The sequence below is a fragment of the Euwallacea fornicatus genome, chromosome 24, assembly GCF_040115645.1.
Source record: "Euwallacea fornicatus isolate EFF26 chromosome 24, ASM4011564v1, whole genome shotgun sequence".
Taxonomy (NCBI): domain Eukaryota; kingdom Metazoa; phylum Arthropoda; class Insecta; order Coleoptera; family Curculionidae; genus Euwallacea; species Euwallacea fornicatus.
In genome coordinates, this window is record NC_089564.1 from 1,187,942 (window position 1) to 1,416,195 (window position 228,254).

At 34.7% G+C, this 228,254-nt stretch overlaps 24 protein-coding genes, 1 long non-coding RNA gene and 1 pseudogene across 48 annotated transcripts; 15 read left to right on the forward strand and 11 right to left on the reverse strand.

Annotated features, from left to right (window-relative positions):
• Positions 1-20,983: 20,983 nt before the first annotated feature.
• LOC136346847 (uncharacterized) lies at positions 20,984-38,182 on the reverse strand. 2 transcript variants are annotated; one of them, XR_010733375.1, is made up of 3 exons: positions 38,098-38,182; positions 37,898-37,979; positions 20,984-21,097 (listed from the first exon to the last, which is right to left on the reverse strand). It is a non-coding gene; the product is annotated as an uncharacterized lncRNA (long non-coding RNA). The 2 variants fall into 2 exon arrangements; XR_010733374.1 differs by lacking the exon at positions 20,984-21,097 and adding an exon at positions 23,488-23,758.
• A 1,138-nt stretch (positions 38,183-39,320) lies between these two features.
• On the reverse strand, positions 39,321-43,739 carry LOC136346837 (tRNA dimethylallyltransferase). 2 transcript variants are annotated; one of them, XM_066296315.1, is made up of 7 exons: positions 43,520-43,739; positions 42,826-43,006; positions 42,246-42,625; positions 41,539-41,668; positions 40,591-40,706; positions 40,182-40,392; positions 39,321-39,706 (listed from the first exon to the last, which is right to left on the reverse strand). In XM_066296315.1, the coding sequence occupies exons 2-7, from the start codon at positions 43,000-43,002 to the stop codon at positions 39,377-39,379; spliced, it is 1,344 nt and encodes a 447-aa protein (XP_066152412.1). In that variant the 5' UTR covers positions 43,003-43,006; positions 43,520-43,739; the 3' UTR covers positions 39,321-39,376. The 2 variants fall into 2 exon arrangements, with proteins under 2 accessions (XP_066152412.1, XP_066152413.1); XM_066296316.1 differs by lacking the exon at positions 42,826-43,006.
• Positions 43,740-44,105: 366 nt separating this feature from the next.
• Positions 44,106-55,035, forward strand: HBS1 (translation elongation factor EF-1alpha (GTPase) HBS1). 2 transcript variants are annotated; one of them, XM_066296299.1, is made up of 10 exons: positions 44,106-44,316; positions 44,379-44,726; positions 48,466-48,729; positions 51,595-51,743; positions 51,981-52,139; positions 52,211-52,443; positions 53,106-53,278; positions 53,337-53,552; positions 53,611-53,768; positions 53,822-55,035. In XM_066296299.1, the coding sequence occupies exons 1-10, from the start codon at positions 44,274-44,276 to the stop codon at positions 54,083-54,085; spliced, it is 2,007 nt and encodes a 668-aa protein (XP_066152396.1). In that variant the 5' UTR covers positions 44,106-44,273; the 3' UTR covers positions 54,086-55,035. The 2 variants fall into 2 exon arrangements, with proteins under 2 accessions (XP_066152396.1, XP_066152397.1); XM_066296300.1 differs by lacking the exons at positions 44,106-44,316; positions 44,379-44,726 and adding an exon at positions 44,806-45,560.
• A 158-nt stretch (positions 55,036-55,193) lies between these two features.
• Positions 55,194-65,396, reverse strand: LOC136346828 (pyruvate dehydrogenase phosphatase regulatory subunit, mitochondrial). 2 transcript variants are annotated; one of them, XM_066296295.1, is made up of 17 exons: positions 65,141-65,396; positions 63,715-63,917; positions 63,395-63,565; positions 62,930-63,142; positions 62,305-62,468; positions 61,887-62,123; positions 61,086-61,196; positions 60,669-60,838; positions 60,319-60,505; positions 60,090-60,254; positions 59,728-59,885; positions 58,972-59,120; positions 58,294-58,585; positions 57,901-58,080; positions 57,060-57,260; positions 56,309-56,415; positions 55,194-55,543 (listed from the first exon to the last, which is right to left on the reverse strand). In XM_066296295.1, exons 3-17 carry the CDS (start codon positions 63,466-63,468, stop codon positions 55,408-55,410), a joined length of 2,544 nt encoding a protein of 847 aa, XP_066152392.1. In that variant the 5' UTR covers positions 63,469-63,565; positions 63,715-63,917; positions 65,141-65,396; the 3' UTR covers positions 55,194-55,407. The 2 variants fall into 2 exon arrangements, with proteins under 2 accessions (XP_066152392.1, XP_066152391.1); XM_066296294.1 differs by lacking the exon at positions 63,715-63,917.
• A 1,426-nt stretch (positions 65,397-66,822) lies between these two features.
• Positions 66,823-91,746, forward strand: LOC136346662 (sensory neuron membrane protein 2-like). The gene is made up of 9 exons (XM_066295987.1): positions 66,823-67,079; positions 69,035-69,192; positions 70,195-70,342; positions 75,693-75,971; positions 76,923-77,137; positions 78,099-78,295; positions 88,613-88,731; positions 90,117-90,242; positions 91,597-91,746. The coding sequence occupies exons 1-9, from the start codon at positions 66,933-66,935 to the stop codon at positions 91,744-91,746; spliced, it is 1,539 nt and encodes a 512-aa protein (XP_066152084.1). The 5' UTR covers positions 66,823-66,932.
• Positions 71,402-74,018, reverse strand: LOC136346845 (cuticle protein 67-like). Its single transcript, XM_066296328.1, has 2 exons — positions 73,867-74,018; positions 71,402-72,006 (listed from the first exon to the last, which is right to left on the reverse strand). Exons 1-2 carry the CDS (start codon positions 73,876-73,878, stop codon positions 71,467-71,469), a joined length of 552 nt encoding a protein of 183 aa, XP_066152425.1. The 5' UTR covers positions 73,879-74,018; the 3' UTR covers positions 71,402-71,466.
• LOC136346832 (uncharacterized) lies at positions 80,163-88,422 on the forward strand. Its single transcript, XM_066296304.1, has 2 exons — positions 80,163-80,500; positions 85,745-88,422. Exons 1-2 carry the CDS (start codon positions 80,241-80,243, stop codon positions 87,336-87,338), a joined length of 1,854 nt encoding a protein of 617 aa, XP_066152401.1. The 5' UTR covers positions 80,163-80,240; the 3' UTR covers positions 87,339-88,422.
• A 4,252-nt stretch (positions 91,747-95,998) lies between the features above and the next one.
• Positions 95,999-109,046, forward strand: LOC136346834 (sensory neuron membrane protein 2-like). Its single transcript, XM_066296306.1, has 9 exons — positions 95,999-96,291; positions 98,532-98,692; positions 98,747-98,891; positions 98,971-99,252; positions 99,417-99,661; positions 108,110-108,309; positions 108,381-108,499; positions 108,561-108,692; positions 108,752-109,046. The coding sequence occupies exons 1-9, from the start codon at positions 96,169-96,171 to the stop codon at positions 108,905-108,907; spliced, it is 1,563 nt and encodes a 520-aa protein (XP_066152403.1). The 5' UTR covers positions 95,999-96,168; the 3' UTR covers positions 108,908-109,046.
• On the reverse strand, positions 102,099-103,565 carry LOC136346844 (glutathione peroxidase-like). 2 transcript variants are annotated; one of them, XM_066296327.1, is made up of 3 exons: positions 103,190-103,565; positions 102,585-102,884; positions 102,099-102,318 (listed from the first exon to the last, which is right to left on the reverse strand). In XM_066296327.1, the coding sequence occupies exons 1-2, from the start codon at positions 103,485-103,487 to the stop codon at positions 102,592-102,594; spliced, it is 591 nt and encodes a 196-aa protein (XP_066152424.1). In that variant the 5' UTR covers positions 103,488-103,565; the 3' UTR covers positions 102,099-102,318; positions 102,585-102,591. The 2 variants fall into 2 exon arrangements, with proteins under 2 accessions (XP_066152424.1, XP_066152423.1); XM_066296326.1 differs by having other exon boundaries at positions 102,099-102,884.
• LOC136346838 (uncharacterized) lies at positions 104,283-106,041 on the forward strand. The gene has a single exon (XM_066296317.1). It carries the CDS (start codon positions 104,441-104,443, stop codon positions 105,698-105,700), a length of 1,260 nt encoding a protein of 419 aa, XP_066152414.1. The 5' UTR covers positions 104,283-104,440; the 3' UTR covers positions 105,701-106,041.
• A 532-nt stretch (positions 109,047-109,578) lies between the features above and the next one.
• Cdc23 (cell division cycle protein 23) lies at positions 109,579-114,108 on the reverse strand. The gene is made up of 6 exons (XM_066296305.1): positions 111,934-114,108; positions 110,863-111,042; positions 110,641-110,805; positions 110,340-110,586; positions 109,977-110,181; positions 109,579-109,850 (listed from the first exon to the last, which is right to left on the reverse strand). Exons 1-6 carry the CDS (start codon positions 112,697-112,699, stop codon positions 109,698-109,700), a joined length of 1,716 nt encoding a protein of 571 aa, XP_066152402.1. The 5' UTR covers positions 112,700-114,108; the 3' UTR covers positions 109,579-109,697.
• A 4,502-nt stretch (positions 114,109-118,610) lies between these two features.
• LOC136346840 (galactoside alpha-(1,2)-fucosyltransferase 2-like) lies at positions 118,611-125,964 on the forward strand. Of its 4 annotated transcripts, XR_010733373.1 has the most exons (6): positions 118,611-119,140; positions 120,250-120,452; positions 121,391-121,599; positions 121,664-122,015; positions 124,980-125,445; positions 125,498-125,964. XR_010733373.1 is itself a non-coding variant. In XM_066296321.1 (5 exons), the coding sequence occupies exons 1-4, from the start codon at positions 118,720-118,722 to the stop codon at positions 122,004-122,006; spliced, it is 1,176 nt and encodes a 391-aa protein (XP_066152418.1). In that variant the 5' UTR covers positions 118,611-118,719; the 3' UTR covers positions 122,007-122,015; positions 124,980-125,964. The 4 variants fall into 4 exon arrangements, 3 of the variants coding, with proteins under 3 accessions (XP_066152418.1, XP_066152416.1, XP_066152419.1); XM_066296321.1 differs by having other exon boundaries at positions 124,980-125,964; XM_066296319.1 differs by lacking the exons at positions 124,980-125,445; positions 125,498-125,964 and adding an exon at positions 122,141-122,656.
• Positions 125,965-128,952: 2,988 nt separating this feature from the next.
• Positions 128,953-168,081, reverse strand: RalGPS (Ral GEF with PH domain and SH3 binding motif). Of its 11 annotated transcripts, none has more exons than XM_066296335.1 (15): positions 167,905-168,081; positions 164,884-164,958; positions 142,766-142,852; positions 138,495-138,596; positions 137,902-138,077; positions 135,511-135,778; positions 133,753-133,916; positions 133,558-133,700; positions 133,272-133,497; positions 133,000-133,206; positions 132,800-132,859; positions 130,471-130,665; positions 130,143-130,316; positions 129,853-129,974; positions 128,953-129,784 (listed from the first exon to the last, which is right to left on the reverse strand). In XM_066296335.1, exons 3-15 carry the CDS (start codon positions 142,778-142,780, stop codon positions 129,663-129,665), a joined length of 1,974 nt encoding a protein of 657 aa, XP_066152432.1. In that variant the 5' UTR covers positions 142,781-142,852; positions 164,884-164,958; positions 167,905-168,081; the 3' UTR covers positions 128,953-129,662. The 11 variants fall into 11 exon arrangements, with proteins under 11 accessions (XP_066152432.1, XP_066152426.1, XP_066152427.1 ...); XM_066296329.1 differs by having other exon boundaries at positions 142,709-142,852; XM_066296330.1 differs by having other exon boundaries at positions 142,709-142,852; positions 164,884-165,151.
• On the forward strand, positions 153,834-154,479 carry LOC136346653 (zinc finger protein 512B-like). The gene has a single exon (XM_066295974.1). The coding sequence runs from the start codon at positions 153,909-153,911 to the stop codon at positions 154,344-154,346; it is 438 nt and encodes a 145-aa protein (XP_066152071.1). The 5' UTR covers positions 153,834-153,908; the 3' UTR covers positions 154,347-154,479.
• LOC136346644 (uncharacterized) lies at positions 159,008-159,752 on the reverse strand. The gene has a single exon (XM_066295961.1). It carries the CDS (start codon positions 159,634-159,636, stop codon positions 159,145-159,147), a length of 492 nt encoding a protein of 163 aa, XP_066152058.1. The 5' UTR covers positions 159,637-159,752; the 3' UTR covers positions 159,008-159,144.
• Positions 168,082-168,688: 607 nt separating the features above from the next.
• Positions 168,689-171,651, forward strand: Tap42 (immunoglobulin binding protein Tap42). The gene is made up of 3 exons (XM_066296341.1): positions 168,689-169,190; positions 169,644-170,087; positions 170,300-171,651. The coding sequence occupies exons 1-3, from the start codon at positions 168,816-168,818 to the stop codon at positions 170,531-170,533; spliced, it is 1,053 nt and encodes a 350-aa protein (XP_066152438.1). The 5' UTR covers positions 168,689-168,815; the 3' UTR covers positions 170,534-171,651.
• Positions 171,652-172,138: 487 nt separating this feature from the next.
• RpS28b (Ribosomal protein S28b) lies at positions 172,139-173,619 on the forward strand. The gene is made up of 2 exons (XM_066296342.1): positions 172,139-172,429; positions 173,426-173,619. Exon 1 carries the CDS (start codon positions 172,224-172,226, stop codon positions 172,419-172,421), a length of 198 nt encoding a protein of 65 aa, XP_066152439.1. The 5' UTR covers positions 172,139-172,223; the 3' UTR covers positions 172,422-172,429; positions 173,426-173,619.
• A 357-nt stretch (positions 173,620-173,976) lies between these two features.
• Positions 173,977-178,652, reverse strand: LOC136346689 (alanyl-tRNA editing protein Aarsd1). Of its 3 annotated transcripts, XM_066296038.1 has the most exons (9): positions 178,623-178,652; positions 178,460-178,534; positions 176,413-176,538; positions 175,964-176,216; positions 175,708-175,835; positions 175,387-175,637; positions 175,230-175,335; positions 174,230-174,438; positions 173,977-174,173 (listed from the first exon to the last, which is right to left on the reverse strand). In XM_066296038.1, the coding sequence occupies exons 2-9, from the start codon at positions 178,496-178,498 to the stop codon at positions 174,053-174,055; spliced, it is 1,233 nt and encodes a 410-aa protein (XP_066152135.1). In that variant the 5' UTR covers positions 178,499-178,534; positions 178,623-178,652; the 3' UTR covers positions 173,977-174,052. The 3 variants fall into 3 exon arrangements, with proteins under 3 accessions (XP_066152135.1, XP_066152134.1, XP_066152137.1); XM_066296037.1 differs by lacking the exon at positions 178,623-178,652 and having other exon boundaries at positions 178,460-178,614; XM_066296040.1 differs by lacking the exons at positions 176,413-176,538; positions 178,623-178,652 and having other exon boundaries at positions 178,460-178,614.
• Positions 178,653-178,753: 101 nt separating this feature from the next.
• Positions 178,754-182,844, forward strand: LOC136346691 (uncharacterized). Of its 2 annotated transcripts, none has more exons than XM_066296042.1 (7): positions 178,754-178,862; positions 178,920-179,257; positions 180,111-180,268; positions 180,921-181,040; positions 181,752-181,871; positions 182,119-182,394; positions 182,519-182,844. In XM_066296042.1, the coding sequence occupies exons 2-7, from the start codon at positions 178,942-178,944 to the stop codon at positions 182,618-182,620; spliced, it is 1,092 nt and encodes a 363-aa protein (XP_066152139.1). In that variant the 5' UTR covers positions 178,754-178,862; positions 178,920-178,941; the 3' UTR covers positions 182,621-182,844. The 2 variants fall into 2 exon arrangements, with proteins under 2 accessions (XP_066152139.1, XP_066152138.1); XM_066296041.1 differs by having other exon boundaries at positions 178,760-178,862; positions 178,937-179,257.
• A 1,702-nt stretch (positions 182,845-184,546) lies between these two features.
• Positions 184,547-190,125, forward strand: l(1)G0320 (signal sequence receptor subunit 1 l(1)G0320). The gene is made up of 6 exons (XM_066296324.1): positions 184,547-184,780; positions 186,393-186,593; positions 187,133-187,257; positions 188,281-188,479; positions 188,536-188,736; positions 189,555-190,125. The coding sequence occupies exons 1-6, from the start codon at positions 184,717-184,719 to the stop codon at positions 189,641-189,643; spliced, it is 879 nt and encodes a 292-aa protein (XP_066152421.1). The 5' UTR covers positions 184,547-184,716; the 3' UTR covers positions 189,644-190,125.
• A 760-nt stretch (positions 190,126-190,885) lies between these two features.
• LOC136346687 (uncharacterized) lies at positions 190,886-196,379 on the forward strand. Its single transcript, XM_066296035.1, has 8 exons — positions 190,886-191,147; positions 191,206-191,465; positions 191,545-191,673; positions 192,249-192,324; positions 194,737-194,924; positions 195,106-195,250; positions 195,305-195,496; positions 195,582-196,379. Exons 1-8 carry the CDS (start codon positions 190,923-190,925, stop codon positions 196,092-196,094), a joined length of 1,728 nt encoding a protein of 575 aa, XP_066152132.1. The 5' UTR covers positions 190,886-190,922; the 3' UTR covers positions 196,095-196,379.
• An 850-nt stretch (positions 196,380-197,229) lies between these two features.
• Positions 197,230-199,015, reverse strand: RpL23 (ribosomal protein L23). Its single transcript, XM_066296036.1, has 3 exons — positions 198,894-199,015; positions 198,637-198,720; positions 197,230-197,599 (listed from the first exon to the last, which is right to left on the reverse strand). Exons 1-3 carry the CDS (start codon positions 198,904-198,906, stop codon positions 197,274-197,276), a joined length of 423 nt encoding a protein of 140 aa, XP_066152133.1. The 5' UTR covers positions 198,907-199,015; the 3' UTR covers positions 197,230-197,273.
• A 336-nt stretch (positions 199,016-199,351) lies between these two features.
• LOC136346820 (alpha/beta hydrolase domain-containing protein 17B) lies at positions 199,352-207,258 on the forward strand. Its single transcript, XM_066296277.1, has 2 exons — positions 199,352-199,515; positions 200,075-207,258. The coding sequence occupies exon 2, from the start codon at positions 200,382-200,384 to the stop codon at positions 201,240-201,242; it is 861 nt and encodes a 286-aa protein (XP_066152374.1). The 5' UTR covers positions 199,352-199,515; positions 200,075-200,381; the 3' UTR covers positions 201,243-207,258.
• LOC136346819 (uncharacterized) lies at positions 199,790-221,068 on the forward strand. Of its 2 annotated transcripts, XR_010733372.1 has the most exons (12): positions 199,790-200,049; positions 210,188-210,391; positions 210,519-210,631; positions 210,688-211,084; positions 211,201-211,322; positions 213,170-213,773; positions 213,867-214,149; positions 214,556-214,832; positions 214,884-215,015; positions 215,071-215,336; positions 218,068-219,480; positions 219,537-221,068. XR_010733372.1 is itself a non-coding variant. In XM_066296276.1 (11 exons), the coding sequence occupies exons 1-11, from the start codon at positions 199,968-199,970 to the stop codon at positions 218,990-218,992; spliced, it is 3,405 nt and encodes a 1,134-aa protein (XP_066152373.1). In that variant the 5' UTR covers positions 199,790-199,967; the 3' UTR covers positions 218,993-221,068. The 2 variants fall into 2 exon arrangements, 1 of the variants encoding a protein (XP_066152373.1); XM_066296276.1 differs by having other exon boundaries at positions 218,068-221,068.
• A 109-nt stretch (positions 221,069-221,177) lies between these two features.
• Positions 221,178-225,665, reverse strand: LOC136346821 (fas apoptotic inhibitory molecule 1). Of its 2 annotated transcripts, none has more exons than XM_066296279.1 (5): positions 225,506-225,665; positions 223,799-223,921; positions 223,537-223,739; positions 222,820-223,048; positions 221,178-221,492 (listed from the first exon to the last, which is right to left on the reverse strand). In XM_066296279.1, the coding sequence occupies exons 3-5, from the start codon at positions 223,678-223,680 to the stop codon at positions 221,287-221,289; spliced, it is 579 nt and encodes a 192-aa protein (XP_066152376.1). In that variant the 5' UTR covers positions 223,681-223,739; positions 223,799-223,921; positions 225,506-225,665; the 3' UTR covers positions 221,178-221,286. The 2 variants fall into 2 exon arrangements, with proteins under 2 accessions (XP_066152376.1, XP_066152375.1); XM_066296278.1 differs by having other exon boundaries at positions 223,537-223,701; positions 225,506-225,664.
• A 796-nt stretch (positions 225,666-226,461) lies between these two features.
• On the forward strand, positions 226,462-227,546 carry LOC136346649 (rho-related GTP-binding protein RhoA-B pseudogene; annotated as a pseudogene).
• Positions 227,547-228,254: the final 708 nt, after the last annotated feature.

Genomic DNA, 228,254 nt, shown 5'->3' on the forward strand with positions numbered 1-228,254 from the left:
ATGACGAAAAGAGCACATTTGTGTACGTACAATAATGGTAGTTCATTTGAACATTTGTTATAATTTGAAACATACATGTATATTCTATCCTAATTTAGCCGCGTTGCCGCTATTAACACATAATATAACTATTTCATTATTGTTTATAACTTACACCTTTGTTCATATATTTATTTATTTAATTTTTTGAAATTTAATACTGATTTCAGGAATACGCATAAGTAAATATAATTATGCACACATCAAAGGGTTTGCAACTTTAAAATATTAACGGTTCCTTAGGATTTTTCAATTCATTGCGTACCATTGCCATAACGACAGCAGATTTATCGAAAAATGTTTTAACGGGTCGAACTCGTGGAGTTTCTGAGACGAAACTAAATGTAACGCATTGCTAAACAGGAAATTTTACGACAATTTTAAAAATGTAAATGTTCGTTATTGCGCCTTAATGAAAATCGAAAGTTTAACAATTTATCTACGAAAGTAGGTACTTTACAAGCGAACTGGCAACGCTGTTGCGAAGTTCCCAGAAAAGCGTTTTAATAATGCAAAACTTTCATTTCTCTAAAAAAAAAGACTTTTTTTCCGGACATCTTCGTAAAAATTCGTAACTTAACCGGTACAAAAACAGATTATTGATTCGCCTTAGACTGCAGCTTTTTCCCAGTCTAAGGGATTTTGTATCCATTAGTGATTCTTCATCCCCATGTTGTTAATCCTCACCTGGGACAGACTATATAATAACTGTTATACGCACAAGCCAAATGCAACAATACAAAATAATAATAAATAATAATAGATATTCAGTATTAATAATTCAATTAATTTATGGCAATTGTTATTCTCACTCGAAACTCAACACCGCTCCATTACTCTATAACTACAAGAATACTAACAATAAATTATTGCAACCAGTTGCAATAGAACTCAACACAAACATTTTAAAGAAAACGGACAAGATGACCAAATAGCAACAACAGGCAGCAGCCTAGACCACTCCCATAACGCATGTACCGTAACACTCAGGACAAAAATTAGTCAGAATGGCCGAAGAGAATCGATAAACGTGCTGATTGAGCACTATGAGTTGAAGAATTCAGCTTCAAACAGGAGAGAAACTGTAGTTAAAGATATTTTTAGGTTGTACTTTCGAGAATTGTCGGACGGTTCTTAACTCCATGGAAATTAAATCGATAATGGTAATGGCATTAACTTGGAGTACCCTGTGTGAGCAATTTTGACTTGTGACCAAACATTCATTGATTAGATGCTTAATGTGTCGAAAGCGGGACGCCTCGCACTTTAATGTGTTGAAAGCGGGACACTTTACACTTGTTTCAGTGTGTTGGAAATGGGACGCTTCACACGTATTATTCGTTAACGCGTTGAAAGCGGGACGCTTTCCACTTTTCTTATTTTAATGGTTAGCTCTGTGTGGAGCTCACCAAATATGTTTTGTTATGGCTGTAGAGTACGAATAATTATGGCATTATTGCTTCGCCATGCATATAAATCAAATAAAACTATTATATTCGTGGTACCATTCTGCTGTTGTACTGTATTCTGTGACATGTGCAGTGAGAGTACTGAGTAAAAGTATTCGAACGGTAGTTAGTTTTTGAAATAAAATAATTTATTGTTTATATAAATCCCAAAAAATCAGATCGACTATGCTATATAAAAGTATATAAATTTTCATTAAATAAGAGAAAATATTACAAATAAATAGATGCAGGCAATTTAAATGGTAATTTTTCTGCTCAAATGATTAAATTTAACCCACAAAAGTGTTCGAACAAAATGAAAGTAAATAGATTTTTAATATTTTAATATTTGGCGAGGCCCCTTCTTGCATCAATTACCGCTGGTAAGCGACGTGGCTTCGAATTAACTAAATTTTGCGGCATTTGGGCATTAATGAAATTCCAGAACTCTAAGATATCTTTGGTTAAACTCTCCTTGGAGGTAATGGAGAGAGTTCTTAGTCTTTTTTCAACTTCATCCCACAAACGTCCGATGGGGTTCACGTCTGGGCTATGTGGTGGAGTTGGTAGTAAGTGAGGGTTATTGTAGTTCAACCAAGTTTTCACCATATAGGCTCTGTGCTTTGGATCATTGTCCTGTTGGAACTAATCAGTCTTCTGGCAATCCTAATTTTCGTACATTTTCTTTTTTTTTTCTTGTAAATATTTCGTTTCATTGATTATTCCGTCTGTAAAGACAATATTTCTAACCCCAATTGTCGCCATGCACTCCCCATACGATCACCGAGAGGTCCCCGTGTTTAAGAGATGCACGTAAGCTTCTCGAATCCAGTTTGGTATTCTCTTTTCTCTGCACTTTTTGATGTCCATCGCTGTCAAAAACATATTTGCTTTCATCAGGGAAAGATATTTTATTCCAAAATGTATTACCCTTAAGCATATACCGTTCTGCAAAGTGTAGGCACTTTTTTGGTTTATCTGGCTGATATTAGGGTTCTTTCCAGGAACCCGTGCATGTATGGCCTTAATTCTCGATAAACATCTATATAATTCAAGATCTACTTCTTTTTCAAATTGAGTTAAGACATATGTTGCAAATTTTGATGCAGAAATAAAATGATTTTTTGCATTTTTTCTAGCTCAGGTTAGTTCCTTATCTACGTTCATTGATGATATTTCCCTGTGTGCTACTTTTTTTAGATGCACGAGATAGCTGATTTACTTTCGTTTAACAAACGAGCAATTTCTGCCCAATTTTTTCCTTCCTTGTACTAATTTAGTATTAATTCTCGTTCACTGTTTTTTCATTGATTTTATTTTTTACAAACAGAAATCTACGGTGGTAAACGATATTCAGATTTTAGCTTTAGAACGTTAAACGCCAAATGTTTGCACATTTTGATCAAAATCTTATTCACGATTTTTTTCTTTTTAAAGCGTTCGAACACTCTTATGGATCGAAATCAACAATATCTCAAATGCCTTTTAAATTAGATGGTGTTTGCTGCAACTTTTTTGTTTTCAGTTTTCTATCTAGAAACTGTTCTTGATAAGATAGTTTAATTTGCCATACGCGACGTAAAGAGCAATATTACATTAATTTATGTTTCGCTGCAGCACTTTCGTGACTCTCTGCGCATAAATAGCGAACCACCCTGTGTATTACCCTTGAACGCGGCAGGTTTGACGTAACATCGATGGTGATGCACCTAAGAACTTCTGAAGCTTGCTCGATGTTAAAAAAGTTGTAAATCGCACGTTTACTATGAAAAATGTTAATTTGTAAAAATATAATATTTAAAAAAATATCTAATGGAAAAACGTAAAAAATGCTAATTTGTACACCAGCAGATATGGCTAGAACCAACTTGAACTAACCTGAACTAACCTGAACTAACCTGGTGAAAAAGTCGTCCGTATTTTAATACTTGTTTAACTAAAATTATAAAAATTGAGGGTCTCCATTTGCAAACTTTCACTGAAATGAAGTTCATCTTTACCGTTTGTTTTCCGGCCACCCTCTGTTAAGAAAGAGAAGGAAGAGGAGCCGAAGACTATTAACGTAAGTTCTCATCTACGGTAAAAGCAGCCCAAGATAAATGTTTTCGTTTAAATTTGCGTCTACATAAGATTAAATAACAATTTATCTCCGACCTGCAAACAACAATTATCACGTGCCTTATTGTCTTTACTTCATAATCGTTGAACTTAGGTACAAGACACTAAACATGAAATATATTTTGATTTTCGATTCGAACTCAAAAATTTTAAAATATACAGGGTTTCTATTAAATAAGCAAGTCAACGTCCATGGTTTGTTGTTCGGATCTTCGCACGTGCGTCATACATACGAATCGTATGAATCGAATCGATTCAAGGTCAGTATGAACGGTGGCCAGGGACGTATCAAAAATATCATGTGTTTGGATTGGAATGAAAGAAGCTGGTACGAGAAGGCCAGGTAAAGGATGAGAGATGAAGAGCTGTTAATTTATGAACTAAACACTGAAAAGATTAAATTAAAATCAGGAAAACTGTTTATAGTTACACGGAACACAGTGAAACCACTAATACATATTGTCACGCCTCTGAGCGTGACAGAATTGTGACAAATAACTAATTCAGAAACATTCGTTCATTCCATCATCTTCTTTCAACTCGTGTACACTCTCTTTATCGATTTTGACCCATTGGTCGAGTCTTTAGAAGATCTGCATATAATATCGATGTCTTTGTTGTTCGAATATTACGTTGCCCCCACACACCCTAGACACGTAAGTGCTACCTAATTCGGTACACACGCAAAGAACTACAAACTATACATATAATACTACAAATGGATGCAGTTGTCGATGGACCACCCTGTATACCATTAGAGATGGGAATTTAGCGCCTGCAAGGTTTGAACGTGCCATTTTATTATCGTGCATAATTACTTCTATTCTACCCGCACGAGACAATAGCACTAGTTTTCCCTTGCAATGAAATGATTTTCCGCAGAGTAGTTCAAATCCAACACTTAATATTAGCATCTCGAGAACTCTAAAAGATACAATACCGGCTAAATTGTGGCAAAGCAACGCAGTTAGTCAATCAACAAAGTGCCTCTTTGAGAATAAGAAAATTCTAAGTCGATCCGGAGGTATCCGGTAAAAACTGAAAGCTTGAAAATGTCAGAATTTTCGGCCTTGGGTGTCAAGAAAAAATTCGTTAGCTGCTAAACTTTCCATTGCGTTTGTGATCTTCGTCAGGGCTATTAGGGCAATGGAAGCAAACGACGGAACTTAATGCTAATGTTTTAACCTGAAAGCAGGTGTTCGGCACAGAAATATTGGACGTATCACGTATTAAAACTACATTTAATTAAAAACTCCAAGAAAAAACTTTTTAAAATTTCCATTAAAATTCGGTCATTTACTACACTGAAACACCGACAAGATATGAATTTACCAGACGAACTGGAGTCTAAATAAATATACAGCGAGCGACAATTAAGTGGAACAAATTCAATTAAAAATCAGGAGTTTGTTTTTTGGAAAACGCTGGGACCCGTCGATTTTTAATTTTTCTTGCGGTTTTTTTAACGATAAATTTATGTATACAGAGTGACCCAAAAAAACATTACGACCACCAACTTCATTTTTTTAAACGGAAACGCCCGTTTTTTATTTCATTTTTGAATTCCCCTTCAAATCTTATGTATGTACCCTTTCAAAATGTATTTATACAGGGTAACTCAAAAAATGCTACGATAATAAACTTCATTTCTTCAAATGGAATTACAAACTTTTTATTTCATTTATGGCCCGAAGTAATCACAAATGTTCGAAACGAGCTTCGTTTCCGCTTATTGTGAGTTAATAAATGGAGAACATTTTGAGCATTTATTGAAGAGAGATTATTGAGTCATACCAGATTTCTTCGTTTTTCGAATTAGTTGATGTTTGTTAAATACCTTTCAAACGACAAGGAATAAAAATTTGACATCTTGTACGCATGTGTAACTTGGCATACCCTTCAAGAATAGTCCCAGAAGTTGGAATTGCCATTTAAAAAAACAGTTGATGCCGTCATATCTCAAATTCGGGACACACTGCATAATTTTTTTTTATATCAAAAAGAGCGCAATCTAAAACACTAATCGACGTGTCCAAGCATATTTCCGAAAATAACCTGCCTTTGATTTACCGAGCTTATTCCACGATAGAGACTCGCACTGTATATCGGGATTAAAGGAGAATATCTTTTTTGAATAAAAGTGTACTTACTTTTATCATATTGAATAGAATTTGACTTTAGCTGCGCTCATAAAAAAATATTACCAAAAATGTGGAAGTGGAGGGTTCTAACTAGCGCCCTCTGGGAGCTACGTAAAAATTAGATCAAAATTTTTACTTGGCGTCTTACAAAACCTGAATATGCCAATTTCAGTAAGGACGCTACGAAAATACAAAAAGTTAATAAGGAATTTCAAAACGAAATTTCAAACTTTAACACCAATTTTAATTTTGAAACGCGCAACATTAGTTTAAGGGATGTTGGGTTTAATGGTTATATGTTGGAGTAATCTATCGCTAGTTTTGCCATGTCCCATTCCCATTATATCATCATATCGCACTAGCGACTGCAAATTAATATTAATGAAAACCTTAGTCAAGTGAGGAGAGAATGAAGTTGTGCAAACTGCTACCGGAGTCTTCTCACATTGATTTATTAAATTTCCCTAGAAGTTGCTTAAATATTTTCCGTCGGTTCCTATGTTGACTGAATTACCTTTGGCCACAATGTCCACCACCTCCAAGAACGTCCTTTGTCTAAAATTTTGACTTGTTAAAAATTCCTAAGATGACGAGTGTCAGCATCGTGCTGAGATAGTCCAATCACCTCTATGTTCAGACACTTTGTTAATAAAGACGTTGGTGTGTAACCGATGTACTCCCCATTACAACCATTACAAAAAATCCAGTATACGACCGTCCATTGCGTAATCCCATCGAATTCGTCTCTTTCTCTAGTGCTAAGATCTTGAGAGTTTTTTAAGGCCGATTTAGTCAGTGGCGTATTAACGAATAATTTCACCGCCTTGTTGGACATTTCCTCGATGAACGGAAAGAAGAAAAAAGTGAATCGAGATTTTTTCAGTATTTTTAGGGGGGTAACTGAACAGGAACGTTCAAGTCAGTGAGCTGAAAAGAGGTTTCTGAGATTCTGATACTGTCTTCTAGAGATGCATTACGGTTGTTATTATCAGTAAATTGGATATGTTGATTGTAACGGTTAAGCAAAGCAAGAGTCTCGTCAATCCGGTCCCCCGGCACAGCAGTTATTATATCATCCACATATTCTTTTAGGAAAGGCATCTGAAAGTTAAGACGAGGCAGGCAGTCATCACGCAGATCATCCATTATGTATTGGGAAATTATTGGTGAAAAGGTTGCGCCCATGTGTGCCAAGAACTTGTTTGCAAAATTTTTCCATGAATGCACAGTAAGTGCCACATGCCTCGTTTGGTTTGGTAATGTAGAGAGTCTTGCAATAGTGCGTCAGACTTCTTTAGCTTCTATTACTAGTAAAATGAATAATTTTTTCTTCGCGGGATAATACAGCACATAAAGGCGTGTTTCCAGCAATTATTTTCCGATGTACATGGTGACCTCAAAAAGCGTGATGGCTTATAACTTCGTTGTTTCAAATGCGACCTCCCATTTTTTTGGACATTTTCGGATCTCCCGTTAAATTTAAAGTTAAGCTTATGAAAGGTGTCCTATCTTTCAAATTTGCCATTTCCGAGTGATTCGGAAAAGATTGACGTCTGCAATGTCCCACGTAAATCGGTATTGTGCTCTAACCGCTTTGAATTTCGGAATCAGTCTTCTAGGGCTCGGAGAAGACCTAATAAGCTACGTTTTGACGCGTTGAAGTTCTCCGCCGAAATAAGTTTCCCAAGTTGCCTGACCTCATACCTCAATAACTTGCTTAGGTCAAACGGAATTTCCCAATGTTCTCGGTGGACTCGTGTTCATAAACCAAACGTCCATATCTTTTCTTTACACTGTCCCATTCCTAAATCCGTCCATTTCTGAGTTCCCGAAAGTTGCCCCTTTTTGGCTTCTAAATGTTTTCACAGTTGAGAAAAGTATCGAAATGACAACAGTACGCAACATTTGGAAATAATATGAGGCCGTTGGCGCAAAAGTGGTCTAACCTAGAAACAAGATTGTCGAGAAAATACGGTTCAAAATAACTAAGTTTAGTTCATGATAATTAATCATATCAAAATTACCTCGAGAGTTAACTGACACTTAGATTCTATACGAGTAACGATTATTTTATATTTTTAAATTACTGTTGGAGCAAAAAAGTGTGAATTATAGCGAATTTTGGTTGGTTTGGCCACCTTTGCATTGAACATATTAGACGCACGTAGGGGATAAATCGGATTTAGGTCGTAGGCTACAAAAGTTTATCAAAGCCTTCTGAAAATTACCATCTTACACTATCTTACATGGGAGCTAATACATTTTGGATAAAAAATATTAATCATTTTCATCACATTCTGTTAACCAGACTTGCATCCTGAACAACGTTGGATATTCCATAAAAATAATGATGGATTGGCAGTGTATATATTCAAGTAGCTGAAGAAGATGTATCTTTTTTTCCTCACTTATTGCATTACCATGAGGGTATAAAATTGATGAGTTGTTGCTAATTACCCTTATTGAACTTCTTTTTATTAAGTCCACTTGACAAAAATCACTCTCAGTATCATTAGAATATTTATAATGAATCATGAAAGGATATTTCCGGCCCTGACTTTTTACCCATTTCACTTTCGACTTTTCCATTACAAATATTCGATTACGAATTTTTAGTAAAAATGAACAATTATTTAGTCACGTTTATAACAATAGACGGTTTCCTTTTTCGATCGGCCAAAATCACTGGTATCCAATTTTGTGGTGGTGTGGTGCGTGGTGTGCGGTGTGTAGTGTGGTACGAATGCGTTTCGGAAATATTTCTTTTGTTTTTGCACATGACCATAGTCTTGATCACACGGTAAATGCGAATGCCCATTTACAAGAAATTTATGATCTACAACTTCTACCGTGTAATGGATAAAAATGGATGCGATGTGCTGACGTGAAAGTGGAAGATTGATATAGCGATTTTCGCCACCACATTAGTCCGAAAACATAATCAACTTTTTGCATTTTACATGGTTTTTTTATAAAACGTAAAAAACACGAGCCTATTTACGGGCCACGTCTGCCACGGGAGGCACTAGTTTTAATTTTAATTAAATTTTTTTAAATTCATTTTTAACCTACAGGGTCAGGTCAGTTAACTATTACACTTTAAAAAGCGGCTTTTTTTTCCAAATAAATGAGCGTCGGAATGTAAAAATGGCCCAACTAACGTAGACCAATTTAGCTTTGGAAATTTCGAATATATCGCAAATGTGAAAAGGAAGAAGTGCTCTTTTTGCGAGGATAGTAAATGATTCAACGAAAAATATTATCCACATCAAACGTATCTAAAATTTAATATTTTAAAATATGTATTTTTTCATAAAGCTTTCACGCATTTGTGTAAAAAACAGAAAAAAAGTGGGTTAGACTGCTTTTGCACTAACGGCCTCATATAAAATGTGGAAACATTTAATTTTACATAGAGGAATAATCCCTTCTCCGTCTGAGTCGATTAACTTTTTAAATTAAAAAATGAAAAAATAATTATTAACTAATTTTACATTCACATTACATTTATCTCACTTAACAGTTATAAGCCCAACGACTTCATCCTAGAAGATATTAAAAATGTCTTTCGCCTTGGTCAAGGCACTTGTTAATGCTAATATTAAAGGATCTATCCTCGTTTTGGAGCGTTGCGGGTGTAATTGTGGCAAATGCTTGGAAACTGTGGCACATTGTGCTGCGTTGTCGTAGTTTCATGTAAACCAGTTCTCTAATATACCTCCACAAGAAATAATCAGATTTAGTTAAATCGGGGTACATTGGACGCCATGAAACTGGTTCACCCCTCCCAATCCATCGATTTTCGAACTTACTATCCAGCATGGCTCCAACTTCTGCCGAAAAATGTGGAAGAGCGCCATCGTGTTGAGGCCAAATATTCTGTGCTTGACCACTTAAGGGTAAATTTTCAAGCAATATAGGTAAAATATTTGTTAAAAAAATCCAAGTACTTTTGGCTGTTCAGACAACCGTCAAGAAAATAAGGGCCTACTATGTAATGTCCGAGAATTCCTTCCCGAACGTTTATTGACCAACGGTGTTGGTAATCGATTTGCCGCAACGTTCTCAGATTTTACGCAGAATAACAATAGAAGTTATGCTTGTTGATATAACCGTCATTGTGGAACGTAGCTTTATCGAAAAACAAAACGTTCTTAAAAAAGTTTTTAGTCAAAATTATACATTTTTTGCAATTATTATACTATTTCGTTATACTATGAAACGATGCTACATAAATGATAAAAATTAGAACAACTGTTGGAAATGCTCTCCTCCTTGCACTATGCATGCATTTAATCCCCTTCTCGTTGACCTGAGAACTCTCTGAAAAATTCCAGAAGTAGATCGTTCACACGATTCTATTACCCTTTTTCTGAGGTGTTGTCCATTTTTAATGGGCAACTGGCACACCAAAATCTTTAGATGTCCCAAAAAAATCAAAACTAAAGTCATAAGAAAATAACAAACAATTAAAATACTTTTCTTTAAACTTATAGATTAAATCTAATCAACTTTTCTTTTTTTCCAAACAATTTTTTTTTGCGGGGACGCATCGGACAAAAATTAAGTGTCCTAATGGTCATTATTGTGGCGCTCTCTAGAAGATGCAAATAAATCGTTGATGGATTAGTATTTCTCATCCCAAAAAACCTCCGAATGCAAAATTTCGTAAAATTGGCTGGAAGAGATGGAAAGATATAAAAAAAAAATGGGAAAAGTTCATATAACAGCGACGCCGCGTCGTCATATAGAGATATGTCCAAAAAATGCTTCAGCTTCGATCTACAGGGTGTTAAAGAAAATTTCTTGTTCGTTTTTTATTACTCGTTTATTTTCTATCAAAACCTGCTAAAGATTCGTACGCGTCATACGCCGAGTGTTTCCTACAAACGAAAATTTTTGAACTTTGATTTTATACACCGAGTGATACGGATTCACAGGCCTCGAGCTCTCATTTATCACATTTTTTTTATATATTATACAGAGTGGGCCACGAGTAACGCCTCGGAATTTCATGACAAAGCCAAGAGATTTTTTAACTTCTTTTTTGGAATCTATACAGGCGAATTAGGACTACATTTTAAAATAATTTTCAAAGTATTACAGAGTGTCCCAAACACGTATAATTGATCAAAGTTGCACTTTTTTAACGGAACCCCTTGTATTCTTGCATTCAACTATTGAAATAAAATTAAGTCTGAATAAGGTTTGTGGCACCTAACTCAAACTGTTCATAAAACAATTGAGTTTTTATCAAGATGCAAGATAATTTTCAGCGTCCATTCTCTCATCTCATATTTCAGTTTTTAAAACCAAATTTTAATAGGAAGCCGACAATGGATCAAACCTTGTACTGTGATTTTCAAAAAACTGGCAAATTTTACAGGGTGTTCCTAAAGTTAATCCAAATTAGTACAACTTTTAACTATTAATAACTTCTTTAATTCGAACGGGACACCCTGTATATTGAGTTGGTATTAGATGCCGAATTTACATATCTACCGAATATCATTAGAGTTCCCTATACCTAGCTCTACTCATTTTCGCAAAACCACACATTTGTAGAAAAATATCTCAATACACAATTTCTCTATTGTGCCACATGAAATAGCCATGAAATTTTGACATTAAGTTACATTGCCATATATACGTTATATTTATTTTATTTATATTATTATTATTATATTACTATATATAGTTTTCGTTATTTCAGCGCGTTGGCTCGTGAATTACTGAACGTAACGTGCAGAAATCACTGGCTTGATCGCAGGGGTCCCCAGTCGTGGCCCCTTCGGTCGCCAGACCTCAATAGCACGGACTATTTCTTATGAAGCCACCTAAAAACTTTGACTCCACACCAATATAAGATAAAGAACATCTTAAAAATCAGATTGTTGAGTCTTGTGGAGTAATACGTAATACGCCAGGAGTTTTTCATAAAATACGGCAGTCTATGAGAGGAATTGAATCATGTACATTAGTAGATGAGGGTCATTTTCAGCAGCTGTTATGTATAAAATTAAAACCCTATCATATTACATATAAGAATGAAACTAAAAATTGAGAAAGCTCAATGCGGATTTCGCAAATTTGTCTAGAAGACTCGTAATGTTTACAGAACAGAAAATGTGATAGAGCTCAAGACCCATCAATCCGCATCAGCCCGTATGTGATGGGCCGAAAATTTCCGTTTGTGGGGGAAACACTCGGCGTGTCAAAAGTACGTTTCCAGTAAGCTTCGATAAAAAATAAAGTAGCCGTTTAAAAAAAGCGTTTTTGACTCCCTCTAGATGCAAGCCGAAGCACCATGGTAAATTTGGCTAAGAATTCACCCATTAAATTTTTCATGATCTATTCGGACACACCCAGTTTATTTAATGAAAAATGGCAAGCACAGTGCTCGTAAAGACAAACTAGCCGGCGTTCAAATGCAAAAAAAAATCTTTAGAATGTTCTGCGAAAAAAGTTTGTGCTCGAATATACCGAACAAATGAGTTTTAAAACAATGTAGAGGTTTTCCTCATTTGAACACCCGTTAGTTCTATAATTGCCAGACATTAGAAATGAAAACTATAAAAATCTGCAGGCACTCGCCTATAAAAGTTTGTTGCAAAAAAAGCGAAATACATGGTGCAAATGAACTTGAACGTGAACGTACGGTTTGACCTATCTAACATTTCCATTAGTCGGAAGGTCATTGCGATACGGAGTTAAGTTTGAAATAAAATTATGCGCAATTGTGTCAAGCATAAGCACCGAGTAATACACAAAAATAAGTGCAAAGTTTATCGTCAATTATATGCTCGTACTTCATTTCTTATGTTTTTTTATGTTCTCAACGAACCGACGAAAACGAGCTGTAATAAATGAGAAAAATCACGCCATTATTTATAACATTTTCTGAAAATTGCGGACAATCTATTTCTAAGAATAGAACAAACATAAACCATGAAGGTTAAGATCGCGATTAGATTTACCCACTAATTGTAGGGCCTTGGGGGAAATTTCCATGCGAGATTTTAAGGGCCAATTTTAGAATTGTTATGTAGCCCATGGAAGAGAATAACACAGTCGAGATATTGACATATTCAGCCAGCTTGGCATTATAATGGTATTATAATACTTATCGGTGCGGGCAGGTGCAGCACCTAATTTAGAGAAAGGGGCACAGTAAGTAGGGAAGGAAAGGAATCTTGTTATCGAAATATATGAAACGGTTTTCATGGAAATCCAAGCCCTTAAACTGATAATCATCCAAAGCTAGTCGATTTCTCTATTTGAGTCGCGCCCTCTCGGCAGGTTTCCCGAGAGCGCGAAGGGACTCAGCCTCATTTGGTCCATGCTCCATAATGCATCAAGTAGAAAAAATGTTTTCCATCGCAACTCAATGCACATAAATCAAACGGCTAAATTCATGGATGACATCGGGTTCAGATCACTCGAGTTACATGTCATTAAGGTTTTAGGGCCTAGTAAATGGGGGGGGGGGGGGGGGAAGCCACACACGTTGTTTTCAAAAAGAGGGATTTGGCGCAGAATCTCGAAGTTGATTTAACTTTACGTCGAGCATTCTCAGCCCTAAGCGAACGCCCATTAGAGCAATAATGTTCTGGCTAGGCAGGGACTATAAGAGTGATGTATGAGTAGTGATATCATACAAATAATGGCGGCAATGATAAATTCATGGTAAATAGTTTGTTTTTTTTTTTTTTGTAGAAACGTATTGGCTTGCATATAGCATTTTGCCTCCTTATAAGATTATTAATACGTGTTTGGTATTGAAATGCACAGGCTTATTTACGATACACTGGGAATCGGCAGTCTCACTGTGTACATTCATACAATAGATAATGATCCACAACGCGCTAAATGGAAATGCTTAAATACATCAATATTAACTTGAGAGGGGATCAATTTTATCTTAGTTTCGCAGTAATTTCTTCATTCCTCCAGCGTCCTGAGCCATCGCTTCTAAAACTTCAAATTTGCAAGAGGGGCCGAGTAACACATAATTCTGAAGCTGGTTCCATTCTCTATGCAACGATGTTTTTTTTTCAAATTTGAGCGATTGGTTTCTCACAACGCCGCCTGGATGACTGCGAAAAGATACTAAAGTGGTCATGAAAAAACAATTCCATTTGACGAATGTATTGTTCAAAATGTCCACCACCAACATCCATACAACAATAGAAGCGATTTTGAAAAGCTTCTCTAACGATTTTTAATTACGTAGGTGCAAATTTCTCAAAAATCATAGATCCATTTCCGTTTCACGAATTGTATTTAAAAAGATAATTTCATGAATCACGCATGCGTGAGTGCAACTTTCGATGAAAAGAGGACGAGTGCCTATACTGCACAAATGCACTTTTATGAGCTAGATTTCATGATTGCATGAGTCATATTCGGAGGATAATTTTATGAAGCGAATTCTGCGCACTTGTGCCCCGTTTGTGGTGTCTTTCACTCACAAACTTAAACACAAATTTAAACGCGATAATCGTTTATTACTGTTGCTACAATTGATACTTAACAATAAAATACCTGATTTATAGCAGAGAATAGGTGGTGAATTTAGTTCTCACTGTAATAACTGCGAAAAATCGCTGAAATTTCAATTGCGAAGAACTATTCTGAACCAAAAGTCTGCTTTAAGACTTTGACGGTAGCTTTGCGATATGTTTTGAGCAACCGTTTCCAAGATTGATCTACATCCAGGGTATCTAAAAAAAAAAACGGGCAAAGCTATACCTCTAAGGAACTAAGCGCCAGTCTAACTAACTAAGCGAAGCTATAGCTATGCTAATAGATTTTGATGATCTAAAAACCAAACAAAATTATATTGTTCGCACTACTAAGTAACGTCAAAGTTAATTTTTTTAACTCGACTCTGCTGCTTTAGTTATCAACCTCAAATTTTCAAATTTTCAAATAGTTAAGGACAACTCTATCTTGTCCCTTCTGACTGGTATAGGAATGGTATGGACGTCACATCTTCATAACGCCAGGCGTCGTTACACAAGATGATACTATAAAATGAGAAGGAATGAAATGCAGATGATCACAGAATAACGCAGATAGCCCATGACGATACACATGGTTACAGACGTAATTCATAAGTCCCAAATTTAAGATACAGATGGCTACATAACTCACATTGTTCAAATTTTTAAATTTTTTTGCAGTTAAAAATTGTTTTAACGTTCGTTTGTCGCACATCATTAAATTCCGAAAAAAATCCTCTATAAAAAAATGTAAAAAAATATATGGAGTTCTATTTGAAATTTTTAAGTTGACGTCTGAAGCAAAAGGAGTTGAGTTTAAAAAAAATTAACTTTGACGTTACTTATCAGCCTGAAAAACATTATTTTATTTGGTTTTTAGTTAATCAAAATCCGTTCACAAATAACTGAGTTATAGCTTCGCCTGTTTTTTTTTGGACACCCTGTAGGTATGGAGAGGCTGCCGTAGGCCGAAATAACATTAAATACGGGCACTAAATTCTTGCGACAAACAACAATTTGCCCAGCGCCGGGATGACTAAAATCAAATTACATGATGTATCTTCGGTTAATTATTATCTTTTTTACTATAATTATGGCCTCTAATGGAGTCTCTGTTACCCATATTGCATTATTTGGCTGCTGGAAATAATTCTGTGAGAACAATTCGCAAAATTGATGATGCATAAAAGAATCATTATAAGTTTCGTCCGGCGAAAAAATTGCCATATGCTTAATTTCCTCAACCCTACACCTAATAAAGCCATGTGTAATGGATATATGTTATTTCCGTTGGAATCCGATGACATGTCTATGTTTAAAAAAAAAACATGAGAACATGCGAAATTATGTGAAAGTAACAGTTAGTGAAAATTTTGATTGTTAAAGAAGTAGATCACGATTATAGTGCAAAATAGCGCCAGAAACGTGTTTTAAGGATTACTATGTAATTTGTAATGAGTAATAAATTTGAGTTACAACAGCAGAATGCAGTAAAAATTCCGATATTCGCCAACTTTTACCCACCAGTAGATTAGTGTCTGTGCTAACGAATGTTATAATTTTGGCATTTCCTTAACAATTATCAAAAGTTTCAAATTAAAATAGGAAGCAACATTTTTTTTATGAAACACTGTCTCCACAATGCGCAAACATCGTCAAATTGAATTTCCAAATCTTTCCTTCTGTAAATATTTCGCGTGTTCTTGAAGCAAATAATGGTTCGCCAAAAAATTATCTATCTTTCTTCTCTGAAACAAAACTTCATTTAGACCATCGTTAAAGAAATATTTAAATTATAACATCATTTTCTAACCGACTATGTTTTACCGCACCCTTTATGGGTGGGTATGTAGACAAATTTATGATAAAACTCACACGATTAGAAACCTCATTTTCTATACTTTTGTTGGCGTTTGATCTGTTTGCGGTTGATATCTCAAATAATACAACGAACTTGAGATGTCCCTAATACACTTAGTATCCTAAAGTCAATATTTATTTCCCAGTTTCTTTGAAGATATAAAGTATGTATTCACAAAAAGAATAACGAATATGTTTAGAGGGAAACCCAGTAAGCAGTCTCCTCTTTGAAAGCATTACTATTGAAAAGAGCATCTGCCAAAAAGGCGAAATCTGAGTTTTCATTCGATTATTCTTTAGGGATATCACTACCTCTAAACTTAATTTAGAAATATCGGGGAATCCACCCTTTGATGGAGCACCGATTTTTACTACTTGAGCAGCCAGGGCGGCAGATGTTGCAAGTATAATACATAAATCCTGATAAGATCACCTCACCACGATTTATATAATAGGCTCTTTGGTAAAATTACTTGTCTTCCATCATGGGGCTCATTATCTGTTTGCATTTAGCTAGTTAAAATAGTTGCTCTAGTATATGTAGCATTAACTAATGAGATTATATCACTTGTAAACAAATGTTGCTCCCTAAAAGCTACAGTTAAAATAAGAGAGTAACTCTTTAAGTTTCAATTTGTGGTGAATCATAGCGCCTTAATCTTAATTCTTCATCATATCTACATTTTTTTAACTGACGTCACTTTTGCACTCATCCACTAGTTCCACAAAGCAATTTTATGACATGAGGCGTTTCTTTAATGAGTTTGTTCAGTTTTAAATAAATTGTTGTATTTTCATATTTTTTTTTACAAATTTATTCGGCGAATTCGTCAAATACAGGGTATTTCCTAACGCATCGCGCTAATTTAATTTCATACAGTGTGACCCATTTGTTTTGGGGTCGGTCTGTAAAAAGTTTATCGATTGTGTGATTTAGCCCGGATTCGTTTTTAAATTATAGAGCTTGATAGACTGCACATTTTCAGCAAAAATGCCCTGGTTGATATAAAATTCAAGGCCTACAATTTCAGTTTCTAGGGGCAAAATTTTAATAAATCATATTAGCGATTTTTTTAGGAAAAATCTGTGCGCGCCACTGGACGGACCACCTCTCAAAACGGGCCTGTATAAAATTTGATCGAAAAATACGAAAGAACGATTTTGTAGGAGAGTTAAACATGCACACTGGGTACTTACTTGCATCTTCCTACACTTTCTCTGGGTATATTAAGGTCCAAACTAGCCACTCTAATACTATTTCGGGGATTGTCGTTAAAATATTGCAAAGTTCGGTTGTTATTTCAAGAAAAAGTCCACGACGTCCGTTTTGCCTCGTCACTTCGACTTAGCGGTCTCTATAGATGTCTGATGCTGAATTCTGTATTTTTCCGCAGCTTCTGCTACCGAGCGCACGTCACCAACAAGACGAACAATTTCTGTCTTTTCTCTTACACTTAAATTTTCCATAATTATCACGATTAATAATTTAATCCGCATTAAGAACAAATAAGTACTGACATCGATGTTGATGTTTGTTGCGTTTGTTTGACAGTTGAACACTTCACTCGTTCTCCATAGCCTACTATGAATTTTTGAAAGTAAATAACTACTGAGTGTTCATTTTGAATTCTTCTACAAAATCGTTATTACTTCAAACTTTTCGATAAAATCTTGCACAGGCTCCCTTTGAGGAGTGCTCAATCCAGTGGCAGGCACAGATTTTTTCTAAAAAAATCGCTAATGTGATTTATTAAAATTTTGCTCCTAGAAACTGTCGTAGTAGGCTTTGAATTTTATGTCAATCACGCCATTTTTGATGCAAATGTGCAGTTCATCAAGCTCTATAATTAACAAGAAATCCGGGTTAAATCGCACCATCAATAAACTTTTTACAGAGTGACCCCAAAACAAATGGATCACACCGTGCGTTCTGTTAAATATGAAGTCCGTTTATCAAAAAAATGACATGAAATTTATGTACGTTTACGCACTTTCATGTTTTCTTTTAATTGTCCTAAATTTTCTAACTTAAGTATAGTGAATGCGCCAAATCGGCCGGAGTGGGTCAGCAACTTGACCTCCACAGGTTCCAGATCTAAATTCTTTAGATTTCTTTTTCCGGAGACATTTAAAAAACGACGTTCACGGTACGGAAGTTCAGAATATTGACGAATTACAAGACAAGATTACAATGGCGCCCAATAATAATTTGTGTTGTCGAAAGCAGCAAACAAGAGCACCAGGGCGCCGCCATTAGATTCGACGAACCCAAACTTGCCTTCAAACAATTTTGAATAATGTATGTAGAACAGATTAAATGAATTTTTATTCTTGTTCATCTTGTTATCTATAGGGCTTTCATGAGAATTTTTTTGATACATGCTGACTTGACATGATGGACTTCTGATATATCATTGAATATGTGGTTGCAGTTTGTCCCGTAAATTGTGAAATACTGTGCATGTAACAAATTTATTCAAAAAAATGTAAAATATTTAAAACAGAGGAAAAACTATGTGTTCTACTGGGTGAAAGCGCAAATGCGTTTGCCTATAGCTTCCATCATAGCGTCATCTTCGACTCGACTATATCTCTACTATAATAAACTTGCTATATTTTCGACTTGTGAAATAACTATTATTTATTCTTAACAAATTGTATACGTATCAAGATAATTTTATACAGAATCAACGTATTGCGTCTTTACCTGATTCGTCTCAGTCTCACAATCTTTAAGAATACCTTGATCATAAATATGATTAAACCCTGTTTTAATTTTAATTTTTTTCCTCTCGTTTTTCATTAAAATTGTTGATTTATGCTCTAAGCGGCTTCTACAAATGCTTTCTCTCGCGTAGTTCAATGGATTCCAATATCATACACCTAGTTGCCCAAGATGCTCTGTCGTTCTTCATAGTACAATAGTTTAGAGATTATGTTCGAGAAAGTTAGAGATTACTTTTCTGAATTTCTCTAAATTGTGACATCGTCAATTGAGCTCATAAATTAAAAAGTAACATTATCAATGATTTATATCGACAATTCAATACTCGAAACTCTTTTCATTCACAACTTCTAACTGGAAAGTAATAGGGCGTTAATATTTACCATGCATGTCAAAAGAATTGCATTAAATGAAGTAATTTAGAAAATTTAAACAATGGGCCGACACAGGCCGGGAACCATGACGGGCGCCTAGTTCAGGTTGGAGAGAGTTAGAGTTTTTCCATATGATTCTTAAGTATCCGTTCCACTTGAATTCAAAGACATTTGACGTCTTGCGTGAAACTCAGAAATATACTTTTCTGATTGGCTGATTCCTTAATTTTTGACCTGACGTGTTCCAACACATCGACAAACTTCATCATAAAATATCATATCATAAAATATTTGTGTGAAACAACAAAAAAGTGTCAGGATACACCCCTTTCGTTTTGCTGTTCCGTATTCGATTTATCATTTGGTCTACATTATTGGAAATATGGAGAATAGAAAAATTCTCGGCAATGACGTCAAGCTGCCATGTGGTTCGCGACGTTGTAAAGCCGGGATTGAACCGAAGCTGAATTATACGCAGTGGACTTCAATTCAATCGATAATTTCATTTTTCCTACCGAGTATTAATGAACACAGACCAATCTCGCCTTCTTTTAACACTCGTCCGTTAAAAAGAACCGTTTCGATAGCATTTTTTCATCAACCACGAGAATTTATGACGTTCGAAACTTTAAGCTATCATGCATATTCTAAGATTGCAACGTTCTGAATTCAGCGCCAAACTATGATTGAATTGGAAGATGGGTGGAACAAGAAACCCTCTACCTTATTCTAAAGAATCTTCTACGCTCCAAGTTCGAAAATTAATAACCGAAGAAGCTGATTTTAGTAATCTCACTTCGTTGAGACCCCTCAGTGCAGTTATTTGTCTACCTGGAAGCTCGATACTACTGACCCATATGGCTTTGGCTCAGAGTCAAGTCTGTGAGGACGCGTGACCATAGGCCGAGAAATGAAAATCGTTTAGCTTCTGCACGTTCATAGCCACGATATCAAGCCTTAATATCTCCCGATGTCAACTTTGACACGGTATATCAGAAATCATGAAATTTTTCAACAATCACATTACATCAATTTATTGTCATACACAATGTAAGCACCATCTGATTTTACATTAAAATTACAACAATAATTAAAGCAGAAAAATGATAGTGACGATTATGAACTTTGGTACACCGAAAAACTGAATAAGTTCAACAGAATTTATCGGGCGACCTTCGTCAGTTTTGTCACTTTTAAATATTTATGAAGTTGAAATGATAATGGAGCAGCTTTTTTCAATGGTGTCGTCTCCGGGTCGATATTTGAGAATGTGTTAATGTGTCATTGAAGATAACAGTTTAATCATGAATTAATTAACGCGAGAATAATTAATGAGAATATAGTTTTTTTCATTAGTTTGCCAGCAAATTTCCTTTCTGGAATTTTTGTCTCTTCTTCATATTCATCTCTATCCTATTTTTTCTGATCATTTTTCTTTCGATTGAAAGATGAGGCACATAATTTAATATTTTTTTGTCAAAATTTAGCTAGAGAAACGCTCGTGAACCAGGAGCACTCGCGTACTTGCGGAAAGTGATTTTACGGTCGCTCCGGCTAAACATGGGCAGCCATTGTATTCATTTATTCGACATGTTGATTTTGAATTACATTTTCAAAACCAAATCTCATTTTTTGCCTAATTTCTTCAATTACGCTATTTACTTTTTAACTATTTACGCTCAATTTCGAATCAGTCAGTGAAATAATCGCGAACCAGTTTTGCTTGCAAAATTTCCATTGTATTTATTTTATTACTTACCTCATGTTTATTGTACTCGCTTCGGCGTAAACGTTAAAAATTGCTTAAAAACTAAAATGGATTTATTGGGCCGTCTTAAATTGGACGAACCTTCAACTGGCCCGTTTGGAAAATGGACGTTCCCCTGTTCTGGAAAAAAATTATGGTTAGATTCGATACGGTATCCAGCAACAGCTAAATGAGAGCTTTGTTTTCGTAAGTCCCTATTATTTACTAAAAGTATTAAACCCAAACCGTCCCTAATCCTCGTTCCCTTATTAAGCCCAGCTTAACGTCTAAAAACCCGGACTTATAACCACAGTTCACAAATAATCATCGTTAATACTCGATCTACACGAAACTTAAAAAATTCTCAACTTGCTTCTCATGACTGTTCACACGAACACTTAAACCCATTTATATTAACTAAGTTCATGATACGCCATAATGATATTTAAGAGCTCGAAATTAACCAACTTGATGTATTTCTTACGAACTTTGAGCTTATGCACTCTTATCTTAATATAACTGAGGGCATTAATTTGTTAATTTCGTTCGTCAAGAGGGGTGTCGCCGTGTGCACTATTCGCTGAAAATGTCGCAGTATTATTAAATTGTTCAAATTATTAATATACATATTATTAATGTCGGCCTCTTCGTTCCATGAGAGTCCAACGCCGGTTATAATTGAGAATTCGCAATTTTTCTTCTTTTTTAATTAAATCATTGCGCCCACTCTATGTGCAAAAAATACTTGATACATTTAAATCCACCTAATCTAAAAAGAATACGTAAAAAGTTTCAATTAAGAATAATAATGGGCAATAAAGTAAAAAATGGACGAGTGGAGACAACCTTAACAGTAACTAGACTATAGGCTCTTTCCGCGTAGTTAAAGCAGGCAGTAATGATTGTTGAGCTAATAACATTGGTGCTCAAGTAAAACAAAGGACAAAACGCTGGTTAAAGGGCAATAATGCGTAGAATCACAAACTTGAAGTAAGAAATTTTAAGGACAGACACAAACAAGACATTTGTAAAGGGCTCAATAGTCTCACAATTTGTTAAATAATGGCGCGCACTCGTGTTTTTTCTAACTTAATTTGCATCCATGCTCCCTTCCCAAAATTATCGCCAATTTTCGCTTCAATTATTATACAGGATGTTTCAAAAAGATGGTGTCAAACTTTAGTAGGTTACAGAGGACATCGCGGTTGAAAGTTTTTTTTTTAATGTAAATCGATAAAGAACCGTTTTGGCTCTGGAGCTATTTTTGTTCAGAAACGCAACGTTTTCTCGTTGATACTAAAAGACATTGATATTTAAGTAATTTATTAAAGATAACACAAAAATGATTAATCTACAGTAATGCTTCAAAATGGTGACCTCTCGCCTTGTTTCATCAATTTGTCCCCTTTGTAGCATGTGTGAAAAGTCAGGCTGCCGCCACTCACCACAATGTCTCCGCGCGGGCGGCCACGGGGGTTTCGTAGGCCGAAAACTTGACACCGCCCGTGAGCAAAAAATCCAGTTGGGTCAAGTCGGGACCTTGCGCTGGTCAACTTCCTTGTCCTTTTCTGATCCGCGACTCAGGAAATTGTAAATTTAGGCGCTCCTGCGGCTGACGGGCAAAACGTGCGGGGGCACCGCCACGTTAGGACCACATTTCATCCTGTGCCCACAGCGATGTTTGAATAAAAACTGCTTAAATATTGGCGTTTTTCAGTGTTACCGAGAGAACATCATGTCTTTGGACGAAAATTGCTCCGGAGGCAGACTTATTTTCGACTATGGGCTTATATGCGAGACCTCCCTGAGTTACCGCTCTTTTGAAACACCCTGTATTATCCCCATGAAAACTGTGTTGATAACGAAAAAGAAAAAAAGAAGTTCCAGATAATAACAGAGAAAATAGACACTGGCTGTAAATGAAGACCATAACGATTCATAAACGAGAGGTAAATATCTTTTGGATGAAAGTGGCATTAATTAGGGAGTTTTCAGCATAAATACTTAAATCTGCCGCAAAAAGGCCTTCGTTGTCTCGCTCTGTAAATGAGCGTTCGAAATCGATCTTACTTACGGCAATTAAGTGTCGACTTTTGAAGCACCTGAAAACTACATTACTCATAATTTACTGCAATTTAAATGTTACTGGATTTATGGCTCGAATATACCTTCCTTTTCCGAGACAAACTTTCACCTTGCTCCTATCTAAGCGACGACAAAAACAAGAACTAAACGGCAATATATTATGACAAGTGATAAAACTTGAATTAGGTTCGAGCATTAGAAGAAAAGCGCAATTAGAAAAATTAAGCGGAATCGCATTTCCCTCCCCTTGTTTAATTAGTTAATTACCTTATCAGCGAACGGTACAGCTCCCCGAAGTAGCGTGCGGTTGGCGTGAAAACATAATTTAACACTTTCTACCGATAAGGCCAACGTGTCAATTATTATTATTATTATTATTATTATTACACAAATCGATCGATAATTACCTGGAAGTGCATGTGCACGTGAATTCTTGCTAGTGCCAGAAGTGCCGGTGTTCAATTTGCTATTGCCGCTTATTAATATAGAAGACATAATAACTGTATCATACCATGCGATTTGCACAACACATATTAGGAGAGCTTAGAAGGTGGAAAAGTCATTCTAAATCCGATTTTAATTTTATGTCTTTGAGCAATTGAATAAGATCATTCTCAGGCCTCTAATCTACAGGATGGAACGATGGCGCGATAGCTGTTGGTTCGATGAGCACCTCTATTGGTCGCCACTTTCTTGTGTCAAAAGTCATTGTGCCATCTACGGATCAGAGAAAGGTTAACTTTGATCTGAGTGTTTGCCTTCTCAATAGAATGTCGTACAAATTCGGATTCGCTCAATCCTTAGGAGGATTCGGCCGCTTCGCGATTTCAAGGCATTAGGTTGTCGTGATACGTACGAACGAGAAAATGTTTTATATTAAAAGATGTTGAAGACCAGAGAGTTTATTGATAACTACCTGTCGACATTATTATAGATGAACCTTTTACTAGTACGGGAGAATTAGGTAATTGAATTCCATCACTGACCTAGACAAGGTATGCCACAATACTCCCCTGCTAGTAACGGAGGTGAACGAGGTAATAGTACTAGTTGATACAATTTCAAAACTATTGAAGGAGCGTACAAAGAAAAAATTATTTACACAGTAAAACGTACAGCTTTATTTTGGGGCTGTTTAGGTATAATATGCGACTGGTTGTCTAAGTTGTTATTCTGAAGAATTAAGAATGCTGGTTTAAGTCTATCTTTGGAAATAATTACTTCCCTATTTCTAATAAGGATTTTAAAAAATGTGTCTTCACGATTTATAACAAGAAAAGGACCTTGAAAAGGAGGTTGAAGAGGTTTTTTTATAGAATAATTTCGAACAAAAACGTGCGTACAGGTGTTTAGTTCGGGAGCTATAAAAACTTTCTTGTTCGAATGATGTTTAGAAGGGACTGGCTGAAGAGTTTGTAATTTTTGTTTGAGAGTTTGTACAAAAGACGAAGGGTCTATAACGTCATTGTTTTGTTGAAAAAATTCACCTGGAAGCCTCAAAGTTGTACCGTACAACATCTCTGCAGGAGAAGCTCCTACTTCTTCTCGTAGAGTAGAATGTAATCCAAGTAAGATAGTAGGTAATATTTCTGTCCATCGTTCGGTGGCGTAAGCCTTGATAGCTGTTTTTAAAGATCGATGCCATCTTTCAATTTTGCCGTTTGTTTGTGGATGGCAAGGAGAAGAACGAGCACGTTTAGAACCTAAAAGTTGAGATAAAGAGTGGAAGAGAGAGCTTTCGAATTGGCGTCCTTGGTCTGTAATAATTTTGATAGGAGTACCAAAACGACAAACCCAATTGTTAAAAAAGGTGGTGGCAACAGTTTCAGCTGACATGTTGATCATCGGATAGGCTTCTGCCCAACAAGAGAATCTATCAATGACCGTAAGACAGTAAGTGAAACCATTTGATGAAGGCAAGGGACCAACGATATCTAAATTAATATCTTGGAATCTGGTAACTGGGATTTGAATTTGTTCGAGAGGTGTAGAAGTATGTTTATGGATTTTCGCTTTTTGACAACCGATACAGCAACGTGTCCATTCTCGGATATCTTTATTAATTGAAGGCCAAACGAAACGGGAAGATATAAGTTTTTAACGAACCTCTAATACCTGGATGAGAAAGGTAATTGAATTCCATCACTGACCTAAACAAGGTATGCCACAAGGTCTTCCGTCCCTTTTGAAGGAAGAGGAGAAGAAGGGGCAGTATTTTATTCCCGGCTTTTCGAGAATTCGCGCCAGCTTAGTTTCCTATAGCAGAGCCAGTGTTAAATCGACTCCAATCAAAGTTCCTATTCTATCGACCATTTCTCATTACTACGTCAGAAACTTTGTTTCTGCTATCTCAGAATGGAGAGCTCCGTCTCACGCACAATACGTGCTGGTGCCTGCTACATCTCACGAGTCGTACTTCTCACTAGAAACGAACCCACAAGGCCTAAGCGACCCATTTGTACCAAATCTATTGTAAACCGCCTTTATTCCATATTCGGACCCTCTTTGGCAGAGCAACTGTCCGTATTGTTAATACACAAAGGATCCTTTATAGTTCAATAACTGAAGGTTATTTATAGCAACTAACTTATGCTATTTTCTAAAGCAAAAATGTTACAACTTTTGTAAACAAATGTCAGATAATCGCCTGTGGCTATTTATACCAAATCGAATTAAAGACGATAGGAACTGGGACCTACTTAGTCTGAAGACGGTTTTCATTTGGAGAAAATTTTCGCAGTCGCTTGTAAACAATCACGAGAAAATCTCTTATGAATAATTATGTTATATTGTTATTATTAAAAATAAAAAGCTAACCAATACACGGTGATTTATGATACCGGATGAAAATTTGAAGGTGAACTGAGAATCGAAATAATAGCAAATGATGGTGATTAAAAAGAACCTCCAGTAACCGTTGATACCTCAGAGGCATATCTTAAATAAATTAATCAGCTGTAATTTGTGGTTAGCTGTTTGATGATGATAAATTGATTAATCAACGCTCTATATGTATAGTTCAGCACGTCTCAAATTTGATTTAATAATCACCCGACATGCTGTGTAACAAGTGCCAAAAACAGTACTCCTCATACGATTAAGATACCTTGTTGATAAGAAGCTGAAGCGAGCATATTACGAGTGTAATAATCGATTTTCGCACGAGTTTCTTGCAACTATGCTTTTTTGCGCCTCCCGAACCTGTGGAAGATTTTTTCTCGATCCTGTATAAATTTTTTGCGACTTTTTAACCATCGACCTGAAATGGGTCGATTGCGTTGAGTAAAAAATTGAGCTTTTTTGATGTTAACATTAAAATTCACAGGCATCCAAACTCGATTTATGTGACATTTGGTGTTCTCAAATAGAATGTTTAAATATAACACAATAGAAAAATGCCTAAACGCCTAAGTAACGACCGTAAGACCACTGAGACCCGGTTTACTCGATATTTCAATCCGGAGGAGACAATGTTATTAGTGGTTGATTAGCGGATGCAAAGTGCATGTTTTACACTTAGGTACGTAAATGAGTATGCAAAGCACGCGAGTGCGTACACAATTTGTTGTTGTTGACAATTTGCAATTTGCGGTTTTGAGATTGAATTATTAGTGTGTTTTATTGTTCTCTCTACAAAGCGAACGTGGAAAAAAGATTCTTTGCGAATGAAGGACTTTTAACTCGAACAAACCGCTATAAATACTTTTTGATTTTGTGGAAAGTTCAGTTTTAGAAAAAGCACGTCTAAAATCCATTTAAAAGTATTTTATCATTCACCAGTTCAGGTCAGAAAAGGGAACTTCGAACGTTCAAGCCTGAAAGGGAAACCCCAGTCGTTCATATCCGAACGGGAAACCCCGGCCGTGTCATTTCAAAATGGGGAACTACAAGAGCTGCAGCAAAACCTGGATTCTTCCAACTAATATCACTTTGAAAAATGAAATGGATATGTAGTTGTAAAGGGTATAAAATTCTCTATTCAGCAATGGAAAAATATATAGACGATTAGTTGATGCATTCACGGATTACAGTGAAGTTCTTGCATGCTCTTAATTTACTGAAATGAACAATTGATTTATTAAACGTTAAAATTATGCCTCGTTATTGCAAAGACACTAGTAAAGCCTATTTTCAAATTCCTACATAATTTTGAGTATACGTGTGAATTCAGGTAAATGAGGGTCACAAAGGATATCAGACCGAGTGATCTTACCTATCACTTCATATCACATTGTCTACCAACTTATTTATCGAGAATCGATGGTTGTGCCACATTTTAACAGAAAAGCAAAACATTTCCCCAAATCCAGCAAAGAGCATACACAATATCCACAAAAAGTTAACATTTCGGTTTGTGCAGACATTTTAGAACATGAAATTACTGGGGTTTTTTTGACGAAAATTCGCCGGGATATTTGAATTTGGAGCACTCAGAAAGCATCACAGAAACATTCATCGTGCTGTCTTTAGAAAATCGAGTTGATGATAATGAAGATGAGATCGCACGAGAATAATCTCTAAATTTAACAGGATGGAACTCCCACTCATTATGCTCAATAATGGATTTCTCGGCATTGGTAGACTGGGTGCCATATAAAGGCCGGCAAGACCGCCGGATCTGGCACCCCCCGACTTTTTCTTTTCGGGCTATCTGAAATGTAGGAATTATCACGCTTTTCCTACACTTGATTTTCTCAAAATCAACAGATGACCACAACGCAGCCACAATACTTTTGTAGGTGAAGTTCGAGAAGAATTTGACAATGAAATCTTTACTGCGGCCTCTCCAGTAACAGGGGCATAGTTTAAGCACACTAATTGTTCATTTTAACAAATTCCTTGTCTCCATAAATAAATAGCTTTATTGGCGCATAATTTTCCCTGCATTTGTGAACGCATTTTAAATATTTTGATGAGAAATTTGATGCCTTTTGCAGCCATGTATCGCTCCGGGTGCGTTGCCGCTTGGTATTTCAAAGTAAAGCTAGCTGAAAGGGCCAAGCACCAAAAAAATGTGAATCGATGTTTATCCCCCCCTACCCCCCCCTCTCCTCACCACGCCTCCAAATCAATAATGGTCATGTTTTTTGATCAGATCAAACTTACCTCAAAATGAAAAAGTATTTAGCGCTCTGTATATTGGGCGTGAACAAAAAACAAAGTTCGTTTCGAAATGTATAGACGATCCCAGAATCAAAGAAAGGAATAATTTCTTCGTGATCATATAAAAACGCACAGCTTTCCTCACGCATCACCTTTACCTTACATCACTGTTTTATTGTCAAATCAAGCTAAGAATTTCATTGACCTGTCAAATTTGATATCTTAGCAATGCACCGTCGGTTTCTTATTGTTGCAATGAACCGATGACTGGCGAATTTCAGCGGTAACTTTGTCCTATCAATGTTATAACAATCTAAAATATTTTAATTTGGCGGCCGCATTGGCTCTCAGGAGGTGATGCAAGAAACTCGGTTGTTAAATGCAATTCGTGCTACGAACGTGAACCTATAAATTTTCATAACGGACTAACCTGAACTACCCCAATCCTAATCGTTATACTTATAATAAATCAATATAAAATATTATAAATAGAACATTAGTGACCTGCAACACTATATTACTACATTTCGAGGTGGAAAGTATTTCCATTACTATCGAGTTTTGATAATTTACGAACGCTCGCCACTTCGACGTTGACTATAGTGTCTAGATAGCAAGGAAACTTTCCACCAGTGGTTCATGTACTATTTTATTTACACCCATAATCACGTAATTTATGTTTTTTGTGTAAATCTTGTTCGATTTGATATTTGAAAATCCAATGAAAAGTTAGTTTCTTCCTAAAAAGGGAAAAAATTGGGCTCTGAAATTGATGTAACGTCGTACTATGGTGAACAAAACAAGAAAGAAACCATAAATCTTGTGAAAATTGATAGTTTGGTCCGAGCAATGCTAGAAATTAATAAAAACGAGGCAGGAGTTGGGGGCGGCAAATGCCAAAAGGCCCCTTCTTCACTTGGACTTTTTCAGGGTGCATCGCTGGTAGAGACTAAAATACAAAATGACATTTTTATTTCATTTGCAAACTTTTTAGTCCCTTGAAATTTTTTTATACCGAAAAAAAAAGATATTCCATAATTCGCCAGATGAAATTGAAAGTTATTATGGACAAGCAATAATTTCTAATAGATATTTCCCTATTTTTAAGAATTTTAAGAGTTTATTTAAAAGTGCCCATTAAAAGTTAAGGCAGGTACGACCCTAATTAATAACATAAATAATAAAAATAATAATAATATTAATGAAGAAACTACATTGCAGCAACTATTGAAATGTTGAAATGCGTTCGCCCTTTTTCTCATTGATGCCCGTACTCTTTCGAACACCCCCGGAATATTTCCTACGGTTTCATATCCATCTAATATTCGATTTCGTAACTTATCAACGGTATTCACTATATAATTTTTGAATTTGAACACCTTGTACATAGGTAACGAGGCCTCACCGAACCTACGCACGTTTATATGAACTTATGGGTTTCTGCTACACCAAGCAAAGGCGCAATTTGATAAAACCATCTAAAAAGCCAAAATCGTTCTTTTCCATTTACGAATAGAAGATGTTTGAACATGAATTTCATAATTTCAGCTACGAAAAATCGTAGATTGAAGAACGGAAATATTCTTCAGGTTGAAGAACCAATCCGTCCAACGCACTTTGATGCAATTTTCATCACCAATAATGGCATAGCTCAACACGTTGTTTTTCTTGGAGAGATTGCATCACAAGTACCTCCCTTTGATCACAATTGTCATCTATAGGTCATTACTACACTGCCGCCAGAAAATTTAATGGCATATTGACTTTTCCCATATCGCTCACTGGGATCAGTTCCTATTTTACTTTCAAGTATTTAAGGATCAGAATCGCATTACTTCATGACTTACTTTAACGACGTTGATTATATGTATACAGGGTGTCTCTGAAAGGTGCGGAAAAGTGCTACCATAAATTCCTAAGGCTAAAATATGACGATCTAACCCAACTTACCTCACTCCCAAGGTAGATGATTTCGGAGATACAGAGTGTCAAAAGTTCACTTTATTCTTTTACGACGTGTTAATCTTTGTACACACGAAAATGGAGGTCATTTTGCACATTTGTTGAAGCGTTTATTATGAATTAACTTTTCATTGATAAATCTTTTATTGACTGTTTTTACTAGAGAATAAAATTAACAACACGTTTATTTGTTTTTGTAACTTTTGCTGGTACTCTCGTGGCAACGCTATGCAATCGTGAGTTCACGTAAGAAATCTAGTTAATTTTCGCTCCAAGCTGTGTTCGATTATTACAATTAATTTAGATCTGATCATACACGAAATGGACTTTTTAAATCCAGATATCTCGCAAACGGTTGCTCAAACCAACTCTTACCAGCTGTACTTTTTTCGGTTAAAAAACGTCGGAGAACGAGAAATTTCATTTCGAAGTAATATACAGTGTGGCTCAAAAGAGTTATTTCGTTTTAAATGTGCGCTACTACATTTTGCAATGAAAATGAAAGCAGATTTCGATTTATCACCCCCCTCCAGCCGAATATTATGATCATACACCGGTTATTAAAAAAATATATTTACGAAAAACTGAAACCAAATTGAAATTTCGACGCTTTGTATCACCGAAATCGTCCACTTTTGGCCTGACGTAAGTTGAGTTGGATCATCATGTTTTAGCCTCAGGAATTCGTGGTAGCATTTTTCCGCACCTTTTAGAGACACCCTGTATACAATAATATTATCTTTTTGCAGAAATTTCAACATGCTGACATTTTATTGTCAAATGTAATTGGCCGTAAATGTCCACCTATTTACATCATTAGTTTAAACTAGCTATTAGCTGGGCTTGATATTTCGTTTTCCCCAATCATATTTAACCTTTCATACATTTATGAGATATTAAGTTAGAAACTTAAATTCCAATTAGGTTTTCTTTTCGACATTAACATTCTTGTACAATACCTGATATCAAAAAAATAAATAAATAAATTTAAAAAAATTAAAAAATTAAAAAATTTTAAAAATTAAAAAAATATATAAAATGCGGTCGACACTTAAACAAAATGCCCCATTAATGTTGACATAGTTTATCGTTGAATACTGGTGGTAAGCTGAAAAGTTACTTTTTTGTTAATCTTTTGAAAACCTTGAACGGCATAAACAAGCCAGTAATAGAAGGTTCGAATTAGCTATGGGAAAAACGGGCAGTATAGAAATTGAACACTTAAATATGTAGCATGATGATAAGTATGCAGATACCTACATTAAAAATAAATTTTTGCCAATGCATGTAGTTTTAGTCGAAATACAGTCATACATGTGCGAGTGACGGTGCAAATAGTTTAAAACTTACAATGTTACTCGCGTAATCAAATTAAGCAACCATCAGCAATTTAGATATCGATACAAATTATCACTATAACGTGAAATAAAAATTCAAAAGAGCGTGTTCCTATACATGGCCTTGATCCTTAAAAATCGAAACCCCGTTATCGCAAAGCTCACACAAATTACAAAATCGCCAGATAAGCATTAAATAACGATTGTAGTATCGTTTCCTAAAAATACCATCTGGAGACGGTATTAACGAACCGTTATTGGCCTTGAGGCTCACTACTTGAATTTTTTTTTTATCAATTTGATGTGGAACCACTTTTCCTTCTGCATTTTATAATCGTCCTTGAACCGGACTATTAAATGATAAATAGGCGAGATCTTCCCTAATGATCGAAATATAAATAGTCAGCTCAAGACGAAGTATAGAAATAATTATAACTGTTAAGGTATCTGCACACGTACAGTTCGCCGGACGACTGTTGCCGGAGAGGCCAGAGCCGGCCGGCCGCTATCGGCTACACACAATCAGTCAGACGGCAGGTCAGGACGTGTCCGCCGATACACGAAGGAAACTGGACGTGTGTAGTACCGTGTTTCAGCCCTTGGACTGTCGGCACGAATTTCAATCCGCACCAAAATTTTTACCATAAATAAGTGCATAGGTACATTTCACCACACCATGGCAAATCAGCCAGACTTTGTTGAAGAGTTTATAAATATTTATCGGAAACATCAGTGCTTACAGAAAGTTAAAGACACGGTGTGCTTTAATAAAGTGCTTAAGACAAACGCGTGTGGAGAAACCACTATTGATTGTTTAAAATACAAAATAAATAACATAAGAAGCGCCTTTAGAAAATAACTAAAATTTTTTTATGTTGGCAGCACTTGAGTAGCGAAGCTCCCGTATCAATTCCACATGTGACAAGGTACTACGTTTTCGTAGCCAGTCCGTAACCCAAACTTTCTTTCTTTCCCTTTTCTGCCTTTCTCCTAATAGTGCAATTATTGCAGCTGCACACTCCTCTTGCGACATTTTTCAGAATGAGAAGTGTCGTCCTAAATCGATCGTGTATAGTAAATTCTATAATGGTAACAGTTCCGTATCGTAAGCGGCCATAATCCTTAAGCGAAACCGTTCGTGTGTATTGGCCGACGATAGCGGCCGGCCGTACCTGTCAATCCGATCATGGACGGCCGGCCGACTGTACGCGTGTAGGTACCTTTGCTCATATTCGAGCAATATCTGCGAAACGGAAAGGTTTGACCGTAACATGAATTCGGTTCGAAGGGCGTGCAATATTGGCGAACGGTAATTTCCTTCCGTTTTGATTCAGATCTCACGTTTGCTATGCTCTTTCGGGCTCCTAGGACTATTGCCTGCATATAATAAATATTTATACGTATATTGTTTCTAAGTAAACTCAGTTTTCAACGGCTTCTTTTTTTCACAATATCTGCTAAAAAGTCGTAGCTGAGGTAAAAGTTGATAGAAAAAGTCGCAAAGTTACCTGTTTGGGGTCCTTCGAGCAGTGGCACATGGCCGAGCTTAAAACGTCGATTGTCTCCCTTTAAAACTAAGTCGGTTAGGCGTTGTTCGCCCCCCTTTGCGTTTGTGCTTACCACGTTACTGGATACCCATAAATCTTTTTTTATTTTATTCCAAAGATTATACAGAAAACTTGTAGCTTTAAAATTACAATAGAACCAGGCAATTGAGGTCAGATTTTATCTTGTTATTTCACTTCAATGAAGCAAAATCTCAAAAATAAATCTGAAATTGTCTTCGTGCATCTCGGTAGTAAGAAAAATATGAAGGACCCACGTAAAAACGTTTTGCAATGTACCAAACGGCTAATGTTGTGGAAAATATTCAAGAAGCATTTTCTCCACAGACACATAAACTATGATAGGTTGCAACTTGTTTGGATCTAGATGGTTTTTTTTTAGAAGGAAACCATTAAGGAACGTCAACAAAATTTTATTGATTGTGCAAATTTCAATTTTATTTCCAGTATTCACATGTTTTATGCACTCAAGTGTTTCGAAACGATGCATTTTGAGTATCAAAAATACCTCATGACGTTTCCGATAAAATTTTGTCTACTGTAGATTTCAAGTTTGTAGAAATTGGAAAAATCCCGATGTCTGCTCGTTCACATTAACAAGCTGTATTACCGGAAGTTTTGCGTCTTGGTTAATGCAGCGTGATCAGGTGGGTGTTCTTCCAATCTCAATCAAATGTATTTATCAAATTGTCTCTTTTCAGGATTCTGATTCAAGTAAATTTCGAACGCATTAACAGGTTTACTACTACTTTAAATAAAACATTTAAAAATATCGTATTCCTTTCAGTTTTCGTAAGGTATTTTAAAGCTAAATAGTGGCCCAATAATCCAGATAGGATTTTTGAGAATTTGTTAATTAAACTAACATTCAGCATAGAGCGCTATTCATAACCAAACCACTATATTTATCGGATAGTTATTTTTATTATTATTTTTTTTAATTTAATTTTGGTTCGTGCCGTTTTGAAGCAAAAACATTTCGTTTCCAGCGATGTCTAAACCGACTAAGAGTTATATTATAAAATAAATAAATAACATTTTATGTTATAGCTGCGAAACTTCTCGGAGTATAAATATTTTTCCTAAAATTACCTTAATCTACTTTAGACACACCTGTTACCTGGGTAAATCCCCAGAGAGCTAGATCGGCCGAAGTCGAAGATAAATAAATAAATCCAATTAAATAGACCTGGATTTGTCGTGATTAATGGGAAACTATGGCTAATGGCGACATCTAAACGTCGTCCTGTGAGGAGAATTTTGCCAGCACTTGTAAATACTGGAGCATCAGGCCAGTGCTGGCAAACATGAAAATTTCTATTTAGATACCTATTAGCGTACTAGAGGGGATTTTTGACAAGAATTCGTAAAAGACGTTTGCAGTTCGACAGAAAAATACGCTCACCAAAGCTAATTTTGGGTCGTGTGAACTGGACTGCGGGTGGGACATCCGCGGACGCCACAGAGTTTAATATAAGCATTTTACAAAGTAAAGTATTTTCAACTGTTACTCGGTAAATTACGGAAAGTTTCATAATTAAGTGTCGGTTTGAGCATAAGCTCACGTCCCATTCTAATAGCAAATTTCGTAGTAAGTTATCATCAATTATATCAAACTGTAAGTCTAAGTCTCAACAATGTTACATCTTATGGGACTTCGTCCTGAAATGAGATATTTCAAACTTAATGTGAATTTCGATAGCTTTATACATGTACCATGAAAGTATTAAGAAACGATCAAACGATTTCGGTTCGCTTTAAATGGCCCATGATGGAATAGACTTTCGTCACAATTTTTTTTTTATGTTTCGGATGCAAGATCGGAGTTGCTATTACTACGAAAAAGGCAGTATATTGCATTTTTATTAGTTTTCGTTAGACATTTTGAAGATAAAATGCCGAACAATTGGCATGGAATTATAAAGAATTCAAACAATATAACATTATCTAATAACTGAAAAACTTATTGAATTGTAAATATTATTTAACTCAAAGAAGTGTCCTGATAATGTAGCAATTATATTTATGTAACTGCGATAATTAAATCACGAGGGTTTATCGAAAATGGTCAAAATCGAACTTTTTCTTCTAAATCGAAAATATAAGAAGGTCGAAAACCTTTTATCTTTGCACAAAAAATCATCAAGATTTTTGCCGTATCCTTTTTTCTCTATCTCCTATAGTTACCTAACATCGAAATTTGCCCATCATTTAACTATCAAGGATTTTAAGCTCTCAATATCTCTTTTACACCTATGCACTCAGTTTTAGATTTACGTTGCTTCTACATATAACTGAGCACAGTATCTCCCAGTGCTTCTGGCTTCTTAAAGATCAAGAATACTTTCGTTTATGATGGTACATCCGGCCGTAGTTCCAAGGATTGATATCAGAGATTTCAAAAAAATCTGCTCGAAATTCGTGGAAAATGTGGAACTGGAATTAATATTTTTTCTTTACTAAATTTGCATATTAAAAAATGTATTAAATGGTAGTGCAATCAATTTAAGATGGAAATGTCTCCATTTAGGCCTGAATTTTCATGTACAAACGTCAAGAACCCTCGTACTGATTTGCATCTGTTGCGTTTCTGGAACAAGCTGTCATGATGTCATCACTACAATCGGCTTGTTTCCACAAATGACATCGAGTATTGTTCTCGTTTTTCTTTATTTCCTAAAATTATCGCGTTTGCCCACATAGGGTTTACATAAAGGGTGAAATAAATTGATTTTTTTTGTCCGGAATTAAAATTAAAAAAAAAAAAAATGCTTGGACAACTCGACTTTACAATTTCACATATTTTTGTTGGATAATATCAGCCGTGACGTCGTCATTATTCCAAATATGATGGATCGGAAGGAGTGGATTTATTGAATGACCATCAAGATCTCCGGGTCTTAATCCTTTAGACTATTTTTTGTGGGGCCATTTCAAAAATGTCGTGTACAAAACTAGGCCCGAAAGAATCGAAGGCTTAAAAACTCGAATCGAAAGAGAATACGTAAATATTAGTTAAGAAGCGATAAATGTGGTTCAGGATGAATTTATCCGCCGTTTGAAATACTGACAGGTGCAAGGAAGGTTTCAATTTAAGCATTTAATTTAGTAAATACTTAGTGTTCCTACTTATTGAATTCTCTGTTTCGTTAAAATTTCTTTTATCGTTACCGTAAAGAAAAATGTTTTAAAAAATTTATCAAAAAATTTGTTACGCAACATAGTAAAAAAGTTTAGGTCCTTTATATAAAGAAATTGTGCCTTTTCACATAAAATTATTAAAAACGGGGGTTATCATTAGCAACAATCACAGGTGATATTATCCAGCCAAAAAATGTGAAATCATAAACTAATGTCGACATGCCAATCATTTTTTAGTATTAGAAAGTGAATTTGTTCCATACTCTCTATACACCCCGTATAAACATCGAAGTTTGCCTATTCTATGCAACGATCATGAAGTGAAAACTAGCAATTAATACTGCCTACTATACCACTATCTATAACCATAAACCATAACAGCTTGTACTATACACTACCCGAAACTACTCACACTCACTACCTACATAGACCATAATGACACAGCGTCCTACACCGAGACTAAATACATAATCAAAACCAATACGTCCATTTTTAATGTTACCATTTTAGTGCAGTGAATCCTGGATAACATTCCGACATATTCGCAGTTGCGCAACCGCGGAGCATTCATTTCAATTTCATTAATGTGCATTTTTTAGGAAAAAAAAAGTTGGCAAAAGAATCCTTTTAAACTGGATAGCAAAAAGAGGTTAGTTAGATTAGGTCGCCTTTCGAGTGGGTAACATCCTGAGAGTTCATAGGGACCAAAGCCGCATGCCGAAAAATGAATACATCCAAATAGATAAACCAGAAGTTATTATAATTCATTAGGAACTATGACACATGGCGACATCTAAGCACAACGTGGTGGTAGAACCTAAAAAGCATCCTTGCGCATTACACAGTGTAGCAAGACAAAATCATCTCTAATTTACTGGTGTACTAGCAAGGTTTTTCGGTAAGAAATGATAAAATGTATTTCAGCAGGAAAATACACTCACTTAGTATCTGTGATCAGTACAAATTTTGGTGATGTAAACCGTACAGTGGGTAAAACGGGATGACAGCAATAGCAGATGTGACAAAGTTTATCATATCCATTTTCGAACGCACGCTATATTTTCAGTGATTTTTCGAGAATCGAAGAAAAATATCATAGTTGTTTATAAGGACGAGCATAAACTCCCATTCTAATTGATAGTTTCATAATGAATTCCCAATGATCTCAAATCGCAATTTTGTCCGCGGTCTCAACAGTGCTAAATCTTATGGGACTTACCCTATCCGTAAAGTGACTTTTTAAACGCAAAACGAATTTGATCCCCGGCTACATCGCACTTTCTTCAATTTGTACATGTCCCTGTAAGTGTTTGAAAACTTCATGTGTGATATCTACATTGTCAACTAGATGGCAGGCTTAGGTCGTTTTGTAGTTCACTTTGTTTACTATTCAAGACATCCTGAAAATATCAGGGCCGAAAGAGAAGGATAAAATTTATGAAACCTGTTTTTATTTACGTAGGGTAAACAAGAAAAATAAACATTTAATTCTATATGAGGTACTAATATTTATATTTCCCCTTTATACGCAGTTATTTACATGACCTTTCAGCACGCGCTGTACAGTTGCATCTTGTGGAACTCCCATTGCAGGGTATAGCGAATTCGAGTTCTATCATCTAATTAGAGAGAGCAACAAACCAAAACTCAATTTTTTTGCTCTTAGTTATTACTGCACCAATTGCTGTGCGTTATACATCAACAAAATTTGTAACAAAAACTTGTCTTAAAGTCGAAAAAAGACTTACCGAGGCCGTATTTGGAAAATATGTTCGATGACCATTCTTGACAAACGACTCCAGGACTGCCGTGTTGAAACTTGTTAAAAAACTGCAATGAAAAAGGGGTTTTCATTTTTACCTATCTCTCACCACAACTCGAGGAAAAATAAAAAACAATTTTGGAGATCTGTTGATCCGTGTCGTGAAAGTATCCCCTTAGCCCTTACCAAGAACACAATGTGTCATATACCATACATAATATACAGTGTGTCAAAGATCCGGATATACCGAAATAATATTCTACACCTTTAATATCTAGAAATATCAAAATTAAAATACATACGTATATTATTTCGTGTCGCGTATCGTTTATAGACAAAAAAGGGTGTACGTTTTTTGTATGTTTCGAAGAGGTATCAGTTCTTAGACTCATATAAAAACTGATAGGGTTTCGAGCATAAATATTTATAAGTTTTTACAAACGTACAGTTTACCGGTCAGGATCTTGCAGTGGAGAGTATTATAGTGAAGAGGTATGCCGTTGGATGGTGCCACATTCCGAAAAAGGCGATATGAATAGAAAATTGAGATAATATGTGTTTGGAGTTTAAATTAAAAGGGGAGGTGCTTAACGTTATTTTTTAGAAGTTTATATGCAAGTCTTCATACGTCAGCAAGAACGATGTCGGCTGAAATCGGTTCATTTTAAAGTAGCAGTTAGGAGCGAACAGACAACAGATTAGAAGTGGTATTTTACTTTAGATATTAATTCGAATGTTCTTTTCTTTTTTAAAAGTCTAAAAGTATCGCAAGTAGAAACTCCCTCACCTTCGTAAAGGATTTTATATATGACTTATTCATTTTCCCTTCATGGTTTTGTTTTTGTAAGATTGGAATGTAGTGTTTTCTATCCTAAAAATCATTCTAATATTGAACGTATTTCCTAATCGTTCGATTTTTTATGGTATGCGAGCAATGTATGATAGCCACATTTCTACTGCAAATTACATGTTACGTATAGCCAACCGGCATTTTTTTCGATTCCCGGCAACAACAAATAAAATCCACTGCTTTTTACTGTTTAAAATCATAGCCTGAAAGCAAAGCAGATAAAGGGTCGCGCAGGTTTTTTGCCTTTTCCTCGAAAACAATATCATGCCGTCAACGGAAGAACGACAGGCGTACATATCACCCATCAATAAATGAGGAAGTTCTGAAATTTTAGTTGAAATAATAAAAAATACATAGGTTTCTACTTAGCCGAAACGTGTAAAAATAGCAGCAGAATAGTGCATCATTGTATCGAGAATAACCAATCTTTCTAAAAAGACATGAATATCCGGCTGCTTATTTGAAGAAAAATGGTAATGTTGTCTTAAATGATAATTTATAAACTAACATTTTGCAACCGAGCAATGGGTTAATAAAGGAAAAAATGAACATCTGACAATCAATTCTCATTAAATTTTATTAAAAAATGTATTTAGTAATATATACAAAACTAACTCATTCAAGTTTAGCAGTTAAATTCTCACAATTCTTCATCGAGTTTTTCTCGCTGCTTTGCTTCTTTTTTCGTTCCAACACAGTTCTGTGCCTACGAGATTTTATATGTATCGTCCATTGAAGGGTTCCAACAAAGATCCTATCGCAAACTTCACAGACAAATGTTTCGTCAAGGGTATTTGGAACTGAAATTGTGTTTCTGAATGGCAAAGGATCAATATTGCACTTAGTCCCCGAGATATAACTTTCCAGGATATGCACTGCAGGTTGAGTAACGTTTTCCGACCAATTGGAAATATCTGTGGTGTTCAAGCCATATATGGCAGGAATCTTGAACCAAAAATTAGCCTAGTTAAATACTGCTTCTGTTCATTAACCAAAGTATATTCGTAGAACATAATGTTGTTCCTAACTCTTATGAAAAGTGTGTTTCCGCAGATGTTAGGAAAATAGCTATTTGTGGAATTTCAACTTCACGCCTCGCACCTTGTGTAAAAAAAAAACGGAAAATAGTATTGAAGATTGGATTTCAAAGAAGTATTACTGAGCTTCATTTTTACTGCAAAAAAATATTTTTCTGTTTTGCAAAATAGCAAATATGATATCCAAAATAAGTTTCTTCCTACAAACACATATTTTAAAGTATTTTTAGTATCTAGCCCAAAATCAACTATACGATTCAGGCGTTTTTTTTTTCTTTCGGTACCGACATTTTTAGCCCAAAAATAAAATTGAAAAATTAACTTATCCCGATTGGACTTATTCAGGTATTTGAAACAATTATTTAAGGGTATCTGCAAATCACCTCTCGATCTCTTCTTCCCAAAAATCTATTCATGGTCCATTTGGTTTGTTTTCTTGAGAATCGTCTGGTGACGATTTTCAATTGATCGAGGGCTTGTTTTAAAATTTTCTGACCTTCTTCTGATTCTCTTTGACTGTCTGACATCATTAAATAAGAATGGAATTCCTTGAAACCTATAGATTGGAAAATGCCTCGGGAGTAATCTGGATCCCTACAAAAATTGATCAGGATTAAGATTTGTATGTCAAAAAAAAATTGAGACTAGCACTACTGCGGAAAAAAAGGATCTTTTAAGAAGAAAGTCATTTCATTTGAATCTTGAGATAATAAAATTAATTGACTTTCAAAACGTTTAGTAATTTAAACTAAATTAATTCCTAAAACATTTTTAGGACTAAATTAAACTTACTTTCCATCTATTAATCTTTTCTCATTGTATTCTTTATGAAAATGTAAAAGTTCATCAATCAATCCTTCTTGTATCATATTGTCTACTCTGCTATCTAGCCTCTGATCCAAGCAAACCTACTGAACAAGATATCAAGTTTACAAGTGGGTTACTTATGCATTCAATAGTATATGCTATAACAAGAATGGAATAAATATCACGCAGGATCGAAAAGTTTGTACCATAAGCTGAAAACGACATGTACGGAGTGACGAGTGAAGAATATAGTCATTATTTCTCACAAATTTTAAATTATACTTTCTCTAAAATAATACATATATCTATTTAACTTATTATTTCAATGAATGTTAGTTAAATTAATATTTGAATAGTACCATTTGACGTCCGTACGACATAATCTTGATTCTTTGATCATTTTCTGTATATTTATTACCCTATTTGTTTATATATACATATATATATATATATATATATATATATATATATATATATATATGTCTGAAATGGATAACCTAAAAACAAAATTACTGTATTGAGCCGATATCTGTTACTAAATGATATTCTATGATAACTGAATAAACTAAAAATTAGTATTAGAAAAAAAATATTGCAGACTAATAAAGAGCATTCAGAATCATTATACATGAACGGGAGATTATAGTGGTTTTTGATATTTACGTTTACAATATAAATAAAAAATGGATAGAATAATATGGATGAAAATAATATGAATGTTGACAAAACTCACTTTGTCTTGTTTTCACATTAAACATGCAGTTTTTTTTTCATTTTAAATCAATCCCTATTATTGCTCTACGTTTCTCAAAGTTTGTAAAATAATTCAAGGTAACTAACAATGAATCTTAAATCAGATTTCTGAATGACTAGGATAATCCAAAATTAAAAATATCTTTTAATATGTATGACTTATTGCAATATGTAACATACCTGATCACATTGCAGCCAAAGCACTATGACATTTTTGAACCTAAGGCCTCCACCCGATTTGGATTTTGAGCACTGCTCTTCCAAAATATCACTATGCTTTTTCCCTTTTTGATACAACACTTCTAATGACCTAGGGATAAGTAACATTGCTCTTTATTGTGTGATGTTTTTTTAACAGAAACTATCAACAAACAAATTATAATTAAAGAATATAAGATTATTGATCTGGAGTTTGACTTCAAAGTTCAGGGAAATCCTAACACAGCAGTTTAAAAAAATGTATTAGTATTGCAATGTTTAAATTTGATTTCAGATTTCTACCAACCATATCACTTTGGTTTTACTAGACCAAAATAAATAGTAGTCAAACAATTTTCACTTTTAAATTTTACTTTGTCCTGGACATATAAAAAAGAATGTTTAATTTTTTAGGGAGTTTTGTCTTAGTTAAAGGTTTTTTTGGGAGGGTACAGATTGGTGCTGCACATTTTTATGTTGCAAAAAATCTGTAGATTGTTTTGGAGACTGGAAGAAAAATTGGGAAAACATTTTGGAGAGAAGGTATGGTTTTTTATTCAATTTTGAGTATTACAAATTGCACATGTAACATTTTTTGGAGTAAAGTTTGCATTGAATTACTATGTACATCATTTGATTTTATCAATAGGTATGCTATAAATAAGCAGATAGTACATAAAACAACTTACCTCAATATTTTCCTTCTATTGTTTGGATGCAATCTATTGGCCATAACAGGATCCAATTTCTTCAACTTTTCATGCAAAACTTCATTGGGCAATTCATGCTCTTTATTTGGAAATATTCCACAACCTTTAATAATCTCCTCCCCTGGGTTTTGAACCAAAATTTTCCACAATATTGATTCAATATAATAATTTGTGCCACCTACAATAATCGGCAACTTTCCCCTGTTAAAAATTCCCTCTATTATAGGCAAAACCATATTTCTATATTCAAGAACTGTAAATGTTTGATGTGGTTCAAGAATGTTGATCATATGGTGTGTGGCTGTGGAAAGTTCTTGTTGAGTAGCTTTGGCAGAGGCAACATCAAGGCCTTTATATATCTATAACAAAATGGGTCAAAGTAAGATATGTATATGAAATACAATGAAACTTTATTCATACTAAAAATGTCATTTTCATATGTTAAAAGATGATATAACCAAAGTACAGTTTATTGTAAAATAAAATATCCCCAGGTCTTTTTTAACTATCACATATTACCTTCTATTCAAGTGTATAAGCATGCAAACAAAACACTTACCTGCATAGAATCAGCCCCCACAATCTCACCATCAAACTTTGTAGCTAATTCTAAGGATAGTTTAGTTTTTCCTGAACCAGTTGAACCGAGAATGACTACCAATGGAAATTTACTAGTCATTTTTCCTGTCATTTCTTTCAGATATTTTACCCACTTGGTACAAAGCAAGGTCAGCATGAGACTGATTGAAAAACACTAATAATACAGAAGAAAAACTAGAAGTTTAATGTTTAAATGATTAGAGTTCTAAATAGTTGCATTTTTCTATTCCTTAAATGGAATATTGGTGTAGCTTATCCTTAAATACACACTTTGGTGCTGTTCTTTTTCTCACCAATTCAATTATACCTCTTTACTTAGGTTGCATTAAAAACAAATATTCTGTTTTTTATTTAAAATAAAAAATAGAACAGAGATAACCTCAAAATCACACGACCTGGACGTGAACATGGTATGTGCACACAACAACTAGGAACATTATGAAAAGTAAAATATCAAGGGTGAATTAAACAATTTATTAGGAAATAATCTGTTAGAATTAGATGTGAGTTTACGATTATACCAATTATTTATAATAAACCATTCCCTAAATTATCGAGAAATTATTGAAAATACTTTCTTTTTTTATTATTTAATAGCCATCTAAACAGGTCTCTTCATGTTTGGCAACACTGTATAATGCATTAACATTTACCTGTGTTAACAAAATTCCTTTTACTGTACAGTATTTATATAGATGTCGCCATGAGCTATAGTTTTCTATGAATCATAATAAATTTTAATTTATCTAAATGGACATACCGAGCTACTCTCGACTTCGGTCCCGTCTAGCTATTGGGGATTAAACCCTGGTAACAGATGCCGCTAACCTGAACTAACCACTTGTTAGCCTTCGGGTTTTAAAGGGTTTTTTTGGCAGAGATGTCTTTTCTCCCTTAAAAAAGAAAACAAAATTGAATTAAAGTTAAATATTTTGGTTGCCGTAAGTTTATGGCACCTGGAAGATTTGTGTTAACGTTTTCTTTTAATTGAACAGTTCAATCGTTTCCTGGGTTTGGATTGGTAAATCGTCTTGAAAAATTATAAGGGAAATGCCAATATCATATTAAAAAATTACATAATACGTATTGAAATGATACTTTGTTTTAAATATATTAATCGTTTCATGAGCTGTGTGTTTGCTAGTGCATAGATCTATGACAGTATAGATCTATGCACTAGCATTATGACAGGGACATTTCTGACAGCTGACACTTCTGTTTTTTCCTCGTCAAAGCTTTTTGTTCTTCGTCTTGTCATTAGCCTTAGTACGCAGCTGATTCCATGGTTTAATTTTTTAATTGTTAGACGATTCCTTATAAGTTCTAAAAAATCAACGTTTAAAATGAGTTTAAACTAATTTCGTTCGGATTTAAAATTAGTAATAAATTGCATTAATATAATACATTATGGCTCGTCATCGCGATATACGAAATATGGATTACGAAGACGGTGAGTTTTCAGTTACTCTTAAAATTTTCTTCCCTCATACAATTCAAAAATCTGTATTGTAGAATACGATGGATATGACGATGTTTACGGACATTCTATAGACGACGACTATTACATTTCCCCCAGTAACAGACAATTTATTTACAATCGAGAAACATCTCGAGAATCAAAATTTGAACATAAGGATGACATTCAAGAAGCTGATGAAATAGACGAGTTGTCAGATGTGGAAAAAGCCAAGCTCAATTCTTGCATAGATCAGATTACTAGTATACTGGAAAGTATCAGTATTCCAAGAAGTGAACTGGTAGCATTGATATTGCAGCACAAGTTCAAGACTGATTTGGTTATTAATGCAATACTCAAGGATTCCAAATATGCTGGTCCCAGTGGGGCTACAAAAGAAAAAGGTGACTATTGTGTATATACCTTAAAAAATGGATCATCTTTTTAATTGAACCATTTTACATTTTTTAAGTATAATAATTTTTAAAAAACCCTTGTAACTTTTCTCCGTAGGTATTTGAATATTTTCTAAAATAGTTTTGAGTTACTTAGTTACAATATGCCAAGAAAACAAATTTAAATACTAACATGATTGAACTAAAGCTGCCATGTGTTCACATTTCTCATTTTCATAGCATGCTTTCTATCTGTATTTGTGTAAAGTAAAAAAATGTAGACTGATTTAAAAATAATTGGCTAATGAACGTATTTTTGTTCTTTCAAGATTTTCCCCTTATTTTAATTAATTGAGGCATGATTGGTCATTAATTAATTGATAATTGACTCTCTTAAGGATGACAGGAAAAGATGACCAGATTAGTTTTCAATTTGCCATTTCCTTAGAGTATTTTTGCCACTAAATTAAAAAATCAAAACACATAATTGGAATAACAAATATTAATCTATACTTTCTCTAGTTATCCAATAATAAACATGTTAAGCATCAAATAGTGCATGATGCTACTCTTAAATTTAAATATCCATTCAAAATATTCAATTCAAACTGCAGTAGAAATCACTATTGGTCTTTTTATTAACACAACTTTTGAATAGTGTTAAAATATGGATAGAAATGATATGTTAAATTATGAGTATGACAGTTGAGAGAAGTAGGAAAAACTATCATTCATTTTAAAATAATGATACTTGTCTTCAAAAGTTTCCTGAAAGCTGCCATTTCTTCTAATAGTATATTTATTCTCTTTCATGCGCTGCTCCCATGTGGTTTTCTTCGGAAGGTAAGATGATTCAAAGTTATTATTTAAAAATATTCCTAATGATTGCATAAGAGCCAAGGTCTCCCTTAATACATATAATTCCAATAATATAAATTTGAACGTTAAGTTACTTTTGAACAAATCAAATCCTTTTGCAAACCCATCAGTTGCATTTAATAAACTTGGTACTGAAACTGTATTAAAATCAAAGTCTGAGATTCCACTTGAAAAAAATAAGTCTGCAAATTTTTATGTTCCAAATATCTTTGGTGGTAGTGTGCAAAGTTCAGACAAAAACCTGCCAAATAATTTTATGATTCCCAATATTTTTAACACAAAGATGGATGCTACCAATTCAGTTCCAAGCAGGACTTTTAATATTCCCAACATTTTTGGGGCATCTCCTAGTAGATCCGTCCAGTTGGAACCTACAAGTGTTACTTCTGAAAACTTTAGCACTTTGAATGAATTGGCTTCTAGTCATTTGAGAATGCGAATACCTCACAAAGCATATATATGCTCAGATCAAGATAATTCATCTTTAGAAGTGATTTCCAAAGGAGTTTCGGATATTCAACTAACACAGGACAACAAATCTACGGCTTTTACACAAGCAGGAGGTAGCATTAGTATCGACTTATCCAAGGCTTTAAAACCTTCAGGCAGTTTGCCAAATTTCTCTAGAAACAAGGAAAATGTAGTTTCTGCTCCTTTTGACATACCTTTTATTGATGGAGACTTTGACATCAAAAAGAGAGATAAGATGTTACTTGTTCAGGAGAAGTTGCTTCCTTGTACTCTCACGGTCAGGGATTTGTTAGGAGTTAAAATTGGTCTTTGGAAGGGGCCTTCAAGGCTAGGAAAAGTGATTTGTAAGAAGTACCGACATGCCAAACGGGGAAACGTCATAGTTACCGGACCGTACGAAGGATCGCTATCTAAAAAGATCAAAGTGTTTACGTTTAGTACTCAATCACCTGATGATTTTATAAGTTCCCATATAAGGAGATGAGGCGGCAAGTGTTTGGAACAAAGTTTTAAAAGTGTATTTGACTGTGTATTATATTACTTCAATTTTAATTTTATTTGTTTTAATATCATTTCGTAAAATCCTTCAAAAGTTGGGCATTTTATTTTTGAATATTTGCTAAAAAAGAATTTAAAATATACCAATTTCTTCCATGTATTTCTGAAATTAACTGAAAGAATCAACTTTCGATTTAATTTTTTTATGGCGTTATTATCGTTATTATATTTATTACACATCATTCTCAAAAAAATAACATTTCTTTTCCTCTTGGTATCAGACACTGAGATATTTTGTATTGTATCAAATAGTAGAATCGAATCGATTAAAAATACTTCATGTAGACATCAAATAACAAAAAATACCTTTAGAAGTCTGCGAAATAAAAAGAAATTAATTACTTTTTGTTTTGTCTCGCACACTAGCTAATTGAAAGATGGTCCAGTAAAAAAAAAAAAAATCAGTTGTATAAACAAATATCAAGGGATAAATTTGAATAAATCAGTTTTAATGATGTTGCTAACAATGTAATCACACCATTTTTCCACATATTACATTGCTCCTCACTATCTAGATAAAATTAATCCCGGTTTTTGAATATTTAATCCCTATAAAATGAACAATTTTTATACCATTCACACTGACAAATAGTGTCTCACTCTATGGTAGGGTCATAAATCAATACTTAAAATTAGGGCACTCCGTCGCAGCTGAGGGATTAAAGTAGGATACCTTCGAGGTATATATACAAAAAAAATAGTTTTGAGGTCCTCACACACGGACTGCGCGTTAATGGTTAAGGGCCAAAGCATTGTATTTACGTAATACCTAGTACGGGCTCAAGAAGTGAATCGGCATAAAGCTGCCCCATTTGGCGCACCATGTTATCAGGACATTTTATACGTTTTTAATTTAAATACTGGTTATTTTTAAATGCATATTCCATTTTTTTTTAATTTATTAGGTGTGTATATTTCAAAATTTCCCATTTGTGAAAAAATTATTAACTTAATCTATAAAATCCACTTAGAATGAACTTTTTTCGAGATCTTTTTATTCGGAAGTGTATGGTTCTAATCACTAGCCTAACAAAACTTTTCTCAATGATTACGTTTGGGATATTCAGGGATAAACGTCCTCGCACGATAAAAACTGCATTCTTTATGATATTTTGTAATACTGCCCCCTTATAAACCAAAATTTATGCCCCATTTCTTCTATCCATTCCATCATCCAAATTGAATGGTAAGTAGTTTGCAAATTTCTAGTTTGAACAAAGAAGCAACAATTAATTTATCAGATAAATTAAGTGCATTTTTTATGTTTTAATAAAGTATGCATGCAAAAATTGTTTGCGGTCTTTTCCCCCATCTTTATTAGGGGTTTGGAAATTGAAAGAAATTTAATTCGTTTCTTATTAAATGAAATAATATATAGAAAGAACGTGGAATTAATACCACTGAAATTCTTAACTACATAAGAAAATTACATCTAGATTTTAAAACATTTTTGGGAACAACACCTCATCCGTCATCATGGGTTATTGTAAATGTGTTGTTGCCCACCATTTTGATTTAAAATTAACTGAAAATGAAATTCACCACTTATTAAGGACTTGTTAACGTTTTCAGAACTTAGGAATAAAACAGTAAAAAAACGAGAATAAATTGTGAACTAAAATTTTGTTGCCTTATTTTTTGTGAAAAAAACGCATCTGCTTGAAGGAACTTCCTCAATCACCCAATTTTCAAATCTAAACGGGTATATATACGTCGAAAATATTGAAAACTTTTGAATTTCTCTAACCCAATACATCAACCTGAACGAAATTTTATATTGAAATTCTTTTATGCAACCTTACCACAATAATATGTTTTGTATACATTTGATATTTTTAAGCTATACCGTCCTTTGTTCCCCCAACTGTGGTCGAACCGTTGTCAACACCGACTGCTAAAGTTGTAGCCTCGACGGCCACCAATGTGGTGAAAGGTTTTAATTTACCTCAGCGAGAAGCTGAAACAAACCCTATCCCATCAAAAGGGTTCGATTTTGCCAACAGGTTGAATGGTACTCCGAGGTCGCAAAGCCCAGCTTCTGGCAGGGGACAAAGTCCTGCGTCTGGAAGAGGTACACCTGTTGGGGATGGAGAAGAACCAAGAGGTAAATTTTTTGTTAACTTTCCATTTTGCGGACCTGGTATGGGTACGGAAGAGGTTTCTGTAGTTTTGTGATTAATCTTAAATCTAAAGGCACATTCGGTTATTGGAAATTTAAATAAAAAATAACATTGAAATTTTTACATATTTATTTTTACATTTGCCCAATACGATATAGAAATAAGAGGATTTACGTGCATAATGCATTGAAAATTTAAATATTCTTTATTGGTATAAGGCGACCATTATTTATTTCCTTATATGAGTAACCTGTTTATTAATATAGAAAAATGTAAACAATTTAGTACATACTCGCAAAATTTATACTCTCAACATGTTTTCTGCAAAAAGTTTCTACGGGCCTTCGTTCGTGAAATATTTCGTGTTAAAATGAGATAATTTCGTAATAAATCTTATTGTGACCAAGATTTGGTTAAATGAAACTTTATGATAAATAGTTCAATTTTTCTAATTATTCAAGGCGGTACGCAAATACAGGAATGAACGAATGAATGAGAGAAAAACGGAAGGCATGAAAGTACCTTCACCCTTGACCATGTCCGAGTCCTCATTGGCCCCGCGATGTCCCTAAGTTGAACTGTACTAGTCCCGTCGACTTGACGACGCCGACGAGTCAATTGATCCTGGATTTCGTTGGAGAATAGGATTAGTGGTCTCGAGTGCTTTCTGGCTTGGTTTCACCCTTTAGGGCGCTGTTCCAGAATGCAGTTTAACCAAAAAATTAGCTTCTTCGTTGCCTGGGACGGCCAAAAGTCCCGTTAACCAAAGAAGACGAATTTCGTTGTTTTTTCTTGAATGTTGAGGGCCTTTGTATTCCAAAGCCAATTTCAGAACCGTCGGAGAGCATATGTTAACTTTGGTATTTCTTGGCGAGTCAGGCAACAATTTGAGGCTGCATGCGAGAACGGCGCAACACTCTAGTATGGATAACTGTGGGTCTTTCTATTTCGCTACTGTCAGAATACACGCCCACACCAGTCTGTCTAATTTGTGCATCAGCTAATTCTATCGCGGATCGGGCCTGGGGAAAACCTGTGCCCCCTTCTTCGTGAGCAAGTAGGGAGATCCCCAGAATGGTTTAAGTGTCATTGACAAAAGAACCAAGCATCGTTCAGTAGCTCAGAACTATGTCAAAGTGAGCAAATGACCACATCTGCATAGGTCGAAAATATGCATTCCATATGCATGCTTTATTACCTTATCTTATCATCAAATTAAAAGATTTACTAAGGCCTCTATTGCTCTGGTGCTAGTTGTTTTCACGGCTTCAGCTGTATGCGTATATTGTTTCCACACTGGATCACTACACGACGGTCTCGTATTTTCCGATGGGCCTTGCCATCGCGCTACGTAAGCCAGTGCCAGGCAGAACCCAAAGATCCTTGCAAGTGTGGTCAAGCCACGCAGCAGCACGACAATGTCCTTGTGGGTCAGTCCACCTTGTCATACGTCACGACTTTCTGCGCAGCGGAATAGTCCGTTCCGGCCTGTGTATCGTCTCTGAGGGAATGTTGTCAGGTGGAGAGACTGGAAAGAATATTTGGAGCAGAAACTCCCGTTTGGGCGTACCAGTCCTGTTTATATCGAAAAAGTCTCGTCTTTGCCTAAGGAATCTAGGGCTGAAGGCCTTAGATAAGATTTTGCAGAGGAGTGAAGCTGCGGGTATCTCGACAATATCTACCCAGGACAAACTTCGGCCACCTTTTGCGGGTACCGAAGGGCCTGTTTGTACACACGTTGGGCGGTCCATTAGTTTCCATTTGATGGATACACGCTTCTAATAGCTGCGCATCTGTTATAATTATTTACCAGTTATTATTCAGCTATTCATTGTTTTTAATAATTCGCTGTCTGTAAAAAAGCAAAAATCGCTAGAAACAGCGACAAGTTGTATACTTAAGGTTTTGCCATTAATTTTGCTTCAGGTGAGCAAAATATAATTTTCCTCCCGATATTTTGCTCAGTGAACTTGTTTGCTGACTTGTTTGTACTTTTTTCGTGGATCGAGCCACTGAATGAAATATTTCCTTGGTATAAAGTATTTTACTGGGGGTCGAAAGAGCTTCGCTGTTTTAAGTAGGACCAATGTAGGGCCGACTGGGTCCCATAGAATGTGCTTAAAAGATGGACGCGGGATTCAATTTGCACTAAAAGGTTTTTCTGAAATACAAACACTACAAAGGAAATAATGTTAGAAAAACTTTTTAAAAAATTAATTGTAAAAACCGTCAATTTTTGGACCGAGACATCCATTGGGTCCATCGCGTTTCGACCTCGGGAATTCTTAACACAATTTCGTGATAATTCCGCATAATATTCTAAGCTGTGCCAAATGTTCGGCACTTTACTTGACCATATACATATATGCGTTTACTAGTAATAAAGTTACTCGTACAAGTAGTTGACAATGATCACTCTGTATATTGTATGCACTCTTATTAGGGCCCGTCTTGTATTGATAATGAAATAAAGTGTACTTAAAAAACACTTAAATTATGCAAATTGCGCAATATTTAGCAAACATTAGCTCGCAGCTACCTATTTACACTAAAAATGTTTAAAGAATTAAATGTGTACAGTAATTGTGCAATATTGTGTCCATTACACCGATATATATTTCCAAGTTGCGGTGGAATTCCTTCTAAAAATTCCCTCATTGTTTACGCTTTCATATTTATCGCAGCTTTAGTGAGCCTCAGTTGATTATAGACTCTCTGCGAAATAAGTTTGATAGTGTCGAGTGTACCAATACATAAGCCTGTTATATATATATATATATTCAGTATTCTAATTTTTGATATAATAGGCAAGATAAAGTGTTTTATGGACTATATTTACTCCTGTTTAGTGGGAAGAAGAGAACCGAAAATAGATCCAGAATCTCAATATAGAAAGGAAAGGGGTAGCGGCAAAGAGCATTTATATATGGTTGTGATTGGTCATGTCGATGCCGGAAAAAGCACACTGATGGGAAGGTTGCTGTGTGAGTTAGGGCAGGTAAGGCATTTGGATGTTTTTGAGATATTTATTTCCATTTTGGAACGTTTCAATAATTTTATTCGTCAGAGAAAATGGTTTGACGATCCCACTTTAGCTTAAATCAGTGAGATTCAGGTTTCTGAGCTATATACAAATGTGTCTTTGCTCATGATTTTGTTTATAAGAAAACCATTAGATAAGAAACAAAATTTTTTGAATGAATCAATAATGTTAATCGAAAAAAAAATTTTTTAGGTGAACAAAAAGACAATGCACAAATATGAACAAGACAGTAAGAAAGTAGGAAAACAGAGCTTTATGTATGCTTGGGTACTTGACGAGACTGGCGAAGAAAGGGATAGAGGGATAACCATGGATGTAGGAAGATATTTGTTCGAAACAAAAACTAAAGAGGTGTGTAGAAAAACATTGTATTTGATATCTCTTTAAACATTTAAAGATTTTTGAATTGTTGCGTCATTTAGGTGACTCTTTTGGATGCTCCTGGTCATAAAGATTTTATTCCGAATATGATTTCTGGTGCTGCACAAGCCGATGTGGGTTTACTGGTTGTGGACGCCACGAGAGGTGAATTTGAAACTGGTTTTGATTTGGGAGGTCAAACCAGAGAGCATGCGTTGCTTGTCCGATCTCTGGGCGTTAATCAATTGGCTGTGGCAATTAATAAGCTAGATACTGTGTGTTGGTCAAAGGAAAGGTAATTTTAACTATATCCTGGATTTGAGAATTTTAACGAGTTTTGTTGAAGTCTATCGATGATTTATGATATTTAGCTGTATAATAGCACTCGCTTGTTGATATTTTTGACTTTCATGCAACTACATTTCCTCGTTATTGTAGGGTGAGCATATAAATGGAATCAATTTTATATATAAAGTGGTCACCACCTAATGTCAAATCTCAAGCTTCAACTTCAGATCGGGTTTAAATGTAACTATACAACCCGGTTTTGGACAGACAGAAGGGTGCGGTTTTATAAGCCTTAAAAATGCAATTTCAGTGTATTTTTTTAATGTGGGCATACTTTGAAAAATTCAGGACTCCACTGGACTCTACGTAAAAAATTGCATAATGCACCTTGTTTTTACTTAGCCGATATAATAAGTTATAAAATAACTGAAAAGTCTTGAAGCATATGTTTTTCGGGTCTTCAAATTCAAGAAAATTGAGCGAAAACTAACGTGGTATTTTGTCTATATTTTCGATAAATATTGTTAAGGGCAATGAAACTGCGATCAAAGTAAATGTTCGCGGTGCAAAACGTTAATTGAAGAGTTAGGTGCATTTTAAATTAGTTTATTTTAAACTTTTATGGGCTAACCGAGTACAACAATTTAAGTTATGTAAACATCTTTTCAGATTTGACGAAATAGTTCAAAAACTGAAGCAATTTTTAAAACAAGCGGGTTTTAAAGATTCAGACGTAACTTTCGTCCCATGTAGTGGACTAACCGGACAAAATCTTGTAAAACCTCCAACAGAGAATGAGTTGCTAGAGTGGTATACAGGATCATATCTTTTAGCTGTTATTGGTATGTGTTCTTAAAATAATTCTGTAGTATTTAAGCTCAAAACTGACTAAAATTTCAGACAAATTCCGGTCCCCTCCACGTCCGGTGACTAAACCATTTAGATTTTCAGTTAATGATGTTTTCAAGGGAACGGGCTCAGGATTTTGTGTAGATGGAAGAGTCGAAACGGGAATCGTTAACATCGGTGATAAAATATTAATATGTCCCAATAAGGAACAAGTTGTTGTCAAGTTGATATCTATCGATGAAAGTCCAAAAACTGTAGCTTTTGCCGGTAATTTTTCCCTCTTTGCTCTTCTCCTTCAATCTTATTGAATTTTCTATTTTTTCAGGTGATCAAGCTACAATAACATTGTCAGGAATAGATATTCAGAATGTTTCCATAGGTAATATATTGTGTGATCCTCACAATTCAGTTCCAGTTTCCACAAAATTTGAAGCCAGGATTGTGATTTTCAATATTGCAATACCAATAACCAAAGGATATTCTGTAAGTTTAAAATGATTGATTTTCGTTGTTGCAAATTTATTTTATAATTTCAGATTATTTTACACCATCAGTCTCTCTCTGAGCCAGCTGTGATAAGCAAGCTCACTTCTCAGTTAAATAAAAGTACAGGAGAGGTTCAAAAGAAGCATCCACGCTTTTTGGGAAAGAATTCCAGTGCCATTGTTGAGATTACAGTTTCAAAGCCTATAGCTTTGGAGCTGTATAGTGAATGTAAAGAGCTGGGAAGGGTTATGTTGAGAGTGGGAGGGGTGACTATTGCAGCTGGACTGATCACTAGGATAATATCTGCTAATTAAATAGAATGTTTATTAGCTTATGTTATAAAAAATAAAACATGGGAAGGAATTCGTAGGTAACCAGATTGTCCAATACGCATGAAAAGCTCTTAAGCTACAAAACTTTCGTCAGTGTTTATTACCTTCATCAGGGTTACAATATATAAGCAGTTTGGAGGGCTAACAGAGAAAAGTTGATTTCATTCTTATTGCTAATTATTTCTTTCGGTGTAAGTCGTGACATAACCAGATTAGCGGTGCATTAATAAACAAACAACGTCAGCCACCTTATTGTTTGTAAATTAAGGTCGTTCAACCTGTTAAAAATCAGATATTAAAATACACATTACATCATACACCCGGAATAGACGGGACAATAAAATTAAGGTTTACTACGTTTTCTCACAAGTCACAAAGAGCAGCTTATTAACAATTTGTTAATGTTTTGGTTTGTCTCGCGTCTTTTTTAATAGGAATCGTTAATTGCCAAAATTAAACTAACTGGACGTAACAACAAGCACAATCACAAGTAATAATGAAAATTTATTTTATTTTCCGAAGAGTTGGAGCTGCGGATCTCGAATTTTACTCAACCAACCTAATTGAAAGTGCGTTATGAAAGTTTTTTTGTTTTGCGGCAAATCTCTTTTGTATACGGAAAGAGAAGTATTTTAATATGTGATTTACTGTTGCTCCTCTACTGTGGTTGAAAGAGTATTTGAGGTACTACCGAAAATCAGTCGCTTTCAGATATTAGTTTAGGATAACCTTTTATGAGTGATTGTTGATCACCCAATCGTGTATTGTAGCCCTGTTGATAATAAATATTGCTGAAAGCTTGGTTAAGCTACTTCCCACGTTTGAAATTTTCGTTCATGAACAGTATCAGATTGTAAATAATTTATGATTAAATAAGATTTTTGAAAATTGAGAAGTAAAACGAATATAATTTTGATCCCTATTTGTTAAAATTGGTATAGTTGATTTCTGTAATTGTTTTGAGTGTTCCGATTCCCAAAAAATATATAATTAGCACACTACTGAACAGGCGATGTTTAAAAAAAAAGAGTGAAAAACTCTGATAACATCATTTGAGAAAGGAGCAACGTGCAAACAAATAAAAACAATATACATATGAACCCTTTATATATTTTGTTTACAATATATTACAATCTTAGAAATAGTTATCAAATACACATATATACAATTTCAATATGAAAATTGCTAACAAAAGGAAGCCCCAAAATAGTAAGTTCTAACTTCGATGGTTTCATTAAATGGAAAGCAGAATTACAAGAGTTACAGTATATGGCAATAGGAAAAGTATATGACTAATACAGAATTTAAATGGATTTAACAATTTGGTTGACATCTCTGTGTTCCTCGCTCTTTCCGCGAGTTGCGCGGTAGACATCACGTTCTTTATCCGGATATTTAGAGGGTAAAATCGGCGAATGGATGTTTGCTTTAGCATGATATCTGAAACAAAACATTATCATGATTATCGCTGATAATCTTACTGATAGTAAAGAATAGGTTGGAAACTGTAGGCAATTCGAAGATCGTAGCAGATTTAAAGCAATTTTTCTGCCCTAGTTTGTGGGAGTCAAACAATTTGCATTAACTGAACAGAGACGAATGTTTTAGAATAGAAAAAAATATATAATTTTGGCTGTCAATACAATTTAAATAAAATGATTTTACATGGAAATGTGGGTAAACAAATACAGTGTGGGTCGAGCAGATTTAAATAATGTGGCTTTCAGACCAAAAAGCATGTCTTAGTCATATGTAAATGATGTGGCGAGCAAAGTGTTAAAATCGAAACGTGGGTTATGCAGAGAGTATGAAAAGTCCATGAGGAGGCATTTGGTTGTTCCTGAGAGATTTATCCTCTCAGTAAGATGCAGATTAATATTATAGTGAATTAAGAAAAAAAAACGTATGCTTAATACTTTAGTATTAGTAGTATAAAGTGTTTTACTGTTAATAAAAAAGTTGGCTTTAAATTTACTAGACATACAAAATTTTGTTAAGGATAATACTAAAAACAAATCCTGCACTAGTTGCTCTTTTACAAGTCAATGGCACAGCAGTTGTTTTTAACTTAGATTTATGTCAAATATGTTTAATAAAAAAAAATACGGGATCATGATTGAACAAGCAGTGAGCAAGTAGTAAGAAAAAGCTTCAAAAAACCATATGTCTCGTAAAATATTGAACAATTTAGCATTATTAACTTACCTTATGCCCGCTATATCGACTTCAAAGTGTCCGCTGGTTATAAAATCGTGGGTAACTTTCTGCTTTTCCCCCTTTTCATTAATGTTTTCAACAAATCCTAGACATACCTGTAAAAATAGCGAAGTATTATCTGCAGGCAAAATAATTATGAATCTGAAAGAATTAATTTAAAAAGTTTAAAAAATACACTAGGGATCATTGTAATATTTCGACATTACTAACAAACAATCATAGTTTCATGAAAAATGATCGAACTTATCAGTTACAAGATCAAAATGTGGCCGTCAGCAACAAGTGTAGTACAAGTTATAAAAAACGAGCCTGTTTTTGCGTTCAGTGAACAAGAAACTTACATTATTGCATATATCTTACTCTTTTCACATGGATTCGTTTCTTTGCAAAGAAAAAATCCAAGCCGTGCGTTAAATTCATGTATAAGGTGATTGCGTCTAATTAAAATGGAACCTATTTGAGATTATGATTAGATGCAAAAGCTTTTAATCTAATATAATTTAATTTTAACTTTCGCAGAACTTCATTAGAACTGGTTCATCAAATGTCGGGAGCGATAGTTGTCAGTAAACCACAGTTGAAGCAAGAGCAACCATATGAAACACCTCGGCAATTAACAGATACTTTGATTAATGATTAGATACTTTTAAATATTTTAAGTATTACAAATTAAGTAAATTAGTTCATATGCAGTTTTAATACCACGTTGAACAACCCGCCCTTAGGATAAATTTCATACCTGTTTCTTGAATGTAAATCCGTAACCAGTGGTAGTGCAAATCCCCACTTCTTCCCCATTTCGGTAAATGGGTTCCCCACCCCAGGGCCATAAGTCTGTTTCGAAATCGTGATCCTCCAACAGCAGTTGAATATACATCCGTTTAACTCCTTCTTCTCGTTGCTTCAGTAAGGCGTCTCTCCCAATGAAATCGACTTTTTTCTAAATTAAATTACGACATTAAAACGAAATTCGAATATTTCCAAATAAGTAATACAGTGCGTCTTGAAAATATGGAAAGAACCTTTTATCGTACCACTTTCTGGAATTATCAATGACGTTGTTATGGGATTCGTTTCCCAAACATTTTTGTTAGGTCTTACCGGGATGTAGATGCAATGAATATGAAATAAGCAATAAAATAGAGGTTGTTTCATTTACGAGAAGCGAGTGATGTCGGTTTTTTTATATTTTTATTTTTTGTTCCTTTTTTATCGCACTAGATTCTGCATTAAAAATGCTTAAACTTTATCAATATGTTTTTTTGCATGACTAATATTTATCGAGACAAATACTGAGCGAAATATAACCCATCATCCTATGCATGCCGAACCAAATTCCGCTCTCGACATGAGATTTTGAAAACTATTAGATACATAGCGGGTTGTTAGAGTACTAAAAGGAGAAAGTACTACTCTCATAAAGGCACAACTTTGCCTCCATTTAACCCACTTTGTATCTCAAATGTTTTTGAAATGCTCACGGTGAGAATAGAGATTTGGGGATTCGATGCATTGATCAATAGTTGTAATAAAATTACATAGAGCAGAGACTGAAACAGTCCTAAACAACCGCAACTTACATCGAATTTAACTCGCCACACTCTTCCACACTCAAGTGGGGTCGTTGTAGTGTCCAAGTCCTGTCCCCAAAAGGCATAAAACTTTTCAACTCGTAGTGCTCGGGTGGCGTAGTACCCCGCATGTGTTATATCGTATTTTTCGCCAGCGTTTATTAAACTGGAGTAAACGTGAAGAGCAAACTAGAAAATATATGAAAAATTCACATAAAAACTTGCTTTATGCGAAGTGAGTGTTGTCAAGAAATATATTCAAGAATTGGCGAAGTCATGAAGCTAGCTAATAACGAAGTTAAGGACTTGTTGGTGACGCCATATGTTACAGTAAACACAAAAAAGTGAATGAGTCGTCACATGAAGACAAGTTTCAATATGTATTTCTATTACACTACTCACCTCATTTGGGATATACATCACGTATCCCAATTCACCGGTATGTGTGAGATTCATAGTGCGAATGCCGTTTGCCAACCCGATATCCAACATTTTAAACGTAAAAAATGGAAAGTTCTTAGGGTCCAGATCAGTGTCTGTCAATTCTGAGAGCAAAGTCCTTGTAAATGGTCCCATTATGCATAGTGCCGTAAACATACTGGTCACATCAGATATGGCCACGCTAGGAGGAAGGTGCTTTTGCAGCCACACTTTGCATCTAGTTTGTTGGATTGTAGGTGAAATCATCATGTAACTAAACGAAAACATTTAATGCATTTCAAAACAGTAAATCTAAATAAAAAAATAGAAAAGTAGAGGGTCCGCTAAATTCAATATCATTGTTCTATTTCATTTGTAGGTTTTGTATCCCTCACAATTTCTGAATCACCTTTTACTTACACAACATATCATTTTCCAACTCTTCATATTTATTTTCGTCCTTTTTTCTAACCTTTTTTCTATTACAACGTAGCCAATTCCGGAAGAATTAGTCTGTCGAATTCTGTGCTTACGTAAACATACGAATTTTTTATTTTAGATTTTGTGACGAGACATTATTATCTACAAACTTGAGCAAGAAATACGTGACCCGAATTGGCACCTATAGTGTAAAAAAAAGTAAATAATTTTGAAACTTACTGGTTTTCGGATAATCTTGCCAATGAGCAATCGTTTTCATACCCTCCTCGTTTATTTTGCATCCCCGTGTGAATTATACTACCGATGGGCACGTCTACGTCATTTGAACACACATACTGAAGTGCGTCAACGACTTCATTTCCTTTAGACTGAAATGGAAAACATATTTATACTGCATGGAATTGTGATATAAGTCTCTCATTACAGATATTAATCGATTTATGGCACGATATCACCACTGTTGCAGAATATTCCAAAAAGTCCATTTTTTTTTAATCATGCTTAATATGCCAGGAAACTGTATATACAGGGTGTCTAGTTATATTTAAAATTTCACCTACAGGAGATATCTACTATTGAGAATAGAAAAAATCAAATAAGCACAGGTTTTAGGGTTTTCTTTTAGTCGACCAATTGGGATTTTTTTTTATTAATCGTATATATATGTATATATTCTTATATTTTATAATAAGCGCTAAGAGGGTCATAACAAATTTGTTTATGCCTTCGTTTGTTTCATTTACAAAGTAGTAACCCTTCGCGAAGACCGCATCACGTACCGTCACCAATAAGTGAGATATCCAACCAAAAAATTGAAAATAAGATACAATCAACTGAAATGCAAATTGCACTGGTTTCGCAAGTCAGCTGCTTTCATCTGTTACGAACAAATTCCATTTAAAATTATGTAACAGGTTTTGAGAAGGTTATATTGGATCTATTTCGTAATTTAGCTGCACATGGCTGTATACTCACCCACAGATCAACTTTAGTGAACGAAGAATAATCGCTGATACCAACTCCTTCTCGACAAGCAGCATATTCCCTAGCAACAAAGTCAAACCAAGGCGGCTTCCCGAAAGTGTTGGTGTATGCTATTCTGTAAGGAACTGACCAGTCAAAATCTTCGTGATCTACAAAAATGCATATTCTATAAATAAAGAAAAATCGCTAAGTGGACTTAAAGTCAAGAAATTTAGGAATTATTAGAAATACGATTTTATAGACGGAATAAAGGTAAATAATTTAATAAAATACTAGGAAGTGTACTTTAACTTATTTCTTGTTGAAGTGGTGAAATAATGTCTTTATGTCAATAACAATTTAACAATTCTTGCCTCTCATTTGATCGGGATCAAACCACGAGGGTCTCTCATAACCCATAACTTGTCCAAAAACAGCTCCTGCTTCCCTCAATTTGGGATATACCGGCGACATCCTCAAATTCCTGCCCGTCTGGAATTCGGAAGAAGGATATGTTAATCCATAGTGCAAGCCCGGTACTATAATTATTTAATAGAAGATTTCCGGGATTATTTAATTGATAGGTGCAGTCTATTTGCCTACCTTCTTTAACTCTATCGCGTAAAAATTTTCGGTTGTTGTGGAGCCCCAAAAAGCGGGACACTTCCAACTCGTACATATCGAAATCAGTTTCGCCATTTACGATCAGTTCAGCAGTGGCCTTGCCCACACCACCTGCCGCCGAAATGCCTACCGTTTTCATTCCTGCAGCTACAAGATAATTGCGAATCTGTTGAAGATAACAACGTATGTAGATTAAATTTATATTGAATGCGTCGAATCGAGTACAAAAGAAATTTTTAATTTTTATTTTAATAACGAATAGAAGCTGTCATTAAATGGACTCTTTTTCGGCTATGGGAAAGAAAAATAAATTAAATAGGGATACCAACCTCAGGGGCTTCTCCCACAATCCATTTGCAATCTGGACTGAATGCTTCGGGGCCATTACAAAGCCGATCCAGAACTGCGTTTCCTAAACTCGGAACGCGATGTAGAAGTTGCTCAAGCAACACGTGGAAATGATCCCAGTCTTCAGGGAGTAGCCGCTCTTTAGGACTCGCTAAGACAAAAAAATATATATCAAAATTCCATATTTAAGAAGCTCCCGATTCGATGGTGGCGATAGCCTGTTGAGATTGTCACGGCAATTTTCAAAAAGGTCTTTATTTAAATTTTGGTGTTTAAAAGACGAGACCATTAACGCATGTTGTAGCGTGAAGCTTGGTAAAAAGTGGTAATGACACAATATCTTTCTTAATAATCAAACTTTTAGCCATTTTCAAACAAAATTACACCTATTTGATTACCTGGTATTCGGCCGTCCTCAAAGGCTGGCTTCGCCACAGGTTCAAACCCCCCGGCCAATAATCTGCCATTGTTTTCCCGAAAATATACGTAACCATCCTGGTCCCTTACAACTGAAATTGATAATGATTATTCAAAATGTATTTTTTTTTTTGAGTACCCAGAAAGTAGTGTACTTAATTTTAACAGAGGGTTCTAAGTCAAGCTTCAACTTCATCTTTGAAGTGGGGGAATACTGAAAATAAAGAGAAGAAAGAGACCTCGACTTTTAAAAAAGAAATAGCCCGTGGATTTACCGAATAACTTTATAAATCCTCTACATACGAGATAATGTGTAACGATGTGGAATACTTAAAGGGGTCAAAAGTTGCAACAAACAAGCTTAAAAAGTAAAAGTTTAACACCCTCTATCTTATTTAAAACCTTTTAATCCAATTACGAGACCACCTGTATGAGTGCTAAAATGAAATAACCATTTTACCATACTGATTCGGAATAATTACTGCTTCGCTAAATATTTTCGATCTTAGCGATTTTCTCGTTGACATACTTCGAGCGAAGATTATCCGATGTCATTAAATGTAAGCGTTAAAAAATTTATTAGATATATACTCGTATATATTTTTGAAATGAATGAAAATAAAAGATCTCGTTTTTAGAACATAATATATAGGGTGACCCATTAAGAGACACTGCTAATTAATAATTAATATCTATTTTTTTATATAAATTATATTCTACGTAAAGCCGTTGATTCAGCTATGGTGGTACACAAACTGAAAACCTAATATGCTAAAACTCACCTGGGGTCATAGGATCCAGTCCCGGAATTGGCTTAGTATGAAGATAGTAGTGTTCCACAGCATGCAGGGGCACCTTAACGTAAGGTTCCGACAATTGACCGATACCTCTGGCCCAGAAACCAGCACAATTAACGAAATATTCGCAATTTATAGGCCCTAAACTGGTATCCACGGAAGAAATCTTACCGCCTGTTTGAGTAACTTTTGTGAGTGAGCAGTTTTCTACTACTTGCACTCCTGAAACAGAACAACAAACAGCTGAAACTAGTGAGCATTATATGCCGTAATAAAAGAGCCCTACATTTTTATGCATAATATTACATCATAATCCATCATTAACATGTGTGATCTTATTGTCATATTTGCAATAGTTTCTGGCAAATAAAGAAGTTCTTTACTGATTATGCTTGTTATTTACCCATTTTTTTGGCCTCGCCGACTAATGCCATACAAGTCTCATAGGGATCGGCTACTCCGTCTCCGGGAATCCACAAACCTCCATAGAGATCGTCAATGTTCAAAAGTGAGCATTTTTCTTTACATTGAGTAGGGGTTAAAAGTTCACAATCTAGTTTCCAGGTCCTAGAAAATTTAGATTTATCGGATATTAAGAAAGGTTGTATACTTTTGTATATTAGGAGGAACAATATAATCAGAGTTTGTAAAGTAAAGCATAACTTATCTTACGTATATATTGATGGTTTAATTTATAAAAGAGTTTTTTACACTACACATAGGGGGCGTTGTAGCTTACATAAAGCGTTTTTGGCACATGTAGAGTCACTATGACAAAAATATTTTCAATTTCTGTTATACATTTTTTTTTCATTTTTATTATTTAACATATTTTGTCGTCCAAAGGTATAAAAAAATTAAAACTCTGATAAAAAAATATTATATAATATGCATGTATAAGAGCTTTTAAAGCTGTTGCACCTTGCTTAATCGAGGTTTATTCGTATTGGTTACCTTTTATAGGAAATTATTATTAACACCTTTACTTTCATGCACAGTCCCAATTAAATCCCTGGAATGCTACTTACACGGATTGGGCTTTCAGTCTCCTAAAATTGACAAGTCGATCGCGTGTTCTAGCTAGATTTAAGCTACCACACTGTTTCCATCCTGTGGATAATCCAGCGGCTTCTAATTGTTTGTACAACTCAATACTTGACTTAGTGAGTGTTACTTGTGATGTACTTGGCTTAAAAGCGCCTATAAGGCCCGAGGAATGCCACGTAGTTCCCCCTCCTGCTCTAAATTAGAAAAAGAAATCAAATGCATAGAAACACCGTTCTTACATATCCAACGGGACATTTTAATTAGCACTCGAAAAAAGAATTTTTTTTACAAAATAAAAGTGGAATAATTGCAAAATGGCAAAATCCGACAACTATCCGAGAAACCATGCTCCCTGAAAGTTAAAACCTTGATGGATATCTCTTGATAGTACAAATAACATATGATAATTATTATTTAGTTGGTAAGTATTCCCGTTCATTACCTACCTGTTTTGTTCAACAAGAACTGTCTGGGGACCCCATCCTAATTTGGCTAAATGATACGCAACAGATGCCCCCATAATTCCTCCTCCACATATAACAACTTTAGCTTGACTAGGTGGGGGAATCACATTTTCAGTTTTGGTACTACTTTGGTCAGATAAACTAGAAAGTGCTCTAAAAAGACGAGAGAAAACAAAGAATATAGACAACAATCATATAGGTATTTTATTTAGATTACACTTCGGATCACATTAAAAGCTATTTTATCCATCACATAAGGCAAATATATATATTTCCCACTAAATAAATGATATTATACCTACCATTAACCCCCATATTCTTCCTAGGCCAAAGCTGAACTTAAAGTCCAAGCATGGCTTAAAATGACAATTCTATGTGGTAAACTAAGAAATATACATATAGGTGTTTTGAGAGGATGATGTTTAATCATCTATAGTAACAGGCTACTTCTGGGTACTGTGGTCATTACTGTTCTCTGTTTTCTGCTCCATTTTTCTGCCTCATACTAGGTTCAATTACGCATTAATATAGCTAGGTTTAGATCTAGTTTTTTTCTTAAGTTAAAATAAATAAGTTATGAGTCCTTCTTGATGCTCCTGTGAAGGTACTTCATTGGATGTATTTTAACCAGCATGAAGTACATTACATAAATAATATTCAAGTATATTGTTGAACGTTGTTTAAAAATTTACTATTGAAAACAACATAGTATACTGTGTTTAATGGGACTTTTCATTACTGTCACTAGAGTTCGTTTATTTGGACGCCACTCATCTCAATAAACATAGTCGCACGGCCGTAGTAGAACATACTCCATTAGTTACATAAAATGCAAACAAATCCGATTTCTTAGCTGTTTAGTTTCATCATTTTGCTTTCTTTTACTACCTACTACCTAATTATAATACACTCTATATTTTAGACGAAAGAATATACTGTACTAAAATAAATTTTGCTATATCTCACAAATGTATTATATATTTGTTGAACTTGGAACTTCACTCATTTGCCAAATTTGAACACTATCATTGTTTATTATTATATAGAGGAAAAACATATACTTGCTATGGCAGGTTAGCATATTTGAACTTTTGAGTGATGACAAGTTAAATACATACTGTAATAGTCCAGTGAATTAGTATTGTATTCCAGAGCAAAAACCTAGTATTACTAAATAATAGAAAAAGTGAACTAGTAATCTTATTCCATGTCAGAGAGACCTTACATAATTTTAAAATGAGACAGGTGAGGTAGATTACTACAGCACTTCAGAGCACATAAAGGTAATATAATCTGAATGATTTAGCAAAAAACTAAATTAATTTCAGCTTTGTAAAGCGTATAAACCTGTCAATAGAATAGATAGTCTTCAAACAGGTATACATTAAGTACATGAGAAAATGAGAAAGAACAGTGAGATCGAAAACTATAGTAATCCATGCTATCTTTGAAGAGTTAATTGAGGATATAATCTATTTATTTCCATGCCGGTACTAATCTATTTATTATTAAAGTTTGCCGTCAAATTTATATTATTATATTCCATTCAGACTCATTTGTACCTAGTATTTTTTGATCCTATAAAAATATTTATAATATATTTCTTGGTACATTTATGTGTTCACTGTTATAAGCGTTTGCAGTTACTATGTGTGCATATAAAAGAGTTATAAAATATAATATTATACTAGAAGGTAAAGTAAAGATAATTTAAAGTTGCTATGTTACCTTTTAAAATATACTCTTATTTGAAGAGCATATTGGCTGTTGGGTGTATATCGCTGCATTGTTGAAACGATCTTCACTGTTTGTATGTATTATTATTGCCCATCAACATTACTGCCTAATATTTACAAGTTTAATAAAACAATATTTTTTTATTATTTAAAATATGATTGTTGTTATGAGAATTGACATTTGTTCGCCCACGATGTTTCCATAACCTTATTTTCTAAACGACACATAATTCCGTAGGTATAACAACGAAGTAACTAGGACAAGACTTCTGCACAGACTATGTTTCTCTCTTTCTAATTTATGCCATGAAGTAATATGATTAACGTTACAGGATGCTGGTCCCGGTGAAAACTTGACCAATTGAATAAAAGCTTTAGGCTACGCCCCCAACTATGATACACTGAAAGAAATAATCTATGCATTTGCATCGATATACACGGAGAAAAATTACTTTTAATAAATTAATTTATTGTCTAATGTAGGAAGGGACACATCAAAGGGTGATATTCCAAGTCCGTTCCTCTAGATGGAGTTAAACTCAGGGGGCTTTGGGGCTGTTTCTATTGTTAAATAGTATGTATATACATATGAATCTTGTAAAAATGGCCTGAATTACCTAGATTTTCAAATTAAGAAGCTCTTGTTAATTTATTTTTTATATAAAAAAAATTAAATAAACATTTACTATCTTATACATATTATTTATTTTATGCCAGACTCGTAACTAAGGCGCATTTATTGTTACATGTTCAAGGTGCGCTTTGGATTGGACACAATTTCAGAAAAACTGCAGCAACCATTGTTAGCACTAGTCCAATTTTTGTGGGTAATTATGAAAGGAAGGTAAACATACTTTCATTATGTAAATATGTAGTTTTATAGGGAAATATGTTTTATCACCGATTTCATAATTATTTTGAATTGTATCTTAGATGAATTGCAAAATACTTGTTAGTGCAAATTCAACTGAAGAAGAACGTATCGCACACTTTTAGTTGAATACAAACTGTTGAAGTCGTGTTATTGAAATTGATAATCTTTTATTAAATTAAATAATCTGCGTGATCCCTAGAACTAAAAATTAAAGTTTCCAAAAATTCACGTTAATTAAGAGATTGTTTTCATCTGTGATGTATACGAAAAATTATTGCTGATAGTGGGCCTTTCTTTAATATTCAATTTCTTACGTAAATATATGAAGTACAAGCTTTATTTCTTAATATCCTTCACGCAACATCATTTATCACAAGACCAATTAGGACACTGGGTGTATCTCGGCCGGATACTTCATCAGGGTGAAGAGGTGTTAATATAATAATTAATTTAACCATTTATACTTTGATAAGTATCTAAAATTCTTGAAATTGATCTTTGCAATAGGTAATGTTCAGGATATTATCTAACAGGAAAATCAAAAACTAAGAACTCTTGATTTGTCATTTAAAACGTACTTACTAGTATTATTATGAGGGGTAATAAAGACAATCTTTTAGAGCACCATGATGGGTATTCTATTGCTTCCTTTATTATAGAGATTAAATCAAATAAAATTTCGTGTAATAATGAATAATTTCCACAAATTACACGTGCACACAGGTGTAGGCAGTTAGGTAATGGTTTCATTTCCTATACGATGTCGAATAATGATAAATTTATTAGTATCATTATGAGTGACATTTTTCTTGTATTACTTATTACATCAATATATGATAAAGCTGTATAGTCGGTTACCAATATCGTACTCGTATGGTTTTAATTAAATTCGGTTAAACTTGTATGAATTATGGAATTAACAATGAAAGTTTCGAAAATTAAGATTGACTACAAGATTGTTTTTACCTGTGGTGTATGCGGAGTAATATTGTTGATAGTGGGTCTTTATTTAGGATTCAGTTTCTTGCCTAAATTCGTTGATAAAAAATTGCTAGAGGTAAGTTTTTAATGATGATGTTCTGGGTACTTTTGCGTAACTATTTAGATCTCGGAAATTAAATGAGAGACAGAGTCGGTCAAATTACGGAAAATTCCACAATTTAGTACTCAATCAAATTTCGTTTTTTACAAATTGAAAGAATGTGTACCTAAGTGCGAAAAAAATGAAATAAATACAAAGAATAAGAAAAGCTTACAATCTTGTTTTTATTTTTCCCAGCGTTGTTTGCGACGATTTGGCCCCATTTGTAGTAGTTTTTGGCGTTCTACAGGGTAATGCCGTCAAATTTTAAATACGACTTTTCATTTTTTGGATCTCTATCCTCAAATTATTATTATTTTATTAATTACAAGCCTGGAAATTTTATTTCGTTTTTCGAACCAGCGCTAAATATGGGAGCTCTGTATAGATTAGACCAGATTTGTTCAGAGTGGGTATACCCCAGCGTTCTAGATGATCTGTTGTTTCCAACCTTAATTGCAATTAATCCAAAAACCTCGGTTCCTTTGGCAACTTGTACCCATCAATCCACTCAATGAAATATATGGAAGATCTCAAATCGGATCTGCTATGTGTGACGACTAATTTATTATTAACTTAATTTTCAACGAGATGAAGCTCCACCGCACTATTTCCCCCCTGTTAGACAATAGTCACAGGATAAGTTTCCTAACAAATGGTTTGGTATAAGAAGACCAATTCAGTGGCCACCGCTACCACCGAATTCTCTGGAGTTTTTCCTTCAGGGCATCTTAAGTCTTTCGTTTACAAAACCCAACCTCAAGATTTGTAAGGACTGAAGAGAATAATTACCTCTGCGTGTGAGAAGATTCAAGTAGAAGTTGTCGTGAATGTTAGAGAAGAGTTTGAAAACAGACTCTGTTACTGTTCAGAAAATAATGCACAGCATTTTGAACACTTAAAATATTAATATACTTTAACTATAATAAATATTTTTTCTACATTACAGCTGATACTTAAGCTCGTTTACGGTGTAAATTAATTTAAATTATTTTAATTCACTATTAAGTCATATTAGTGTATTGTAAAATTAATGCCGATAACAGGTGACCATTTCGCACAAGTTTTACATTCAATTTTTTCTATGATGCCGAAAATCAGGAAAGATTTAATCTTGATTCTGTTTAAGTAATTTTGTTCCGAATTATTCAAAATCGACCGGAATAAGTTTATTACACTGATAATTTTTTTTTTTTATTAGTTTCTTTAATGTTAATATTGAATTCAAAAAGTATGGCCAAAATCAACATTCAATGCGATTAAAATATGATAATGGTTAAATGTGTGCTTGTATAAATTGGAAATTTTAATCTGCTAAGAGACAATATTATTGTCCTTTGATTATCGTGTGAAAACTGCACTTTTTACATTCATAAGAGAGTACAAAGGACGCTCACGCACCCATAATTTGGTGTTGCTATCTATATTATTAGTGTTTATGTTCATTTCAAAGCAGCTATAGAATAATGTTATTTGTGTAAAATACGTAATTTTGTACCATCCCTTTGCCTCCCATTGCAGGCGCAAAATAAATCCAAAAAGCTCTTTTCGGGATTTTGATGTACGAGACTTTAATACAATTAAGCTATAAGGCTTTAAGATTACAAAAAAACCGCTCGGATTTTCAAAACATATTTAATATTCATATAATTTATACAATAATAATTTTTTTTTATAAATAAAATATAATAAAAGAGTAAGATATTCGCACTACTTAGTCAAGAACTTTAAATTGACGGTGTAAAAGTTTAGCTTTCCGACCTTCGTATATAAAAAGCCAATAAGTGAAGTCAAAGGTTTCTTAACATTAATGAATATTAACAAAGACTAACAATTGCTTGATGCGAAGGGGTTGTTAATCAGCAAACTTTCGATTTTAGAGATTTTCGAACCCTAGTTCATTATCCTAAAGAGAATTTATCAAATTTCAGGCGAAAGTACTAAAAGAAAACACAGAACAATGGAAAACTTTCATGAAAGTTCCCTTTTCATTAAATTTCAAGGTGTACTTATTTACCATTGTGAACCATGAGGAGGTACTGAAAGGAGCCAAGCCTGCTGTTAAAGAGACAGGGCCATACGTTTACAAGTAAGTCAAAATGGAAAAAATAATACAAACAATGCCTGATTGCAAAGAGAACAATTTAAAGGATCCATATATACAGTGTGTTTCAGAACTATTGGATCAAACTATTAGGGATTGTTTAGTTTGACAATAGAAAATGCCTGAGGACAAGAACGCGCGTCCGTAAATGTCTCCCTAAGGCGCTATGAACCTTATGATGCTTTAAAACAGTTACGTGCAAAAATGTTTTAATCAAGTTTTAGTATGTTTCATTTTAATTTATTTGTACAAAATGACTCTGTAGTAATTGTTCAGAGTGTCGTCCTTGAATTTGATTGCACCTGTTTAAACGATTTACATGGTTTTTGAGGACCTCGTTAAAAATTTGAAAATCGTTTTGAACGACTTCAAGTGCTGTAGTGATTCATGTGATCAGGTCTCGTTATTTTTCGACTGGCGTCTCATGAACCAGACACTTTACATGTCCGCGCAGAAATAAATCTAACAGTATTAGATCGGTTGACCTAGGGGGCCACGGAACTGGGACACTTCTGGAGATCCAATGTCGTCCGGACCAATAAAGTTCAAAAACAGCATTTTGAACAATTTCTATAGTTATTTTGTACAAACAAATGAAAACGCATTAAAACTCGAGAAAACACGCGTTTGCACATAACTGTCTTGAACAATCATAAGGACATAACGTGTTAGGGAGAAATTTGCGGACACGAATTCTTGCACTCAGATGTCTTCTACTGTTGCACTGAACAGCCCCTAGAAGTTCGTTCCCATAATACTGAAACACTTTGTATAATGAATATACAGAGTGGATTCTTCTGAGAAAAAATTTTTTGGGGGTTCCTGATAATGCTATATCTTAATGACCAGCATGTTTCATGCCTTTTTAGGGCAATAAATTGTTCTCACAATTTTTATGTTTGTTCTTAATATGTCTTAACAATAACAGTTATCTGTTAAATTCAGTGACGAACAAAAATTAGTAATTGAACGTTGAATCCTTTGCAGATTGAACAGATGGAAAGATGATGTCGTTTGGAATTATGTTTCTGATGAAATTTCCTACTACGACTATGAGCTGTACGATTTCGACCAAGAGGCATCTGGGGATCTGACTGAGGATGACCTCATAACGACACTGAACATCCCCTATATGGTAAGCAGTGGGAACTTCTTTACTTCCAATTTTGTTCTTTGACTGATTTTATTTAGATTAGTGCATACAAGGTGTCGTATATAAGGTATCCCAAAAAATATCGACAAACTTTAAGAGGTGATGGAAGACATCAGTATAATTTTTTAAAATTAAATAAACATATGCCCGCAATGAAGCTATTTGAGTAGGAAAAGGAGCAACATATGGTTTGGATCATTATGATCACTTTTTATCAGACGTGTTTTTATTGGTAAATAACTATGGCTTACAGTAGTTACTCAAAATGTTGGCCATTTACCTCAATGCAAAGGTAGCATCTTTGATGCATTGAATAGCGGAAGCTATGAAATATTCCGGGAATAGCTTCTAGATCTGCGTAACTGGCCATTATTCTTCCTAAAAGATTGTTCACATTACAAATAGGCATTTCGTCAATCATAGATTTAAGATAACCCCTAAGGAAAAAAATCCATGGTGTTGAGATCAGGAGAACGCGCGGGCCAAGTTACAGGACCTCGTCTTCCGATTTGTTGGTGCATATCGGTAAGTCGTTCAAATGAAAATTAACGTCTATTTTCAATACAAATTTTGATTTAAAAATTAAAAAAAATGAATGTTACTGTACCATCTAAATAATCATAATGTCCGAATAATATCTACTACGGTCTTAAAATTGGCATCTTTGGTCTGTGTAATTGTGATAAAGAAATGTTTGTGCTCCCCAACAGCAAACTTAGTTGGAACAAAAAATGGTCAACGAAGAATACCGCTGTCCAACTTAATCAAAAATCGATTTATAATAGTTATTTGATATAATTTTAAATATCTCATTTGTCCTACAGTCCCAACGGCACCTTTGTGGACATATGTTTATTAAAAAAAAGTATGTATTGATGTTCCCCACCGTCCCTTTAAGTTCGACGATATATTTATGAAACGCCCTGTAAACATCACGTTACATGTTTAGTACGTTGTTCCTTTGCGGTTCATTTCATGGATTGAGGTGATGAACTTCAACGTTAGCGCCCATAAACAAAGTTCAAAAATCAAAAACGACTCTTCATTATCAACTACACCAGTTTTATTCAATGCCGTATCATAAACCTACAAAGCCTCAAGACTCTCTACCAAGCGGAAACCACCGGGGCAGCAGCCACAACAGGGGAAGCGACAGTTCTGCCAGTAGCGATAGTACCAGAGGGGCCAGCGACGACGGTATCAACTGTGGAGTGCGCGGCAATCCCGGAAACCAAAGGTGCTGAGTAGGCGGTCACTACTGGGGCAGAATAGGCGGACACCACTGGGGCAGAGTAGGCAGCATGGGCAGCCACCACCGGCGCGGCGTACGCGGTATGGGCGGCCACTACTGGGGCAGAGTATGCCACCGCTGGGGCAGCGTGGGCAGTAACTAATGGCGCAGAGTAGGCGAGCGCTGGGGCGGCGGCTACAACGGGGGCGGCGGCTACAACGGGGGCGGTTTCGGCAACCACTCCTACGGATTCTTCGGAGATGATCTGTCCACCAGGGGCAACTGAGGAGATGGCGCTACCATCAGGTCCGACCACAGTACTCCTGGAGCTGGGCCCTTGGATGATTTTGGCCGATGGGAGGACGGCGACACTGGCGCTGGCCACAGCCAAGACGGCGAAAAGAGCAACGAAGGACTGCAGGAAATGGCTTTATTTAGTTCAAACGCAAAGTGATTTTGATAATTTTGCAAGTGTGGATTAGTGGTTACGTGTAAAACATGGATTATGGTATAAATCACTACACCTACCCAGTTTATTGAGCACTGATTTAAATTTTAAACTTTAAATGAAGTCTCTTATTATCTGGAACGTTTCATGAAAATACGCATGAATGATAGACTAAACCAATGTGTTTGGTAAATGGAAAGCTCCGAAGGCGCGCGCATCAAGTCCTCTCGAATCCTTAATCACTTTAAGATTTGTTACCACGAAAATTGCGCTTTTTTTAAATTCAAGTCTTATTAAGTGTTTTAAACCGGGAGGGATTAAAGCAGACAAATAATCTAATTAAACATGCGCATATTGTGTAATCCGTATTACACGCACAGGGAGTTTCAGAAGTATGGGATCAAACTTCTGGCGATTGTTCAGTGTAACAATAGGAGACATCTGAGTATAAGCACTCATACTCGCCAATGTCTCCCTAAGACGCTACGGCCTTATGATGCTTTAACATGATTATGTATAAAAATGTGCTTTGACCAGTTTTAGTACACCTTATTTTAATTTGCTTATAGAAAATAACACTACAGTAAATATTCAAAGCGTATTCGGATGTTATATTTAGCACTCGAATCGTCAGTTCGGATAATATTACATAGACAGAGGTGGTCTAGTTCTGTGGCCCTCTAGCCCACCCGATCTAACACCTTCAGATTCGTTTCTGTGGGGACACTTAAATTTTTCGGTTTATGAAACATCAGTAGAAAACAGACTAACGTTCGATAGCACGAATCACTGCGGCACTTGAATTCACTCAAAACCATTAACAAATTTTTATCGAATCCGCAAAAACCGATTGCATCGTTTAAATAGGCGCAATGAAGCGCAAGGACATTTTCAACAATTACTGTAGTGTTATTTTGAACAAATAAATTAAAGTGAAACGTACTAAAACTTGATAAAAACATTTTTAAACGTGACTATCTTCGAGCCCTATAGGCAGTAGTGTCCTAGACTTTGCGCATGCGGGTTCTCATACTCAGAGGTGTTCTATTGTCGCACGGAACATTCGTTGGGGGTTCGATTCCATGGTTCTGAAGCATCTTCGATGATAAATTAGACTTTTTTGAAGAAAAAAATTCTCAACTTTTTTTTTTCGAATTGTGCATAGTTCATTCAGAAATAATTATTTTTTGAATACCGTATGGCTCAGAGCGGTAACGCTTTTAAAACGTTTTCGTGTCGGACCGACCTTGCACGGTGGCAGTTTCATTGTAGCGATCAGGCAGTTTCTCCGCACTTCACAATTCGAATCTATAACATAAAATTTAATATAAAAATCGATTTTCTTTACTATTTTGCTTTTTTGCGTTAATGAGCCACTCTGCAGGTACGTCCGTAGGCCCCCTTCAGCGTGCGGACGATTTCCTTTACACAGGGTGATAAGCGCTACAATGAAACGGTCGCCGTGGAAGGTGCCTCCTATGTAAACATGTTGGAAAATGTTATTGTTTGGAGCCGCACGTTATTTAAAAAAACGATTGTTGCTGAGTAAACCGCGCAGAATACGAAAAACGTGGAGAAATTGTTTCTTTAAAAAAGCCCAATTCGTTAAAAATAATACTGTTTGCTTGATAATTCAAATGAGTAAATAATTTTCGAAAAGTTTCGTTTAAGGGTGGCTGGAAAACCACCCTTAACTTTTTCTAGTATTTTGAGCTCCACTTTCACCTACTTAAGTTTTGTACGAGCTTTCCGCACACCTTGTACCTACTCCCACTAAAACTTATCGCACAAGCAATTCAAGCAAATACAAGTACAATGGCTACTTACGGAGGAGTTCATGGTGGTTGTTTTGATATTTCTGGTGGACAGATAACTGATACAATTTAAAATCCTGGGCGGTATTTATACATGAATCAAAATTCGGGCGACCTTCTTGGATCTTTATTCCTGCATTGTTCGCAGCTTACAAGTTGACATTTCTAATTAATGCGAAGTTCTTTTAAAGCAGTTACACCAGTTCGAGTTCCGCGTGGCGTTTTTTTTCTTCGTGCACGGAATACCTCATTATACCCATTAACCATTGATACAATTTTGATATGGGTATGGACGGCCCTCGTACCTGAAGACGGAAAGGACTCGTAAATCATAAGATCGGCCTGTAATTTGCGGTAGCGCGGAGCTGGTACTTGAGAAGGTCAGTGTGGTTTTATGATGATTGAGTTCGGGTGTAATTGGACTGAACACGGAAATATTTTTTGTCTTTCTGGCATTGAAGGATTGCAAAGGGCGACCCAATTCGAGGCTCATAGTTGGGATTTGGGGAGCACGTACAGCGTGGGTCAATTGAGGGCGCAATTGAGCAATTTGGTACTCGGCGACAAGTGATTTGGGGATTTGAAATGTTGGCAGTAGCTATTGAAACATCGAAAATAACTGAAAACGTTTCTTTAGACTGTTAAATTTTGAAATACAGAGCGTTAAAAAAAGGATGCAAAAACTGAACGGGGCAAGTATGATCGTATTCTTTGCTGTCTCACCCCAGACACAAGGGGAACACAGTTGGTTGACAGTGCCGAGGTGAACTGTATCTGTTTTGCGTAGCTCTCAATTTTGTTCGAAGCTTATTTGGCGTTGAACCGATGCAGAACAAAACACACTTGGTAACAACACACGGTAACAACACACGGTAACAACACACTTGGTAACAACTCACTTGGTAACAACACCACATTTGGTAACAACACACTTGTATTTGTCTCACTAAATTTTCAAAATTACTTTACAAGGGACAAAGGTCATAACAAATTGTAAAATTAGAGCGAACTAGAAAACCACAAGCGATCACCGAATGTTAAGAAACTTTTCCGATTGGGAGCTTTTCCTTGACCAGGGCAACTGATACGTGAATCGAGCGCAGTATAGGGATCCTACTAAGACTTTAGGAGTTAAAAAGAGAATAGGAGAGATGCTGAAGAGGCGTTGCGTTTTGTATGATAGATTCTATGAGACTGATCCAAGTCTCAATTTTTCCCACCGAATGTGAACCTCAAGTTGTCCATTTATATTTTTACCACCTCATAGTCGTACCAGTTAATGTGAATTCTTAGCGCTGAGGACTGAGAATTGCTTATCAATACGGTGCCGTGAAGGTGTGAGAAAAATGATGGGTGAGAAGAGTTATGAGCGTGGAATATGTACGCAGTTGACTAGTGTAAACACTGCCCTTAAGGGTGATTAATAAGGGTTTCGTTAGCAACATAATAAGACATTTATTAGTGGGTGAAGATGTTGGGTATTTTCCTAACACTGATATCACTTCGTAGGTGATTCGCTCGAATGTTAACGTGGCAACGAACAAGATGTCCGTAGTACGTACTGCATTAATAAAATCCGGATCATTGAGGTTTCTTTTATTCTAAAGACTCGTAAGGTACGTCGTTAGTTTATCCATGACTTAGTGAGTGAAAGTCATTTGCATACTTGATAGCTTGATTGACAATAATATCTTGTTTTCGATTAATGGTAATTTCTTATCTATATGATCAAATGATTCACGAGTTATTTTTAATCGTAGAGTCCAACCCCGGCCACAGGGGAACCCCTTTTGGGACACCCTGTACAAATAGTTGTTTTAGTTTATTCTCTTTTTACAGACTTTTCTCCTCAACGCAGAATCAAACGAAGCCACGGCTGGGTTCCTGCCAATGATAGATGAGGCCTTAGAATCTATTTTTGCGGAAAACAACGGCCCCTTCCTGATAAACGCCACAGTTAGAGATTACCTATTCGACGGAATAAGGTTCTGCAAAAACGGATGCATTGATGACGGATTTGTAGCCAAAATGGTTTGCGATAAAATGAAGGAAAAACTCAATGTTACTGATCAAATCAGGCTGGATGGGAACGATATCGTGTACTCAACTTTTTACTATGTAAGCACAGGGAGGTTCACGTAAGATGATCCACTACGTCATCTAACAAGCCATAAGGTTTAGGAAAAAGTTTAATATAAAAACCATTCAGTTTATCATAAATTTTTGTTTGTAATGTTTCGGAAGTGACTGAGTGGTCCAGAAAACCGTGGCGTGGCAAAAATGAACGAAATGTATTAAATTAATGGATAAGAATGTAATTAGAAATTTTAAATGGAAAAAATTCCCGTTAATTATATTAATTAATTAAATATGTAAGATTTTTTTGGGGTAAATACAAATATAATTTGAAAGGGAATTTTTTAAAAATCACTAAAAAAAATCGAGTTTGAGGGAGTTGAAATGGGAAGAGTGTTGATATATTTTTCACACCCTATATAAAATTTTGTCGAAAATAAAACAATATACTCTAATGAAACCACTTTTTGTTTTTAACTGGACAATTTTTTGATTAATTCGATTGATACTTTTAGAATTTTCAGAAGTTCATTTTTCTCTCGATCTTCACTTTAAACCGAAAAACTGCTAAAAAATTTTCATATTTTGCACCAACGAAAAGTAATCACAAACAGAATTAGTATCCGAAACCACTTACAGGGTATTCCATTTAAAAAATGTATTTTCGTCACTCGCTGTTTTCTGGATCACCCTCAAGCTATGAAAATATTTTTAAAAAGTCATCAAAAACTGAATAACATTAATAATAAACTTCTTTTAACCTTGCCGTTTTTGAAATAAGGTAGAGAACCAGCTTGCGTGGACCACTCTGTACATTTTTACCCAAGGGAAAAGAGCCATATTCTAATAATCGCTATGATATTAAGCTGTAAAGGGTATTAAGAACGGAACGCTGCGTGTGCTTTGTTCTCGAATTAACATTTTCTCCAGCATTTGGAGCAGAAGTGGTGTATAGTGAATACTTTGTTTTTTACATTTATCTTTTTTTTATAGCGTAATAATACTCGTCAAGCGTACATAACAGTAAATTCTGGCAGGAAAAACAATCAAGAAATTGGAACGATGACGCGTCTGAACAATAACTCTTTTGTAAAAGCCTGGCTTAATGACAAATATCAGTGCAATAAAGTAGTTGGAGCAACTAGTATTTTTCCAATAAACTTAAGCTCCAAGACCAAGTTCCAGAGCTTTTCTCCTGAGATTTGCAGGTAAGTTCCTGTTCCAAAACAAATATGGGAATGAAAGAACATTCTCTGACACGGAATTGTCTCTTGAGGGATATACCATCATAGACTGCGAGTCGCTGCTGTCTTCTGCTAGTTGAATTGCGCACTCTGTTCATCTACTGTCCTTTTGGATTGTTTCGGCCCTATTGTAATTCTTTTCACTTTTCGCTTAGTCGGGAGGCCCTTCGTGAAGGATTGACGCCTCCCTGTACTCGACTCGCATTATTTAAAGATGCGAAGCAACGCCACTCTCCCTCCTTTCAATCACTTTATCTGTGCCCTTTTGCTCCTATATCATGTCGTTGCTAATCCCGATGCACCCGTCCAACAGAAATTTTGGCCCTTTTTTTCGGCAATGGAAATTGTTCCTGCACCATTAAGTTCCGTTTTGAGATGCTTCTCTGTGCGTTGCAGCATCCACACAGGGTGGAACAGCCAAATGGAATACATACATCTGCATATTTCGACGTATGAGAGACAATTGCCGAAACTCATCAATTCTAGATTCTAAAATTACCTCCTGCAACGTAATAATGCAAATTGCAATGCAATTTCATGTCTGAATTCAACCCCATTTGCGTGACGATCGCGACCCCCGAATTTTCATTTTCTATTCAAAACTGCTACGGTTTTGAACTTTATTGTAAAAGTGAATAGGAAAAAGTATCTTGTAACTCACGATATTCTTTACAACAAACTAAAAACTTAATAACTAATACAATTTCGTTATTGATGCTGTAATACAGTAACAAACTAAATCGATTTTCCTACGGGGTTAGTTAGCCCGCTTCGGGAGAGGAGGCTTTCAGAGGTCACCACATGAAGGTGCAGGTAGGTCTATGGGTTTCAAGTTCCCGTTCTGATATAGTCCAAAACAAATGCGAAAATCGAGTATCTGCTGAATGAAACCTTCGTGTTTTTCGATAAGTTTTTTAACTTCTAGATCGATAAAATTTGAATTTGGAAAGATGGAACTGGTGGGACTCATTAAAGGCTACACTTACTTTGCTTCAAAAAGCAGCTTCAACAATTCAAAGAACGTGCTGGAGAACCACTGCTACTGCACCAACAAGACGCAGAATTTGGATGGTAATTTCGGATGTTTATACGATGGAGTTACAGATATTACCACATGCCAAGGTAATAACGTTTTGCGCAACCCGGTATTATTTTAACACATTCGTGGAGGAGTCACATGACTTTACTCCTTAAATGGCGTGGTATAGGAACAATATTTAAATGAATTGCAACGAGGAATCGTGGAGAATTATGTCATTTAGCCCAAAGCAGGTTTGGTTACAGGAAGTGTATTTAACCAACATTTCCCAATGCATTTGCAAAACATAACGGATAGAAGATCGGTATCTGAATCGAAAAGGATTTATACTTAAAACCGTGCTAATTGAATCGGGTACCACGCATTAACGAGTCTCAGCATTTAGGTACCTAGTTACCCTATCACAAGAAAGCTCATATCATAAGACATTCCGATTCCTTGTCTTCTAACATTGATAATTCTTGAAATGAAGTTTTTCAAAAGCCAGTAGGACTTCATAGAAGACCAAAAGTTCTGCATAAACTGAACAAATATTTTTCATGAAAATGGAGTTTTTGTGTTTAGAAGATTTTTATTAGTTCTGATTTATTTTCCCTGGCAATTCTAGCAGAAATTTTTCTGTAAGATGCAGCGTAACAGATCTCGACATCCGAGGAACGAAGGTGCCTGTATAATTTTCCAAAGGTGTTAGTGTCCAGTAATTATGACCATACGAGGAATAGCACTCTTCGATTAAGACACTGAGGTACCGAGAGAAGTGATTAACGACTAGGTGGTACCAATTTTCAAACCACGGTAAGTACCATGTTTTTTTTGCATAATATGAATTAATTGAAAACAAATTATGATTAAAAATATTTAGTGAATAACAATGAAAGAAGATGATCCATTCATGGAAATGCATGCAGTTCATCACAATAATTGACTACAAAATGGCAATTACCCGGTTAAATATCATGTAACGGCGAAAATAACAAAATTACAGTTAATATGCGGTTAGTCGTATCTTTCCAGGTACTCCATCTGAGTGATTTCTAAAAGAAAATGGGGAATTAGATAATTTAAACTATACCGAGTGTTTCATAATAGTATGTCGAAAAATCTGGTGGATGATTTAAAGAAAAAAGTTCATATAAACGTGGGTCCGTTTATACTTCCCATCTGAAATACAGGGTGATCAAAAATGATTATTTTAGAAATATTTTTCTAACGCATCCGAGCAAAACCGGAGACGTAAAATAGGCGTTGGGACCCATCGTTTAAGGGAAAAACAATGTTTTGAATTGCACCAGCGGCGTCCCCATTTATGTAACCCTGAACATTTTAAATGAAAGAAGATATGATGTGCCATTGATTAAAAAAAATATATATATCATTTTTTTGCATGTTCCATATTTATGTTAAAAAAAGGTTTCTTGGATATTTTTCGTTTAAAATGTTCAGGGTTACATGAACGGAGACGCCACTGGTCGGATTAAAAACAAGCTTTTTCCCTTAACAAAAAATGTGTCTGGACATCCATTTTACCTTCCCCAATTTGCATGAAAATATTTAATGGCTGATGGCGGGCTTGCTAGGAAGAAATCAAAGAAGTGCCACCCTGCAGTTGAGACAGGAGGCGAAAACGGTCCCTTGTTGTGAACTTTTTTCTTAAAATCGTCCAGCAATTCACCCCATAGATTTTCTACACACTATTCGGAAACACTCTGCATGCAAAAAGTCACTTGTTGTGTAATTAGGCCTCCTATGTCGCTGATCGGCCAGCGTCAGCTCTTGCAAGGGGAATGGAATTCATAATGTTACTCTTATTGAGCACTTGTGTATCAAAAAAATTATTATTTTAATGTTGTAGTCAGAAGTCAACGCACGCGACTAATTTACAAACAAAGAAATGGCGAGACACCGAAGAGTTGTCTTCTTCAGTCGGGTAGTCTGACACAATGTGAACTGAAACCGTACAAAGAAATATTTATTATTTAAACAGTTATGAGAAACAGGTATTTCAAATAAACCGTATAAGTATATATTATGACTTTACCTCTTCTGGACGTCAGTTCGACGATGATTTTCATGCGAGTGTCCACAACAGTCGCATTGACCTGGTGCGTAGTGTTTGCTAAGGTTTATGAGCGATGTGATCTGGTACGCGAACTGCGAAATTTTGATATACCAAATGACGAGATACCCACGTGGGTATGTATTGTGCAACACGAGTCCAACTATAACACCTCTGCTATGAACCCCGCAAGTGGTGACCACGGGTTGTTTCAAATATCGCAGATATATTGGTTAGTATACCCTGAGTTAGACTTCTCATCTGTCTGGTACCGTCTCTCCTAGTTGTTCCATAACTGATCTGTCCATGGGATGTTATGAATTGGGTATTACATGGGGCGGGAAACAACCATCGATTCAATCAGGCTGATAAACAGACCGTGTCTTATGCCAAGAAACATTACATAACAAACATGTTTTTTTATTTTATTTTTATTTTTTTTATTTTCTTAATGAGACGGAGCGCAAAAATGGCCCAAACTCAAATTTTTATTTTTGAACAAAAAGGACTTTGGTTTTTATTACCTCTGAAATAAGTTTTAGGCCGCTAATGCGCAATGAAAGAGAGATTTGTTCGGTGCTGTTTCATAGTCACCACTCAATGTACTAAACTTTGTGAGTTGAGCCGTTCCTGCGCTCAACGCCTCATATGTAAATTTCGTAACTAATAGTCATTAATGGCGATTCGGATCTGCAAGCTCATTTCTAACCTTATTTCGTGTAAAGCCTTTTGCCTGTGAAGTATTGATGATTAGAATCTTCAACAATGAAGTGGGTGTTTCCGAAGGTCGTCCGCGTTTAAATTCGAGAGACTCAATAAGAGATTTAATTACCTAATGCAGTAGATAAGGCAGAATATGTTTTATTCATATATGAAAATCTGGCGTTTCCTGCGAAGGGCGCACGATTGACGGAAGAAGGGCAGTGGAACTTTCCTAACTCGAATTTTGAAGGTTCGGAGGGTTAAAATCAATTCAGGGTGCATCAGAATCGTGCAGCCGACTGCTTACTGTAAGTTCTTGGGACCGAAACAAGAAATAAAGTCGATATAGACAAACGTTTAATTTTCCTTTAGTTTCCACACACAGGGTGTTAAAGTTTTTATTTTTTAACATCCAAATTGATTAAAATTTTTTAGTTAAAGAGGTGGAGTTTAGCATGTCGGTAAGTATTATTAAAAAAATATTAGGTTTAATTACTCTCCAGAGGCAAGGATATCGGTGTCGAGTGTCCTTTTTTGTTATAAAAATTTATAACATTCAATAAAATATTTTCTGTCAAGTGGTCCATTACACGCGCCAATGTGTTCGGCAAATTTTTTGCCTTTTATTAGTTTGTTATATTTCAAGTAGTTTAGTCATAAAAACAAATGTAAAAGTTAACAAAACTTATTTGTTAAGTGCATTTTTACAATTCAAATAAAAAAAAAATAATTTTTTTCATTTTATAAACTCTTGAAATATTTAACACAAAATTTGGGAGCAAGTATCGACAGGTATAAAATCAAAACCTCCTAACCTTTGTAAATCAGCTAGGGGGGGAGGTAAGTGCGCCACTGTTTCGAGTTTACAATCATAAATCTTAATAAATCTTTATAAATTTTAACGTTTTCTTTTATGACTGAACTGCTTGCAATACAACAAACCAAGAAGAGACGAGACATTTGCTAAACCTATTGGCACATGCGATGGACTACCTTAAATGACGTGTTAAACTGAGTGTTGCGAATTTTTATAACTAAAAAGGACACATGACACCCACGTCCCTGCCTATGGCCTAATGGCTAGAGCTGACAATTTTTCGAATTATATCTACCAATATGCCGAATTCACGTACGAAATTTAGTTAAGAAGCTTTAAGGCATTTGGAAGTTAAGAAATAAAGCTTTTTTCCAAACTTCGTGTCTCGGAACTAAAGGCCAATTAGACATCTGCTTTATAAAAATTTTTTTTTCTTATTTCGGTCACAGGAACATACAGCCATTTCGCATTTCTTGGGAGCCATCTTCCAAAGATTGTAGCTCCCTTAAGAGGCTTTTGCGGATCCATATTTACGCCAACTTTTGTTTATATTTTCGAATGTAAAATCAGTCCTTGGAACACGTCCCCTTATTTCATTCACACCCTATATTATTTCGGAAATGTGTCCCGCATTTCCAAATATTTTCGAAAATTGAAAGAAGCTGAGCTGAAATCTCAAGAGGTCATACAAGTGAAGAAATTTCCGGAAATGACTATAAACGCGAGTGAACAGTAGATTTAACGGTATTCTTTGTTTAACACATTGTTCGTATAAAGGAAAAATTCTTCCTTGGCGAGAAATCCATCCGCCGAAAAAGTGAAAATTTCTGGAAAATCGTTGAAAATTGTGAAAATTCTATTAAAACTAAGAAGGGCACGTTTTAGCTACATGATCATCGCCCTAAAAGAACCCGCAAAAGATGGCTTATGTGGACCATTATTATTTCTTATATCTTGTTAATTCAATTTAATTTTCTCATTTTCTCTGCTTTGTTTTTACACAAATAGTCTGATTTAGTCGCTAATGAAAAGGAGCATCAGTCAAACTGAAAATCTATTCCTGACTTACGCAGGTACGGTCATAAACAGACAATACCGCTTATTACCAAACGAAATTGGCATTTAATGCTTAAATTGTGTCGAGGTTATCTGCCATACTTCTATTGGAACCTACTTAAATATAGATATACTTGAGATATTATGACTATGACTATAACCATGAGACACAACATGTTTACCCGATGCTTATTTATTTCCTATTATTAATACCCATTACCAGACACAACAATGCTATTTTTATTGCTACTAAAAAATTCATGTTATTTTGATGAATAATTGAATCTTTCAAGAAGATGAATGGGGCTTATGGAATTCAAGTTCAGGTTGGGTTCATTCCCGAGGAGACCCATGCTTTCAATGTAATTTTACTAACATTTCAAGATTACCAATCAGGATTCTCGACTCAACGATGAAAAATTCGATAAACTTGACTATTATTATCACAATCAAATCGAAGACTGCAGTTTTTCCTATGGAAACTTTCTTCGTTTAAAATCGACTGTGTTTTTGGTGGGACAGGTCCGCTGCTATCGATGTATCATATCACTGTTGATGCTACCAAGATTTGAAAATTTATTTACTGAATTAAAACTGCAATTCACGATAAATAATCAGAAAAAACAGTCATTTGAGCAATTGATATAAAATCAATAATTTTGGGCTTTTGGCCTGAATGATGAAATTGTTTAATAAATTGCACACTTAGCGGCTACGACTAAAGTAGGTACATAAAAAAATCCCAGATTAATCACGATTTGGGAATGAAGCCTTACTTAATTACGGATTTGTCCCCCATTGACGTGTCAATTTACCGGACAAGTTATTATCGCGCTTCGCGCCACTACCCCTACATTATCGACCTATTATTAATTCATTTTTTTAATATGCAGTAATTTCGCTTTAAATTTACATAATAATTGTTTTATTCACAAGTGAAATAGGTAAGGTCAAACATATCCGTTGATTATTAACGAGTGCTTATTAATCTATCAATCGATAAGAAAATAATGTATTCAAATGTCATGCAATTCAAACAAACCCGTTGTATTAATAATTCCAGTGCTTAATCGAACTGTGCATTAAAATACTCGTAGTTTCATTATTCGTAATTACAACAAGTATAATTCCAACTTAGATAGCTATCGAATTTTATGCTCGGTTGGAGCTGGCTTGAATGGAAATTTTTGGAGCTTTTGGTTATTTCCCCAACCTCCCCTCTCTCCGCCTCCCCCTGATTTGTTTCCAGTTACTTTCGGCTTTCCTGCGACGCACATAAAAAAGGAGTTGCATACAGGCACCGTCGATGATAATCGTACAGAGCCCTATAAATTGGCCCCACCTTTGATTTCAATTTTTTTCGTTTCTTCATTTAAAACTCTATACCGAGTGCATTTTTAAATACTTGCCACCCCCAGATCTTTACAACTGTAAACTAGAGGTAGAAGGGTTGAGGCACATCGACCGTACAATAAGGGAAAAAAAGACCCTTTGCCTTGGAAACTCAACGAGATACAATCAAGCCTGTTGTGTCATCTTAGAGATCTCGTCGAGCTGATTAATTTGAGTCGTTGTTGAAGAAATTTGTAGTTTATTTGCCGAAGTTATCGAGCTTCGAACTTTGGAAAGTCACAAAAGTTGTGTGTTTGCGCACACAAATGGCTCCTTTCATGGAAAGCTCACCAAGATGTAATCAAGCCTTATTAGTCATCTTGGAGAGCTGGTCGAGCTGAGTTGTTTGAGTCATTTTTGAAGAAATTTGGAGTTCATTAAAAAAAAGTCTCAGCTTCGATCAACAATATCATAGAGGTGGCGACTCCTTTGTTCCTTTAAATAGGAAACCTGAGGCAAGTGGCACATAATTTCAAAGGTCTTTAATTTTTAATTAAAATAAAAAAAAAACTTTAATAAAAAAAAATCTATTCAACCGCGCCGATATTTTCGTTTTTTATTAAAATTTTTTCGTAATTGTCAGTTTTTTAAAAAACGTTCGAAATGCAGTTCACGATTCTCTACGCAAGAATACAAACGGCCTCCAAGCTCTCGCACTTCTTCAAACATTTTATCAAATGTTTGGACAAGTTTCTAAAATTCTTCAATGTGATACTTGGAGAACCTCTACATAAACCGCGTAAATCATATTTTTAAGATATCCTCAAAGGAAGAAGTCGAGAGGTGTAAGATCGGGAGATCTAGCTGGCCCTTCGGTGGTATCTCCTTTGCCAATTAATTTATCAGGAAATTGTCAACGAACCGAGGAATCAGTAAAACATAATTTGGAGATGCACCATTTTGTTGGAAATATCACGCATCTCCGTCCAACATTGGGTGTCCGTCCTTGTCCGTTCTCCTTTTGATAATTTCACCTATTTTTCCAACTAAATTTGGATTATATAAACAACATTTTGACCCGATTGTTTAGAGAGTTTGAAGAGCTTTAAAATGATGTGTCACTTGACTCCTGCGTCCTATTCAAGAAAGGACGGAGGCGTTGCGAACCCTCCGATATTTTCGATCGGGGGTGCGATCTTTTACCATTGTCGGTATTCCCCTTCACTCAAAATTCAACGTGTCTCAGCGTCTTTAACTTTAGTTTGCATCTCTAGAAATCTGTGAGGTGACAAGTTCTTGAAAACACACCCGGTATAATCGTTCTACTGCTATCACTCAACTAAAGAGTGAATCATCAATATTTAGATATCCGAGCCATAAATCTTTGAAAAAATTCTTCGCATTTATTAAAGAAGGTCCCCCATAACGGGTCGGGCACCAACCTTCCATTGAAGAAGAAAAACTAATAGAAACTTAATTGATTAGGTTCTGACTTCAAAAATTAAAATCTTAAATACACAAAATAGTGAATATAACAATTTCATTTACAAAATCACCGCTTTGTTCCAGGTGTTCTCCACCAGGCGATGGTTATGGTTGCAACTCGGCCTGCTCCGAATTCCGGGATGACGATATCAGCGATGATCTTCAGTGCGTACGCAGAATCTACAACGAACATAAAAGAATATCCGGAAATGGCTTCAATGCCTGGACCGTATACCCTCTGTACTGCAAAGACGACTTATCCAGATATATGAGTAATTGTTCTGAACCAGACGTTCCGTCACAAAACAGCACTGAAAATGAAATTTCCAACGAGCAAGATCTGGACGAGTATGGCTACCATTTTCCCGCGTTGCCAAGTTTCCCGAAGGAGCAGAAAGAAGAAAGTGACGATGAACAGGTTTTTCCACAGCTTCCTTCCAACAAGTATTCCATCAACGATTCGATTCAAGTAAAAGACGAAAAGGTCACGGACTTGCTTGGTAGCTCGCAGTCGTTGATAAAGGATGAAGAGCAAATGCTACCTTACTCAAAAATATCTATCCATCATTCAGTTCCGGTTACAGTAACGCGTCACGTTATATTTGAGAAGCTGCCGTATTCAAAGCAATCTATTCACCACTTCACTGCCGTGACCAATGAAAAAGTGCAGAAGGACACAAAAATTGAAGACATTCCATCAACTAATACTGATCACGTGAACACAGAAATCACTGATGAAAGGAAGGAAGCAGAACCCGTTAGATTTGGTACTAACTCAACTGTCCCTTTCGATGTTGGTAGAGGCCTTGAACCAAGTGAAATTTCTTCAAAAACTTCACAAGCAGCATTAGAATTAGAAAATTTAAACGATAATTCGAAGAAGTTGCTAGGAGAAATATCCGAAGCCTCTGCAAATCTCCATGAAGGATCAGCTACAGGTTTTAAAAAGCAGCCAATTGTCAGCAGCACCAATCTAAAAATATCATATAACTCAAAAACTCTTCGACCACTCGAGCCCACTATGCTGCCATCAAACATACAACGCAGAATGTTGAATTTAACCCAATTTACTGAGACTTCTTACATGAAAAACGCAACCACTAATAATCGGAACTTTCTCACCTCAACTTTCTCACCTCCTTCTACCGCCAGGGATTTTACGTCCACAATGAATCCCAACGCCAAACAACTGACCTTCGCTCCAGACTCTTTCTTCAGTTGGCTCTTCAACAGTCAAACCCTCCCTCCCATCGTTCCACCTGTGAGACCCTCCAGGCCTCCGGGTGAACGACCTGGAAATTCCAATCGTCCAACTATCTTTAAACCTGTGGGCGAGGGGAATCCTGGACGGCCACGTCCTACAATCTCACGCCCAGTTCGTCCAGACATTATACCGGAACAGACTAACACCACAACTAGGAGGCCTTTGAGGCCTAACAATTTGAACCGACCATTTCCTCATAGAAGGCCTTTCTACAGACCTTCGAGTGTCTCAGAGTTGGTTGGGACTACAACGACAGTTCGTTCTGTTGCCATGTTAAATGGGGGTGTTACCGCTAATAATCTAGGGAGGAACGGCGGGCTTGAGGCGGAGAAAGGGGTGGAAATTAAGTTGAATGATAATGTTGTGTTTTTACGAACTAAGTATGGTTACAGCCTAGTTAGGACTAGCGTGTAGTTCCTTTTAGATTTAAAGTTTCTTTCCTATTAAAGACTGATTTTCTATGCTATGTTAAGCCGTAATGTGTATACGGCTCTGTTTCTTCCCCCTTTTTCCCCTGAAAACGGCTCCCGCGGGGACTTTCACTCTCGCCCTTCCTATGTGAAGGACGCTGCTACAGCAAATTAAAGGACAAAGCAGCTTATACAAGCGTCACCAGTTCAAGTGGCAACAAGTGAACCGCACAAGGTTTAACGTGTCGCCGACGAAAACCAACCAAGTGGGCCGCCAGACTGACGGTTGAAGTGGGCGGAGTTAATTCAGTGCCTAGATATCTCACTGTCTCACAATTTTTACTGATATAAGTTCTACTGACGGATTTTTTCTTCGTTTATGTACATTACTGCATTTTACTTTTATATTGTTAAAACTTTCTATCACCGCGAATGTGGCGATATCAACACTAATCTAAACATCAAAGCTGAGATGCCGGCCAGACTAACTCCGCCCACTTCGTTGGTCTTTGTCGGAGGCATTTAAACCCTGTACGGTCCTTCTCCGACTTGCAAAACCACTGTACTTCCACTTGAACTGATGATACTTGCATCTGGTCAGTTGAGTACCGAACATGACCAAGCGACTAACGCCAAACATGTCCAAAAACGAAATGTAAAAATGACACGACCTTTCTACAACATTGTAGCAAAACGAACGAAAAACTTTTATTATCGAGAATTTTTCAAAATGCGTCACATTGGTACCGTCCGAGTAACGAACTGTTCCAGTCGTACTTCAAGTATCTGCCGCCTGGTACTACATTTTGAGTTCGAGTGTCTTTTAACTAAGCTGCATATGCGACCTAAAGTAAGAAGACTTTTTGAAGCAAAATTAATAAATTAACAACCGAACTAGCTAATTATGATATTGATCTGTACGTTCAGTAAAGTTTTGAAATCGCCATTTCTTTGCTTGTACCTCTGATAGGGGGCGTGGAGGAGCCTGTGGAACTCAGTTTCTTTCTGGATCAGCTTTTGTAATATCTGATAAGTGATGCTAGTTTTATCAAATAATTTTTATATATTTGAGATATATATTCGATATTGTCCGCTTTAAATTGGTTTGATTTTAACTGAACCTGCCCAAATCCGCTGCCATCTTCCCCATATTGTCCTGGTCATTTTTATTGCGATTTATTAAATTATCTGCCGTTTTTTACGTGAATCATCCAATTGCACAACCTCAGAATCAAGAGGATTATCATTGTTTCATGAACTATTTTATCTCTTATTTAGGTAGTCCAGTTTTGGTCTCCTTTCCTCATTTATTACACGCAGATTTGCGATATGTCAGCAGCGTGGAAGGACTGAATCCCGATAGTTCCAAACATGAGATGTTTGTTACTTTAGAACCGGTAAGTGTAATAGAGGTTTCCCCCAAAACCAAAAGTCTGTATTGATGTTTTTGCTGTTGGTCCTTTATGTGTCGGTAGGTCGAAAAGTTTTCGATCTAACAAAGACAGAAGAAATTTTTTCGATTTTTGTTGCGCACTTTTCTTTCATATTGAAGTCGGAAACTTTTCAGACCACCCACGTATGGTGATTTTTTCATAAATCAGTTGTAATTTCTCCGATTTCAGTGCAAAACTGCAAAGCCACAAATTTCTTTTTCCTACCCCTCCTAAACATAATGTCGTACTACAAGTGAAAATTCAACAAAAAGACGTTTTCGCCGTTATTATAGAGAAAATCCACTTTATCGCCCCCTACTGAGGGGCAGCGAGACCCTTTAAGTCTCCAAGGTGCCCATCGTCCTTTTAGAAACAATTCTAGAACGTACAAAAAGTTCTTTCAGCTTGGGATGGCTTTTGTCTTGGGGCAACACCGGCGGTCACACGGGCGTCTTGCTTAACAAGGTCCTCCTTCGCCTCATCTTCGACCTTGCGCGTTCTGAACTTCCTTAGTACTTTTGGGATGAGCCGAAAAGTGATGTTCAAATTCGATGATGGGGACGATGTTTCGCCCGATTTCTTGGTGTTTATATGGCGGTATGTTACTTCCTTAACGAAGGAAGCTCCTGGCTCTTGAAAGTTTGCTTTTGGGAAATTTTTAGTAAATAATTGGCCAGTGGGCTTACTAGATAGATCAAACATAAAGTAAATTTTAGGCTCGTTTTAACTCGGAAGGGGACAATATGATCATTGTCTGATCAACTCCGTTCACCAAGTACACCAACTCCCTAACTAGGCCTATTAAGTGTCTTCTGAGTATTCAGAAGAGATGTAATTTTTTTAATTGAGAGAATTCTTTAATTTTATTCCCCGCATAAGCTTATATTACGAGTTTGCGCAAATAACAGATAATGTGCTTATTATGTTGCTTAATAAGCCGATTGTAGTAATAATTTAAGGTTTTCTGATTTTCATCAAGATGGATCGATTTTTTCTCGCTTATTGGATTATTAATTAAATGATGGAGTTAGCATAATAACTCGACGCACCCAGATCATCTTTGTCCGATGTCTATCTCAAATTTGAAAAAAATTATAATGTGAAACAACAATCCGAAATAAGTTTTATAAACAGATTACAATTCGCAACAGAAGGTTCATTCTGTGTCTAATATTCCTAACCATCATCAGTATACTCGCATGCCGCCCGATGGTCTACACATAAAATAACACTTTCATTCATAACTAGGTGTGTGAGATAAAATAAACATGAACCTGTACGTGCACATTTATGTGAAGAATCTGTAACTCACTTGTGTACACGTCCGATTATTTCTTCTTGAATTTCAGGTCAGCGGAACTCCCCTCAAGTTGGCAAAAAAGATACAATTCAATACGATTTTGAGGCCCATTGAAGGCATTACAAGCCTCCAAAGTGTAGTTCACTCTTTGGTCCCGCTATTCTGGATAGAAGAGGTAGGTCGGTGCGCACCTCCCTACAGAAGGTATAAAAGATGTCACTGATGTTTTTCCCTAGAATAGAAAAATATGTCGAATAAAATCCTTAATAAAGGCTGAGTACGTTTCGAAATTCTATTATATTGCATCCTCAGGGCACGATTAGTGTTGGAACTCGTCCAAGATTTCAATTCTACCTCATCGTATTGAATTCTCATATCATACGCAAAGCCCACATTTCGTATGCCGGTCAATCTTGAAACTTCCAGAATATTAATTTGTTAAGAAATTTGATCACACACATCCGATGTTATGTAGACACTGAAGCACATCTTTGGGATCAGGCTCAAGATATGTCAGTGAAAGTGCTTAATCATGACTGCGGACGTTCCTCAATGTTATCCTTGCATCTTCAGAGCACGATTTAATGTAGATGTTATGGGAACGTTTCAGATTTGCCTCTGAACTCGTTGAAAGTTTTACAAAATTCAAAGAAAACATCAATTTCTACATGATATCACATCTAAGCAATTCAAACATAAATTCATCGTTCCGAGATTAACTGGACCAGCAGGTAACTTAAACGTGGGCTCTGTGCAAGAAATGCCGATTTCGAATGGGGAGGATACGCAGGTAGATCTGAAATGTTGGGCGAAGTCACGCAATGGGTTAAGCCCTGAGGAAGCGACATGGTAAAGTTGCGAAACGTCGGTGGATTTAAATAAGGATTTTCACTGACGAGTTCCGAACCTAAACCTGAAAGAAATCGTCAGTTTCTATAAAACATTGGATCGAAGCAACTTCCCAACGAATTAATCATTTTGGAAATTTCTGAGTCTACTGGGAACTCAGAGATGGGCCTTATTCTTGAATGAAAATACGTCTGCATATGAAAATTCTACATCGTGTGGGAACGAAATAGCAAAACTGCCGAACACCGGCAGCTTTTCATAAGGATTTTTAGTGAAATGTGCTTTTCATAGTCCCAAACAGAAAATGTATTGGAACAATACGATTTCACAACAAATCTTCTTTAACCACTCTTTTACTAACCTGAACTAACCCTACACAAAATTCCAGCCATTATTCTCTCCATTCGCCTTTTTCTTGGAAATTTGTGTTGGAAAAGGAAATATAATATTTCTCTTTGTATTGTAGTAAATTTAGGCTTTCTTTAGTTTTCATCTAAATACACCGAAATGGTTTATTCGAACTTTCAGTCGTTATTTTTAAACTCGATCTGGGGTTGTTCAATTTCAACCATTGAGGTCTTCAATGCAATAAATTTTAATTAATACAAAGGAAAATTATCAACTATTAATTTAGTACATTTAACGAATATAATTTATTTAATTTATAATTTTTTTTTCAGTCAGCCACTTTGCCCGAGAAATACCAACAGGTTATAGTAAACACATTGTACAGAACCCTGTTCATAATTAACGTCATTAGATACACTATTTTAGCTGTGGCTGTAGCTATAATCGCTTGTTGTTGTTTACTATTTTTTGTTGTTAAATGAATTTATCATATTTTAGTGTTAGGCGAGAGTTCTTGAAATTTTGTCGCTAATAAAGAATTGTTAAATCATCCATGCGCTCTTTTACTAATGCATTATCAAAAGAGTCTACCGCACCACAAACCTTCATTTGAACGGCACATTTATTTCCTCAGACAAATAATATAATTTTGGAAGTTTTAGTGTTGAACCATAAATACTTCACAAGTTATCAAATTTGTGTTCCAGTCTTCGACCTGCGGGGACCGCCCTCCTGTCTCAACAATACCATTTTATTCGCATCCACGTATCAATAAAAATAAAAGGAAAAATATGCCTTTATTACTGTACTTGTTTCGTTAGATGTTGCATAACGTAAATAAATCGTTAATTTAAAAGTGTGTCGAAGCAAATTTTAACAAGACGCGGTTGAGACTGAATATGGAGTTGGACTTTTCCTAGATACATCCCGCAAATTATGCGTAAAGTTAAACAGGAAATCCAAGAGAATTTGTTGCATTTTTATATGTCAGCGGACTACAATATCCAAATGGATAGAAAATATTCAGTTTGGAAAGTGATGGACCCAAATCGAACAATTTTCACTTAAGCAGAACGTCAGAAATAACATCATTATGTACACAGTTGTAAATAATAATACATTATACACCAAGGTGCGAAATGCGTTATGACCCGAACATCAAGCTTAAAGCAGTGCTTAGATCATACAGGACGTGCCGAATTTAATTCTATTTCTACCACGATTTTGTCTATACCTATTTCGACTAAAAATGTCTTTCGTCAACTTCGCGTTGAATGAAAATAACTGTGAGAATAATTAGTAAAAAACACTCTCTTTTTATTTATATTTCGTATTTTATTAACAAAATAATTTAACATTTTAGTATTATTAACTTAACAAACTTTCAGTCTCGGTATATTAAAATTTAGTTTCCGTTATAAAATTCCGAGCCTTCATCAATCTGAGATGATTTTTCACTTTTTATTTAAATTATTTATTTATTTGTTTCCCGATACCTCCTTAATTCTCAAACAATAAATAGAATTAGAGACACACGTATTTAATACATAAATATATTTAGAAATATATAAAAAATAAGAATAATTACCAATATTGTAAATAATTTTACTTTTCATATACGTACCTGAGATGGCGATTTCCATTGCAACTTTGCAACACTGTATATTTAAATTAAAATTACTGTAAAGTAAATATCAGACCTCCAAAACTGTGTTGTGCAAGCATTTTAAGGACTCATCACTTCAATGGTCTGTAATAAAATGCAATATTGCAAGCAATAACGGAATATAAAAATTATGCCGGGGATTACCCTATTTTCTATTACAACCGAAATGAAGATACCCTAATTTAAATAGTTGTGATATTAAGTGAAAAATAAGTTAAAATTGGGCAATGTAAAATCGATAGGGTACGAAAATGATAGAAATACGTATACCATGTACTATATATATCCCGGATGAGCTAGAGGAAAATGATACCGTTAAATAAATCTGACCATTATTATGCTGAAAGTCAAACCATTAATGAGGAAGATAAATGAAAGAGAGAAACGATTATTAAAGTTATAAATTAATTTCAAATTAAGTTTTTAAAAGGTGTCTTTTGCTGCCTCTGGTAAAAGTAGTCTGTGGATCTGAGAGATCACAACTACTTTACAACCGCGGTGTATTTTCCATTACCGAATTTAACAGGATTTTATAAAATTGTAATGAACTTGCCTAAAATGAGCATAAATTGAAACCAAAACACAAAAGGGCAATGTGTCTTGTATCATAATATCAAGGGCGATCAAATTATTTGGAATTATTTCCAAGGCAACCATAATAAATGATGAATCGATATGACGATAACTTTGTAACCGATTAGCTTCCTAAATAGATAATGAGCCAAATATGTGTCATTATCAACCCATTATTCAACTGCTTTGGGAAAAAAACGTTAGGAGGTAATAAAACGTCGTTCAACCCACACAGTAATGCAGTCTTTTACATCTAGTACTAGAAAAAACTATTATTTAGGTTGGGTACAATATCAGGCATTTAACTAACAATTAAAATATCTAAGTCAGAAACAACAAAATCTACAAAACAATGATGAAAATATTCAGTTTTAAGGGCGACGCAAGAATAACATTTTTACGGATTGGTTCATTAATACACATACAACTATACTTAATATTAATTAATGATTAATAATCAGCAATATAATATTTAGTTGGTGCCACAGTCGAATTACTCGAATAACGTTCTCGACCAGAGATTGGGCGCTTCGCAGTAAAAATGAAGATTTAATCAATTTCTACTTAAAGATGAAATATTTACGATAAAGACACCGATACGAGATCTTCACTGCGTTTCCAGGACACAAAGAGACATGCTGTCCTGCTCTTTAATGAATAATTCCCGTTTGCCCAAGAAACACATTACGTGAACGTGTCCATTACGGCCGCAGGCGTGTTCGTGCCGTAATAACGAGTATAAAAAAATTTATATCACACGCATTTATTTATGCACCTGTTCCTAATGGAATCGTCTACCTTTGATAACCTAAGCAATTACGAGTGTTTTGAATTGATAATGTGTTATTGATGATATCCGTCATCATATCTCATTGTATCGACAGACCCAGTGATAACATATAATAAACGTTTTAAATTCCAATAATTTTATTTTATCCTTTGCTTGTCCATCTTCAGCAATTTCGAGAGCCTAAATTTACAAGGACATGCTGGGGCGCAAACTGAGAGAAAGCCATTGCGGATGATCTCACCCTGTTGATTGGGGCCAACGAGATCACACTTTTAGAGGAAATGACAGAGCACGTTACCGGCACGATCGTACAGAAACTAAGAGAGATGTGTTTAAAAGTCACAGGAGCCAAGACTGAAATGAATCTGCGTGTAAGAAAACGAAACATAATGGTAATTTGACCTCCCCCCCCCCCCTAAAGGGAAATCCTCCTCAAAATGGGGGGGAGGGGGAGTGCAAGGAATATGAGAATGCATCTGGATAAGGATCTAAGAATAGATACGTTTACTAGGAAAACAGTAGGAAAAGCACATGGAATGGTCAACACATTGAGGTGTATCATGAGGAGTACCAGAGGCCCTACTGCAGGAAAAAGAGTAGTCATTGTTAGTGTGGTCACGTCGACGCTTCTGTGCGGAGTACTAACATGACCATGTGAGACCTCTCAAAGCCAGATCAACTACACTTTCAGGAGGCTGATGTATGGATTGTTTCCACAGAGAGATTGAAAGTGGTAGTGAGTGTCATTCCACTTAACCTGGTCGCGGGTGAGAGGTGTAAAGTCTATGTGGATGACAGATAAGAGAGGAAGCTCTTCACAGAGTGGATACTCAAGACTTAGGAGCACCGGCGGCAGACTAGACTGCGACAATCATAGCTCCAATCGACGGGTGAATTGATGGAATGCGGGCGAAGTAGAATATCGCCTGGTGCAGGCGATCTCCAGACACGAAGTGTTTGACTCCCATTCATGGAAGACAGGCCGAAGCGAGGATGAGAGATGTTGGTTTTGTGGTCACAGAGGTGATCCGGTATTTCGACGTAGGAAATTCACCTCTCTTCGGGAGGAGGTTGAAGGAACGGTCGGGGAGGGAGTCGTGACGGGGAATATCGCCTGTCTGCTGCTGAGGAATAAGAATGATAGCTGGGGATAGTTGTAGTGAGAATGTTGAGGAAAACCGTGTGAACGCAGTAAATTGAGGCGAGAAGTAGAAAAAAGAGAGCACGAAAACATGCCGAGAACATGAACGTATTACGAAGAAACGTCGAAGACAGCAAATGGACCACCCCTATGTATAAAGTAATGCTTCCTTGCTGTTCTGGGGGCCTCAGGTCGAAAAGAGTATAAAGGGTGTTTTAGTGAGTATCGCACAAGATTATCGACAAATTCCACATCTCCAAGTCCCAGTATATCATGCCAACCACGGCCAGAGCTGCTTAAACATGCGTTTTTCCCCTCAAGTTACGTTCACAACTATGTTGCTACAGAATGTAATACAAAACGGTAGCATTTCCTGTCAAAAAGATACAGAATATCTGCTCCAAATAAGCGATTGCTACATCGACTTGTGAAACAAAGACGTTCCACCTATAATCCATTGATCTGAAAGAGGCTATCAACTCCTAGATAACCTAATCCTTATCTTAAAAATAATTGTGGCCCCTTCAAGTAGCAAGTGAATAAACAATATAGATAATTAATATTACACCTGTTTTCCATATTTTACAGATCAATGTGTGAGATGTGAACAGTGCGAGATTTAAAAAAATATGCAGGACTAAACTCAAACCAGCACGACCATAATCTATTTTAGTCTCAGCGCAACCATCGGGGTGAATTCGATATTGTATTTGAAAAGATATTAAAAGTGCAACATGAATTTGTGTTCAATGAAAATGTTGTACCTGTGGACTGTCCTTACAGGGCTGTTGATGGGTGGATCGTTCTTTTTGGCCTTTTGGGGAATTCCCCGGATTATTAAGTCGCAAGTGCACAAGGTACATAGAAATCTGTTGGACTTCTTGAAAATTCGCAGATTTTTCGGGTTTTCGAATTTTAATCGTTTTCAAATATTTATTGTGCGGTTGGATCGACTCACGGTAGCAGAATTGCATTCCAGTGTATTCTCAAACTTAACTAATGCCCTTGTTCTCATGCGGGATCTTTCCGACTTAAAAGCAACACTGAAATTTACCTCTCTGTTACAAGGGTGTTTCCGAAAGTTCGGGTAATATCTCGTGAGTGAAAAGTTCTAGTCAAAATATTATACCTGTGGTTATGAATTGTTTTGCAAAAACTTAGCTTTACGGACGCAGAACTCTTCAAAGTTTAATAGCAAAGATGCCATTTACTAAATAACTTTTCTTCCAGTTTATGGAATTCAGCTAATTTTGAGTAACTCATGTATCATACCAGGCTCAATAAGATAGGGCCTTATACTTCTATCTGAATCTTCAGGAAGGTGGAGGGAAAGCTTTCCTCAATTTCTTTGCCACTAGATTTTTAAGGTCTTTGGTTTTTTATCGTTATATAGCTCATTAGATTTCCGACCTAAATGGGAAAAAGAAAGATATCTTTCGTTGATGTACGTAAACCGAACCATTTTCCAGAAAAACACTTTTGGCCATTTGGTCAAAGAGCGCACTTTATAAAAGTTATGGAATTTTGTGAGTATTTTCCTCTATCACTTATATACGAGAACAAACAATATCTTTGTGTTAAAACTGTCAAAAACGTATTTACTACTTTGAAATTAGTTCATGAAATTCCATTGACTGAAGAAAAGTTATTCAGAAAATGCCATTTCCACTATCAAATTTTAAAGAGCTTTATTACCATAAAAGTAAGTTTTTAGGTCCGATTTATAAGTACAATTTATTGACAAGAACTTTTCACTCCCGGAATACTGCTCGCATTTTTGGAAACATCCTGTATAGTCTCGGAAGGTGTCCTGTAAAGTGTAGCCACTCAAGCTTTATCAAATACTTCAAACTTTATAATGAATTTGATATTGAAAACAAATGGGCCTTATATTACGGAAGTAGCAGATCTCTGATCTGAGGAATCCGGCATGTAGATAAAGATAATGCGGTTGATTTAAGGCAGTTGAATAGCAAAAGTTATAACTGAAAACATGAATTATCTGTAGCATTTTTCGAGAAAATGAGGGTGATCACCTTTGCATTACTGCTCGCCTAGAACGACTGACTAAAATCGGTCAAGCTTGTAGTAAATGGTTCAACGGTTCCCATGGAAGGTACGTAACATTCCAAAAGGCTCCTTCAGTCATCAGGTCTGGTAGAGGTATTAAAATGCAAAGGGTGTGCAATTTGTAACACGGAAAGGTAGGAGGGTGAATAATTTTACAGGGTGAATCAAGTATATGACAAGACGAACCTGATCGCAATGCTGTACAAGGTTACGGCCGATTTTAGTTGATAGTTAATTTGTTTTTGGTGATTCGATTAAACTATTAAATAACATAAACATATTTCCACAGTAACGAAGCAAAAGCAGAGATCTATTAAACATTTTGCGATATTGTTGCGAAGGCCAGTTGATTAGTTTAGGATTTCCTGAAATCTAAAGAGAAGCGAGTGAAATGTAAAAATAAAGGTATTCCCATAATTATAGGAGAATTTGCACAACTCGGCAACACCATACTGGAGGTTGTTGCAAACCCCTCTCTCTAATTCGAGGTATCAACCCTCTGGATTTGAAATGACGGAGATTCCCGTCTAACTGCAGGTATTTTACATGTTGCATATGGGTATTTAAGAGGACTACCCGGTGGAAGTTTACGAGAACTTTATAAACAACTAAGCATATTCGAGGTTGTTCTGTAATTACTTCGTGGTTGAAGCTGGTACCAATGATATGCAGGGTGATTCATATGTCAATGGAAAATGTTGTTTGTATGCGCTTCAAAGGCCTCAAAACAAGTCGATCTTTCATCAGACTTTCTATTCCGATGTCAACGGTAAAAACACCCTGTATTTCTATCTAATATCGGTTTTTTCATCATTTTTAATGAAAACGTGCGCACTTACATGAAATGGATGTTGAGTCCTAATTCGAAGGCTCTGGAAACGTTGAATTCTAGAGTTCGTTTCGCGTATTCAAAATTCCAAGAAGAATCGAAAATGCTCCCTGTATCGTTACTTCTTTCTTTCAATGCCACGATTAGTTTTCAACTGTAAATAAATACGTTATCTAACTAAAACTTTTTTTCTTTTAGAACACACAACTCGTCAACGGCACAGAACAATGGGATCGATTCGTTGAACTACCATTCCCAATCAACTTCACTATACGACTCTTCCAAGTGAATAACAAGAATGATGTTATATCCAAGGGAGCATTGCCGAACTTGACTGAATCCCACCCCTATACATACAAGTAAGATTTTAACACCTTTAAATAGGAGTAAAAAAAAAAAATGTTTACCCTTAGGCTCACTTTGAAGAAACAAAATTTAGTCTTTAATGATTTCGATGAAGACAGTGTCACTTACACAAGAGTAAACTCTGTTGAGTTTGACCATTCTGGACCTGGAAAGGAAACCGACAAAGTCACCATAGTCAATCCCCTTCTTATGGTAAGTCATTGCAGCTAGTCAACCTGTTCCTGAACATTTCTGGATAAATAAGTGATTTATTGGTTGCTTTCGTTCACAGTCAGCTCTGCAGATTGTCAGCAGTATTGAACGATTGCCTTTGGCTGGTTGTTTAGACAAAATATTAGGTCCATCTAAAATGAACGAGCTGTTCATTACCAAGACGGTACAAGAACTTTTGTTTGACGGAATTCCATTCGCATTCAAGAATACATCGAACATGGGATATGCTTGCGAGATAGTCAGGCAGAGAATGATAGAACGAGTTAAAAACGTTCGAGTAATAGAACATATTAATGACGATCCAAATAACGATTATTTGCGGCTTGCAATATTTAATTATGTAAGTATGGAATAAAATAGGGCCGAATGAATCCTCCGCGGTACATAGTTTCATTCTCATTGCGTATCTTGTCAAAGTAAATACACTCATCTTCAGTTTCCTACAGCAATATTCACATCCAAACAATGTCGCCAATCAATGTTATTTACCTATTTTTCTTATAGAAAACAACAAATTACATAAAAAAATCACCAGATGGTATCTATACGGTAAACCGCGGAATCAAAGACATGGAAGCATTGGGAACCATCATGAGGTGGAATGGTGCGACCCACTTATCTACATATGGAACTAAAGAGTCCACGAATAATAATACGTGTCATAGTCTCAGAGGGACTGATTCCACCATTTACCAGCCCATGATCACAGGAGAAGGCAACGTAACTATTTATAATACTGACATTTGCAGGCAAGTCTGAGCGGGAGTATAGACACTCTATTAGCTCCCTCTTGGGTTAATATTATTCATATTTTGGTGCTAAAAAAGGCCTGATGAACATAGTTCCCAAACATACCATCATGGCTGTTCACTTTTTTCTACATGGCATTTCTTCTCACGAGTCGATTGATCGATGTCTTTTTCATATCCGATTCCCAATAGTGACAAATTGGGGGTCCAGAGAAAAGGACTCTCGAGCAATCGGGCTTCTCCCCTAGTGACAAAAACATCAATAAATAACGATTCATAAAATGCAAAGAAGAGATAACGAAAAAGTACATCTGAAAATCCTCCAATAGAATAGTTGAAGCGAAATTGTCTTACAAGGCAAAAAGAATTCAGAATGGTCCGGTTGTGTGCCTAGTTGTTTCCACTTTAATTTGGTGATTTGGGAGTAGAAGATGGTTTTTATTGGCATTTAGTGTTGGCGTCCATTGTGTGTCCGTTAGTGTCTAAAGCCTCTCTAGAGTTTTTTTTAGTCGTTTTGTCATATGCAATAAATGCGTAATATCGTCAGCATAATGCAATATATAGGTATCACTAGTTCAAGCGAAAATATAGAAATTGTGTATGTGGGACGAGGGCCGCTTAAGATTTAAGGCGCCTTCAACAAGGACCAACAAATTGCCACGAAGGCAGAGAAATCGATGCTAATGTAAATAATAAAATGGACACACCGGCCGGCTGACCCGCCCATTTCGTTGGTCTTGGTCTGAGACATATTATAGCTTGAACGGTCCTTCTCCCACTTGCAAAATCCCTATGTTTCCACTTGAACTGATGACATCTGTATATGCTCTTTGTCTATATGTTTTTATCCTTTAAGTCATGGTTGCACATATCATAGCAGCGTGCATTACATAGGAAGGGCGAAAGTAAAGGTCCATATGGGACCCACTGTTCAGGAAAAAAAGGGGGAAGAGACAGTGCTGTCAAGTCGCACTTCTAGTTATCTGTTATCCAAAAATAAGTAATATACAAATGTCGATATTGTGGACTATTTCATACATTATTTCACGTTCACATGAGTAGCATATTGACAACCCCGGATTCTTACATGTTTAGAAATATGCCTTAACTCTGAAGGCGTTTAATTACATGTTGTCGTATGTAACACTTTTTGGCAAAATATTTACCTTCCCCGTTTCTTTTTTCCCTGTACACTTTAATTATTTAGCATATTGCTTTTGTTGTAATCGACCTTTTACAATAACTCTGAGGCCAACAATATTGGTGGCTACTATTAGAATCAGTAACGTGCAAATTATAGTCAATTTCGATTGTCTTAAAAAGTAAATTTGTATCTCATATCAAAGACAAATAAAAACAACAATAACAAGAAAACAAGTAAAAAATAATCTCATATTTAGAACACTTCCAGTAAGAACTGAAAAATCTTTTCTCTTATAATTTTCTTTAATTAAAAAAATGTATTTTTTAAACTTATTTCTCGATAAAAAGGGAATTACTCTGACGAACTACCCTAATGGTATCCCCAAATCAATCTGCCAGCCATTTTTAATTTTGAATTTAAAAACCATTCGTTTAGATTAAGTTACCGGCCTGCGTTGAGACAATTTTTATTTTATTTTTTACATGAAAATGATGCGTCATGCGACAAATTCTCAAGACCTTTCTAGTTCAAGGTAAATAAATAATCCAAAAATAATTTATTATCATATGATATATCATTTATCATAAGTCATATACTTCATTATAACATCATTTTTATTTTTCGAAAATCAAGCAGCACACCATTTACTAATTTTTTCTTTGCGCTCTCAACGACATTTCGAAAAAGCGCCAAGGTAAAAATGATTATTATTATTAGACTTTATTTAATGATGAAAGGTGACCCTCCTTAAGAATCACCCTGTATATATGAGGACATAATATTATATATTTTGATAGTCACATTTCTTGAAGTACGAACGATGTAATTGTATTTTGAAATACTAATCATCTCGCAATGTTACAGTGCGATTTTTATTAGCGCACTTTATACGAGCAATGAACTACACTATAGTTTTACGTACTTCCCAATGAGTCTAAAAAAACCGTATTTTCTAAAAACGTAACCAAAAACATGACGACGCACTAAAAAAAAAGTTTTTGCTTCATTATTTCATTTGTGAATTAAAATTTTTATTATTTTTCTAAGTAATAGAAAGGAATCCTAAGATTTGGCTCTGTTCCCCCTTTTTCATTGGAATGCCATGTCCGGTACTCACTAAATAATTTCACTAAGAGAAGTAACTGAAGACTACAGATAGCTAGAGATAGATAGAGAGATAGATATACGTAACAATTAAAAGAACATTTTTAGTTTATCTTCTTAATTCTTGGAAGCAAAATCAAGGATAGTAAAGGGTAAGGAAAGTGTAACCACAACAAAAACTCACATTAATTAAAATCCAACAAATATATAATTAAACCAGCTATATAAACACACCTTGAACGCAAATAAAAGTGTAATTCATCCTTGTACAAATAAGGTATGATAGTGATCCATCATTATTATATAAGATAACAAAATTGGTGCTTCAATAGTTAGAAGGGCTTTTAAACTTAAAAACCATGAGCCAAAGTCCAATGCGAAGTCCAATTTGTTTTATAAGATAAATAATCTAAAAAATATTTTAGATGTCAACTTTAACCTTTCGCAAATTCGCAAGTAAATCAAAAACCATCATGCAGACAAACATGATGCAATATGTAAAGAGTGGGTCAAAAAGTTTCTGTTCAAGAGGACTAGGGAACAATATGTATGTCCTAGCTTAAATAATTATTTCCACAAGAACAATGCCAGTCCAAACTATAACATGCGATCAGCAAACAATATTTGTTACGCAATCGTCGTGACCAGGAACTTTCTGGTACTCCCACTACTTACCTTCTTGTTACCAATATTTCTCCAAAGATTTGATTAAATCTTTTGGATTGGTATTAGGACCATGACGTTCCACTGGTTGGCCAGTTTTATCAATTATGAACTTTGTAAAGTTCCATTTAATGAAGTTTCCCAAGGTGCCACCTTGTTTGTGTTTTAAATACTTGTACAAAGGATGGGCATCATTACCGTTTACATTTATTTTATCAAACATATCAAATTTAACATTTTTCTTAGAAACAAACTCGCATATTTCCTCATTGGTGCCAGATTCTTGGTCCCCAAATTGATTACAGGGGAATGCTGCAATTAATGAGAAATAGAAAACTACATAATATCCTCAATACCACCACTCTCAACTTGCTCACAAGTAAATTATCTGCTGCTTCATTCTCTTAAAATGGAAAAGATATAAAGCAGAGTGAACTGGAGTTATTAATGGTTACTAGTGTAAATAACCCAATTAATTTCCAGAAATAAAACCTTATAATCACTTTCTAAATTCTTATCTTAGTTCAAAGGTTGACACAACTGACGTGGACTGTTAGTGTAAATTTCATTTTAATTGTAGAGTAACAATGCAGGAATAATTTCTAACAACATCTTACCTAATATGCACAATCCCTTGGTTTCGTGATATTGATCGTACATCTCCACAAGTTCTGCATAGTTACTCTTCGTATAGCCACACCGTGAGGCTACATTTACGATGATGCAAACGTGTCCTTTGTATTTCTCCAGGGACACTTCTTCTCCTTTTATGTCCCTTGCAGTAAATTCATAGATTGATTTTGCTTCCTTGTAGTTTTGGGGATTTGACATTGCGAGCGATGTAGCTGCAGAGGATGTCATAGCTCGAAATGATTTAAATGTATTCGTTACCAGTCGAGCAACAGGTATAAACATTCGGAATGATAAAATTAATAAATAATTGATAACTAGTTTCTAAGAGACGCAGATTTGTTTTCAACCTTGTTTAAATTATGACATTTGCATTCATCAGAATCAGCTGTCAAAAGTAGGAATGTGTCTAGCTAGTATCCGTGACGGGAAATAACGCTTAAACATTGAACGGAAAGTTTGCAGTAACTGCGCTGCTCGCCCTCGAAAATACTTTATATATTATTAGATATTTTAAATCATTTTGTCAATAACTTTCAAAAAAAGCATCTTTTTCCCATTATTTATTTTATTTATTATTTCTAATTCATGTCAATAGAACGAAATGAATGCCACCGTTGAATCCTACACCATAAAAACTTTTGAGCACAATTTTCACCTTTCTAAAAACTAAAACGGTAACACAGTTCCAAAAAATTAGAAATTTTAAATCGCTCTGTATATCGAGAGCGAAATAAGCTAGTTGTAAAACAGTAATAACATAAAATTTTACTTCAAGTCCAACCCAGGAGTGTTCTGTCATATTTTATCTGTTTATGACTGTTTTGCTTATCTGCATGTAAATCAAATCCATTGAAAAGGCGCCACCCTGTAAATATAATTTGTTCTAAAAGACGCATACATTACCCATAGATTCAATAATCAGTCATGTGCTTTTTAATATGCAATATCGTGTAATAAATGCGATTTTAAGCAGTTCGTACCAGATTTTTAAGTGTAAAAATAACAGCCGTAACGTAACTGTTATCTACGTGATACCGGCATATAGTGGATTGGTACGTTCTAGAATCCAACCTTAAAAACGTCGTTCTCTCATTTCCTGTTTGCCGTTGGCGGTTTCAATGTTAGTACAGTTCTTCAAACGACAAAATTATTATTTATAACGAATTAAACGGATTGATTAATTCGATCTTCCTACATTGGCTTGCTTTCAAAGTTTGAAAGTTTTATAGAACATAATGCCTCCTAAAAAGAAACCTACACAAACAGAGGAAAAACCGGTGAAAAAAGCAATTCTGGAACGAGAATCTGCTAGGAGTTTAGAACAATCAACCAGAACTTTACGTCCACGGAAAGAAGTTTTACCCGCTTCAGCTGAAACAGTTAAAACTGAAGCTACAACTAAAAAGGCCCCCAAACGTAAAGCGGATTCCAAGAACAATAAACTACCCACAACAGGGAACAAAAAAGCAGCTGCAAAACTTACAGATCCTGGTGAAGATGAAGTTGAAAGCATTGATGTTGACCAAGAAATACAAGATGATGAAGAAATTATTGAAGATATTAAAACTAAAAAATTAGCACCGAACCGTATGAAAATCCAGTCTGACTCCAAAATAAATGAACCTGCTAATAAAAAGGCACAGACCGAGGCTAAAAGAAAGAAACCAACTGCAAAACATGGTGGAGATGATGGCGAAAGCAATAATGATAATTTTATTGCAGAATTTGAAGATGACAGTGAATTTACTCAAGGAGCTGAAAATAAGAAATCAGCACCCAAACAAAAAGTTAAGACTGAGTCCAATGTAAACGAACCTGTAAATAAAAAAACTGATACTAGAGCCCAAAAAAAGAAACTAGTTGCAAAATCTACAGAACAACTGAATAATGAAAACTCAAATAAAGCTGAAGGTAAAGAAGCACAAAATGAGGCTCAACAAACTGATAATACAAACATGGTTCCAGCTGAAGAAGAAGACAGTATGCATGATACAAGTGTTGAAAATGATTCATCAGCATCTTCTATATATGACTTTAAAGTTACCACAATCCAAGGTGAAGAAGTATCTTTAACTCAATATAAAGGCCATGTCTGTATTATAATTAATGTAGCTTCAAAATGTGGCCATACAGCTTCAAACTATAAACAACTAGTAGAGCTTTACAACAAGTATTCTGAAGCTAAAGGACTTAAGATCCTTGCATTCCCATGTAATCAGTTTGGCGAACAAGAACCTGGGGACAATGATCAGATCTATAAATTTGCAAAGAAAAAGAATGTTAATTTTGATATGTTTGAAAAGATTGATGTCAATGGTAAAACTGCACATCCACTGTGGAATTATTTAACCAGTCAAAAGTCTGGTCCCAAGGGGTCAAAAATTGATTGGAATTTTACCAAATTTTTGATAAGTAAGGAAGGTGTGGTTGTTGAACGTTTCAAACCAACTGTTAAACCTTTGGCACTGTTACCTGAGCTTGAAAAGCTATGGTAATCTTGAATTATTATGTTTATATTAATTTCTTAGTTTTTATTTCCTAAAGGTATTCATACATTTTTTGTTCTTTATGTGGTTTATGAGTATAATACACTTTATGTCACTTATTTGGTTTTATAAATAAACAGCTATATTGAACTGTTAAGTTTGCTCAAAATACCTTGTTTAAGTAAAGTAAGTTGAGTTCTGTGACTGTATTTGTTAGTGATTACAGAGATGACCATCTAATTTCAAACAACTGTTTTTTTTTAGTTCAAAGTTATTTTGATTAGTTGTCACTCAGCTTTATCTATGTATGTCTGGCCCTTAAAAGTAAACTGCCCTCTTTAATTAAAAAAGTTTTATTTTTTTTAACACATTCCATATATTCTGTGCTGAAAAATTGTGCTTATTACCTGATTTACTGTATAGTATTTGTGCTATATAAACGTTTCATTATAGAAATTATATTTGTATATTAGTGGCAAAGGCTTGACAACGCAAAAACTATAATATTGACACCCGCTTTAATTTGTGTATGGTAATAGTACATTGAGATACAAGTTTCTTCAGAAAGAACATTAGAGCACGAATCGAAGTGTGCGTAACAAGTTAGCAATGGGTGAGTGCGCTAATAATGTTACGAAATGTGTATCTTATAATCTTCTGTACATAGAAATTCAAGTAAACTTACGTTTGGACTTCTAGACAAAAAGAGAGAAGTAGGTGGTTAACAAAAAATCAATTTATTTTAAACATTATAACACAGAAACGTTAAATAAGTCGTTTTATGGAAAAAACTCAAAAGAAAATTGAAGATTTTCTTTATCGTCCACAACTCTCAGAGGTGGGCACAATGAACGTTTCTAAGTAGATATTTTTTATTTTAACCACATAATCAAGCATTGCCGGAAATTTTGACACCATTTTACTTCATCTTTGTATTACCTAATTGTTATTTGTTTGTACTAAAAACGGAAGGTATTCTAAAGGAAACAGTAATAAGGACACCATAGCGCGCGTTTAAGAGTAGGATTCGCTATTAGTTTCTATATACTTAACAGCCATTTTAAAATTTTATGGTCCTGACGTTAACCTGAATTAAGATAGTTTTGCCTAAAGAAATTTTCAGCTGAATCATCATTTTCGAACGCTGGCGTATAAAAATAAAGGGATCGGTACAAAAACTGCAACAAAAATATGTAAGTTCAACTGCACACCAGTGTTGGACTATGGACACATACTGAGGGCAAATGCAATGGAAAAAAAATTAAGCATTGCATACAAACGACAAAACATACTGCACTTAGACTGATTACAAAGATAAAGCACTTCGATAATTTACTACACAACGTTGTCTAAAGGTACACAGGACAAGAATAACAGAAAGACTATAACAAATTCAAAATAGAAAGACAATCTCATTTCCTTTTCTCTTCAACTGAATGATAGATTTTTCTTCAAAAATATCAATCTTTATCTGTAGTAAAAGTACGAAAAAGAGCCTTATCGGAGAATCTTATACGCACCCTACATTTTGCATTAAATGGGAATATTCTGTATTCTCCAGAGGTTCCTCCCTTTCTTTGTGACATATCCAACAATTTAGCTGTGACCGTTTGGGGGCCTCTATTCGGGGATGACTTAAATAAACAAGGAGTATTCTCTGTGAATGTTCGTGAAGAAGACACTATTCAGAAACATTTTCGATCTCTTCACAAATTTTAAACGTTACCTGAAGATTAAACTTTATTTAAAGCTTTAAACGGGATATACAAATGTCTATATATCCCTTTTAAAGCTTAATATGTGTATATACATATTTACAGCGTCATTCACGGTTGATGCCCTATTAAAAATGGCTAAAGATCTGAAATTTTCGATGCCGATGTAATGAAGTTTGATTTGTTCGATTAAAATATTGGTATCATTACCACATTACTATATCTATGTATAGCTGACAACAACTTTGTTATTTTAAAGAGCACTTTCTGTATTTTATTACATTTTCGAATTGCCCGGAAGATTTAAACCCCAGTTTATGTATCATATGGCATAGCTATGATGATCCTTTTTCGAAATAAATATATTTTTTAGCGGATTTGGAAACAAACAGTCCTAAATTAAAGGGCGCATATCATTTCGACTATCACAGCTAGAAAGCTGAAATTTGAACTAGACATTCTAATTAGTTATCTGTATCTTGTAGCATTATAATTTTTTTTTGGATTTACATATTGGGTATGGAAAAATTAGTACTATATCCGAACGATATAGTGTAAAATCATAATCTTAAATAAAACACCCTATATTTTGGGATAGCATCTAAAAGATCAATTAGTTTTCTCTCAGAAATTATTATACATTAATATCATTAAGATCTATACATAGGAAAGTTTAAAATATTTTCTATTTTTTCTATTACAGAACAGTAAATTTGACGTTTATAAATTCCTATGAAACATACAAAGGAATAAAAGCCTTTAGATACGAAACGCCAAATACCTTCTTGAGGCCCAGTATCTCTGTAGCAGAACATGACTGTTATTGCGCTAAGGAAACCAAAGATGATACGAACAAAGCTAGTTGTTTTCTGGATGGCGTTCTTGATTTCCGACCATGTGTTGGTTAGTTTTTCATGAAAAGGAAAATTAATGCGTTGAAGTATCCTAATAACCTACGTTTCTATTCTTCACAGGTGTCCCCCTATTAGTTTCCCAACCCCATTTCCTGAATGCAGACAAAAAATATTTATCTGGAGTCATCGGCCTCAAGCCTGACAAACAAAAACACGGGATACATTTGCTTTTAGAACCTGTAAGCAATTTTGAATAAATATTTAATAATTGAACTAATTTATATCAATTACTTGGTTTAGAATACGGGAACTCCCCTGCAAGGAAGAAAGAGAGTACAAGTAAATTCGGTATTCAGAAGTGAACCTTTTTTGTCTTTCTTGACGCCCCCAACAATGCACCATGGAGTAATTCCTATTCTTTGGATAGATGAGGTAAGAAATGTAATAAGATAATTCTATTTATCCTTACTACTGCATAAATTACTTTTTAGACCGTAGATTTACCACAAAAATACGTGGATCAGCTCAACGATCAGTACTTCAAGGTAGTAAAAATAGCCACCATACTGAAGTACGTTTTTATAGGGATATTTTCCGCCTTATTTGTGGGATGTCTATGTTTGATCTTTAGAAAAAAATGTTGTTAAAACATACGGCTTAGTATCAAGTAATAAGAATGAGTTATTTGATATAAGCATTCTTTCTTCAGTATAAAATCTTTCTATTATGGTTACAAAAAAATTTCTTGTACGGCACATTTGTACATACAAGGTGTTTAAAAATTAATGTCCAATAATTTAACAACACATTTTATCTAAAAACATGGCTATATGAACATTACTATGTTTACGCTGTATGTAAATTTTTAATAATAGCGCCTACAAATTTTGAGATATTTATCCAGATTGGGGCATATGTGGTACTTAAATGCACTTATGAAAATCTACAAAATAATTTTTTTTCTGTAGTAGGACCTGGTTTACTTTATTTTTTGAAACTTAAAGTTTTTGCTTCATTTAGAAAAAAATTCTGCCTCTTACGTTGTCTTCGTTTTTCAACGGTCAATTGCAAAAATATGAATACGATTTATACACCAATGTTACGGAGTATAATGACCTGACCGTCAAATTTATGTCACTATGCGCAAAACCACTAGATTTTCCGTTCTTCTGTTTAAAAGTTTCCAAATTAATTAGCATTTTTTTTTATAAACAATGTTCCATTACAAAACGTTTGGGACCATAAACAAAAGCTTAAATGCGTAGAAAACCTATTAAGGTCAATACTTGATATGAGGAACTAACTAATGAATTTATATATTTGCTGGATACTTTTCAATATATTTCAAGAAGATTTCACCAGCCAAAATAAAAATATATCACTGTTTTGTTTTACTTTAACAAAAAAAATCAGAAATTCACAATTTAGCACATTTGCCTATTCAAATGTTATATCCATACCACTTGCATCATTCTTCGAGGTATTTTCAGGTATTATTGATATGTTCACTTCTTGGATCAGGTCCAAATCATCTTGTTCAATCCGTTTCGCTGCAATGGCTTTCAGTAGTGCTTTTCCTTGTTCTTTAGTCTGAAATTTTCACTTTCTAAGATCTCAACAAAAATTCAAAACCATTATATTTTAGGAAGATTTGCTCTTGAGATTATATTTTTGTTTTATATATGATATCAAGTTACACCAAGAAAATTTTCCTACCTCTTCACACTCAATACATTTGTATGCGTAAGTATACGCATCATCCAAGTGTCCTTTTCTCAAATAATAATTTGCTAGGTATTGTAGAGCGTTGTAATATTCGGGCTGTTCCTCTGCTATTTTATCTTTTTTTTCTTCCTCTCTGAGACAGTATTCTATGAATACTGCTGCTGAGTTTTCGATGTCATTCAGTTTATCGTAGAGTCTAAAATAATGTTAAAGGTCATATAAGAAATATAAAAGTAATAAAAAGATAATGTTTTTAAGCAGAAATATTGTCTCTCATCATAAGACTACCATGAATCAACGCTGGACAAATTTGAAAACTAGATCATGCAAGTGTAAAAATTATTAAACGCATACTTGGCTAACTTAATTAAAGCTGATCCTTCCACATCCCCCACACTATAAGCCTTATAATAACACTTCAAAGCATTTTCCTGCCTATCAAGCCTTTCATATGTCTCTCCCAAGGCAATTATCATCCGACTGTCATTCGGTCTCAACATTTGCGCCTGCTTGTAGTAATATAGTGAGTAAAAAGGCATTTTGAGTATCTCATATGTTTGACCTAATCCGTACCACGCTCTATAGTCTCTCGCATTTATTTCTATAACACATTGAAACTTAAATATTTATTATTAAATAACACAGAATGACTTGCCAGTAGCATATCGGTAGCTTTGAATGGCTGCATTTATATTCTTCATCTCCATGTATTCGTGACCCATCAATGTCCATGCAGAAAGAAACTGAGGATTTAGTTTGAGGGCTCGTTTGAAATATAACACAGCTTTAGAATGATCAGATCTTAAGCTGTAGTAGTTTCCTATTTCAGTTTGAAGTTTTATATAAAATAATACAGAAACGGTTTAGATATACTCACCTATCACACAGCAGGTTTCTACTCTGTATTTGTCTATTGTTACTACTGTATGTGCCAAATTGGCTAATTCAGTCTTATTTTCAAGAACATAGAGCAGATTAGAATAAATATCCAAGTTATCTAATCTGAATGGATCAATTTCCAAGATTTTTCTAAACATTTGGATTGCCTCCACTAGTTCTAAAATCAAAATTGCTTGATGGGACTGTGAATTGAGCAACAAGAATAACAATCAAAAGAGTTTTTTTTACTATCAAATTTATTCATAGTATATGCATATGGCTCCACATACATATACAATGTATGAAGATGTGGGAGATCACTTTAAAAACTTATAGAATCATTTTTAAAATAATCAAAATTTGAGCTACTCTAAACTAATTGAAAAATAGGATCTTTACCTATTTTCCAGTCCCACTGTCATTGATCAGGGACTGGAATCAAATAAATTATCTTAAAACTTGACATAAATATCTTAAAATTTGCAGTTTTAATACTTCTGAGAATAATTTTGACACCTAGGAATAATAGTTATTTATGTGATCAGTTAGGAAATGCATAGTTTTGTGTAAAGAGTGTGGTTCTGCAGGATGAGAGATGTCAGGTCCTGCAATATGACATGAGGGATACAATAACTGTATTTGTTTAACTAGAGTAATTATTGTCACTACTGGTCTTATCCCCTTAAAAGAAAAAGTAAATTACCTCAGGATATATAATTATTGAACTATTGAACACATTTCTCTACTATCCTACTGATTTAGGTAAGAACTTTAGTACTAACTAGTTTGACTTTGGATACCAAGTATCTTTATAACTTGTATGTATGTTTGAGAGTGGTAGTTTTGGATTTCTTTGATAAGTGAAAATTGTTAGATTTTATTAGTCTTTGAATGATATAGGTATGGGAATTATTGTCAGAATTATTAAAGGAATTAACAAATTAACTGTTAAAAATTAATTACATTCATGTAAATATTTAAATTACTAAGTATGTTTACTAAAATATTTATCTCAGATATACTAATTTTTGAGCTTGTGACTTCCCTCAAGAATTATTTAAGTACTTACTTCTATTATTATGAAATCCCAGTGCTATTTGTGACATAATATAAGTATTCTGTTCGAATCCCATATCCGACAATTTCTGATATATTTCTAAGGCCTCATCATTATTAAGTTGCTCCAAATAGGTATGGGCAAAGAAGAAATATTTCATCCAATGATCAGGCAACTGATTGAATATATCATTGTATTTATCACACATTAACTTTCCCAACTCAAACCATGAACTCCACAATATTGGTTCATCCTGAATTGCTTTTAAAAATACATCAACAGCCAAAGATCTAAGCCCCAGCTTTTTTAAAACGATTCCATAAAGATAGGAACAAAACCCATCCAATTTGTTTTCATAAAAATTATTTTTTAACTCCGCACACAAAGTTTTCATTTCTTCATTTTGAATAGAATCCGGACGGCAGTTTGTCTCGGTCATGTTGTCCAATTTTCGTTTTTCAATTGACAAATAGTTAGCATAGAAATATATAAATCGGCATTTAGATGAGGTGCAATTTCGTACAAAATGGCCACATCTATCATATTCCTTAATATTAAAATATGATTTCGCAAGGAGGAATGTTGAATATTCATTATCACTGCTATCAAAGGGTTGAGGTAAACTTTTAGGCGGAAGCTGAACGTGATTCAGGGCAAAATTAAGTTCTGATAGCCATTTTTGAGATTGAAATAGGCCTCGTTCGGAGCACTGATAAATTCCTTCTAAAATATCTTGTTTCACTGCACTTAAATCCAGTTTAAGATCTGATAAATCCATATTTGAACTTTGGTGTATTTTATGCAAAAATGCTGCAGAAACCCCTGTAAATTTTATTTAATATAATGCCATTTAAAATTATAAAACCTGATAAGAAAACTTTAAAATTTTGCAAATAGACACTATTCGTTGTTGTTATTTTCGCAAATTGTTAAGGTTAGAATATTAACTGTCACAAATGACAAGATAAGAAGCGTTTTCGGTTCGTTTGGTCCGTTACAGTATTTGTTGAACGTGCACGATTCTTTATATAAGCTCTTTTTGTTCTAAAAAAGCGGCTTTTCCGCAACTAAATTACCGGCATTGGAAAAAAGTATCATCACAGGCACGAGATCGGTTTATGAGATATGTTCGAATTGGACTCGTATACAGGGTGTTTCAGAAACAAGTTGCCAAACTTTAGGAGGTTATAAAGGGCGATAAGTTAAGTCATTTCGCCTTATAAACATATATCCGGAAAAGAGTCGTTAAGGAACTAGACAAAAAAAATGTTAGAGAATGCATATGGCTTACCTTTGCACTCTTTTGGACTGCAAAGATAAGAAATAAAATCAAAAATAAAGTTTTAACTTTAACACTACGTATTTTTGTTTATATTAACTTCCAGAATACAATAATTGCGCTGGATCTTAACGTTTTGATGGCAGGAATCTGTCGTTGCTCTTTATCCCATTACTTTTGGGACACTTTGTTTATTAAATTTTTTACACTATTAAATGTATTATTAATTTATTGTTAGATTATGGAAATCAAATAAACTCGGCACTTTTTAAATTTAATCGTTAGAGAAACCAAAATTTCGTCTTAGATTTTTGTTTTAAGTTTTAATTCAGCACACAAAAATCTTTTCAGTTAAAAGAGTTATAAAAATAACTAACAATAATGATATAGTCGTATTTGCTGGTTTTTTTTTCCTAACTGAATTTTTGAGGTCAAGTTAGAACTTCCTTTACATTTACATCTTAAGGCGCACGGAGTAGCCACCAATGAAAGTTGAGAATTTGTTTGCCACAACTGTGGATAACTATCCTTAAAAGCAATTAAAAATCTGCAGAGTTCTTAAGAAGTTTTGCTTAAAGCTCAAAAATTACGCAAATAAAGTTATTATTTCATTTGTCTTCTATTGGGTGAAAGCAGGATTAAAGGTGGTCTACATATTATTTACACAAGGTAGCTCACGAAAAATTTTCCGTCTTATGACGTGTGTATGTACTACCACTACGTTGCAGTACTATAATTTCCGACTTAATTATAAAGTGTTCTTTATAATACGGTTTTGGAGTAATACTTTAATATATTGTGGTCCTTGGGCAATGAAGCAGATAACACATGTATTTAACAATAACTGATTATTGACTAATAGGTATAAATTCATTTCAACAGGCGATTAAGGAGTTTCGAAGGTATTTTAATTTTTATATAAAAATTAAATTATTAGAAAATTTTCATGAATTAGAACATAAAATATTGTATTTAATAAAATTTTATTCAATCGAACCAATTGCTTTCTTTCATAAAACCTTACATAACGTACTTATTACATAAATTACTGTTTTTGTTGTAAGTACGATTTAAAGTTTTTTTTAAATAATATTATTCAACGGCTTTAAACTACATTGCACTGCAAAATTAACGCATATTTAAAATTTTTACGCATTTTCGTTTTTATGATTTTCAATAGCCCTGACTTAAGGGAATCAATAAGGGATAGTCAAATGAATACACGGTGCACCAAAAAATTATATAATTTTTGTTCTTTAAATAGTACAAACAAATGAATATTTAATAGTCTGTATTGCTCCCTCTTGCTCTGATTACTGCTTTACACGTCCTTAATATACTTGAAATTAAGTTTTTAATATCAACTTGAATGATTCGATCTGATATTATTATATGTTTAATCTGCTTTCAAATTATCAACTAAAGTTGACACATAAATAATCAATGAAGTTTATATAAAGGCTTATGATTGGCCAAGGCAGTGTTTGAATTTCCATATGTTGGAGATAATCTTGTACTACTCGTATCACTTGTTGACGTGCATTATCGTACATGTATAAAAAAATTTCAATGATAAGGGGGGCTCTATATGGAGTTGTGAAATGTCTGTTATGTATTGGTGAGCTGTCAAACCACCGTTTTGGAACACAACGAACTGCGTGCGACTTTCCACAATAATGCTTTTCCATATCCTAATAGATTCACCTCTATAACTCACAGTTTTGGCAATGTGCACTAGGTGTATCGCTCTCCAGGACTTCAATACACATTCCTACGACGATCTTCACTGAAAACGCAAAATCGAGACTCATCCGCAAAGAGTATATTGCTTCATTGAGCACTCCAATCCTAATGTTCTCGGGCAAATGGAAGACACTGCCTTCGATACTTTACGGTCGATAGGGGACCGTTTGTAGTACTATAGGGTGTTGTAGAAATTTCAACATAAAGATCGCTCTCACGCAATGCCCTGACATCTGGGCAATAAATAATAATAGCAGAACCAAAATCAATATGCCAGATATACGATAAAGTTATCTGAACACGAATTTAACACGTGAAGGTTCATTTTAATAATATCTTATTTCTTGTGATTTTGATAGACCAGGTACAATAAATACGGGGATCTCTTGAGCAAATTGCCTAGCGCCTCATTTGCCGCACAATTTGGATGCAAGCTATTAGTCCAGAAACACTTGCAAGAGTGCGGCAGACTTTTTATGATCAGCTCGGCTACTGTTCTGCACAAGAAGGGGGCCGATTTGAATATTTAATTTAATTTTGGGTTTTGTTTTAATTTCCATTAACAATAAATGTTAATTGTTTTTTTTTTAATTTATTTCTAGAATTTTACACTTACGTTTAAAAGTTGCATTTATTTTCTTATTTAATTTTGAGGAGAAAAATTATTTGAAATAATTTTGATGGCAAACTTTAAATAACGAATCAGCACCTGGTCGTTTAAAAGCGAGCAGTACCGTAAATGAGCTATATCACATCTAATTGAGATTATGTGTACGATAAACCAAGATACGCAGAAACAAACACTTCACATACCCAATTCGCTGGAATTAACTTTATACAGGTTGTATATAAAAGATCTGTACAAAATCCTACTACATATTCCTGCGGTGAGTATATGACGATTTAACTTAATTCGTCTAATCCAAAAGTGGACGGTTTTCGAAATACAGGGTGTCAAAGTTAAGATTAAAAAATTGAAAAAAATGAATTACTTTGTTGCTAATGCTGCTATCAACATAAGGCATTGTATCAGGGGGGTTTTTAGGAGTGAGAAATCAGAATCCGTTTACATTTTCGATCCGCAACGTAGAGGGCGCAATGTCAGCGCTCGATGAACCCTCTTTAAAAGGGCATAACTTTTTTATCACCCGGTATAAAATTTATTTATGCCTAAATTTGTGTTTTCCTAAGTGTTTTAGGAAGGAAAGGTCTCTTAGTAGAAGTCTCTACAAGCGCTCTTTCTTGAGATATTTGATTTTTAAAGTTTGTCGCATCTATGGTGCAGTAACTAGTTGCACAGTTGAATCCTCGTGAACTATTTGAAAATGCATTTTTAACTAATAAATCGTGCACTTCATAAGTAATTGTATTTTTTTTATTGTTCGCTTTTATTAAATGTTCGAAGTGATCTCCGTTAACATCCCTACAAAAATTAATCCGGATTTGAATTAGGCAAATTAGGTTAAATAATCATATTCTCACTCCAGGAATATGCAGTAGGATTTTGTACAGACGTTTTACACACACCCTGTATGATTGTGTACATATTTATCAGACGGTGACATAAATTAAGGTTTTAGATTTCATTTATTAATAATGAAAAATACTCGAAATCCGTAATCTTATTTGAAATCGAGAATTGTTAAATGATGGAACATCCATACGTGTGTACAGGGTGAGTCTTAAATAATGGGACACAGAGCAACGATGGATTTATGACATAAAAATAATGCAATATAGATAAATTTATGTTATACCAAAAGTTGAAAATAACTGAGATACAGGGTGCCAAAGTTGAAAAATTAAATCAAATTTTCCTCAATATCTCAAGAACCGTTCGGGCTAATTTCACGAAATTTATTATATAGGGGTTTCTGGAGATGATCAATTCAAATTTATCGACGATTTCGGTGTATCTTCTAGAGGGTGCCACAATCGACAATTAGGAGTCATTTAAGCCATTTAAACTTTTTTGTGCCACGGCATATGTCATTTTGTCCTCATAAAATTTGTTCCTCTACCTTTTCTAGTTAAAAAAGTTATACCTTATTGGTGTCGCTAGGAGCAACGGTTTTCGAGAAATTCAATTAAATAACTTAAATTCCCATTTTTTCTACTTGTTGACATGTAACAACATAGTTTTTTTGTATTGTTAAAAAAGCACAAAGATTATATGAAAACATTTTAATACTGTAGTTGGTCTTCTATTGACATATTTATTTAAGCTCCAAACGAATATTTTAACAATAACAAAAAAAATTACGACGTTACTTTATCTTAGTAGTCTATGATAAGCCCTGAAGGGATGCCGAAAGGCGATACCGGGGCGAAGAGGGGAGGTGGTTTTAGTGGGTAGGCGGGCGACATAATGGTCGGTCAAATCCCACGCTACCTGGTTGCACGTCGAAGCCAGGTGTCTTAAGAAGATTCCCACCTCCTCGAAAAAAAAAAAAAGTAGTCTATGATAAAACAAATGAATGATATAACATATGAAAACAAAGACATGTCAAACAAAAATTCAGTTTCACTGCATTGTGTTTGTAAAGTATACAAATAAATTTACAATTTAATTAAAATAAAAAATTATTTGATAACTATTTCATAGGACCCTATGTATTACCACCCAAATTGAATGGTCCTCTGTACTTAGAGTTCCTCCAAAATGAACTAGGGAACCTTCTTGATGATGTGCCTCTGAATTTAAGGCAAGCAATGTTTTTTTGCAAGACGGCGCACCCGTACATTTTTCCCGTCCAGTAAGGGATTTGTTAAGTACACGTTTTGCCAATCGTTGTATATGACGTGGATTTGAAATACCCTGGCCCCCACGTAGCCCCGACTTCGATCCTATGGACTTTTGTGTATGGGGTTACATGTAATCTTCCGTTTACCAAAATACAATAAATACACCTGAAAAATTATTTAAAAAAATTCAAAATACAGCCACATTATTTCGGAATGAACAATTGCTATTTAAAATAGAGAGGTCGTTCTGTAAAAGAATTGCAAAATGTATCCAAGTAAATGGTGGACACGTCGAACATTTATTGTCACAGAAAGATATGTTTAATTTTTAATTTTTTCTTATTGTTAAAATATTCGTTTGGAGCTTAAATAAATATGTCAATAGAAGACCAACTACAGTATTAAAATGTTTTCATATAATCTTTGTGCTTTTTTAACAATACAAAAAAACTATGTTGTTACATGTCAACAAGTAGAAAAAATGGGAATTTAAGTTATTTAATTGAATTTCTCGAAAACCGTTGCTCCTAGCGACACCAATAAGGTATAACTTTTTTAACTAGAAAAGGTAGAGGAACAAATTTTATGAGGACAAAATGACATATGCCGTGGCACAAAAAAGTTTAAATGGCTTAAATGACTCCTAATTGTCGATTGTGGCACCCTCTAGAAGATACACCGAAATCGTCGATAAATTTGAATTGATCATCTCCAAAAGCCCCTATATAATAAATTTCGTGAAATTAGCCCGAACGGTTCCAGAGATATTGAGGAAAATTTGATTTAATTTTTCAACTTTGGCACCCTGTATCTCAGTTATTTTCAACTTTTGGTATAACATAAATTTATCTATATTGCATTATTTTTATGTCATAAATCCATCGTTGCTCTGTGTCCCATTACTTAAGACTCACCCTGTATATCTGAATATTCAATAGTGAAAGTATAAATATATCCATTCATAGTGCAGTGATACGACTTACGCGTTCATTTGGGATCCATAGAATTAATATCTGACGTAATCTCCGCATATGACCATCATGGCCCAAAAAAGACTAATATTTCTACTAATTGTAATATGTACCGGAATACTATCTAGCTTTTTTTATATATTGAACTCAAATAAATTGATACAGCAAAGACATGAATTCATTGAAGTTCGCGAAACCTTTAAAAATGGTACCGTTCAGGACTATGAGCTTTGGCTGGCTTCATCTGAAGAAACGGACAATAGCGTCGAAGATTTGCCGTCTAATAAAAGTTATCCTGAGATTTTTACTAATTTCTCACAACAGTACGAGACACCTCAAAATAGAACCACTATTGCTGATTTAAGGGAATATTTGTGCCATAAGGAAAAAGAATCTACGAAAAGGACTTTCGAAAAATCTGCAGTAGGGGATCCATGTCCGAACAAACCCATTGTAACCTATATCGCTGGAGGAAGAACTGGTAAGTTTAATTAGGTACGTATACAATGTGGCCCAACGAAGCTTTGCACTTCGATTTTCGGTATTTACAATGAAAATGCGTACAACAACTCGAACCTGTCGGTTTTTCATTCGAAAGGGATATTTTTCTCTTGCATTTTCAACTTCAACTTCAATCCTTGAACAAGACCCCAATATGGAGAATGGCGAGGGATGTCAAGTGATGCCTCATTTTAAAGATAGTTGTGCTTTGGCTATAATGTCCAAGTTTGAAGTCACTACCGTTATCCCTGTTGATATGACGGCTCGTTAAAGTCCATGGGAGGAAAGCTTCTAGTTAACAATAAATTCATCACAATAAGAGGTGCATATTTCAAAACGAGGGCGGGAAGCTTTTTAAACGTGACATACCGCTGGATCGTTTTGAGGGAGGCGAGTTGTACCCCTCAAATTTAAAAGGGCACATTTCTTTACTCCCAATGTTTTTCTAAAAGAGATGAGTAAATAAAAAAAATATATTGATTTTAGTTTTCTGAATGATTCATTAAATGCTGGAAAGTATCATCGATCACTTTCATACATAAATGATAAGATAAATTTTGTTCAAAGCGTTGTTTTATATATCGTAACATTTCGGGTGTAATTTGGTAGCATGTACGAACTATACGATTAGAAATAAAACTCGCCTCCACTCAAAGGATTCAATGATACCTCACTTTTGAAGTTCTCCCCACATTTATTTTGAAATTTGCAGCTTATTTTGCGATAAATTAATTATTAACTAAAAGTTTTTTTCCCTCAGATTTTGACAAGCTGTCATATCAACGGGGATAAGGGCAGTAGCTTCAAACTCGGATGGATGTGATAATCAGGACACAACTACCTCTAAAATGAGGTAATGCTCGACATCTCTCCTCATCAAACATTTTTTAGGTCACTGTCACCCCTGTTCAGGAATTGAAAATGAAGGGTTGAAAATACAATAAAAAAATCTCTTCGCCTTGAATCAAAAATCGGCTTGTCCGAGTGTTTTTACACATTTTCATTTTAAATACTGAAAATCGAGGAGTAAAACTTTCGTTGGGCCATTCTGTACTGTTAGATTTGAGGGTTGACTTTGTTGGTCCTAAGGCAATCAAATGTGGAAGTATGCGGAAATATGGACTATTGCCCAAATAACAGGTCTGACACCATATATCCCAGGGTGCATTAAACATGGAGTGAGCGAGTTATTTGAAAAAATATCCATACCAAATATGGATAAAATTGCACATTGTATTTTCGATGGTAACGACACAGCAGTTAAATCTATTAAAAATTGGAACGGTAATCAGGTAATTTTGGATTCAATTAGTAACAGATTTCTATGTCGAAATCCAAATAGTGGATATAAATAATTGCACGTAGCACACGGCTTTTCGACTGCGCTCTTGGTATTTCACTCTTAAGAAAACTGTAAGGATTCATCTATTTATGCTTATACAGGGTGAGGCACCAACCGCGCCTCGGAGTATTAGTGATATTGATCGAAAATTGTTTTTGGAGGTTCATGCAGGAGCTTATGAGATGCAGTTTAAAAATATTTTCATTTACACAGTGTCGCAAAAAAAAACTATATAAACTTGTGTGTGTGTGTGTTTTTTTTTAATAGAATGCCCTATATTTTATTACATATTTAGAATTAGAAGAAGAAAAGAGTGGAAGTTTATATAAAAGACATTAAGTCTAAAACAAACATTTCCCGAGGAATTTGAGAAAATATGAAAATGTGAGGATCAAGAAAACATTATTTTCTTAAATGAAATGAGTTACTTGGCTACTATTTTTTAACTATACCTTCTTAAATACAAACTATTCTTCGCACTAGAATGATTTTTTTTTATCAAAGTGATATACAGGGTGAACAAAAAGAGTGGTCAAATTTTACTCACCTATAATTTAGTATAAATCTCTTATTTCAAAAGGAACGTATGCATTTTAATGTATTAGTGATATTATGGTGTTCTATACTTATCTTTTGCCGTTTTTCCAATATATGAGATTTCATTTCATTTTCAATAACATCACCGAAAAAAAACAATTTAATGCCAGAATATGCCTCGTATTGGTTGCTATACTTACACAAGGGACCTAATTATAAATGATGGATTTTAAAACATTTTAGTGAAAATTTTAATTTCAATATCTTGTGAGAGAGAACCAATCGACGAGGGCATTCAGTTTATTAGGTAATTTGAAGTGCATAAAATCAATCTATTTATTCATTTTTTAGAGTATTATAATATCCCGTTTTCAATTCAATCGTGGCCTGGTTATGCCATACCTTCACCGAGTTGTGAAAGAACAATTTGTCTTCAAAAAGAAGCTCCGACTTAATGCGCAAACGATTCTCAGAGAAGCTACGAATGGTTCTAATCCAGAGCTCATTACTTTTGTAGGAGTCCACGTTAGACGAACAGACTACATTAAGTATTTAAAAATGTGAATTACCGAGTATTAACATTCCTTTACTAAATTTTTGACATAAATTATTCGATATTTCTAGAATCCACAGTCGCTCGACAGCGACCTATACATACTACCATAAGGCCATGACTTACTTTAAAAATAAGTACAAAAAATGCCTTTTCGTATTTGTTAGTGATGATCCAGAGTGGTGCCATGAACAATTTGGCGCCTTGAAAGATGTTTTTGTTGCCTCTTACCAAAAAAATAACACTGCTGGTGAAGATTTAGCAATTATGGCAGCTTGTAATCATTCCATCATCGATTATGGCACGTATGGAGAATGGGGTGCAATTTTAGCTGGTGGTGAAACCATTTTTGCCTTGAAGAGTTTTAAAGGGAGCCCTACTGCAAAATTAAAAGGATGGAAATTTATGGAATGAGGTGATTTGGTAAGTAATTTATTGTTTACTTATAAAAAAAAATCTTTTCTCAAATCGTCTTGGTCGGAATGGTGACCTCAATAGACAAGGGGTAAAGTGAGCAATTATTATCATAGACCTCAGTTTTCTTTCAGAATTCTGTCAGAAAGTTGTTTTCAAAATTCTGCGATATTTAAATAAAAATACTACATCAGTTATGTATAAATATTTGAATTTACGCTGTTTGATACGAGAAAGTGTGTTAGAATCGAATAGTCAAATAATTTTTTCCATACCAAGTGAGCGTTAAGCCACGGGACAGAGTGCACTGTTTCATGTTAAAATGCTGTGATTAGGCCGCATTTATCTTACCTCAAAAATAGATATTTTAACTAAAAAAATTTACGAAAAGCCAGAGTTAAAATTTAATTTTGGTTGTCACTTCTTAAATTAAAAAAAAAATCGGTAAATTTTAGCGAGAGCCGGTAATCCACGATTTTTAACATGTGAAATTGAAATATGTCTATTTGGTTATTACTCCTAAGGCGAGCTACCTACATTGCTGGGTTATTTGGAACCTATGGGTGGCTAATAATGGACGAATTATATTCTCCTGTAACTGTTTCGTTTGCCTGTAAATTTTAATTGTTATTAAATATTTGTATTACTCCCAGTTTTTTACTTAAAAAATACTTATATACCCGCATTAAAAAACTCCATACATACATACATACATATACAGAGTGTCCCGTATTAGTAGGCTAGTCCACTAATCGGAGATTCCTTAAGCGAAAATAGTTCTTTTCTGAGGGCACTTTTTTCTGTAACGCTTTTATTCATTACACAGGGTGTTGAAGTTAGTAAAAAAAAAAGTGTTTTTGTTAATAACTTGGGCACTTCTTTATATATGTATTTTAATGAAATTTTGCGGTAATATATGTTCAGTTAAGCGCACATTTCGTCTGATTTTGCTGAAAAAAAATGGCGAAATAATGGGGGAAATGGAGGGTCGTGTACACATTTCCAAATTTTTTGCACACGCCAATGGTGCATTTGTTTACTTATTCAAATTAGTTGTTTCTTTTTCTGGATTCTTAATTATTGTAAAATTTTTATTTACAGCTTACTTTAGGAGATATTTAAGCATATTGTCCCAAATGTGTAGCTTCCATTTTTTATATATGTCGAGAACGTGGTACCAAAACACACGCGATTGCTGTTTTAGCACTTGGTGTACGTTACGCTCATTAATATCTTGATTTTCTATTTGAAAAACAATCATTCTTGTTCTAACGCCCCGATTATTCCGGACAATTCGTAAAATTTCAACTTTCTAGTGCGATTAATTAAATAAATAAATAATGACAAACAAGAGATTATGAAATTTCATAAAATCTGATCGACGACTGTAGTCAGAATTCGGCATAATCAATTTTGTTCTGCTCAAACTTCGATGACTCCAGCTCCGAAATGGCGGACTTCAGGACATAGGTTTATAGGAAGAAAGTCCTTTTCTGACCTCATAATACTTTTAAAATATTCGCACCTCATTTTGAACCACCCTCTATATTCTAATTTTATCACATGATATTCGGCACCCTCCGTTACTACATGCCACTGACAGGGCATTTTAGACACCAGATCTTATTTTCAATTATATTCCACGGAGTATTCCCCTAGACCGACTCCGAATCCTTTGAAGACCACAGACGGGCTTGGGCTCAACTGAACATTCCAATGTTCTTCTCGCCCGTAGGAAGAGGCGATCGGTTTCGTTGGGTTCCGTCACATTAACGTGCTGGCTGATATCAATGCATCGATACCCAACTACACCCAACCACCCTTGTTGAGAAAACCCACGTAACCAGAAGAGCATTGCTTGCCCAGTCACGTCCGCCAGGTTCCAAAAAACACAAAGTTGGTTTTGGAGCTCCGTGGGGTCCCCTGAAGGCTCACCAAGGGACAATTTGGAATCGATACAAACATAGTCTTTAACATCAAAGGAATACAGTTTGCAGCTACATTATTTAGTGCTGCCACCTGCGGATCGGCACGAAAAATCGTATTTATAAATAAATATATTTAAAGCATTAGATGTTAATGGGTTCCGGTAGGGATAGAAACAAATACCTGTGAGGATAATTCCTGAAATACCCGATATAACATTTAAAGGAAAAAAAACTTGTAAAAGAATAAATTATTTCCCAACATAGTTTCCTCTAAGATTGACCCACTTAACACATACAGGGTGGGCCAATGAAAACGAAACAACACCGGTTTGTCATATTTACCACTCAAAAAAAAAAAAAAATTGCTGAGACCCGTCGATTTTTATTTCGAGGTGGAAATCTTTTGCGACCATTGTCAACCTTGCCACTTTCAGCCCCTTGACGGGGGAAGGTGCAACCCGTAAACCTTAAATGGGATTAGGGGTCAAGTGATGCCTCATCTTAAAGGTCATCGAAATCTCCTCTCAGCGCTATCAAGTTTTTTGAATCTGATGCAGCACTTTTCGAGAAATCACGTTATAAATGTTGAAGAAGCCAACATTGAACAAATAATAGTGTTTTTTCGATTTGTAACTTACATTAAAAAAAATTATGGGACTAATTTATATCATAATTCTAGTTTTGAAAAATTAAGCATTTGTAAAAAAATGTTCGAAACGATATTTTTCTGTAGAATACGCTTTATGAGACAAACACGACAACAATGATTTATTAATTTAATGAACACCTTTAATGAATGTTATTAATGCAAACTGCCTAGAATCAACATTTATACGCTCCGTTTATACCTCAAAGGTCTGTGTCAACAAACGAAAATTTAAAAAAATGTTATTCATGAACACTACCATGGAAAAATAAAGTTGGCTCAAAATATCGAAATTTGATGCGGATGTCTACATACATCCAGAAAATGTATCTTTAAATGGAAAATTTTCTCTTTTTTTTCTTCACTGTATGTATTTTAATCTTTACACTTGATTTTCAGTACTGTCTCCTCTCGCCATATATGCCAATGACAATATTTTACACACCAGAACTTATTTTCAATTACATTCCACGGAGTACTCCTAGACCAACTCCCAGTCCTTTGAAGGCCACAGACGGGCCCAAGCTCAACCGGACATGCCAATGTTCTTCTGGCCCGTAGGAAGAGGCGATCGGTTTCGTCGGACTCCGCTACATTAACGTGCCAGCTGACATCAATGCGTCGGTACCCAACTACCTCCAACCACCCCTACTGGGAAATCCACATAACCAGAAGAGCATTGCTTGCCCAGTTACGTCCGCCGAGTTCCACCAAGAACCCAAAGTTGGTTTTGGAACTCCGTGGGGTCCCAAGGGACACTTAGGGACACTTTGATGTTGGTGCCAACATGGTCTTCACCATCGAAGAAATACCGTTTGCAGCTGCATAATTTAGCGCTGCCATCTATGGATCGGGACGAAAAATCGTATTTATAAACAAATATGTTTAAAGTATTAGGTGTAAATAAGAACTTGTAGAGATGGAAGCGGGTATCTACGAGGGGAGTACCAGAAGTATCAGACCCAACGCTTAAAGAGAAGAAAATTGTAAAAAATGTCACCTTATTTCTTAACATGATCTCCTTTCAGATTGACATACTTTTCCCCGCGACGTTCTATGGGTTCTACACCCTGCTTAGTGTGAGAAACTGCGAATGTTTCAAAATGAGCATCAACCTAAGACATCGCCTCTTCATTATTGGCAAATCGCTTTCCACCGAGCCATTTTTCAAGTTTGGAAAAAGAAAATAATCTGAAGGGGTTAAATCTGGCGAATAAGGTGGGCGAGAAAAAAATTCAACCATGTTGATGGATTTTGGCCATCACGATGACAGAAGTGTGCACTGGTGCGTTCTCTTGATGAAATAAGACTTTCTTTTTCGCCAAATACGGTCGCTTTTTCCTATTTTTTTCGGTTAACTGCCGCAATAAATTTGTATAATATTCGTCGTGTATTGTGTTTTTACTTAGAGAGATTCTCCATAAACATGATCTCACGTGCATTTCGACAAACTGACGTCATCGCCATTCCTGCATATGGATCGGTTTTCGCCTTCTTCAGAGCCCATTCTCTCTGCTGAGTCCATTATTTTGACTGCTTTTTCGTCTCAGTTGTGAGATGATGGATCCATGTTTCGTCTATTATTATGAGTCGATGTGAAAACTCGGTTTTATCATTACAAAACACTTCCTTGAAATATCCTGACCGTGTGGTTTTCGTTCAATTTTGAGTAATCACGGCGTCCACTTTGCACGCACCTTTCTCATATCGAATTGTTGATGATGTACTGGACTTTTTGAAATGCCTATGAAGTCTGATAACTCGCCCGATTTTAGTCCACCGTTTTCCAGTACAGTTTTGTGAATTTTAAGCACCATTTTTGTGAAGAACTAAAGTGCCCACCGCTGCGGAGTACTTCTTGGCAGTCCGTGCAACCGCGCTTAAACTCTGCCACACGATATTTTACAACTGTTAACTAAAGACTAGATTCCCTCAGAGTAGAATCTACATCCGCTTTGATATTGGATAGACCAAGACATTTCAAATGAAAACATTGAATCACATATCGATTGACAATGTTTTCCATATTCACAAAACGTCTAAAAGCATTCAATGAAAACGGCTCCAAAACAAACAGAAATCGACGTATCAGCCTTAACCTTTAAAGATAAGCTTCGTAAGGTTAGGTCTTGGTAATAAAGGTTAATTTTTAACAAAAATCGCCATCTATGTAGCAGGTCGGGTACTTCTGGAACTATCCTGGTACATGCAAATAAAAGATTTCATGCAGCTGCAAAAAAAACTGGAACCATTTTTGTGTTAAGGATCCAACATTTGAATTTTGGAGTTTTCGAACAATATTTCCAAATATTGCTGAAAATTTCGAAAAACCGTCATACTCAGGACTTTGAAATGATGCCTTTTCGTGCACGTGAATAGTTGAAATACAGACCTGCTTTCAATGCGTTGAACTTGATGTTCTTTTGATATGGGTTTCTACATACATTTTAAAAAGTATTTTTAAATGGACGTTTTTCCCTTCTTCAGTGTATACAGGGTGATTCTTGAATTGAAATTATGCCCCTAACTGTGTCTGGAAGTCAGTAAAACTGAAACATTTTCCAAAAAACTTAAAAGTAAGGAAGCTACATCAATTTACCACAAATTGAGTCTACAACTCTATCTATCTCAAAGGATGTGTTCAATGTAGTCATTATTGACCTCGACACAGTGCTCTGCCTAACACAACCACTGTTGCTTAATAATTAAAGGAAACCTAAAGAGAACCTAAATCTTTGCAACTTCTTTCTGGAGGGGTTATGAAAAGTTTACCTTTACGCTTATCAACGCACGTGAAGAATCAATTGTTCGCATAGAGTAGGCAGCAGTAAAAATCAGAGGAAAACGGGTTTCCTTACTACGCGCCATTAAGGAATAGTAGTTGCACGGAGCAGAGCGTTGTGTTGAAGTTAATGGTGAAAATCCCTTAAGTTTTATAAACTTTTGCACTCATTTTGTAGTGACTCGATGCAACTTTCTTATTTTTAAGTTTTTTAAAAATGTATGTTTTATTGAGTTCCACACATAAGTAAAAAAAAGTATCAACATAGAAATAATCCTGTATATTTTAATCTTCCCGCGTGATTTCCAATACTACCTCTGACTACATGAAACTGACATGGCATTTTAGACACCAGATCTTATTTTCAATTATATTCCACGGAGTATTCCCCTAGACCGACTCCGAATCCTTTGAAGACCACAGACGGGCTTGGGCTCAACTGAACATTCCAATGTTCTTCTCGTCCGTAGGAAGAGGCGATCGGTTTCGTTGGGTTCCGTCACATTAACGTGCCAGCTGATATCAATGCATCGATACCCAACTACACCCAACCACCCTTGTTGAGAAAACCCACGTAACCAGAAGAGCATTGCTTGCCCAGTCACGTCCGCCAGGTTCCAAAAAACACAAAGTTGGTTTTGGAGCTCCGTGGGGTCCCCTGAAGGCTCACCAAGGGACAATTTGGAATTGATGCAAACACGGTCTTCAACATGAAAAGAGTACAGTTCACAGCTAAATACTATAGTTCTGCCATCTGCATGTCGGAAGGAAGAGTTGTTTTTGCAAATAATGTGTTTAAAGTATTGGGTTTAAATTCGAGCCGGTGGGGATGGATGCAGGTACTTATACGTTAATAATTTCATGGTACTGCAGAGAACCACCAGCACCTATTTTTGGATTAAGAATTTAGTATATTACGGTGAGGTCTTTGCGTGTTGGTAAAAACGTGAAACAGAGATCTGCTCTAAATGTTTACAGTATGGTAACTTTAACTGGAATAAATTCGGTCTCCACGTGGTATTTGATTTTTAGCAAAATCGCTTAAACACGGCAATTTTATTTCACCCGATACACTTTTTAGTGGTATTCGTATATTACAAATGTCAAACCCTTAGCTAGAGTGAATGACAACTTTGCATGAGATGAATCGAGCTTTAGACCTTCTTTAAGCTGGTTTGGGACAAATTGATGTAGCTGAGCACATGGATATTTTCCAGAGTGTTATTAGTCGATTATTCTTTCATAACTGCTTATAGAAAATTATAGAGACTTGCAATTCACTCATCGAGGGCTAGTGTTTTCTAGTTGAACTGAATTAATTTACTGGCTTTTTATTATGTTTCAGCAATTTAATTTAACAAAAATACCTCGAAAGGTTTTAACGTAAACACGAAAACATGTTAACTTCTTGCTTGCGCTGTATTGAAACGTGTTTCTTCCCATCTTCGTACCTCCTTTTGCCAATCTCACCTGTTCAATCTCCATGGTTGCCTAGTTGCCTTTTTGCTAAGAATTACTTTTGGCTTATGTAATTTATCACCTGTTTACTTTTAACCTGTGAATTACCACACAGACAAAAAAACGTTGTAATCAAACCATAGAAACTTTATTTTCTTAAAAACCATACGAAAAATTCAAGAAACCATAAATGTAATGTTCAAAAATGTGATAACAAAATTCAAGATACAGGCTATCCCAACAACGTGTACAAAGGTCGACTTTTAGCGTTCGCATTACAGATTAGTTAAATCGGTACCGGAGTTATAAAAAGAAGTGTTGCGCATGTCTCAAAATTACAGAAAAATGCATGTCCCTAAAAATTTCAGAATTATATTTGTGTTAAAATGATGGGCATCCTATATTTAAATCCAATCTTGTTCTTTGGGTAAGAAATGATTTTTTGAGTGGAAACTATTAGTATCTCAGGTATATCCTTGAAACCAGCATAAAAAAGCCTGACTAATATCAAACTGAATCGTTTTACTAGCATTATTTATACTCTCCACATCGAAAAGTATGCCACAAGGCCATTTTAATTTTTTTTACGTTATTTACGTTTAAATAGATGGGAATTGAAAAAAAGAGAATGCAGGCTCCACCTGGGAAAACACCGTACACATTCCGATAACTCTAAAGCGTGCGCCCCGCTTCTTTCTACAACTATCAAATCTACTATTCCATTCTAACTTTAACGCCAAAGGACATATCGATAATTCACATACTGTTAGCGTATCCTGTATGTATGTAAGAGGTATGTACCATTACAAACCTAACAGAAATACAAAAAAAAAAAAATAATATCACTCAAACGACATGAGATTGCTGGGTAATGGCGTTGGGTCCCCGTTGGCAGCCTGCTGCAACAATCGACACCATTTGTCTGCTAAAACTTTGGTTCCGACACGAAATTTGTACACATTTCCTAGGGCGATTATATAGGGAGAGATGAAACTTACTTTTTGTTATTAATTTTTATAATAAAATAGTCACCTCGTGAGTGATCAATCAACTGGAACGTGTCCTGATGAAGAGTGGCGTCACAATAAAATACCTGACAATCTGTTAGTGACACAATTTTACAAGGTTCTCGTTTGAAGTCTGATCTTTGGTGTCTAAAATGAAAACGACCATATGAGGTATTTTTTTATGGGTCCCCCTGTTCGAAAAGGGTTTTAGTTACGGAAATTGTGGCAACTGATTATGATTTACTTTATCTCTACATGTAAACGAACAAGGCAGAATAGAAAACCTTCAAACATCCCAAAGATAAAACAACTTACCCTTTGAAAGACTTGGGGGAAAAATATACCGAAGAGTTTGCCCAAATCTGCAGCCAGTAGCGCTGCCAAGAAGACACTGTCGGTTTCCTGCCTTCCTTAAGGACAGTTTTTCGCCTAACGCAACCTTGCATCGTGCAAAGGTTTTCCTCTGAACTAATTCCATCCTCAGATAACCTGTAACGAAAATCAGAATTTTCTCATATTTTGGTTTCACGGAAATTACTTAAAACAATAAATAAAAAATTAAAACCCTTATTCAGTACAGTAAAATACGTAATATCAGTATGGGAAGGTCGTTAGAATCAAATAGAAGGAATGTTTAGGGTACCTTGTAAGTAATGTGCAGTTATCTTCGCTGCTCTGTGATGCTTGTAAAGGGAGATCGCTAATGGGTGATGGTAAATTGCTTTGCCTTAAACGTGACAATCTTGAGTCTTCCACTTCCGAATCGTCTAACAAGTGCAGCGTTTTAGGGATATTTTTTGGATCAAAGCCTCCCACTTGATACGTTTTGGAAAAAATACTGTAAGGTAAAATAATGAAGGTAACGAAGGGATTTTCGAGAAAAACGAAGGTATTCTTATACGTTTCTAATATTCTGAAAGAATAATTGCTTTCTGAATAACATATGTCGCGGAAAAAATAAGTACCAATACAACAATCAACGAGGGGTCCACTGGACCCCTGTCCTTACCATACTATACCATACTATAAAGTTCAATTTGGTACGACAATGGAAACGCCCTGGATCCTTTTTGAATTGACACAGTTCGTAGCTTAAAAAAGTTTGTAGTCTGGGGCCCCCCTAAGCGATCACTTTGTGTAGGTGCACACGTGCGCCCGCCTTATCAGTATCCTTTCTCTAACTATGAAGTTAGAGAAAGAGTACTTTATTACTTCATATTGATTGAATATATGTACTCCTGCATAAACGCTAAAAATTCCAAACTTAAACCTTAATGATGTATTTCACAACCTTGGCATGTAATACACGATGAACACATACTAGCAAAATACCTTTAAAAAATTTCCAATATTTATAAACATGCTGCATGTGTAGTAGATTCAGCTCTAATCATGGAAAGGTCAACGAAACCAGTACAGTTACACTATCGGAAAAAAATAAACCATATGGAATTGAGTGTGTAAAAAAAACAATACCATATCTTCATGCTTAATCAATACCAAAAAATAAATATTAAGAATGTGCACTGCAAAAAATATGACATAAAAATGTAATAAATAATTGCTCTAAAATGACAAATAACATTTGTTAAGAGATCTATTGACGATTCAAACAAAAATTTTACGCCCTTTTCTGAGGTTTTACGCAAAATGCCCTAAAGAAGGTAAAAAATGTTACTGAAAGTGTAATTGGTTTTAAGACAATCTTCCATTTGTTCTGAAAACAATCTGAATTAAACGATTATGTTATGGACCGTGGTGGCAGTGAACAGGTTGCCTGGAATTCTCAATCTAAATCTGCTGAAAATCCCCTTTGAACGAGCTGTTACTGCTCTTTTTTCATGAGTCGATTATCCATAAGCCCACGTTTCGTGGTATCCAAACTTTTCGTTATCCCCCGGTTCATGAATCGAATTTCGAAAATTCGAATATAATTCCTTTATTGAGCAATATTGCAACAACTATTAAACAATAGCGTTTACCGTAATTTTACACAATAAAATTTAAATATGGCTTAAATTAATTTGTATATGGAAAAAAGATCTGTTAGGACCTAACCGATGTTATTCAGTCGCTCCAAGAATGAAGAAAAAGTTTAAATGCCCTAAAATATGAGTTTATGGGCATTCGCCCTACATGAAAACAAAATGAATTATTCATCTTTAAAAAATAAATATAACAAGTATGAAAGTAGTATTAAACAAAATATTCGCAACTGTGAATTTTCACTTGTCGCATCACACTAAGTGAGCCTAATGCAAACGGAACAATGTGAGCTTGGACGTCTGCTGCTTAGGGGACGTTACTAAATATTCTCACCTAGTGAGGTACTGCTTGATTTGAATCGCCAATAGTGCAGTGAAAATACTATTTCAGTTCTATACGCTCATTTAGTAAGTACGTCACACTCTTAACATCTTCACAGAACCATCAGAAGATTTAACACTGTGAATATTCAAAATTGTACGTTGGGACTGACACAAGAGCTTTTGAGTGCTGAAAATTCTAACTACCAACATGGGACCTGAGTTGAATTCTAGCACATTGCGTGAAATGTTCAACAATTATTGAAAATATGGCATAATGTCGTGTGTCTGTGTTAAATCTTATGTTCGCGTTCGTGCCGAATGTTCGCATTCGTGCCGAATGTTCGCATTCATGCCGAATGTTCGCACTTATGTCGAATGTTCGCACTTATGTCGAATGTTCGCATTCATGCTGAATGTTCGCACTTATGTCGAATGTTCGCATTCATGCCGAATGTTCGCACTTATGTCGAATGTTCGTATTCATGCTGAATGTTCGCACTTATGTCGAATGTTCGCATCATTAAAATGTGATTTGATGACCGTGGCGGCAAGAACTAAATGAGCGTATTTCCGCTCACTGGAATATGAAATGTTTTCATTTACTCGGTCTACCTTCAGGATCTATCTACCATCCATTGAAGCTTTGGCATTAATCCAACTTACCTAAACGGGGGATGATTCCCCAGTTTGTGAAAATTTCTAGGAAGACTTGTGCTACGAAATCTAAGGAAAAAATCCCAAGATAAAATTCGATCGCTTTATGTACGTAATATCATTAAGGATAAGTATGAAGGTAATAAGATTAGGGAAAATTCCATACCACTGAAAAAGAATGTTCTCGATTAAATTAAAGGAAAACCTACTTCGTTCCCAAACTTCGACACTTTCGATGGCTGGGTATAAATTTCCCACTGGAAGTAACGGCTTGCAGTCGAAGTGATCCGGAAGAGGCTTTAGCCGGTGAGAGATTCAGCGACGCAATAGCTACCGGATCTTGGATGACCGATTCCTTGGAGCTGTGGTTCGATGAAGTTGGAACGGGACTTGGAGCTTCCAATTTCAAAGATAATCTAAAGTAAAAACAAGCAATATTGTCAACTTCTACAGGCACCTTTCAAGGGTAAAAAAGACGTACTTGTACTGATCGTCCTCCACAAATTTCTGCAACTCTTCTATGTACCTTACGGAGTTCAAATAATCTTGTATATGAGGAATTCGCACCAGATTCGAGTAATCCGAATGCTGATAATTCGAGATAATTCTGAGTATGTTATTCATCTTAAATGTTCGTTGCTGAGATTCCAGGCCTCCCGAATGCGGATGGGCCATATCAATGTAGACCAAGTCAGTCAAGTATAACCCTGGGAAAGGCATTCTTCCGGTAAAAAAAATTGTAAGCTAACAAAGATCCAGGCATTTACCCAAGTAAGGTATACATGGTAATTTGAGGCTCTCGATGTGACTCCTTAAGTTAGCCCAATTATTTTCATCTGAAAACACTTCCGCTAGCTTGTCAAAAGCTTGCTTGTCTCTCTTTGGTATCGATGTCCACGTTTTGGAAAGTCTTGAAATATTTTTAATTCGAAAAGTGCTGCTGCTGAGTGCTAGAATTTTACCTGTAGACTGCTGCACTTTGCAGAGCCGATATTATTGCGAAAAGCGAATGCAGATTGCTCAGTTCGTACAGTCTTTTGGCTATCCTAATGAAAAAGGCTAAAGTTTCAGCCCTCTGTTTGATGGTTGAGCAGGCAAGGACTTCTTGTACAACCCAAAAGCTTACCTGGAACAGTACTCTATAGTTACGTCAATCGGTTTAGTCGCTGAGAACGATTATAGTATTTTTTGACACCTCAGCATGCATACGATGAGAAAAATAATTAAATACCTATACGGAGAAGGCCATAGATCCCGCATAAATTCGTTAAAAATTTTAGGTAATAGTTTTCACGAAAATGCTGGAACACATCAAGTATCATTCTTAGTTCTTCGTTTTTTTGACGTGGCAGACATGTATACAGGGTGACCCATGTAGTACACAAATGTACTTTTAATTTTTTTTTCTTATGAACCCCATGCACGTATATGACATTTTTGAGTTCTTTGAAAAAAAAAATAAAAACAATAATGGAACTATAAATACTTAAAAAATAACAACATGAGCTTCTACAATCTGATTTATTAAACGTTCGAATTTTGCCGCGTTAAGCTCCTTACAGCGGGCAAGCCGCAATTCAAATTTCCCAAAACCTTTTCTTATCGTTTGAAGTGGTGCCTGTTGAGCTTCTTGAGCAATTTTATTTTTTTAACTCATCTGTATGGTTGAACTTATTTACATGCGCCGTGTGTTTCAAGTAAACCCGTAAAAATCCATAAGGGCCAGGTCGGGCGGTCCAGCAGGCCGCTCTAATTACCATCTCGCGCAAAAATTTCAATAACTTTTGAATTTAGACATGATTGAAATTAGACACATTCAGAATTTGTCAAATAACACAAGAACGTCATGATGCGCGTTGGATTCCATAAGAAAAAAATGAACAAGTACATTTACCTACTGCACGGGTAACCCTATATACATGTTTGTCATTTCGAAAAATGCATAACTAAAAACACTATTTGACGTGTTTCGGCATTTTCATAAAAAATATTGTCTTGAATTTTTAACGAATTTACGGGGACTGTTGGTCCTCTGTGTATATGCAGAGCGTAGGAATACATCATATCCTGAGGTGTCCAAGCTTTATCGGATAAAATCCGTATCGTTTTTGTGCATTGTTGGGTGTAAATAACTCTACATTAAAATTCCGAAACTACAGGTCCAGGGATTTTTTTTCGACAAATCGATGCTTCAATTCGAATTTATTCATTCGTAATGAAACTTTATTCTCTCCATTTATGGACTCGCTTGCGAGCTTCCTCGGCCATAAACTAATTCGTCTCACAAAATCTTACATTACGAACTTATTGCATAAATAATTAGAAGAATGGATGGAAAATGTATAAATAGAACTAACGGTTTCTAAAATCCAAATGAGCATTCTACAAATCAAGATAATCGTTGTAATATCATAAAATGTATAATCATAAATTAATTTTTGCTTCAAATGGCATAATCTACTTAAGATTTTCCTGTTATGCTTTACTGCTTCACTTCGATACAATCAACAAGGGAATAAAAAGTGTGTCAGAGGGTAAAATAATTTGAGTTTTACAAGAACGAGATTCGGATCTTGGCAAAATCGGAATCATACTTGAACCTTTAACAAGATCAATCGAAATAAAAATCGTGTTAACCGTTACATTTTTCAATGTTCAACCTGAGGATCGGCCTCATCAACAGCATTCACAACGACGTCGAAACTGTAAGATAAGCTTACATGATTAAATCTTCTAGAAAAGGCCACGACATTGGGAGCTACGGTGTGTTTATGCTTCTTGTTCCAGCCGCAACTGGTCAGTTCTTCCGGCTGGATGCTGGAAAATATCGGCCAGTCCAGAATGGTCAGCTGAGCAGCAAAATCTTCAGGCGGGATTCTGAGTATATCGAAAACGGCGCAACTGTAATTTTGGTGGCAAGTATTATGGCATGCCCTATTGGGCAGGCTTTGAGTCTTGGCATGAGCAGGTATGGATGTGAGACAGTTTCTGAAATATAGAACAATTCGATTGGGTGCAAATACATTGCAATTAAGTGCCTCCTTAAATTGTGATTCTTTAATGGTGTTCTAATAAAGTTTCGGGTTACACAAGACACCTGCATAAGCACATTCTGAAGTACATAAAGAGCAAAATATAAGATAACAACGTTAACCAATATACATTCAGTAATACGTAATGTCCGTGAAAACACTTTGGCAGTGCACAGAGCAATTCAAAGTTGGAGAGACACAGCCTCAATGCGATCTTAAATCAAACGAAATGTGTTCGCTCTTAGATATTTATCAACGTCATCATAGGGGTTTCTCATCACCATTGTTTGTGGAATGGTGAATGAGGTGATCAAGGCGAATGCCTTGAGGGGTAGTATTTACATCGAAACTGGTACCTCGTTGTAGAAGAGAACTCCAAAGTAATTAGTGGTGTTTCCACTTATCACTAGTCTTAAGTATTTACCTCTAACGTTGTTCAGTCCTCGAGTGTGACGTGAATAGTGATGAAAATGGTGAAAAATCCGATTTAGTATTTTTCGTTTATTTACCGAACACCACGCAAAGGCTCCAAAATATATAAACGTGGAACCACCAACATACCGCTATCATACGGAGATATAGAATCGATCCCAAACATCATGCCTGTATTTCAGTTTTATTATAGCATAACTCTCGACACAGGATGTTGCAGCCTAAAAACTGTTTTAGCGTCTAAGCTATTTCCCCATGTGAAATACCGTAACGGCATATAAGAAAAATAGGAAATAGTATGCAATCTTGGAAATAGCAAAGTCAAGTTTATCAAGGTTTCTCGTAGCAACTATACTGTTAAAGGACTTATGAGGTAAAAATTAATATGATGTGACAATGTGAAAACGGGGAACATACAGACTTCCAGGTAGGATTTTTAGATGACTTTATTACGAATTCATGGATGAATCATAATAAGAAGTTTACGCAATGTTTTAATTTTTTATTAATTTCTTTTCACCTTTATAAAGGAAACATAGGAGAATATGGATAAATTACAACACTGGAATAAAACATAATGATTTTTAAAATTTGGGCATAAATATTGCTGCGGGAAATGGAACATACCACAGGTATCCCAAAATCCACAACTGGGTTCATTTTTATAAGGACAAAGCTCCCACCCTCGTAAACTTAAAATTTGTCAAAGGGCCTGAGTGGGTGATAGTGAAAGGTGAAGAACATTTCATAAATGGTACTACGTAAATGTTTATGTGATCAAAATTTTCCATACAATATTATTTGGTCAGATGGGAGTTAAGACAGTCATTTTCCGAGGAAAAAATACACTTTACTGGTACGTGGAGACCTCCCGCATCTCCAGGATTGCATGTCACCAACACTGCTCCTTCCAACACTGCATTCTTGTAGATAAATTGATTTGGCGTTCATCAAACATAAAATTCCAAAGATATCCTTCACGAGTTCCAGCTGTACATCCTTACGGTGGGATAATACCTTAAGCGACATGTTTAGCCCAATGGTCTTGAGAACTTGACAGGTTCCGGATAATTTACAGAATATTCTGTGTTTTACTTAACATTGACGTATTAGCGGTCAATCATTCAACCCATGGCACCACTCTAAACACCGTTTTGTTCGGTAACGATGAAAGAAAATTAATCCACTAGAAAACTCGCATTTTTTCGAATTAACTGTCAGAAATTCAATTTGAATTTTTTTTTCATAATACGTTCAAAACGAAATAAAAGTTTTGACTTAAACTCGTGACTTAAACTCGATGAGGTTAAACCACTGGCTAACGTTCGTGAACCTAATCATGCTTGTCGCAAATAAACAATGGTTTAATTCACATGTTGTATAAGTAACTGATACAGGAAAGCTCAGGTTCCATTCTAATACAATAAGACGATTTCAACCGGTTGTGCGTGACGGCTGTTCCGGGCACGTTTAACATCGCCAACGCCTTAAAACGTCTCAAATCAATCGTAAACTGCATTTTTTGATATCTACAATCAACATCTTATTCAAGTTTCGTCTGGTTGAAAGTCCAAAACAGGCACAAAAGGCAGTTTCGGGGGGTAACGACGCATTTACTGAATTAGCGTCTTTACGTGTAAAACTCACCCATAATTATAGTAGCAGCCAGATCCAGGTCCACTGGACGTTACAGGGATCGAGCTCTTCCTATGTCTAATATCAGAGGTCTTTGAGGCACATTCGTTGAGAGAATTATTACCGGCTGATAAAGGATTGATTGGGCAGTCTGTTCTTCTAATAATATCATTAACATCGTCTGGATTCTGTAAAAGTAGACATTAAACGTTTTAACGTACGATTTTACATGCAATGCAATTTATGAAGCAACATTTCACAATTCTATTAAACAATATCTACTTAAGAAAATAAATATAGGAGCACGTAAATATTTGCAATAGATGCAAAAAAGCAGATTTTTGAGGAGTGGCCAGTATTCGGATATTATTTAATAATGTGTTAAAATCTATATCTTCTTCGAACACTTAAGTTTTTATTTTTAGTGTAACGTGCTAAATATAGATTGGTCCACCTCTTAAAATAGACATAGTTAGATAAACCCGCAAATCTGAACAAACAAAAATAAACGGTTCTTTTAATCTTGCCGTGCAATTGACTCGAAGCGTTTATGGAAATTTTTCGCCAACGATTTTCCCGGAAAAACTTACGCACACATTACTTACTTCTGACACCTTAAGATGCGCAAGGCTGTCTCCAGAAATCTCCCGCGGTATCTCCGAGTAGCGGAGCATTTTCAGGCCATTCTGATCTTTTAAATTATGAAACTGCAACAAAACGACAAAAATGTCACCAGAGATAAGGACAATAGAGAAGGCAAGATTTCATAAAAAGTACAAGTTTTAATACGAGACGAGCTCCTTATTTTCCTTACTGAATATAGAAAAAAAGTCATATCGGTGTATGGTAACAGTGCCGTAAACGGTTTTTGCCCCGATCGTTCTGATTTTTTAATATGTTATTCTAAAGGTCATTTTGAACAACTTTTCTAAAGGGACAAGGGCGCGCAAATGCCCCTTTCACACCTTTTTTTAGGTTGAACATTTTTCCAAATCCAACTGTCTCACGGGATCGTGGAGCGAATAGGGGCGCTGGGTGGGGTAAACTGCTTCACTATGGGTATGTAATATTTTGTTGTTGCTTTAAAGATCTGACACGTTGTCGATAATTACCTCACTCAGCACTCCAATTCAATCCACGAATCCCGTAAGACACTTCACTTAATCGACTAAAATACTAGTGTGGCCCATGCGCAAGAAAGATACACAAAAATTTTACAATTTTATTTTAATTGCAATCGCAATTGAAAAAAAACATAAATTCTGATCAAAATGAGTAAATGAAAAACATATTGCTTGATAAGAATTGAAACTAAATGAAATAAATTTCCTTTACTGAGGTGCCCGAACTAACCCGAACTAACCTGGACTAAATGAAATAAATTTCCTTATTGAGGTGGATGTAACTTTGCAATTTCAATAGAGAAATAACGAATGAAAAATGGAAATGTGTTACCTTACCTTACCTTATCTCACCTTACCTTACCCCACCCAGCACCGCTATTCGCTCCACGATCCCGTAAGACAGTTGGATTTGGAAAAATGTTTAACCTAAAAAAAAGTGCGAAAGAGACATTTGCGCTCCCTTGTCCCTTTAGAAAACTTGTTCAAAATGACCTTTAGAATAACATACTAAAAAATCAGAACGATCGGAGCAAAAACCGTTTACGAGATAATTACCCGGTGTATTTTTTATACATATTGTCAAAAGAGGAATATTGCAAAATTTTATAGGACTAAAACCGTAATTCGGACGATTGTCCTCTGCTCAGTCCTCACAAACTTATTGCCAAATTTCAAATCGCCGGGGATGATGCGACAAGTGCAACCAAAGGTATCATCTATGCACATGTGGTCGAATGCGACTTAAGCTAAAAAAAGCTCGAGGGCATTCAGTGCACGAGCATCATTTTCAATTTAAATTGCATGAGTGTAAACTTATCGAAAATCATCATAGATTAGCTTTGGTTGCACGAATCGTATTTCGGAGAACTGCACGAATCACATCTTAAAAAAATACAGCTGCAAAATTGAAATAATTTCAATTTCTTACGACATTTCTAGGGCGACCAGGGGAATTACCGCGATAATTGCACTACTACAAGTTATCGCTGGTTACCGCCAGTGGCTGGTTCAGCGAATGAGCGAGATACTAGAATTGCATCGTTGAAACATCAAATATGATAAATCAAGGAAAGTTCCTTAACAGCGACTATCGAAGTCGGTCTGTTTCGATTTAATAAGAAATTATTTAAAAAATTCCTCATTATGAATTATGAAAATATTGAGGTTGTGCAAATAATCGACTAACTACATACAGGGTGTCCATTTAACAGCCCCTCGGGCTGGGGGTCGTTGCGTAGCAGGGTTAAATAAAATGTAGGAACTAACGCAGGATCCAGAGGGAATTCTATCTCTTGGAACAAATGCAGTTGGTCTCATTAAAAACGCTTTATGGCCCTCGCTTTTTTGGGACACCCTCTACAGTCGTCGCTAACTTCAAAATTTACCTTCATTAGCCTCACGCACACACATCCCCATATTTGATTTTTTTCTGAAGTCATGAACGTACTCATAGGGTCCGAGGGGCTGTTAAATGGACACCGCCATATTGACGAGTACAAGAATGTGGATGATAAACTAGAAGATGATTTTTTTAAGGTACATGCGGACAATGCTTATGTACATGGTTATTATTAGGGGTATAGTTGGTACCTGGTAGAAGTTGAAACCTGGAACCATGCGTAAAACATACGAACTGAAAAATTCAATTTGCTTTTCGCGCGATTCTCTTTTAGTTTATTTAATTTATTAAGTGGGTTAGATAGATTAGTGTTCTGAACAAAGCTCGTATTGTATCACGAAACTTGTGAAAATGTGATGAGTTAAGCCACATTTGTAGGATACGATGGTATTAACTGACTTTTTAACCTGATTCATCGGCTATCTCCTTTTAGGCAGTAATTAAATCGTAAAGAATTTAGATCAAAAGTACGAATAAATTGGGATTCAAAAGGCAAATTAATTTACTACTTCATGTGCGAAAAAACAATTCTTTACCTCATTAAAATAGTTCCAATTCTCGTTACAACGTGTGTACAATGGCGTTCCTCCCTACCACACAATATTTAATGGATCAACATAGATTTTCTACGTGTTTTTGCTTGAAAGTTAAAAATATCCATCTAAGATCAATTTTTTCCTTCAGCCCAGATAGCTGTATCAAAAAAGAGCTTCTCTTCAGTCTTCACATTTCGAATGTTTATGTCTCTAGAGCGTAATCCAAAACCGAGATTAATCTACCAATTAATTAAATCCTTTTTGTGTCACCCTTTTCGTAAAACGTACAAGATGTTCGACTTTAACTAATTAAACAACTTCTGGCTCCGCTAGCTGAATAGATAGACCGATTTTAACGAGCAAGTGGTAGAACTGTTCGAGATATAGCAAAATGGCTTTTAATGTCTTACGTTAGATTCGCAAGACAAATCGGAATACCATTCGGATATAGTTAAGAAGTTGTTATGCATTTGACCGATATCAAATTTCACACCGCGATTTGTCTTGAAATACTAAGATGTGTGCGGCACATGAAACATTCTAAAACTATAAGGTGAAGAAAAATTTAAAAAAAAAAAAAAAAAGAAAAAAGAAAAAAAAGAAAAAAAAAAGAAAAAAAAAAGAAAAAAAAGAAGGTAAATCCAAACATCTGAAAATATACAGCGCGTTTCATTTGAGAAATACGAGATTATATAATTTTTTCGAGTTGCAAATATTCAGTTGGGTTTTCATTTAATAGCGTTCAACTCTCTCATTCAGGATCTGCCTTCATCTATTTAAGTAAAGAAGCCGGAAGTGCTCTAATTATAAGAAGACCCTCGCATTTAATCAAGCTGTGAATATCACTCTGACTTGGGACTCCGTGTGTTGAAATTAAGTTTGTCATAATTTTAGTTAGCTCAACAGGAGTCAAACTGCAGCCAGAGCCTCTCTTGTCTTCGGTCAAATATCGAAAATGGGCGAAAATGCAATATGAACTGTGTAAAAAATTTTTAACTGAGTACGTGTGCGAAAGTGCCCTAAGGAGGTTCAAGTTCGAGTAGTATCGGATCGTAAATTTTGCGGTGATATTTAATTTTTTTTAATTCCGGTTTTTTCTGAGCATTTCGAAAACCATGATAGATAAATTTAACTTCGTGATTTTTAATAAAAGTTAAAATGCATAACTTTTCCCTAATTCTGAGGCTTCTAGCCGTTTGAAGCCGAAGTCCGGTCATGGTAAATGTGTCATGTACGTGTCTACGAATTACCTACATGAGAATACGCGTATTTGTGAAAATATTCAAACTGAGGACGTGAGAACGAATTCTTTGCACGTACCGCCACCTGCGCCAATGAAGTAATGATCCCGTTTTAGCGCATCCATTTCTTGTTTGTGACAACGATATGGCTGTTAAATCAAGTGATTCCCATATTCGGTGTTGGAAAAATTATATTTTTATTTATAACAATTTATACTCGAACCGACATCTACAGCCTTCGCAATAACAAACGCATCGAAATGGTTGCGCGCCGGGCTGTAAGCAACGAAGTTATTTCGAAACGGCTGTGACGATAACAAAATGCGATTTAGTTTGTGATAGTGATATCGCAACCCTTAAGAAATTCCAATTCAGTCGCCGCACCAAACTGGCCCCATTTCAAACGATACGTTACACAAACGTGCTTTTGATTACTGGCAAAAGTCCCACATATTTCCAGTGGAACTTTATATCGAGAGAGTTTAACTTATAGGTCATTACCAATCGAAAATTACTTACAAAACAACTGACGGCATGCCTGCACTTTACCAAATAGTTCCTCCTGGCGCAACTTACATCGTAGCTTCCCATCGTCGCTTCTCTGGATGGTTTACGATGGAAAAGTCCATTTTCCCGCTTAAACTTCGATGCATGGCATCAGTACTGAAATAGACATCTCAACTGATCGCACAGAACTCACAAAATCAACTCTATGCGAAATCGCAAAAATATTAAACAATAAATTAGAACACTTCACGCACTAATAGAGGGTTACACCACACGACCGGCATTGCAACGCTTTAACAGGCGCACCACCTTCCTCTGGTTACAAAAAAATACAGCGCTGATTCGAACGTTACCAAAGCCTTCCTACTCATTAGGAAAAAGTTCATTAACTACCTTTTAATTAAACATTGATGCTTAGTAAACAAAGTGATGCTTTATTGTTTATGCTCGTCGACCCGAAGTCGATGCACCGATTGATGCCAAGTATGTCAACGGAGCCTTCCCCATCATTTGTACATACCTACATACGTATACAGTGTATCCAAGATAAGGATGTCCAGCGTGAGGATCTCGTAAACGGTAATAAATGCGGCTGGTTTACATAGGAAAAATGTAGCGCAGTCAAAGGACTAGTTTGGCGGTGTAAACGAAACCAGCGAATTATTTTTGATTTTCGGTTACTTCGAATATCCCAAAATTTTCAATTTTTTAAATATCATTTCCCGAGGTGATGGTGATGGAAATAAACGAAAACTGACGCCGTAGCGCCGTAACGCAGGACGTAGCGATATCGTCTCATCGGTTACGGAAAATGCCAAAGTATCGACTCGCGGAATTGAACACACCATGGGTATCCCAAAATCGGCGGTTGGGTTCAATTTACGGAAACAAGGGTGCCACCCCTTTATACTTAAAATTTGTCTGGGACACCGAGCCGGTGACGGAGAATGGGGAATAACGTTTTGCGGACGGTGCACACGAAAAGTACAGATGATCACAACTTTCTATATCAAATTATTTGATGAGATGAGAGTGCGATGAATGGTCGAATTGAATAAAATCTAATTATGCGCCGAACCATAGTGCATCGTAAAGACCGCTTTATGCACGCTGCACCGCATGCACCGTGCTATATTCGCAGGGTATGATGCACGCATAATAAAAATATATGTAGGTGTCTATCCAAATTCTATACGTTTTTCTTGAATTGAAGGTAAATTCAAATTCATTCCATATGATTCATCGCAGAACTTAGCGAGAAATTAATATAAATATAATATTTACATTATTGCAGCTCAAGTTTGATCGTCCGTTCCTATAGGAAAAATTAACAAGTTGAAAGGAAATTTTGGCTTTCAGTTCTTTTCCTGTATATATTTTTTTAATTGCGTTCATTTCTGGAAAACGGGTAGAGATGCAAAAACGAACCAACGCCACTGAGCTCTAAAGGAAAAACCCTGTGAGGACTCCGTAACCCAAAAAGGTTTTAGTATTAGAAATATTGTCCATATGTCGAGCTGCACAGAAGGACCTTTGAGGGCTTTCAAATTTCCATTTCGTAATGTTATTGCGCACTTCATACTCATTGCACTTACTTCTGCTTGATCGTTAAAAATTCCATATTTAAACTATTTCTCGTAAAAAATGTATCTACTCAATTGAAGTGTTTTTGGGCCGCAATAAAGGGATGCCGCTTCATTCCCCTGAAGGAAGGTACCTAAACCGGGTTTCGCGTCACTCGGTGTATCGATTCAGAGGAGGAAAAAGCAGATAAATTTTACTTATTCTGTTTTTGTCAGGTAGACACGACAACTCAACTGAATTGTGCTATTATTGGTCTGGCAAATGGCCACCAACAGTTTTCGGATCGGAAGCTTTGACGTAACAGTACTTGGTAGGTATTTTTGATCTGTCAAATGGTATACCGTGCCTTGCCGAGCGGTAGCCTAATACGTTATCTGCTTATCTTTATTTGTTCTATCTTTTTTTATCATCACATTTTTCGGTTCGTTTACATTTCGATTTCCGCGGAATTTCATTGCCCTCAATCAACGAAAAGGTGACAACTAGAAAACCAGAATTTTTAGATTAGATGTAGTATGACAACACCCTTCCTGCCTACCAAACGACTTCTGGCAGAATCCTATATGTGACGTCACCCTCATGACGTTTCACCTGCCAATTATCCCACTAGAGTCCTTACCAAAGTCTAGCCGAAATGACGTTAAACTTCGTTGTCATGAGATATGGTCACCCTATATCGCTCCGGTTTATCCTACGACGTATACAGGGTGCTATTTAAGTATGGGGTCAATTTTCAAGGGGCGATTTTTTTTAATTGACTTGGGGTAATATTATTTATCCCCCTTAGATTTTTTTTTTCTAATTCTTCCCGATTATTAGAAATAGTAACGTACACTTGCGCTTTTATATAATTTACTAAAGCATTTCTGCAAGTAAAAATATTTTATTCCTTCGTTCTGTCATTTGGAACCCGGCCATGACGTATTTTTGTCCAAATTTGGATGTTTTTCGTGAATTAACGGTTCAGAACTAAATGAACAGATGTTGCGTTTGGAATCAAAAAACTCAGGGAAAAATAGTCCTTTAGAGAATCGCAATGAGCCACCATGTTGCCATTTGGAAAACGGAAGATAAATGGAAAAAATTATTTTTCGGTATATAAATCGTTTATAAAAGAAAAAACACTCAACAAAATGACAAATTAGTATTTTTCTCCATAATTCTGACTCAAAATTGTGCCGAAGACATATGCCTCAGTGGCGTAGCTCGACATGAAACAATCACATTTTTTCTCTTTAATAACCTTTAGATTCCAAAAAACAAAAAATTTGTAGGACAATATATTTAAACACCGGAAGTTGACGTAATTTCCGGTTAAACCGGAAGCGTTCAATAAGCGCAATTAATATCAATCAATCGGCTGCGTTCTCATGTTGCGTCCCTTCAAATTCCAACTTTCTAAATTTAAAAACAAAAAAGTTACAAAGGAGTCACCTTCTTGAATTCCCAGGTATATTTTCGAAATGTCATAGCGGCCATGGCTTTTTTCAAAATTCCACCAAAATTTACATTTATGTTCGGTATAGTTAACAAATCATCATGGAAAGATACACGGTGGCACAGCGTACAGAAATTGTGAAAATTTATTACGAAACTAATGAATCTATTCGGGCTACGTTTCGTGCATTACGTGAAATTTATGGTCAACAGAATCGACCTACCGAGCTCACTATTCGTAATTTAATTAAAAAATTTGAGTCAAATGGTAGCTTTTGTGACATCACGAATCCTACCCGTCAGGAAATTAAACGTATTGCTGAAAATATCGAAACTGTATACCGAAGTGTGGAGGATAATACGGAACAATCAATTACACGTCGTCCTGAAGAAGTTGAATTTTCCTATGGCACTACATGGAATATTCTTCATAGAGATTTGAATTTGAGGGCATATAGAATTCAGTTGACGAGAGACCTTAAACAAAATAATCATGTATTGCGTAGAAATTTCGCGGATTTGGTTTTGGAGCAAACCATCACAGATCCATTGTTCCATGCAAAAATCATTTATGGTCCGAACGTGTAACTGGACAGTTTTTTTTTTTAACGAAAATGGCCATGCAGTTACCGCCACTGGACAATGCTACAGGAACATGATTATTACTGTCTTCTGGCACAAGTTAGATGATTGCGAATTGGACAACCTGTGATTTCAACAGGATGCTGCGACATACTATACATCTAGGGATACAATTAGCGTATTGAAAGAAAAGTTCATAAAACCAACGTTATTCGTGTTATTGGTAAAGCACGTGCAGATTTATGTGAAAAAATAACTGAAAATTGGCATTCCAGAACCGAGTTTTTACGAAAATCTGGAGGAAGCCATTTACATCATGTAATTTGTAAGTAAAAATGTCATGGACCAATAAATAAAATTTCAAAAAAATTACATTCATATCTTATGCCATTTCACTTTGGTTGGCAATTAAGAATGTATAGCTCTTATTTAACAACCCTTTGCAAAGACACTTTTTTTTGGTAGCGAAGTGCACAGGTGTAACGCCGGAAATTAAAAAAATAATAATAAAAAAAAACGGTTTATTAAAACTACACTTAAACAAATGGTAAGCAATTTTGTTAGTAAAAAAATTAACAATGGAAAATCAACAAAATCGGCTAAAAGATTATTAAAATTTTTACAAAATAAGAATTTTTTAAAAACAGTTTCACACTCTGTATCTTGAAAACGCAATATTACCAGACCTATGATTGTATAAACTTTTCACCTTAAAATAACTCAAAAAATCACCTTGTGAAGTTGGATCACGTACTTAAATAATCCCCTGTATACTACTCTCGTTGTATGTACAATATACTATTCCATGCATTTAGTTTTTGAACGAACTAAAAATTTTGAATAAGCTTTTTCACCTTTAATTAAGTATTTAAACGTTGTTGGACTTGAAAATGGTAGGAATAATAAAATACAAATTTTTCACTCATTGCATGAGTTTTATTAATTTTCTAGATTACTTTTGGCCTTTACCGAGGTCCGAAGATAAAAGCACAGACTTAACATTTAATATATACTATGCAATCCGGCATCTAAAAGAGGAAAGCGCCAGGCAAAACTGCAAATAACACTAATCACTCACGAACCTTCTCTTCAAAGAACGGAACCCATTCCCCCTGTTTCCCTTCCAATTTCGCATTAATCTCTTCACTGGGGTATCACGACTCGCTAGTTGTTTGGTAATGAGAAAAAAGCCAATTAGCAAATCAATTTCTGTAATTAAGTTGCATTTAAAATATAAAATATTCATGAGGGAGCCCCTTATGAATTATATAAACATGAGAGATGCTGTTGCGCTTCATCAATGATTAAGCGTTATTTCAAGAAAGTAAATATCTGGGCATCTCGTTCAGAATTTCGATAAATTTACTCTTTCTTCGGTTTTTACAAGTGATTTTAATTGCGATATTGCGACATTTCCCAGAAATTCGCGATCCATTTCAGATTATGCGTGGGAACTTACTGAATTTCTTCAGATTGCATCGTTGCTTTTATCCGCATTTGGCAATATCGATCATTAACCGTCAAAATCAACACGTAATAATAAAAAATATAAATAATATAATAAATACAAAATATAACTGATTATGACAAGAAAACAATCTTAAAAAGGATGTTTCCTGAAAATCGGTTCTGCCACACTTCACGATCTTTTACCGCTGTATATCTATTATTACTATCTTTGTAAATTTGAAAGTATTTATAATATCTCTTTTTAATCAAAGAATTCCTCAGAGCAAGAGAGGGTACCTCACTAACACACGTGAAATCACTTTTACCGCCAACATCTACGTCACTATTTTTTCATTCAACTGCCTTAATGTTGCAAAAAAAAATGGTAGCACCCTGTATTTTTTTTTATATACAGGATTTTCCACAAATTCACAGCAGACGTAATTTCATATTTTAATAGAACAAGATGCGTCCCGGATCGGGACATTATAAGGGTAGTTCTTGTTTGCATTCCATTTTCACTGTACAAGGGGCGAACTTAGAGTAGTGAATTGTTTCAATTTTTTGGCCACGAATTTTGAAAACACGAGGGACCTAATTTTGTTTTCAAAATTGTGTGAATTGCTGCGTCTATACCTTAGGAACATCTTTGAGATTTTTTTACGAAAGTAAATTTTCAAAATATATCAGATTTCAATTAAACGACTCTCGTCAAAACTACAATAACGGACATTTTTAAATGAAAGTAGCACCAGCGGCGTGCGAAAAAGGGTTGATTTGAAAATTTTAATAATTTCATCGATTTTTACAATATAGAAGGTAACACACGAACCAATTAACGTAATTTTGACGAGTTCAGATTCGTGAAAAAGAAGGTTCAGTGATTTAAAAATGAAGGTTACCATTGTTTTCCTTTTATCCATTTATAAGGTATATAAGTAGCGTAACTAGTGAATTTTTCGTTAATTATATAAATAATGTAATTTACTGGCCATAAGAGAGTATCTATTATACAGTTTGATCCAAAATATTAAAAAAAAATATTGAACCCTCTTTCATAAATTATGAATCACTGTTCTTTGTTCACTCAGATTAGATTTGTTGAACAGCGAGTATCTTTGTCGAACATTTAATCCCGGGCGTACGAAAAGTATCACTTTTTGGATCGCTCCATATCAAATGCGGCCTTTTTGCGCCTGAATATTACATGAACACACCATTTAAATTTAAAAAAATAACAATGCAATTGACATTTAAAACCTTTTTAACTGTAACACTCATCGAAACTGTTAACTTTTTAAAATAAAAACGAATGTTTGTGGATGTCACGTAAACTGCTTTAACACACTGCTGGTGTTAATGGTTTCAGCCATAAACTATTCCTTTTTGCAATCAAATGATGCCTGTTGTAGTCTAATTCAAAATAACGGTATTTGACGATAAAATCGGAATTTCATAAAATTGAGTTACTTCCTCAGCAATAGAAGGCTCCAAAAAAATCTCAAAAACGTCTCGAAGGGCAACTAATAAAATTTACGATACTTTTGTATTTAACATTTTTCAACCCGTCTGAAAATAACGGATATATTTGAGAATGCACTAAAAATTGAACTGCCCCTGTATCGATAAAACGAATTCCAGCTTTACCACCATTTATAGCGATTATTCCGAACCGCCCTTTTTCCTTATGGGTTCTCTGCACAAATTCGCGACTCCAAATGGAAAAAAATCAGTGTTTCAATAATAAAAATTTTTGGGTACCTAATAGTCATTTACACAACGAGTGAGGAAAGTGCCCATTTTGCTCCCGGGAATAGTTCGCGGCCCGACGCGAGGCGGGTGTCAAATTATTATGCGAAATGTACATATACAGAGTGAGTCGTAACGGAACCGACACAGAGCAGGAGCGTGTAGGAGACCTGAAAATATGACGATTTGCTAAATACTGTTTCTTTCTGCGATTAATCGTTGAGGAAGTATTAAGCCCATACAGTGACTGGTAACTATTAGAAAAAGGGCACATTTCAGTTGTGCGTCATCACAATGCAACCAAAATTGGAACATGTTTTATTCTCATCAGCATATTTTATTGGTAAAAATGAGAAACCGATGGGTTCCTAATAAGGGTTGGATTAGGGGCAAAGTAAGGTCTAAACAAGTTAGGATTTTTCTTTCTTTAAAGTAAATAACAAACGGACGATACCATTTAATAGCAAATTGGATTCTAAAACTTTAATTCTCCTTCAAAATTTGTCAAAATACCGTTTTGGACAAAATTGCAGATTTGTGGAACAGGACTGTTGGATTTCTGGTAAAAATCAATCATGTCCAAAATCCAGCAGTCTTTACGTCCTCTTCTAATTTACTAACTGGAAGAGTCAAGTTTATTAGATTTATGACTGTCTGCACCGTACAGAAAGGAGCGGGAAATAGGATATTTTACTTCCTTTTATCTACTTGAAAGTAGACCTTTTCTTTTATGAAAACCACGTGACCGAGGTGATAAATCAAAGGGTACCTGTAGCATTGGTCCCTAATTGTAGAGTGATGGAAAACCTATTAATCTTTAATATAGTTAGTTCTTAAGGAACTTTGTTAGCGACAACACGGGCGTGCCCCTGACTGCAATTAATAAAAGCCGAATTGAAGTGTCTTGAGTGGGATCACTTCTGAACCCCATATCCAATAAGAACCAAAGAAAATTTCAAAAAAATTCAAGAGATTACCAGTCAAAAACGATGCGATTTTCGACTGGTAACTTATTTGTAATTTGCCAAAGTCACGCAAGTAACAGATATCCTAAATGTGGCTTTGCACCAACACGATTCGACTCGGAAATGGATGAAAAATTTCCATTTAGTGAACGAATTAATATTCTGTTAGTGTTGGGGTATTGCGGAGATAATTGCGTGTGTTGATACGTCATCGTATCGTAAGTCAAAATGCAGGGTCCTAAAAACGTTAAGGCACAAGAACATTACTGCATGTGGCGCCCCCCATACATTGCGGTAAAACCGATATCATATTGGAATTTTTCGTCTTGGAAAACCCCTCAATACTGAACTTTATCGAGATATTGCTGTTACGTCCGGAAAAAATTATTAAAAACCGAAAAAAAAATCTTCGTGACACCCTGTATCACGAAACCGAACCAAGATAGGACGTACGTTTATTAGTACTTTTTTTCTCATGAAACGTGACAAAGAATCGCCCCCTGAAGTTAATGTCATCATTTAGTAGAAACCCTGTATAAGGCACTTTCCTCCAGAGCTGTACATCTAATTTCTTTACGACCAATGTCCAGTTTTATATAAAATGATAATAAAACAGTAAAAGGATAAAAGATTAAAATGAGGTACGAAGAGCTGCCCCGCGAGATTTTAGAAGTCAATATTGTGTTAGCAGCAGCAGGTAAGCGAAGAAGTAGCTCTAGTATATTTTTCAACAATCTCTAATATTATATTACCGAGTACGTACTGGATGATGCGACTCATGCTTCAAGTAAAAAAAACTTGGATACTACAATTGATAGCTTACTTGAAAAGCTGTAGCGTCGGATGCCCACCAAGGAAAGCAAATACGTTTTGCAGAGAAGATATGCGTAAATCCATTTATGTAGATGGAAAGCTCCTGTTGAACCGCTTTTACGTATCAAGGTAGACGGCCAAGAAAACTACTTTACGCACTTCAGCCTTTTCCTCATATGGTTGTATTGTATTCTTGCAGTAGGGAGTAGCTGAAGCCTCTTGATGTGATGAGTTGATTGAAATGCAAGTGAAAGATAGAAATAACAAAGGAGACACAAAAACATGACAAGAAAACACTTTTACCGTGACCGACCGTTTTAGATTAAAGGTCGCTTTTGGAAATGCATAGAAAAGATATATTACTCTGACCATCAAGAACTCTATATGATGGATTCTTCGATTAATACCTGATGGAGAAAAATGTATCTCCTGGAAGAATATCTGGTTCAGATGATCAGAACACAACAAAAAAATCTTGAATTCCATTTAAGAGCGCCGCTTCCTCCAGTTTACCAGGCAAAGGCAGGTATACAGGATGTAGTTTTAGAAGAGATTCTACTATCCCTATTGATGAAGGATGGGATATTCGTACGTTTAAAAGGCACGGGGGCACCGTGGCAGAAGGTCATATAGACGATCTCCAACAAACTTGAATTTTCTCATTAAATAATAAACGGACAATTTGCTTCTGTTAAAACAACTGGCGAGTTTCCAATAGTCCAAAAACTTTGACGTATAATGGAATATCACGTAATTTTAGCTGTTAATAAGATTTTAAGTAGGTTTAACGTAAAAGAAGTTGCATTTATGGGAGGCATCTAAGAAAATATTCGTTAGGGAATAAAAGTTCCTTCCTCCCTAAGGGCCGATATTGCTGTTTTCTTTCCTCAAATAAGCGACAAGAGTTCTGTCTTCTGTGAAGACCTACGAAAAAATATATGGAACAAGTGAGTTCCAGAGTTTCTGAAACCGAAACTAACTACGGAATATGTCGGAAAATGCAATATACTGGGAGTTTTTTGTTACTGTCAACATTCGTTTCACAAAAATCCAATGTTTATTTTATTGCAAAATCTATTTTCTCTCTAATAATCTCTAAAATACTCCACCTTGACAACGAAAAATGACGCCCTACTCTACTATAACTCTATGACTACATCTTTAGTTCGATTGATTCAGTTTAGCAGCACATTTCTGTGTCACCTATAAACCACAGATAGTAGACTGGTGACCCAAAATCATAAGAAATAGAGCTTGCTCTTTTTAAAGTACAACCCTATGGATTTGCTAGTTAAATTTTTAACCCTGTGTTAGACTCCCCCCTACTAAAATTGGAGTTACGAAGTTCGGCAAATGTTGATTTGGCACTATTCATTTATCTTCTACCAATTTCTATCTTGTTACATCCCTCGTATGTTGGAAATTGATGTCAACTTAGAGTACCGAAAACGTTTAATTACTTAGACACCAGCAGCCTGAAAAAAGTCAAAATTTAAAAGAACAACCGTTTTTTTTGAGAATTTTTGGCATGTTTCTTGAGCTCAATTCATTCATTAGTTTGATTTTATTAATTACCAATTAACATTTTCCAGCTTTCGTAAATTTAATTCCAGCAGAACCGAAGCCAGCGCGAGGTTAAAATTCTAACATGTGGAATTCTATATTGTGTTAAATGACGCACGTAATATAACGCAAAAACGCACCGTATATGTTCGCTGCCGAAATATTTTGGTGCCCCAAACGTCGTGAACGGTAAGCTGTAAGTTCATCATCGAAAAGCGTACCCCCGGCGTGGATTTGCACCGCTTAAAATAAGTTAACTTAAAAATAGACCCCTTTGTCAAGTTACAGTATATCATCTTTCTCACCTTAAACCAAATTTACTTTGGACACACTTATATATATGCATATGCGGGTTTGCCTAAAATAACTCTTAAGTGGATTTGCATATTTGTGTATCGTTAAAATATGCAAATCTAAAACATTGACACATATACAGGGTGTCTCACTTAAAAAAAAAAGGGCATTTTAGATACGGTAAGGGATACAAAGTCGTTTAAATATTCGGAGTTTTTAGAAACACCGTGTATGCAAGAGCAAGACCGTGACGACCTTTAGGTTACTGCCAATACTCATTTCACAAGAACCGAAAATAACAGTACAAAAACCGTAGATCTCTAACACCAATAAGAACTGAGATGTCCCGTAAAACTATATACGTGAAACACCCTGTATTTCACGATCTCGGTGTAAATACGCTATTAGATTGTTCAAAAAAATAACTGATGGGCAAAATTTACATAAACCATTAAATGGGCGAGCAAGAACAAAAAACGGAAGGTCTGAATGGAGAGTAAATAACTCCTAAAATATGTGATGACATAACACAATAATTGTAGTTCACAATCTCTTTCTTTTTAACATAAAATAACCAAAAGCAAAACCATTTTTTATTGTAATAAAAGTGCGGAAGGAACAGAATCACTTTCACTATCTCCCGGTTAGTTATCCGCTAATACAACAGTGAAAGTATTATTTGTATCGCAGTATATATAGATTGAGTTTTAAAATACAATTATCAGTCAAGATTTCGTACTAATAATTGTAACATTAACAAAATTGACTCCTCCACGATGACTCTATCGAAAAGTGGATATTTTTTGTGCCTCGTGGCTGTCGCAATGGCCAAACCCAGTTTCGACCACGGCGGACACGAACTGTCCCATACGGTGGAAGTGACCAAACACGTACCGGTACCAGTTTACAAGCACGAAACCGTTCCAGTTCCCCACGCTGTTCCTGTCCCAGTGCCCAAACCTGTGGCCGTTCCCGTTCCCCAGCCCTATCCAATCCACATTAACGTACCCCAACCCGTGGCAGTACCCGTAATCAAAACCATCACGATTCCCGTCGAGAAACCAGTGCCATACAAGGTAGAAAAGGAAGTTCCATACCATGTAGAGAAGCCTGTCCCAGTACCTGTAGAGAAGCACGTTCCGGTCAAGATCACTAAGCCTGTTCCAGTCAAGGTCCCCGTATACAAGGTCGTGTACCATCACAGCAAACACTAAGGGTTAATTGACTGACGTAACAAGACAGAAGACTGATACACCGACAATTCCTCATCTTTCGCCCTCACCTTGTTTTCTCATTTTTGTTATTGTTTTTGTTATGTTATAAATAAAAAAATATTTAATTTCATAATTTTAGTTGATTTGAGAACCTACAAATGACCAGTTTGAGTGATAAGACTTTCTTAATTGTTAGAACTACTTCTGACGTTTCAAGTCGGTAAAACAAAATCGTTCAAGTTGGTTAATTACAGTTAATAATCGTTCGTTAAAGCTACTTGGAGCAGATTAGATCACAAACTATCATTTCACAGCGGCTCTACAAATACATCACGGTAGAATCAAATTTTACACACAAATAGGCATTTGATGGGCAGTAAGTTGGATATATAATATCATTATACCTAGTGTTCAAAGTTTTAAGTTGAACATAAAACTGAAATACTGACACAAATATAAAACGACAGACAGTTATATAGGTAACTAGGTAGAAAAGAAATGAGTACTATTATGTAACAAGTAAGGTTCTGCGAAACGAGCTAAGCGCGGTCTCGGAACGTGACACAAAATAACACTTTTTAATGAGTTTCGGAAGAAATATAGGGTGTCCCTGAACTACCTAATCAAATTTCAGGGGGTGGTTCTACTCATCAAATGCTACCAAAAAAATAAGGTCGAAAATTTGGGAAAACTCAGTCCGCTTGGAGGAAATTTCGGTTGTTGATTTTTGAGAAGTTGTCGTGTTTTGTAATCTAAATGCCCCTGTATTTTCCTTCGCATTGCCGCTACCAAAAAATTCCAATAGTACCGTTGGAGAGCCACATAAATTTCCTATTTTAAACGGCCATTATGAGTTTGTCTTCTTTTCACTTGGTTGTCTTCAGAGGCTTGAACATACAACTTTTTTTTATTTATTTATTTATTTATTTTTTTTACTTTCAACTTTCGGTTGCTCCAAAAGATCCCCCATCTTGCACCATTTCGCGCTTCATAAAACACATCTGCAAGTAAGCACCACCAAGCTACCACGATAGAAAGTACCTTTCCACCGTGGCGCCGCTTCTTGAGTTTACCTCGATTTTAAAAGAATGACAGAGGTGTCAATTATTGAAAAACACTTGCACAGAGGAAAATTGCATTTGGAAAAAGTGAAAAACATTTTGTGTAGGATGTTTGTTTATAATATTATTATAATTATTATATAATGGTTACAGCTATTACCGTTTATGCCGCGCATACCACATAGGTACATAATGAATAACAATAGGTTTATATCATTTGAACTGTTTATGCAATATTTATGCGCTACATTGTCTGTTATGCATTACAGAAACCCAGCATTAGATTTTCTTCAAGAATCACGACCAATACGTGCACTCGCCTGAAAAATATTATAAGTAACTCGTGTATTAATGGGCAAGTGGCTAAACTACCGCACGTTTTCGCGAGCCAAAAGCAGCATTTTACACCATTGACATTGACATATATAAGGTAAGCTTTTTGTCGCACGTGTACGTATCAAAATATACCATAACCGCACACTAGTATTTAATTGAATTTATATTTAAAGATTTTATCATACATGCGCTCGTAAGAAAAATGTGGCACTTTCCGCACTTGTTTCACCAACGGATATGTATTACTATACTTTTTGAGTAAACTGAAACGCAAATCTTTAAATTTTTAAAGGACTTTCGCTACCGTTAGCCGTAAATGGGTTAAACTACTTCCTCACGACCACCAGAATCCTTTTTTTGTAACGCCAACGACCTGATCCAATTGTACATATATTAAAATGTGGCAAAATAATCCATCGATCTATTCAATAACTAATTATCAGGACACGATTAACTGTTATGGCAACCCCTTAACCGCTAACAACTCATTAATCGACTGACTTGAGTGACCGTTTTCAAAATCTTTGTTGTGGGTTCCAAGAACTGAAACATAGAACTTAATTAAGATAACAGATTGTTTATGTTGTGGTTATTTTCATTATCACGGCAGTTTACTGAGACGATCTGTAATAGCGAAAGCTCAAATACGTGCGACAATGTCATAAAATGAAGAATTACTGTGCAAAATAGGTGATTAACCATACTTACCCCGCAGCCCCCTAAAGACGTCCTAAAGTTGATATTTAACAATAACCACGACCAAAATCAATAACTTTAACCCTAATCAAATGTAGTACCTCAGAAGCTTTAGTCTCCCAAACCGTTTCGAACCAAAACATTTTACAACACTGGCATTGGCAGGCCTACAGGAAATAGTACCTGCATTACAAATAAAAGAACCACGCGTGACTACCTTTTGAAATACAATACTTCCTCATTTGATAAAGATTATTGTTATAAGCTACTATTAAACGTAAACAATGACGTGCCTGGTAAATATAACGCAAACTTAAAAATCGTTGTTTTAGTGTTAATCTGTAGGAACATGCGTAATTCCAGTACCTACCACCTGCAACAGAAATTACGCAGAATGACTTCAACAGCAGCAATAAAAAAATGAGTAAATTCCCATTTAGTGTTGCATAAACGTGTTTCTTTGAGACCGGGGATTACTTGAAGGAACCAATACCAAAAACACGTGACCACTAATTACAGCCACATTGTCACTATAAGAGGAATCACAAAACCATTAACGATCAAGAACATTAATACAATCTTAGTCTTTGATGGCTCCAAGGCAGAACCCTCATTAGGACGACCCAAGATCATGCTACCAAATACGTAATGTTATGTCCATCCGAGCATCAGGTGCGACCTTATTGAGGTTTTCTATTAGAATAAATCTAATCATTTTCCATATCGGTGGATAATGAAATGTCAAAAAGCATTTGCCAAAAATTTTCAAAAAAATATTCAGATGCATTTTTACAGGTCACGCATCAATTTCGTCAGTCGGTGACGTTGTCTATGTCGGGTGCCTTGCTCAGTGTGACTTGGCTTGGGGGGATTGTGGTTTGTGCCCCTTGAAATTCTTATTACGTAATTGTAGCTACATCGCCCTGCAACAACCTGCATGGGTTCGGTGATTACGTTGCACGAAGCAAACTTCATGTCTATTTTCCTCGGTAATTCACAATGTGACACATTAAAAATCTGTATCTCAAATGGTCATAAAAACCGAAAGATTCGTCTATTCATCTTTCTAATAGAGATAAAAGCAAGCTTTTTTGATTACAAACAACTTAACTGCAGCTTAAAAAAGAGGTTTATGGTTGTTCCTTATTAGTAAAAAAAATAGAAAATGGCAATTAAAGGACAAAAAAATGAGAATTTTTTGTTGACCTGTTGTAATATAGGCGTAAAGATAATTTTTCAAAATAGACGGAACGTGAAGCATCTCAGATGGTTATGAAGGTCTCGCAAAAAGTTCAAACAATTCGGCTGCGCATTTCTCCTGCGCACCACCTCTGGCTGCGTATTCGTCCCGAGTTGATATTCCTATAAGACCGAATTTCTGGCATCGATAAATCAAATTAGACGCATGCGAAATCTCTCTATTTCGAGCATTTGCGAACGTCAATCTTTAACTGTTATAAGCTTCTTATCTCCCAGTTATCTTATTTTTATGTTATTCCCATATCCCCGACGGTTTTCTACAAAATGCCAACTGACTACTATTCGGAGTTCGCCGAATACCGCATATGTGAGTTCATTTGCAAACGTAAAACATTTTTTTACTATTTTTGATCAAGGTTTAAAGCGCCTTGCTGACTTATTGAACGTTCTAAATTCCAAAGACAACATCGATTGTATAACTCAATCACGTAATAGCTGATAGAACGCGAAGGAACGCACATTTCTGCCCAATATCACTGACGTTCTAGTGAGACGTTTTGAGTGTATTGAGACCCGCAGTACTCTCGCGAGAACTGCTGTCGTTGGAATATCTTTCCACTGATAGCCACATTGCTCTCAGTTTTTTATACCTCAACTTTGTATCACAAATTTGGTATAATATATGTATATTTATGTTTTAAGTTACATTAAATACAACTGGTGTTTTTGTTACATAATCGTAGCAAATACTGTTCGTCGTAGATACCTTATTTCAAGTAACCGTTAAGTTGCCCTGTACAAAATCTGCGTAAAAATACGTAAGAAACCAATTTTGTACGTTTCAAATTTTTGCTAAATTCATTGTGGCATTTTAAACGCGGTTTAACAAAGGGCTTAAGGAAATAACCTGTGCAATCTCAAAAGATATTATGATCGACCATACCAGGTGATCGTGTAAAAAACTCGCGCTGGGTGGTGACCTATAAACGTAGGGCGTTGGTCTGACCATCCGGTTGCTGTTTAGCATTAAACATTTTACAAATAAATAACGGCTAATAAGTATATCCAAGACATGTCTCTAATATTTCGACCTTCATTCAAGTTTTTTTAACGATCACCCTTTATTCTTAAACGGGACAATATGTCAAAATCCATGGCCAATTGGGAAAGAAATAGAAGCTGGACTGCATCTAACTCTGCCTTTGCTTAATGGGCGGTACCTCTTATTAAGCGCAAGGGTCTTCGCTGAATAAGGAAACTCTTATTCGTAGCATTAATCCACAGCATATACGAATAAGAACAATAATTGCGATTACCATTCTTTAAGGAAGGAAGAAATTAATTCCAAACTTATAGAAAATTATAAATTTATTAACAAACTTAACATAAAACACCTAGAAATATTTAAAAAAAGGAATCACAAAATAGTAATGGCAAGAATGATAGGAAAAAGTGAATGATTGGTGTATCAGTCTTAACCTTCAGCTATTTACAAGCACGTAAACTCAGTGCTTGGCATGATGGTACACAACCTTATAGACCGGTACTTTCACTGGAACCGGATTAGTGATTTTCACTGGCACATGTTTTTCCACAGGGACCGGTACAGGTTTCTCTACATGGTAAGGGACTTCTTTTTCGATCCTATAAGGAACGGGTTTCTCGACGGGAACGGTGATGGTCTTGATAACAGGAATAGCTATTGGATGAGGTATTTTAATGTGCACAGGATACGGTTGAGCTATTGGCACTGCCACCGGCTTCGGTACGGGAATTGGAACTGCATGGGGGATTGGAACTGTTTCATGTCTATAAACTGGAACCGGTATATGTTTGGTAACTTCCACCGAATGTGAATATTCTTGACCACCTCCTTGTTCGTATCCTCCTCCGCCTTCTAACAGGTGTTGATATCCTTCGTATCCTTCGCCGATATACCCGGCATTGGCCAAGGCCAAAACACCACCAAAAAGTAAGGCACTGACTAAACAATTCATAATGTTAGCGTTAACAGAACTAACACACTACGACAAAAACGATACAACTCCAATACGTGCGCTATGCTGAATGATTCCTTTTTTTGATGGAACTATTTATATTGTTATGATGAACTTTCACTATCTCCTTCAATAATGCAGGCTTTTAAATGAGAGAGGTACGGAAGATGAATATAGTATTATATAACAGAAGAATATTACCCAGCTCAAACTAGGTGGAGACTTTACCTTCTAAAAGGCGGGCGCCACAGAACCGGACTTTGTAGTTAAGGTATTTAGAGATATTGTTTCGTTACATACCTCGCTTTATTCTTTGCAGTGTTATGATTAGATGTCTTAAAATTCTCCAGGTCAACGATAATTTCCGCTTGCATGCCTTTACTTCAAAAACCACCAATTACATTTTTTTTAGGATTGTGCTTCATAACAGAATTTCCAAAACGTAAAAATTATTGTAGGTGTGTGTTAGTACATTGGTCATTAGTGGTCACCAATGGTGGCTGCTCCATGCAACCACAAGCTGATGCAATAATCGGATCTGCTACTTATAGCCACTGTTTTGCCGGCTCACATACAACCATATCCGCTAACCACAATTTAACCAGAAGGTTTGGTCCTGGATTGACTTTAGAATTTTTTAGTGTGCACACGTATTGTCCGTGGGAAACTGGCCATGTTTCTCGAGAGTATTTAACATTGGACGTATCCAAAGCCCACCATATTTTTTTGTCTACACCATCTGCTTTATTTAATTTATTAACGGAGGTACAAGCGTTTCCCTGTCGAACCGTTTTGACCTGACCAGTAACCAGTGAGGCTAGGTCACATAAATTGAGCGACAGGTGACGACCACCTGTGGAAACTACTTGTTTTATAAAGGCCACCTTGCCAACGGTTCTCTTTACTCGACTATAAAGCTTTCATCAATTTTAATTTACAGTCGTTAATACTAATATCTGGAATCCATTATGTAAATGCCATTTTTTTCTCTAAATTAAAAAAAGTTAAATCACATAATTGCTATTATATTTCCGTCAAGCACATACAAAAAGAAATAGTTGAAATTCGTTCACAAGGCCAATGCTAATCGGATGTAATAAGACAGAAAAGTACACTCGTCAGTACCTCCAGTTTATTTCATTTCGAAGTACTGTGAAAGTCGAATATAACGACGGCGAGGAGCCCGAATGAAAGTATTACAAGAAAATACATCAAGACTTAATTTTTCACGATTAAATAAACATGAAAAACGTACAAAAATGTATTTTTAAACTATAATGCTCTTGCATTGGGAGCACTTCATTTGCAATTAGCTCATGAGATAGAGCACCGTTTGTTTCCCGCGGAGGACAACATTTACAAAATCAGTCCAAAATCCATCTGACAATGTAAGGTTCTCTTCTATCAGAGCTTGAGGCACATCATCTTAATTTTCAAAAATTTTTATTTACCCTCCGTGCCACCTCAGCTAACGGAACATCCTCTCCCCCTTCAAAGTCATCATCTACTGGTGTTATAATAGTTGTGAGCCTGCACGTCGAAATGAATGATGAATGAATAGTTGTCCATCGAGAGCCATTTTTTTTCTTTAATTCAGCGTCGGAGTCTTGCGAAATTTTTATGATCTGCGGTAAAAATCTCATCATTCTGGTGATTTTTGCGAATTGCTGGCCGGATCAGTTTTCTGTCACCACAACTGGTACCCTAGCACCTTCACCAATAATTTTTTCACACATAATAGTATATCTTTGCAGGAAGCGTTTAACGCATAAACATTCTGCCCATTCATAGTTTCGGGCCTCTATTTCGGCAAACTGTTCCGCCTTTGCCTGTCGGCCACTGATTGCTAATCGTTCGCTTCTTTCCTTTTTAGACAACTTAAACGATGCCTGAACAATATCTGGACAATTGGATGATTGAAGATTTTTCTCGGATAACAAATTTTCAATAAACGCATCCTTAATATTGTCTCGGTTCTTCCGAATTGCGGAAACAGTCGAGTGCGTTAAGTGCAACTCATTTGCAATGGTATTGTTGCTTTCACCTGCTTCAAACCTTGAAAACTTTTCTTTTTGTCGAAGTAATTCTTTAAAGCGCAAAAAATGCAATAACGCAAACAAGCTGAACGCATTCAGTGAGCACAGCCTCGAGTTCATATGTATAGTCCTTGGGAATTTAGGAATTTTCCTATAGTCTCTATTCTCGCTGCATTCTTCCATGGAAAATTAACTTATTTAAGTCATTTACCGGCGCAAAACATAAATGAAAATGCTGACAGATGAAAAACTCAGATCTTATGGCTCAAAGAAATTGAATTTTTGTGCATTTTAGAAGTTGCAATATGCCACTGCCAGCACTCGATTGGAAATTCCACAAAAACAGACCCAAACTTATTGGACAAAAGTGGTGTTTCAGCAGGTTTACGTGCAAATTACAGAAAACCCACCACCACACGTAGGTGTGTCAAATATCTATATAAAAAAATCGGGGGTTTACCGTTAAAGCCACTAGAGGCGCTGTATTTAAAAAAAAATGGCTGCCACTTTTTGAATGATTTTTCACAGAATGCCGGCAGTGTCGACTTTGCACTAAAATTACTATTTTATATCCCGGAGCCTCGTTATACCCGGCTGGCAAACCACCAAAACTGTCTTTTTTGCGGGCGTTAAAAGTGACTTTTTAACAATGGGGCAAATGCAATCCAACCAAACATTTGAATTTCCGTCGCTATATTCGACCCGTTACAACCGCAGCCGTTACACGCGACTTTCACTGTATTTGTTTTTCATAATTTTGTGTAATAATTTTAATTGAATTTTTTTAACTGTGACGGAAGCTTTTGCTTCAATCCTCTAACGCTCGAAACGCAGCAGGAAAGCTCGCTGTCCGTTTTTCACAACTCAATGTCTTACGGTGATGGTACTCCCGCAATCCTGATGAAAATAACGAAAACGACCGAGGGCTCGATAGGTTAAATGTGTTTTTTCCCAATGTCCAAGAATTAAAACTCGAAATTCTCTAGTCTACACAGCGAAGACGTAAAGATTGGACGATATACAGTGAAATCTCTACGCGGAGAAAAAAAACTAATCACATTCACTTTTTTACATATAGCGCCTAATTCGACATATATAAAAAAATTATTGCTGTTTCCGTGTATGTTGAACTCGACTATTCTAGGCGTCCCGGGCGATTTTATAACAAAAAATACTTAAACTGTTTATTATTATTCTTTTTTAGAAAATGCTTTTAGGTTCAAAAAATCCGAGTACAGGCCTGACTTTCCCGTCGTGCTAAGGCGACACACACGTAGATACATGTACTTCCGATCATTATTTCAATAGATGGAAACACAAGTACCACAGGGCAGTTAAGTAAGAATAGAAATGATTATGTGTTATGCGATAAAACACGGTTTCCGCCTGAAATATAGAAGAAACGGTTGCTCTCAAGTGGCGGCGAATAAAAGACAATCCCTTATTTGTTATTAACAACACTTGAATTCAAGCCCACCTTTCTTCAGTTTAATTTATGATAAAAATCGATGAATACATGATGCAATAAGCGTCAATTTCCTATTTACAAACCATAAAATTAGGTCTGCTGACCGATCGAGCGTTAAACACTGTATGAGTACCACCATTTGATCACACCAGGTAGATGAGATAATCGTAAATATTCCAAATAAAGATCAATGAATGATTGTGTGAAAGTGGGAAATGTTTGGGGTTAATATGATTAAATAGTTCCACTGGCGCACTGCTTTCTCATGTTATTCGCCCTTCTACTCGTTTCACCTAGTAATGTAGTTAAATAGAAGCAGCATTGACGATCGCTTGTATTGAGCCTATGAAATATCGACAGACACTACAAATCCATGATGCTGTGAGGCACTAACCAGTTTTTCTACTCGCAAAGCTCGTATACGTCTATAATAGTCAATTAATATAGTTATTACCGTCGTAATGTAGGTCTCGCCCGTGTATAAAGGGAAACAAAGGTGTCCCCATAGTACCAGGTATATTCAATATTTTTAGCAGGTCATCTTCAGGTCAGTAGTTGAGCAATATAGAAGTTCGCTTCATGGCGATTTCATCAAGGAAGTAACCTACATTCTGTTTAGTTCTGGGACGAATTTATGATATATTAATTATGCATTATGCAGAGTATCATTATACAGGTACGCAACTATCTACTTCCGAATGGATTATCCAAGATTGATTTACGGTTTCTAAATGGAATCGCTAAGTAGGTTATTAAAGACTACTCAAGCTCTCGCGTGTAAATAAAAACCGCGGATATGTTGTAAACTGGCCTTTCACATTTATTAAAAAACACATACTGTATTTGCTCATTAATCATATTAAATGTATCTAGATGATTTTACGGTTATACTTGGTAACACAAGAATTACTGCCCAAACAATTACTCCAATTAAAAAAAAAAAGTTGGCATTTGGAGTTTTGGGGGATAAAAACAGTAACTTCGGATCCACAAATTACAAATAATGTGGATGTCGAATTTTCGCTCCCGGTCTCACTGAAAATAACATCGACCTACTTATTTTAAATGTGTACACCCTGTATATTTGACCCCTTCGGATTCGACGTCAAATTCCAAGCAGATAGTTAACGTGTGCCGTAACCTAAAGGTACTTATCTCTTATCGTTTTCGAGAACCACGATTCGATTTTCTCATTTTAAAATTTGCCACCAAAATTGCGATTTTTAGCACATAAATTTACAATCAATCCCTTCTCTTAAGCAATTAGTTCCACGCACGTCATGCTCGTAATATCAAATTTAGATGCTATGAAAGACCCATTTCGAGAAAATGATTGGTTTTACTGAAATTAAATTATAATTACATTTAAAATTGGAAAATAAGCCAAAATTTTTAATTCAGGTTTTAGGCTCGAGGCATAAAACTGAAGATAATAAGTAAATATAATAAGTAAAAATAATTATAAAAGATGTAATAACATGGGGTAGAAGAAACCCGAAATGCGTTAAAATTTCTCCTGAAAAGTCGCACCTAAAAATGTGCAGCCCCTTTTCATCGATCCATTACCATTTTGCGTAGACCGCATAAATCAATTGAAAAGGCGCCACTCTGTACATGTATTTTTGGTCTGGATCTATGCAATATCACGCAAAATGGCAGTACACATTCAGCATTAATCCGGGGCTATTATAGACGAATGTGAAAAAAGTAATGTATTAAGAGCTATTATAAATAGGTACTTACCTACGTAAATTCAAGCACACTGGAATTCCAGTTTTCTCTGACTAAAGACTGCAGATGCGTTTGAAACTTCGGCAGCTAATTTAAAAAAGTTGTTATTTAAGTCACAGGTCTAGTAGGTGATATGTTACAGTACGAGCATTTTACGAAGGACGCAAAGCACAGTGGGGCAGACTTTATTATCAGGCAAAACTTGAGGAATAGTTAAAAAAGCACATTTCAAGGTGGGTCGCTCTTATAAAAATAGGTCCGTATTTTTGAAATTTCTGGGCTGCAGGGAAATTAATTTTTTTTTTAACTGTAGCTTCGTTTTTTATTCCATTGTAACACATTTGAAGCCAATTATTCAAAACATGGCAACTCGCTATACCGTGCGGCTCAAAATTTTACTAAACTTAAATTTTTTTACAAATAGTTATTTTTAAAATTCAAAAATACCAGTAAATAGGAGAAAAAATTCTGTCCTTCGAAATTTGTTCATTTCTTTTATGTTGCTTACGTCAGAGGTAGCGCAAAATAGCCAATTTTTCGAAATTGAAACATTGGTCAAGTGACACTTCAAATAAGAGACCTTCCATACCTACAGTCAATGGTGCATGGCGATTCAAAATCTATCCATTAGCTTTTGAGAAAAACAACTATAAATTTGTTAAAAAATATAATTCAAACTTAGTCAAATTGTATGTAAGCAATGAAAAACATTTTTTGTTGATAGAAAATTGCTTTTTTTCCGAATTTGAGCTCACACACAGTCTAAAAAACAGGAAATACAAAAATAAAAGTAACTTAAGATTATAGCTAGGATAATTTTAGAATTTTTCTTTCTCATAACATTTAATTGTGTTGATTAGATATTTCAGGACATATTCGGCGCTTTTCAGTCTTTTACGCTACAAGAGAAATTACAGAAAGTTTTCCTAAAGATTCACACTTTCTTATAAGTTATCTAACTTTTCCTACCTAACCTTTCTTATAAAAATCGTGGGAATACCGTGACTGAGTCAATGAGATGAATAGACACTGCAAAGGTTACGGGTTATAAAACCAGTAACGTGGATTGATGATTAATGTAACATTTTTAGTCTATGTTACACAAAAGTGGCAAAAAATATCATGACAAACTGTTCAGGTTAGTTTACTGCTAATTATGGCAGCGTCGCCAAAAGACTAATTTCAAAGCCCTCCAATAATGGTATTTAATAGCCAAGGTGGATACCTCGTGATTTTTTTGACGATTTTTTGTATTTTTTGTTGGTTAGAAAAAAACGAATCTCCACCATGATTTCAATTTTGAAAAGTAAAGTATGTATCAGAAATTTACAAAGAACTTCCGTCTTCAAAATCCTCTGTAAACTTTACCACTTTTTCCAGAATATACCTAGAAGAAAAGTTTAGCAAAGTACCTGAATAAAGATAAAAGAATATGTAAGGTAGAAAAGTCGGTCAAGCATTTTGAAATATAGTGTTAGAGCCTAAATGTGGATTATAAACATTTAAAAGACATAATTAAACAGAAAAACTGTTTTTTTTTAAATATTTCTGACAAATATTCCATTTTTTATAATGGAAATTATTGTAAAAATTAGGCTCTAACGAAGCAATATTAAATCCGAATAAATGAATCAAGAATTTTTTACTTTTGACAATACGGTTTATTGATTCGGGAACATACGGTAGAAGTCTAGGTTTAGTGTTTTTTAGTTTTTTGAGAAATAATAGAGATTTTTGAAAGTACACCAAAAATTTTTATGGTTCTATACCTTGTCACTCCAAATACTTCCTTTTTTTATAATAAGGTCAATTATGTACTAATTCATCCTATTAAATTTAAAACCGTCGAATTTAGCAGGTAAATTTCTTATCCCCGTTTAAAGACTGCATATTCAGTTTTAGAATAATAATAAATATCTGCTTTAAACTACAACCAGGTATGAATCCTTTTTTGTGTAAAAAGTGTTGTTTATACAAACTGTTCTTTACACACCATTCAGATGGCTGATAAAAATATTTACACTAAAATGCCTTGCAATACCTCAAATAAAAAAAGCAAAATACCTCAAAACTCTGCTGTTTGGGTTTATACATGCATGACTGATTGATGCCAGTTTAACTAGTACACATGTTTTAGCAAGTGTAGAGTCGTAACTTTTGAAGTGCCTGTAAAGTGCCACCTTTTCTGAATCTTTTTATCATAAAAATAAAGAAAATATTAAAAATTTTATCATAAAAAGACTCAGTGCAAAAATTGTGCAACGCCGTTTTTGTAAAATGTTGAGAAATTAGTAAAAATTGAGTTAAAAGAAGAGCAAGCATAAAACAACTGTTAAAAAATGGAGTAAAGTAAAATAGATCACAGACAAGTTTGGTTATGCAGAATAGTAACTTCAATCAGTATCTTCAGAGAAAAACTTTATGCAGATGAAATTGTATGTTTTTTGCCTCCAAAAAAAAACTTTTTTAGTAAGTTAAGTACTAATTAATAAAAAAACTAAAAAAATACTTGATAATACTCAAAACATTTATCTACATATTAGTTTGTGTTTCACTACTGTCATCAGGCTTTTCATGAATTAGTAGGTACTGATTATACTTGCTAGTACCACATATATACAGGAACCACAAATTTACAAACTAAAAATTTATTGCTAAAAAACTGCAGTCAGCCATGCTCCAAGTTCAACATTTGAGCTAAACCCACTTGGATCTGGCTGAAATTCGTCCCGAATAAGGCCAATAAATCATTTTATAAGCTAATAATCATAATTTAAATTGGTAAAAAATTGGTTAAGGGGTCTCCACACTAAACCCTTGTTAAAGGCAGTTAAATTATGCATGTCATGTCTAAACCCTGCTTTGAAGTTCCACTTATGCAGCAGCATGCCTGCTATGAAAATAAGTATATTGCAGCTAAATTCGAAAAAGTGTTATTATCAGTGAAGTATTGCATAAAAATTGTTATCCTGCCCCAATGTGGGAAAATGAAAAGCGAAGCCTGTAAACTGTGAATAAGTACTGTAACAATACCTAATGGACCATGCATCGTACATTATTTTATTCCGTACTGTCGCATAATTTCCAACTAATAATAATTTTCGAAATACGCTCTTAAATGCCTGCGAGACGGAGTTAACTTATTCACAATCACGAATTAATTATAAGTTTTCATACTTTTGTTTACGTCTGTCAAACGCGAAACGCCGAATTATCTGAAAAAACAACTGTCAATAGTAAATATCTATTATTCGATACCCTTGCGAGGTTGCCAGATCATTCAAAATATAGAACAAATTGCACGATGTCATTTGGAGTTTAAGCCTTCGGATTCAATATTTGTAAAGGTAACAATGTAAATTGAATAACAACCTAAATATTCCTGAGTAAATTTTTTAAATTGTCATCTGTCCGAAAATATAAATAATAAGTGATCCGTATGGTATTTGACTCCTCTAAATACACACTTACAACTCATTTTGAACGTCAAAACACTGATAAATGTGACAGCTAAGCATCAATAAGTGAGTTAAATGACAAGTTTAGCAGTTACAGGAAATTCTCTTGATGAAATTTCCCTTATAAATAAAAATAGTCCTAGATGGACTACTGCTCAGCTTTTTAAAATGTTACTCAGACTGTTGAAGGTATCCTTAATATTAACCATGTCAATTAGTAATATTAATAGGTTATTTACATTTTTTACATGTTTTGCAGGTAAAACGATTTTTTAAGTCAAAATTCTGAAAATTGGTTTATGTCCTATGACATTGACAATTGAAGTATTTTGACCAATCAACGTCGAAAGTGTGTCATTCTCATTCTCATATGTTCTAATAAAATGAAACCAGCTATGTTAGAATTGTCTTTCAGAAAACCCCTAAACAAAATTAAAAAAAAAGTTTTATAAATTCGAATTGAACGTTTACTAAAAGAATAAAATTATGGCTGAATCCAAGGAAGAGGACCTCTCTCAAACCCTTTATTCCGTTTTCCACGAAGGTTTGGAGTTATTCAACAAAGTTTCAAATACGAATGAACCAATGAACAGTCCAGAGGTACAAATGGATGTGAAGAAAGCAATTGCCAATTTAGAACAAGCCACCCGTTTAGTATCCCTTGCCGATATTTTCAGCAAAAACGAAGAATTGGAAGAACTTGCAACTAACAATATTCAGTACTTGTTGCTTCCAGCCTTACTTGGTTTCTTAACAGCAAAACTTACCTCTCGAGACCGAAAAGAAATTCTTGATGTTGCTGAAATTTACTTAAAAGATTTTTTACACAGGACCAATGACTATAAATTAAGTAATTATAAGGTAGGTTGTGAATGTTAAATATAACTAGTCTTATGTATATTGGTTAGTATTAGAGTAGTGCCATTCTTTTAGGCCTTTTTGGAAAGTTACTGGGATTAACTCAATCATCATGTGCAAGCTGGAATTTTTGTCAACTTCGCCTTTAGAATAATTAGAACTAGATTTCAAAAATACACTACTTATACAGGGTGTCCCCAGTTTATGAACAGAAGTTCAGGAATAGTTAGAAAAATGTATTTTAAGGTGGATTGCACATAAAAGCATAGATTCTAATTTATTTAAAAGTATGTTAACAATAAGCAGTATTGAGTCACCAAGTTTATGACTGGTAGATATTTGATTATTGAGATCTTTATTATTTTGTTCCAAGGAATGTCCCCTTAAATTTATATGGCATGTTTAAGAAAAATCTTGTAGAGGCAGTAAATTTAAATTCATATTATTTTTTTTAAGTTTGAGATGGCTGATGAGGGACAACAAGAAAAAAGCAATACATTTAAAACTGAATTTGAGGAACTTGCCTATGCAGTCAATACACGGGCAACTAAAATTCAAAAATACAAGCAACACAAAGAACTGAAAAATCATCTTGAAAGTTTAAAGAAAAATGTTGAAAATGAACATGCTGATGAAGACATAAAACGTCAGTATTTCTTGACAATGTTAAAAGTATTTATTCATGATGTGGTTGACGACCTTGAAAGCATTAAAATGGAAAAACCCTTGTTGGAGCACATGGCCAAAATTAAGCAAGAAGGACTGCCCAAACCAAAAAGACAACCTCCACCTCCATTGAAGCCTATTATTATCACAAAAGATAAAATTCAAAAAGCAGTTTATGGAGCTGGCTACCCATCTTTACCCACAATGACTGTTGATGAATTTTATGAAAAAAAGGTTAGTTTGTAATTATTAAGGAGCAGTTACATTTGTTGGACATAAAAAGGATTTGTATTCTTAGTGCTATTTCTCAATTATTTTTTAAAACAATATTCAACAGTTTTTTCAAACATTATATACTTTTTAATTTATAGTTCTTAGTTTGCATTAATCACAGTATTTCCGTGATAATTGAAATTGTTATAGTAAATTAATTAATTATTTTGCAGATAGCTGATGGCTTGTTCCCAGACCCTAGTAAACCAAAACCAAGTAACAGTCCAATGAACTTGCAACAAGCTTCATTGGCTGGCATCAATTTAAATGATGAAGATAAGGAAGCAGAAGATCTTGAAAAAAAAATTGAAGAGGATGATGCAGAATATCTTGAGAGATTGAAGGCAAGAGATGAATATAGGGATGAACATAGAAGGGGTTGGGGAAATAGGATGAATAGAAGTTAAATAGGGATTTCATATTGTGTTTTATTGATACACATGTTAAATAATTGTATTTTTTTTTACATTTCAATGTATATTTTTGGCGTTTAACCCTGTCCAACTACAAAGGTGGTGTCTTGTACGTTGTAGGTACGTAATAAGCACATATCTCTTATTAGATAGTACTGCACAGTACCCACTTAAACTAGTGTGTTTGCCTTCCGCCGAAAAAATTTAACGAGAGTGTCACCGGTTTTTAACTCACATGTGGAATAGTATATTATGTAACCAGCAACAAAGTTTTTCCTTAACACATAAACGTGAGTATTGGCCATAAACCGTCAGCGAATTATACACTTTTCTTAGTTGAAATTAACCAAGAATAACTTTTAGTAAGACATTATTTGGGTGATAATTTTGTTATTGTCTTAGGAATCTAAAAAATATGAACAGAAAAGAGAAAATAAACAGAGAGGTTAAAATTTAAAATGTGTGAAATACTTAAATTTCTCAGCTTAATCGCTACGGAATGTCAGGTTTTTTAAATTTAATCATATGGTTACTTTAAATGGTTGATTTGACTGGTTAGTGATTAAACTTTTTTTAAATGAAATTTAATTTTCTGTGTTAATGAATACTCTTCATGGTATTTATTAACCTCTTGCTCTAACACAGATAACCAAGCATTCATTAAAGGTGTCACCGCGATTTTTATTAAAGAAATAAGTGAATTTTTGTTTATTCAATATTCTTTGATAACGATTCCTTAGTAATGATGCAAATATTGTTCCATTTTATTATTTAACCATGTTTATAATATGGTTATGATGTTTTTTAATTCTTTTTGTTGATGGTTTAGAGATTTCGCCTATATGAAATTTCTCGCTTTCGCAAAGAACTTGATGTATGGGATTTTTTATGTGTTTATTATCGTTTTGTGGTTTTATTTTTGAAAGTTTTGAACCTGGTTTTTTCCGTTCTGACATTGAACTTATTTCCTATTCGTTTTGGATTGATATAACTGCTGTGTATGATATAAAAAGGTTTATGATAGATCTATTTTAATGTCGCCTCATTACAGACTGTTTGAACGTTTCTTATGTGTCTCATGCATTTTTTTGATTAAAATATTTAAGAAAGGATTTTTCCTTTTTTTCCTTTCTCAATTGAAAGTTTGATACCAGTTTTTCGCGATTGTTTAAACGATTGTGAAAGGTGCTGCTCATATATTGAAAAAACACCGCCTATATAAAAGTAATATATATATATATATATTACTTTTATATAATATTATATATATATATATATATATATATTTAAATAATTTAGGGCCATATATACGGTGTGAGCCATCTGTCATAATGTGACACGTGTTATTCTGCAGCAATTGAAAATCCCAGCAGTTGCACAACTGTTGATTCTGTTAAACTCGATCATTACAATTTAATATACAAAAGGGAAGACGACACCTCTGTCGGTAAAGAGACATACTACAATATATTTTTTCTCTTTTCAATGCATGTTAAATAAATGTGAAGAACAGTTATTTTAGCTATACGATTCTGATTCAACCGAAACTTCTGTCAAACATCAAAATCCTTCACCTTAAAAGTGAAACAGTGAAGTTAGATTTTCCTCTGCTATAACCTCTTTTAGCCAGGTTTCCTGTTTGCGCACGTGTCTCGTCTGGTGTCTCTTGTAAAACTTCGAAAAAATGGATAAACCCGTTGTTTTGGCCCGTGTTATTAAAGTCTTAGGACGTACTGGATCCCAGGGACAATGTACCCAAGTCAAAGTTGAGTTCATTGGTGAACAGAACCGACAAATCATCAGAAACGTGAAGGGACCCGTACGAGAAGGAGATATCCTGACTTTGTTAGAGTCCGAACGTGAAGCTAGGAGATTAAGATAAATTCTAAGGTAAAGGATTTGACATGCAAATTGTATATTACAGTTAGTAGGTACTTTCTACAAATTCTAGGGCCATACAAAAAATATGAAATTGAGCAATATATTAAATATGGTATGGAAGCTAACAAAAACCACGAAATTTCTTTTTTGTATTCTGTATTAGAGTGTTTGTTATATCTACAAAAAATTTAAAGTCGATTTTATAAAATAAAACCTTAGTTAAACATTAGAAATATATGCAGGACCTTTATAATCCTTGTATAAGCCGTTTTTATTCAAATTGAATAATATTTTGAAGTCCAACACTATTTTATAAACATGCAGCTTTGACTCAACTCAATTCACGTTTGAACATGTCTTATGTCTTTGAAATTTCAGTTAATATTAATATTATGCATTTGCTTTCGCCAGCAGTTGCATAAACTATATTCAGAATGTCTTTCTGTATTGAGAATAGAGGTGGTTAAAGTTTCAGGTTAAAAAATATATATATTGCATTTATTGGTTTCCAAAATTTGTTGTAGAAATGTGCAGGATAATTCTTTTCAGAATTGGAACCCATTGTGTTGCCCCAAATTTTTTCCATTGACAGAAACTAAACATCTGTCTTGGAGTTTGAATTCTTTGTGCAATTTAAAAATTTTTCCTCTTGTATTTTTCCATACCTGTTACTGTTCTCTATTTATTTAATATTTTATGTTGTCTGTGTACATTATTACAAAAATATCTAGGAATATCCTTTATTTTTCCATAAGTGGATATACTTTATGTGAGTTTCTATTATTTCCAGATAAATATCAAATTATGAAAAAGATATGGACACTTCTCTAATTCCATTAGATTCGTGACTTTATTATCATTTAGTATTGTTTCTAAAAACTTAAATAGAAACACATGAAGTATATATAGTTTTTAGGGGAAGACAATGTACATACCTAAATACTTAATAGAAATATATTTTGGTTTTATTTTAGACAAAATTTTTGACTTTGTTTTTTGTTACAGGTTCTATTTTCCAAGAAAAAATAAAATAGCAGATCGGTCCCTGTGTGGTTTACTTAGCTGTGTACTAATGACACTAGTACAGTGCCACCAGTACAGCTAAGTAAACTGCTTCACTTTTTTGTAATCCACAGAAATTTAAACTGTTCAAATAAAAATTTAATGAATTATTTGTAATAAACCCAATTTGCATCCAATGAGTGTCTTTTATTTTAATTTCCTGGCTAGTACGAAAAGATACATTATTTAATATAAGAAAAGCTAATATGGACACAGAGAGGATTACAGAGAAAAATTATACATTTATGGGGGTAGTGTGGTAATACAAAATATTCTATTAAATTATAAATTTTTCAATTATTTTTTCATCTCATATTTCACTAGGTTTGTATCTATTATTGTTTTGAAATGGGGTATTGACTTTGATTTAATTTTAATTGCAAATTTGACACTGACGATTAATAAATTGTACAGTAACGACAGAATCCGTCACTCTTATTCGCCAAAGAGATGAAAACGTAAGAATGATTAATAAGGTAAAAAAAAATCGTCTATGCAGTAATAATTCTTTATTAATTGCATATAATACTCTTAACAATACAAATGCTTTTTGAACTGAATATAACAATTTTAATTCTTAAAATAATCTTTAATTATTGCTTCTGCTTTAGATCTATTAGCCATCTTCATAACTTTGGCTTGGAACTTATTGCCTTTACCTGCGCCTTTACCTTCTAAAAGTTCAGAAATTCTGCAAAAAAAAAAGTAAATAAATAAGATGATTTCTCTGAATGAATCTTTTTTTACTTCGGTCCGAGATCGGCTACAATTTTTTCAGGACCATACAAAACAATATTCCCACTAAGTTTTTCATCTCCAGTGGACAAGAATAGGAATATATCTTTCCCCTTGTCTCCTAATTCCCGAATAAACGTGTTCATAAAATCAGGCTCCGCTTCTTTCCTATGTAGAGAAAAAAATGCAGGGACTGGTAGTGTATCGTTTAAATTCTTAGCCTAAAATATATTATGAATAAAATTCGATATTAATTGGAACCGTCTATTTTACAAGTTAATATAACTTTAAACTCATTTTGTATAGACTTTTTCGGTCATTTTTTTAGATTCATTAACAAAACAGTGGTGTAACGTTGTGGAAATTTTTAATCTAATTTTTGAAAGAAATAATCTTTCACGGACGAGTCTATTGGAAATTGCTCTCTTTATAAAAAGCAGTTGAACGTTTAGTTAGTTAAAAAGTTCCGCAATCTCAAAGTTTATATCTACCAAAATCAAGATGCATATCTTTCAATTCAGGCGTAATTTATGTCTATTGACAAGAATTGATTGGACGATCTATGGTATTCCAATTAATTTAAAATCTCGGCTAAGATGCACGGAAAGGTGCCTTTTTGTTTCATATAAATAATTACTAAGATTAAAGAACGCAGTACATTTTTAACATGACCTATTTGTCCAATTCAGTCACTGTCGATTATTCATACCGGAAAAAAATATTTGTTTGGAGGGAAGAATATGTAAAATACAGGGTCTTTCATAATGGTATGTCGAAAATTCTAGGGGTGAAACTGTGAATAATTTTAATAAAAAAGTTTATATGAACACGTGGCTGTTTTCGCTTCATATGTGAAATGTATCTGAATTCTGTAAATCTTCAACAATATTATGAAACGCCCTATATAGATTATTCAAAACGTGTTTTGTCAATCTATTAGTAAAAAGATTTTCCCATAATTTCGTTAATATTCAAATCTAAAATTTATAAATTGTACCGTGTAAGTGCATACCTGTAAAAAAGCCAAATCTTTAAGTACACCCTGGACATTCTTATTCAGAATTTTCACAGTTTTTTGAAGTTTATCTGCAAGTTCTGGGTGTTGTACAGGGTTGCTCCTAAAATTAAATCCGTGAGTTCAATACTATTTTTCTACTTGGAGAACTCACTTAAGTAGTGCAGTTAATTTCTGCTCTCTCTCAATGCATCCCGTCAATCTGTTAAGTATTCTATTGCCTACCAAGAAATAAAGAAAAGTTTTATCTTTTCTTTTGCTTTTCTCGCTGTGCAACAGTTTAACCACTTGTAACTGACTTAAATTAGTTACGTGAGTGCCGCAGCACATGTTTCTCTCCAAATCCTCGATATTGATAACTCGAATATCACCTTTATGGTCCTCTGGAAGGCCTCTAGCTCGAACCTGAAGGGTGGTATTAAAATAAACTTAAAGTTTATGTTACTCTACCGCACGATTTCATGTTTACGGTTACCTGTTTTAATTCCTCCTCGGACGTGCCTTCAGTGTACACTTCAACAGATACCCTTTTCCCATCTCGAATAAGGCTATTTATTTTATTTTCAGCCTCCCGAATTTCCTCGTCGGTAATTTTAGGCGTATCTGGAAAATTAATAAATAACAAACTGTAATATAAACATGGAGAATTACCTGAACCATAATTTGCCAATATAAATTAAATATTTTAGAATTTTGCGAGTCTATCTTAGCGTTCAGAGTGATTTTTTTACCTAATTCAATGTAAGACACTTCTTCCCCCAACCACCAGCTAACAGTAGAATATTTAAACTCTCTATCAATGACCGCAGTGACCAAATGCTGGCCAGAATGTTGTTGCATGTGATCAAAACGTCGCTCCCAGTTAATTTTTTGTCTAACTTCCTCTCCTTCCGAGAACGAATGATTGGTGATATGTATAGCTTTATCAGCTCTTCGAATAACTTTGATAACTGGGATTTCGTTGAGTGAACCATAATCACAAGGCTGGAATATGTTATTATAAATATTGCGAAAATTTCCAACTTGAAATAAATTCTGAACTATTTATTCCGTTTTGAACAAATCGCTAAAAATTCTTCCGAGACTTTTGGATATGTTGACATTACTAATCGCTCGATTTCTGCCACGAACTCTTATAGTGTCTCTAATGGTATTTGTATTTTGGCTTAAATTGAATTACCTGTCCTCCGCCTTCTGGAAATAGTATCGTATCTTCTAAAATTACTTCGAACAGTTCTGGATACTCTATATTAGGTTTGTCGTGATTTTGTTGTATTTTTTCACAGGTAATAACTTTCGACGAAAACTATAAAACAAAATCTTAATGAATTAGTAACTTATTCAAATATCAGTAATACATATTTTATACACTTTGGCTAAAAAGTAAGTAGTCTTCCGCCTTATGAAGCTGGATAGAATAAATTGTTCAATATCAAAGAGGTTTCTTAACAACCAAAAAATAATAAGAGATTTGAGTATAGCATTTGCTTTGGAGTATAACGAAGTTTTAAAATGCGTGAATTACCAAATACTAGATTCTCCCGAAGCAATGCTGAAGGTCGTGTTTACACAACGAACACACGAGATGAGGAGGATGTTTAGACAGTATTAAAAATGAACCCCAATCCAGCACCCAAAAAATATCTAAAAAATTTGGTACTCCATTACCCACCGTTTGTAGGGTTTTAGGATAAAATCTGTGGCACCCATAACATTTTCACAAGGTTGTTTCTTACACGGGGAGGGATTATAAATCTTTATAAAAAATCACGAATCACGATTCGGCTAATTTATTAAACTTCTTGAATGACGCAATTTTTTTTTCTTATAAAACTTTCCCCCTGAAGTATTAAAACATTTACCTTTACAATTGCACCGGAAATAAATACACAATATGATACAAAATGAATACAATTGCACCAGAATAAGGTTTGTATGATGCGCCCCAGCACACTAAAATATGAATATCCGGGAATTTCTAAACGCTTTCAACAACGGCGGCCACCGCAATCACCAGATTTACATTAATGTGACTTTATCCTTTGAAGAATTTATGAAGTTCGCATATTCAACGCAGATGCAAAGTAAGGAGAATTTATGGAACCGCATCAATAACGATGCGCAATTATAAAAAATGTATTTAATCGCCCAATGGAACAGACTAACTTTGGGCGAAATTAAAGACGATTATGCGTAAGAGAAAATTGGAGCCATTTCGAACAGCATCTTCAGCGTTAATTTTTTACTATTACTTAATTAGTTTTGGGATCTCAGAAAAGGAAAATTGTGAATATGCAACAACAAAACTCTGCTTTAAATAAAGCACTTGACATAATAGAGAAATCTGCGATTTTAGTATATATATTTAAAAATTCTTTTCATGTAAATAACTTTTAGAAGATTTAAGTTTGACGTTTGTCTTGGCTTGTTAGCAATATAGTTATATGTATTGTTCAAATCTTTTCCCATATTTAAAACTTCCATCATGGTAAGTATCTTCTTGTTATTTACAAATGTTCACTAGCTTACTGCTTATCACATAGTATATTATCACAGTTAAAAATATAGGGAAAACGTAAATAACACAATGCAGGACTTACTTGTGTTTCCCATCAATAATTTGATTTTTTTATTCTGGCAGAGATGCACTAAGAAATTATGATTCTTCAAAGAACATTAAATATATAATCTTAGAAAGTTGAGCATTCTTGGTATTTTATACAGGGGGCAAAATGTCAGATATCAAAGATAATAAGATCCATTTAATATGTGGATACTGAATATATTAAATATTCTTTATTTAGTATTTTAAGCTTATATCCTTTTATATTGTTTTCAGTTTGGATCACATTTATCTATGCATACCAATATGTTTTTTTTTCTATTCTGTAAGTAGTGTTTGTTATATATTTCTATTTTACCATGGAAAAGGGATTGATTGGCTCGATACAAGTTGCACAGCATAGCATAACACGAGAGGAGACTTTGTGGTGTTTTGTATTAGATTATGCTAAGTTTTGTATCTATAAATTGACCAATGTATCTGTATGTTTTAAGTTTCTTACGTAATGCTCCTCCAATTTATATCTCATTTGCCAACAAGCGAAAAAGTTTAAGTCCGGTGTTACCAAGTGTTCAGATTTTTTTAGATCCCTAGAATAATTCATTTTCATATTCGAACTGATATACCAATTGAGGATTGTATGGGAGTTAAGAACTTTACCCACCTCTTTTAAAAATGCGTCACTCTGACACTTGAAAACCATTGTATATAGTTAGAGAGTAGCGTAAGCCCCAAACTCCTGAAAAGGCCCAAACAGGAAAAATAATTTCTGATATAAAATCGTAGAGATTTGTAAGTTTTTAATAATGATGAAAAGGGTCACTTACGTGAAGTTAGCGACGAAAGCTCTAGGCCCACCTATTCCCCCGCCACCACGTTTTCAACTTCAGTGTGGTAGTATTCCATTGTTTCCAATGTTGGCAATTTGGGGGGAAGAGGATCCCCTACCGGTTAGCGATTTAGCGTCTAACTTCACGCAAGTTCGATCAGCTGATAATATCAAGTACTTGGAGAAGATTGTTAAAACATCATTAAGAATAGTGAAAAATAGGAAATGGAAAGTAGGAGTGAGTAATTAAAATTTAGACCTCATACGTTGAAATATAATAGAATATTATTTAAAGTTATTTATTATATGAAGAGATAATGGAAAATATTGAAGAACCAAAAGTTCCAGAATATATTGTTCAGGAGGAATGCACCCAAAGCCTTGAGTGTGAAGATCAGGAGATCGGGGAGGTTGAAGCAGAAGATGTAGTACCATTTCACCTAATAAAAATTCAAGTAGGATCTATAGATGCAAATGTAAAGGAAGACATGGAATATCAATCATATATATCGTTGCCTGATATTCCTGATTCAAAAAGATTTACTCAATATAACACTAGTGTTAAAGGAAAATATTCAAAATATTATAGGCAAACGTACCGAACTGCTTGGGAGCTTATGCCTGATTTTAAAGGTGAGTAATACCATATTCTCAATTGTAGTGTTTACAGGAAAAGGTGTATCTGTACTGTGTTTGCATGAACTTTTAACACAAAATTGCACAAAAACCATGCAATTTTAATATAAATAATTAAATGTTGTATCATGTTTGCTTTGAGCCACTGTCAGTTATTTTTCGACGTACTTTCATAAACTATCAAAATAATAATGGGGTCCAATTTGAAATTTTAAAGTTTTGACCATTTATTGATGTTCAAGTTGACTTTAGTATTGTGGACATCATATAGAAAATGTTAAGCAAACTTAAATAGCATATTAAAATACAGACTTTCTACTGTATTGTGGCTAAAAAATGTTTTTTGTTTGTTAAAAATTTGCAATTTTGCAAAGAATTTGCAAGTGTCACTTGCAATATTCGGTTACATATATCTTGAAAACTATTAATTCTCAGAAGACCAACCTATTAATGAATTAACATCAAAATTCAAGGTAGAATCCAAAAATGCAATAATAATTAGGGCGTTGCAATTAAAAAAACATAAGGTTGTATTGTATTTTTCCTTTTACATACCCTATATAGATAAGAATGTTTTTAAAATATATTTTATAAGGTCCTAAACTGTATATAAATATAAAAAAAATGTTTGATAAAAAAAAGGTCATATTCGTCTGACAAGCGTTTAGTGAACAACCCTGTATATTGTACATATATATATTTCACTCCTTGAATTATAATCCATCAAGTCCTATGCATTTTTGACATAGAAAAACTGAACGCTGGAAAAGTCTCTATAATATCCAATAATGTTTAACAACGTAATAATTATTATTCAATTTATTTTATTAAAAATATTTTGAAAACATAGGATGGTTGAAAGGAGTAAAGGGACAGCCCACCAAAGCATTTTGCATTTATTGTCGGAAAGTTCTACATGCACATCGAATAAGCCTCTTGAAGCATACTTGTACTATAAGACACCAGAAGGCTGCCCAAGTTCACAATAGTCCATTTAAGTATGATGCAGTAAGTAAACCTGTTGTAAGCCATCTATGTTAATCAAAATTAACCTGCTGGATAATAAAAGTTTGGAGTATTCACTGTATCCTATAAACTATTAATTCAACTTGTTTACTTCAAGAAATAAAATATATCTACCCTGGCTGTTCATTTTTACAACTTAAGCATTGGAAACTTAGTAACTATAGGAACTAGGAGGTAGAAATGGAAATTCTTCACTCTGTGTGTTCTAAAGAGCATTTGAAGTCTGAAAAACTGCAGATGCTATTAGGAATAAACTTTATAACTTTTTGTCATATTTTTGACATAAATGGGGCTGTTGAAATTGTTTACTCAAATTTTTACAATGTAATCGTAACGTAATAGAATATAAAGGAATAATGGTAAATTTAATTTGCTAAGTTAAATCTCGATACCTAGTGTAAATGTCAGATGTTTGATGATAAATACTAAATAGATTACTCAACGCCTTATATGTACGGTGTACCATATTTTGCGAGGTGTTGGGTAATTATCACCAGTTATTTCAGAGGCATTTAGTAGTGGACAGACATGATAAATTAGATTTGCGCTTATTTTCCAAATGGGAATTCCTATACACATTTCTGCAATACCTTGTAAAATGATACCAAAAGACTTTCATACACATTATTTTTAGGTGAAATCAGATGAGAAGGAAGAAATACTGAATAATGACCCTGAACGGGAAGAGAGGATTCATGCAGATGAAGAAGGAAGCAGTGATGTCAATGAAGCCCCTATAGTTTATATGTCACAGGTAATTCAAATTAATATTTAACTATGTAGTTTGAAAAATCTATAAAATAAGATTATGAGTGTTATGATTCGTTCAAAATGGATTCAAATTCCAAAGTTCTTACCTTCATAAATCCTGTATTATACTTCTCCCTTAGGAGAGAGATATCTTAATATTAAGAGTAGTAGTTTAGCAATTCACGATCACTTATCGGGTGTGAGTTTACTTAGGATACTTTTCAGGGAGCTTAATAGTCAGTAAATTCTACTTATGATAAGAAACTTTTTAAAGAATGAAGGGATGTTCTTAATACATAAAAAAGACATTTAATTTGTTTGTAAACTAAGCATGTTGCTTTTACCCAGACTGTTATGTAACCTAGACGAAACTTGAATGTAAGAAATTCGTTTCTTTTTTTAAACTAGACCCAGGATAACATCTTTTATATAATCGAATTTGGCTCACTCTGTATATTTTAAATGTGAATTTAATGTCTCAAAAACTGTAGAAACCACTGGAATTAAACTTTAGAAAAATTTAAACTGTGACATGAGCTTTAAGAACACATGTCCCATTAACGAAGTCTTCGTTACCCATTACTTCAGTCGCATTTAGTAAAGACAACCATGATACGTTAGGTCTGCGTCATTTCCAGAATGGAAGTGGTTATAAAACTTTTCTGTAACTCCCCGTAAAGTAATACCAGATAACTTTTATATGCGATGTTTTTAGGTAAAATCCGATGAGAAAGGGGAAATTATGAATAATGACCTTGAACGAGAAGATAGCATTAATACAGACGAAGATGCAAGTAGTTGTGCCAATGAAGCCCCTATAGTGTACATGTCACAGGTAATTAAAAAAAAAACAACAAAAACAATGGAGGTATTAAGACATATAGATAAAGATCCGGATACGCCATCAGCAGCTTCGATATTCTCATGCCACACCCCAGTGAACATTAATCTTCTCGGTAACACGATTTTCGACACCGGTCAAATCCCCTTGCACACATTCCTCACCATTTCTTATAATTCGAAAATGGTTCTCTGCCCTGCTGGAATAGGCTAATATTACAGCTGATATCGAACTATTTCAGATGGACCTAATAAACGAAGATACACTGGTACCTCCTATATCAACTCAAGTAACAGATACTACGACAGGAAAGCCAGTGAGTGGATTACTCGTGAGCCTGTATAAACTAATTGAAGGAAGATGGACTTACATTAATGAAGGAGTGACAAACACGAAAGGTCATTATTCAGACCTTTTCAAGAGAGGAGGGTGCACCTTTGGCCGCTATAAGCTGCATTTTGATGTCGATAGATATTTTGATAGCAAACAGCAAAAGAGTATATTCCCATTCATTGAAGTTAGTACATTTTTATTTCAAATTTCTTAATACATTCTTTTCCATTTTATAACTCTATTTATGATTAACATGTTATTATATAGCTATGGTTAAATAATATTTTATTCAACATCATCTATTGTAGATCGTCTTCGATATCACAACATCAACTCCATTGCATTTTCCACTTTTACTGAGCCCAAATAGTTATACAACCTACAAATCATCGTATGCTGAACATGAATGACTTGTTGGTCTAGAAAAATTTAAGTGGAAAGAAGGTCATGCAATTCGCATAGGATTTTATTGATATTATATTTATTAGTGCCCATTTGTAATAAATAAAATGGTGATCTGTTGCCATTGTTAATAGACAAAATTTTGGCATATGTTAATATATTGTTAACGAGGTTAATGAAGTTTTTCACATAATTATATCGAATGGTTTTAATAGACGTATTCAATAATCAATGATATTTTTTCTACCCCTAGACGAGTAAATAACAAATAACATAAGGCTGCCAAGTAACAGAAAATGAACAATTACGGGTAAGTGTAAGTAATAATAATATCTAATAATGCGTAAGAGTTCAGTTAAGAGATCCTGATAGATTAGAATCATTATAATAACGTGCAATAACACGTATTGAAGTACCTTTATGTACGGTAATAGTCTATATTTTAGGTCATCACTGTATTGCAGTTTCCTTCATGGTTCCCAAGTCGCCATCTGCCGTCCAAGGGTTTAATCTATTACAGATTTCTTCCCTATTCATTTTACAGTTTCCTACATGGCTCCCAAATCGCCATCTGCCGTCCAGGGGTTGAAACTATTACAGTTTTCTTCCCCTTTCATTTTACAGTTTCCTACATGGTTCCCAAGTCGCCATCTGCCATCCAGGGGTTAAAACTATTACAGTTTTCTTCCCCTTTAATTTTACAGTTTTCTACATGGTTCCCAAGTCGTCATCTGCCATTCAGGGGTTAAATCTATTACAAATTTCTTCCCCTTTCAGTTTACAGTTTTCTATAAATTTGGTTCCCTTAAATTTTTAGTTTCTACTACCGGAATGATAGTTCTCTCGCACAATGGCACACAAATGGACTGGATTGGAAAAAAAAAATTCCGCCGCGGCCCTCCCTGCTGTTAACACAGTTAGTTTTTTCTAGGCAAAACCAATCCTTGGTAGTGTAAACAATGCCTCTTCAATTTAAAACTAAAGCCAGATATGGGCAAAAGAAATACGTGCTAATTCGCCAGATCAAAATACACCGAAGCTCTACTTGTGCGCGAAGCATACCCCCCAGGGACAGTACCGGCACAAGGGGGGTTAACGAGGATCAACAAGGTTTTTAGTGAGTTAGCGCTCTCAGTAGCGAGTCCCACACGCCCTTCTAAACAAGATCGGTTGGGTGTCTTTTGAAGATTTTCCTCGTTAAAAAAAAAGGTCATCATGTATGTTCAATGATGGCAAAAAAATAGAATAAGCGATTTCAAAAGGCAATAATCGTATCACAAGATTAACTGAAAAATGTGTTTTGACTAATTAACTAATAATCGATTAATTTGGTATTTCATTCTTTAATTACACATTATTATACATGAGTATTTAAACCAATTATTTAGGATAACAGCAGAAGCAAACTAATGCCATAATTCTACTAAAATTAATCGCGTTTTTAAATGGAATGCTGTCAGATACTAGTACTCTTATGACATCACTTTAATGTCAAAGCGTTTCATGAGTTGGCAATTCAGCCCATATACAAAATATACGATGTTTCGATTGCTTCTTACTATTTCACCGTTATAAAACAATAAAATATAATTCTACATCCATTTTTTCTAGATCGTACTATAAAACGTTGTGTTCAATGTCAGGAACGTGGCCGAAAATTGTTAGCGATATCCAGTAATTCATTTCGATGGAAAAGTGTTTAAATTTGCATAAAAATTAATTTATATGTTCCAAATTTTTTCATTGATTAAAATAATTTGATTAATCGTTTCATGCAAAGGAGTTAATCGATTATTTTAATTACTCTATTAACCGTTGTCATCCCTAGTTCCGCGGTGAAAGTGAATGCCGCGTAACATGACGTGTGAGTCATGCGTTGGCAACCACAAATACATGCAACGTCGACTTCTATTGAGTGGTGGGGGTTGCCATGCGTTCAGAAACTTCCACGTCGAAGCAGAGTGGCCTAAAAACCATTAGATTGATCGTCAAAATTGGTTGGATTTGGCATTTTTGGCAGTCGTGTTCCGGTATCAGGCTGTTATAGTGTATTTTGGTGGTAGTTTAGGTCTTTTCTAATCTAATTTTATATAAATACTTGAAAATGAAACATTTCTTCCTTCTTTCTCTTTTGATTTTGCCAGCGGTGGTGTTTTTAGCGGATAATGGTAAGTAAATAATGTACTATGCCGCCCCTTTAGGTTTCTTGAAACTTTAGGGCTCCTAAAATTACGTGGCATTAAAGAAAGTGATGAATTTTATTTCAGAGTTATTCGACCACTATCATTTAACTTGTGATTATTTCATTATTACACTGAGTTTCAATAACATATGTCGAGGTTAACTTTTTAGAAGCCTCTTAAAACCGTGAATTTCACACCCAAATCTACCCTTACTTGCAAATACTTTATTAGATACAAGTTTTATTGTAGAAGCTCATTGTCACACCTTTAAGTTTGCAAAATAGATAGCGAAGTGATTTTCTAACAAAATAGATAGTGCAGCATTTTGTAATGGTATGTGTGCTATAACTTAATGAATGTCGCCCTAAAATTATATAGGAGCGATGCATCTTATTAACTCTGCCAGGTACCATTTGATGAAAAAATGAGAGAAGTGTTTAGTATCCTGAAATTTTAAGGTGCTTAAGTATGATATTTTGATTATTGTTATCAACAATGTCATAAAATGCAAATACCTGGGAATGTGAAACACATATGACAAGTAGGTTTCATTATGAAAATGTCAGATAAGACTATGGTGTCTTGTATAAAGACATCCTAATGAAATAGCTGACATTGTGTAAATGTCCATTTCTTTGAGCTTATTTTGATCTCAATTTTGAACATTCCATAGTTCGCTGATAGTGTTTTCTTATATACATCAAATGCCACATCTGGTTAATTAACAATTGTCTTGTGGCCTCTTAATCATAAATTTCTTCCATTACAAGAAAACCAATTACAGTGTCAACAATATGTCTAAAATACTGGTCAGGACTTCTAAAACAAATTTTTAACTGTTTTGGACTATCTGGCATGGGTTTTCTTTCATATTGTAACAGAGCTCATCATTTTATTATTTATTATTTCCTTATTCTCATTCATATTAATTCACTGTAAAGATATTATAATTGAGCCAAATTTGTCTTATATTAAAATTAAGGTTTCAATGCATATGTATACAGAATGTCAAATTCCACTATTTTTTTTCCAATTTTGCTGATAGTTCTTACAGTTTGGGAAAGATTTAATTAATTCTTTGACATGAGGATACTCATTTAGGTTTACTCCTTTAGATGTACCCAGGGATTTTTAGAATCTGCAGGTTTATACTTTCAATGGAATCAGATACCAGTTTACCCTCTGTGACTTTTTCTTATGACGCCACTGACATTTCTTTCTGACAAATTCACTGTTTTATTTAGAAACCTTTTGGCCCTTTTCATCTTATTGTTCGTCTAATTCTCTTTTAAACTTAATTTTGAAAGTGTCATTCAATACATGCCATTTTTCCACTAGTATAATGTTTAATTTCCAAATGCTGTGATTAAGTACCAGAACTCTGAAAAATTGTGAGGCAAAGAACGTTCTATCCCATATTTTTTACGATGCACAAAACGGCCATTTTAATATTGTAATTGAAAACTTGGTTTCTAAAAAGATTGCATATTTAATTAATATGCATATTAAAGTCATGCATATTCACCTTTCAGTAATTTTACACAATAGTACCACGTATCTAAATTGTATAATGCAAGCAAAAAATCTTCCTAAATAGGTAGATCAAAAATGATGGCTTTTGCTGAGGAAGACCCGATTGATGAAGAGGAAGCTGATGTTGAAGGGGAAGTTGAAGAAGGTGATGTAGTGGCAACTGAAAGCGAAGAAGATGAAGAAGAATCACAGTCCAAGGCTTCGCCAGACGCAGACACAGTTCTGTTATTCACCAAACCTAACGTCCAAGGAGCCTCTCAACTAGGTAAAACAAAGTATACAGTTTTTTTTTTAGGTGGTGACGCTCTCTGTATTGTACAAAAAAAAACTGTAGACGGTTCCGATTTGTCACCCCCAAAAATATCAAAATGCGAGATTTTCCTCATTTATTGTTATTACAGAAGAAATAATAGACACTAAAAGAAACAAATGAAATTATCGAATGAATTCTAAAAACGATTTCGAACTGAATGTAGCAACTGTTGAAGACCACAATTGAATAATAATTTAAGTTCATATGTCATTATTAGCATAATCTAAGGGTATTTGTAATGCAACCAAATATGATACTTTAGATTGATCAGAATAGGCGCCTTTCTCAATCTACCATTAAGTCCAATAAGTTCATTTTCTTATTTTGAATGCACTATGACAAGTCATGGTTCTGATTCAGTAGGTTCACTTTCATAGTGGTTTACAAAGTACCCTTTGTATCCTTCCTGTAAAAAATACATGCTATGATAAAATATTAATTCAGAACTACTCTACTTTGTAAAACTAACTTTTTTTTAATATTTCATTTAGAACTCGTCGCTGGCACTCCAGTGGAATTTTTAGTTGGTTTCCGCAACAAGGGGGAACAGGACTTTATCGTGGATTTCATTGAAGCATCATTTAGATATCCCATGGACTTCAATTACTTCATTCAGGTAAATTATCACTATATCTTATATATTAATGTAATATACCGTGTATCTACGAAATTGTTCAACACAGCACTATGTGAAACCAGCCAAAAGCTACATCTAAAAATGTAGGGAGAAGGTATAACTGTATAAAATGATAAATTTCTCTATAAAATCAATTTCGCATCATTTCTGGTTTAACTTGAAGTGACCCAAATTTTTTTTTATGTATAACTGATGAGGAAAGGCAACTTCCTCACATAAGTGTGAAAAATCGCGCTCACTAGGGGGAACGTCAATCATGCAAGGGTGTTAACAGACTATAGACAGGTGTGTGTTATATCTTTTCCAGGGCAAAAAAATATAAAAACAGAAATAAGGGGATTGGACACAATTAGTCATTGGAAAACAAACCGGATGCTACCATATCGAAAGACTAATATTTAAGCCATTAATCTAACGACAATTTCTGTCATAGAAGATCTACGCATTATTTTTCCTTTTAACTTTGACTTTTCGCTGGACGATCGCGATTCAAATTAACATTTTACTGCTATTTTGGAGACACTTAAGATATAATCACGCTTAATATAGAGGTATCACAATTTCCAGTAAAAATATGAGGATTGTACAAGTAGGAGAAAGAGCGCATAAGATTTGATATGTCCACGACAAAAACCAACCAAGTCAGTTGTGAGGCTAGCGACTCACGTGGGCGGAACCAGTACGGCCGATGTTTCTATTTCGCTGCCTTCATAGCACTTCGTTGGACTATGCTAGAAGCATATTAAACCTTGTGCGGTCCTTCTGTCATTTACCCAATCCCTATGTTTCCACTTAAATTAATAGTAGTACCTGTATATAATTTTATTAAACCATTAGTAATGTATAAATAACTGTGCTCTGTTAAACGATTTCGCAGCCACTGACATAACAGTGAAATATATACTATGAAAAATTATCTAATATCTTTTATCAGACATATAAACGTTTAAGATTCTTGTCATTTAGTAATGATTTTAAACTAAGTTGTAAATTTTGTCTTAGAATTTCTCTGCTGTTGGTTACCATAGCATTGTAAAACCAAACCAAGAAGCCACTTTTCAATACAGTTTCCTCCCAGGCGAAGGTTTCGCCGGTAGACCCTTTGGCTTAAATATCAACTTGGTCTATCACGACCTCTCCGGCAATGGCTTTCAAGAGGCCGTGTTCAATGAAACCGTTCAAATTATCGAATTAGATGAAGGTAAGATTATTGACCAGTTTTATAGAGTCGTTGAGGATAATATTGTGTTGTGATAGGTTTTGATGGGGAAACCTTCTTTTTGTACGTCTTCCTCGCCGCCACTGTTGTACTGCTCTTGGTGATCGGACAGCAAACTCTTCTCTCTGTGGGCAAGAAGAGACCGTCCAAGAAATCGTCTGCTCCTGTCGAAACCGGAACCAGTAATCCGAATAACGTGGATTATGAATGGTTGCCTGCTCAGACTTTGGCCAGTTTAAGTAAGTGGTTCTTTTCATTTCAGGTAGAAGAAAGTAAAATATATTTTATTATAAGTTAAACAATTAGTATTTATCTCCGTTATTTTCCGGCAGAGAATGATTATTTTCAATAATCATACATCAACAAAAGAGCATTAGAAAACCTGCTTTCTTACTGCCTAACTATTACTATTGTTATCATTATTAATCTGATAATATATGAAAAAACAACTGCCGTTTATGTTACCAGTTAAGAAAAACAGTTTTGTGTCACGCGCGAGATTCTGCTGAATAAGCGAAGCGGCATCCTGCAATACACGGCAGTCTTTAAATACTTTTACATACGTTTTTCCTAATTTTGTTGTATGATAAAGACATTAAAAAGAAAGGGCAACACTTAATCTGCGCCCTGATGTGATTGGTCTCATTTGTTCTTTGAGTTATGAAATCAAGGCACATATCTACTTCAATTATGTAACTAAACTGCAAGAACTTGAAATGCATAATGGAAATTGAAAGCTTATATTTGAAGTTAAATAACTCTAAAAATAGGAAAGCTATTTAAATGCAGGACGCATATCCTTGAGTATAGTGCTCGGATATTTGAACTGTTACAGGGTCGACGAATACCTTGTTATTTTGGTGTGATTTCTTGCATGTACATTTCTCTGAGAGAAATTCTCAGGCTATACTGTTTTACAGTAGTTAAGATGACAGGGGTCATGTTCGGCCGATTTTCAAAGCACGAATAACATTTTTTATGAATCAAGCCGAATTGATGTGATGAACGCATAACATTTACCCAACCATGTGACATTATTTTATTTGTTTTGCTACAGACAAAGAAAAAACCCAAAAATCTCCGAGAGTCACCAAGCAGCAAAGCCCCAGACAACGCAAAGCCAAGCGCTCCACGGGGTCGGAGTAAACTTTATGGACTGATTTCATTTCTGCAATAATGAAATGCCTAGTTTGTAATCAATACAATGACATTCATCATCGTTTAGTCGATTTCCGAATTTAAAAAAAATCGTATTAACTTATATTCTAATTTTGCAATTTTTTGTTTAAACAATGAACACAAAAAGAAACCGAAACAAATTTATTAAGAGTTCGTTTAATCAATACCTAAATTCACAAATTAAAATTTTACAAACATGTAAAATTACAAAGATACAAAGTGTAGTATGCTGTGTGCGCCTGGCATGTAGGCTGAAACTGAATGAGTATAGTAATTTAAGTCCATTCTTATTATTTATGTAATTCATGTCAAACCCAGTGTTGTGATTTTTTTACATTTCGTTGTTACTTCCTTAATGTCTGGATACAAGGGTCGATGTAAATATGCTATTTAAGGGTTTACCACAGTGTGGTAAATATATCAATAAAATATTTTTACTTAAATTTGAAGTCTCTATTTTTATTATTTGATTTCCCTTTCTTTAATTGCCATTTACCTTCGAATTTCCCTCTCAAAACATACCGTATTTATTGTTAGTTCGTGGCATCAGCAAAACTAAAAGGGTTGAAGTGAGGCAGTTGACACGACATCATTGACGAGTTTTCGGTGTTGGGCATTATCGACATAATTAAATACGAAAGGTTGTTATGTGTTTAGGTAATAGAGATAATACTCAAGAATGTGTAAATACAATCAGAAACAACAACCAGATTTTCTTTAAGGAGTGAAAAAATTTTAGTTTAAAACGTGGAAAACGTGTTGACTTGGACGGTCGGCTTTCGAAAAATTGCTTTAATTATTTTTGCGTAATTTTCAAAATAGAATAAGAACTATTACACTCCGTCGTGGTGTCTTAAAGTTAGCAGTGCAAAAATCAGTTGTGGTTTTTGAACTCGCAGGCCAAATTAATATCAATTAAGAGAGTGAATTTTCGGAAAACACACATTCATTTCCTTTTTGATCTTTCTAAAACAAATATTTTCGTAATGCCATTCTAATTTGCGTTTGAACTTGTTTGTAAAAACGCTTTATTGATGATCACACTTTGACACGATTTTCTGTTCTCTATTGCCATTATCGAAAACTAAGGTAAATATTATGAATATTTAATCGCATAATTCTTCTTCTCTGTCCCTCGACAATCAGTTTATTAAATTTACTTTGAAAATAAACACTGTTTTATCAGTTTGCATGGGTCCTAGTTCAGATAAGAAGTCAGTATATACATTCCACTCGATAAGACAGTATGTCGAGTGTTGTCCTAATAATTTCAATTCCCACAGAGGAACAAGAAAAATGTTTGTTAAAGAAAATGAAGAAAAAAGTGGTCATAGACGAAAAACCCGAAGTGTTAGGAAATTCCTGTCGAAAGACAGAGAATCGTACTACGGACTTTGAAAATAATTTCGGGTTTATTGGTAGCAGAGAGTTTGTTTTTCCTGCCAAAAAAGAACAACAATCTATGGAACAGGTAGTCATGTTGGAATAGCCATTTGAAGATGTTCTCATATTATGTAGTTACGTTTTAGATTATACGATCTGCAGTAAAGGAGTTGGATATAACCGACTTAACATGGACCAAAACCGAAGATGGCAATCATTACCAAATAATATTTCCCATGGAATGTGGGGACAAATGTGAAGCAATATTAGATATTTTCAAAGAGAACGGGATTGGTAACAGACTGAACTCTAAAATAAGCGTTATGCCTTGCACAATCCATTATCAAGGCAAAGAGGTGAACGAGAATGAGGAAATTATTGAGGACGATTATCTCATGAATTACAAGTAAGCCAGTTCATACACTGCGCCAAGATTGGATGCCAGTGATGAATGAAGCAAATAATGGTTGTCCCTATATTTTTAGTAAAAATAGTGGCTGGAATCTCTTCGTCTCTTCAGTTAGATCTCGGTTAACTGTGGCTCAAGTAGTGGAAAATGTGAAAGCTAAAGCTGCCATGACTTTCGATTTTATAATGCTCTTATTGATATCAACGTAAGTAGGGTACAAATGATGGCCAACGGTTTGTTGTAAATACTCCAACAGATCATGCCAATCTTTTCAAATAAAAAAAGGGATATTTATGATACTGTTTAGTGGCCATAAATTGGTTCACTATAGTCTTAGTGAAATAGAACCGCTAATATATTACGTCATTCATGATGGACGGATATATACAGGGAGGGCCAATGAAAACGAAACAAGGCCGATTTCTCATATTTTTCACTAAAAAAAAAAAAAAATCGCTGAGACCCGTCGATTTTTATTTCGAGGGGTACATTTTTTGCGACCATTGTCAACTTTGCACTTGGCGGGGGGAAGGTGTAATCCTTAAACCTTAAATGGGATTAGGGGTCAAGTGATGCCCCATTTTAAAGATAATCGAAATCTCTTTTCAATGCTATCAAGTTTTTTTAATTTGATGCAGTAGTTTTCGAGAAATCACGTTATAAATGTTGAAGAAGCCAACATTGAACAAATAATAGTGTTTTTTCGATTCGCAACTTACATTAAAAAAAATTGTGGGAGTCAGTTTTATAATCATTTACAGTAATTAATAAATTTTGCAGGATTCTCTGTGCACTGGGCTTGGTCGAGAATAATAGTATCTATATGCTATCCAGCATGCTGATATCACCAATGATGGTGAGTGAATTTTGTTCAGTAGCTTTACAAAAATAGGTACAAGCTCTCTCAGTGACGATTGAATACCGTTTCTCATCGAGTAACCCCGTATTTATTTCAAAAATTGAAAATTTCAAAATTCTACCATTTTAAACCCGGTCGTTTACCTTGATTTCGCTATTAATTACAGAACGAACCATTCTTATCATTCATTTTAAATAGAAAAACTGCCACTTTATGAAAATATGTAAACAACCTTTTTTGCTTCACGTTTAAAGCATTCTTAGTTCGAAAATTCTAAATTTGAGTTTTCTCTTCGCTGAACGGAATGAAAATTACTTATAATTCTGTGAGCTTTGTCAATTAGGAAATGCACCAATATCTAGTGGTTTAGAAGTTTGAGACCATATTTTTTTCACAAAGAAATTCTTCAAAAGACATCTGATCTGGTAATATGGCAGCCGGGTAGTGTGGGATTCACCGAAGCACCAATCCGGTAAAAACCTTGGGATACCCAAGAAGCCGACCTTTGACGACCCAGAATTGTCCCTGGGCGATATATCAACAGTGTAGAGGATACGCTAGAATTCTGCCGTTTATAATTGTACAAATCCGAATTATCATCGTTTTTCAACGGACAAGGATTTATGGGTCCGTTATTACGTGACGCATTCCGCCCAATTATTTTCTTTATTCGGTTTTTGTGTCGATCCAATTGCCCTTCTTCAGCAGCATACTCCATTTATTCCTCTTCTTTGGCCTTCGCAAAAATGGTCTTGTACAACGGCTCATTTAGTTTTGCTTTCCAACATTCCGTTGATGAGGGTTGTTGGAGTCAGATTGTTCACGTACTCGTTTAGCATTTCTCCTTGTTTTACAAATAATGAGCATTAAAAAACACAGTATTCTGCAGTATCAAAGACTTCGCAGTTGTTACAATCAGAGTTCATTTTCCCTAGACGGTACGTGTAGCTGTTGAAGCTTCAGTGTCCACTGAACACCTGAGTTAGATAGTAATTTAGGCTCCTATGTTTGCACGGAGTCTATAAGTTTAGGTCAGGAAAACGTCTTTTCGTCGACAGACATTTCTTCTCGAAACTTGACCAATGATCCTGGCATTTTTGAATGGTCGCCCTTCTAGCCGTCCTGTATCTCCCTCCGCTACCCATGGGAGAGTGCTTAGGATTTAGTATTCCTCCAGAAGGAGTTGGATAAGGGTATAGCGATTAAGTGGTTTGGGTTGCCGTACGAGGGGCGCTGATGCCGTTCCGACGACACCCGGTTCTGCCTTACTCACTCATTCACATCTCTTTGGTGCTTACCACCTTATTTACACTGATATTGGGCGACACATCATTATCAATTTTTATTAATGAATAAAATAAATAAGAATTGGATGGAGCGGTTTAGCTAATTTCTTTAAGAAAGAAAAACATTCTTTATAAATTGTCACCGAGGGGTGTCACCTAGGCCTTGTACCTGACCTGATGGTTACTTTATAGATTAACTTGGAACACTCCATAATTGTTTTCCTCTACAACAGCTTATATTCGCTTGTAACGAACCCTCACGAGCCACGCAAAAGGGTTCATTATAACTGAAGTTCAGTATATTTGCTCGTGTATCCAAAGTTGAGAAAAAACACGCAATGACTGTAACATTGTGTTGTAGATAAAATTTATTAAAAAAATATATACAAAACTTAAAGTATGCAAAGAACAATTATTTGGTGTATTCTGTAAAAACACGAGGACTTAACTGTGAACATCTTAGTACCATTCGATAGATAACTAAAAATTACATATTCTGGTAAGTTAAAATAAATGGCATTGGTTTTAAACTAATGAAGTTACAGCCACTTAAGGTTCTTACTTGATTAGTTTTCATTTTTGCACATCCTGTATAAGATAGCAAGTTCATCATAATTGGGACATAAAATATGATCTATTGTTACACTACACTGCAAATTGCACTTACATAAATTAAATACTTCTTAAGTGTTTAGAACATGAAAATTACGTAAAATTTTGATAAAATTTCAATTATTTAAAAAACCTTAAGTGTTAGGTATTGTAAATCTTATTAAAACAGACACTTATTTTGATCGAAGAATTCAAAAATGTAATAATATCCAAGGGGTTCCATTTAAAAAACACAACTTTGGTACCTTTAGAGCTTTTGGGACACCCTGTATAATATAAAAATAATTTCTCTGACTCCGAACAATACCAGATCGTAAGGAATGATTGATAAGAAGATAAAAGGTGCACTATTCGCTCAAGTACACTTTGCTGAAGGCTTCACCTTCAATTAAACCTCGGTTTCCGCGATTCGTCATGAACGAAAAAGTCGTTATTGAGATAATTAATACTGTAGCGGTCTCACAACTACACATTCTTATGTCTATTTAAATAAAAGCCACTACGTTTTTAGGGCCCTGTAATGGCAGGGACATTCGGCTCAATAATCCGAGATAAACATTTGCAAAAAAATGGAGTTCAGAACGAGCTTATTGGATTAGGCATCGCGACAGTTGTAGGATTTTGTTATGGCTCCATTATTTGCCTTTTCACCGATAAATACGGAATGGAAGACTGGCCCACAAAAGAAATGTACTCTAGGTACGCGGTTATTAGGCTAATAAGCCTAACAATAATTGCACTAAATATTTGTTTTAAACCTTATTTAAGTTGTATTGAGTTGAAACATACTCCGACTCGAACATTCTTTTGCTTTACTAGGCCTTAAGACTCTTCACGTTTAATCTCTTTTCTAAGTCCTAATATTACTTACTTACCTCAGGGGAGAACTTCGGTCCCTTTGGGTAGGTGCCATTATAGCCTTGCTATCCGGAGCGGCGGTCGCTTTGGGGGTCTTAAGCGACAACATTGCCTCACTGGTGGGAGTGGCTATATCCACATCCTTAATGCCGCCTGCAGTTAACGCTGTAAGTCGAGTAAATGTCACAAAACCAATTACGTTCTCAAAAGTGGTTGTTCAGGGTCTCCTTTGGTCCCTGGGCTTCATCTACTACATTAAATATGACGAAGCCCATAGGTATCTACTAATAAAACACACCGACTACTTCTCCACAAACAGTGCTGTAGAACTGACAGCATTGGGGGCCATTAGTCTCTGCCTTACTTTTGTCAACATAGTTTGCATCTATGTAGCTGCCATCCTTGTTTTTTGGGTAAGATGGAATTGGGCCAGATATATTGCTTTATGGTTTTGAGTTTACATAGCCGGTTACCCAAGATTTGTTTTATGGTTTACAGATCAAAGAAGTTGCTCCCCAGACTGCAAAGGACCATCTTCGTAGAAGATTCTGGCAACACGATATTAAAGTGACTAGAAACCATAATATGACTATTCAATTAGGTGGATCCACTGATATGCGGCAAAGCATATTGGACCAAATAGCTGCCACCCAAAAAATTAAAGATCTTAATCACTTTTCCACGGATTTGTCTAAAGGGAATTTGAAGCTTAACATCAAGAGGCCTGAGTTTACGTGGTCCCCGTGCTTAGGAGATGGAATGCGACGTTCTTCGGTGGAATTAAATCTTCCCGACCCAAAGGATTGTCGGAGCTATAGGAGGCTGTCGCAAATATTTTCTCCGTTATTGAGGAAAGAGGACAATTTGGAAATTGTGCCAGAACGTATTACTGAGAGAACTCCATTATTGAAGAGTCATTCTGTTGGGGCACAGCTTGGAGACGGAGTAGGAAGCACGTATTTGCTCTCATCTGGGAAAAAAATTACTGTAACTCCATGTGATACTCCTTGAATAGGTTGCTATTTTAGATTCATTTAAATAACTAACAATCAAAAGTTTGTTTAATATCGCTTTTCCGCCTCGTGTCAGCAAAATTAATCATTAGTAAAATTGTTATGGTAGGACTAACCGGAATTGTTATTCACCACATTCACATATTTAATCATCGAATCTCCATTTCTATAATTATTTTTCTTGATTAGCTGTCGTATTTTAGTTGTTCTTAGGAATAATTGATATTCGTTCATATTGCTTATAGATTTGTTTCTTTTATGAAATAAATGAGCTGTAGAATTATTGATAATCTGTGATTTACTTTTAAGTTTGTTAATCCGTAACGATAATTTTTTTCTAAAAAAAATAGACGTTAAACACAAAAATTACGTACTTAGTAGTACTGCAAAAACAAAAACGATGCGTTTTAGGCATGAGACAGATATCAAATATGTATAATAATAAGATTCGCTACGTTATTTGGATAGATGGAGCTTATGCTGGTTTTTCAATTATAAGGCTTAATATTACCTTTAATAGCTTTCACGCTAATTAAGACGTTTTATTCTATAAAGGGCATATCCGGAAATTTAGCCCCGGATGAAAGAAATGTGACACACACGTCTTTTTTGGAAACGACGATATAGATCAGATTGACCTTTGACGAGAGCCAGCCAATCCGGTTGATTGAAAATCAATTGGTAAGAATTAATGTCATATAGATGTCTTTCAGAAAATCTTGGATCTAATGGAATTTGTCAGCTTTCTTCTGTATGAATTTTTTCTACTGCATTGCATTAATTTTGAAATTTTTAAAGTTTCAAATTAGGCTGAATAGTATTCTATACTTAACACCATATTTACGTAGAACAGAAACTTGTGACTAATATACAAAGTATTAGGTAATTTATTTAAATATTGACATGAAGACCTTTATTCAAATGATAATGTTTATATAAAATAAGTTTCAGTCATATAGAAAAACCATACCGCTCAACCTTATTTCCGCGAAGTATGAGCTTATCTATATTTTTGTGTATAATTGTTATACTTAACAATCATACACATTTTAAATTGAGAAATAAAAAAAGGGGATTACCATATTAATGATGTGATGCACTTTTGCATGAAAGATGTAACAACCAAACTAACATTCAATGGCTTTTTATATATTTATATTAATAAAGGAGAGTAACATTAAGCAATGCTGCTAGCATTTGACGCTATCCTGGGCCAAAGATCAGCACATTCCTTCGCTACTGGTCCAGTGATTGCTGATCCTTTCATCTCTCCTTTATTATTTACTATTACTCCGGCATTATCTTCGAAGTAAATAAATACTCCATCCTTCCTGCGGAAAGGTTTGCGCTGTCTAATAACTACCGCAGGCATTACTTTTTTCCGAAGCTCTGGTTTGCCTTTTTTGACGGTAGCGACCAACATGTCGCCGGAAGCAGCAGCTGGCAGACGATTTAATCGCCCACCGATTCCTTGGACAGCAATCACATATAGATTTTTTGCCCCTGGAAGACAAAAAAATTTTTTAATATAAAAAAGTTTCACGTAAATGATGAAATAATAAGTTTGCCTGGTTAATGTATGAGCTTGGTCTAAATCCTTCAATTGATGATAATTATTATTATTATGTTATGGATATTATTGCACTGCCCTATATAGTTTATGCAAAAAAAGTAAGTCATTAAACACAACAATAATACTGAATTGAAATAGTTTTCTCATAAAATGCTTTAACAGTTTCCTTTCACATTTTTTTAAACTGTCATGTAATAATTAATAAAGGCAATTCAATTAATCTTCTTCCCTGATGATACCTAATGCTTCTTTTATATGTATAATAAACCATTTAACAAGGAATGATTCTATTATAAGCTGGTGATTATATCCAAAATTATGTTTATACAACATTTAGTTTTAGCATGCTTTTTAAACACATAAATCTACTTATTTTGGATTAAATTATTTTTCTCCAAAAATTGGAAATTGTTTTTTCAAAAATAGTACAAAACACTTTATTAGTAATAAGACATATCGATGAGTTTGAAAAATTTTGTAAAAAAACATTAAGCCATTGTGGACTTAAGTACATTCACATAAACTTCTGATCACCTAACTGTTTATCATTTGTTTACTTGGAAATTCTGTGGCCTAATGTATTCTTTTTATTACCTTCTCTCATTATTTTTTTAGAATTTGAAAGGGATTGTCAAATAAAGATAGTGGAACAATACACCAGTTCTACATTACATTTGCTAATAAAACAGGGTACTAAATAATAAACATATATCAAACACTAAATGTGCGTGGTTAAAAAGGAAATGACAGAAGTTTTTTCCTTTTGTATGAACTTTTGGTCTTTTAGTGGCGCCTATTTGTCCCTACTATGCTGTAAATATTTCATTGCATTACATAAAATTATGAATTCCCCAAGTCCTCACTGCAGGTTCGAGGGCCGGACGCAAATTTTCCAAGGTGAAATAAAGGGTGTAAAAAATACTTTAGTTCTGATCAGGCAATATCCAAAATTAGGTATTGTACTTACCAGTGTTGTCGGCACAGTTAATTACAGCACCTACTGGCAAACCCAGGGAGATCCGGAATTTAGCTCCGGCGGAACCACCACGTCCTAAAAACAATTGAATTCAAAACAAAATAATAATTCCGCGGCATGAAGAAAAATACGAATAAAAACCCATAAAAGAGAAAATACGAAAAGTACAGTTTTTAAAATAGTGAAGATATTTTTTAAGATGCCTATTATTTCTTGAGATTATTAAAAATTATCGTAAAAAAGCATACCTCTCTTGGACATTTTCACGAGAGAAAAGAATGTACTGCTTGGCAGAAATGACAGTGACAATTTGACTGACAATTTTGAGTGGATCAATTGTCACTCACATTTCAATTGATAGTGCTTGCACTCACGAGAGCGAATAATACACTAAGCTCTACACGTACATTCGAATTAAATATATCGAGGGTGCGAGTACGAGTAAAAATGTGTTGCGGGATGCAACTTCCTAGAATAATAATCAGTAATTGTTAATATATTATTATTGATGTGAAGACTAGTAAATGAAATCAAAAATCAATCGTTAATCGATAAATACAAAGAAAAGAATGTTATGTGATACTCGAAACAGCTTTATTGATGGTTCGAATTAGAACTTCATTTACTCTCGCTAAACTTCTTATTCTATCCACATTGTTTACATGACTTTAACCGTAATGTTGACAAGTGACACCCATGGCCAACCTTAGAATTCAAAAATAATTAGTTGTCAATATCAAATTCAGCAAATTTCCCAACCCAATTTAACAACAACAGAAGTTTTATTTGGTTTATTGTCGCAAATTAAGCAATTAAATTGAGGAATTGCTAAGTAAAATTGGATTAGGAAGTGTGCTAATATTCTGGCAGGTAAGCTACAATTTAACTTAACCCCCACGGACGATTGTAACAATGGCAATATAATACACATCCAGATAAATTTCATCTACATTTTTAGGATAATCAAAAATAAATATTTGTATCACCTTTTGTTGTGGAGGCAAAACTACTTGAAAGCTTTATCAGAATTTCCCTTTCTGAACAGAATTCAACGATCTCCCATATGATACTTCCATGATTTCCGTCCACACAAAACCTATTCTGTCAAAAATCAAATTTAGTTCTAGAAGTTTCCTGCAACCAGTCACAATTATTTGTATATGCGAATCGTAATTAACTTTATCAGTACTTTTGGGTTTTACCTTTATGCGTTCGGGGAATTATATCCTGTAACAATTCATTCAGTTTTTGTGTTTAGTTTCAAGCTCAGTACTTGCGAAAGTGGACGTTCTAAATGAAAATTCTGAAAATTGAAATCAAATATGGAAGGGAACCAAGTTACAATGTTTGTTACATGCTTGAATCAAGAAGCAGTTATAACTCTCTCTGAATATGATACTGTTGGTAAGTTTAGTTTTTATATTTTCAGAAAAGAACATTAGTCCACCAGTAGTCTCTAAACATTTGCTCCATCGTCTTGGGATTCACACATTAAACCATCAGTCTGTTAAGTGGAACAGCTTTCAAATAGTTTGAGGGTCTAGGCTTTCTCCCCCTTTCATTAACAACAAACATGCATATGAATAATTGCATATTAGTGTATAATATGTAGTGTCAATCTTTTACTTGTTTAAAATGTTGCAAGCAGTCTCAGGACGACAAAGTTTTGATTTTGTCATTTGCAAGTCTTTGCCAAACTTTTGTTTATGAAAACCAATCACCTAGTGTTATGAGAAATGAACGGTTTAAGTTTTAGTGAGTTTTGTTGCCTATTTTGTTGCCCACCTTGCCCTAGCAAAATTGCTGCAAAATTAGCATTTATGCCTCCAGAGCCAACATATGAGTTTGCATCTGAAGAGAATGGAAAGTACAGTTTTGCTGTTACTGAAAGGGCAGAGTGGCAATTTAGTGATAGGGAGAAAGATCTCATAGATGCTTTTTATACACGAACAACTAGGGGGAATAAAATAGCTTGTCTGTTTGTAAGATGCTGTAGTACAGCTAGATTTACAATACTCTTTTCACATGCCAATGCAGTAGATCTTGGCCAAATGAGCAGTTTCTATTATGGTCTAGGTACCCGAATGAACTGTAACATATTTAGTTATGATTATTCTGGTTATGGAGTAAGTGGAGGGAAGCCCTCTGAAAAGAATCTCTATGCTGATATTGATGCAGCATGGCAGGCTCTTCGAACAAGATTTGGGATTAGCCCTGAAAATATAATTTTGTATGGTCAGAGCATTGGCACTGTCCCTACTGTTGATTTAGCTGCCCGCTATGAAGTTGGAGCTGTGATACTACATTCACCCCTAGTATCTGGAATGAAAGTTGCCTTTCCTAATACTAGGAGAACATGGTTCTTTGATGCCTTTCCAAGTATTGATAAAATTCCAAAAGTTAATTCTCCAACGTTAATTATTCATGGAACTCAAGATGATGTTATAGACTTTTCTCATGGACTGACAATATTTGAAAAATGCCCCAAAGCAGTGGAGCCACTATGGGTAGAAGGAGCAGGTCACAATGATATAGAGTTGTATCCTGTTTACTTGGAAAGGTTAAAAAGGTTTATCACTGTAGAACTAGAAAACTGACAATTGCACAATACAGAAGATAGGACATTCCATGTAGAACCACCAAGTTTTTAGCTTGTGTTAGTGGGAGATGTGCAACAAATTACAGGGGTCCTGTTAGAAAATTTAATTTCAATTTCAGCAGTTAAGTTCATATATAATATTCAAGTTTCTTTAATTGCTATTCCTTATGACTGGAAAATGCTGCTAAGCAAATCTTTTGTGATTGTTATTAGCAAAGTGGTTTGTAGTGTCCTGAATTGCTGGACAAGAATAACTACAAATTAAAAGACACTACTTTCTGCAAAGCTATTTAATTTATAGCAATTATAGCCAAGGTTATTGAGTTAGGTACTTATGTTTTTTTACTCTAATATTAAGGTACATTCATTTTTGTTATGAAATTTTAAAGGTAAATTGTTTTTATCTAGCTAATGTAAAAAACAAGCAGTAAATGGGCAGTTTTTTAAATAGAATTTTATACTTTTTGAAGATTTTTTTAAGGTGTGGTAGCAGAGGTTAACTGAAACAAGTTTCTTCTGAAAAGTGTATTCTAACATACAGAAGGTATTTAAAATTGAATTGCATTTCTAGAAATTTTTGGGTATTAACTCTGGAGTGATGTGTAATATTGGGGTTTGGTTTTTCCTGGTAATAGAATAAGAAAACGTTTTAAATTATACTTTTTTCTTATTTATTGCTTATTCTCATATTTTCTTATGTGTTCAGCATTTCAATTTTAAACAAAATATGTATCAATTACACACATCATACACAGTATGCTGAGAAATTTATAAGAAAATAAAACATTTTTGAAAATACCCTGCAATCTTTTTGTAGACTGAAAAATTGAAAGTCACAGATCATGTTATGGGATATAAATCCAAATAATTAAATGTCATGATAATGAAACATTTAAAATCATTCTAGCTATCAAATGCAGTAGTTGAAATGTAACCATTTTGCAGTGAATTTTTCTTTACCCTGTGTACCTGAAAAAATAGCTTTTATTCACGATAAATCTCTAACTTCAATTCTAAAAGAAATGGCATTGAAGTTTTTTTTAGAATCAATTGAGAAAAATCTCTTTAATTTATAAACTTTGGCTAAGGCATTTCCGACACGTGGGCTCTTAAAATTGATGAAAAAAGTTGTATCAATGTGTTTTGTGAGCAGCTTATTTGTATTCAATGTGTACAGTTAAAACGAGCCGCTCTATACTATTCCGTTGAGATTAACGTTAAATCAAAATCATGATACTAACGTCTCAATAATCGTTATATATTTTAACATGCGAATTATATATATAACCATTCATGTTAAAAATTTCAAATCGGAAGAGTGATCGAGCTGCATCTTGTTTGAAAGGTCTTTTCTTTATTTTCTGTTTGGACATGTATTTTGTGAAGTAAAAATTTAATACCTTCAGTGTCAGACCGAACATAATATTGAGAATTCTATCAAGGGATCGCCTAATATACAGCAGTATCCCTATGATAGAATTTTCAATAGAGACCAAAGCAGCGAAGTTTGCAGATATAAATGATGAGTTGAAGGGGCTGAAGTAAGCACCTTAAAAAGTAATTTTCATTCGCTTAGACACGAGTTTGCGTGATGGAAAACTACATCATTTTTAGTTAAAGTGTTTGCTATGGCCTCGTAATGCGATAGAAATAACGCAAAGTTAATTACAGGGCTCTAGCAGTTACCCTAAGAATAGATCTCTAAGATAAGTTTTTTGCCCAACCTAGGTACTTACAGAGACATAACAGTTGATCACTAAAAAAAACATGACATTAGATGATGAATCGTAAACTTAGGGACCTGGTTAAGGCATGTATTGTTTACAATTAAACGTCTGATTGCAGATGACCTACTTCAGTAACACTATTTTGAGTTTTACACTTACAGTTTGAATCCGTGTGACCTAGCACAAAATATTTGCATAAAGACGAAGGGTTTGTTATATGAAGCAAACCTGAAGCAGACACCAGTGTCTGCCATGGCGCTCATTGTGTCGAGAATAGTCAATTCCCATACAATTCCACAATTTTGAGATTTATTGTGATATTTCTATCTTTTATACTAATCACCAATATTTGTGGAATCATTTGGGGAGCCTGTCTTAGACGTAAAAGTGATATAATAATGTTTTAATTTTTTTTACAGTAAACCTAGCGTCAGTTAGAACAGGTAGATTTTCGAAATGGCTTTGGAAGTACCTTCGAACTTTTATGTAAAATTTTTCGCCGGAGAGTCATTTATTGTTAAATTTTCATATCGATAATAACCATATCGTATTCATTTTAATAGGTTAAATAAATTCATTTGACTTTTTCGATTGCATTGATATGACGACATTAGAGGGAACGCAGCTAATTCTCATTGTTTTTCCCTATCTATCTAGTGCTGTAATTTTGTCTCCATATTTATTTTGTGTGCAGTACGTAGCAACACTTCAATTAACGTTTTGTTTATTAGTGTTTACAAAAAAATTAAATCCACTGTTACAACTATCCAAGTAACTGACAGTACGTCGTAAAACCCATTACATTGTAAAGAATCAAATGGTCTAGAAATGTAATTCTTCTTATTTTTTTTTAAATCATAATGAGTTCCAAATTTGTTAGTTTTTTTAATAAAGCTTCTGACTTAAACCTACCTATACGCTTAAAGAATTTAGGTCGCTCGCCGGTGAACCCAATTATTCTTATCGTCAATAAAGGTGCACTTCCATTGTATAAATAACTGTTTTTGCTTAGTTGAGCTCGCAAAATCACTGACACACCACTATACCTTTAAATGCTAATAGAAAGGTGGTTGAAAAATTGATTACGGGTTTCGTTTACAAGATTGAGCACTTCTACACAGAAGATTGTATTTCTGGTCACAAGTATTTCACAATTCTCTTTCCAACAAATATTAAAGTATGGTATGTATTCCAAATATTTAACAAAAAATTAAGTATTATTTTAAACATTTTTAAAATAACACGGAATGCAGATATAAAATGTCTCTAATTGAATACATTCCTGAATTACGGTCATATTCAGATGTAAATAAAATTGATGAAATTAGCATATTACTTTTTCACTTCTTCTTTTGCTTAGACTGTACATAGAGTGTCTTCCAGTTACGGTTGGCTGGATTTTGATTTTCCGTCATAATACGGGGATAGGGTCCAGTCCATATGATCTCAGATAACTTATTTTGAAAGTGCATCCTAGCTGTTTTATAACTCGCGCAACAAACTTTTTTGAACTATTTCTTTGTTTTAAGTAATTCATTACTTGTTTTATAAAAAGTATATAATTATATATATATAATTATATATATATATATAATAAAATATTGCTAGAAAAATTCGGATTTTGTTGGACAATTAATTTAACACGATATTCTTGGCAACTATTCAATGTTTTCCGTCAATTTTTAACGATTTTAGACTTCAATTTGTGAAATTTTGACGTTGGAATATACATTTTCAAAATTTATTATATTACGAATGTGATTAGTGATATAAATGCAAAAAAAACTAAGGATTTTTTCCAAAACACATTATTTTTTCCCCAAAGAAAGACATGTACGTTTTAATGGTTTTCACTCACACCAAGGGAAATTATGAAAAATTTAACATTATGGCAGTTTTCGAAGTCTGCATAAAACTATCGTATTATATATGCACCTTTGTCAGAGCAGGGGATGAGTTATTTGCGATTTTTGTTCAAAGAAATAAAGTTCTTTATGTATAAAATGAATACTGATTAAAATACTGTTCATTTTTGTATAAAGGGTCCAGGTTGGTGGATTTAAAAGCATTAATTTAGATAAAAATTTAGGGTGTCTATCCGTTAGTCTCAGGTTCATTTGAATGAAATCAAGCAAGTGTTCCTGCTTTGCAGTATTTAAATTTAATTCCAGCCTAGGAAATAGGAATCTTTTTTTTTTGTTATTTCTAGAGTACATATTGCAAAAATTTTGTTACAAAATATTTCGTATCGATTTAATTAAACAGTAGTTGGGAAGCGAGTTCGGTCGTTGTTCGAACAGAAGCGAACTAATTTGCGTGTGTACGTAGACATGAAAAAAGCAAGAAATATTTCATGAAAAAATGCTATTTTTTAAAACTGTTTTCTCCAAAGAAAGCAATTTTATTTTTGGCGATTTGTTATGATCAACACTGGAGGAGTTGGCGGTATGCGTTTTTTTATGTGGAGGAACATTATTCGTCAAATGCACGAGTCGTAACTTTTATTCAATACATGTTCAAAAACGTTGTAATTATACTGCCAAACCTATTGGCTGGGAGCGTAGAGACAGTCTAATGCATAGCACTACAAAGGAAAATTCGAATGTATCATGCACGTGACGAGGGTGATCAATGTATTGTTAAGGAAAACTGTAAACTAACAATATCTCTAGAACACATAAAGTAAATATTATTCTAGGGGGAAGGAGCCAAATCTAATTAGGCACCTCGATATTGATCAATAGTTATGTTTTGCAGAAAGCTTGAATCGTAGAGTTCATCTAATCGCTACTAACCAACAATCTCTATTTTTCGTCTACAGCAGAAGGTAATCCGTTAAAGGGTTGTCGATACTAGAACTGAGACCTAAAACTGGTTATCGTTGAAGCATTCGCTTTGTTATTTTTTGATGGAGTTGATACTGACTCACATAAAAAGTTTGCAAAACGCGGAATTGCTAATGCCGTATATCAAATTATAAGTTTGGCCCACTCTTCATTACTTTTAAACCAACTTAAGAGCGTTCTTTTCTTAAATACACAGTGATGAGGGTAAAAAGTGTCAAAAAACATACATAATGTGATACGCTTTATCGCGTAGCAGCCCCAAAAAATGAATTTCACGGCAATAGTTTTTTGCAGTATAAAAGGACAATGTACATTAGAAGAATTGGATAGAATCGGAGAAAATCGTACTTAAAACGCAGCGTTTGATTCAATAATTCATACCGCCAGAACCATACGAAATATTGAGGTAATTGTTGATTTGAGTAAAAGTTTGAGTTATATCGTAAAGCTGGATTTTGTCTATCTCTGTGTAATCCATTTAAACTCTGTGCATTTGAAAATCTTATTTGTTTAGTAACACGGTACTCCCAGAAACGGGACACTCCCGAAGTTGTTGCCAATTTCGAAACTATTATCCAGACCCCAATCTCGTCGAACTTCGGACTCTAAATCCCTTCTGTCTGAAATGTTGATATTTTCAATTACCTTTTGTGCTAATTTTGTAACCTTGATCGAAATTTGATTTCACATTTACAGGTCACTTCACAGAGCCTGTGGCTAAATACTTTTAATTTCCGCATATTTCGATTATCGTTTTTAAATCTCAGACTGACTATAAGGAGAACTTTGTTCGTTAAACCGATGCTCCAATGTAAATTTAAACGGGTTACGATAGCAGTAATCTAGAAATTAAAGTATTTTTGATAAATACAAACCGTTCATTTCACTCATCAGGTTACTTAACATTGTAGCGTAAGATCTATTTTATAAGATGTAAGTATATGTGTAATAAGGCATGAGAACCCGTTTTTATAAAATCGAACAAAGACCAAGTTTTTATTAACTGCTCGAAACAGGGACATTTTGTAACATCTAGTTGAACATCAATAATATTTATGCTAAATCTGTTAAAGTGAAAATATATGCGGTACAAACGCGTCTTCATTTACTTTTTTGTTAGGGAGTAGCAGGATTCTATTTGCACGACATATAATGGATTTAAATAACAAAATAAGAACGAATTGAAACCGTAAAATATTTTTTATCTATGAATTGTTTCCTTCTGAGAATCGCACAGATGTAAGATAAGATACATTTTTGTATTATACCAAACGCATTTGAATTCCTGTTATTCTCATGTCCAAATAATGTATTCAACCATTAATGATAGAATGTAAGAATAAGAATTATCAAACATTTATCTTCCTGTGTGCTAGTTATAATGAGAAGTGTGTTATCAGAATTATGTTACTAAAATAAAGTAAGAGATTTGATTAAAAAATTTCTAAAATTTTATTTAAAGTGGAATAGAGAGATTTTCATTTTACCCGTCACTTAAAACATTTAAAAACCTTACAAATTCGTAAGTTTCTATTTCGTTCTGTTTCATGGATGTTCAGAAATATTTTATCTAAAGGATAAAACACTTCTGTTTGTGTATAGGTAATAACAGTATTATAGTGATATGACGAATACTCAAGTACATCTTAATATTTTCCTCTCAGCAGTTCGTTGATCCCGAAACAGTTCTACGAGCTGTTTTTTCTATTTAATAGATGCAAATATTTGGTAATACAGAACCATAAATAAAACTTTCAAAAAAACATGATTTCCCTTCATAATTGTCCAGATAATGATTCGATTGTTGTGTCCTTGTTGTGTGACACCCATCTTGTGCGAAGAGAATGGACATTTTGAAGTACATTGTATTGCAAGGTATGAGGCGTGAGATAAGCCCACGCTTGTAATTTTATAGTGTTAGGTTTTTCGCTAAATAATCTCCTTATAGGTTTTTATTACCGTTTTCTCATAGGTACTTAGAAACTAATTAATTTTTATTGTTGATGAAATGAAAGCCGTCATAAGCAAATTTAGGAATATTCGATTCTATCCATTCGCACAATGATCACGTTTGTATATTTGACGGTTTTATAGAATCTTATCAAATAAGTAATTGTTAAAAAATCATAATTCCGCTACACCAATGTAGAATCACTAAACTTCTGGATAAATCAGACGGACCAATCGAATTTTTAGAGCACATTCAAAGTGGGAAATTTTTAAAATAATTAAAAAAAAATCGGGTTTTGGTATCGTTGATTTTACCTACATTTCTCGAGTACCCTGTACCTCCGCTCAGTTATTAGGTAGGGATTTGTACTTCGGTGACTTAAAAAAAAACATTTAATGGGTTTAAGTCGGAATTTCGTGGGGGCCACAGATGTGTACTACCCTAACCGATACGTTGATGTGGAAAATTCATGTTTTAGAACTGCTTTGCATGCATATATAGGGTAATTAGCAGGAGCGTCAGTTGGATAAAAGAAAGCTTTGTCTGGGGGCTGAAGGGAGACCCTTCGACACTAGATGAAAATCGCTTCTCAAGAAGCTCAAGTGTCGTTCCCCATTCAGTTTTGCCGGAAGTTAAACTGTTCATACAATTCTGCAACACACATTAATTAACAATCCATCGAAACTAATGTTATTTTATAAAATAATAATTTTCTCTGTTTTACGGACGACTATTTTTGTAATTAAATTACGCCTCCGTGTAAATGTTATGTCGTCGGTGAATAACATTTTATTAAAGTACTAAGGCGTTGTTCATTGCATTTGTTGTGTTTTTCTCGCGATGGTGCTTTTGGAATAATAAATTGCAGAAACCAATTCTGGGTGTGAAAAGTCTTTGGCAACAAATTTTTAACACCTGCGAAGTAGTATGGACACAGCTTCTCTGTACGTAGAAGCCTACAAATTGATAATTTGCTGGCCCTCGTGTGTTCCCTTAGGATAAGTCTGGATCCTTCAGTATGTGGACGAAGCTTTCCTCGTTCTGGTCTACAGTAGGAACTTTTGTCCTCCCATTGTTGCGAACGACTTCTCGCGCATTATAAAGTCGTTTGAATGTTCAATGATCTGATTGTCTATTATTGAGAGAAAGTTTCAGGTATCTTTACCAATACGATTACTTTTAGAATTAATTTGGACATAAACACAAACTATCAGTGTGTCGCGAGGCATTCATGAAAGTATAACACCATTTGCTTGTCCTGCTAATAAAAAAACTGTTGGTATAGTTAAGACTATCTATCGGTATTACGAACGTTAGTAAAAATGTAGTAAATGGTACCCGTGTGACATTTTATTGTTTTCGTGACCTATCTGGTAATGCACGCAGTTTCAGGGGTCGAAATGAATTTATCGCCTGCGAGAACCTCTTTTAAAGCAATTTCGAGCTCGAAAATCAAAAATTGCAAAATTTATTCCTATTTTACAGAATTATGCAAAATTTTTGAACCCCTTGTAGAATGATAATAAATAATTTTTGTATAAGCCAAGTTTAACCGAATCACTTTATTTTTCTACCTTCCAGCACTGAGTATTCGAACGGTTGTTCTGAGATGTTGTGTACACTGTTTATTACAAAAGTAAGCCTTTAAATTGCTGGGCATTCAAAAAGTGACCCGGAGGCGAATCTAAAAGACAACAAGTGACTTCTCCTTCGAAAAAAGCATACGAATACATTTTTGATCACTAATTCTCTAGTTTTTCCAGCCTGTGCCGTAACCAAGCGATTTAAATTTTCTATTGCTAAAAATAATCAATTATCCATTAAAATCAGCTTCTGGAGAACGTCGATACCAAAAACCGATTATTGTAAATTTATTAATTGATTTTTTAAAGGATAAAAAGTTACTAACGTGAGGGCAAAATGGCCTAACTTATTTTTTAATGCGATTTATACTTTTGGTATATTCCTGCCTTGACTGGCACAAATTTATGGAACATACTGCATATATGACAATATACCAAGTATGCATATTTTTGTGGGTGTTTGTAGAGTCCGACGGCTGTTAAGAATAATTTGTCGTATTTTGAAGTAACTGCATACAGTGTGTCCTCGAATACGTGCAACGACTCTTATAAAAGCCAGAAAGTTCTCGATTTCAAATTGAATTTTTGTTGTTCAGCCCTGTTTAGTTAAATACTAATTTTCATACTACAAATTTTCATTTAATTAAATTAAAATAAAGGGGATACTATTTTAATGAAATATTCTATACACTATTAAATTGTCTCTTTTTCCCTATATAACTTGTTTATCTTCAATGTGCAATCTTTCAATTTAAATTGCAATAATTTCTTGGGCATCGTGTTATACCTACAGGATTTTCGGAGTACTTGCATAATGTTATTCTTGTTTCCTCCAGAGGAACTGAAAAGAGAAATAGATGTTAGATGGCACATCCCAGTGAAAAATCAGCACATCACAGGGTGGGACAACACACCTTCAAGCGATGATACTATTCTACAATTATGTTGCCAGAGTGATATAAATTGCCTCGAAGTCAAAGATATTGGCGGCACCTCGTCCACATCAGGAATCACACAGGATGATTCAATGGACATTTTTGGTATGTATTCTGCTAAACTCTTATTTAAGGAACGAGAACGTAGTTCTGATTTGTTCCAATGTTTCGATATTATATATAGATGGATTTTCATGCAATTATTTGAGGTAGTGTCCTTATTTGTACCTAGATATGGAAATTGCTGCTATAACATCATTAAAACAAAAGCTGCCTTCCAATATAAGAATTCAAGAACGTAGTCTTTCAAATGCTATATCCTCCATTTGTAATACCACGCATAAGGTTCGTTTTAATTTGTATAAATGCACTTACATATACCTTTTAATGATTTTTTGCAGAAGCAAGCATTATTGATTTACCTACACAATTCCGAAGATTTGTTCTCTCAAGATTTTCTTTCTCATATTCACGACGAAGAAATCAAGTATATTTTAAAAGAATTTTGCGTTCTGATTGGCTGGGATGTGGAAGATTCCACACGTCATGACGCATTGTTGCGTGCAGTTCGGCCTTATTCAGAATTGTCATTTCTGCCTGATTGGATTTGCCGAAGATTAGGAGGATTGATATGTTTACTTCCCGCTGGTTCTGGAATAACTGTATTTTTCGCTTTGAATAGAAATAACTCTGTCTTTAATATCATAAAGGAATATTTGAGAAATATGCAGAGAGAATGCATCGATAGTGACGAGTTTATTGGCACTTCAGAATGTTCCAATCATACTAATTTTGCCGGTGAGCGATTCAGGACGAATTATTAATAATTATCGAAATTATTATTTAGCTAATTTTTTCAAAGGAATTTAGTATTACGACAGGGTTCGAATCTATGGTTAAAAGTTTTGTTTCAGAACAAGAAATCGCAGCTGTCGAAAGTTTAAAAAAAAAACTGCCTTCACATATTGCAGTTACGTTCGCAACGTGTAGTTTGGATGACGCTATTCAGGCTATATGTTCTCCGCAATTAGATGAGGTAAGTTTCTGTAAGCGATATGTCAGAAATTATGGCGAATTCGGGCATCCAAAAAGTACGTGCTCTGAAGAGTCATATGGCCATCGAAAGCTATCTGCGTCGGTCTTAACAAATTGTAGGATAGCTTAATAAAAACTAGTGATATAATGCGGAACTCTAAATTTGACATAACACAACAAAATAGGTTTTGTATTACATTGGTTTAACATAAAATAATTGGATGGAAGAGAAATCTGCGATAAAATAATAAGAACAAAAATATACATATTCTCATGAATCTATTGGAAAATTCATCCTACATTGTGTTCTCGGGGTTCGATATAAATTTCTTCAATGTAATGACGGAAAACTTACGTTGTTCGCCTTAATTTGTGTTCCCCTTTAATCTTGTATTTTCTTCATAGAAAGCTCGGGAAGTAAGTATGTATGAGCCGACGTTGTTTTAACTGTTTCTATTCACATTATCTTTGCACGTTATAATTGATTAATACTTAATTCCTTAAAAGTTTTTCATATGTATTTCGGCTTTAGAGAAATACAATGACGTAAATATTGAGTTGAGTAGTAGTTCTTCTGGATTTGGTTCTCGGTTTGGCTTCGATTTGAAAAGTAGGTTGCTTCTGAAGACAACTTCTTTTACTACAATTTACTCATTGCTTTATGGATTTCGGTTTTTAGAATTATATTTCTGAAAGCTTTAGTCCCAAAAGATCTTTAGGCTTTTGCGTTGTAATGAGTTGTAAATAGGCAAATGCCTTAGTCGAATTTCATAAATTGAAGAGACGCTAAAAGTCGTATCGCCTAGAAATAGGGTCGTAGATTGACGTAGAGCAAATTTTTCACGTATCAACCCACTGCATTTGGTAGCTTTAAGTCTCATGGCTTCTTGAGTGCATCCTTTTTATGAGAGTTAGAAAAAAATATACATAAGTATGTGTGTATTACTTGCAGTTAATTTTGCGTTTAACCTGTGAGTAAAGGTAAGATTTTCCCATATATGCAACTTAAAGTTCATTAGATTGAGGCTGATTTTAAACTATAAAACTTTATTTTAAATACCAAATTTGACGTTCATTAATTTCATTGTCCATTTGTCAAAATTTTCGTCTATGAAGCTTTGATCCGTCTTGAAAAATTAAATCGTACTCCCTTGTACCCCGCCGGCCGTTGTGGTTACATCTATAATCAAACGATTCAGTTCAAGTCTGAAAATATTAAATATAATAATCATGTTATTGGTTAATGCCATTTTAGATAACTCCTGTTATATTGCGAAATCGTAATACGTACTGAGTTAAATTTATGAGATTCAAAGGGATTTCATTGATTTGCTTATCGTACTAAATATCGTTGCATAAAACTATGTAATTCTTATCTGATTATATAAATAGCTATTGTCTTCATTTCACAGAATGGATAAACAATTTTGAAACATATTTTTTATCGGAAATATGTCTCATATTATCTCACATATACACACACATCACATTTATGAATATGATGAATTCATCTCAATCTATGTTTTAAGTTGTAGCCGATTTTTTAACGCATTTACGACAATAGATAACCAATCAATGTTTCTTGCTTCAATTTAGATTTTGAGTGGCGGTACCTATTTGTTGTAAAAATTGCCCAAGAGTTACTTCTATTAGTCTTTGTTTATAATTGCAGTTTTCAATCTTACTGGGTTAATAAGATCCATGAGCGCACTGTAACATAGGAAATGAATGTTGTTTGTTTAATAATAAATTTTAAATGCACCCGTTTGTATGATGTACCTACACAAATAATAAAAACCTAATAATAATAATATTTAAACTATATAAATTGTTTGAATACTTTTTCAGAGGAAGATTCTATTACTCTACTTACACAACTCCTGTCAACCATTTTCCCAAATGTTCATCGATAATTTGCGAAATGAGGAACTTATGACCATTTTAAATAAAAGTTTTTTGATATTGGGTTGGAACATAGAAGACTCTGAATATCACGATGCCTTAGACCGTGCCTTAAGTCGTTATGCTAATTTAACCATAGTATCCGACATTGTTCAAAATAAGGGTGCTATTGCCTTATGTATCCTTCCAGTAAATGACACTATAAGTGTATTTCAATGCCTACGGGGAAAGATTTCGTTAAAAGATTTTATAAAAAGCTTAAAAAATGTAGAGAAAGTTTTTAAAAACGAAATTGAAAAAGAACGAGAGTTGAGGAAGCTTGAAGAAGAAACTAAGCAATCAATTAATCTGAACGCGGAAAAAATGCAAAGTATATGGGCTGATATGTTGGGAGATCGGGATTATGACAGTTTTGAGTTCGATGAGCATAAGTATTTGAAGCAGAAAATTGGTTTTGGTTTAAAAGGACCCCCGAAAAAGGAGACTGGGTATACGGAATCTGAAGAAAAGGAAATTGACCGATTGTTTCGTATAATTATAGAGCAAAGTCGTAAGTATCTTGTTTAATATATAAACTAAGTATGCAGAATTCTTAATATGTTATAGAAGATTTCTTAATTGTAATTCTATATTTTTTCCCTAGAGTTGTTTGCTGAGTATAAAGACCACATAGAGATAGCTTTCATATTCAATTGTCTGGTACCCCTGGCAGAAGAAAAACTAAACAGAGCTAAAAATTTTCCTGATTATAAACCCAATGAAGACATGAATCCTGTTCCCGTGTTTATTTTGAGAAAGTGTCGGGGTGGTGGAAACAGTTGCAGAATTTTCATCGATAGCATGGGACGAGTGTATGAAAACTGGCAGGATTACTTAACGCAAAATAAATATCCAAAATGTGAAATGGTTGTTCCTCTCGACGGGAGGTAAGCATTTGTGTGTCGAAATGAAGCTTATAATTTTCAAATTAATTGAAATGGGTGGATTGATTATTTAGGATGAAACGAAAGAACATAAGCAATTTTGAATTTCGGGATTAAGATGTAAATTAACCAAAAGGATGTAATTGAGATGATCAAGGTATTTAATTGTCAAGGATTCAATTCCTGGGAGTATAACAGTTACTATTCTTGTAAAATGTTATAAAGTATGTTGACCCATTTTCAATGGGAGAATATATTAAATTTTTGTACTCGTATCCTAGTTATTAGATTTCAATATTCAATTTTGACATTATAGTCTAAAATTATTTGATCCGTTTTACTTGGTTAAAAGTTTTGTTTAAATGAATTGTTCGATACTGGGAGTGCTATACATGTTTTTTCATTGCAGATATCAGGTAATAGATAATGAAGTGCTGCTAGAAAAACATTTGTCACCAGCCTGTCACTTAGACACAAAGCTTCTCCAAGTTGGTGACATTATAAGTACTACAGCAGGCTTTGCTTCAGGAGCAATATTTATAACTGCAACTGTGACTAGTATGGCAGCCATGCCTATAATAGCCCCTTCGGTGCTGATTGGAGCTACTGTAGCCGGAGCTGTTTCTGGTGTCTGGGCGATCGGTAGAAGTGTCCAATCTTTGGTTGATAAGAATAAACATAAAGAAGTTAGTCGTTTCTTGCTATATTAAATTAGATAGGGAATGGTGAATTTTTAGTCAATGAGTTTTGCAAATTCCGAGGCTCGGGGTGCTTATTTGAACATCGTGGCAGGATCTTTAGGGTTTGTTGGGGCGGGAGCTACCATGACTCTTACCCAATGTGTGCAAAATGGTATTAACATAGGAAAAGTAAATTGTAAATACTCGAACTTGGAACATATCTGAGATAATTCCTTCTCTTTAGAGTGCAACGTATGCAGTAAACACAATTGGTGCACTGACTATAAGTGCTGGAGGAGCTAGTTTGGTTAATTCAACTTATGAGGTTATTGACCAATGGATCAGTAAAAAAGAAGCCCCATCGACTTTAACCATTCTACAATTAGGTTCATCAGTATTGTTCTTTGGACATGCAGTTTACAACTTTAAAGGAGCGCAGACTATTATTGATGAAACACAAACCAAAGTGTTACAGGATTATCAAGATTCTTTGAGGAGTAACAGACACAGGTTGGTATATTATTATGTATTTAAATATTCATACGGTCTAAATGTGAATCTGAATTTAGCTGACCTAGCAGTCTCGTAATTTGCGTTAGAAGAGACGCAGACACACTTCCTTATAAAACAATTCAAGTAATTATTTTAGTACAACGTTTTAATTTATAATTGAAAAATATGTTGAAACAACGTTATAAGCGCTAATTTTTTTTTAAACGGGAAAGAATTATTTTATTATTGATAGATTTGGGAAGTAAAGTGTTCAAAACTTAATGCAATAATTACGTTACTTATATGATATATAATATGTTATGATATTGGGTTGAGCAAATTTGCTTCTCTGAATCAATAGTAAAGCATTTTTTTCTCTACAGAGATCATATTTGGCACTTCATTAATCATGTGCTAATTTCTAACTCAATTAATTCAGTTAAACACGTAGAAAATTATAATATAGCTACTAAATTTAACATTTGCTAAATTTCTAATCTCTCTCATGTGTCAAACTTGGCCACTGTCATTCTCCTTTGTAGATAGATGAGAGTATTTCAATTATATTATATGTATATAAAAACACGACATATAAAAAAAAACACCCCGTAAAAATAGTTTAATTTAAATAATCTTTGGTATGCATGTTTGTATATAGGGACACAAAAAACGATTAAACTTTCAGCCATATTTATCATCGTATTTACGAGTTATCATGAATTTTAGTTTTGTTTACTATAAAAATTGCAATAAAATGTCAACAATATAACTGCAAAATATTATTTATTGATGTGTTGTCTGTTCAGAAAGTGCTTTTAGATTAATCAAATATGCTTAGACGCAGAATGCAGCGAAATTTTTATCAATTGAACGAGTTTGAGAGAGGTCAACTGGCAGGTCTATGAGAAGCTCGTATGTCATTTAGGGAAATCGCCACTTGATTGAACCGTAGTGCAAACACTATAGTGAGATATCGTCAGGCGTAGTTTTAAAAAGAGCAAACAGGCAGAAGGAAAAGTACTGGACGATCCTATAGAACTACAGAACGCCAAGATCGCCGCCTTCGAATTATAGCCCTAAGAGATAGGTTCGTCTCATCGAGGACACTGGCGGATCAGTGGTTTGCTGAGTATGGACTTCCCATTGGGATTCAATCCATTTATTGTGGGAAAAGAAGTTTTAGACTGATTTCCTACCATTCCCATCTTGTGCTACACTTTAAATCATCGTCAAAATCGACTGCAGTGATGCAGAGAACGGATACGTTGGAATCTGAAATGGGATAATATGATGTTTAGTGACGAATACAGATTCTGTTTGGGTATGCATGATGGTCGGATAAGAGTAAGAAGAAAACGGAGTAAAAGACGGGATCTTCAATTTACAACACAGAGGCTAATGCAAGACCACATGTGGCTAGAGTCACTATGAGCTTGTTTTAACAAAATGCAATCAATTTGCTACCTTGGCTGCCTCAATCTCCCGATCTTTCACCGAATGAACATGTATGGGATATTGTAATTAAAAGGTTGCATAATTTACCCCATGCCGTACAAATCCTAACGGCGCTATGTCGCGCTGTCCACTAAGCCTGGAATGAGATCTCCCAACAGGACATCAATTACCTCATTAGATCCATGCCTAGACGTGTACAGTAATGTATAAGATACTGCGGAGGACTCACAAATTTTGATTTTTTTTAACAATTAAATTTGTTCAATTGTTTAGAAAAGTATTTGTTTTAGTGTAAGAAACATACATATCAAGAATTATTAAAATAAAACCATTTTTACGGGGTGTTCTCTTTTCTATATTACGCAATATATATAGAAAAGACCACAAAGATTGTAGAGTTTACCTTGAGAAACGTTGGGAGATCATTAGCGTTTCGTCAGTGATCACAATTGTGAATGGCTCAACCTATTCACCGAATGCACTTGGCATACATCCCGAAAACAACTATGAACACCGCACAGAATTTCTTTCCTTATGTCAGTTTAACCTCGGTTGAGGGTACTTTTGTATTTTCGCCCTTTATTTTACATGCTTTTACTAATCGAAAACTATCAATATCCAGTTCTGGTCTGAAGGTAGGAACAACTTCAAAAAACACTTTTATTCCTAATGTATTTAATCCACTAAAGTTCCTTAAAAACTCTTCATAAATATGTAATTAACAGTATTACTTAATACCTGTAAGTATTTCATTTAGTACGTAACATAAATAGACATCTTATAGTTTTAGTTTCTGCTAGTTCCCGATAATGTTTTTCTTACTATTCATTTATTCTTAAGTTATTCATAGTGAAGTATTAGTGATTCCATCATGAAGAAAAATTGCTCAGAAATTGGTTATAAAATCAATATTAATTAAAGTCCCCGCTATTCCCACTCTCGTTCTATTTTTCGCTTTCACTATTGTATGCATTCATCGCATCACTAGCGTAGGATTGGCTTTTAAACATTGTGAATGACAATTATTGTCACTCACAATTGATTATTGTAAAGTGACTAATTTATAGATAACCAAATTCGCTCCTGATTATATTAGACACTTGTCTGAAACTTAGCAATATTTTACACTTAATACTGGAGTAATTATTTGAGCTAATCGAATATAAGGTCATTTATTAGTTTACTCTCTTGAATTTTTAGTATCAATAACGCTAGATCTTGCCAAAGTAAACTTATTAATGAATTTTCTTAGTCACAAATTTCCTTACAGATTTACAATAAGTTCACATTTCAGGAAAACCTTCAATCGTCTATTAAAAGAAACTATAAAAACCCAGGGAGATGGAGTTAGAGGAAAAGCGGAGGTCATTGCAGCGATCAGACAAATCCCTAACAAGAACGAAGTTTTCGCAGCATTAACACGCAACACTAAGACCTTAAACAAAGCCGGTGTAAGATATTCTGTTGAGGGTGGTAAAATCACTTTTGGTGGATTTGAAGTAGATATGAACAAGTTTATTAGCTTAAACAAGTCGCAAACTAAAACTTATCTTAGTACTCTTGGTCAAAACCTAGCATCGGAACAACCAATATCGTTATCCAAGTTTGATAATTTTAAAAGTGCTATAAATAGGGTGCTGAGCGATATTAAGGCTGATATATCAGGAATAAATACAACCCAGTTCATTGATTTGGCGATAAATATGTTAAGGTTCTGTAACGAGGATACAATGACCAAAGTGATCAATGCCACTCAGCAAAGTATTCATTATATCTTTACTAAAATATCTCGACACCTTGTAGACGAAATTGATGTGGTGATACCAAAAAATACGCAGTTTGGTGAGTTTCTGGGTGCAGTAATTTCGTTTTTCAGTGAAAAGGTTGAGGATTTGGAGGCTCAATATCTGCTCTTTAAAGAAACTAAAGATAAGAAATATTATCATCCGTTATTTGAAATAATAAATCCTCTGTATGCGAAACGGGCTGTGAAATTTTTCGATTATGTAGTTAAAGTGAGTTTTTCTGGGGAGAATCTCATGCCTATTATTCTACGTGAACTTTCGCAGTATCTAGTTACTTTTATTACAAAGAAAATTGTTGAGTATGCAGAGTGGACAGAAAAGACGAAAAGGCGTGATGAGCATTCTGCTGGATTAAATCTTAAAAGAATACCCTGCTCTCTTTGTAAGGGTTATTATTTTCAACATCAAGGCTAAGCTTTTGACCTTTAGATTATATTAATATGTATTTATATTTATGTTGAAGTAGGTACAATGAATATGAGGAAAGTAATAAAACACAAAATGAAAATTTGCAGATAAATCTGCCTTACGGTCGCCCGATTGATTCGATGACAAAACTTTTGAACTGAATCAAAAAGTTTCAGAATTCACTTGAAACATTCAGTTGTTTATTGATTAGTAGATACGTTTTCCAATAAGGTTTAAAATAGATATTATGACCACATTTGTTACCTGTGACCGTCTTTTCGTGCGAGATATTACCAAAAAAGGACATTTGTCTCTGAAACATGAAAACTTATTTCAGGCCATCCTTTTTATAGGAATTAATTAACTTAAATTTTTATTAATTATTAATAATATTTTAACCACCAAAGATTTAAAGTCTTTTCATATTAATTGTTAGGTAGTGTTAATAGATGTTCTTTGAAGGGCATAGAAGAGAACACCCGTTGACGTCGTCGGTAAGACTCCAAAATATTTTTATTTTATTAAAGGTTTATTAATTTTTTTTTTTTAGGTAATATGTGAAACTCAAATTGAATACAGAAGGAATTTGAACAAAAGGTCACTTCTGTTACGATAATAACAACATGAAATTACCTCTTTGGCGCTAACATCAGAGATACATTGCACTATATCTTAGTTTAAACGTCCAAAATCAAACTTATGATAAAGAATGTAAATTTGAGTAAAAAAATCCTCAAGTGGTTTGTTACCGAGATACAGAAAAATAATTGTGACTGAATTGTAAAACATAATATCTTTTAAAGAACTCCATTACAATTTATTTTACAGCTAATTATTCTTTTCTAAAAAAAAAATGTTTGTACGTTTAAGTGAAAAGATACACGCGGTTCCATTTGAAATAAAAAGTCAGTGTTCTTATGTTTGAGCTAGCTGCGCAATGCCTATTTGTGCGGGTAACTTGACATGTTTAACTATCCATATTTTGAATTGCTAATTCTAACACCATAGTGTTTATTGCAAGGCGGCATATCAATGAGATTGAATCTAAATTTCCATTATAGCTAACTGTACGATTTTGTCGTACATATAATAGTCAATACTCATATTCGTATTAAAAAGCTTATCCTAAATTTTTTTTGCCAAACAGACGTTATTGAATTTTTTACTAATCTATTAAAAATCGAAAATAGGTGTGTTATTATGCGAGTATCATTTCCACTTTGAAGTCTCCGACTTTTGCGATGGAGCCTTCTATTCGATCCAGATAATTAAAGGAAAATTAATTATGTTTTACAACATTTAGTAAAGTGAAATCAAATATCGTTGTATCGTGAGATACGTCTATACCACATTAATTTAATAATGCGCATTTCCACAATGAGTAGGAAGTTTTATTAGTATAGAATATATCGCAAACTTACGTATTAGCGAACAGTGCATCAATAACAAATTTTAAGTTTATTAAATTATTCAAATAAATTTGTAAAAACTAATAATTCAATTTTTTAAACATTTAACTAAAAACCTACTGCAATTACGTATTACAACATATAAATAATGCAACATGTGATTTATTTTTAATATTTAAATATTTATGTGAAACAATTACAATGGTACTTAAAACTATTTAAGTATAAGTGCGTTTTTTTGTAAGAATAATTATTTGCATTTCAAGGATTTCATAAATTTGGAAGCCAAATCGCAACAGTATAGAACATATGAGGCCTAGGTGTATGATAAAAGTTGCCTCAGTTACGTTTTTGGCAACCTACAACATGGAATTTATTGCGTTCCCTAAAGTTTTAAATTTCACCATCAAATTTTTATTTTACCCATTACCATCTTTGCTAGCAACTGAGTCGAGTATTGGCTGAGTGAGCAGTGTTGGTTAAGTGCTATAGAATAATCACTTTTTGGATTATTACCATTAGAGTTTGTTGATCTCAGTCATAAATTTGGGTCTACAAAGTAAATTGTGACGGCTATGCGAAATGCTTGGTAATTTTTATTGGTATGTTTCTATTGTATTATATTGTATTGTATTTATTGTTTGAGAAAATATATTCTCTTATTAATTTTAAATGTTACTTATTCAGTTGCTCACATTTTGTTTACCTTCATTGTTAATGTGTTGTCATAAAGACGAACAAATACTCTTTGTAACGAATCGCAAGAAAACCAAGAAACCATCTTTATACGATAACATCTTTATTCACCAATAGATTAAGAAAATTTCTGTAGCAGTTTCACAACCTTTTTTAATCTGGAACCACAGTGAAATTGAACAATAAAAGCAAATTTTACGTGTTATTATTGGAATCGTCTAGGACAAGCCTATTATCAACATACAACTTGTAGACGATTTCTTTCTTTCCCTGTTTCGCCGTTGATCTTATCATGGCGTCTGCACGATCTATCATGAATTTCATCTCGATTCCATCTTCAACAAACTCTCGTTCTACGTCCATCGCTTGTCCGTTTACCCAAATCTCTAGGGTCTGTTTAGCTAGAAAAAGCATTCCAAATGCTGTAAAATTCTTGTCGAAAATATATTTAAGTAAATCATTACATATAGTAATTAAGTCGTGTTTTTCGGTTTATTAGGGTTTTAAATATGGTGTATGCCATCATTTGAAGGGAGAGAACCAGAATTAGGGTAAGAGAGAGATATGTCAGCATAAAAATACTTTTACGTTGGATTTCAGAGCACTTAGGCATAAAATTACCAATTTTGCAATAATTTTATGGATTATTTATTTAATAACAATTATTCAATTATAGGTGATAGTTTTTTAAGCAAGCTATCAAAAATTAGTTCATAATTCACTATATCAACTGCATTATGATCATATAAATATTTTATAAATTGGCGTTGGATTTAGAATGCTTATTTCCTGACGATCTTACAATTTTGTTGGTGCATATATTTTTAGATTTCAATGAGGGATGCGTTTAACACAATATGAATATGGACTTGAAAATTAACCACTTTGGTAATATTGACGGCACAAAAGTGACCTGCTAGTAAAGTAAACAAGTCTTATACCGGGTGTAAAGTAATGCCCGTTTGAAGAGAGTTTACCTAGAACTAACAGCGTCCCTTAAATTTGCATGGAAAATTTAACCTGATTCTGATTTCTCGCCCCTAAAAATCTCCCAATGCGACATTTATGTAGAAACCGAGTAATTAATTTTTTTTCTTTTTTCATTTCTTCACTTTGACGTCCAACATTTTGAAATGCATCGTCTTTTAGACTAAGGTAAGTTGGGCTAAATCGTCATAATTTTGTCTCAAAATCTGGCAGAATTTTGTTCAGACCTTTTAGAGACAACCTGTATATTGTATATTTTATAGTTAGTTATTGACGGTTGTGTTTGTCTGAATATTATTTACAGTTATTAGTGTGAGTTGAAATTAATAGCGGTTTTATTGAGTTTATATTTACTGCAGAGGCCGCTTATAAGAAAATGTTATATAGGTAATAATAGATACAAAATATACTCAATGTATTTTTAACCGGCACAGTTCTGCAGATAACGCGATTCATATATTGTTTAATTTCCATTTAAATAGCTTAACCAAGTGCCATTTACTTTACTGCCACATTATTAACATATTGTCAACTTAACTACAGGATAATTTCCATGGATAGTTTGGAATAGAGCCTAGGTATTGGTGAGATTCTTCGTTTCTATGGAACGAAAATCAGGTTCTTATTAACCTTTTTACCCGTTTTATGCAAAACTGAAAGAGTATTATGTCGAATTTTTTAAAATTTAAGTACGGGTATTTTCATATTCATCTAAAAGTAAGTGACGGAAATATTTCATACCAAACACGACTGCAAATCTTTTGCTGTTATTTACAACGCTCCAAGATTTCATTGACTCCTGTTGTTTTTCTGCAAATTTTTCAATCGGTTTTCCATCTACCCACAATGAGTACGAGAACGAAAAAGGTGGGATGGGATCGACTCTTAGTTCGCATTTCACATTTTCTTGTCCAAGGGTGAATTTTATATCGCCTACTAGTTTGAACATCCATTCTTTGCGAAATACTTCCTGAAAGCAATAAGGTTATTATTATAGTGAGGGCCCATGGTTAGACACTAGTGCAATACAATCAATACCTAAAAGTTTACACGGAAGAGGATTTCCAAGGAATCTTGGTAAGGCTTTTATTTTACCGTTTTTGCGAAAACCGTCTCTTTGGCAAAGGTATGAGACATGACTTCCAATTGCATACTTTTGCAGCTAAAATGGAAATTTGGAGTACTATCTAATGGAATGTACCTCAAATTCTTTAAATTTTACCTTTAAAACAGGGCTTTAGTGCAGAAAACTTTCCAGGTAACATTGCCAAGAGATTGCTTTCCATCCGAACCATTAAAGAAATGTTGAAAAATTGCTTACGATTTTTGGAAATTATCTTCCTCTATTACTTTAGTTGATGATCGTTATATATTATGTTAGATATTTCTGCATTAAAAGGCAGCCATTAAAGAATATAAAGAATCATTCTTATAATATTTTATAAAAAAAGAATTAACCTTTCCGTCCAATCTTAAAACTCTTTTACCAGTGGTGGTCCCATGCTCAAACTCTACAATATGAACTCCATCAAAAAGTGGTACGCTCCAGTATGCAACAAGGTCAGACCGATCTTGTACAGGGTTTTGTTGTAAGTTTTGCATTTGGAGATAAAGTGTACGAACCTAAAATGGTTAGGTAATGCAGCTTGCTATAATTCCGCCTGCGATTTTTTAGGAAAACATAAGAAATTTTAATGAATTAAATATATTTTTTTATTACCTTGTTATGAAATAACGCCTCACGCTCTAGTAAGTGTCGAGAGTAACATTCATCCTTCACAGAAACACGGACGAACAATCCTTGTTAATGATTTCGTGACAAATTTGTCATCATTTTCAGAATCTAGGAAAAAATTATTAGAGAAACGAAAAATACCAAATGTAAAGTGTATGAAATGTGAATACATCAAATATGTGTGAGACACCCAAAAAGTCCTCGTGTTAGTCCCTCATGGAAGAAAGTTCTGGGCATAAGTAAACTCATTATTTCAAAAAGTTGAATTTAGGTGATTGGTCTAATTTCATTTTATTCATATTACTGAAGAAGAGGCCGTACATCGGCTTGTATTAGACAAAATGTACGCTCTTTCACTGATTTACAGTTCTTTGAGAATGATTTCTTGGTACCAATGAAAGTATCGTTAAAAAATCGAAAGTTTGACTCTCTGGCCATTATTAAAGGAGTGTTGGAACCTATTTGACCCAAGATATTTTTCATTTTTAATGTAATTTTGGTGGTTAGAGTTCTATTTTTTTTTAAGTGAGCACGTTCCAACAATATAAAATATCTCGATTTTGCAACAAATTTTATATATAAAATTTTTTGCTTGTTCGTCGTTTTGTATATAGCATTTCAATCAATTTTTTTCCGGTTATTTGCCGAAGAGTGTGGAAAATCACCCTATTTTTACAGTGAGTCACCAGTTGGTGTTGGGAAAACATTGGTACATGGAACTCTTCAAAATACTGAAATTTGGGTTCTTGCCTAGGTTTATGTTATAAATTTCGTAAGACATGCTCGAGAATCATGGTAAAATCGAAGAGTTTTTTTTTGACATTATTATAAACTACTGGAAAATAGTAGTAAGATTATAAAAAAAAACCAAAAAACAAAAAAATTTCTAAATTGGACGTGGAATTTCAAATTTTAATTAGTCTATTTGATATATGTATGCCAAATCGCAAGAACTTTTGGAGATAAAAAATACTTTAGAAGCCCGTTGATAAAGACTCTTATGAGAAATGTGCATCCTACATTTGAATTAAATGTCTAATAAATTTGAAGAACTGCAAAGAAAAAACGGACAGAAATCTGAAATTCTAACAAACGTATGTTTGTTAATAGGTATTTCTCAAGGAATGTTTATCTAAAAGACACCTTGATTTTGCGATGTTCTGGGACCTCCTGAAAGAACGATACATTCTGTTGTCTATTTGAATATGACCCAGCAGCACAATTTAGACTCATTTGTCTCTCATTGGGCGATCATTTTCATCAAAACTATTCCGAAACAATGAGGTAATTTTCCAACATCGAAGTTGACGTGTTTTGGTGTTCTCATAAATAAATTGTCAAGAAAAACATGTTCAGAGCGAACCTTTCCCTGTAACACCCTGCATATATGACCTATAATTAATCCTCACTAACGACTAGAAACAACTTTAGTAACTGTTTAATTTTTAAACCTTCCATTTTAACTGACGATTACACTTTATAAAAATAATTTTATTATGCATTTTTTCCTCATTTTATCAATTATTATATTGTACTACATGTAGTATTAAGTATAAGAGTATAAAATGTTATACTTATTTGAAACGCGTATGGTGAAGTTTTTGTTTTCACCTATATATATCGTTATGTACTTGTATAGGGTTTTCAAGAGATTGGTAAAGGTCTTATAACATAAAAAGGTCGCCCACTTACCAATTAAGTGAAGCCTCTCAATAACACTTGTGCACTCAATCAGTGGTGTATCAATTCTGCCTTATAACTATCTATTGAGTATCGATTGACCTTAATAAATTTTAACTGAGCATCAAGTTAATGGCTGATTGATAATAGATTTTACCGTTTTCCAACTTTGATGAAAAATAGTTTATGTTTATATCGGGGTTGCCAGCAGAAACGTTTTAGTAACCTCAAAGGGGGGAAAATAAGGAGTTTTCGCAGGACCCGTATTTCGTTTAAAGTTCAGGTGTTGTAAAACGTTCCAGTTTACATATAAACTCTACTTGAATGTAAATTCAACACCGTAAACAAATACGACAAATTTGAAATTTTAATCTGTGATCAGGTGAAACTTCCGGTATAAAACGCGGAGTTTTAGCGAAGAATATTAATTTTATACAGGAAATGGTATAAAATGTGCTTCGTAGATAAAAAAAAACCGTAATTTTTTACTATGTACACGGTGGTCAAATTTTCCTGGTTTGGACAAGAAATAGAAACAAAAACAGGAAGTCATGCTAGTATGCCTAATCATTTTAGTAGACTTAACTCAAAATTTTCATAGTAGTGACAGCACAATATCCAGTATATAAGTTTTATGAGATCTACTTAGTATACGTACGTGTCAGAATAATATTGGGAGCTTTTGCTTCGATTTTGTCATTTCTGTAGAAATAGTCTGTTACTGGCAAAGCTATTAAGCCGGCTTTTCAAACTCTTGCCAACTTTGACAGTAGGATAATACGAATAAAACCACAGTTACTTTTAAAATTTTTATTTGATAGCAATCCTTAAGAGCTAATTTGCTATTAAAGCAATGATCTTGGTGATGAGTCAGGTTAATTTCAAAAGAATTCTGAACACGGTAGGGAGAATTTACATGGTGGTGAATAGGGGATATATGAATAGAGTTCATCAAATTATTATTGACTTTTCGCATTCACACTTTTTTAGAAAAGAAAAATAAAACAGTGTCTTTTTGTACATTTTCCGTGTTTTCTTATTGAATAATGCACTTAAGCTATTTGCTTAAAGTAAGTATGTGGGGTGTTTCATCAGTTGTTAAATTCTCGCTATTCGACATCGATTTATCTAGTCAGATTATAGATTTTTATCTATTCCACTAAACTGATGCCGAAAATAAAACTGCGAACATATAGATGACGCAAAAATTTATTACAGGGACAACATCTGGAGGAAACCCGATTTATTAACACACACACTCTCTTGTTTGCTCTATGATAAGAAAATTTTAAATAAATATTAAAATTCTAATTTCATGTCTACGGCTTATCGAAATCACTCGTGAAAGTGCCAACATACTGTATGAAATGGAAGAATTGTTAAAACGGAAGTTAGTGGTAGTTGGTGACGGAGGTTGCGGCAAGACTTGTCTGTTAACTGTGTTTGCAAATAATGAGTTTCCTGAAGAACACGTCCCAACAATATTCGATACATACATAAAATTCATTACCATTGCAGAAAGAAACTTCAATTTAGTACTTTCAGACACTGCTGGTGAGGAAGATTATGACCGTCTTAGGCCGCTATCTTACTCCAACTGTGACGTAGTGCTTATATGTTTTGCAATTGATAATCCAGATTCTCTTTGTAACGTTAAATTGAAGTGGTTTCCAGAAATCACACATTTTTTACGATATGTGCCATATATTTTGGTTGGAACTAAAGTGGATCGTCGTGATCGAATTCCCGATAAGTGCGTAAATTATGAGGAAGGTCTCAAGATGTCCAAGCAAATCCGGGCCAATGCATATATGGAATGTTCGGCGAAATTTTGTTCAGGAATTCGTCCTATATTTGAGGAGGCTGCATTGTTAGCATTAAAACCTAGGAAAAAAACGTATTTGAAAAAATGTACACTTCTGTAAGGTAAATGGATATTGTTCCTGGAGATAATAATTTTTTTGTACATTACTTAAGTTGATAGTTCACTTCATCAGACTGTGGCATTTAGCTCTTATATGTAAAATAAAGTTTTCTACTCTTTTATTATCAATGGTAATTGTTATTTTTAAGCTTGAGCCTCATTTCAGAATTTATATCTACATTTATATAGTGAATCCACTTCATTATTTCTCATTCACAAGCATTTTCTGTAACAATAATAGTTCTATTTCACGACAGTAATACAATATCTTTTTACTTACATTAACAAAACACTCGGAAATCATTTTTATTCCATACTCGCGATGAAATAGGAATAGTTTTAACATGAACTAAGTACAAGACATGAAACAAGAAAAAAGAATATAAACAAGAAAATAATTTTGTATCACCGAATATTATATTCGCATATCTTAGAGTAGCCGAAAGAATAGAACCTTAAAAAATTTTTTTTTAGAGAAACGAACCACATTATATTGGCTTAGTCTGCATATTTTGATGCTCTGAATGCATATTTAACTTGTCCCCGGAATAGCCCCCATGTTCGGATATGAATATGCAAGTTTTTTTTGAAAAGTTGTTCTCTATCAAGTTTTCCAACTTTTTTATCGTTTCGTATCGTTTTCAATTAATTGACCATAATTATTAAAATAAAGATCGCGAACATGAAACTCATTTTGAGATATATAATCTTGGAACCAGTTGAACTTTCAGCAAAACTGAATAATAAACGACTCTTGAGCTTCTTGAGAAACAATTTACCTTTAGTTTTGGAGAGTCTTCCTCCAGTCTCAACACGATGTTTTCGGTTTATGGAACC

Bases quoted from the DNA above. Each gene is read 5' to 3' on its own strand.
- Tap42 (XM_066296341.1), top strand. From the start codon at position 168,816: ATGGCTGAATCCAAGGAAGAGGACCTCTCTCAAACCCTTTATTCCGTT. The intron at 169,191-169,643 runs GTAGGTTGTGAA...ATTTTTTTTAAG, and splicing joins ATAAATTAAGTAATTATAAG to TTTGAGATGGCTGATGAGGG. The intron at 170,088-170,299 runs GTTAGTTTGTAA...ATTATTTTGCAG, and splicing joins ATGAATTTTATGAAAAAAAG to ATAGCTGATGGCTTGTTCCC.
- LOC136346687 (XM_066296035.1), top strand. From the start codon at position 190,923: ATGTCGAGTGTTGTCCTAATAATTTCAATTCCCACAGAGGAACAAGAA. The intron at 191,466-191,544 runs GTAAGCCAGTTC...CTATATTTTTAG, and splicing joins GATTATCTCATGAATTACAA to TAAAAATAGTGGCTGGAATC. The intron at 195,497-195,581 runs GTAAGATGGAAT...TATGGTTTACAG, and splicing joins CTGCCATCCTTGTTTTTTGG to ATCAAAGAAGTTGCTCCCCA.
- LOC136346819 (XM_066296276.1), top strand. From the start codon at position 199,968: ATGGAAGGGAACCAAGTTACAATGTTTGTTACATGCTTGAATCAAGAA. The intron at 213,774-213,866 runs GTAAGTATCTTG...TTTTTTCCCTAG, and splicing joins TATAATTATAGAGCAAAGTC to AGTTGTTTGCTGAGTATAAA. The intron at 214,833-214,883 runs GTTAGTCGTTTC...GTGAATTTTTAG, and splicing joins ATAAGAATAAACATAAAGAA to TCAATGAGTTTTGCAAATTC.
- LOC136346832 (XM_066296304.1), top strand. From the start codon at position 80,241: ATGACTTTACCTCTTCTGGACGTCAGTTCGACGATGATTTTCATGCGA. The intron at 80,501-85,744 runs GTTAGTATACCC...GCTTTGTTCCAG, and splicing joins CAAATATCGCAGATATATTG to GTGTTCTCCACCAGGCGATG.
- LOC136346844 (XM_066296327.1), bottom strand. From the start codon at position 103,487: ATGTTTATACCTGTTGCTCGACTGGTAACGAATACATTTAAATCATTT. The intron at 102,885-103,189 runs GTAAGATGTTGT...CATTAATTGCAG, and splicing joins CAAGGGATTGTGCATATTAG to CATTCCCCTGTAATCAATTT.
- LOC136346838 (XM_066296317.1), top strand. From the start codon at position 104,441: ATGCCTCCTAAAAAGAAACCTACACAAACAGAGGAAAAACCGGTGAAA.
- LOC136346653 (XM_066295974.1), top strand. From the start codon at position 153,909: ATGACTCTATCGAAAAGTGGATATTTTTTGTGCCTCGTGGCTGTCGCA.
- LOC136346644 (XM_066295961.1), bottom strand. From the start codon at position 159,636: ATGAATTGTTTAGTCAGTGCCTTACTTTTTGGTGGTGTTTTGGCCTTG.
- LOC136346834 (XM_066296306.1), top strand. From the start codon at position 96,169: ATGAATTTGTGTTCAATGAAAATGTTGTACCTGTGGACTGTCCTTACA. The intron at 98,693-98,746 runs GTAAGATTTTAA...GTTTACCCTTAG, and splicing joins TCCCACCCCTATACATACAA to GCTCACTTTGAAGAAACAAA. The intron at 108,500-108,560 runs GTAAGCAATTTT...TACTTGGTTTAG, and splicing joins TACATTTGCTTTTAGAACCT to AATACGGGAACTCCCCTGCA.
- RpS28b (XM_066296342.1), top strand. From the start codon at position 172,224: ATGGATAAACCCGTTGTTTTGGCCCGTGTTATTAAAGTCTTAGGACGT.
- LOC136346828 (XM_066296294.1), bottom strand. From the start codon at position 65,199: ATGCAGCGATATACACCCAACAGCCAATATGCTCTTCAAATAAGAGTA. The intron at 63,566-65,140 runs GTAACATAGCAA...TCGTCTTTTTAG, and splicing joins ATAAGAGTATATTTTAAAAG to AGCACTTTCTAGTTTATCTG. The intron at 57,261-57,900 runs GTAAGTTGCGGT...AATTTAATTTAG, and splicing joins TGTGGCGAGTTAAATTCGAT to AAAAAAGTCGATTTCATTGG.
- RalGPS (XM_066296329.1), bottom strand. From the start codon at position 142,780: ATGGGAAGCTACGATGTAAGTTGCGCCAGGAGGAACTATTTGGTAAAG. The intron at 138,078-138,494 runs GTAAGTAATGTG...CTACTTTTACAG, and splicing joins CGCATCTTAAGGTGTCAGAA to AATCCAGACGATGTTAATGA. The intron at 133,917-135,510 runs GTAAGCTTATCT...GTACTGTTCCAG, and splicing joins TTTCTAGAAGATTTAATCAT to GTAAGCTTTTGGGTTGTACA.
- LOC136346821 (XM_066296279.1), bottom strand. From the start codon at position 223,680: ATGCAAAACTTACAACAAAACCCTGTACAAGATCGGTCTGACCTTGTT. The intron at 223,049-223,536 runs GTTAATTCTTTT...TATTGCTTTCAG, and splicing joins TTTTAAGATTGGACGGAAAG to GAAGTATTTCGCAAAGAATG. The intron at 221,493-222,819 runs GTATGAAATATT...TGCTTTTTCTAG, and splicing joins AAGATTTGCAGTCGTGTTTG to CTAAACAGACCCTAGAGATT.
- Cdc23 (XM_066296305.1), bottom strand. From the start codon at position 112,699: ATGGATTTATCAGATCTTAAACTGGATTTAAGTGCAGTGAAACAAGAT. The intron at 111,043-111,933 runs GTAAGTACTTAA...TTTTGATTTTAG, and splicing joins GGGATTTCATAATAATAGAA to AACTAGTGGAGGCAATCCAA. The intron at 110,182-110,339 runs GTATGCGTTTAA...ACATTATTTTAG, and splicing joins GCTTTAATTAAGTTAGCCAA to ACTCTACGATAAACTGAATG.
- HBS1 (XM_066296299.1), top strand. From the start codon at position 44,274: ATGGCTCGTCATCGCGATATACGAAATATGGATTACGAAGACG. The intron at 44,317-44,378 runs GTGAGTTTTCAG...TCTGTATTGTAG, and splicing joins AAATATGGATTACGAAGACG to AATACGATGGATATGACGAT. The intron at 44,727-48,465 runs GTGACTATTGTG...GATATTTTTAAG, and splicing joins TGGGGCTACAAAAGAAAAAG to CTATACCGTCCTTTGTTCCC.
- LOC136346691 (XM_066296041.1), top strand. The intron at 181,041-181,751 runs GTAATTCAAATT...CGATGTTTTTAG, and splicing joins CTATAGTTTATATGTCACAG to GTAAAATCCGATGAGAAAGG. The intron at 182,395-182,518 runs GTTAGTACATTT...CATCTATTGTAG, and splicing joins GTATATTCCCATTCATTGAA to ATCGTCTTCGATATCACAAC.
- LOC136346689 (XM_066296038.1), bottom strand. From the start codon at position 178,498: ATGGTTTTCAAGTGTCAGAGTGACGCATTTTTAAAAGAG. The intron at 175,836-175,963 runs GTAAAAAAATCA...TTAATTTTCCAG, and splicing joins AGTGTCTTACATTGAATTAG to ATACGCCTAAAATTACCGAC. The intron at 174,439-175,229 runs GTATGCACTTAC...AATATATTTTAG, and splicing joins AAGATTTGGCTTTTTTACAG to GCTAAGAATTTAAACGATAC.
- LOC136346662 (XM_066295987.1), top strand. From the start codon at position 66,933: ATGGAATTAACAATGAAAGTTTCGAAAATTAAGATTGACTACAAGATT. The intron at 67,080-69,034 runs GTAAGTTTTTAA...ATCAAATTTCAG, and splicing joins TTGATAAAAAATTGCTAGAG to GCGAAAGTACTAAAAGAAAA. The intron at 90,243-91,596 runs GTAGGTCGGTGC...TTTTTTTTTCAG, and splicing joins CGCTATTCTGGATAGAAGAG to TCAGCCACTTTGCCCGAGAA.
- LOC136346820 (XM_066296277.1), top strand. From the start codon at position 200,382: ATGAACGGTTTAAGTTTTAGTGAGTTTTGTTGCCTATTTTGTTGCCCA.
- LOC136346837 (XM_066296315.1), bottom strand. From the start codon at position 43,002: ATGCTGACCTTGCTTTGTACCAAGTGGGTAAAATATCTGAAAGAAATG. The intron at 41,669-42,245 runs GTAAGTTGTTTT...ACTTATCCCTAG, and splicing joins AATAGAAGGAAAATATTGAG to GTCATTAGAAGTGTTGTATC. The intron at 40,393-40,590 runs GTAAGTTTAATT...CAATTTTTGTAG, and splicing joins AAAAGATTAATAGATGGAAA to GGATCCAGATTACTCCCGAG.
- LOC136346840 (XM_066296321.1), top strand. From the start codon at position 118,720: ATGACCATCATGGCCCAAAAAAGACTAATATTTCTACTAATTGTAATA. The intron at 119,141-120,249 runs GTAAGTTTAATT...GTTGGTCCTAAG, and splicing joins TATCGCTGGAGGAAGAACTG to GCAATCAAATGTGGAAGTAT. The intron at 121,600-121,663 runs GTGAATTACCGA...CGATATTTCTAG, and splicing joins TACATTAAGTATTTAAAAAT to AATCCACAGTCGCTCGACAG.
- RpL23 (XM_066296036.1), bottom strand. The intron at 197,600-198,636 runs GTAAGTACAATA...TTTGTCTTCCAG, and splicing joins TAACTGTGCCGACAACACTG to GGGCAAAAAATCTATATGTG.